The sequence below is a fragment of the Schistocerca gregaria genome, chromosome 2 (assembly GCF_023897955.1).
Source record: "Schistocerca gregaria isolate iqSchGreg1 chromosome 2, iqSchGreg1.2, whole genome shotgun sequence".
Classification (NCBI taxonomy): Eukaryota; Metazoa; Arthropoda; class Insecta; order Orthoptera; family Acrididae; genus Schistocerca; species Schistocerca gregaria.
Window position 1 is genome coordinate 960,838,479 of NC_064921.1, and position 203,759 is coordinate 961,042,237.

The 203,759-nt window shown below is 41.5% G+C and overlaps 1 protein-coding gene and 1 pseudogene across 1 annotated transcript; both read right to left on the reverse strand.

Moving 5' to 3' along the window:
• Positions 1-212: 212 nt before the first annotated feature.
• On the reverse strand, positions 213-112,988 carry LOC126335438 (organic cation transporter protein-like). Its single transcript, XM_049998720.1, has 11 exons — positions 112,908-112,988; positions 60,986-61,139; positions 47,126-47,266; positions 32,686-32,944; positions 32,435-32,603; positions 15,805-15,936; positions 15,427-15,596; positions 12,522-12,653; positions 2,803-2,993; positions 588-718; positions 213-511 (listed from the first exon to the last, which is right to left on the reverse strand). The coding sequence occupies exons 2-11, from the start codon at positions 61,136-61,138 to the stop codon at positions 415-417; spliced, it is 1,575 nt and encodes a 524-aa protein (XP_049854677.1). The 5' UTR covers position 61,139; positions 112,908-112,988; the 3' UTR covers positions 213-414.
• Positions 49,438-49,555, reverse strand: LOC126337237 (5S ribosomal RNA; annotated as a pseudogene).
• Positions 112,989-203,759: the final 90,771 nt, after the last annotated feature.

A 203,759-nucleotide genomic window follows, 5' to 3' on the forward strand; every position in this document is an offset into this window, starting at 1 on the left:
TGTGCATATAAAAACTTTAATCTAAAACAATAGCACGTATGGCATGCATGTTCTCGCTTTAAAAGTCAGCACGCATCATTTGTTGAGCAAAACGCTACAAACGTAATAGGAGGCTGCAAAATTGTAGTTTCTGTAGGCATTCATAGATTTTCCTTTTTTTTTCCTTTTTGTATTGCTGTTCCGTAAACTCTTAACGAGATAAAGATCATAAATATATCACAGTCGCATGTTTCCTACTTACTAACTCGATACATTTATCTTATCACTAACAACCTCATTGTAGACAGGTTGTTAAACTATAATCATTTTTCTTTCCACAACACTTAAGCAGTACTTCGGCCGTAAGCTGCTTCCGTGAACTGCTTTTTCTCGATAATACAGCTCACTGCAAAACTTTTCCAATAGCGCGAGGCTTTAAGTAGACATTCGTCTCCTATATGTACCATAACTTCCTTCTTCCACCTTTTCGCCTCTGTTATCTCTCTTCTTTCCATTTTCAGCTGCTTGTGACCTGTAACAAGGATTGTAATACTGTCCTTACTGCGATTTTTCCAATACAATGAGTACTGTGATCAGAATTTACGTACTTATCTTCCACACTTTCCGTCCCAGCACCATCAATGTCGCCAGAATATGCAGTTAATATCAGGGCAAAGAGTCCTCCCAGAACAGTGAAGGCTCCAAAAACTGTTAAAGGCACTGCTTTCCCAAAAACGGCCTGAAAAAGTTAATATCAAAACACTAGAACTATACACAAGCAAACATCGTTCAGAATGGTATGTTAATGTTTGGCTGTAGCCTTATTCCGTGATGTGAAGGATTTTTTTAAATTTTAATTTATACTGATGAAAACTGAATGTCGTTCTCAAAATATTTATGTATATGAAAACGGCAACAGGGAGCAGATTCGTGACAATATGTCATAAAACACATTCCTCAACCTGCACAAGGCTAATTTTACAGTCCTGTCTCATATAACCATTAATAGGGGTGGCTATTATATCACACTTTCAGTGAACCTTATTATTGATCCATTAGAAACAGAGATGGCGGATGAGAGCGGGTGAAGAGATTACGCAGATGTGAAGGTGTTCAGTCTGGGCCAATAGCGTGGTCACTGAGTTATTTGTTTGTTGCTTATTTAGGCCGACCAGATTAGCACCTTAAGGATCTATCTTATATCTGACCAGGCACAACACATACCAATTATATCACTAAAACGTTCACTATAAAATAGTAAAAGACACTAACAATAACAATAGTAAAGAGTCTTATGAATGATATAGATTATTTTAGAAGATTTGAAGCCATGTTGAGGATTATCGGAAGCGGAAGGGATAAAGAAAAGAGAAGAAGATTGGCAGTGATAATGGCAGTTAGGAAAGAACAGAAATAAAATAATTCTGCAAACATGAGAGGGAAAGTTATGGGTAAGGATGGGGGAGGGGGGGGGGAGGGGGGGGAGGGAATTGAAGAGTGTGAGCTGCTAATATATGCGATATATGACTGTTTTCATAGAAAATGTGCCATTAGCTATCTTCTGAAGCTCACAATTTCTTAGATGCTTTTGGAAGATTGTTCCAAAGTCGGGTTCCTGATACAGAAAATGATTTAGAGAAGATGGTAGTATTACGTTATGGTTACAAGCAGCCAACCGACAATTTACTACCCACCGAAATGAAGTCTAAGTCGTTTTACCAAACTGTTCTGCTACTTTAGTCCGAACACGCTTAGTTACTAAACCCTTCACCACTGGATTTAATTAAATTATTGGCCTGCTATCAACTAGCGCTTACATCCAAAAAGTGACCCTAACTAAAAGGAATAAAATGAAAATAAATAAAGCAAAACTAATTTATGCTGCCTATCGAAAGGGCTCCAGCAACCAGTTCCTAATAGATCAATCAATAGCCTTTGGCTAAGCTAATCCTTTTACTCGAACGCATTAAACTTGGTATTACTTATCCGCTAGAAGCTATTAAAACACCGAATTTTACGAGGGAGACTGGTGTAAACAGACGACATATTTAGTAGTATAAGAAGTTTAACAAAGATTTTCAATTACGAAAGCTCTACGTTCATAAAAAAGTCATAAGGGCAACGGAAAGAGACAAAACTGCAGAAATTATGTGTGCTACCAACAGCTTATATCAAGTGACAACACTACTTAAATGGTGATACAAGGGAAAACTTTGGCTTTCCCTGGGAGCGAAAGATTTTATTCCGAGCGCCTTGCTTCCAAACGCTATATTATAGGAAATAGAATACTGCAGAAGCTTGGAAATGGATTCTGCAAATTAACAAAAGTTTGCTCTCAATTACTAAAATTGTCTCCTCAGCATTACAAGTACACATATTTTATGACTTCTGCTTTTTCTTCCGTAAGTACATAGAAGCCCGTATCCTAAAGAGAAACAGCCCTTGAGAATTAAAAGAGTAATATATATGCCACTCTCTGTAGAATATTTTGCTGAAGTTTTGTTTAAAACATAAATTTTCAAACTTGCTTACTCTTATTGGAGGGCCATGAATAATATTATATCGAAACAAAAGAAACTTACCAGGAAACGTTTATATGAGAACATTTTGTATTGTTCAACCCTACATTATAATTACATTTACTTCAGTAAAATAGATCGTCCATCATTTTCTAAACCTTAGCTGCTTATTCGAGAGATCAATGTCACAGGCGAGTAAACATCTGTGACACCTGCTTAACAGAAACGTGTTTGCTTTTCGGTCGGCAGCAGTTAACTCACAAAACACTAGATTTGTTATTGTTCTTAGTATGAGTAAGGTTACCAGATTTCCAATGAAGGGAGCAAACAGAAGAACACACCGGCCGAGCGTTACGCAAGAGAACATCCCAAGCACTCTGTGGCTTTCAGCAAAAACACTTCCAGTTGCAAAAGTCACAACTGTGAGGCAGGTTGCTATAGCCACACGCCCAAACATTGCAACCATTAACAGCACGTAGTAGAGATCTCCCATGTCTGCAACAAAATTTCAAATGTTTTCAAATTCATAAATTAACATAACTGCGTAGACAAAGCAGCCGGGCTTTATCTCACAAAATGGGAAATAATCTGTATTAATAATCGTAAGGAGTGACTGCTTGTAAAATAAGGTAAAGTATGTATCACTGATAAGAGTGATGTCAATGCTAATGTATTTACATCTGTGTGTATACACACATGGTTTATAAAAACAAGTGTCAGAAACTTCACGGATTTATTTTTGACATGACAATATTTCAAAAAGTTCATGTGAACATGGGTTCGATAATCCTTCGTTAAGGAGGTATGAAAGAAATTCCCTACAGTACCTACTGTTTGTGTAATTTACCTCAAATGTGCATTTTTACTCCGTTCCTTGATTATAGTTGGTCATGGCATGTGTTTTGTTTTGTATGACTGTCGTTCTATTTTAGAGTTAACACCAATCACAACGATGTAATCAGTGTGTGAAATGACGGATACGCAATACATGTAGAGCCTAGAAGGTAGAAACACAAACGCAGCACCTCAATTTAGTGCTGAACGTTACGTACCTTATTCATTAACGAAGCTGGCTTCACACGTGTTGGGATCTTCAGTTGTTATGACAGTCATGTCTGGGATCTTCAGACCCCTCATTTAGTGCGATAAGAAAGCAATCAAAGAGATTGAGTCTCAGCGTGTTGGGTGAATCACTCATGATCATCTCCATTGGCTTCTTGTTCATTCCGCAAAATCTTACTGGACAAAAGTATCCGCAATTTCTCAGACATAAGTTGTTTCATTTACTTGATGTTGCGCGTCTAGACATCACCCAACGAATGTGGTTTATGTACGATGGCGTTCCACCTCATTTGCAGGGATAGTTCGCCAGTATCTCGATAGCCAGTTTCCGGTCAGGTGGATTGGACGAAAAGGTTCCATTGTACGTTCTGCCCTATCGGTCAATTTGATTCCAATGGATTTTTTCCTCTGGAGATATTCAGAACACTTGTTGTATTCAACTCTCGTATCCCCTTTCCATGTTCTGAGGAAGCACATCGTAAAGAGATCTGAGCAAATACGGAGCACACCAGGATATTTCCAAAAAGCAAGGCAAAATATGCTTCAAGGGATGCGTCGAAGCAGGAGGTGATCACTTCGAGCAGTCCCAGGAAATGTAAACGTGTTTGGTAAATGTATCATTTTTGTGCCGTGAATAATAAACCGTTTCATACCTCCCTAGCGAAGAATTTTCGGATCCTTGTTCACATAAACTTTTTGTAAGGTTTTGATGTCAAGGGTAAAGCCTTAAGGTTCTGACCCACGTTTTTATGTACCCCGTATAACTACATCTACAATGCACAAGATGAGTCACATATGACGTGAACGGTTTTCGTGAACGGTTCCAGATACTGAAAGGAGGTTTTCGGCAAATGATAGTACACTAAGGGGCGAGTGCTTTGGTATGTGATGGACAGCCTTAATTAAGCAAGTATCTTTAATAGAAAAATATACTTTTTAACAGCATCTGAAAGCGCTTGAAAAGTCGAGTCCAGTGATACGATGCTTGTTATTGTTGAGGTGGAAACTGTTGTCAAAAGAATCCGAGAAATATTCTAAAATTGAAAGACAAGTCGGTCGGAATCGGCTATTGTGTTCTAGATATGCCCATGTCAGACTACCCAGGCTCCGTCGTTATTTCAAACATTTCGACTGTTTACTTGTCTGCACTGCAGAGCTAGCAGAAACTGCTTCGTCTGCCGGCAGGCAATTTCTGCTTCAACATTCTTGTATGCAAACATGTGCTCCAATAAGGAGGAGTTAGACATTATACGGCGAATGGCAGTACGAGATGTGTCGTCAAGGAATATGTGATCAGCCAGTGGAGGATCATTCGCATCTTTCACCAACATAAATTCCACTTTTATTATCTATAACAACACCAGGCATCCTGAGGACGTGCTTACGATAGTCGCATAGGATTTTGTTGGTTTCCCTGCGTCGCTTAGAAAAGACACAACTTTTTCCAACGTTTGCTCTTTTTCGACGAACCATGGTAATTGTAACTTACTTGATATGCACTACTGCTCAACTGAATGTCCATTCTGGCTTCGTCAGGTACTAAAAAGACAGTGATGCGTATACGTATAGTGTGGCATCACAGTCAGTTCCATTGTTGGACCATACTTCATCTCAGGAATGTTAAATGGAAATATAGACGCACATTTTCTTTCGAACATTCCATATGTTGTTCTAGAAAAGGTACCACTGGATAAGCGGCACCATGTGTTTCCAACACAACGGCTGCCCAGCTGTCTTCCAGTGTTACAACGTAAATACTGAATGAACATGCAATCACATATCATTCAATGCACTTTCATCTGTTCATCTATCTCTCGAACGGCGGTTGCGGATGTGCCTTGTAGTCGATGCAAACAATTTTGAGCACATACTTAAGCGTAAATCTACGTTCCGCTTAGAAAAGCACTTATTTCGTGGGTGGCAGTGAAGGTAGCAAATCACGCCGTTGCATGGGCAAATTCAAGAGTCCCGCCAGATACAGTGTCGCCAAACATGTCCTTCATTTGGTTTTCTAAACCAAACAAGAGAATGATACAAAAAATTGGACACTTCAGCATTCTTCTGTAGCACCACATTTGGAAAGCTTCTATTCTCATCTTGTCTAAACTGTTTGCCGTCCACGTCTCATTCCATACGTGGCTACACCCCATACAAATACTTTCAGAAAGAACTTCGTGACACTTAAATTTATACTCCATGTTAACAAATTCCTCTTCTTTAGAAACGCTTTCTTTGTCATTGCCAGTCTACATTTTATATTCTCCCTACTTCGACCATCGTCAGTTATTTTGCTTCCCAAACAGCAAAACTGATTTACTACTTTATGTCTCATTTCATTGTCTAATTCCTTCAGCATCACCTAATTTAATTCAATTGCATTCCATTATCATAGATTTGATTTTGTTGATGTTCATATTATATGCTCCTTTCAAGATACTGTCCATTCTATTCAACTGCTCTTCCAAGTGCTTCGCCGTCTCGACAGAATCACAATACGATTGACAAGCCACAAAGTTTTTTATTTCTTCGCCCTGGACTTTAACCCTTGCTCCAAATTTTTCTGCTTGCTCAATATACAGATTGAATAACATCAACCCTGTCTCACTCCCTTCTCAGCCGCTGGCTCTCTTTCATGCCCCTCAACTCTTATCATTGACATCTGCTTTCTGTACAAATTGTAAATAGCCTTTCGCTCCTTGTATTTTACCCCTTCCACCTTTAGAGTGTGAAAGAGACTATTCCAGTCAACATTGTCAAAAGCTCCCTCTATATCTACAAACGTAGTTTTGCCTTTCCTTAACCTATCTTCTATGACAAGTCGTAGGGTAAGTATTGCCTCCCGTGTTCCTACATTTCTCCAGAATCGAAACTGATGTTCCCCAAGGTCCGCTTCTACCAGTTTTTCCATTCTACTGTAAACGATTCGTGGTAGTATTTTGAAACCGCGACTTATTGAACTGATAGTTCGGTAATTTTCCCACCTTTCAGCACCTGCTTCCTTTGGAATTCGGATTACTACATTCTTATTGAAGTCTGAGGGTATTTTGCCTGTCTCATACATCTTGCTCACCAGATGGAAGAGTTTTGTCAGGGCTGGCTCTCCCAAAGGCTATCAGTAGCTCTAACGAAATATTATCTACTCCCAGGGATTTGTTTCTGTTTAAGTCACTCAGTGCTTTGTCAAATTCTTCAGGCAGTATTATATCTCCCTTCTCATTTTCCGCTACGTCCTCTTCCATTTCCATAATATTGCCCTGAAGTAAATCTCCCTTGTATAAACCCCTTTATATATTCCTTCCACCTTTCCGATTACCCTTTTTTGCTTAGGACTGGTTTTTCCATCTGATATCTTGATATTCGTACAGGTGGTTCTCTTTTCCCCAAAGGTCTCTTTAATTTTCCTGTAGGCGGTATCTATCTTACCCTTAGTGATATATGCTTCTGTATCCTTACATTTATCCTCGAGCGATTGCTGCTTAGCCATTTTGTACTTCCTGTCCATCTCATTTTTTAGACTTTTGTATTATTTTCGTGTGCTTCATTTTTTCATTTTTATATTTAATAGATTAAATAAAATTTCTCTTGTGTTTCCCAAGGATTTCTACTAGCCCTCGTCTTTTTTACCTACTTGATCCTCTACTGCCTTCACCATTTCATCTGTCAAAGCTACCCATCCTTCTCCTACTGTATTTCTTTCCCCTGTTCTTATAAATCGTTCCTTACTTCTTACTCTGAAATCCTTTACAACTTCTGTTTCTTTCTCTTTATCCAGGTCCCATCTCCTTAAACTCCTGCCTTTTTGCAGTTTCTTCAGTTTTAATCTGCAGTCTTTAACCAGTAAGTTGAGGTCAGAAGCCACATCTGCCCCTGGAAATGTCTTACAATTTAAAATCAGGTTCCTAAATCTCTGTTTAACCCTTATAGAATCAATCTGAAACCTTGGGGTGTTTCTAGGTCTCTTCCACGCGTACAACCTTGTCTCATGATTCTTAAAGCAAGTGTAACCTATGATTAAATTTTGTACTGTGTGAAATTCTACCAGGTGCCAATCGTTCCTTTCTCCCAGACCATATTCATTTACTACTTTTCTTTCTTTTCCTTTTCCTACTATCGAATTCCAATTAACTTTTTGGCTCGCTTAGCTATCTGAATAATTTCTTTTATCTCATCATGCATTTCCTCAATCTCCTCCTCATCTGTGGACCTAGTTGGCATATCAACTTGTACCACTGTGGTGGGTGTGGGCTTTGTGTCATCTTGGCTACAATAGTGCCTAGAGTAGCTGCAATAGATTATCTGCTTTTTTATTTTTTACTCATTATTAAACATACTCCTACATTATCGCTATTTGAATTTGTATTTATAACCCTGTATTCACTCGGCCAGAAGTCCTGTTCCTCCTGACACCGTACTTCACACAATTAAAAACTTTCTTCCGGTGTGAGATTATTATCATTGCTGTTGAAGTGCGCACAATCTATCGTAACTTCAAAAATTTCAGCGTGTTCATTCTTTCAGTGCAGCCTTGTGACAGAACGAATTGGTTCAGCTGCACACTTCTGGGTTCCCTTGATTCATTTCATGCACCCTGCACTGACAACTGAAATAATTTAGTATATCTAGTTATTCTTTTCAGGCCAAGTGGCTGTGTGGAGAATAAATCAAGTGTCTTCCAGGTATGGGTCTTCTTTGCAGCTCAGGTGCTTGTGTGTGTGAAATGCAGGTGTGTTCCTGTTACAGTTCTACTATTCAGCTCAGAATGGCATGCTTCACTTACGAGTTAGTTATAGAGCATCCAAAATTATCCCATAAAGGCAAGACCCAGGCCACAGGACCTTCTTACCCTAATCCTGCTGCACCACCAGCTGATGGCTGCTGCAAGCAACCCAGCACGACGAAAGTCGACTGGAGCCTCCTCGCCTGTGCACTTTGTGAGTGGACACTGATGACCAGGACAGGGGCAGGGGCAGGGAGGACGTGAAGCTCTCTGCACAGGCTTCGCACATGCTGCCTGGTCCAATACTCACACATTGCTCCAGAGATCACGCAAAAATTGTTTATAAATATATAGCAGATCACAGAATTCGAAATTGTTTATGGTGGAGCAAAAGAGCTCAGAAATTTGACCGATTTCCATTACTCAATTTTGAAGTACAAAATTTTTAAGTAGCACAATTGGCGTATCTCCAACATAGTTATAAATATATAAACGCCAATTCAATCAGTTTAACTTTGGACAAGCAATCTTTCAGGCTTCGATTTTAAGCTGGAAAGATGGGTTATCTTGCACATAGTAGTAGATATAAGACGCCAATTCAAATTGCTACCAATTATGATTTTCATATCAAAAATTTCCCTCTATTGACCCTATTTTCAGCATCTTGAATTTTAGTATCACATATGCACAAGATCTGTTATCTTGGTTTATTCCCACAACACTACATGAATGACAAGATGGGGGGAGGGGAGGAAAGGGAGGAGGTTGACTTGAGGGGGAGGAGTGATCTTGAAGACAGTACTTTAGTGGAGAGGGAAATCTGGCAACATTTCATAGGGGAGGAAGATGGGGACATGGAAAGGGACGAGGTGACCTTGAGTGTGTCTTTGAAGGGGTGACCTTGATGACAGACTTTTAAGGGGAGAGGAGAAATGTGGCAACTCTACATGTGGAAGAGGTAGGTGTCACATTGAGGGTGAGTGGGAAAATCTGGCAACAGTTCAGTCCATTCTGCACTACTAACCAAGCCCTAAGCTGAAACCTGTAGTGTGGGCTCTACAGATACTTAATTTTGTCATAAATAACCCTCACAAATTGCTCTTTACAACAATTTTAGAATTGAAAGACTATAACAGAGCATTTAAGGTATATTATTTTGTGGTGTAAAATTTTGCTTTACACTCACATGAGTAATAAATTGTTGCAATTAATAAATGAAAGAATTGAAATCATTATGGTAGTTAACATCTTTATGAATAACCATATTTTTTTAAAAAAATAACAGGAATCGTCACCTTAGTGTGCGCTAATAACGAGTAGATGGGCAAATATCTATTAGGTACATTATGTATGTATATTGTGGACAGTTGGGAATGTGGGTCTCACGGGAAGCGTGCAAAGGACAAGTCTGTATCCTCGGTGGCTCAGCTGGGCCAGCACGGTAACTCAGCGTTTTGGGTCAAAGGGTTAGCTGCCCTCTGTAATAAAAAAAAACTGAGTTTATGGATCAAAGACGAAATGAAACGGATATCTTGCGAAGTGGATACAACGAACTAAAACGAAAAAAAGGGGATTAATTTAAAATAAAGAAAAAGATGGATAGAGCGTCTGCCATGTAAGCAGGAGATCCCAGGTTCGAGTACGGGTCGCGGCACACATTTTCAGCTGTCCCCATCGAGGTATATCAACAACACCTGTCGGCAGCTGAGGGTTTCAATTAATTATCATTTATTCTAGAGAAGCTGCATGGTCATCAATGGTATCTGTTCTTTCGAGAACAGTTACTATATTCATATATATATATATATATATATATATATATATATATATATATATATATATATATATATTCTTTCTCCACTTGAAATCTTTGTTCATATATTTTTAATTACTTTTATGTAATAATTTCGATTTAATTTCTTTTGTTTTATAATCCTACGTTTACATCTACATTATTGTATTCATCATAACCCGTCTGTCATTTAAATTTTCATTTGTGTTATTTTGTCTATAGTGGAATAGGTATTTAGGTTATGTTTTAAATGTTTTACGATGATTACCGTCCAAAAACTGCACACCTCATAACAATAATACATTTTTCATATCGTTGCACAAATATAAATACACTCCTGGAAATGGAAAAAAGAACACATTGACACCGGTGTGTCAGACCCACCATACTTGCTCCGGACACTGCGAGAGGGCTGTACAAGCAATGATCACACGTACGGCACAGCGGACACACCAGGAACCGCGGTGTTGGCCGTCGAATGGCGCTAGCTGCGCAGCATTTGTGCACCGTCGCCGTCAGTGTCAGCCAGTTTGCCGTGGCATACGGAGCTCCATCGCAGTCTTTAACACTGGTAGCATGCCGCGACAGCGTGGACGTGACCCGTATGTGCAGTTGACGGACTTTGAGCGAGGGCGTATAGTGGGCATGCGGGAGGCCGGGTGGACGTACCGCCGAATTGCTCAACACGTGGGGCGTGAGGTCTCCAAAGTACATCGATGTTGTCGCCAGTGGTCGGCGGAAGGTGCACGTGCCCGTCGACCTGGGACCGGACCGCAGCGACGCACGGATGCACGCCAAGACCGTAGGATCCTACGCAGTGCCGTAGGGGACCGCACCGCCACTTCCCAGCAAATTAGGGACACTGGTGCTCCTGGGCTATCGGCGAGGACCATTCGCAACCGTCTCCATGAAGCTGGGCTACGGTCCCGCACACCGTTAGGCCGTCTTCCGCTCACGCCCCAACATCGTGCAGCCCACCTCCAGTGGTGTCGCGACAGGCGTGAATTGAGGGACGAATGGAGACGTGTCGTCTTCAGCGATGAGAGTCGCTTCTACCTTGGTGCCAATGATGGTCGTATGCGTGTTTGGCGCCGTGCAGGTGAGCGCCACAATCAGGACTGCATACGACCGAGGCACACAGGGCCAACACCCGGCATCATGGTGTGGGGAGCGATCTCCTACACTGGCCGTACACCTCTGGTGATCGTCGAGGGGACACTGAATAGTGCACGGTACATCCAAACCGTCATCGAACCCATCGTTCTACCATTCCTAGACCGGCTAGGGAACTTGCTGTTCCAACAGGACAATGCACGTCCGCATGTATCCCGTGCCACCCAACGTGCTCTAGAAGGTGTAAGTCAACTACCCTGGCCAGCAAGATCTCCGGATCTGTCCCCCATTGAGCATGTTTTGGACTGGATGAAGCGTCGTCTCACGCGGTCTGCACGTCCAGCACGAACGCTGGTCCAACTGAGGCGCCAGGTGGAAATGGCATGGCAAGCCGTTCCACAGGACTACATACAGCATCTCTACGATCGTCTCCATGGGAGAATAGCAGCCTGCATTGCTGCGAAAGGTGGATATACACTGTACTAGTGCCGACATTGTGCATGCTCTGTTGCCTATGTCTATGTGCCTGTGGTTCTGTCAGTGTGACCATGTGATGTATCTGACCCCAGGAATGTGTCAATAAAGTTTCCCCTTCCTGGGACAATGGATTCACGGTGTTCTTATTTCAATTTCCAGGAGTGTAGATTATTTCGTCTTTAGCTTTGAACTGATAGATCAGAATGTTCAAATAATTGAATATTATTGTAGATAAATATAATTAAATTCATATTCACGAAAATTCGGATTGTAAAAAGAATAATATAAAGAAAAAATGAAACAAATGGAGAAGTTCAGTGATTAAAATGATGTGAGAAAGAAACATAAGTAATTACGATAAATATTTAAAAATTAAAAAAAAGATAAGTCCGGCTGAGAATATTCGATCCACAATCTCCTGCATGCCATTCTGTTCTGCTACCCATTCCACCACACTACCAGACCGTATAAAGTGCCTTTTTTTTAACGCTATTGAGTGTCACACAAAATTCCGAATATTTTTTCGTCAATCACTTGCGCGTGTGTGTGTGTGTCTGTGTGTGTGTGAGAGAGAGAGACAGAGAGAGAGAGAGAGAGAGAGAGAGACAGAGAGAGAGAGAGAGAGAGAGAGAGAGAGATTAGATATGTCTGGTCTACTAAAATAATCGCTGCCCATTATAACCTGTAGGTTATCGTGACTCGTCGGCTGTCCGAGCGGATAATCCCCGACAACAAAAATAAAAAATAGAAATAAACATTTAACGTGTACAGCACACCACATATTGCGATAATAATTAGCACATTCGTTGTGCATAACAAAAAATCTGATTTAAAAGACTGATTGGTGAAAGAAAATACTGACCATCTGGCAAAATCCAAGATAATATATACACCGATCCTCCTGTAATATTAATTATTCCCATTGGGAGCCACGGATTGGATGCCCACAGAAGCAGCGAGAGTCCAAGAAGTGTGCCTGCTATTTCTGCTACTCCTGAAACAAAAGCCGGTCATTTTATAAATAAAAATACAACAGTATTTCTTGTGTTGTTCCTTGCCATTACTGGGATTCGGGTCCATTTAGTTTCGATGACTGAGTACTTCAGAAGTCCTGTCTTTAGCAAGGGTGGTGGGAGAGAGAGGGGGGGGGGAAGGGGGGGCGAAGGGGTGGTCTACATTCCATAATGACAAATACTACATCTGTATACAGGGCGTTTATAAATGAATATCGGGGTTTTTACGCTTTATATTATTTATTACATTAAACTTACAGTTACAAATGATATGCCAAATGAAAGAGAAACTCAAACAGTTGTGTTTCGCACCAGTGCGCATGCGCAGCGCGCAACCTTTTCGCCTTCCTTTTTAATTTATTTTTTTATTTTTTATGGGTCTTTCTTTTTTGGTGAACCTACTGTAACTGGCACTTATTACATTGATACACTAGAGCAATGGCTCTTCCCTCAGTTGGAAGAAGCTGAGCCAGACAACTTCATTTTCCAGCAAGATAGTGCGGCACCTCACTGGCATAGCGAAGTACGATTGGTTGAACTTCACTGTACCCAAGCGCTGGATAGGCCGCAAGGAGCCCAATGACAGGGATTGCTTTGCATGGCCTCCACGTTCACCCGACCCAACGCCATGCGATTTTTTCTTTTGGGGCTTCATCAGGGATCGTGTGAACGTGCCTCCGCTACCACCAGACCTCCCTGAATTAAGAAACCGGATTGAAGCAGCTGTTGCTACAATCACTGAAGAAACACTAAGCAACGTCTGGAAAACACTCGGCTATAGACTTGATGTGTGCCGTGTGACAAATGGTGTTCACACCGAACATTTATAAGGTTCATGGTAAAACTGTTTGAGTTGCTCTTTCATTCGACATATCATTTGTAACTGTAAGTTTAATAAAATAAATACTATAGAGCTTTAAAACGCTAAGACTTGTTTACATTCACATTATCAGCTGCATATATTATAAATGCTGATTGTTTTCGATAATACAAGTGTAGCTATCAGATCTACAAATGAAAATAATGTAACAACAGGTAGCTATTAAAATGGACAAACAAAAAAGAAAACATTTAAAGAACTTTGAAGTTATTATTTTACCTGGATATTAAAAAATGAAGATGATTCAAAATATTTTAATAACAGCCATATGTCACACATTAAAAGGATAATCCCCCACGCTGCCCTGAGATTCTGCATGCAGTTTCTAATGATACATAACATATTACTAAAGCCACATATGTCAGAGATGAAGGAGAGAGGGATAAGAGGTAGGAAAGGGGGGGGGGATAGTAAGAGGAAGTGGACACGGAGGAATGGCCAGGGTCAAACGGACAGACATCGCACCGAAATAATATGCCACCAATCTGTAGGCGATATAGCTGGGTACAGGGTACATTACCTTAGCAAACTACTTAAGATCAATCGAATCTCTGTCGTTTAGCTGGGCTTGCGTTGCTGCCGCAAAATTATACTTTCCCCTGTCACACACTTCGCACTTCTTGCGCGATTAGAAAGCCTTGAAATACTTCTCAGACAATCATAGTGTGATGGTCAGTTTACTAACCCTGTATTTCACGTGCTCAGTTGTTACGATCCGGCAAGGCAGCACGAACTGTAAGTCAAATCCTGTCATCCTGTTGCTCTCTCCATCTAATACACTGTACCGGGTTCATTATGTAAGAGGTTTACTGTTCACTACCCTACTGGAGCAAATGTAATTTCGATGTATGGCTCACGCGCTGCCTGCGATATAAAACATCTCTGCTGCAGTAGAATCGCAGGTCAGAGCAGTGTCGGCAGTAGCAATAATAATCGCTCGATCCTACAGGGCGATCGAAATAGTTCGTTGTTATGAAGCAGTTGCAATAGGTCGCTGTTATGGAGAAGTCGTAGTAGCTCAGCGCTACAGTATAGTTGCTAGCCATGTAAGAGCAGTAGCAGTCGCCCCTGGTGCAGCGCAGTTCATTGCCATCTAGTGTAAGGTAAACTTTATTATTCTTCATCGCCATGCGCCTACTTAAATTTGTTGTCTGAGATGTTAATATGAATTTGTTTCAATCTTTTTGTGATTTGATTTTATCGATTATAAATTGTTTTTGAAACCCTGCAACTGTAGAAACAATAGGTTTGTTTATTAATAAATAAATCTTCTGCTACTAGTAAAATAAAGAAAAATCGTAACTGGTAGCAGAAGATTTATTTATTAATAAACAAATCTATTACTTTTTGTGATTTGTCAGCACTAATTAAGTCAGACTTGTAATGTTCAATTTTTAATGTGATGGTTTGCAGAAATGTTTTTCAGAACATAATTTTTTACCGGTCATTTACTTGAATTTAAATATTTTACAAATTTGTTTAATAATCAGGGAACCAGCTATGTAGCTGTGTCAAAAAGCAAAGTCAGTTTTTTTTTTAGAATAAATCAAATCTCAGACAAATGTTGTTCAGCAGTAGTAGATAGGCCAGCATTGCACTTAGTGCCATTTAGGAGCAGATATATAGACAGCGTTATCCGGCGACACCATTATGAGGTAAGAATTTTTCAGTTTATTCAGGTTGATTTCACAGGGCCATGACGTAGCGCTGCTTACGTCCAAAATTTATCAGTTTCCATTCTCAGTCAATTTTGTACGAGAAATTTTTGTATACGAGAAGGTTACAACACTTAAGTACTATGGTGGCAAAGGGCTCTTGAGTAACCGAAGGTGGAAATGTCAGTACTGTGTAAATCTAATGGGCTTGTTACTAACCTGCACCGATGGTGTTTATCAGCAGTGAGGACCCCCAGTTCTTGGCGTTGAGCAAACCACCGTAATAGCTCACTAAGGTAAAAATCCAGATGGAGTGGACCGCTGTGTACCTCGACCAACGTCGGAAGCTCTTGCGTAAAGGGGGCAGCGACATTTTATCGTCTTTCGCACTTAAAGGAAAGAGGAAAAATACACTTAGTATTAATTCTCCAACTCTGAAATTACTGATAATGTTTCTGTTAACCTACAGTCATGTTAAACACTTCTGCAAACAACTACTGTAACCTGTTTGAAAACAACGCATTCTTTTCTTTAAATGAATAATTAAAATCACAGAAGCTATCTCTAAGGTATAGTCTGAGTACTATTTTAACCTACATCGGTTCGGACAGCGCTATTACTGCCACCTTCATTTGATTTTCGCTGGGCGCTGAAGCATCCTGTCCTTCTTCAATAGCTCTTTGTTTTTTCTTCTTTCTAGGTTCCCATCCTGGGCAGTTTGGCACGAACCTGCGTAGCATAAGTGTGTAAGAGGATGTGCACAAGGAACAGGTGTCTTGAAAATAAGAAAGGGAATGTCTCAAACACAAATAATAGACTCAGTATATAAATGTGTGTTTCACTATATTACAATTATGGTCGATCAAGCTACGTAACTAAATATAAGGCATGTCTGATAATCTGTAGCAAGTACATTTCTTTAAGCAAGAGCTACTAATTTACATTTTCAGTCATTTGTTGATTTTAAATGCTGGTGCAGGCTTTTGTAATGTATGGGAGGTTCATGCAGTGGGTCCATTTCATTTTTTTAGCAAAATCTGTAACTACTGTATTTGAATGCATGTTGGTTTATGCAAAAAACTGTCGTTGTTGTTGTTGTTGTTGTGGTCTTCAGTCCTGAGACTGGTTTGATGCAGCTCTCCATGCTACTCTATCTTGTGCAAGCTTCTTGATCTCCCAGTACCTACTGCAACCTACATCCTTCTGAATCTGCTTAGTGTATTCATCTCTTAGTCTCCCTCTACGATTTTTACCCTCCACGCTGCCCTCCAATACTAAATTGGTGATCCCTTGATGCCTCACAACATGTCCTACCAACCGATCCCTTCTTCTGATCAAGTTGTGCCACAAACTCCTCTTCTCCCCAATCCTATTCAATACTTCCTCATTAGTTATGTGATCTACCCATCTAATCTTCAGCATTCTTCTGTAGCACCACATTTCGAAAGCTTCTATTCTCTTCTTGTCCAAACTGTTTATCGTCCATGTTTCACTTCCATACATGGCTACACTCCATACAAATACTTTCAGAAATGTTTTTGTGACACTTAAATCTATACTCGATGTTAACAAAGTTCTCTTGTTCAGAAACGCTTTCCTTGCCATTGCCAGTCTACATTTTATATCCTCTCTACTTCGAACATCATCAGTTATTTTGCTCCCCAAATTGCAAAACTCCTTTACTACTTTAAGTGTCTCATTTCCTAATCTAATTCCCTCAGCATCACCCGACTTAATTCGACTACATTCCATCATCCTCGTTTTGCTTTTGTTGGTGTTCATCTTATATCCTCCTTTCAAGGCACTGTCCATTCCGTTCAACAGCTCTTCCCAGTCCTTTGCTGTCTCTGACAGAATTACAATGTCATCGCCGAACCTCAAAGTTTTTATTTCTTCTCCATAGATTTTAATACCTACTTCGTCATCGACGAACCTCACGACAGGTAAATGCATGCGTACAGGGGCTGCCAACATTGCGCACCTTCAAGTCGAGCACACTGCCGTACTGACATTGTGTTTGCACATTAACACATAGTGTCTGCTAAGGTCGTTGTAATAACAGGGATCTGTGGTGGTATTATGCTGATTTTCTTTATGAGGGCCGGACAGTCACTTTACATGTAAGAAAGCTTACAACATTTAAGTGCATCCACTGTGAACCAACGCCACTTAGAGAACCTGGCATTTCGGCTGCCTCAGTAGTAGACCGGAAGATAGATTTTCTAACGACTAAGTGCGTCACGTGAGTGACATGGTTAAACAATGCCGTTTAATCGTGTTTTAAATTGTTTACTAAATCTTTCTTTTCTTTTGTACCTCATAGTACCCTCGGAGGAGTATTATTTCTGTATCAGTTTTATGTTTAAAAAAAATCATTCACGCAGGAGGACTGTACAGACATGCGCGTAGTTTGACTGCCACACAAATTCCCATTTGTAGAACATAGAAATGGTAATACATGACAGTAGTACAGCAGGGTACTCTTTGGCATGGTTTGAGCCTGCACTGTTGGCTGAAGGCCGTGCAGTGACAGAACAAATGCATGACGTCCATGTTTCGGTTATCTAAATGATATGAGCAACATGCCGTGTCAGCAGTAATGTGACAAATTCCACCTGGTCGACAAAAATTCTGCCTCATCAGTAAAATGTGTCTCTTCCACACACAAATACACATTTAGATCTCATAATCACAGCTCAGTATTTTACTGGGCATTAAAATTGAACAGCCAACCAAAACCCAGTATTTATCAGCCACTGAAATGAAACAGTCAGTCTCACTGCAGTATTCCAACGGACATTAAAATTAAACATCCAGCTCGTATGTAGCTACCATGTTTAAAAGCATCAAATAATATGAATTTTGTCTCAATAAGCACTTTTGTTCAAAGATGTCCAAATAGTCTAAATTTTGTGCCATTTAAAAAGTATCTAAAAAATCAGAATTTTATATCATTTACTGCCATGTTCGAAAGTATCCAAGCGACCTCAATTTCGCGTAAATTAGCGTCATGTACAAAAGCAACTGAATCATTTGAATCTTACATAGATTAGCATGATGTTCAAACGTATTTGAATGACATCGATTTTGCACAGATTATCACCATGTTCAAAAGTCCCTGAATGATCTGAATTTGGCGTAAATTAGCATCACAATTTTACTGTACTCGTAATATGGTGATGTATAGAGCAGTTTGTTACAGCTGGAACATGACGATGTATAATGGACTTTTCTTTAACAGGAGTACTTTGTTACAAGTGCCTATTGGGTAAATTTGTAACAATTTTGGCGCTGTACTGAGCAATTTGTTACAATCTGATTATAACATGTCGACTTATGGAGCAACTTGTTACAGCTTTGCTGTGACATGTAGATATACAGAGGCAAAGTGTCATATCGTCTTCTCTATATAACAACATAAGTTAGCTCTATCAGCAAGAGATGCCATACTTTTGTAACACAAAAGAAAGTTAATAACGTATCATCAGAGTGTCTTTAATGTTTGACTGACTTTCAATAGATTGTATGTAGCCAAAGTAGGATGAGCTTCTGACAAAATGATAGCACAGAAATGTGACCTGGATTTAGTTAAACTTTTTCATCGTCATCTGTCATCATCTCCTCATATGTGTTTGTGATTAAAAAAACGACCATCAGAACTGCTCAGACTATGACGTATGATTAGGACTGTAAAGGGAGGCACTTTTGTACAAGGTGCAAAATTCAGACCATTTAGACACTTTTGAACATGATTCCAACTTAAGCAAATTGCAGATCGTTCAAATAGTTTTGAACAAGTAAAAAATTCAGTTCCTTCAAATTCTTTTGTACATGACACTAATTTTCGCAAAATTCTTATCATTTCGATACTTTTGAACATGGCGCTAATTTACACAAAATTCATATTATTGGGATACTTTTGAACATGTTTCTAATTTACATAAAATGCAGATCACTTTGATACTTTTGAAGCTGCTCCAAAATTCAGTTTATGGAACACTTTTCACCGTAATGCAAAATTCAGATATTTGGACACTAGTGAGCATGGGCGTTACATGGTTGTTGGCTGTTTCGATTTAATTGTTGGTAAACTACTATACTGTGCTTGTCTGTTTCCTTTTAATGGCCGGTAAAACACACATATCAAGACAATTTATGCATCACCTCGGTTCCGAGAGTTCCGAAACCTGTACAGAAAATTGGAATACAGATCAACATAAACATCATTTCCCATCATTTCCGCCCTTTATATTGCTCATGAAAACTACACAATGCATGTTGTACCACCAGACAGCGAGACCTTCAGAGGTGGTGGTCCAGACTGTTGTACACATCGGTACATGTAATACCCAGTAGCATGTCCTCTTGCGTTGATGACTGCCGTATTCGTCGTGGCGTACTATCCACAAGTTCATCAAGGCACTATTGGTCCAGATTGCCCCACTCCTCAACGGCGATTCGGCGTAGATCGCTCAGACTGGTTGGTGGTCACGTCGTGCATAAACAGCCCTTTTCAATCTGTCCCATGCATGTTCGATAGGGTTCATGTCTGGAGAACATGCTTGCCATTCTAGTCGAGCGATGTCTTTATCCTGAAGGAAGTCATTCCCAAGACGTGCACAATGGATGCGCGAATTGTTGTCCATGAAGACGAATGCATCGCCAATATGCTGCCGATATGGTTGCATTATCGGTCGGAGGATGGCATTCACGTATCGTACAGCCGTTACGGCGCCTACTATGACCACCAGCGGCGTACGTCGGCCCCACATCGCGCCACCCCAAAATAGCAGGGAATCTCCATCTTGCTGCACTCGCTGGACAGTGTGTCTAAGGCGTTTAGCCTGACCGGGATTGTCTCGTTGAATGCATATGCGACTCGTCGGTGAAGAGAACATGATGCCAATGTTGAGCAGTCCATTCGGCATGTTGTTGGGCCCACCTGTACCGCGCTGCATTGTGTCGTGGTTGCAGAGATGGACCTCGCCATGGACGTCGGGTTTGAAGTTGCGTAGCATGCAGCCTATTGCGCACGACGTCCTGAGGCTGCACGAAAAGCATTATTCAGCATGGTGGCATTGCTGTCAGGATTCCTTCGAGCCATAATCCATAGGTAGTGGTCAGCCACTGCAGTAGTAGTCCTTGGGTGGCCTGAGCGAGCATGTCATCGACAGTTACTGTTTCTCTGCATCTCCTTCATGTCCGAACAACATAGCTTTGGTTCACTCCGAGACGCCTGGACACCTACGTTGTTGATAGCCCTTCCTGGCACAAAGTAACAACGCGGACGCTATCGAACTGCGGTACTGACCCTCTAGGCATGGTTGAACTACAGGCAACACAAGCCGTGTACCTCCTTTCTGATGGAATGACTGGAACTGATCGGCTGTCGGACCCCTCCGTCTAATAGGCGCTGCTCATGCATGATTGTTTACATCTTTGGCCGGGTTTAGTGACATCTCTGAACTGTCAAAGGGACTGTGTCTGTGATACAATATCCACAATCAACGTCTATCTCCAGGAGTTCTGGCAACCGAGAGGAAGAGGAGAGAGAGTATTTTCTTCCTGTATTCATGAGTTGTTTATTTGATCTTACCTGAACAGGTAACAATGTAAGTTTGAAACTCTGTTGGTAATTAGTCTATTATTTTATGTTACGCAACGATAATTTATTTCAGCTCTTTGCGTTCAGTATGTCTCCATCGAAACCAAATGATAATACTAAATGGAAAATTGCTGATGAAGATCTAAATTCTGAAGAAAAATGTTGAAATATTTTTAGTGTGAAATTGCAGTGTACAAAAATTCGAGGTTAAGTTTTGTTCCGCGACTTACACGCCGTTTCTTTGGTCCACGCTAGCCTTTGAGTTTGACATTCTAAGTCTACGACAAACGAGCAGGTGTATCTTACCATTGTAAAGGAGTTTAAGAAATTCAAGTTTCATTTACTTGCAAGATAATGCAATGATGATAACGGATCACGAGGCACCATCATTTGACATGTGTGTAAATTGCTGCACGACCACTTCAAGAGACAGACGCTAATCAGCAGTTTAGTTTTGATATCCGTACTCGTCACGAGAAAGCAACATCGGTCAGATGCATTACGTGACTGCCTGCAGAGCTGCAACTATGGCAGTATGAAATATCAGCACAAGTTTCACAAAAGGAGAGGACTGACAGATATATGTCCAGTAGATACTACATGACATCAAGATGGAGCTAGTCGATGATCACATCTTGCCAGTGATACATGGAGAAATACGACATGTTAATGAGGAAAAGACGTGTGTGCGTTATTTAATACAGGAGGATGTCTTGTAATGTCACACCAACGTAAATTTGGACGAGTGGAAAGTGGGCCACCCACGTCACATTACGTAAGAAATTGTTAGACACATTCATGTTAACTATGTTTTCTTCCGAGGAAAGGACTGTGTTGAAAAACTAGAAGAAGAATTTTAAAAATTTATACGGGCTTATTTTGACAACACTATCAAACCTGGCACTATCGTGGCCAACAATGATCCACAGTTTCTATCGAAAATTTGGAAAGACCTTATTGGAAATAACCAATCACAGCATATTGCGATCTCAGTTTATCAGCCTGCAACGAACTCAGGACAAGGAGAATTATTGGTCGTTTATTTTGTGTGCCTCCCCCCATGAACCATGGACCTTGCCGTTGGTGGGGAGGCTTGCGTGCCTCAGCGATACAGATGGCCGTACCGTAGGTGCAACCACAACGGAGGGGTATCTGTTGAGAGGCCAGACAAACGTGTGGTTCCTGAGGAGGGGCAGCAGCCTTTTCAGTAGTTGCAGGGGCAACAGTCTGGATGATTGACTGATCTGGCCTTGCAACATTAACCAAAACGGCCTTGCTGTGCTGGTACTGCGAACGGCTGAAAGCAAGGGGAAACTACAGCCGTAATTTTTCCCGAGGACATGCAGCTTTACTGTATGATTAAATGATGATGGCATCCTCTTGGGTAAAATATTCCGGAGGTAAAATAGTCCCCCATTCGGATCTCCGGGCGGGGACTACTCAGGAGGATGTCGTTATCAGGAGAAAGAAAACTGGCGTTCTACGGATCGGAGCGTGGAATGTCAGATCCCTTAATCGGGCAGGTAGGTTAGAAAATTTAAAAAGGGAAATGGATAGGTTAAAGTTAGATATAGTGGGAATTAGTGAAGTTCGGTGGCAGGAGGAACAAGACTTCTGGTCAGGTGACTACAGGGTTATAAACACAAAATCAAATAGGGGTAATGCAGGAGTAGGTTTAATAATGAATAGGAAAATAGGAATGCGGGTAAGCTATTACAAACAGCATAGTGAACGCATTATTGTGGCCAAGATAGATACGAAGCCCACACCTACTACAGTAGTACAAGTTTATATGCCAACTAGCTCTGCAGATGATGAAGAAATTGAAGAAATGTACGATGAAATAAAAGAAATTATTCAGATAGTGAAGGGAGACAAAAATTTAATAGTAATGGGTGACTGGAATTCGAGTGTAGGAAAAGGGAGAGAAGGAAACATAGTAGGTGAATATGGATTGGGGCTAAGAAATGAAAGAGGAAGCCGCCTAGTAGAATTTTGCACAGAGCACAACTTAATCATAGCTAACACTTGGTTTAAGAATCATGAAAGAAGGTTGTATACGTGGAAGAACCCTGGAGATACTAAAAGGTATCAGATAGATTATATAATGGTAAGACAGAGATTTAGGAACCAGGTTTTAAGTTGTAAGACATTTCCAGGGGCAGATGTGGACTCTGACCACAATCTATTGGTTATGACATGTAGATTAAAACTGAAGAAACTGCAAAAATGTGGGAAATTAAGGAGATGGGACCTGGATAAACTGAAAGAACCAGAGGTTGCACAGAGTTTCAGAGAGAGCATAAGGGAACAATTGACCGGAATAGGGGAAAGAAATACAGTAGAAGAAGAATGGGTAGCTCTGAGGGATGTAGTAGTGAAGGCAGCAGAGGATAAAGTAGGTACAAAGACGAGGGCTGCTAGAAATCCTTGGGTAAGAGAAGAAACATTGAATTTAATTGATGAAAGGAGAAAATATAAAAATGCAGTAAATGAAGCAGGCAAAAAGGAATACAAACGTCTCAAAAATGAGATCGACAGGAAGTGCAAAATGGCTAAGCAGGGATGGCTAGAGGACAAATGTAAGGATGTAGAAGCTTATCTCACTAGGGGTAAGATAGATACTGCCTACAGGAAAAACAAAGAGACCTTTAGAGAAAAGAGAACCACGTGTATGAATATCAAGAGCTCAGATGGCAGCCCAGTTCTAAGCAAAGAAGGGAAGGCAGAAAGGTGGAAGGAGTATATAGAAGGTTTATACAAGGGCGATGTACTTGAGGACAATATTATGGAAATAGAAGAGGATGTAGATGAAGACGAAATGGGAGATACGATACTGCGTGAAGAGTTTGACAGAGCACTGAAAGACCTGAGTCGAAACAAGGCCCCCGGAGTAGACAACATTCCATTAGAACTACTGACGGCCTTGGGAGAGCCAGTCATGACAAAACTCTACCAGCTGGTGAGCAAGATGTATGAGACAGGCGTAATACCCTCAGACTTCAAGAAGAATATAATAATTCCAATCCCAAAGAAAGGTGCTGACAGATGTGAAAATTACCGAACTATCAGTTTAATAAGCCACGGCTGCAAAATACTAACGCGAATTCTTTACAGACGAATGGAAAAACTGGTAGATGCAGACCTAGGGGAGGATCAGTTTGGATTCCGTCGAAATGTTGGAACACGTGAGGCAATACTGACCTTACGACTTATCTTAGAAGAAAGATTAAGAAAAGGCAAACCTACGTTTCTAGCATTTGTAGACTTAGAGAAAGCTTTTGACAATGTTGACTGGAATACTCTTTTTCAAATTCTAAAGGTGGCAGGGGTAAAATACAGGGAGCGAAAGGCTATTTATAATTTGTACAGAAACCAGATGGCAGTAATAAGAGTTGAGGGGCAAGAAAGGGAAGCAGTGGTTGGGAAAGGAGTGAGACAGGGTTGTAGCCTCTCCCCGATGTTATTCAATCTGTATATTGAGCAAGCAGTAAAGGAAACAAAAGAAAAATTTGGAGTAGGTATTAAAATTCATGGACACGAAGTAAAAACTTTGAGGTTCGCCGATGACATTGTAATTCTGTCAGAGACGGCAAAGGACTTGGAAGAGCAGTTGAACGGAATGGACAGTGTCTTGAAAGGAGGATATAAGATGAACATTAACAAAAGCAAAACGAGGATAATGGAATGTAGTCAATTTAAATCGGGTGATGCTGAGGGAATTAGATTAGGAAATGAGACACTTAAAGTAGTAAAGGAGTTTTGCTATTTAGGAAGTAAAATAACTGATGATGGTCGAAGTAGAGAGGATATAAAATGTAGACTGGCAATGGCAAGGAAAGCGTTTCTGAAGAAGAGAAATTTGTTAACATCGAATATAGATTTATGTATCAGGAAGTCGTTTCTGAAAGTATTTGTTTGGAGTGTAGCCATGTATGGAAGTGAAACATGGACGATAACTAGTTTGGACAAGAAGAGAATAGAAGCTTTCGAAATGTGGTGCTACAGAAGAATACTGAAGATAAGGTGGATAGATCACGTAACTAATGAGGAGGTATTGAATAGGATTGGGGAGAAGAGAAGTTTGTGGCACAACTTGACTAGAAGAAGGGATCGGTTGGTAGGACATGTTTTGAGGCATCAAGGGATCACAAATTTAGCGTTGGAGGGCAGCGTGGAGGGTAAAAATCGTAGAGGGAGACCGAGAGATGAGTACACTAAGCAGATTCAGAAGGATGTAGGTTGCAGTAGGTACTGGGAGATGAAGCAGCTTGCACAGGATAGAGTAGCATGAAGAGCTGCATCAAACCAGTCTCAGGACTGAAGACAACAACAACATATTTTGTGTGTTGGTGACAAGGAACATAAGATGACGTCCAAGAAGACTCTCAAGTTTGAGAATTATTTGAATAGAATATAGCACGGTAGCGTTAATGTGTCACAGTTCATCATTTTACCTTCACAAAAGCCCGAAAGCATACTTGAAGAGTTATTGCCGTTGCAACCTCGCATGGAGAAATTAAGAGAGCAGCAGACCCAAGCGGAGATTGATGATGTAACCAAAAGAGCAGAAGCTGGGAGACGTGCCCATGACAAAATAATTAAAACAACAATTTATGGGCCCGGCCGTCGGACGGTACTTACATTTTATTTCAAGTCATAAAAAAATCAGTCACACGATAAAGAAGTTCCGAGATTATTATGTTGACGATCAATTCTAGAGAGTTTCTCCGGCGATTGCAGTCATCAGAGAGGAACTGCAGACAGGAAAGGACTAAGACATCCTGCTAGTATTATAAAAGATCAGTACAGCTCTCGTGAAAGTGTAACGGAGTGACTCAGGGATCTTAAATAGGTATTTTTGGAAGAAAAGGGATGGATTTCTCGCGATACTCTGTTGAGTAAATGTATGCAACAGGGATTCCAGGAAGACAGTGCAGCAATTCTATTGCCTCCGTTGCATATAAAATCATCCTGAGAGTAATACAGGAGAGGTCAGGATGAGTACAATAATTTATTTTCTCTTGCAAATGGTGTAGGACAGAAAGCTGCCAATACGGGTACCAAGTACCCTCTATTATACTCAGTACAGTGGTTTGAGGCGTGATATGAAAAAGTGGATGCCCGTGGGAGGAATAGGGTACCAGTCCTCATATGGTCATCCTGATTCAGGTTACTTGTCACTTAACCAAAATCGCAGCTGGCCAATGCGTTTCCTGTTCCTCATTCCTTTGCAACTAAATTAGTGCTCTTTCCCTAATGCCGTTGATGCTGACTGGACGCTAATCCACTACATTCTCAACAACGAGTCCTTTACTAAGTACCGTAACTTGCTGGATTTCACAAGACGAAGTGCGTTTTACAATGCTGGTTGCTAGAAGGTCAGTTGAAATTCAGCTCTTGCGTTCGATCCCAAGGGATAATCAGAGAAGTGTTTTAGGATTTGGTGTTTTTTTGTACTGCTAGAATCGAATGTCATCGTGGCTTATTATATTATTAGCATTTCCACTGCTTTCTCCCAACTCTGCGCCAGTCACTACAATCGTGTGTACACGCTACCCGAAACATCGTCAAAGTCTTTGTTCTCTTCGTTCATTCATTGCCCCGTACATTCATTGTACTCGCTTGTAATCTCTCCTTGATTTCCCCCATCATTACCAGTAAGGATAGCCCCCAAAGCCTATTCCCTCTCCGCTCAATGTTTTGGTGTTTCATCGAACGTTCGGTAATAATCGTATGTATTGTAGTGAGTCAAATGCCTTTCGTAAGCCAAGAAATGTTGCATGAACCTGACTGCAATGATCCATGGCTTTCAGGCTGTCATGTGAGAAGATTGTGAGCCTGGTTCCGCATGATCGATGTTTTCGGGATCCACTTTGGTTAGCGTCAAGGAGGTCATTCTGTTCGAGATACCTTATTACATGACAGGTCAGATGTGTTCTAATATTCTACAACAAATGGATGTCAAGGATACTGGACGGTAGTTTTGTGGTTCATTTTGCTACCCTTCTAGTGGATGGGTGCGACCTGTACTTTCTTCCAACCTCTAGCCACGGTTTCTGTTGGAGGGTTCTATGATATACTAAGGTCAAAGGAGGGGCTATGTCAGTCGAAAATTATGTCTAGAATCTAATAGGGACTGGAGCCTTGTTCAATTTCAGTGATTTCTATTGCGAGAGAAGAGTTGGAGACCAAGAACGAAGTGATCAGATTAAAGCGGTGTAAGACGGGGATGCAGTCTTTGCCCGTATTTTTCGATCTATGCGTCGAAGAAACAATGACGGAAACAAACGAAAAGAGCGGGATTAAAGTTCAAGATGAAAGGACGTCGATGATAAGATTCGCTGATAACATTGTTATCCTCAGTGAAAGTAAAGAATAATTGCACGATGGGATGAACTGTCTATTGTGTACAGAATATAGATTGAGAGTAAATCGAGGGAAAACGAAAGTAATGAAAAGAAGCGACAAAGTTAACTCCAAAATTGTGATCACGGAGTAGATGAAGTTAAGGAATTCTGCTGTCTAGGCATCAAATGACCCATGACCGAATGAGCAAGAAGGACGTAAAAAGCAGGCTAGTACTGACAAAACGGGAATTCCTGGCCAATAGAAATGTACTAGTAGCAAACACAGGACTTAATATGAGCAAGCAATTTCTGAGACTGTATATTTGGAGCACAGCATTGTATAGTAGTGAAATATGGACTGTGGGCAAACTGGAACAGAAGAGAATCGAAGCATTTGAGATATAGTGCTACAGAAGGACATTAAAAATTAGGCGCTTACTGGAACCGAGCTGCTGCTACGGTCGCAGGTCTGAATCCTGCCTCAGGCATGGATGTGTGTGATGTACTTCGGTTAGTCAGGTTTAAGTAGTTCTAAGCCTAGGGGACTGACGACCTGAGATGTTAAGTCCCATAGTACTTAGAGCCACTTGAATTTTCTGATAAGGTAAGGACCGAGATTCTCCAGAGAATAGGGGAGGAAAGAAATATAGGGCAAACACTGGCAGAAAGAAGGGACAGGGTGTTAGAATATCTGTTAAGACATCACGAAATAACTTCCCAGGTTCTAGAGTGAGTTGTAGAGGGTAAAAACTGTAGAGGAAGACAGGGACTGGAATATACCCATCAAATAATTGAGGACGTATGTGCAACTGCTACTCTGAGATGGAAAGGTTGGCACAGGAGAGGAATTAGTGGCCTGTCGCATCAAAAAACCTGTTTCTCAACACCACTGACAATAACGACTGAACTGTGCACCACAATTAAAGGATGGCTTTTTAACCCAGAAATCTCTCCCATTGCGATGCAGAAGTTTGAAATTTGGTTCAAGGGTGCCATGAGTGGACGACAGATACATTTCAGACCCATCACCACTACCGACACGAAAAAGCCATATGAGGTGGCATAAACAGCGTCAATGAAAACACCCCTTCCGTTGGGGAGTTGATTCCCAAACATTTTGTGGTGGAAACGACAATTGTCAGTGCGATGAGCAACTGGCCTATGTTCTTGACAGTCTTTGATGCTGCTGACACCCCTCAGACGATTCAACTCTTCTCTATGGACATCGTTGGCCTGTAACCACATTGAAAGTGACCACAGCCGTTTGGAGTGTAGCCCAGCCGCAATTTTTCCACTGGTAGACTGAGTGTGTCGGTACCGAGCGGCTGTGTGTCCCAAATGTTTTCTTCGGCCACCCGTAAGAAAACCGCGTGATTTCAGCGCTGGATATCGCGGTTCTAACCTCCTACGCAGAGGCGCCAAAAGAAGGCGTGAAATATGGGTAAGTGGGAGCATGACGACCTTCCAATCTTGCGATACGAGGGGCGTTTGAAAAGTCAAAGAGATGGCACCACCGGCGCGTATCGAGGTCGTGTTTAGTTAGTAGCATCTTTGGAAAGAACGTACACCAAGTTTCAGCCATATTGGTATATTTCTTTGTGTTTGACATTCGTGTGAATCAAGGAAGTCGAGTGATCGTCAAAAAATGAACGCAAAATAATTTCGTATGGTGATTAAACATTACTTTATGAAAGGCAAAACGCCTCAAGAGACTAAAGAGAAGCTTGATAAACATTACGGTGACTCTGCACCTTCGATTAGAACATTTTATAAGTGGTTTCAAAATTTTCGAAGTGGGCATATGGGCACAAGAGAAGCTGAACGTTCTGTAGAGGTTACGACTCCAGAAATCATTGATAAAATCCATGATATGGTGATGGATGACAGAATAGTTAAGGTACGTGAGATTGCTAGTGCCGTGGGAATCTCGAATGAACGGGTACATAATATTTTTCATAAACATTTCGACATGAGAAAGCTATCCGCAAGATGGGTTCCGCGATCGCTCACACTTGAGCAAAAACGGAATCATGTGAAGTGTTGCAAGGATGGTTTGCAGCTGTTCAGGGAGAATCCGTAGGACTTTAAGCGTCGTTTCGTCACTGTGGATGAAACATGGATACATTACTGTACTCCTGAGACCAAACAACAATCCAAACAATGGGTTACCAAGGTCGAAACTGCACCAAAAAAGGACGAAGACCATTCCTTCGGCCAGAAAGGTTATGGCGATTGACTTTTGGGATTCGAAAAAGGATAATCCTCATCGACTATCTGGAAAAGGGTAAAACTATTACAGGTGCATATTATTCACCGTTATTGGACCGTTTGAAAACCGAGATCCAAGAAAAACGCAAAAAAGTCATTTTCCATCACGACAATGAACCAGCACACACCTCAGCAGTTGTGGTCGCAAAATTAATGGAAATAGGACTCCAACTCGTTTCAAATCCCCCCTATTCTCCAGAATTGGCTCCTTTGGACTACTATTTGTTCCCCAGTTTGAAGAAATGGCTGGCGGGGCAGATTTTATTCAAACTAGGACGTGATTGCAGCAACTAATAGCTATTTTGTAGACTTGGACAATTCCTATTATTCGGCAGGGACCAACAAATTAGAACAGCGTTTGACGAAGTGTATAAGTCTAAAAGGAGACCATGTAGAAAAGTAAAAAAGGTTTACCCCAAACACGTAAGTAGTTTTTATTTTTGCACGGACTTTTCAAATGCCCCTCGTATGTCCACAGTTTCGTTGGGCAGAATTGTGGTAAAATTTGGTGCCAATATGACATCATTACCCTACCTCTCACTTCATATGAACTTCTGAACTCTGGCCTTTTTTTCATACGTGACTACACCCTCCTACTTGAACCGTCGCCGACGGTGAGGTCGCAGGACGCCTCGTTCTTACACACGTCACGCTCTTGCACCACTTCAGATGAAGATTGTAGGCAGCTTGGACCCAAATTTCAAAATTTTGCGTCACAGCGGGAGACAACTACAGTGTTTCGAAAAAGTGGGCCTCCATCTGTGTTGCACAGTGTACATCTCTCATTTTTGCAATGGTGCAGGAATGGAGCTGATGAAGTACTCCTGGATTAACCTCTGTAAAGGAACATTTGAAAACATTTCTTCTACTCTGTTTCAGCTCCTGTGTTTTCCGTGAGTGTACAGACACTAACTTTGGTAGCACTGATTGCCTTCGCTCTTCACCAGAATGTTTTTGGTTTTGTAAAGTCTATCCAACAAGATTCTGTTGCGGTGGTCGTTCTGTGATTCAAGCACTGCCCTTTTGATAGTCAGAGGCTTCATCTCTAGCGTCTCTCCATTCTCCTATGATTTGTTTTACACCAATTGTGGTGTCGTCGCTGTTTCCTCACGAGCTTCTTTATCGAGATTCTGTTCCATGGACAGTCCATCCCATCAAGAGCAGAGATAATTCCCCAATAGCTATTACTCACCTCCTGTAACTTGTGGTTACAACTTCAGATACCTGCATTGTCATCCATTTATGGAAATAGTTGGGGACCATGTTGGAAGACTGAAGTTATGCTTCGTCCAATTCTAATGAGAGACCGAGCGAGGTGGGGCAGTGGTTAAACACTGGACTCGCATTGGGGAGGACGACGGTTAAATCCCGCGTCCGGCCATCCTGATTTAGGTTTTCCGTGATTTCCCTAAATCGCTCCAGGCAAATGCCGGGATGGTTCCTTTCAAACGGCACGGCCGACTTCCTTCCCCGTCCTTCCCTAATCCGATGAGACCGATGTCCTCGCTCTCTGGTCTCCTTCCCCAAAACAACCCCCAATTCTAATGAGAAACTCTAAATTTTAAGTAAAACGTGAGAACTATTCATTAAAAATGTGTGACGTAGCACCGAAAGTGGATATAAAATTATATTATTACTAAGGAAGTATAAACGTAGGCTTCCGCGGCCGTTGTCACAGTCAATAATCTACTGTGTCCAACACTACGGTGGCATTTCCCTGTCTGCCTGGATTACGACTATCTGAGAGTTGTCCTTTAGCTCCTTAATGGTAAGTCGTTCCTCCTTACCTATGTTTTGCTTCGGAAGCTTTGCGCGAGTCAAGACTCGTACTGTTACTTACCGGATCTTCTCTGCCTCTGGTTGTGGTAGATGACAAACTGAAGCCTCCAATGATTCGCTAATGTCTGCTGACGCGCCCTAATCGATAGTAGGCAGTTAGTAAACAGCACTACGTCGCTGTCGCCGCTCAACTTCCTATACGCCGATTTCCACCAATGGTAAGCAATAAAGGAAACTCCAATGGAAAACGCCTATTTCCGCCCATGACAAGGCGCTGTGCTAAGACCAATAAAAGAACAACTAATACCCTTCCACCTCACCCTCATATCCAATGACAGCACTCCTCAATAGTAAATAAGTAATTAAACTAGCGCCCATTCAACAGTTAGCAACACAATCTGAGGAAGGCGTCTTGGCAATAGTCGCCGAAACGTCGGAATTTTATAGTTGACAATGCTTTCACAGACCCAGAACAATTTTATTGACTAAGGAAGTAAATTACGACAGAATTAAAACGGTACTTTGGGGTTTGCTTACTTTCCGCAAGAGAGCAAGTTGAAATATAGTCCAGTTCTTAGTTATTTGTGTTGTCAGACAGACAGAAAGAGGACCTGAATGTTATCATTATTCTTTTCGGTTTGATGCTTTGAGCAACACTACTTGGCAAGTTTTTACTTTTAATTCGTTTACTTCTTATGGCGCTTCATCTGGTCAGAATAGCAATAATTAGCATAACAAAGTGAGACAAAGCAAAGATGATGTTCTTTACAGGAAATGCTCAATATCTCCGCCATCTTTCCTCAACAATAGCTGTAGTCGAGGAATAATGTTGCGAATAGCACTGTAAAGCATGTCCGGAGTTATGGTGAGGCATTGGCGTCGGATGTTGTCTTTCAGCATCCCTAGAGATGTCGGTCGATCACGATACACTTGCGACTTCAGGTAACCCCAAAGCCAATAATCGCACGGACTGAGGTCTGGGGACCTGGGCGACCAAGCATGACGAAAGTGGCGGCTGAGCACACGATCATCACCAAACGACGCGCGCAAGAGATCTTTCACGCGTCTAGCGATACTTTTTTTGGTTCTAATAAAACCCCATGTCATTCCAAGCATGTGTGTCAATTTTTAGCTCTCTATCTACATTATTGCATGGTTTATTAAGTTTTCAAATTTATACTGACTTTTTGATCACCCAGTATACTTACAAGAACTGTTACCTTACCTGGCGCACAAGAGAATGACCATACTGGGTAACGATATAGCTAACTGGAAGTGACGCCAGTCGTTGAACAGGTGTGCTATGCACGGAAGCGTAATTACTCCAACAGACCAGAGATGTTCGTAGCAACATGAAGCCACAATCTTCCCTTTACCTTTCATCATCGCTGTACCTGCAATAAACATGAATATTCTACAAATCCGTCTTTTGAAGACGAACTGTCACCTCATATTGTAGAAAGATATTTTACTCACATATGATGTAACCAGAGGTGAACATACAGGTGCATGCGGCTGCCGTCAAGAAGCGCAATAAACAGTGCAGAACAAAATATGGTGTAAAAGCAACAGCCACGCCGCCGAGTATCTGCATAGTCGCGCCACCGAAGAGAACCAGATCTGGCGGCACTGTCCACAGTAAAGATGTGCACGCCACTCCTCCGAACAAAACTCCCATCAAGTACAGCAACTGAGACACTGAGACCAGGATTTTCCGTTGACAAACGAGTTGCCACTAGAAATAAGAACAATTAGTAGCAGCGATTAAGTATTTACACTACTGGCCATTAAAATTGCTACACCAAGAAGAATTGCAGATGAAAACGGGTATTCACTGGACAAATGTATTATACTAGAACTGACATTTGATTACATTTTCACGCAGTATGGGTGCATAGATCCTGAGAAATCAGTACCCAGGACAACCACCTCTGGCCGTAATAATGGCCTTGATACGCCTGGGCATTGAGTCAGAGCTTGGATGGCGTGTACAGGTACAGCTGCCCGTGCAGCTTCAACACGATACCACAGTTCATCAAGAGTAGTGCCTGGCGTATTGTGACGAGCCAGTTGCTCGGCCAACATTGACCAGACGTTTTCAATTGGTCAGAAATCTGGAGAATGTGTTGGTCACGGCAGCAGTCGAACATTTTCTGTATCCAGAAAGGCCCGTACAGGACTTGCGACATGCGGTCGTGCGTTCACCGCGATGGCGCCAGATACGGATGCGACCATCACGATGTTTTTCCATTCGTGCACCCAGGTTCGTCGTTGAGTACACCATCGCAGGCGCTCCTGTCTGTGATGCAGCGTCAAGGGTAACCGCAGCCATGGTCTCCGAGCTGATAGTCCATGTTGCTCTTCAAACGTCGTCGAACTGTTCGTGCAGATGGTTGTTGCCTTGCAAACGCCCCCATCTGTTGACTCAGGGATCGAGACGTGGATGCACGATCCGTTACAGCCATGCGGATAAGATGCTTGTCATGTCGACTGCTAGTCATACGAGGCTCTTGGAATCCAGCACGACGTTCCGTATTACCCTCCTGACGCAGAGATTCCATATTCTGCTAACAGTCCTTGGATCTCGACCAATGCGAGCAGCAATGTCGCGATACGATAAACCGCAATCGCGATAGACTATAATCCGACCTTTATGAAAGTCGGAAACGTGATGGTACGCATTTCTCCTCCTTACACGAGGCATCACAACAACGTTTCACCGGGCAACGCCGGTCAACTGCTGTTTTTGTATGAGAAATCGGTTGGAAACTTTCCTCGTGTCAGCATGTTCTAGGTGTCGCCACCGGCGCCAACCCTGTGTGAGTGCTCTGAAAAGCTAATCCTTTGCATAGCATAGCATCTTCTTCCTGTCAGTTAAATTTCGCGTCTGTAGCACGTCATCTACGTGTGTAGCAATTTTAATGGCCAGTAGTGTAATATTGCGAATGTAGTGATGTAGATACAAATTAAAAAATAAGCACACCAGACAAAATATTAGTTACTCGTGGAAGACATCACGCAAATGCATGAAACATTGCCACTAGCTTCGATAATGCACACAATACAGAGAGGAGGAGGATCAACAAGTTTCGGCAAGTATACTAAGCTCACTGGATAATAAATTGGTCGCCGCTAGATAAGTCATTACAGGCATTATTTAATACCGTGTAATTCCGCCCCTGGATAACCGCCTGAATTCAGTTAGAAAGTGAGTCTAGAAGGTTGTAGAGGCACTCGCATCCAGGTTAATCCCACTCGCTGAGGATTTGATTGTGCAGTTCCACCATACTGTCGGAATGCTGATGTCGGCGTTTTACCTGCTGTTCTAATATGTCCCACAGATTTCTTGTGGTGCTCAAGTCAGGTGATTTTCAGGCCAATCAAGGCGAAACAGGATGGAGGATCACTCAGGAAACCAGTCACATATTCTCCCAGTCCGATGAACTTTGCTGTTGGCGTCTTGAAAAATAAGGGCATCAATAGCATAATGTAGATGTTGATGTTGATGTAGATGTTGTTCTGATCTTTCAGAATGTTTAAATAAACTAGCTGGTTCGTGTTAGTGGTCGCCTCAGTGAGTGGGCCCCATTCATGATAAGAAAAACACTCGCAAAACATCATAGACCTGCCCTTGCACACCTTCACGATGAAATGCTTCATTTGGCCTTCGGTGCACTCGACGATGTGCGTCATTTGAATGTAGGCAAAAACGTGATTTGTCCGACCGCGTTCCGCTAGTCATCTACTGTCAACGTTCAACGATTTCTACTCCACTGAACACACGCAGCTTTATGTGGTCTCTTGCGAGAGGACCGATTCCAAATGTTCGTAGCAAGCAGTTCCCGACGCAGTGCTCTCTTGCTAGCAGACCTGTGGACCTTCATTCACTTCCTGCTGCAGTTCCTGTAGGATTTGGAAGTGATTTTGATTCACAAGCCGTGAAACGCGTCTCCATTCCCTCTCGGTCAGGATCGTATCCCAGAGACAGTTCTGAGTGTTTTATAGGCACGTGTGTTACTGAAATGTTTGCAGACACGTTGAACAGTCCACCGTGAATCACCAACAAATCCAGCAACTTCACAAATCGTATGACTATGCGCACAGCCCAACACGGTTATCGCTTCCTGCCACTCTGTTCAAAAATGGTTCAAATGGCTCTGAGCACTATGGGAATTAACATCTGAGGTCATCAGTCCCCTAGAACTTAGAACTACTTAAACCTAACTAACCTAAGAACAACACACACATCCATGCCCGAGGCAGGATTCGAACCTACGGCCGAAGCGGTCGCGCAGTTCCGGACTGAAGCGCGTAGAACCGCTCGGCCACACAGGCCGGCCTTGCCACTCTGACACGCCCTTACGTTTCCCCATGTTTATATACAGTATCCACTGGAAACATTAATGTCTCACTGCTCGCCACTTCCTTCCGTATGCTTATGTAGGGGCAGTGTGTGTGCAGTTGAGCGTGTGGCTCGACCACTGCGCTATCTATAAAAGCTTAACAGCTCTTCCTTCCAGTGAGCTTATATCGCGCTAATGCTAGTCTTTGATTATTTTATACTGCAGAACACGCACGTTGGTGGTTATGTTTCACCCGTTGGACCAAATAGTCGCAGACATTTTCTATGGAGTTGTGATCGGATTTGGCGGGCCCATCGAGGCATGATATGGCACCTGATATTCTGTCAAACCAGGAAAGTATGTTTGCTCCCAATCCCTATCAGTTGGAGTCTTCTTTCAACCACTGTTTTTGGACCATGTTTCATGGCTGCAAATGATACACCATTCCTTATGGTCTCTTTGGACAATCCACGTTGGTTTGTCAGCAATCTGGCAGTTTCATTCACAGTGTGGTCATGGACACATCCAATCACGACTGCTCTTTTCTGCCATTCTGTAAAGCATCTTATATCGATCCATGTTACTGCTCTGATTCCATACAACCGACTGCTACATACACACCATTTCACAACCATGTCCAACTACAGCACTCCAAACCAACCAGTGCTTTCTTTTAAGGACGGTACAATATTTTGTCTGGTAAGCTTAACAATAGCAGTACGGTACTCATCTGTCATGCTCATCTGTCATAGGAGATGTCTAACAGTTTCTTAGAATTATATAACATATAACTGTTTTCCTTTAATATTTGATGTGTTGTCAACATAAAAACTGTTAATGAAAGCGTAAATGTTAGAGTTAAGAGCATCAGAGCAATAAATTAGAGATACTTGGATTGTTCTCCAACAAGTAATTCAGAAGAGAAAAGAAGAGAATACTAGTTGGACATATGCATGCCAATAATGCTTCTGGAAGAATGATAAATATTTCAGGAAATTGTAGGTTACGAAATTTCATATCATTGACTTGTATAAACACAATATTCAGTGGATACATCATTATTTTTTTCGTAAGTTGTTTGCGTCAATGAATTTTTTTCGTAAGTTATTTGCGTGTGCGGTCGTTTTCGTGAGGTTTGATTCGCGCATCAGCATGAATTAAACCTCACGAAAACGACCGCACACGCAAATAACTTACGAAAAAAATTAATTGACGCCAACAACTTACAAAAAAAATCATTAGTACAGTAAAAGGCAAAAAATTTACAACAGATAAAATTAAAGTTTCAAAAATTTCCTCCACCATCTTTAGCACACATTCCACCTTTGTTTACAAAATATCATGTAGTTCTTCTGAGAAAATCTGGACACATTTCATGACAATTTGAAGTATTATATCCTGCCATATAGCCTACAGCCTACCCATTACAACTGCTCGCACTACACCCACATCTTGTGCGTATTCTAGCTGCTTGGCTGTAGGCTCTTCTCCACCACAAGTGCCAGCTTCTACAACCGTTACATGCATAACATCGATACCAGCATTGCGATCGCAAACCTGTTCTTCTTCTGTAGTCACGTGCTGCCGCATGCGTATCTGTCCACCTGCCTATATAGGCCATGGCCCATCTATCAGCAGAGAGGTCCCACTCTGCATTTTACAATGGCTGCATCCTACAGCCCATCAATCAAAGCCCCATCTCCCCCTTTGAAGCCCATTGAAATCATTATGTCCTGAGCAGCTAGCTTATTGGCTTCACTGCACCACCTCATCGCTCACCTCGTTGGCTCATCACCGTCATCACATCTCAGGCTACTGCCACGGATCGAGTGCCGCATCCTACCAAACAACGAAGCTTGCCAATGGCGACACTGCTCAATGGCTTCACTGATTCTCCCACCCGCCTTGCCAGTATCGCAGCTTCATTGCCAGGTGTGCACACGCTGCAGCTTCATCACCAGGCACTAGCAGCTCCCATGCTGCAGCTTCAGTGCTGTATGCCAGCTTGCACATGTTGCAGCTTAATCACTGGGCACCAGTTGAGCCTGCACTGCAGCTTGAGCACTGGGAGCCAGCCACACCAAGCACCACAGCACTACACCAGGTTCCGGAAAGGCACATGCTGAAGCCACTAGGTCTGGCCAGTCAGCACCCAGTGTACTAGATGTAGCGGAGCACTCTCAGTTCAGGTACCTGATAATAATTATACCTTGTCTTGGTCATGCAATCAACTACTATAGATGCCTACCTGGGAACAGCTGTTCATCTCAGATGTCCTTACAATAGCATCAGGACAAAAAATGAACCAATACTGTTCACCTTGGTTGACAGAAGAAATACTGAATGTAATTGATGAAAGGAGATAATATAAAAATGCAGTAAATGAAGCAGACAAAAAGGAATACAAATGTCTCAAAAATGAGATCGACAGGAAGCGCAAAATGGCTAAGCAGGCATGGCTAGAGGACAAATGTAAGGATGTAGAGGCTTATCGCACTAGGGGTAAGATAGATACTGCCTACAGGAAAATTAAAGACACCTTTGGAGAAAAGAGAACCACTTGTATGAATATCAAAAGCTCAGATAGAAACCCAGTTCGAAGCAAAGAAGGGTGGAAGGAGTATATAGAGGGACTATACAAGGGCGATGTACTTGAGGGCAATGTTATAGAAAGGGAAGAGGAAGTAGATGAAGTTGAGATGGGAGATACGATACTGCGTGAAGAGTTTGATAGAGCATTGAAAGACCTGAGTCAAAACAAGGCCCTGGGAGTAGACAACATTCCTTTAGAACTACTGACGGCCTTGGGAGAACAAGTCCTGACAAAACTCTACCATCTGGTGAGCAAAATGTATGAGACAGGCAAAATACCCACAGACTTCAAGAAGAATATAATAATTCCAATCCCAAAGAAACATGTGAAAATTACCGAACTATCAGTTTAATAAGTCACGGCTGCAAAATACTAACCCCGAATTATTTACAGACGAATGGAAAAACTGGTAGGAGCCCACCTCGGGGAAGATCAGTTTGGATTCCATAAGAAATATGGGAACACGTGAGGTAATACTGACCCTACGACTTATCTTAGAAGCTAGATTAAGGAAAGGCAAACCCACATTTCTAGCATTTGTAGGCTTGGAGAAAGCTTTTGACAATGTTGACTGGAATACTCTCTTTCAAATTCTGAAGGTGGCAGGGGTAAAATACAGGGAGCGAAAGGCTATTTACAACTTGTACAGAAACCACACGGCAGTTATAAGAGTCGAAGGACATGAAAGGGAAGCAGTGGTTAGGAAGGGAGTGAAACAGGGTTGTAGCCTATCCCTGATGTTATCCAAACTGTATATTGAGCAAGCAGTAAAGGAAACAAAAAAAATTCGGAGTAGTTATTAAAATCCATGGGGAAGAAATAAAAACTTTTAGGTTCGCCTATGACATTGTAATTCTGTCAGAGACAGCAAAGGACTTGGAAGAGCAGTTGAAAGGAATGGGCAGTGTCTTGAAGGGAGGGTATAAGATGAACATCAACAAAAGCAAAACGAAGATAATGGAATGTAGTCGAATTAAATCGGGTGATGCTTATGGAATTAGATTAGGAAATGAGACAGTTAAAGTAGTAAAGGAGTTTTGCTATTTGGGGAGAAAAATAACTGAGGATGGTCGAAGTAGAGAGGATATAAAATGTAGACTGGCAGTGGCAAGGAAAGCGTTTCTGAAGAAGAGAAATTTGTTAACATCGAGTATAGATTTAAGTAAGGAAGTCGTTTCTGATAGTATTTGTATGGAGTGTAGCCATGTATGGAAGTGAAACATGGACGATAAACAGTTTATCCAAGAAGAGAATAGAAGCTTTCGAAATGTGGTGCTACAGAATAATGCTGAAGATTAAATGGGTAGATCACATAACTAATGAGGAGGTATTGAATAGGATTGGGGAGAAGAAAAGTTTGTGGCACAACTTTACTAGAAGAAGGGCACGTTCTGAGGCATCAAGGGATCACCAATTTAGTGTTAGAGGGCAGCGTGGAGGGTACAAATCGCAGAGGGAAACCAAGAGATGAATACACTTAGCAGGTTCAGAAGGATGTAGGCTGCAGTACGTACTGGGAGATGAAGAAGCTTGCACAGGATAGAGTAGCATGGAGAGCTGCATCATACCAGTCTCAGGACTGAAGACCACAACAAGAACAACAACAACTGTTCACCAGAGACCTTCTTCCAATATGCAAAGGCACTTAGAATTCTTGTATCTGTCAAGCACATAGTGCTTTCATTACCCCTATCACTACATACTCCTTTAGAAAGCCAGGTTTCGAACATTGACCTTGTTTAGTGAATTTAATTAACACTACATATTGTGGTACACAGGCCTCAGATATTGAGTTATGGAGAGATGTGTTAATGTAGAAAATACATGTCTTCTGAATTATAAGAAAATGACACACTGTTGTATGGCACAGACACTCATTGCAACAAAATTATTCTCTTGCTCTTATACAAAATTCACTGGGAATTAGATTTTCTTGAATGAATTCATATAAGACACAAATGAAATGAAATGTGTGTATGGCATCGTTGGCCAGGAGGCCCCGTTTGGGGAAGTTCAGCCACCAACAGCATGTCTTATTTCAGTCAACGCCACATTGGGTGACTTGAGCGGCAGTGATGAAGATGAAATGACGATGAGGGCAACACAACACCCAGTCCACGAGGGATACAAACTCCAACCCGGCCAGGAATCGAACCCGGGCCTACTGCATGGGAGGCAGGCAAGTTACCACCCAGCTAAGCAGGTGAGTAAATATTATCATGTAAAATTCATATCTGTAACACAGTAAGTAATAGTCACTTATGCAAAGCATCGAGTATTTTTCAATATGGGGCCATAATAGAATCACAGCAGTAACTGAATATAATAAGCCTATTTGGATGCTTTTAAAGCCAAAGTGGACTCTTTATAGGCAGATTTTTATGTCTGGAGTGCAAGACAGCTGCCATACATTACGTGTGATTCATCAGACAACTTATCTCATTGCATCCAGACTGAATCTTTCACATTACAGCAGAGTGTTAGCATTTTTTAAACTTTCTGCAAGATTAAAACAGTGAGTGAACCGGGACTCAGTCCCAGAAGTTTGTCTCCTGTGGGCAATGCTCTCATTGTAGTCACCCCATCAGACTGACCATTGTTAAAGCAATGAATGTCTCTTAGCAATCAAGCCTAGGCTATGTGAAGCAGTTCAAATAAAAACTGCCAAGATCTCTGGAATTCTAGCTCCTAGAATATGTCACCATCAACAATAATAATGATATTGTGTCAAGAATTCCCAAATATCATTAAAGATTCCAGACTTACACAACTATCAGAGTAAGCAAAGAGGCTTTTGAATAATAACAGAAAATGTTCAGTTTTTACACTGTGTACCTATCAGTTTGTACACAAGAAGGCCCAGGGGAAAATGGAACATATTTTGTGGATTGCCTCAATAGAAACAAATTATCTTTCAGTTTCCTCATAAGATTGTCAGGAGAAAAGGCTGCTCTGGATTTGATCTCTCTGCCATTTTAACACACTTTTGTCTTGGAATTAGATAATTTATCTTCATTAAAAATGGTTTGATTGTTGTAGCTTGATAGCTGATTATAGCAGTGCCACCTACTGGCCCTGATGAACCATTCAGTAGTCATAATGACAGCAGGTGCTCATGTAAAAACAACAGTGGATCATATCTGTTCAGTTATTTGTCATAATGAAAGTAATCCACTGTCCTGCACAATCACACAAATTTATAAAAAAATGACTGGTTCCAGCCAACATCAGTCAACCTCAGATAAAAGAAAGCAAGCTATTGACAATGGGATTCATGGTTTCTGCAGTGGTGGTATTGAAACGTGGCATCTGTTTTATGTTCTGAGGGTAGCCACTCAAAACTAGTCATTTAGTTTGAGATTAGTGTAATTGTATTGGATAATAAATTATTTAAAAAAAATCAATAACTGTTCATTTCCAACCAACTGAAATATTGTTCCTTCCAGTTATCATAGTGACATTCCCACAGTTTCCATAGAGAAGAAAACTGGGGAAAAGAAGAATAAGTAAAGTTCAACAACCCATCAGTGATGAGGTCATTAGAGGCAGGTTACAAGCTCGGATATACTAAGAACAGTGAAGAGTATAGGTTGTGTCATTTTCAGAGAAGCCTCAATGGCAATTGCCTTAACCTCTTAAGAAAAACGCAATTCAGGATGACTGGAGATGAGTTGACCAGCCTCCCCCCCCCCCCCCCCTTCCACACACACACCCTTGTCCTGTTGCAGGCAGATAGTGAACTATTGTCTTGTAAACGTTCTTGGTTTTTGAAATCTGTTCAGTTGCCAGTAGCGCTGTTTCATTGATCTTTGATATTATGACTGTTTACAGGTGGCCTTACAAAAGTCATTACCACTTATGCATCAACATATTTTTGCTTAGTGATTGCCCATAACATTGCATTGAATTACAATATATGTACCTTATAAGGTACCTCCTCAGTTTAATATAGTTGTTAACTGGCAGATGGCAAAATGATCTGATTGTTTTCTGTTAGTCTATTGTGGGCCTAAAACAAGTATTCTACATTACATTCAGTTGCAACTAAGGGTGTGATGGAAGTAACCACCTATTTTCTACATCAGAATCTAAACACTAACATCAGTAAATTTCAGCTATTAACATTTAAAGCAACTGGTTCTCATGAGACTGAAATAACAATGTTTGTGGTATTACATCAGCAGAAACAGATAACAATAAATTTCTCTGTGTCCACCTGGACAAAAATCTCCTTTGGGTAAACTACATTACTTCTGTGTGTGAGAAAATCAGCAGTAGCCTGTATCTTGTGAGTCAGTTGGCAAAAATAGTGGCAATCGAAACACTAAAAATTATTTACTATGGAGCAGTTTATCCATTTTTTAATTATGGTATTGAACTGTAGGGTAGACCTACAGCTGAACAGAATACTAGTGTTACAGAAAAGAGCCATTAGGTTAATGCATGGACTAAAGCCCAAAGAGTCCTGTCATGAAACTTTTCTTCAACATAAATAACTAACAGTGTATTCCTTGTATTTGGATAAACTTATTATATGTTTCTGAATAGTAAATATAAGTACAGTGATACACATAATTATGATACTAGAAATAAGGTGAACTACTTCAGGCAGAGGACAAAATTAAAAATGACTGACAATAGTCCTTATGTTAACGGGCAACCTTCAACAAGCTGCCACAAGCTCTGAAAACTTGTGAACCAAAGCTGTGCCAAAGGAAGATAAAAGCCCTCTTAGTAAATAAGTGTTTATATACACTCAGTGAATTCTAATCTTTTTGGAATTTCTTGTAGCACATAATATAATTAGAATACTAAGACAGATGTATGTACCATTGCTGTAAGTGCTTTCTATAGTAATGTACTCAACCTATGTATGACATTTTGCAAAAGACATCAGCTTGATGATCTATACACAAAAAATGTAAATAAATAAATAAAATAAATAAAAACAAATAAAATTCTAACAGTGTACGCTGCCTTCTAACAAGCCTGAACTACAAATGTAAAGATGGCATTTTGTGTTTTATATGTGCAGAGCAGTCACTAAACCATCTCTACAATGAGGAATTAACATAACTATCACACTGTAGAGAGTCATAAAATTTTTGCATATCCGGAAGTCCCATGGAAGATGTATCTAGAGAGATGAGAGAGTTCTTTTCTGTCTCACATGCTAAGGCATTTGTATAGCCATAGCTCACTGTATTTGAGGAATGGCCCAGCTAACACATAGGTTTATTTACCTTGAAGACCTTTTATTGTCAGTGGACATCTATTAGACACACCATATGTTCATGTTCTGTACCATGGCTGCTGAAACTGCACTCTCAATCTAACATCATATCATAGGAAGCTCTATACTGGTGGTCCTGTTTAGACACAGTTATTCCACAACAGCAGTGATGGTCATTCATTACCTTTGAACAGTATCTGAAAACTGTATTTGTATAGTGACACCATTAACAGACTGTTAACATCAAAGTTCATGACTCAGTGACACAATAATTACATTTAGGGAGATACCATTGTTGTTGTTGTTGTCTTCAGTCCTGAGACTGGTTTGATGCAGCTCTCCATGCTACTCTTTCCTGTGCAAGCTGCTTAATCTCCCAGTACCTACTGCAACCTACATCCTTCTGAATCTGCTTAGTGTACTCATCTCTCGGTCTCCCTCTACGATTTTTACCCTCCACGCTGCCCTCCAACGCTAAATTTGTGATCCCTTGATGCCTCAAAACATGTCCTACCAACCTATCCCTTCTTCTAGTCAAGTTGTGCCACAAACTTCTCTTCTCCCCAATCCTATTCAATACCTCCTCATTAGTTACGTGATCTATCCACCTTATCTTTGGTATTCTTCTGTAGCACCACATTTCGCAAGCTTCTATTCTCTTCTTGTCCAAACTAGTTATCGTCCATGTTTCACTTCCATACATGGCTACACTCCAAACAAATACTTTCAGAAACGACTTCCTGATACATAAATCTATATTCGATGTTAACAAATTTCTCTTCTTCAGAAATGCTTTCCTTGCCATTGCCAGTCTACATTTTATATCCTCTCTACTTTGACCATCATCAGTTATTTTACTTCCTAAATAGCAAAACTCCTTTACTACTTTAAGTGTCTCATTTCCTAATCTAATTCCCTCACCATCACCCGATTTAATTTGACTACCTTCCATTATCCTCGTTTTGCTTTTGTTGATGTTCATCTTCTATCCTCCTTTCAAGACACTGTCCATTCCGTTCAACTGCTCTTCCAACTCCTTTGCCGTCTCTGACAGAATTACAATGTCATCGGCGAACCTCAAAGTTTTTACTTCGTCTCCATGAATTTTAATACCTACTCCAAATTTTTCTTTTGTTTCCTTTACTGCTTGCTCAATATACAGATTGAATAACATCGGGGAGAGGCTACAACCCTGTCTCACTCCTTTCCCAACCACTGCTTCCCTTTCATGCCCCTCGACTTTTATGACTGCCATCTGGTTTCTGTACAAATTGTAAATAGCCTTTCGCTCCCTGTATTTTACCCCTGCCACCTTTAGAATTTTAAAAGAGTATTCCAGTCAACATTGTCAAAAGCTTTCTCTAAGTCTACAAATGCTAGAAACGTAGGTTTGCCTTTTCTTAATCTTTCTTCTAAGATAAGTCGTAAGGTCAGTATTGCCTCACGTGTTCCAACATTTCGACGGAATCCAAACTGATACTCCCCGAGGTCTGCATCTACCAGTTTTTCCATTCGTCTGTAAAGAATTCGCGTTAGTATTTTGCAGCTGTGACTTATTAAACTGATAGTTCGGTAATTTTCACATCTATCAGCACCTGCTTTCTTTGGGATTGGAATTATTATATTCTTCTTGAAGTCTGAGGGTATTTCGCCTGTCTCATACATCTTGCTCACCAGCTGGTAGAGTTTTGTCATGACTGGCTCGCCCAAGGCCGTCAGTAGTTCTAATGGAATGTTGTCACTCCGGGGGCCTTGTTTCGACTCAGGTCTTTCAGTGCTCTGTCAAACTCTTCACACAGTATCGTATCTCCCATTTCGTCTTCATCTACATCCTCTTCCATTTCCATAATATTGTCCTCAAGTACATCTTTCTGCCTTCCCTTAGAACTGGGTTGCCATCTGAGCTCTTGATATTCATACACGTGGTTCTCCTCTCTCCAAAGGTCTCTTTAATTTTCCTGTAGGCAGTATCTATCTTACCCCTAGTGAGATAAGCTTCTACATCCTTACATTTGTCCTCTAGCCATCCCTGTTTAGCCATTTTGCACTTCGTGTCGATCTCATTTTTGAGACGTCTGTATTCCTTTTTGCCTGCTTCTTTTACTGCATTTTTATATTTTCTCTTTTCATCAATTAAATCAATATTTCTTCAATTACCCAAGGATTTCTACTAGCCCTCGTCTTTTTACCTACCTGATCTTCTGCTGCCTTCACTACTTCATCCCTCAAAGCTACCCATTCTTCTTCTACTGTATTTCTTTCCCCATTCCTGTCAATTGCTCCCTTATGCTCTCCCTGAAACTCTGTACAACCTCTGGTTCTTTCAGTTTATCCAGGTCCCATCTCCTTAATTTCCCACATTTTTGCAGTTTCTTCAGCTTTAATCTACATGTCATAACCAATAGATTGTGGTCCGAGTCCACATCTGCCCCTGGAAATGTCTTACAACTTAAAACCTGGTTCCTAAATCTCTGTCTTACCATTATATAATCTATTTGATACCTTTTAGTATCTCCAGGGTTCTTCCACGTATACAACCTTCTTTCATGATTCTTAAACCAAGTGTTAGCTATGATTAAGTTGTGCTCTGTGCAAAATTCTACTAGGCGGCTTCCTCTTTCATTTCTTAGCCCCAATCCATATTCACCTACTATGTTTCCTTCTCTTCCTTTTCCTACACTCGAATTCCAGTCACCCATTACTATTAAATTTTCGTCTCCCTTCACTATCTGAACAATTTCTTTTATTTCATCGTACATTTCTTCAATTTCTTCATCATCTGCAGAGCTAGGTGGCATATAAACTTGTACTACTGTAGTAGGTGTGGGCTTCGTATCTATCTTCACCACAATAATGCATTCACTATGCTGTTTGTAGTAGCTTACCCACATTCCTATTTTCCTATTCATTATTAAACCTACTCCTGCATTACCCCTATTTGATTTTGTGTTTATAACCCTGTAATCACCTGACCAGAAGTCTTGTTCCTCCTGCCACCGAACTTCACTAATTCCCACTATATCTAACTTTAACCTACCCATTTCCCTTTTTAAATTTTCTAACCTACCTGCCCGATTAAGGGATCTGACATTCCACGCTCCGATCCGTAGAACGCCAGTTTTCTTCCTCCTGATAACGACATCCTCCTGAGTAGTCCCCGCCCGGAGATCCGAATGGGGGACTATTTTACCTCCAGAATATTTTACCCAAAGCATGCCATCATCATTTAATCATACAGTAAAGCTGCATGTCCTCGGGAAAAATTACGGCTGTAGTTTCCCCTTGCTTTCAGCCGTTCGCAGTACCAGCACAGCAAGGCCGTTTTGGTTAATGTTGCAAGGCCAGATCAGTCAATCATCCAGACTGTAGCCCCTGCAACTACTGAAAAGGCTGCTGCCCCTCTTCAGGAACCACATGTTTGTCTGGCCTCTCAACAGATACCCCTCCGTTGTGGTTGCACCTACGGTACGGCCATCTGTATCGCTGAGGCACGCAAGCCTCCCCACCAACGGCAAGGTCCATGGTTCATGGGGGGGGGGGAGATACCATATGTTTCTGAAATTGTTAAATTTAAGTTCATGATAGTATCATGACAAATCAATGCATTTACTAATTGTGTACACTGGCAGACAACTGAAAACTCACACTCATATATTATACACATAAAAATAGAGTTATCTTACAGTTAAGTCAGGAGCCATGAAAAATTTCTACTGGGCACTAATGAGAAGGCTTGTTATACAATACCTGATCAACGATGCTGTAGTAAGTGTCAGTAAATCTGAAGTCTTCACAAAATGTTGTTTCTTCACCTTCAGAAGAATTACTGTTGCTAAGCAGAGTTACGTTCTTTCTGACATATGTGTGACATGGATCATTCCTTCTGTACTGTAATAAATGCAATGTGCAGTAAAACATGTATACAACTACAAGTGAAGGACAAAATCACAATAACAAATAAATATGTTCAAATTTCAAAAAAAAACATGTGATATAATTGATCATCAGGTATTAAGGTGCATAACAGAAAGAGACATGATCAGAGAGGTACCTTCTGCTCCTACAAATGCAAATGTTTATTAGCAACACAAACAACAAAACACTCATTGACATTTCTGCGTAGACTTGCATATATCTTCTATGATCTATAAGATGCTGGGTGCAAAAAATAGTAAGTTTTTCCAAACTAACATTTTTTCAGTATATCCAATAAATTATTTGTATCTCAGCCTTGTACAGCATTCCAAGTTGACACTATTACAGTATCTTGCCAATCAAGCGTGTTTGGGATGTTTTGTGTGAAGGACTCTAATGAGTCCCTGTGCAGTGCAATGCTATATTTCTAGGGTGCTTGTTGTTGTTGTTGTTGCCTACCAAGCACTATAAGGTGACCTGCAGAGTGTAGATGTAGCTCTTGATGGTGGTGGTGTTACTGTCGATGTTGGTGGTTGGTGGTGGTGGCAGCGGTGGTTATGGTGAGAGAGGGGAGAGGGTGTAGCTGGGAACAGGCACATAATATTCTTTTCTCAAATGGTTTCAGTCACTTTTAGTGTAAGTTAAATAACAAAAATGAGTTTCATTCATTCATTCATCTTGTTCCATAGTTCCCATAAAAAGGAAACTCTGTCTCATCGACATCAGTTGCAGTTTGCCAAGATGTGTTACTGTATTCCTCTACTTGAAAAACTTGAATGTTTCACCTTTTATACATCTTTATGCTGGAAGAGCCGGTAAACTTCTAATATGAAACTACTGTAATTTTATGTTTATGATGATGAGCTTTGTATTAAACCCAATGCGTACACTTCTCTTCATTGTGTTAAACCTTATTTGTATGATGATGACTGTTCAAGTGCCAGAATAACAATAAATAAAGGAACAAAGAAAGAAAGAACAACATTGCATTACTGGAATGTTACAGCTGATAGTTGTTCAGTCAAATTACAAGTAGAACATTTAAAACACTGCCATTGGCAGGAATGGACAAGTAGTAGTGGGACAAGGAGAGAAAAAGGTACATGACAAAAAAGAAAAACAAGGAATGTAGATAGAGGAAAGGAAAGCAGCATTACTTAGCTTTAGTTGGAGAACTTTGTTCATTCATCACATTCTGAAAATATAGTCATGAAGGAGATTCGTTGCAGATGTGGAATAACCAAAAATAATTATAATTAATTATTATAATTGACATCCATCTCTGCAGCTGATTGGTAAGTGTGGCTGACTCCCAAGCAGCTGATTCCCAGCAACAACAGGGAGCACAGTCTACTGACCACATGCCCCTCCATATTGCATTCAATGACATCACTAGCAGTGGCTGACATGGCAGTCAGTCAAGCCTGATTGGCTCATCTGGGGTGAGAATGTGGAACTTTACCTGCCTACCTTATAATAACTGAAGTTAGATGAAACATTCCTTCTTTTCTGTCATCTCAGAGCTTCCATAGCATCTCATGAAGTCAAACTAGCGAACACAGTGAGTGTCCACACTCTCTCATCAATCAGCAGTGCACAAGAGAAATCATGCAACATATTGCTCTATAGTCTTCCTCCAAAACGTTTATTGGCACACCATTAATAATTAACTGTCGCCAAACTTTTATAAACTAACTTTTTTCGCTCAGACTACATTTAATATTGTAGATCTAGTTGAAAAGATGCTCCTTTGGAAGATCAATAAAGTTTCTTCCTTGCTATATATTTAAAGGGACAATTTATTCAGTACTTCAGCTTAATACTTACATAACTATATACTCTTCAGAGCCAAAATACCTGGTACAGCTGCCTAATATCATGTAGGGCCCACATGAGCAAGCAGAGGTGCTGCAACACAACATGGCATGTACCTAGATAATGTCTGGAGTAGTAGCACTCCAATATTCAGGCCATAAGTGACCATCCGACCGCCATGTCATCCTCAATGGAGGATGCGGATAGCAGGGGCGTGGGGTCAGCACACTGCTCTCCCGGTTGTAAGATGGTATTATTGACCGAAGCTGCTACTATTTGGTTGAGTAACTCCTCAATTGGCATCATGAGGCCAAGTGCACCCCGAAAACTGCCAACAGCGCATGGCAGCCGGGATGGTCACCCGTCCAAGTGCTGACCATGCCCGACAGCGCTTAACTTCGGTGATCTCACGGGAACCAGTGTATCCACTGCGGCAAGGCCATTGACAATGTCTGAAGTAGTGCTGGAGGGAATTGACACCATGAATCCTGCAGGGCTGTCCATAAACCTCTGACAGTATGACGGGGTGGAGATCTCTTCTGAACAGCATGTTGCAAGGCATCCCAAATTTACTCAAAATGTTCATGTCTGGGGAGTTTGGCGGCCAGTGAAAGTGTTTAAACTCGGGAGGGTGTTTCTGGAGCCACTCCATAGTAACTCTGGATGTGTGTGGTGGTACACTGTCCTCCTGGAATTGTCCTAGTCTGTCGGAATGCACAATGGACATGAATGGATGCAGGTGATCAGTCAGGATGCTTACATACTAGTCACCTATAAGAGTCATATCTAGATAAATCAGGAGTCCCATATCACTCCAACTGCACATAGCCCACACCATTACAGGGCTTCCACCTGCACTTGATACAATTTGAAACGAGACTCGTTTCCAGTCATCAACAGCCCAATGTCAGTGTTGACAGGCCCAGGTGAGGCATAAAGCTTTGTGTCATGCAGTCATCAAGGGTACATGAGTGTGCCTTTGGCTCTGAAAGCCCATATTAATGATGTTTCATTGAATGGTTCGCACACTGACATTTGTTGATGTCCAGCATTTAAATCTGCAGCAATTTGTGAAGGGTTGCACTTCTGTCATGCTGAACCATTCTCTTCAGCCATCACTGGTACCATTCTTGCAGGATCTTTCTCCAGCCACAGCAGTGTCAGAGACTTTGTTTTACTGGATTCCTGATATTCATGGTACACTTGTGGAATGTTTGGATGGGAAAATCCCCACTTCATCACTGTCTCGGAGATGCTGTGTCCCATCACTCATGCACTGACTATAACACCACATTCAGAGTCACTTAAATCTGGATAACCTGCCATTGTAGCAGCAGTAACTGATCTAACAAATGTGCCAGACACTTATTGTCTTACATAGGCGTTGCCAACCGAAGTGTCGTATTCTGCCTGTTTACATGTGTTTCCTCTTTTAATAATTCACTTTAGGACTTCATTACACTGAGTTTCCACCTACAGCCAATCCCTTGTCCATGGTTAACCTTTATTCAATTTTATGTGAAGTGGGAAATCAAAGTTTCTGCAGATAAATGATAAGTAATTGATTAGATTTTTTATCTACAGTGTCCAATGTGTAAATCTCTTACCAGCATTCTCCCCATACTTTCTCTCTAAACAATGTCAAGGTCTTAACTTAAATTCCTATATTAAATGCACATTTTATTCTAATGTCCCATCACGATGAGATTCAGTCATTTATTCATTCACTCACTGTCTCCCAGAGGGTCCATTAACAAAGGGCAGATGAAACATATAAGCTTAACCTGTATGCTACATTAGCAATAAACTAGCGTTATACTGCTATATATTATTTGTGCTTATTGCAGTTAAGTTTAACCTAGTGCACTGCAAGAAAGACTGCTAATTTCTATAAGGCTGTCACTGCCTCAGTTAGATGAAATAGCTGCTGTTTATCTTTTATTGGCAGCTTCATACTTACTTGATTACATTGTGGACTTATTTTCAAAGAAAATGATACTGTACTTTCATCTGTAAGGTCAAAAGCCAGTTTACAACACACTATTACTGTTTGATAACGTTAAGTTGATGCCTGGCCCAGTGGATGTCAGAAATAACAGGAGGTAAGCATTGCCCTGCACTTGCCCTGCACTTGGACTGCTGAGAGGAGGGGAGCAGTGGGGGAAGGGAGCACTGACTCCTTTCGAAGTTCTGGCACAATTATCTATATTTTGTGCTAATAAAAAGCAGGGGTGGTACACACATGGAAATATTGACAGCATGTGAAGGAAAATAAATATTTTCCAGTCATTGCTGGTTTTCTCAGGTACTGGTAGCACCAGTAAAAAGTGTCAATTTATTGTGGCCAAACAGTACATATAAGGTAGCTCTTCACTAAACACTTCATCTTGCTATGTAGCTAACAGAAATGTTCAGTCCTTGAACCTAAATAATCAACTAATCTGTAGAATTTTTTGTTATGGTATATAGGCAATTATTGAAAACCATTACAATGAATTACATAACTGTACTCTGAACCCTGCAAAAACAACCAAGGTCAACAAACTGACATTAAATCATTTTTGTGCAAATTACAGTTCTGCTGAAACTGATTTTTATTGTATGCTACAAAAACCGTTAAGAAGCAAATGCTCTGGAAAGCAAATGTAAGAAATTAAAAGATCCTTAAAGTGACCTATGCAAGACATGAAGTTATTTACTTTACTCAGACGTCTTACTTTATGTACACTGTACAAAAGATGGTGTCATAATGCAAAGTGGGGTGAAAACATCCACAGTAAGTCCTAAATAAGTCCTTGTCTCTATGTCAACATAATGAGAGGTGTTTCTAACAGCAAAACTTACTGAACTGAGTTTCTTGATTTGTTTATTTATGTACTGACTCCATTTTAATTTATTATCCAGTTAGACCTAGAAGAATGTTACACTTAGTATTTCATTTAGTGAATGACCATTAATGTGTGCTTCTGGAGATAGCACGTATTTTTTCCTTGTTTGAAGCTACAAAATATTAATCTTTATGAACTACTCTGAATCAGTTGTAGGCCTGTTCAGTTTGCGATGAAGCAAGGTGGGATCTCCTTACTTCCTTTCTTGTTTTACCATCTACATCCATAAATTAATTTTATTTTAATTTTTTCCTGGCTACCATTAACATATATGAGTAAAATCTGCATTTTCATAAAAGAGAAAGGTTGGCCCCAGTCTTAAGAAATATAGCACCAGATGCTTGTGCTTAGTTTTGTGCATGTAATTAATTTCCTAATTTATTTTGACTTTTCTTAGTTAATATCTTTTTTTATAGGGTGAAATCAGTAATTGTTTTGTCGCTTAAATTCTGTTGTTGACTTATAAACCATTAATAATTAGTGGTTGTACGATGATTCTCAATAGTTCACTAAGCCTCTGCGATGATGAATTCTAGGATCTTTGCACTTCAGTCTGTGGTATGCTGTTTTGATGTACACATGTGCTCTTGCATATAGAGTTTATTCAGGCAATAAAGTTCAAGTTGTTTCTTATAGTTGGGTTACTTCTCTTATCTCTGACGAGGATAGGGGATAAATAACCACACTGGTGACCCCAGATTTTTTGTCATTCACAGCTAACTGTTTTCATGTGTTAGCAGTGTTCAGTGGTGGCAAATGTAGAAAATAAATCAATTACTGTAGAATACATTGGACTCCACACTCCCTGCCTACACACTTGCTGTCGATAGTGAGGCACAGTCGCAATCAATAATGTGAGTACCAGTTTCATGCTCTCATATCCATTCTTTCAATAATGGCCCATATGTGCATACCCTAACAGTGACTGAACCACCATGGCAGGAACATTATATAATGGCACCATGGCACACTGCAACCTACACTGGCTGTCAAGTTATGTCTGCCAACAATGATGGAGGTCTACATCATTTGAAGCAAGAATTCACCTCAAAATCTCTCACTTCTAGGCCTACGCTTCCATGAAATTCATTGGTTTGTCACTTACAACAGGCATGGACACTTATTATATACAAATGCAAAAGTGTTCTGTTCTACTGCCCAATAGTTTCTCACAAACTATCCATCTACATTTTTGACAGCCATGGTTGTCTCATCCGTGACAGTTGGTTTCACTTCCATGCCTACCATGCTATGTAGTGCATGTGGTCAATGCCATGCCTGCCCCCCACCCCTCCCTCCTCCATGGGGCCCTAGGTGACACACCACACCACCCTCCTTCCTCACCCAACATTCACACACTGAACCAACCACCTTCTATGCAGCATGTCCCAGTGGGCAATGTCCCCTAGTTTCCACAGCTTTAGAAGACATTGTTCACCCTAGCATATAACATTCCTGACATAACAGCATCCTAAAGGATAATAGTAAATTCATATGCTTGTTCAGCCACCTTTATGACCATACAGGCCTCAATAGCAACCTGACAACCAAAGTGTGCTACGATGTAATCAGTTATCATCAAACACTGTCGCACCTCCCTTCCCCCAGAAGCATTTCATCATATCACAATCCTGTCTATGTGTTCTGTTGGTGAAGTGGCAAGAAACTGTTGACCTCCCTGTGTGTGTCACCCAAACTTTGCAAATGGCCTGCTCTAAGCACAATGGCTCGCAACGATGCTGCAGGGCACCATTACATGCAACAGTCGCTGAACACAATGGACTCTCCTAGCAGAAGATTTTATGTCTCAGATCACACCGACAACCTTCATTTCCTCATAGAGACTGGGGCAGGTTCCAGTGTCATTTTCCCCTCTTATGCTCCCATGCATATTCTCCCAGTGAAACTCAACCTTTGTGCTCTCAACAGTTCTCACATTAATGTCTAGATCACAGTTGAATGTTGGCTCCAACTTATGACTTGATTTTCAGTTTCACTGGACTTTTCATGTAGTTGATGTGGACAGCCCAGTCCTCAGGACTGCCTTTCTTAAGAATTTTGGCCTCTCTCTGGATCACATTCGGCATCATCGCCACAGCTTTCAACAGGCATACATACTCCAGACCCCTTCCACACTTTGACCCTATGTCCTTTGGTAAGAAGTGATCATAAGTCGCTCTTCCTGACTGCTTCTTTTTGACCACTAATGTCACCAACTCCCTAGTTGAGCTTACTACCCAGTGCTCCAAAATCTATTCCCTATGGGCACACAACTCGGAACTTCGACAGCTGATCGACAGTGCATCAGACAAACTGACACATGCCCACCACACTATCAGCCACCTCATCAGTTCATGGTCGACTTATATCATGGACACACCCACCCCAGTAGCCTTACCCTGTTGTGACCTCCACATCCTTAAGCTAAGATCAGTGGTATTGCCCTAAAAGTGTACCCTCTGATCATGATGCCTCATCATGAGATGACCTGCGTGTATCCACTGCATCGGTACAAGCAGTACACCTAGGTGCAATTATCAACCGTACGTGCCATACAATAACAATGATGGAGGGCCCTCCCTTGCCCTACAATGCACACTGTCTCATCCTTAAGAAACTGCACCATGTGAAAACAATTGTTAATTAACTATTAAATGTGGGCATTGTACATCCTTCATACAGTAACTGGTCTTCTCCCATACATCCTGTCTGTAAGAAGAATGGTTCATGCTGATTGTGTAGTGACTATCAGAAACTCAATGCCAGTACATTATGGCAACTATCCCCTCCCCCCCACATTTTCAGGACTTCGCCCAGCTACTTAATGGAGTGCCAGTGTTCAGTGTTACTGACTGTCACAAGGCATACCATCAGAGCCCTATGCACAAAAATGACAGCCCTAAAACAGCAATAATTACAGCATTTGGCTCAAACTTGGCTAAGGTTCATTGACTCCGTTTCGTTTAACCTAACTTTTTGCTACGCCTACTTCAGTGATATTCTAATTTACTCTCCCTCCGCTGAGGAGCATGAAAAACACCTAGCTCACGTTCTGTCTACTCGCACCAACAACTCTATGGAAATCAACATCAACGATGATAAGTCACAATGGAGCCACACAAGTATTACCTTCCTTGGTCACACAGTCATCACTGAGGGTATATGTCCGACATCTGATCACGTTGCACAAGTCTGTAAACTCCCATCACCTGCAACCTGTAGTGGTTTGCGCCATTTTCTGGTAAAGTCTCTTTGAAGACATTTGGCACATGTCGCCTCTCTCCAGGGTTCTGTGACAGATGCTTTGGCCAACAAAAACTCTTCTGGGATACACATGGTCCTGTTGCACTGACCTTGGTGTCCCGGCCCCTTCCCAGCTCCTCCATCCGATACTGTGTGACATCTCGATTGGTAACCTCCACTCCCCTATTCTGGCTTCTCTAGGATGGACAGTATTCTAGGCTGTCCTCGATCTCTCGTGCACCCAGACATTAAGACTACAACATGTCTCAACACAGAGCATTTTGTCTGGTAAGTTTGGCCTTGTACTCAACCTCTGCTGGGAAAGTTTGACATACCGAAGTGATGTTATTGTCATCTGACTTCGACATCGTGGGCCCCCTACCCATTCTGAGGGATTCAGACATATCCTTTGGGCCGTTGACCGGGAAACCATATAGGTCGAGCTGTACTTCTTTCAGACGTCATGGCCCATTTTGTCGCACTACTTTGGCTTCTATGTGGATTCTGGATGCCCCATGTCAATCATTACTGAACAGGAAAGACAGTTTGTGTCCCTACTCTTTGCCAAATTATGCTCTCTGTCCATTGTCGACAGGTTCCATACCACTGCATATCACTCTCAGAGCAATGTCCTGGTCGAACTTTGGCACTGTACTCTTAAAGCGGCTCTCGTATTATGCAGCAGTTCCTGGTCAGAGGCTCTACCTTGGGTCTTCCTCAGCATTCACTCGACTAATAAAGACAACCTGAACTCATCCCTTGCCACTATCATGGTGAGCTCTTAGTTCTACCTACCGAGTTTGTCGAGGACACTAAGTTCCAATTGCACCTTAGAACGAGCTTCCTGCTCTAGTCAAGCATGTCTGCTTGCAAATCATGAACATACATACACCAGTGCTGCCATGAGTGGTCACACATAGCAATCTGGCACACTGTGAGTATCTGATGCTACACAATGACATCATTTGTATCTCTCCAACCACCATATTTTGGTCTACATTGTGTCCTTAGCCAAGCAGACAACACTATGGACATTCTTCTCAATGGAAAATGTCAGATGATCACCTTAAACAAAGTCAAACCTGATTGGATACTGGATGAGAAACTTTCTACGAGCACAGATGCAGAAACAGTACCAACTAATGACACCCTCTCTGCAGGAAATGAAAACTCCTGCCAGTTCTCTATTCCCCCAATTTAATCCCTGACACTAGTGCCTCTTGTGACACTCCCCCTCCAGAAGAAATGGTTAGAAGATGAACTGTTCTATGCTTTCATCATCTCACTTCCCTCCCAACGCTGTAGTCTTTGCTGTTGACATTTCTGACCTCTGCATTGGGGATCTATGTCTTCCACTTCACAGCAATGTGTATTTATGTTCTTCACTTCTCCTTGTTCTCCTGACGACTTTTCCACCAGTTACATCACCCTTCTTCACTCATTCTGAGTGAAGCCAATGAGGGCAATATCATGGCTGCCATAGATGGACGTGGTGGTCTCACCATTATTGTCATGCTACTTACGCATCCACATTACCAGGCACCCGCATTGGAGCTCTTTCTTTCCCAGGCCGACACATGCAGCCACCTGACTATGTGGCCTCCAACATCTGCACTTTCAACCTTCCCCAGACACTTGGAAATGATCCAGTCATGTCTCCCTTGGGTATCTGCCACAACACAGTTGGTCATGCAGTATTGCTGACTGTTTCTCTGGACACCACCCAACCATCCAACCAGGAGTGCTCCACCTAATGGTACATTGTTTCAGCAATGCTTTGGGGGAGGGGGGGGGGGGGGGGGGTGCTCTGTGTGACAACTATCAATGGTCCACCAAGCCTCTACTATGATAAATGATAACATCTATGGACTTCAGTTGGGTAAACTGTTGTGATGTATGCTTGTGCTTCTGTGGATACAGTTTATCTTATCAACAACATTCACATTGTTTCTTATAGTCAGGTTATTTATTCCACCTCCAACATGAATAAGGTACAGATATCCATGAGTGTGCAAAGGTTGCTGCCATTGTGAGGAAATAATAAGTGAATTTGGTGCCCAATGCTTTCAGTGCATCATCATTTCTTCCACAACTACTTTCTAGGGACTCAGTTTCATTTAATCACTATTATTTTTTGTTTTGGAAATTGGAAATTTGTGGTACGTTCCTATGGGACCAAACTGTTGAGGTTATTGTACCCTAGACTTACACACTACTTAACCTAACTTAAACTAACTTATGCTAAGGACAACACACACACACACACACACATATATGCTTGAGGGAGGACTCGAACCTCTGATGGAGGAAGCGGCACGAACCGAGGCAAAGTGCCTTTGACCATGCGGCATTATTTGATCCTAGCTAAATAAAATTCTAAATTATTTTCCTTATTTTCAGAGCATTTTATTTTTGAGCATAATTGGTGTGCTCTGCTTTTTCTTAATAAGTGGCTGCATGATTATCAGCCATTTAGTATTCCTTTTCTACCTTAATAACTGAAAGGTAGTTGAGTTTAAAACCAAACTGTCAGAGGCTGTTGAGTTATGATCCTCATTTCTTTCTGGAACTATATACACTACTCGCCATTAAAATTGCTACACCACGAAGATGACGTGCTACAGACGCAAAATTTAACCAACAGGAAGAAGATGCTGTGATATGCAAATGATTACCTTTTCAGAGCATTCACACAAGGTTGGCACCGGAAAGTTTCCAACCAATTTCTCACACACAAACAGCAGGTGACTGGCATTTCCTGCTGAAACATTGTTATGATGCCTCGTGTAAGGAGGAGAAATGCGTACCATCACGTTTCCGACTTTGATAAAGGTCGGACTGTAGCCCATCGTGATTGCGATTTATCGTATCGCGACATTTGTGCTCGCGTTGGTCGAGATCCAATATGGAATCGGTGGGTTCAGGAAGGTAATACGGAATGCCATGCTGGATCTCAACAGCCTCATGTATTTAGCAGTCGAGATGACAGGCATCTTATCTTAGCAGTCGAGATGACAGGCATCTTATCTGCATGGCTGTAAAGGATCATGCAGCCACATCTCGATCCCTGAGTCAACAGATAGGGACGTTTGCAAGACAACAACCATCTGCACGAACAGTTCGATGGCGTTAGCAGCAGCATGGACTATCAGCTCAGAGACCATGGCTGTGGTTATCCTTGACGCTGCATTACAGACAGGAGCACTTGCGATGGTATACTGAACGGTGAACTTAGGTGCACAAATGGCAAAACGTCATTTTTTTGGATGAATCCAGGTGCTGTTTACAGCATCATGATGGTCACATCCATGTTTGGCGACATCGCGGTGAACGCACATTGGAATCATGTATTCGTCATCGCCATACCGGTGTATCACCTGGCGTGATGGTATGGGGTGCCTTTGGTTACACATCTCAGTCACCTCATGTTCGCAATGACGGCACATTGAACAGTGGACATTACGTTTCAGATGTATTACGATCTGTGGCTCTACCCCTCATTCGATCTCTGCGAACCCTACATTTCAGCAGGATAATGCACGACCGGGTTTTTGCAGGTCCTGTACGGGCCTTTCTGGATACAGGAAATGTTCGACTACTGCCCTGGCCAGCACACTCTCCAGATCCCTCACCAATTGAAAACGTCTGGTCAGTGGTGGCAGAGCAATTGGCTTGTCACAATACGCCAGTCACTACTCTTGATGAACTGTGGTATCGTGTTGAAGCTGCATGGGCAGCTGTACCTGTACACTTCATACAAGCTCTGCTTGACTCGATGCCCAGGCGTATCAAGGCCATTATTACAGCCAGAGGTGGTTGTTCTGGGAACTGATTTTTCAGGATCTATGCACCCAAATTGTGTGAAAATATATTTGTCCAACGAATACCCGTTTATCATCTGCATTTCTTTTTGGTGTAGCAGTTTTAATGGCCAGTAGTGTACAAACATTCAAAAGTATCAGGTAATTTTAATATTCATTACTTAAATGTAGGAGTGAAAATGGGATCAAGTTAAGCACAAAAATCAAAGCAGTTTGTTGAGAAAGCCTGTGCTGTCTTGGTGTTGATGGATGCTTCTTATTCCTCTCTCATATATTTTCTCTCTCTCTCTCTCTCTCTCTCTCTCTGCTCAGCCATGGAAATATTTATTGGGAGGTTCCACTCACAAAACATTAACGCAGGCTCCACACTACAGAAAAGGGCTATTAGAATAACAACTATGAGTAGTAACTGAGATCCCAGAAAAGATCTGTTTAAAGAGCTGGGGATTCTAACTGAACCATATGAGTACATCTACCAACCAGTTATGCACAAGAAGGATTATTTTGATAATGTTGCATAAGGAATGGTAAGAATTGAAATTTATAAAATATAAGCATCTGTCAATCTGTAGTAAACTGTCAGGGTTTAATGATTCTTACTATAAAATCCTCTGCTAGGACCTGTAACTTCTTTCCCTTCTCTTGCGCTTAACATGTCATTTATTATGGTGGGATGCTGACTAAGCTTTTTCAGACACATCATGTAGAAAACATGAAAAATTCTATAGAACAGTAAAAGTATAATCACTATTTCGATGCCAGCCAAACGTGTGTGTGTGTATGTGTGTGTGTGTGTGTGTGTGTGTGTGTGTGTGTGTGTGCGTGTGTGTGTGTGTGTGTGTGTGTGTGTGTGTGTGTGTGTGTGTTTTGTTTGTTTATATGCAATGTGCAATGGAATGCAGTGCAGTGCTATGTGTGTTTAGTGACCAGTGATGCATTACAAGTGAACAGTGCACAAGTGTTTTTTATAACATTGCTGTTTGCATGAATTATTTAATTTTTTTTTTAAATCCTTTTTCAGCTAAGATGACAAGTCTGTTATCATTTTGTAAATGAACTACTGGTGTATATACAGCTAACAAACTCTTTATATCACACACACGCACAAATATAGGCTCGTGAATTTATAGATATTTAAATTCAATGTGATGTTCTTTGCAGTTTCAAGATTTTGTTCAGAAACATGACGAGCTTCTGATAACCACATGAAAGATACTAACCTAAGGGTTAACACAATGAACCACACAGAAGTATAACAAATTTAAAAAGTATTGGACTTTGATTCATTTGACATAAATACTAAGAATATTTGAAATCAGTTTTTGAGCTGATATTTAATGGCAGAGAAATGAGTTAATGATTCAGCCATATGTAAAACCAACTGTAGTTTCTAGATGTTTTCTTTGCAAGTGGCGCTCTCATAAACTAATTCTGATGCTTTGAATTTCATTGGGGCTGGAGGTAGGATGATCCAAAGGAATGGTTACATGTTGATATCACTAATCACAAATAATGTAATGCCTCCTTTATGATGTAGCATCAAATTAATGTTAATAGCTACATTATTTACACTGATCATGAAATAGAATAAAGAAAATCTAAATTAAAATTGCTGCTCTTAAGGTAACTGAAGGACCATTCTGCCATTTGAAACAGTATCCAAAATTATTTCATTAGGTAACATTTGTACATTGAAGAGCAGAGAAAATTCTATCCATGAAAAAATAAATCAACAGACAAATAAAATTAGTTACATCTCCATGTAAGAATAAAATTTACAAGTGGTTGGTTAACTTGAATAACCACAAAATTGTTATAGTTAGTTCTATTATTAGTATTATTACATGGTGGCCAAGAAATTTTTTCTTGCAAATGGAGTGTAATGGAGAAATTGGGCTAAACTTTTTAATTGTGCTAAAACTCACCCCATTTGAAAGTACGTGGTCTGAGCAATGGTAAGTTCCAGGAAGCTTGTCTGGTCCAATAAAAAGGATGCTGGCCATTTGCCAGGCAGATGGAATTTTCACAAGAGATACCAGCAGAAAAAGGTGCCATGGTTGCCTTTTCTTCCATTCCATTCTATTTAAAGAACAGAATATGAACAGGAATCAGAATTTTGTTGTTCTCCTTGCAGTGCAAATAATGTAATTTTCATACTGTAACACATAAATCCAAACTTTGTCATCAAATTTAACACAGTTACTTCAATTACAAAAAAAATTAAAAAGTCCTTGAGACATGAGTTCTGCGTATTGTCCTTGCCTGTTGATGGAATTATTCATTTCATTTCTACAATTTCTTCAGTTGATAAGAACTTGAATATAAAACCATGCAAGCAACCCATAATATTTTGCACCTACACCCACTTATAGACAACCACAGACACAGTTTCCAATCATTGAGGAAGTAGGCTACTTTGCTACGAAACATATATAATTATCCTCTTCAGCTAAGCAGCAAAAACAGGTTCGCACTCCTGTTTGTGTTGCAATTATACTGGTCAGTTTCAATCTTCAGTTCGAACCCTTCAACTACCTCCCTTGATTTGACTCAAATTATAGGGAGATAATGTAGAACGAAAAGCACAAAATTTCTACCCACCACTCCTCAAACATTATCAGCTTGACGAATCTGTCTCTGCCTACTGCTGTTTGTTAATGTTCATCACAACAGTCTGGTGTAAGCAATTTTTGATAATGTACACACAAAATATTGGATTATTTCTTCTTTATTTCTATTTGTGCTGTACTCATCAGAGAAGTTCACAAGACATATGGGTCATTTGGATCATGAACCACACACCCTTTCCCGCACCCATTTCTCTCTTAAATGAATAGTTTACTAAACACATGGTTATTTTCAAATGTATAGCAATTTCCAAATTTTTCAGTCAACTTTCAGCGAATAATACACAGTTACAAGAAAAATTTAAGATCTCGACTGTGGCACAGAATTCTAGGTAATTACAAGCTATATTTGACATAGGACACTTCTTAGCTGCTTGTCTGTGGATTGTCCTATGCTGGTGGGCTGGCGGCCTGATTTTCTGTAGAACATTTTAGAATAAGATAAAGATCACCAATCACAGCTTGATTGTACCTACTGTCAGCAAGTAGTCTGACACTGTTCATGAGTCTTCTGCTCTTTCACAAATGCTACTGGAAACAACCAAAACTAACAGCATTCAGTGCTTTTACACGCTCAAGGTTTGCAATCCACAGTCACAGTGTTACATTGTGAGAGTTTGTTGCTATTATAGTTCTTCAATCAATTTCATGACACAAGTGCTGGGTCAAATTTATGAACAAACATTTTTTCAGGTGATGTATTTCTCTGAACTACAATATCTTGGATGTTACATCAAATAGATTTTTGAAGCTTTGGGTACATAACTTATTTTTATATGGAAAGCACTCATATATGGTGCATTGTACCGATGCCTGTTAGTATTATTATACCTCTTTTCATTCTTCTGAGGCATATTAAAACTCAGGGCAACAGCAACTTGTATTTGTGTGGGCAGGCAACCCACTCGAAGATGCCGCTAAGATTACTTGGAAAATCACCCCAAACAGTGAGATCTCCCATCCCGCCAATACACAACTGAACTGTGAATCGTCATCTGGTCAATCAGCTGCTTTCATAGTTCTTTTATAGAACACACGAGTTACCTGAATACATCGGAGCACTCGCCGAAATTAATTTGTCCAAACCAATCTTCACTGTGTGCTGACCTGCCCTCTATACAGCTTATGGCGATAAAAGCTGAGGATGACACGGCGGTTGGTCAACTACCGTGTGATCTCCTTTTCTCCCTCTAGTCTTCACATCACAAGTTTTCTCACCAAGGGCTTCCCCAGCAAGGGGAGAGGGAGAGAAGCTATTCCCCTCTCCCTGAAGATAAAGAAAAATTTGAGTTTCTGTGCTTATGTTATTAGGGTTGTTGGAAATTTGGTGATGTATCAGTAAATTAGCCTACTATACCGGTTTTTATTCGCTGCTTTCATATGGCATGGTATTTTGAGATAATTCATCATTAAGAGAAAAAGTATTCACAGCACAAAGGCGTGTAATCAGAGTAATAGCTCTGGAGCCCAACCAAGATCACCTTGCAGACATATATTTAAGGAACTAGAGATATTCACAGTACTTTCGCTATACATATATTCACTTATGAAATTTGTTATCAATAGCCCATCCGAGTTCAAAAATAATAGCAAAGTGGGTAGTTACAACACTAGAAGAAAGGATGATCTTCAATACTCTGAGATAAATATGACTTTGGCATGGAAGAAGGTGAATTACGCTGTCACAAAATTCTTTGATCATTTACCAAATAGCATTAAAAGCCTGGCAAATAGCCAACCAGCATTTTAAAACAAACTAAAAGAATTTCTGGATGACAACTCTCTCTCTTCTGTAGATGAATTATTAGATATGAAGGAGTAATTGTGAGAAAAAAAGATTGTATCGTGCAAAGGAAACTTGTGTTAAACTGACACGTTCCACGTCATTATGAAATGTCGTATACGGTATATGATCTATGGAAAAAGTATTAATATAGTGTAATGTGAAACGAAATCGCATCCGCCTCTTAGAAACTGACAGACATATGTGGACGGCATCAGTTTGAGAAAGCAGAGCACTAATAATCGACATTCGCTAGCAGGAAGCGTAGCAAGATTCATTGTTGTGAAATGTTAAAAAAAACTACGGGATTTCGCTCACCGTGGATCTAACATGAGCCCATACCCCCCCCCCCCCCCCAAAAAAAAAAAATCATTCGCCCACTAGCTCAAATCTAGGATACGCTCTTGTTCCTCGCTATGAATACGTTGTTTTCTAGTTTTTATTTTGTTTTGTTTTTTTAACTGTGCCGCTCGTTCCTAATTCGAAGGTAGCTGGAGAAAAGATTTTTCGTTTACCGTACCTGATTTCCCTCGTAATCGCGGTTTTCCTATTCAGTCTTACAAGACTAGAATCAATGTTTCGAAATTTGTTACTCCAAGGGCATCTGTCGGTAGTATTTCAGCTAAATATTATCGATCTCTCCAGTTTAAAACTAAGACAGGCTTACAACAATTTCTCGTATGTAAGTCGCAAAAAACTTATTTGACTGTTTACAGTCCTTGGATTTGAAAAGCTAAATGACACAGGTTGGTCAGATCTAATGTCCAGTTAATGTAAGGGCTATTGTGGATGGAGTACAAACTCGTTGCACAGGATGGGGCGGGAGTATGGCTGCTGCTGTTTTGAAGGAACTGGTGTATATTATCATTCACCTGATGTTGTTCATCGAAAACATGAAGTGACCGACCGAGCATATGAACATCGCAACCCCTCCAATACGAGTCTGGTGTTTAAAAAACTGAAGACATTGCTCGAAAACCTGACATAAACACACGCAGCTGTTGTTACTGTTGACTGGCGTTCTGCAATCATTCTTGTTCGACGATAAGATGTGCCTTATCACCGTTCTATCAATAAACAATGGCGTATCACTTTCCTTTGTTAAAATTTGTTCAGTAACTCCGTCGTCGTAACATTATTCGGCATTCTTTCTTTCTCTTTTGTCATGAATTTATGAACGGGTTGAACGAAACGGACGAAACACAAGCTTACAATACTGTTGTTCTTTGTGTTACAGCAATGTGTGTACGATTTAAAAAGGGGAACCAACGTCAGCTTTGAAGTGTCTGAGATGAGTAAAGTGAGGTACTGTCCGCCTGCGTAGCGTAGCGGTAGCGTTACCGCCTACCACGCAGGGGGGCCTGGGTTCGATTCCCGGGATCGGACTGGGTGTTGTGTGTCCATCATCATCCGTTTCATAATCATTGACTCGCAAGTCGCCGAAGTGGCGTCAACTAAACAGGACTTGCAATACTGCGGCCGGACTCCCCCAAATGGGGCCTCCCAGCCAACAACGCCATACGCTCATTTTAGTGAAGTACTCTCTGGCATTTCTTCATCTTCGATCCTGTGAAACAACTGCCTTCTACTGCAAGTTCTTTGCTTTCCATGTTGTGGGAGGATTCAGTATGGACCAAAGTAACAAATAAACTGGTGTGGATGGACTCTGAAACACATACCCTTAAGAGCTATGAGCACTCGTTCAACAGAAGAGCAGCTGAGATGAACAACCACACATAGCTTTTAAGCTATGCGTTTACTGGAAATTTTTTCTTGTTGCGGCCCATACAACCACGTCTCAAAGTATGAAAAGCAAAGAGCTTTCAGCATATGAGATTTGTTTCGCAATATCGAAGATAAGGAATTGCTCATAGCTCCCAAGGTATGTATTGTAGAGCCCGTGTTTTCTAAACTCTTTAGCTTCCTGTCCCATCGATGAACATTGATTATTCTTCCTTGGACACCCTTTAAATGTAGTGTAACCCAGGACTCCATCTACAAACTTTCAGAGGTAAACAAGGGCTATAAAGTGCATCCCTTAAGAGATACGAACATTTGTCCATCGCCAAAACAAGAAAAAGAATGCCTAAGACTCTTTTTTTGATGCAAATTCTTTATCAGTGACGTATGGCTTCAACATACACCATGCTTCAAGTTTGACGTACAGCTCTAAGTATTATACCGTGTGTTCGGAAATTCCCATACAGACTTCTAGAGCTGTAGAGCGGAGTGAGTGCATAATACAGTATTTTGAATACGAACGAATGTCCGGAAACGTCATGCAACGACGCTACAGAGCTTCATAGTTAGAGACGCCTTCGCCTGTAAATATATCTATATACAGGGTGATTCTGTGATGATGCTACAAAATTTCTAGGGTGATGGAAGATAGATGTATCAGTTAGGGGTACCATTACCAGAAACGAAAACTCGAAAATTATAAGTGAAACAGTTCTGATAGCTCTGGCAGTGTAATAAATGTACCGGTACTGTTGTTGCTAAGGTTGTGTGGTAGGTAACTTGCCGAGGTAGTAACAGGGGCGGTGGCAAAAAGAGTATCATATTACTCTGGATAAAACGACCAGAAATCAGCGAATATACAGGGTGTTACAAAAAGGTACGGCCAAACTTTCAGGAAACTTTCCTCACACATAAAGAAAGAAAATGTGTTATGTGGACATGTGTCCGGAAACGCTTACTTTCCATGTTATTACTTCTCTTCAAACCACATTAATCATGGAATGGAAACACACAGCAAAACAGAACGTACCAGCGTGACTTCAAACACTTCGTTACAAGAAATGTTCAAAATGTCCTCCGTTAGCGAGGATACATGCATTCACCCTCCGTCTCATGGAATCCCTTATGCGCTGATGCAGCCCTGGAGAATGGCGTATTGTATCACAGCTGTCCACAATACGAGCACGAAGAGTCTCTACCTTTGGTACCGGGGTTGCGTAGACAAGAGCTTTCAAATGCCCCCATAAATGAAAGTCAAGATGGTTGATGACAGGAGAGCGTGGAGGCCATGGAATTGGTCCGCCTCTACCAATCCATCGGTCACCGAATTTGTTGTTGAGAAGCGTACGAACACTTCGACTGAAATGTGCAGGAGCTCCATCGTGCATGAACCACATGTTGTGTCGTACTTGTAACGCACATGTTCTAGCAGCACAGGTAGAGTATCACGTATGAAATCATGATAACGTGTTCCACTGAGCGTAGGTGGAAGAACATGGGGCCCAATCAAGACATCACCAACAATGCCTGCCCAAACGTTCACAGAAAATCTGTGTTGATGACGTGATTGCACAATTGCGTGCGGATTCTCGTCAGCCCACGCATGTTGATTGTGAAAACTTACAATTTGATCACGTTGGAATGAAGCCTCATCCGTAAAGAGAACATTTGCACTGAAATGAGGATTGACACATTGTTGGATGAACCATTCGCAGAAGTGTACCCGTGGAGGCCAATCAGCTGTTGATAGTACCTGCACACGTTGTACATGGTACGGAAACAACTGGTTCTCCCGTAGCACTCTCCATACAGTGACGTGTCAACGTTACCTTGTACAGCAGCAACTTCTCTGACGCTGACATTACCGTTATCGTCAATTGCACGAAGAATTGCCTCGTCCATTGCAGGTGTCCTCGTCGTTCTAGGTCTTCCCCAGTCGCGAGTCCTAGGCTGGAGTGTTCTGTGCTCCCAAAGACGCCGATCAATTGCTTCTAACGTCTTCCTGTCGGGACACCTTCGTTTTGGAAATCTGTCTCGATACAAACGTACCGCGCCACTGCTATTGCCCTGTGCTAATCCATTTATCAAATGGGCATCTGCCAACTCCGCAGTTGTAAACATTGCACTGACTGCAAAACCACGTTCGTGATGAACAGTAACCTGTTGATGCTACGTACTGATGTGCTTAATGCTAGTACTGTAGAGCAATGAGACGCATGTCAACAGAAGCACCGAAGTCAACATTACCTTCCTTCAATTGGGCCAACTGGCGGTGAATCGAGGAAGTACAGTACATACTGACGAAACTAAAATGAGCTCTAAAATGGAAATTAAGCGTTTCCGGACACATGTCCACATAACATCTTTTCTTTATTTGTGTATGAGGAATGTTTCCTGAAAGTTTGGCCGTACCTTTTTGAAACACCCTGTATTACTGCAACAGAGTCAATAATTTTTTTTAAATTATGTAGCAATATAGGTTGCAATGTATTCTAAATACATTTAACAAAAGAATAATAGCGGCAAATAGCTTACTACCAAAACCAATAAATATCATTTTACTTAAAATAGGCGTCTTATTATTTATTAATACACATTTTTTACCCTGAACTCCAAAACAGTTACGAAAAACTACTTTAAGCAACACCAACTTTTACCAATTTGTCGGTAGAGGAGCCCAACTCTCCTTGTGTTAAGCCATATTCCATTTCCCCAATCCACCCCCCCCCCCCAATTAGCCCTCCCCCCTTTGACTGACTTCTAAAATCGCCCCTGGGTGGTAATATGGACCAAAATAAGAAAAAATGTCTCGTAAACATAGGCCCGAAGATGCTTACCTTAAGAGCTATGAGCACTTGTTCAATAGAGGAGATGAGTTTCACAGTAGCGAAGATGAACATGTGCTTATAGATTGTCAGGTATGCATTTTAGAGCCCATGTTTAATGGTTATTTCCTTGTTTTAGACCTACTACCCTACAGTCTCAGCAACAACAGTATTAGTACGTGTATTCCACAGAGTGGTTTTCGCTTCGACTCGTTCGTTTCCCGTAAGGGACCCTTACCTCGAACTAATATGTTTATCCTTCTCCAGCATCCTAGAAAGTTTGCAACATCATAACGGAATCACCCTGTATGTATTTACATTTACTGGCACCAGCGCCTATAACTTTGATTCTCTGTATCGTCATTGGATGACGTTTCCGGAAATGGGTTCCTATTCAAAACAGTAGGTACTCATTGCCCTGTATAAGTTCTAGAGTTTTGTAACGGGAACTTACGAACACCTGTAGATTTTAATAAACCTTAATCCAAGTAACTGTGTAATGCTTTTTCAGGGTTAATAACTGCCCGATGAATACAACAAAATACAGTTTTCATGTCATCCCGTGTTCCTGGATACCCTACTGAAGTATTACAAGAGTTCCTGCTTAGTGACATGAAACACATCAATCTATTTTACACCAGGAGACTGAGAATGTATTTTTGGCATACCTCAGGATTTCACACTATTATCATCCATAGATGTATTCGATGAGACCTTCTGATGCACTGTTTGTGTCAAACTTATATTACATCTTATCTCTGCACAGTCGATTACACAAGTTAGAAATAACACTTTAATTCATACCTAACGTAAGACTAGGTTATCTTTTATTTGCAGGGGAGGAGGGAGGGAAATTAGTAAATGTACGGGTAAGCCACGGAATGAAACATTATACGCGTCTTGAGTGAATAATGCATTTCTTCAGTATCTCGGATCATGTGTGCTTTACCGAGAAAGATTTCCTACAAACGATTTCATAATAAGGCTAAGCGCAAATTGAGACGCGTATAGCACGTGTGATGTGACACGACACTGTCGCATATTAAGACGCGTACACTTAACTTTGCAAACGCTGGTTGGCGACGCTCTGGGCTGACAGCAACGAAGCTCGCGCACACTATGATATTTCTCAAGCGATTTTACAGAAACTATTCAGTAAAAACATTTCATTTTTAGCTTGCTTGTAGCGTTATATGTCAGCTTCGTGGCGAAGTACCCATAATCTCGCTAATGGTTATACTTATTGTGGTATACACATGTTAGTAAGACGCTACGCAAAATTCGAAAAGTTTGCAATGAAAAATAGGGGTCACTATGATTTTGCGTTTGGTGCGTATTACGCCATATGTTGCTGTGTATGAAATTTAGCCAATATGTTGAATTTTTCTCTAGTCTTGGGAGGAAGTTTCTGCCTCCGATCTCGAGAAGATGGATCCTATGTAGCGCGCTCACTCCCGACCTCACGCCCGCGAGAATTCACATCTTTTATAACTCCTAAACCCTCGAGACATCAAAGCGAGAGTTTGGCGTATGATATTACACAAGGAGGAGACTATTTTGCCAATTCGTAAACACACGGAACTTTCTTATCTATGGAGATATACCAGTAGTTAAACTTCCCTTTTTTAATTTTTTTCACTCCAATCACTGTAATTTTTTAAGACTTATCGACGACCAGTGAAACAAGAGTTTCCTAGTATGAAAATAACAATGAAATTTCTTCTCTTACGTTACTGCAAATCGACAGTATGAGGTTTTTCGTAAGCTATTGAGGTCTGTGATTGCCAATTACTTGTTTAATGAGGCACTCTGTTTCAGAATTCTGTCGCAATAGCTGCTGTGAGATGAGTTTGTGCAAAGTACACTGTGTTTTGGCAAAGGAAGTACAATTAAAGCTGTCAACAAGAGAAATGTGGCCGTTACTCGTAAATGGTGATGCTTCTTCGAGTGAGAAAGCGTTAGCAATTCACACAAAAATAAATTGCCAATTCTGTTGGAATTTTGGTTGAATTCCCGTAATCAGTCGTAGTTTTAACACTGAACGACTGGAATGGAAACTTAGCAAAGAATTTTATTCCTTCTCTAGATCTGAGCAGTATTAAAATAACGACGAACGTTCCTTCAGGTGGAATGATAGGCACACGCCACATGCTGGTTACTCATCTACAGCTTGCCAAACTGACAATGTGTGATTCCCGAATAAAATAGTTATTATTGAGAAAAATAAACAATTGAACTGTCGCGCAACACAATGGCCAGTGTATTGTCAGCAGCTGAAAATAATGCGCGCGGCAGGAATATGGAAGCTAGCCATGTGTGCCTTGTGAGCGGGAATTCGAAAAATATTGTCATGAAAGTAGATCTGCCTTTGTCAGAAATACATTTCAACAAATTAAATATATCTCATCACCACACTCTTTCAGGATACTCCTACTTTCGTAATAATACCGACCATTTTTTTCATTTGTCTAGTTTATTAATGCCGATAATGTGTATCTTTACGACTGTTTCTAGCTTGCAGCGGAAATGTGATGTCCACATGTACATAGTATAATGTCTCTTCCCAAGTGACGATAGTGAAACTTATGTATTTCATTCCTTGGACGATTTTTCCCAGATGCACAAAGGGGACAAATCTGTGCAAATTATGCCTTTTCGACTTTTTGCAACAGGTCGTAGAGATACGTCAGCATAACAGGCAACAAGCTGATAACCTTGTTTTACTTCCCTGCCTTGCTTCTAAATCACGTGATTTTATGATATTCCTTACCTCCTTATTCACTACTTTCACGACGAATCGTCTATCCCTTCTTACGACCTGTAAAAATTATGGAAGCGGAAGATATAATCCCAGTGGTTGATGGCACACCAGTTATTGAACCGTGCATTGTTCTTGACAAAAGAATAAACAAAAGAACTGTACAGATTTATGTAACTGACAACAATTATGTACTAACGAAGAGAGATGGCGCGGTTAAACGGCGAAAAATGAAATATTACTCAGTGATAATAAAATTCAGTATACAGTAAGGCCGTATTTTTGGGATGGGCAATACTTTCACTGCCAATATGCGCCATGCCGAAGTGAACATTCGGCAGGATTGCCTTCATGCTCCCCCCCCCCCCCCCCCCCTCACCCCTCCAGCAGCACTCGCGTGGCCCGAGAAACTGTACCGCAACCACAACGCCGAGCGACCTGGCGCAGGCGCGTGTTGCGTCCCAGTCGCGTCGTGTCCCAATTTGCGCGGTCCCATTTGAACCTGTGAAGTTACAAAAACGCTCTGCGCTGCGTCGCGCTACATGCGTCTCAATTTGCGCCTAGCCTAGGGGCAACCAAAAACTCACGGCTGTGAAACCTGAGGAAGGTCAATTAGGCATAAATTAATGTGTAAGGAGCTATTTGCATATAAATTTATAAGTTAGGAAGTCTATGTGACGGCTGTTAGAATTCGAATAATCTACATCTACATTTACACTCTGCAAACCACCGTGAAGTGGATGGCGGAGGGTACGTCCGATTGTGTCAGTTATTAGGACTTTTTCTCGTTCCATTCACGTTTGGAGCGTTGGAAGAACGGTCGCCTAAAAATTTCTGTGCATGCTCTAATTAGTCTTAATCTTGTCTCCGCGATCCCTGGGGGAGCTTTGCGTGTGGTGTTGTAAAAAGGTGCTAGATCAACACTTGTTGGTTCAAACAACGTTCTAAGTAGGTTTTCAGAGAATACTTTGCGTCTGTCTTCAAGAGTCTGCAGTTCAGTTCTTTAAGAATTTTCGTGACTCTGTCCCACGGGACAAACAAAAATGTGACCGTGCGTGCTTCCGTTCTTGTATCATTTCAATACCCCCTATTAGTCGTATTTTGTACGGGTCCCACACACTTGAGCAATATTCTAGGATGAGTTGCACGAGTGTTTTGTATGCAATCTCCTTTGTAAACTGATTGAGTTTCCCTAGCATTCTACCAATGAACCGCGGTCTAGTTGTTTTACCTGTGAGTTAGCCTATGTGACCAAATGGTTCAAATGGCTCTGAGCACTATGGGACTTAACATCTGAGGTCATCAGTCCCCTAGAACTTAGAACTACTTAAACCTAACTAACCTAAGGACATCACACACATCCTTGACCGAGGCAGGATTCGAACCTGCGACGGTAGTGGCCGCGCGGTTCCAGACTGTAGCGCCTAGAACCGGTCGGCCACCCCGGCCGGCCTATGTGATCGTTCCACGTCTTATCCTTACAGGTTGTTACACCCAGGTTTTTGTAGCAATCGATCGATTCCTGATGTGACTCACTGGTATTACTTTTTAGTTTCCTGACGTGCACAGTTTTATATTTCTGGACATTTAAAGTAAATTGCCAATCTTTGCACCATTTTGAAATCGTATCAAAATCTGACTGAGTAGTGGTGTAGCCCCTTTCAGGCAGTACTTCATTATAGATAAAACAGATAACTGCATCATCTGCGTAAAGTCTGTGGCTACTATTAATATTATCTGCAAGGTCATTGATACACAGCATCAGCAGCAAGGGTTCCAATACACTTCCTTGAGGCACACCCGAAGTTACTTCTAGATGTGTCGAAAACTCTTCGCCCAAGACAACTTTTTGCTTCTTGCCTACTAAAAACTTATCCTCCCAGTCACCAATTTTGCTTGATACCATTTACGATCATCCTTTTGATAATAAGCATATGTGTGGTTCCAAAACAGAGAAATACTGCATCTACTTGACTGCCATGGCCCACTGTTTTCAGTAAGACTTGTGAGAAAAGTGAGAGTTGGGTTTCATATTATCGATGTTTTCAAAATCTATGTTGTCTGGCATGAAGAAAGTCAATCTGTTCGAGATACCTCATTTCGTTTGAGCTCAGAATAAGTTATAAGGTTCTAAAACAATAGATGTCAAGAATATTGGGTGATAATTTTGTGGATCACTTCGGCGATCCTTCGAGTATATGAGTGTGACCTTTGGATTCTTCCAACTACTTGACAATCTTTTTTGTTCGCGGGATCTTCGCAGATTATAGTTAACAGAGGAACTAACTCAGCCGCAAATTCAGTATAGAATATGACAGGACTCCGTCGGACCCTGGAACTTCCTTCAATTTTTAACGATTTTCAGGTGTTTCTCAACGCCACTGACTCTAATATCCATTTCGCTCATTTTTTCAGTGGTACGAGAACTATACTGGGGCAACACTCCTGGGTTTTCCTTTGTAAAGGAACATTTGAAAATGAATTTAAACATTTTTGCTTTTGCTTTGCTACCTACAGTTTTACTTCCTCTCTCGCCTATGAGTGTCTGGATGCTAACTTTTGTCCCGCTAACAGCCTATACATATGACCAGGATTCCTTTGGGTTTTATGAAAGTTCTTTCGACGTATTCTGCTACGATGACCACTGATGGCAGACACGTTGTTCTCTTGGCAGATAAACGCGTTTCAATTAGCACTTCACTGTCTATAGGCCTATTCTTTGTTTTACAACTACTACGTTGTAGTCTGCGTTTCTCTAGAAATTTCGTTACTGGGGCTGTATACCACAAAGCGTCGTTATATACGTCATGAACTGTTCTACTGGGTACACATCTGTTCAGTACATGGTCAAATATTCGTTTAAACTTGGACCATGCTCCTGTCCTGAGCAAAAAGTTTCAAGTTCCTCTTTGAGATATGATACTAACTCTTCTTTTCTTTACTTAGTTACAGACCATATAAATATTTCTGCTTGTTTTAGCTGCCCTTTGTGTCTTGTAATCATTGTTGCTACAACTGCCTCATGGTCTCTGATACCTGTTTCAGTGTGAACATTCTCAAAGAAGTCAGGTGTATTTGTTGCCATTATATGCAATATATTTCCAACTTGACGGGAGTCCCGAACTATCTGTTCTAGGTAGTTTTCAGAAAAGACGTTTAATAATGTTTCGCAGGATGCCTTGACATGTCCGTCGCTAGCAAAATTGTAGTCATCACAGTTGATTATTGCGTGATTGAATTCTCCTCCTAAGATTACAGTATGGTTGGGAACTTATGTTCTAGCACACTGTGGTTCTCTCTTAAGTTACCCGTCACATCAGCAGGTAAGTCCGGTGGCCGATAGAGTTTATGCCCACCGCTGATCCTGAACCTAGCCTAAACACTCTAGCAATCAGCTTCAGTTTCTATCTCGGTGGATCTGAATTTCTCTTCTTCCTCAAATACACTATCCTTCTGATAAATGTTTAAATTTTCCTCAAAAATCCCACTCTAGTCAACTTTGGGTTTTAACCAGTTTTCTGTACCTAGCATTATGTGAACTTCACTGGTTTTTAGGGGCGCTTCAAACTCTGGTACTTTGTTACGAATGTTTCGGCAGTTGACCACTGGGATTTTAATACTCTCACCTTCGTTGCGCGTTTCTTTGGATCTTACGCTGATAATTCCGAGTTTCTTATAGTCATCATTATCCTGACAGGATGGGGAGTTGCCTAATCTAAAAAAAGGCTCGTGTGCACCCCACACATAATCAGCTACTGGGTAGCAGTCCATGATGTGTAGTGCACACTTGATCCTTTTAGGAGGCCCATAAATTTCTCTACTCTATGGCAAAACATTGAAGAAGTCACAGCCGAGCTTGTCACAGAGACTTTGAAGATTCTGAAGTTCCTGGTTTAGGTCTTCCCCTCGATCCAGAAACTGGAAGCCACGATCTGTTGTAGGAACAATGCTGCAGTTTGAGAGCTTCGTCGAAACCTCTTGAGCAGTGTTTGTATTCCGAACCTTCTCCGCCACTCGCTGAAATGGTCAAAGTATGTCATAGGAGCCCAGACAAGTATCGTTTGTCCCTACTCGCGCCATATTCTGCAGTTGGTTGCACCTAGTTCCCTCAATGACTGCCGGAATAACCTTTTGCTGAATGAGGCCCACAGGCATACACACTGACTGCACATAATGGCCCTTCCCGCCTGTTGCTGCCATTTCCCTAAGGGTTACCATTATTCACCGTACGTTTGATTTGCCGATGAATAACAGATTTAAAAAATGGTTCAAATGGCTCTGAGCACTATGGGACTCAACTGCTGTGGTCATAAATCCCCTAGAACTTAGAACTACTTAAACCTAACTAACCTAAGGACATCACACACATCCATGCCCGAGGCAGGATTCGAACCTGCGACCGTAGCAGTCACGAATAACAGATCTCTACCAATATGTATTTGTGTTCTCGTGACACGGGACATAGCACGTTGCTCAAGAGGTAAAGTGAGTTCACATGCTCACTTTCGGTTTCAGTGGAATACAGCACCTCGAACCTGTTAATTTATGGGATGGACGAAACATCCTGATTTCTACATGGTTCCTGTCTTCCTTGCACAGGACGTCTATATCTACCACTGACGCGCCACTCACAGTCAAGTGGACGAGTAGTGACAGATTCTGCATTTCATGCAGAAGAGACGGTATCCGCATGAGATGATAGTACTTGAGATGCTTTTGTTATCTCTGTCACATGACTCTCAGTAGCCCTCTCAACAAATTCATTCGCTGCAGTTTCCAATCGTTTGACCTCCTGTGCCCCAGAACAGCGTACACAGTGGTGCTGCATTGTGCCAGAATGTTTTACAAAACAGTAAACAAGAAACAATAACGATCTGCTGATACTTTATGAGGCTGATAAGCGACAAATATTACCATTAGCCTTTTAGAACTGAAGCTATTAACAGCGAAAACGATATATCAACTACGAAAACTGAAAAACTTGGTACGAAATTTACTGTCGCTCTGAAATGTCACTAGGTTATTGCCACTAACAAACAGACAGCGTTATTTATGGTAACTACAGAAAATATACACTCCTCTTAAAAGGAAAAACCAAAGTGACACGATATGTAAGTTATTTACAGTAACCATAAATCACAAACGCCGATTCATTATGAAACAGATTATGCACAACAGTAGTACCTTACGAAAATTCGTGGAAATATACGTTTGAAAGGATCCGAAAATTCACAAAAATATACCTTTCTCACCTAAATATACAATGAAAGTAGAGAACGATTGGTTTTGAACGAGGTCACTGTAGCCAAAAGTTTCTAAAGCGTACAAGTGTAGTTTACAATTCACTCTATAGTATGAGTTTTTCGCGGCACTCGCAAATGTTCGACAACACACTATGTATCACGATACAAGCGAGTACTGACGCAGTAAATGAAAGATGATGTAAAACTGACAGGAAAAGTTTAATGGAATGTAGAATCCACAATTTCGAATCTGACCTATGTGACACATGCGGTCTCACACAAAGGTAAATTCGTAAGTCCGCTTACATGTGTAAAAATACGTGCGCATTGCACAGATTTTTTGCTTACCTGATAGTGTTAGCATTTCTTAATTTCTTGTCGACGTTGCTAAAGAGTGGGGCACTTCATAGGATAGGATGACAGAACACGGATGTCCAAAGGTATGATAAGTATTAATCATCTGCAACTTAAAAACACCTGGCAGAAATGTAGTGGAATACTGGCAACAGTTTTCCTCAGTGTTAAGAGAAACATTGCTGCTCGTGATTCCACCGCAATTGACGCAGAAGAACAGAAAGTGTTCGGGGACAAACTTCCAGAAATTAATGTATCCATTATTGATGAAGGAAATTTGGAAGACTATTCGCCACATATAAAGCAGATATCGCCAGTGCCAGATGTAACATATACGATCTATGTACAGAGGGAAAATTTCTTGCGTTGCCTACGCAAGGAGTTTCTGCTACAGGGGAAACTACTAGTCGACTGTGGTGCCAAATAAAAGAGAAAGTACAAAGACCCGTTGTAGCCTTGATCTTAAAGACCAATATCTATAATATTTGTCCTAAATAAGGTATTCCAAAAAAATACTGAGTACTAGTTGGTAGAGCACTTGCCCGCAAAAGGCAACAGTCCCCAGTTCTAGTCTCGGTCCGGCATTCAGTTTTAACCTGTCAGGAAGTTTCATAGCAGCACACACTCCGCTGCAGAGCGAAAATATTATTCTGGATGTCACAAGATCATTTTATACTCGAAGGCTTGATTTTCCAACGGTCTTTGACTTGTGACTGTGAACTCCACGATCTATTTAAATGTACAGAAGCTGTCGCAACTTCTGCCATCTGTCTAGTCTCCAACACAACAACTTACAAATAGTGCAGTTGAAGGCATAAGTTCATGTCTTGTAGAAAATAAATTGATGCTGGATCACAGTAAGACTCAGTTTTTACAGTTTTTGGCACACAATCCAACTAAAACTGACATTTTTATCACAGAACTGACATATAATTAGTGCGTGTGAACAACTGAAATGCTGCGTGTGAACAACTGAAATGCCTAGGTGTTCAGATAGATGGTAAGCTGCCGTGGAAAGCTGAAGCTCAAAAACTGAATGCTGCTATTTTTACCACTAGAACAATATGTGCAATAAGTGACAGTCCAACGCGAAAATTAGTCTATTTTGTCATTTTCATTCGCTTACGATATACAGCGTCGTATTCTGGGGTAACCCTTCCCAGTCACAAAGAGTATTTTTGGTTCACAGTCGGAAAAAGCCAGTCCGAGCAATATCTGTTGTAAGTTCGCTAACCTCTTGTTGACCCCTGTTCAGGAGCCAGGGAAATCTGACATTGGCCTCTCAATACATATTTCCTTTAATGTCGTTTATTGCTTACAATAAAAGCTTATTCCCAAGAATTATCAGCTTTCACTCTGTTAACACTAAGCAGAAACACAAGTTGCATTTCGATAGCACCTCTTTGACTAGTGCCGAAAGATTTGCAGTTTCCTGCTGCATCTGTTTTCAGTAAGCTACCACAAGAATTTTAAAAACAATCTTAGCAATAATCTTTGCACACCTAAAGTCGAAACTGAAAATTTTCCTCGTGGCTCACTTCCACTGTTCTGCTCGGGAGCTCCTGGGAAGAAAATCAGCTAAGTCGTGAGTTATACTGTAGATTTTTCTGCTGTATACTGAGCAGCTTGTCGTCTGCGTAGGATTCGTATAAATTTTATTTTATTTACTACTAACTTTTCTGATGTTAATTTCATGCACTGATTCAACACATGAACACGAATGATCTGCTCAATTTGGCCCTACGAATCTAGACGGGTAAAACAAAGAGAAAGGGGAAATCTACTGTCACTTATTGTTGGTGCATTTGCTTACTTACGGACCAATCTGCTGGGACTTAGCCTTCGAGACTGCAGTGCAGATAATGCACGGTGTGAGAGAACCAAAACGAGAGCTTGCATGTGCAGAAGGTATTTTCTGCATCTACACCTACATCTACATCTACATGGATACTCTGCAAATCACATTTAAGTGCCTGGTAGAGGGTTCATCAAACCACCAACACAATTCTCTATTATTCCAATCTCGTATAGCGCGCGGAAAGAATGAACACCTATATCTTTCCGTACGAGCTCTGATTTCCCTTATTTTTTCTTTGTGATTGATCTTCCCTACGTAAGTCGGTGTCAACAAAATATTTTCGCATTCGGAGGCGCAAGTTGGCGATTGGGATTTAGTGAGAAGATTCCGTCGGAACGAAAAACGCCGTTCTTTTAATGATACCCATCCCAACCCTGCGCCGGCCGCGGTGGCCGAGCGGTTCTAGGCGCTTCAGTCCGGAATCGCGCGACTGCTAAGGTTGCAGTTTCGAATCCTGCCTCGGGCATGGATGTGTGTGATGACCTTAGGTTAGTTAGGTTTAAGTAGTGCTAGGTTCTAGGGGAAATGATGACTTCAGATGTTAAGTCCCATAATGCTCAGAGCCATTGGAACCATTTTTGAACCAAATCCTGGTTCATTTCTGTGACACTCTCTTCCATATTTCGCGATAATACAAGACGTGCTGCCTTTCTTTGAACTGTTTTGATGTACTCCGTCAGTCCTATCTGGTAATGATCCCACACCGCGCAGCAGTATTCTAAAAGAGGACGGACAAGCGTAGTGCAGGCAGTCTCCTTAGTAGGTCTGTTACATTTTCTAAGTGGCCTGTCAGTTAAACGCAGTCTTTGGTTAGCCTTCCCCACAACATTTTTTAAGTGTTCCTTCCATTTTAAGTTGTTCGTAATTGTAATACCTAGGTGTTTAGTTGAATTTACGGCTTTTAGATTTGACTGATTTATCGTGTAATCGAAGTTTAACGAGTTCCTTTTAGCACTCATGTGGATGACCTCACACTTTTCGTTATTTAGGGTCAACTGCCACTTTTCGCACCATTCCGATATTTCTTCTAAATCGTTTTGCAGTTTGTTATGATCTTCTGATGACTTTATTAGTTGATAAACGACAGCGTCATCTGCGAACAACCAAAGACAGCTGCTCAGATTGTCACCCAAATCGTTTATATAGCTAAGGAACAGCCTATAACACTACCTTGAGGAACGTCTGAAATCACTTCTGTTTTACTCGATGACTTGCCGTCAGTTACAAAGAACTGTGGTCTCTCTGACAGGAAATCACAAATCCAGTCACACAACTCAGACGATATTTCATAAGCACGCAATTTCACTACGAGCCGCTTGTGTGGTGCAGTGTCAAAAGCCTTCCGGAAATCCAGAAATACGGAATCGATCTGAAATCCCTTGTCAATAGCACTCAACACTTCATGTGAATAAAGAGCTAGTTGTGGTACACAAGAACGATGTATTCTAATGTTGACTGTGTGTCAATAGACCGTTTTCTTCGAGGTAATTCATTATGTTTGAACACAAGATATGTTCTAAAATCCTGCTGCATATCCACGTTAACGATTTAATTATTATTACTAAGCGTTATCTGGCAGAAATATATCCATAGAAAAATTTTGCTCTTAATGTCCAAAATGGATGGTGCAACACTAAGTGGGACGTGGAGTCACAGTAAAATCCACTTAGACGTTGCTCACAAGCAATAAGGGCTCCATTCTAAAAATAATCACCACAATTATAGGAAGTGAAGAGAAGTCTCGTCTTTTGGCTAGACACGAGAACTTCGCTTCTGATGTGGAGTAGCTACTGCTCTTAGGGACTAAGTTAATAGCCAAAGCCAGTACCTGTCAAGAAGCAGACGAGCGCCAGCGGTACCGTCGGCCAACTGCGGAGGACGCATCCGCCGCTGCCGCAATCGGATGCCCCTGCCACAGCGTACCCTGTTCCGCGCATGCGCAGCTCTCTTTTTTACTGTTCCTACAGTGTTCTTTCGAAGCTACAATTCAAGTCGTTTATCTGCAAAAAGTCAGAGCTCTTTTGAAAGCTGCTAGCCAACTCTTTGGAAGGACTGGTCCCGTTATACAGCAAGTATACACGTTGACTGTATCCTATTGCAGTGCTGGGCAGTAGTTCGTGAGCTGCTGACTCTATAATTGGGAATCATAAAATTTATTCCTAAATCTGTCATCAAGTTTCCGCATTGCAGTTCATCTTCAGGTGCATTCATCTACTGTATGCAGACAGTGGTCACCCCAAATATACAGAGTGGTCCATTGATTGTGACCGGGCAAAATATCTCACGAAATAAGCGTCAAACGAAAAAACTACGAAGAACGAAACTCATCTAGATTGAAGGGGGAAACCAGATGGCGCTATGATTGGCACGCTAGATGGCGCTGCCATAGGTCAAACGGATATCAACTGCGTTTCTTTTAAATAGGAACCCCCATTTGTTATTGCATATTCGCGTAGTACGTAAGGAAATATGAACGTTGGACCACTTTTTCCGCTTTTGTGATAGATGGCGCTGTAATAGCCACAAACATGTGGCTCACAATTTTAGACGAACAGCTGGTAACAGGTAGGTTATAATACAGAACGAAGGAACGTTTAAACATTTTATTTCGGTTGTTCCAATGTGATACATGTATCTTTGTGAACTTATCATTTCTGAGAAAGCAAGCTGTTACAGCGTGATTACCTGTAGATACCACATTAATGAAATAAGTATCAAAATGATGTCCGTCAACCTCAATGCATTTGGCAATACGTGTAACGACATTCCTCTCAACAGCGAGTAGTTCGCTTTCCGTAATGTTCGCACATGCATTGACAATGTGCTGACGCATGTTGTCAGGCATTGACAGTGGATCACGATAGCAAATATCCTTCAACTTTCCCCACAGAAAGAAATTCTGGGACGTCAGATCCGGTGAACGTGCGGGCCATGGTATGGTGCTTCGACGACCAATCCACCTGGTATGAAATATACTATTCAATACCGCTTCAATCGCACGCGAGCTATGTGCTGGACATCCATCATGTTAGAAGTACATCGCCATTCTGTCATGCAGTGAAACATCTTGTAGTAACATCGGTAGAACATTACGTAGGAAATAAGCATACATTGCACCATTTAGACTGTCATCGATAAAATGGGGGCCAATTACCCTTCCTCGCATAATGCCGCACCATACATTAACCCGCCAAAGTCGCTGATGTTCCACTTGTCGCAGCCTTCGTGGATTTTCCGTTGCCCAATAGCGCTTATTATGCCGGTATACTTTAGCGCTGTTGGTGAATGACCCTTCGTCGCTAAATAGAACGCGTGCAAAAAATCTGTCATCGTCCCGTAATTTCTCTTGTGCCCAGTGGCAGAACTGTACACGACGTTCAAAGTCGTCGCCATGCAATTCCGTGTGCAATCGATGTTGATGTAGCAGTCTCGACACCAACGTTTTTGAGATTCTCGATTTTCGCACAATTTGTCTGCTCCTGATGTGCGGATTAGCCGCAACAGCAGCTGAAACACCTACTTGGGCATCATCATTTGTTGCAGGTCGTGGTTGACGTTTCACATGTGGCTGGACACTTCCTGTTTCCTTAAATAACGTAACTATCCGGCGAACGGTTCGGACACTTGGATTATACCGAGCAGCATAGATAGTACAAGCGCGTTGGGCATTTTGATTACAATAGCCATACATCAACACGATATCGACTTTTTCATCAATTGGTAAACGGTCCATTTTAACACGGGTAATGTATCACGATGCAAATACCGTCCGCCGTGGCGGAATGTTACGCGATACCACGTACTTACGCGTATGTGACTATTATAGCGCCATCTATCACAAAGCGAAAAAAGTGGTCCAACTGAAACATTCGTATTTCTTTACGTACTACGCGAATATGTAATAAAAAATGGGGGTTCCTATTTAAGAAAACGCAGTTGATATCCATTTGACCAATGGTAGCGCCATCTAGCGGGCCAACCATAGCGTCATCTGGTTCCCCCCTTCAAGCTAGACGAGTTTCGTTCTTTGTAGTTTTTTCATTTGATGCTTACTATCAATGGATCGCCCTGTATATAGAACGAGAAAATGTGCACAGGTGCGGTTTTCGCTAACCTATAATTCACAATGTGGCAATTTTTCTGAAGTACGTAAGTAATTCTTACTTTTTATAGCTGCCGAATCATGTTTTTCCTTGGCAACTAAAAGAGCCCTCGAAAAGAGCTTCAACGACTTAAAATATGTGGAAATTGATCAAATAATAACAAGGTAATGCCGCTGTGAAGCACTGTCTCATCGTAGGCAGAAGAGGTCCCAAGTCCCACAAACCTCTGCCCCGTCGTATGTGCCATACGTAAGCAGAAGCTCGGATACAATTCGTTGGTTTATTATTACTATGAGCATATTAAGTGTTCAAAATCGCGACATTGAGCATCGATATTTGATGTAAAGCGATTCTGGACAAAAATACTGCAATACTATACCTTGAATCTCATCTGGACTTTTTGCTAGTGTCCGGAAGCAACGACGAGGAACGGCGAGCAGGAGCCCAGGCTATATTAATTCCTGTTGCGAAATATTTTAATCCGGCTCCGCTAATGGCATAATATGTACGTGCACCGTTCGGATTTTACGTGCAAAAACTGTAGCCCTGAAGTAACTCCGGACTGGAGCCAGACTGATGGTCAAAATTTAGTACACCTGTGTATCGGTCGTTGATTTAAGTTAAGTTTTAACCGTTTGAAAAAAATTTGCTTCTGTTGAATTTTAGGTGCAAGAAACATGTTTTCTGGGGGGCTTTATAAGCGTTAGACGTCTATACTTTAAACTTGTACGAATCGCTTCAAACTTTGCTGAAGGTAGACAAATGGATAAAGGGAAAAATAATTTTTTCGTCCAATGGTCTTTGTCCGTTATCGAGATACAACAGCTGAAAGTCGACCTAGATGCAGCACGTAAAATTCGTTCTTACTTAAACTGAATGCGCAAACACGGTTTAAAGTGAACTAAATACATAAAAAATGCGTTCTTACGATAACATTGAAAACTTGCTTTCGGAAATCTAGCTTCATTCGGATTTTATGTGCAAACCAGAAATTTTTGTGAGTTTCTTTACGCGCGCCTCTCCTATGTTTCAGACTTGAGCGAATCGGTTCACATTTTACAAGAAGGTACGCAAATACTTGCAATTAATGGTCGTCCTATTGTTTTGCGAAAGCTTTATCCGTTGCCACAATACACCTCATTTAGGCATCTTCAGGTTGATCTTAATTTGGTATTTCTTAGAACGATCCTTTAGACAGTGTAGCCAGAGGGCATTGTCGAATACATCAGGCCAACATCGCCTTCGTTAAACTCAGTAAGAACTTCCTAGATCTAAAGGATCATTCTAAGAAATACCAAATTAAGATCAACATGAAGATGCCTAAATAAGGTGAAACGCGTAGTTGAAAAACAACAAAACTAAAAAATTGCAACGAAGACTGTTTTTAAGCAATGCTGTTAAGCACTGGTTTGTTGTATGCCAGATATGGACTGGAAGAATTTCTTGTACAGACATTCAAACGTGTCGCTTTTTGGCATACTGGATCCATCCATAAATCGATAAAAATGTAAATGTCGTCTCACTAGGACCTCCCGTCGGGTAGACCGTTCGCGGGTTGCAAGTTTTTCGATTTTACACCACTTCGGCGACTTGCGCGTCGATAGGGATGAAGTGATGATGATTAGGACAAGACAACAGCCAGTCCCTGAGCGGAGAAAACCTCTGACCCAGCCGGGAATCGAAGCCAGCCCCATACGATTCTGTCGCGCTGACCACTCAGCTACCAGGGGCGGACCATAACTGGATGCTGAATTCGTATTTCAAGGGCTTCCTTCGAAGGCCTGACGACAACAGTTGTCAAGGAAGTGAAGATACTGACGTGCTTACACTCTTAATAGCCAGAGACGGATTTTTGTAAAAGGCTGTGTCTTGTTGACGTTGTGAACTGCAGGCGTTAAATCAGTGTGTTACAACGTAGTGTGTGTGTGTGTGTGTGTGTGTGTGTGAGAGAGAGAGAGAGAGAGAGAGAGAGAGAGAGAGAGAGGAGAAAGAGAGAGAGAGAGAGAGAGAGAGAGAGAGAGAGAGAGAGAGAGAGAGGGAGTGAGGGAGAGAGAGAGAGGGTGACAAGCGTGTCTCACGCTGTGTAATTAACGAGAGGAAGTGTTGAGCCGCAAAGCGCCAAACAAAGAGGTGATTAGTTACTGGCATCTTCACTCCGCTGTTAAAGCAGCCATAGCACGGCAGAGAGGTCGCTAGCGGCAAGTTCGTACTAACCTACGAAAAGCACGCTGAGCACACGTATTTCGCGAAGAAACAAGCAATGGTATCAGAGGATACAAGTACACTTCAAGCAGTTTGATATGTAGTCTACTAAAACAGAAATTTTAAGCATACGGAATTCAGCTTGATTCAGTCAAAACTTAAACTGTGTTACACAACATGCGTAGTCCACAGCTCGTGGTCTAGTGGCGAACGTTGCTGCCTCTGGATCACGGGGTCCCGGGTTCGATTTCTGGCCGGGTTGGGTATTTTCTACTCTCGGGGACTGGGTGTTTGTGTTGTCCTCACCATTTCATCATCATCATCATCATCATTCGTGACAGTGGCTAGATTGGATTCGGTAAAAAAAATTGGACTGTGCAAAAATTGGGCGCTGATGACCGCGCAGTTGAGCGCCCCACAAGCCAAACATCATTAGAAAATAAGTACTGCCTGTAACAGTTAGGCTATTTTTAACGTAAAGACCTGTAAATAAATTTCGACAGGTTTTGAAGTACACTATGTGGCCGAAAGAATCCAGACACTCAGCTGAAAATGACTTACAAGATCGTGATGCCCTCTATCGGTTGATGGAATTCAATATGGAGTTGGCCCACCCTTAGTCTTGATGACAGTTTCCACTCTCGCAGGCATACGTTCAATCAGGTGCTGGAAGATTTCTTGGGGAATGGCAGCCCATTCTTCACTGAGTGCTGCACTGAGAAGAGGTATCGATGTCGGTCGGTAAGGATGTTACTGTGTGTAACCACTCCCCCACAGGCAGTGCTTTATCAACAGGTGTTCGATCGTGTTGAAAGATTCAATCGCCATCCCCGAATTGCTCTTCACCAGTGGGAAGCAAGAAGGTGCTTAAAACATCACTGTAGGCCTGTGCTGTGATAGTGCAACGCAAAACAACAAGGAGTGCAAACCCTTCGATGAAAAACACGACCACACCATAACACCACCGCTCAGAATTTTGCTGTTGGCACTACACACGCTGGCAGATGACGTTCACCGCGCGTTCACCACAACCACACCCTGCCATCGGATCGCCACATTGTGTACCATGATCCGTCACTCCACACAACGCTTTTCCAATGTTCAATCATCCAATGTTTACGCTCATTACACCAAGTGAGGCGTCGTTTGGCATTTATCGGTGTGATGTGTGGCTTAGGAACAGACGCTCGACCTCTCGCCTAACTGTCATAGTACTTGCAGTGGATCCTGATGCAGTTTGGAATTTTTGTGTGATAGGTAGATAGATGTGTGCCTATTACATATTACGACCCTCTTCATCTGGCGGCGGTCTCTGTCGGACAACAGAGGAGGTCGACCTGTACGCTTTTGTGCTGTACGTGTCCCTTCACGTTTCCACTTCACTATTACATCGGAAACAGTGGACCTAGGGATCATGGAGTGCCGCATTCTGCTCTTTCACGATTTCTAATGACTACTGAGGTCGCTGATATGGAGTACCTGGCAGTAGGTGGCAGTACAATGAACCTAATATGGAAAACGCATGTTTTTTTTTGGGGGGGGGGGGGGTGTCCGGATACATTTGATCACATAGTGTACATGTAATACAGGTAACGATGAAGAATAAGATCAGACGAGATAAAAAAACAGTTCTACAAAAAATATGATTCCATCAACACTACATTATAGTAGTTTAATTTGGATTCTAATCAGAGGAGTTAAGCTGAATGCAAAATGTAGAAATTAAAATTCTAAGAAGAACAAAAACTTTGTGCTTAAGCGACTGACTATTCTAAGACGCGGTGCACTGTAAGAAAGAATTGAAAGTTGGTTCAATGTAAAGCAAAAAGACAAAATAATGAGTTTTAGTTTTTCAGCACACACTAGGTGAAAGAAGAAACATGAAAGGAGCTAAAAAGAAAGATATATGATTCCTGTAAATACAACAGGCGCAAATCTTGATCCGCAAAGTGAGCAAGAACAAGGAGGTTACTTTCTTACTTAATTACTTTTTTTTTTGTTTGTCTATGGTATCTCACATCTCTTAATTGTGTAATTGTGTGTCGAAAGAAACAAATAGCAGAATCCTCTTTTCTCTCATTCATTGGTCTTTCTTTACAGTTCTTTTCAAATTTCTTCCTTTATTCATTGGATTCTTTGTTCATTTATTCCTACACGGAATGTGATAGCCAATAGCTGTCTCCTCAACTGTTGTAGGATGTGTTAGCTGCATTGAGCATCACTCACCTAAGTACGACATAAGTATGCTATAAAGTGAGTTCTCCAAGGTTACATTACGACTGCTGTGGGGCAAGTATTATGTACTCGCATAAGCTACTAACTTGCTTGATCAGTAACGCCTGTTAAGTGGTGTGGAAGTACAGGACGAGTAGAAAGTGCTGGCAGCTAATGACCCAGCTCATCGCTCCTTAGGATGTAGCCTCCAAGGTCATGGCCTAAGTCCGAAAAAGCTTTTCCGAGCTGTCAGATATTCACGGTCAGATAAGACACAGCCAGTAGCAAATAATGGCGCACAGCAAAAAATCGTGACGTAAGAGTCTGGCAGCGAAATGATCTCTCCTTGCAGACTATCTTACCTAAACGATTAAGAGTACTCCGCAAACATCGCCGAGACGACGGAAATGCGTATAAATCTGCTTGTATAGGTACCGCATGAGGAGGGACAAGTTGCACAAAGAATCTAACCTCAGTACCTACAATACACAGCCAATCCTGGACATGGACCTTACGTATTGTACGCGAGAATGAATTTGGAGTGGTCTATTTCTTGAAATGAATTCAGTAAACATGTATGTAATTCCTTTTGACTATTCAGGTTGATAAAATCAATCAAGCGAGGTCTCATTCAAAGATCCCTTCCACATTCCTGCACGTGGAACTGCCTCACCTTGTCATTACTGACAAACAAAACTGAGAAATTCGTAGCAGGAAAAGAGGTCAAGAAATGCGTAGCAGGAAAAGAGGCCATGTTGTGATATCTTGATCGAAATAATATCCCAGTAAGCTTCAGCAGAGGCATTCATTTAATAACAGAATTAAAAGATGACTGTCTAGTATAATATAGTGTAGATAGTAAATAGAAGTGTCATTTGACTCGTCAAATCCTAATCGTAATATAAGAGGTAGAAAAACACTTCAAGCATGTATTTCATTTACTAAATTCTTAATTATCTTATTTTATAAATTTAATCAGGAAACTTCCGCCTTCGGTTATTTGCAAAGCAGTTGGCAGTGTTAGCAGAATTCTGCTGAACCTAGAGTGTAAAAATGTTCGGACTTAGTCGTCTTAGCTTTGAACCCAGTTTGTAAATTTATCTCATTAGCGTCTAACGCACAGAAATACTGTAATTAATTTTCACACATTGTGATGTATTTTTGTTACACCAAGTACAAAAAGTAAAAAGCATAGAATAAAAAATAAGAAAGAAGAAATGCAATTATAAATAACCATATGTCGAAGACAAAAAAGCTCAGAAGCTTACATAAAGCATTGCGACAATTTTTTAAAATAATGGTGGGGGACAGAGCCTTAATGAGAGCAAGCAGAAGAGAAGGTTTATTACAGTTTTTTTACACCTCAAAAGTTTGACTTCCTAGATTGTGAGGATAGAAGCTATTGTTCATAAAGGTTGGAAATTAGTATGGTCGTCCAGTATTTTCTCAGAATATAGTTAGAGAATTTGCTAACCTTATCAAACAGCATTTATCTAATATGTACTACATAGCGTCTAGCACTTTCTGTGGCCTTATGCCAGCGTGATGTAAGACGATGTATTGCCTGTTGGTAAAAGCTCTTGTCCTGTCCTTTCGTCACCTGTAACGATCTGTGAAAGAGAGGTCTCTCCACTAGCCTCAGTCTGCACCATCACTTCATATCAAGTAGCTTTCTTTAAATCTTGTGGTCTGTTGTGAATATTAGTGGAACACATTCTGAGTACACCTTCGAATATGAATCGTGTGGTCTGGTAGGGGCACTGAGAATACCTTTGAGTGTCCAAGAGTCTCAATTGGTGCACACCCACTTCTAGCGGTCACCAATAGGTGTGTACCCTATTGTCGAGTTGTGATGCACCTGTCTGCAAGTACAATGGCATTCGCCTCATTCACCATGTCGGTAGTAGTGGCCGTGAGAGGTCGTCCCGAACGAGGCGATCACTGAACTCATTGTTTGCACATCCAGACGCTTTAACCCTCTTCACCCATTGCCCAGCAGTACTCCTATCAACTGCATCATTACCACACACTACACATAAATACACCACGAAGATGACGCGCTAAAGACGTGAAATTTAACCGACAGGAAGAAGATGCTGTGATATGCAAATAATTATCTCTTCAGAGCATTCACACAAGGTTGGCGCCGGTGGCGACACCTACAACGTGCTGACATGAGGAAAGTTTCCAGCTGATTTCCCATACACAAACAGCACTTGACCGGAGTTGCCTGGTGAAACATTGCTCTGATTCCTCGTGTAAGGAGGAGAAATGCGTACCATCACGTTTCCGACTTTAGGCCAGATTGTAGAATATCGCGATTGCGGTTTATCCTATCGCGACATTGCTGCTCGCGTTGGTCGAGATCCAATGACTGTTAGCAGAATATGGAATCGGTGGGTGCAAGAGGGTAATACGGAACGCCGTGCTGGATCCCAATGGCATCGTATCACTAGCAGTCGAAATGACAGGCATCTTATGCGCATGGCTGTAAGGGATCGTGCATCCACGTCTCTATCCCTGAATCAACAGATGGGGACGTTTGCAAGGCAACAACGATCTGCACGAACAGTTCAACGACGTTAGCAGCAGCATGGACTATCAACTCGGAGACCATGGCTGCGGTTGCCCTTGACAATGCATCACAGACGGGAGCGCCTGGGATGGTGTACTCAGCAACGAACCTAGTTGCACGAATGGCAAAACGTCATTTTTTCGGTTGAATCCAGGTTCTGTTTACAGCATCAGTGTTTGGTGACATTGCGGTGAACGCACATTGGAAGCGTGTATTCTTCATCGCCATACTGGCATATCACCCGGCGTGGTGGTATGGGGTGCCATTGGTTACATGTCTCGATCACCTCTTGTTCGCATTGACGGCACTTTGAACAGTGGACGTTACATTTCAGATGTGTTACGACCCGTGGCTCTACCCTTCATTCGATCCCTGCGAAACCCTACCTTTCAGCAGGATAATGCACGACCGCAAGTTGTAGGTCCTGTACGGGCCTTTCTGTATACAGAAAATGTTCGACTGCTGCTCTGGCCAGCACATTCTCCAGATCTCTCACCGATTGAAAACGTCTGGTCAATGGTGGCCAAGCAACTGGTTCGTCACAATACGCCAGTCACTCTTTATGAACTGTGGTATCGTGTTGAAGCTGCATGGCCAGCTGTACCTGTACACGCCATCCAAGCTCTGTTTGACTCAATGCCCAGGCGTATCAAGGCCGTTATTACGGCCAGAGGTGGTTGTTCTGGGTACTGATTTCTCAGGATCTATGCACCCGAATTGCGTGAAAATGTAATCACATGTCAGCTCTAGTATAATATATTTGTTCAATGAATACCCGTTTATCATCTGCATTTCCTCTTGATGTAGCAATTTTAATGGCCAGTAGTGTAATTATGGATTTCATGAAGGTTACTTTTTCTGCAACAGAGAATTCAATTACAGCAAGTTGCTTGTAACGAGACACTTTCTTAGACACAATTTTAGTGGTGCTCTGCCTTAAAACTTTGCAGATGTGCAGGTGAACATCAAATTTAAATCTGAAAGGACAATTCTGCATATACATTAAAGACTGGACGAGCCTCGTGACTGCATAAAGTTCGTTTAAACATCACGTACTCCGTTGCTCACAAACAGCTGTACAGAGCGACTTTGGCAGCTGTGTTACTTATTGTTTTTCAATGTAATATATTTGTTACAATGCGAAACAGCAAGCGGACATCTAATGCCACCGTAAAACCACCATATGCTTTCCTAAGTGTTGTGTCGCCATTTCCTATTGTTAGATCATTTTGGTAATACCACTATTTTTCAAACCGTGATCAGTGATGTCACTCCCATCTCCAGTCGTCAGTATTCCTCACCATTCACATTCCATTTTATTTTTATCATGTAACTGCACAAACGTACAACATGTCTGAAATGTAAATCATCACTTAGTGAAACAGAAACATCCTCTGCCCCCACTCCCGTCCACCTTCTCCAATCTCTCCGTCACCCTCTCTCTCTCTCACTCACTCTCTCTCTCTCTCTCTCTCTCTCTCTCCACAACGAACAACATTGGCTCAGTGACAAAAGAAAAAAAATGTAATCCACTAGTTCCGCCCTAGGTTTTCTGGATGGATTCATTGGCTGTCGGGTCAATATTGGAATTAATAATCCTCTCCTAAATATGCCTGGAAACCCCTTTGTCGTATTGCCAACTCGATGCGAAAAGGCCAGAGAGTTTACAAAGGCAACCCTTCACGTCTTGTGTATCCTTGCCTTCCTCTGACCTTTGAATTGGTGTCCCCAGCCAGCTAAAGAAAGAGGTACATTTTAATGTGGACACCAAAGTACGATGGATCTCGGTGTTTTTAAAATCAATGCACCACAAAGTTAATAACAGACGGGACTGATCCATCATGGTACACAAAACACGTCAGAACACTGTTGCAGAAGCAACGAAAAAAGCATGCAAAATTCAGAAGAACGCAAAATCGCCAAGACTGGCCATGTTTCACTGAAGCTCGAAATTTAGTGCGGACGTCAATGTGAGATGCTTTTAATAGTTTCCACAATGAAACATTGTCTCAAAATATGGCAGAAAACCCAAAGAGATTCTGGTCGTATGTAAAGTACACCAGTGGCAAAAAACAGTCAATACCGTCACTGCGCGACAGCGATGGAAATGTTACCGATGATGGTGTCGGTAAAGCGGAGTTACTAAATACAGTTTTCCGTAATTCCTTCACGAAAGAAGACGAAGTAAACGTTCCAGAATTCGAAACCAGAACAGCTGTTAGCATGAGTGACATAAAAGTAGGTATCTTAGGTGTTGCGAAATAACCCAAATCACTTAAGAAAGGCAAGTCTTCCGGTTCAGATGGCATACCAATCAGGTTCCTTTCAGAGTATGCAGACACAACAGGCCTTTCTTAGCAACCATATACAACCGCCACTTGACGAAAGATCTGTTCCTAAAGACTGGAAAGTAGCATAGGTCACACCAATATTCAAGAAAGGAAATAGGAGTAACCCATTGAATTACAGACCCATATCACTGACCTCAATTTGCAGTAGGATTTTGGAGCATATACTGTACTTGAACATTATGAATCACCTTGAAGAAATTGACTTATTGATACATAACCAACACGGATTCAGAAAATATCGTTCTTGTGCAACACAGCTAGCTCTTTATTGCCATTAAATAATGAGTGCTGTCCACAAGGGATGTCAGATCGATTCCATATTCCTAGATTTCCAGAAGGCTTTTGATACCGTTCCTCACAAAGGACTGTTAATCGAATTGCGTGCATATGGAGTATCCCTCAGTTGTGTGACTGGATTCTTGATTTCATCTCAGAGAGGTCACAGTTCGTAGTGATAGATGGTAAATCATCGAGTAGAACAGACGTGATATGTGGCGTTCCGCAAGGTAGTGTCACAGGCCCTCTGTTGTACCTGATATACATAAATGATCTAGGTGACAATATGAGCAGCCCCCTTAGGTTGTTTGAAGATGGCACTGTAATTTATCGTCTAGTAAAATAATCAGACGATCAATTCCAATTACAAAATGATATAGAGAAATTCTGTATGGCGCGAAAAGTGGCAATTGGCACTAAACAAAGAGAAGTGCAAGGTCATACACATAGGTACTAAAAGATATCCGATAAATTTTGGGTATACGATAAATCGCACAAATCTAAGGGCTGTCAATTCGACTAAATACCTAGGAATTACAATTACGAGCAACTTAAATTGGAAAGAGCACTTAGATTATATTGTGGGGAAGGCGAATCAAAGACTGCACTTTGTTGACAGAACACTTAGAAGATGCAACAAACCCACTAAAGAGACAGCCTACAGTACTCTTATCCGTCCTTGCTGGAATATTGCTGCACGGTGTGGGATCCTTACCAGGTAGGATTGACGGAGGACGTCAAAAAAGTGCAAAGAAGGGCAGCTAGTTTCGTGTTATCGCGCAATAGGGGTGAGAGTGTCACTGATATGCTACGCGAGTTGTGGTGGCAGTCACTGAAACAAAGGTGGTTTTCTTTGCGGCAAGATCTATTTACGAACTTTCGATCACCAACTTTCTCTTCAGAATGCGAAAATATTTTGTTGAACCCACCTACGTAGGGAGAAATGATCATCATCATAAAATAAGATAAATCAGAGCTCGAGCGAAAAGATTTAGGTGTTGCTTTTTCCCACGCCCCATTCGAGAGCGGAATGGTAGAGAAGTAATATGAAAATGGTTCGATGAACCCTCCGCCAAGCACTTAGGTGTGAATTGCAGAGTAACCATGTAGATGTAGATGTAGATGAAGACGAATGGGGCTCCATAAGCAGGGAATTTCATGGCGGGCTGAAATTGCAAAGCCACTCATCAGTGATGTGTTGAAGAAGTCATTAAACCTGGACAGTGGCGCAGTGGATGGAAGTCATTTGGCCGGATGAGTCTTGTTTCACTCTGTTTACAACTACTGGCAGAGTTATCGTCGCAAAAGTGGAACGTGGCGGTGGTCTGGTGACGATGTAGGCAGCCGCATAGTGGTATTGCACGGGCCCTATGATTGTTCTGGAAAGTGGCATTAGTGCCAAGGACTATGTGACCATTTTGGCTGATCAGGTCCATCCCGTTGTGCAATGACTGTTCCCCAGAAGTGTTGTTGTGGTTTTGTGACCTCGAGGATAAATTGTCGCCGGCCGGAGTGGTCGTGCGGTTCTAGTCGCTACAGACTGGAACCGCGCTGTTGATTCGGTCGCAGGTTCGAATCCTGCCTCGGGCATGGATGTGTGTTATGTCCTTAGGTTAGTTACGTTTAAGTAGTTCTAAGTTCTAGGCGACTGATGACCTTAGAAATTAAGTCGCATAGAGCTCAGAGCCATTTGAACCATTTGATCAATTGCCGCATCTACCGTGACCCCCACAGTCACCGGATCTGGATATTACTGAGCGTTTGTGGTCTACTTTGGAGTGAAGGATGCGTCATCGCTTTCCATCTCCATCATTTTCACCTGAACCTCCCACTATTTTTCAGGAAAAATGGTACAAAATTCCCTTGAAAACCTTACAGCACCTGCATTTACCCATTCAGAGATTCTGAGACGACTGGAAGCTGTTTTAAATAATAAGGTTTTTAACATGGGTATCAATCAGCGACTCTTGTATAATACAAAATTTTGAAAAACAAAGCCCTCAGTCGCGAATACAATTAATTTGTGACCTAGCTTTCGGTGTCACCAGGGACACCTTCTTCGGACAAAATTAAAACTAAGTGTTACAGCATAACGTACCAAAAAATACGAAAGCTGCGGTCATACATGACAGCTTCAGATAGTCAGAATTAAAATAAAATGCAACAGAGGTGTAAGCCACTAGGGACTGCCATGTATCCCCTGCTACAGTCAACACAAAACTGAAACAACATGTGACTTGTGCGCCACGGCAACTTCAAGAGAATACCGCCATCTGGTGGTTAATTGGTAAAACAAGCTATTTTGTAAACATCTCTAGTAACTGCAGAGAGGGAAATAAACAAACACCTGAACGATGTACATGAAGTAATTACATTAACGGGATATTACATGATATAAAATACAGCTAGTGATTGACTGGCTGTAGAACAAAAATTCCAGAAAAAAATGGTTTAAATGGCTCTGAGCACTATGGGACTTAACATCTGTGGTGATCAGTCCCCTAGACTTAGAACTACTTAAACCTAACTGCCCGAGGCAGCATTCGAACCTGCGACCGTAGCAGCAGCGCGGTTCTGAACTGAAGCGCCTAGAACCGCACGGCCACAACGGCCGGCAAAATTCCAGAATAAATACATAAAGAAGACGCAATAATCCATTAAATGACATTACTGCTTACTATAATACATACGTTATCAAAATCAAAAAAGTTTTTTTTAAATTTACGTATATGAGCCGTAAAAAGTAGAAAGAAGTATCTCTGAATCTGCAAGAAGAAGTTGGTACATCGTCAGGCAGCGGCTTTATGCCACTGAAATAACTTCTTCCGCGCAACTGCACCTGCTCGTTGAGAAAATGTCCGTCATTCGAAAGTAAATACTTGAAAATTTCCAGCTCCTCCAGAATATCAAGTTTACGCCCTTTTTTTGTCAATATGCAAAATTTACAACTTCTCAGCCACTTTAGGAGAGTGCCCTGTGATTAACAGGTGATCTTCAAAAGAAGAATTAGGGGCACACGACCCGTTTTTCCTCAGAAAATGTTCTTTACAGCGAATTGAAAAGGTACGTCCTGTTTGACCAATATAATAGGCATCGCAAGTGTCACATGAAACCTTGTGGACAGAAGAATTCTGCAGAGGGCTAGTAGTTGACTTTAAATTATGGATGACCTTTTGTCTCATTTATTTGTAGAAGAGACAATATTACATTTGTTTTAAATGTCAATGGTAATGCGTTGTGTTTTTGGTGTTTTGCATATTTTTTTATCCACTTCCTGCACACTTTGCGTTTCCACTGAAATACTAACGATTTGCGCACCTTACCATGTAGCACACTTCACGCCAGACTGAAATCTATTACAGTCCGTTCTCAGCGATGGTAACGTAACTGGCGCAAAACCCTTGCTTTCTTGCGAAAGAAGTACAGTTGCCGAGCCAGTTAATTTCCACTGTTTTGGAAATGGCAACGGTGACAGCATCCAGTATGTAGGCTGTCGGCCCGCTACGTTATCTGATGCACTGCACTCATTTCCTCCGTAGCTTTCTGTCGGGCGTAGGACAAAGGGAGCCGCACCATGGAAGTGAGGACGCAGACATGCGTCATTGACCCGGCATCAGTCTGGGTCGCAGACTAGTTGATCCCATCCTCGCGCAGTGTTGGCATTGTGACGAGGCATTCCGCCAGAGTTTATCCACCAGCATCTGTTGCTGTTACTCAACTGTTAGCACGGCTAGTGCAGATGTGAACGTCATGGTGGCCGAAAAAACTCGTAATTCGGTGAAGCGAAAGTGGTCTGTTTGATGTTTACTTTCATACGCTTTGCTACGTTGACAAGCATACAACTGAAGGCAAAATTGCGTCCTTCATGGCGCCCTAAAGCGAACGACATGTCTTCGCACATGTACAACGACTTAGAGGCTATATATACGGTGGGGGACTTATAATTACTCTGAAAACGAATGTCGAGATATTTGGCAATTGTAGAATCTGTCATGCTAATTTCTTAATGTGAAGATTAAATAAGTAGAACTAGATCGTACGTAAGATAAAATTTTCGTCAATTTGAAGTTTGGTTTGGAAACACCAAAGTGAAGTGCACAACGTACCCGTTGATAAGATTGTAGAACTAGAGCAGGAATTGTACAGTCTCGTCAAGAATTATGAGGGAACCCGGGGTGTTCGAAAAACTTCGTCGCTCATTTCAGAGACGAACTAAGTATTGCATGCAAGAGCAGGGCAGCAGGAGCGAAAGCACGATACAGTAAATTGTGACAAGTAACGTGCTGAAATAGAAGTAGTTAAAGCAGGTCATTGTTGAAATCTGACCAAAATCAAAAGAGGACTTACTTGCAAAGTTTACGTTCCAAATATATTTGTACTAACTAGGACAATATTTCTTACTACAGTCAGCGACACCTAGTGATCACATATTCGCAGTGTGAGGACCGGTCGTGAGTCGTGCTTGGGTAGTTCAGTTGGTAGAGCACTTGCCCCCGAAAGGGAAAGGTCCCGAGTTCGAGTCTCGGTCCGGCACACAGTTTTAATCAGCCAGGAAGTTTCATTCATAGCACTGTTCAACATTTCTAAAGGGAACAGTTCGGTCACACGCCGTGCAGTCCCGATCTCGCATCTTCTAGCCCTTGGTTATTGAACTTGAAACGTCATTGTCATTTTGGAGGAAGACGTTAAGACGTGTTGACAGCGATAACGGCGCTAAAAACGTTGTTCAGCAGTGGCTGCCTTCACTGGTGCCGTCTTTCTATGAAGAGGGCACAGAAAAGTTGTTTTCCCGTCGTGACAGATATCTGAACAATATTGTCAACTATGTAGGACAATAGTTTGTGATCCTCTCTTTCTCGTAAAAATAAATTTTTGGTTTGAAAAAAATGTTTTAGAGGGTTTATTTTTTCAAAACGGCACTTACTTTCCGGATATGCCTCGTATTTTTATACTGTAGTGACACCGTCAGTGGGAGCCTTTTATGCTCACATTCCATTTCATGTTTTATACAGTTTCATATTTATATGGATCACAGCGTGGGAGGCCAGCTGCCGTTAGCATTGTTATAATTGTTTAACGAGGCAGTCTTTGATAGGTCGATAGAAAATACATATTATGTTATTAATGTTCCTGTTCCTTCTCCATCCTGGTGACATATTTTAAAGTGTTCAACACCCTATATTGTAGGTCACCGACAAACAGCTCTTCAACCAAGGAAGCAAGTTACAGACATTTCTATTCACTGGGCAACTTACATTCCTCTTAACCGCTATCTGTGCACATACTTTAAGAATCCAGAACAACAAATTGCGAAATTTGAAGTTTAAACTTAAACTCAAGAATATCGCTAAGCCTCGTTATGTGTTCTGTTATACAGGGTGAGGAAATTGAAACATGGCAATCAAAATGTATCCAGAATGAACAAATATAAGGTGGTGCAGTTTTCGCTAATATATAGCGGACGAGGTCGCATATTTTCTGACGTATGTGAGTAATTTTTAACGTTTGTAGGTGCAGAATTATGGCACTGGTATTTTTTATGGAGCTATGCACTTTATCTGTGGCACTGGAAACAGCCTTCACAGAAGGCTTCGACAACATAACACTTGCGGAACTTGTCCAATAGTAAAAAGATAACAACGCTATAAACCACTGGCTCGCTGTCAGAAGAACAGGTTCCACAAATGCTTGTCCTACTATACGAAATGTAAGCAAACACAGCTCTGGTATGAACTGGTTCGTGTGGTCTACCTCTACGTTTGAAGCCCATCAGTCTGTGCTCTGAAGTTGTGGTGATCAGATATCTTGCCCTTGAAGCTATTCAGCCTTTCTTAGATTGTAGCACTTATGAAAAAAATGAATACGGGTTCCGTTTAGGTTGAGTGTCGCTAAGCCGCTGGAGCAGCGGTACGATGGTGCGCTGAAACGTATCCGAACATTGTGATACAAATTCAAGAAACTGGAAGTGTGAAGAATAAAACACATCAACGAAAAAGGACAACAACTGTGAGAGTATGCGAGAACATTTTAGCAGCAGTAGCACACTGTCCCGACGTCCTTACAAAGTATGCTGAATGTGCGAGTGGGATCGGACAATGGAGTGTCACCTAGTACCACATTCCAGCAGATTTGATCCTTTCCAAATTTCGCTCCATAAACAGCTTCATAGCACAAAGTATCAAAACTGGATACAGTTCTCCGAATGGTGTGACTACTGCAAAAGCAACTGCTTACAAACCATGGATAAAACAGTCTTGGCAATATGCATTTCTCGTCAGTTGAAAAAGAACGCGGGCCGACTGAAGGCGATGAATCAGCACCTTTGTCTGTCAGCCTGTGGTGCGGGCTTTTTGGAAATCGTGTGACCTGTGTCTGTTTTATTAATGAGCCTCTAAATAGTCACAAGTATCTACAGCTTCTGACAGATATGATGCTGCAGATGTTGAAAGATATCCCTCTGGAGATGAGGCAGTCCTTGTGGTAACAACATAATGGATGTCTCGCCCATTTCCCGCAGACAATTGTAGCCATTCCTAGCAGAACGTTAGGAGATACTAAGATCGATCGTTTGGGAACACAAAACCGCGTGCGCGATCCTCAAACTAGAGACCTCGGGACTTTTATCTCTAGGTAAAATTAAAACAAGTAGACATTCGAAGGCTTGAATTGCCCTATAACGCAGGCCTGTACTGCTATGTGTTCAGATGAAGGTCAAGGTACAGTATTGTCTGGCCGGGACGTATCAGTGCTCCAAATCAGCTTCCTGAATTATTTCATGCAACACTCATAAAAGTAAACAATCGATCCATGTGCTGGGGTAAATAATACGACAATATGTTTGCTCGTTCTGGACATATTTTGGGTCCTCTAAATTACCAGTCTCGCTCTTGCGACAGTTCGCCGAGGACAACTATTAGTATGGTGATTTTATTCCACTTACTAGTGCTGGCAGAAGACGACCTCGGGGAGGATCGGTTTGGACTCCGCAGAAATGCTGGAACGCGTGAGGCAATACGGCTGCCACGACTCATCTTAGAAGATAGATTAAGGAAAGGCAAACCTACGTTTCTAGCATTTGTAGACTTAGAGAAGGTTTTTGACTATGTTGACTGGAATACTTTCTCTCAAATTCTGAACGTGGCAGGGGTCAAATACGGGAAGCGAAAGGCTATTTACAATTTGTACAGAAACCAGGTGGCAGTTATAAGGGTCGAGGGGCATGAAAGGGAAGCAGTGGTTGGGAAGGGAGTGAGACAGGGTTGCAGCCTATCCCCGATGTTATTCAATCTGTATATTGAGCAAGCACTAGAGGAAATTTGGAGTAGGAATTAAAATACATGGAGAAGAAATAAAAACTTTTAGGTTTGCCAATGACGTAATTCTGTCAGAGACAGCAAAGGACCTGGAAGAGCAGTTGAACGGAATGGCCAGTGTCTTGAAAGGAGGAAAGCGACGAACATCAACAAAAGCAAAACGAGGATAATGGAATGTAGTCGAATTAAATCGGGTGATGCTGAGGGAATTAAATTAGGAAATGAGACACTTAATTTAGTAGATGAGTTTTGCTATTTGGGGAACAAAATAACTGATGATGTTCGAAGTAGACTGGCAACGGCAAGGAAAGCGTTTCTGAAGAAGAGAAGTTTGCTAACATCGAGCATAGATTTAAGTGTCGCAAAGCCTTTTCTGAAAGTATTTGTATGGAGTGTAGCCATGTACGGAAGTGAAACATGGATAACTTGTTTAGACAAGAAGAGAATAGAAGATTTCGAAATGTGCTACTGCAGAAGAATGCTGAAGATTAGATGGACAGATCACGTAACTAATTTGGAGGTACTGAATAGAATTTTGGAGCAGAGGAATTTGTGGCACAACTTGACTAGAAGAAGGGATTGGTTGGTGGGACACATTCTGAAGCATCAAGGGATCATCAGTTTCGTGTTGGAAGGAAGCGCGGACGGTAAAAATCGTAGAGGGAGACCAAGAGATAAATACAGTAATCAGATTCAGAAGGATGTAGGTTGCAGTAGTTACTCGGAGATGAAGAAGCATGCGCGGGATAGAGTAGCATGGAGGACTGCAGCTAGCCAGTCTCTGGACTGAAGGGATGTTATGATAGGAGAATGTATAAAATACACGGGTGTAACGGTTAAACATGCAAATATTTTTATATGTGGTATCTTAATATGTACAAACTTCAGCGTGTTGGTTGTTTTTTTTTTTTCCTCTGCATCGAATAGTCTTCCCACAACCACATCACAAACTTTAGCACCTGATGTTTTCCGCACGGCCATAACTGCACCACTACGTGGACAACGCCTTTCAGTATAGACTAATCATTTGCGTCCACACATCCGCACTGCAACACCTGACCTACTGCGCATAGGAAAATAAGCATAAATGGCTTGCTCTTATCATATGTACTTGGAGGTACTACCCAACGTAAAAATATAATCCCTGTAGTAGCCATAATATTAATTTTTAAATGACGTAAATATTTATGTAACGTTGTTTAGTACACCGCACACAGTCACCAGTGGAAATATCTACACTTGTACCGTTACAACTTGTATATTGCCCAGTGGCGTGACAAAGACATAAGTAGAGGCATGTGTCACAAATTGACTTGTGTGAAAATATATTCTAGAAGTACAATAGTGCAGCACATTGTATCTAATACTGTTTTGTTAACAGTACACGCAACTTCGTTACTATAGATATCCTTTCGTTCTTATTTGTAGTTGGGAGTTTTGAAATGAAAGTGAATCGGTAATTGCTGGTTTTGAAGTTTAGTAGACTGAACAGTTTTATTTTAGCGTTAAAAGTGTTTACGTAAGTGGAAGTTCGTGAAGATTCGTTATTTTTATTTTATTTCATAGAATTTCTAAGGGACGTGAAACTTTTAAATTTTACTTTCAGAGAAGAAGATGAGCTATCTTTACCGCAGTGAGATGCAGAGCATTTCAGCCAGAGTCATTATTTGAATTAACCACTGCGCATTCACAGCGGATTAATTTACGCCCCTATTTCGCGTGATCTCACCTGGGCCGGAATCAATACTCTTAGCGCATCCGGAGTAGGTAGTGGTGTTAGACGGACACAAATTGTGCACAAGCAAGATCTATTCATTCACACCAGATCTGGTGCCCAAGCTGGAACAACATTAATCTGTAATACGTTAATTAGAGTTTCTGTCAATACTAATTTGTTTGCGACGCCTAATTATGAATCTTTAATTGCACTTGTGACCATTTTGTTTCACAAATTCGTGAACATTCATGAACTTACATCATTCCCAAAATGTTATATTTATTTAATTACATTGGTGTCACAGAAAGTTTAATTTAAAAAATCAGTGCATTCCCGACAAGTTAAATTTGTGAGCCGGTCAGAGACTAGAAAACTAGGCACTTACTTTTCACTGGCAGTGCTCTTCCAGTCGGGGCAAGTGTCCATCTTTCACCAGTTTGAATTAAATATTTTACTCGTCACAAGTTTCTCCCCTGTCTCCCAAATCCACCGTGTGAAGTGAAGGTCTATAGTCAGTTCCCAAGACTTCTAGATATGCCTTTCTCAGTGAAATGCTTTGACTGACACTCTTGCTTACAGTTCCAACTTGCCTACAACTACTGAACTCTGCTTTTAATACTCTCAAAGAAAAGAAGAAAACATATTTCAGTTCAGATATCAATGCTGTTTATGATGTATATTTTCCCCAAGGGGTGATTACCGCAGCTAAAACTGTTCAACACATACTGATCAGTATTGTTCACAATCTGTAACCAGTACTGAAGGGCGTAGCAGGCGAGGGCATGGAAGGGAAGCAATTGAACCCAGAGTCATTTGTCGTGAAATCTTTAAAACTGTTTCGTCACCCACTGTGAGACTAACATATCCCGTCACCTACACCCCCCCCCCCCCTTCACGCCTCTCCGCCGCTGGCCCACAGATACTGGGTATGTTACATTCCTGCCAATAACTCGTTGGAGGATCGACAGCAAATGTCACAGGGAACGACATAAAGTGGTGGTTTCCTGTATTTCAATATGACAAAGCAGCAATGGCCTTTCGTTACATCACCCACGTGTTCGAGATTGAACAGGGTCTCTGTAGTTCATCTGTGGCCACAAACTTTCGTTACGGTCAAAAATTGCCTCCAGAAATCTGCTTGGGCAAATTTATTCGTTTGCTAAAATTCCACCTTGCCAGTTCAGCGACGCCAGACAGGTAGCAGCTAATTTAAATAATTCAGTTGTTTTTTTATTGAAATGGACGTGCATTTTTTAAATTTTAACGTAAAATATTTAGTGTAAAGACAGCAGGAATATGGTTATTGCTCCAAAGTGCAGTTGCGCTAGCAAAACATTCGTCTGACGGACTCTTCGGTATGATTCGTCGGTCTACGCCACTTGTCAGGTTGTGTTAAAGTAAGAGAGAGAAAATATTCAGAGAAGAACTTGCAATTCGCCTAGGGTTTGTTCATTCCGTTCAAGAGCTTCACAGAAATGTTCAGCGAACTCCAGTAGGAGACAGTGGAAACACGTCGAGGCCCTTATAAAAGCTTGCTGATAAAATTCCGAGGACATCCACTCCAAAACTCGTTAACAAGCGTGTTGCTTCCTCCAGCACACATCTCAGGTAATGATCATGGTTGTAAAATTATAGAAGTTCCCTCTTACACGACCGCTCTTCCCGCGCACTGTGTGTGTTAGGAATACTTCAGATGTGTGTGGATTTGTTTACCCATAACATCAACTCTTAAATGTAGCCAGAAATTTTGCATATATTATTGTTACATGCATAATAAAACTTATATTACAGTACCTCTTATATTTAGTATGGAATCTAAAATTTAAAAACAGTAATTACAAGAGACTCCCCCCCTTGAACCATGGACCTTGCCGTTGGTGGGGAGGCTTGCGTGCCTCAGCGATACAGATAGCCGTACCGTAGGTTCAACCACAACGGAGGTGTATCTGTTGAGAGGCCAGACAAACGTGTGGTTCCTGAAGAGGGGCAGCAGCCTTTTCAGTAGTTCAGGGGCAACAGTCTGGATGATTGACTGATCTGGCCTTGTAACAATAACCAAAAGGGCCTTGCTGTGCTGGTACTGCGAACGGCTGAAGCAAGGGGAAACTACGGCCGTAATTTTTCCCGAGGGCATGTGGCTTTACTGTATGGTTAAATGATGATGGCATCCTCTTGGGTAAAATATTTCGGAGGTAAAATAGTCCCCCATTCGGATCTCCGGGCGGGGACTACTCAAGAGGATGTCGTTATCAGGAGAAAGAAAGCTGGCGATCTACGGATCGGAGCGTGGAATGTCAGATCCCTTAATCGGGCAGGTAGGTTAGAAAATTTAAAAAGGGAAATGGATAGGTTAAAGTTAGATATAATGGGAATTAGTGAAGTTCGGTGGCAGGAGGAACAAGACTTCTGGTCAGGTGACTACAGAGTTATAAACACAAAATCAAATAGGGGTAATGCAGGAGTAGGTTTAATAATGAATAGGAAAATAGGAATGCGGGTAAGCTACTACAAACAGCATGGTGAACGCATTATTGTGGCCAAGATAGATACGAAGCCCACACCTACTACAGTAGTACAAGTTTATATGCCAACTAGCTCTGCAGACGACGAAGAAATTGATGAAATGTATGATTAAATAAAAGAAATTATTCAAATAGTGAAGGGAGACGAAAATTTAATAGTTATGGGTGACTGGAATTAGGTAGTAGGAAAAGGGAGAGAAGGAAACATAGTAGGTGAATATCGACTGGGGCAAAGAACTGAAAGAGGAAGCCGCCTGGTAGAATTTTGCACAGAGCACAACTTAATCATAACTAACACTTGGTTTAAGAATCATGAAAGAAGGTTGTATACGTGGAAGAATCCTGGAGATACTAAAAGGTATCAGATAGATTACATAATGGTAAGACAGAGATTTAGGAACCAGGTTTTAAGTTGTAAGACATTTCCAGGGGCAGATGTGGACTCTGACCACAATCTATTGGTTATGACCTGTAGATTAAAACTGAAGAAACTGCAAAAATGTGGGAAATTAAGGAGATGGGACCTGGATAAACTGAAAGAACCAGAGGTTGTACAGAGTTTCAGAGAGAGCATAAGGGAACAATTGACAGGAATAGGGGAAAGAAATACAGTAGAAGAAGAATGGGTAGCTCTGAGGGATGTAGTAGTGAAGGCAGCAGAGGATAAAGTAGGTAAAAAGACGAGGGCTGCTAGAAATCCTTGGATAACAGAAGAAATATTGAATTTAATTGATGAAAGGAGAAAATATAAAAATGCAGTAAATGAAGCAGGCAAAAAGGAATACAAACGTCTCAAAAATGAGATCGACAGGAAGTGCAAAATGGCTAAACAGGGATGGCTAGAGGACAAATGTAAGGATGTAGAAGCTTATCTCACTAGGGGTAAGATAGATACTGCCTACAGGAAAATTAAAGAGACCTTTGGTGAAAAGAGAACCACTTGTATGAACATCAAGAGCTCAGATGGAAACCCAGTCCTAAGCAAAGAAGGGGAAGCAGAAAGGTTGAAGGAGTACATAGACGGTCTATACAAGGGCGATGTACTTGAGGACAATATTATGAAAATGGGAGAGGATGTAGATGAAGATGAAATGGGAGACACGATACTGCGTGAAGAGTTTGACAGAGCACTGAAAGACCTGAGTCGAAACAAGGCCCCCGGAGTAGACAACATTCCATTGGAGCTACTGACAGCCTCGGGAGAACCAGTCCTGACAAAACTCTACCATCTGGTGAGCAAGATGTATGAGACAGGCGAAATACCCTCAGACTTCAAGAAGAATATAATAATTCCAATCCCAAAGAAAGCAGGTGTTGACAGATGTGAAAATTACCGAACTATCAGTTTAATAAGTCACAGCTGCAAAATACTAACGTGAATTCTTTACAGGCGAATGGAAAAACTAGTAGAATCCGACCTCGGGGAAGATCAGTTTGGATTCCGTAGAAATGTTGGAACACGTGAAGCAATACTGACCCTACGACTTATCTTAGAAGCTAGATTAGGGAAGGGCAAACATACGTTTCTAGCATTTGTAGACTTAGAGAAAGCTTTTGACAATGTTGACTGGAATATTCTCTTTCAAATTCTGAAGGTGGCAGGGGTAAAATACAGGGAGCGAATGGCTATTTACAATTTGTACAGAAACCAGATGGCAGTTATAAGAGCCGAGGGACATGAAAGGGAAGCAGCGGTTGGAAAGGGAGTGAGACAGGGTTGTAGCCTCTCCCCGATGTTATTCAATCTGTATATTGAGCAAGCAGTGAAGGAAACAAAAGAAAAATTCGGAGAAGGTATTAAAATCCATGGAAAAGAAATAAAAACTTTGAGGTTCGCCGATGACATTGTAATTCTGTCAGAGACAGCAAAGGACTTGGAAGAGCAGTTGAACGGAATGGATAGTGTCTTGAAAGGAGGATATAAGATGAACATCAACAAAAGCAAAACTAGGGTAATGGAATGTAGTCGAATTAAGTCGGGTGATGTTAAGGGTATTAGATCAGGAAATGAGACACTTAAAGTAGTAAAGGAGTTTTGCTATTTGGGGAGCAAAATAACTGATGATGGTCGAAGTAGAGAGCATATAAAATGTAGACTGGCAATGGCAAGGAAGGCGTTTCTGAAGAAGAGAAATTTGTTAACATTGAGTATAGATTTAAATGTCAGGAAAACATTTCTGAAAGTATTTGTATGGAGTGTAGCCATGTATGGAAGTGAAACATGGACGATAAATAGTTTGGACAAGAAGAGAATAAAAGCTTTCGAAATGTGGTGCTACAGAAGAATGCTGAAGATTAGATGGGTAAATCACATAACTAATGAGGAAGTGTTGAATAGGATTGGGGAGAAGAGAAGTTTGTGGCACAACTTGACCAGAAGAAGGGATCGGTTGGTAGGACATGTTCTGAGGCATCAAGGAATCACCAATTTAGTATTGGAGGGCAGCGTGGAGGGTAAAAATCGTAGAGGGAGACCAAGAGATGACTACACTACGCAGATTCAGAAGGGTGTAGGTTGCAGTGGGTACTGGGAGATGAAGAGGCATGCAGGATAGAGTAGCATGGAGAGCTGTATCAAACCAGTCTCAGGACTGAAGACTACAACAACAACAACAATTACAAGAGGAGTAAAAACAGTGACAGCTACAGCAAAAATAACAGAATTTTATATTTCGGGCCGGCCGGAGTGGCCGTGCGGTTCTGGGCGCTACAGTCTCGACCCGAGCGACCGCTACGGTCGCAGGTTCGAATCCTGCCTCGGGCATGGGTGTGTGTGTGTGATTTCCTTAGGTTAATTAGGTTTAATTAGTTCTAAGTTCTAGGCGACTGATGACCTTAGAAGTTAAGTCGCATAGTGCTCAGAGCCATTTTTTTTTTTATATTTCGGTGGGGGAGCTGCATAACTGATATACTCTAAAGGATAGATTTGAACCGTGGGCCCTGGCAGTAACGGAAGTGAGAAAGGACGAATAGCAGGCGAGAAACAGCAAAACTCAAGTAAAGAACAAAGTAGGAAAAGAATGCTTAGAGAAATCACTTAAACGGGAGAAAGGAAGTGTAACTGAAAGTAAGAGGTGACTGCTCTACTGCTAAACAAGGATAAATGGTCATTGCGTTAATTTTTAGGACAGAAATTACTAAAATGATGAAAGGAATGTTTCAGTATTTTCTTAACTGCAAAATGATGCTGACGCTTTTGAAGAGGGTATGGTAGCTCGTTCCAGACGCTGGTATCTATGACTATAACCAGAATACTAGATAAGTTAGATCTCTGTGGCTATTATAATGACATGATTCGTACCTGATGTTTGAGGCGAGCTAATGATGCTCGCGCACCTTGAGAAACCTCCGAAGCTTGTCTAAGCTGGCCACAACCATCCTAACTGAACGTATGAGACAATGACTTTGTCATAGAGGTTGATGTTGCAGACGTAAAGCACACAAACAACTGTAGTATATAGTTTTCGGTATTCGCGCCGTGTTGATTTACCTAGCAATAGTAGGAGTCGGCAAGAACGAATGACTACACAAGTTTCTGGTTCACATCCTGCGGAAATACATTCCAAAATTTCTAGAGGAATGTTTTCTGCGTGGAATACAAAGGAAGTAATGTGGTTTTCTTTTTAGGTCATCGGCCTTTCGACTGGTTTGACGCTGTCCACTACCCTTTATCGTCTTTTCTTCTTATGGTAAGTACTACAGTCACTTTCTCCATTATCTGTTTTGCATATTGTGCTCTTTGTTAGCACCTGTAAGCGCCAAGTTCTCATCCGACAGTTGCCAGAGATCGCGGAGTCGCTCCGACACGTGTTAAGGAGCTTGTAGCTGTCGTAAGAACTGAGCCGTTGCGCGATCACCAGTAAAAAGCTCGGAAATTCCACTCAGATAAACAAGTTTCCGTCTGAAAATTAGCCAAGAAGGGGAACGCCTCAGACATGGCCAACCCATTCGGCTTATATTTGGCAGATAGTTGCATACAACCTAAAATGAAAGAATCTACGATATTTTGGCTCAACCCTCCCCTCTCCCTCTTCACCACTCCCTTTTCTGACAAAACTACCATTAAAGCTGATGGCGTGCAATCGACTCATAATTGACGAGATGGATAAATAACTAAAAAGAAAGCATTGTTCATCACGTATGTGGTCCTCAAACGTATATATTCCTAGAAATGGAGGAAAGAAAATCTTTTTGGCTGCCACTTAACGTACGTGCAACGAAAGTGCCGTTGGTGTAGCGACCAAGGCAAAGGGGAACAGAGAACTTCTGTTCGATTCCCCTATGCATTCCTTTTTTCGTTTGTATTTTTTCCGTTCCTAAATTGGTAAGTATGTTGTTGTTATTGTGGTCTTCAGTCCTGAAACTGGTTTGATGCAGCTCTCCATGGTACTCTATCCTGTGCAAGCTTCTTCATTTCCCAGTACCTACTGCAACCTACATCCTTCTGAATCTGCTTAGTGTATTCATCTCTTGGTCTCCCTCTACGGTTTTTACCCTCCACGCTGCCCTCCAATACTAAATTGGTGATCCCTTGATGCTTCAGAACATGTCCTACCAACCGATCCCTTCTTCTGGTCAAGTTGTGCCACAAACTTCTCTTCTCCCCAATCCGATTCAATACTTCCTCATTAGTTATGTGATCTACCCATCTAATCTTCAGCATTCTTCTGTAGCACCACATTTCGAAAGATTCTATTCTCTTCTTGTCCAAACTATTTATCGTCCATGATTCTTTTCCATACATGGCTACACTCCATACAAATACTTTCAGAAATGACTTCCTGACACTTAAATCTATACTCGATGTTAACAAACTTCTCTTCTTCAGAAACGCTTTCCTTGCCATTGCCAGTCTACATTTTATATCCTCTCTACTCCGACCATCATCAGTTATTTTGCTCCCCAAATAGCAAAAGTCCTTTACTACTTTAAGTGTCTCACTTCCTAATCTAATTCCCTCAGCATCACCCGACTTAATTCGACTACATTCCATTATCCTCGTTTTGCTTTTGTTGATGTTCATCTTATATCCTCCTTTCAAGACACTATCCATTCCGTTCAACTGCTCTTCCAAGTCCTTTGCTGTCTCTGACAGAATTACGATGTCATCGGCGAACCTCAAAGTATTTTTTTCTTCTCCATGGACTTTAATACCTACTCCGAATTTTTCTTTTGTTTCCTTCACTGCTTGCTCAATATACAGATTGAATAACATCGGGGATAGACCACAGCCCTGCCTCACTCCTTTCCCAACCACTGATTCCCTTTCATGCCCCTCGACTCTTATAACTGCCATCTGGTTTCTGTACAAATTGTAAATAGCCTTTCGCTCCCTGTATTGGTAAGTATAAGAGCGTTAATAAGGTAAGAATTTCAAAACAGAATAATTGAAGGTAGACAAATAAGCTTCTCAGACGACTTGGATTATTAAAGAATTAGAAACTTTGAGCCTCATTGTATGGAAACAATTCCGAGTAATGGTGCTGCGAGGGCGAGCGTTCGAACGTTTTTGCGCAAGATAGATAAACAATCCTTGTCGCAGTTGGTTGTATACACAAAATAACGCATTCGTACATAGCGCAGTATTCCATCGCAGCGTCGGAAAAATTGTTGCCCAAGTTCTGTTATACTTTTGAGGAACTAATGATTAACTTGGTCCTCGTGGTATACATGGGGTCAACCGTTTAACTGACTCGTTCAAAATTGTTTGCCTCACTTGCTCCATATCCGGTAAATTGACACATTAAATTTACAATACATATCTTGAGAACATTTTGGAACCATACGTTGCTGATAAGAATTTTTGTCTGATATTCGATTCCTGGGTTGGACAAACTTATACTGTCATGAATCATTGCTTGTTCACGGATGTCGGGGATCAGCCGACTTGCACGGTAGAAATAATACCGGCAAACTGCTCACCTGTGTGCCATCCAATTTAAAAACTTCCTTTTGAGGCTTCAAAATTTCAGTCTGCTCCTGGAAGACTAGCGGTAATAGCCCAACGGCGTGGGAGGGATAACTATTCCTAGCATAATTCACGATCTACTTTCAGCAGCGACTTTTCTAGCAATGTTATCGTATGCGTGCTAAGCATCAAAATTAATTCCCTGAAAAGAATCGTTTTTAAATGCAAACCAAGCCTGTTTTCCCCCGAATCTTCGAAAGAAATGATGTAATTGCGCGTAGAAAGCGTTAATTAGAAGTTCTTGGTGCAGCGTGTACATTTCTTTTCAAATGTTTATATGACAAGTACCACCAATCTGATTGTTCAAAAGAAATTGAGGTCATACAACAGAGTGTGCGAAAGAGCCATTGTACAGTGACCAGAATTTTTCACTAATCCAAGTCGATTGTCAAATTTTGCTGCCTACCTTGTTATTAATCCATACTTATGTACGTATCTCCTATTGTCGGCCGGTGTGGCGGAGCGATTCTAGGCTCTTCAGTCTGGAACCACGAAACCGCTACGATCGCAGGTTCGAATCCTACCTCGGGCGTGGATGTGTGTGATGCCCTTAGGTTAGTTAGATTTAAGTAGTTGTAAGTTCTATGGGACTGATGACCTCAGCTGTTACGTCCCATAGTGCTCAGAGCCATTTGAACCTCCTATTACTACCAATTTCAGAACAGAAAAAATACGAACGAAGAAAGAAATGCATGCGGGAATCGAAGATTCTCCAGCCAGTGACGTTTTCGTTGCATAATATTTACGTCATTGGTAGGTACATAAGAAGCAGTCAAAAAAGTTTTTTTGCTCGATTTATAGGAACGTAAACGTTTGCGGACCACATATATGATGATGAAACATTCTCAGTTCTCAATTATATATCGAGCTCGACAGTTTTCGATCAACTGCGCATCATGAACTTGAGGGCTGTTGTTGTTGTGGTCTTCAGTCCTGAGACTGGTTTGATGCAGCTCTCCATGCCACTCTATCCTGTGCAAGCTTCTTCATCTCCCAGTACCTACTGCAACCTACATCCTTCTGAATCTGCTTAGTGTAGCCATCTCTTGGTCTCCCTCTACGATTTTTACCCTCCACGCTGCCCTCCAATACTAAATTGGTGATCCCTTGATGCCTCAGAACATGTCCTACCAACCGATCCCTTCTTCTGGTCAAGTTGTGCCACAAACTTCTCTTCTCCCCAATCCTATTCAACACTTCCTCATTAGTTATGTGATCTACCCATCTAATCTTCAGCATTCTTCTGTAGCACCACATTTCGAAAGCTTCTATTCTCTTCTTGTCCAAACTATTTATCGTCCATGTTTCACTTCAATACACGGCTACACTCCATACAAATACTTTCAGAAATGACTTCCTGACACTTAAATCTATACTCGAAGTTAACAAATTTCTCTTCTTCAGAAATGCTTTCCTAGTCACCACAAAAACGAGGGAGAGGGGGGGGGAGGGGCTCAGTCAAAATATCTTTCAATCTTTCATTTTAGATCATATACAAGGGAACCGCCAAATATGAGCACTAAATCGGTTGGCCTTGTGAGGCCTTCCCTTGTAAGTGCGTCTTCGTTACCTGTGAAGATGTGTCCCGCAGCGGGGGTGAAACGCTAGGCATAGAAATACGCCTGGTCCAAAGCCTAATATCTATAAAAACGATGTCACCCGGGTTGTAAATACGGCCGTGGATGGCTGCGTTTCCGATTGATTGTCTATAGAGTCTCAGAAATTAGCACGGTGATAAAGAGGCAGGAGTGGTATTCGGGCAGAGCTTGATTCTGATCACCGTCCAGCTACCCAGATTTATATTTCTCATTCTTTCCCTCAATCATTTCAGGGGAACGTCGAAGTTACCAAGCGGAGTGATTCGCTGTCGGTAGAACCGGATGACTCATCTCCGTCTGGCCATGTAGATGCTGGTTTTCCGTGCATTCGGTGTATCATTCAGTCCAATACCGAGATGGTTCCTTCAACTTCCTAGGCCAGCTTTGAAGTGGTCAATGGGGTGAAAAGTTGTAAATTTCTTCCTCTAAAAAATTATTGAACTGAACCCATCTGACACAACAAGGTAGTTGCTCAAATAACCATACTTATAACCCACAACATAAGTAACTTTATCTTACGTGTTCAACTTGCTCACATAACTTCACGAGTAGACACTCAGGCTAGTCAGGCTCGGAGAAAAGTTATTTTTATGCGGTTTCTCAGATCTATCTAGAAATATATTGACTTTCTGTCAAAAAAGGTTCAAATGGCTCTGAGCACTATGGGACTTAACATCTAAGGTCATCAGTCCCCTAGAACGTAGAACTACTTAAACCTAACTAACCTAAGGACATAACACACATCCATGCCCGAGGCAGGATTCGAACCTGCGACAGTAGAGGTCATACGGTTCCAGACTGAAGCGCCTAGAACCGCTCGGCCACATTGGCCGGCGACTTTCTGTCCTCCGACTTGGGTCTCAGCCTCATGCTGCAAACACAGGCATGCAAAGTACAAGAACACTTCAACCAAAGTTATTAAATGAACTCATTTTCCTTTTATTTTGAGCGAAAGTTTATAGCCTCCCACAAAGAGATGATTTCGGTGTCTATGATCATTTTCAGGCCATCAAGACCGAGAAGAACGAATTTTCTATGTGTACTGATCATTGTAACATGATTATAGACGCTAAAAACAGTTTAGTGTGGGAATCTTGAAGGATTTTGTCTAATAATTACAACCAAGTAAAAGAAAAATAAGGTCACCTGACAATTTTGTACGGGCCGTGGACCGCATTTCGTAGAGATTTCGACGGGAGGCCCTCGTCACACGACATTTCATTTCATTAAAAATCACAGAGCAAAAGTTAGACGTTTCGCTACCCATCTTTCGTTACCATGACTAGACGATCACAGGAAAGGCTTCCTGTGTGGCATCACACGTTGACTCCTAAAACCACAATTATTAGAAGTAAAATTAGAACGAGAGAGATATTACGTATCCACTCGCACGAAGTTAGTGAAAGTGGGCGATATGTCAAACGGTGAAGCGAAGAATGAGAGCGAGTAGACTGTATAAGGTTACACTGATCCACTAATTGCTGTTCGCACGTGTAAAAACCACACAATCTACGAAGGAGAAATAATCGTTTCTAAGGAAGAACCGACATAGACGGTTTAAAATAACTGGAAAATTATGTGAAATGCGAACCGCAGCAGGATCGAGTGTCATACCATATAGTCGCTAGAACTTCTCAACTCAGTCACCGTGCCAACATCAGACACATTTTCGTGATTCACTCAAGTGAAACTCGCGCGGTTCGTTACAACAATATTGTTTGCGAAGTGTTGGCCTAGCCTCGTTGCGACAAAGGTCCGGAGCAAGTGGCGTTCGCCGCCTAATGAGGCGTAATGGCCGGGCGCTTTGACACGGAACTTACCTGTGAGCTGTCCTCGCTCCAGAGACGACTCGCTGCAGGTGATTGGCCGGCCTAACGACTTGCCTCCAGGCGCGCCGCAGACGTTCTGAGAGCTCCGATTAGCCCGCCAGCCGGACTACCGCACCAAACGCCCGGCTGCAGCCGCGACGTCACAGCGCCGACCCGGCGCCCTCCAAAATTTGTTCTTCTCGGCTGATGCAGCGGATGCCCACTGCGCGCAGTCCGCCGTGTGCTTGTCGCCATCTCCAACGTGCCGGGGAGTGCTATACAGGGTGTTACAAAAAGGTACGGTCAAACTTTCAGGAAACATTCCTCACACACAAATAAAGAAAATATGTTATGTGGACACGTGTCCGGAAACGCTTAATTTCCATGTTAGAGCTCACTTTAGTTTCGTCAGTATGTACTGTACTTCCTCGATTCACCGCCAGTTGGCCCAATTGAAGGAAGGTAATGTTGACTTCGGTGCTTGTGTTGTCATGCGACTCATTGCTCTACAGTACTAGCATCAAGCACATCACTACGTAGCATCAACAGGTTAGTGTTCGTCACGAACGTGGTTTTGCAGTCAGTGCAATGTTTACAAATGCGGAGTTGGCAGATGCCCATTTAATGTATGGATTAGCACGGGGCAATAGCCGTGGCGCGGTACGTTTGTATCGAGACAGATTTCCAGCACGAAGGTGTCCCGACAGGAAGACGTTCGAAGCAATTGATCGGCGTCTTAGGGAGCACGGAACATTCCAGCCTATGACTCGCGACTGGGGGAGACCTAGAACGACGAGGACACCTGCAATGGACGAAGCAATTCTTCGTGCAGTTGGCGATAACCCTAATGTCAGCGTCAGAGAAGTTGCTGTTGTACAAGGTAACGTTGACCACGTCACTGTATGGAGAGTGCTACGGGAGAACTACTTGTTTCCGTACCATATACAGCGTGTGCAGGCACTATCAGCAGCTGATTGGCCTCCACGGGTACACTTCTGCGAATGGTTCATCCGACAATGTGTCAATCCTCATTTCAGTGTAAATGTTCTCTTTACGGATGAGGCTTCAGTCCAACGTGATCAAATTGTAAGTTTTCACAATCAACATGTGTGGGCTGACGAGAATCAGCACGCAATTGTGCAATCACGTCATCAACACAGATTTTCTGTGAACGTTTGGGCAGGCATTGTTGGTGATGTCTTGATTGGGCCCCATGTTCTTCCACCTACGCTCAATGGAGCATGTTATCATGATTTCATACGGGATACTCTACCTGTGCTGCTAGAACAAGTGCCTTTTCAAGTACGACACAACGTGTGGTTCATGCACGATGGAGCTACTGCAAATTTCAGTCGAACTGTTCGTACGCTTCTCAACAACAGATTCGGTGACCGATGGATTGGTAGAGGCGGACCAATTCCATGGCCTTCACGCTCTCCTGACCTCAACCCTCTTGACTTTCATTTATAGGCGTATTTGGAAGCCCATGTCTACGCAAACCCGGTACCAAATGTAGAGACTCTTCGTGCTTGTATTGTGGACGGCTGTGATACAATACGCCATTCTCCAGGGCTGCATCAGCGCATCAGGGATTCCATGCGACGTAGGGTGGATGCGTGTATCCTCGCTACCGGAGGACATTTTGAACATTTCCTGTAACAAAGTGTTTGAAGTCACGCTGGTACGTTCTGTTGCTGTGTGTTTCCATTCCATCATTAATGTGATTTGAAGAGAAGTTCTAACGTGGAAAGTAAGCGTTTCCAACATATTTTCTTTCTTTGTGTGTGAGGAATTTTTCCTGAGAGTTTGGCTGTACCTTTTTGTAACACTCTATATAAACCGTCACTGTGCACAAAACACAGGCTGATTCGTCTACCACGTACAGGTGACAAAAATACCACGAAAAACGCGTGCTTGAACCTGAATGCAGATGTTAGTCCAGCCTGCAGGTTGCACTGGTGTATTTGTCCACGAAATCTACTCTGTAGGAATCAGCATAGGTTTCGAAAACGACGATCGTGTGAAACCCAGCTCTCGCTATTCGTCCACGAGACTCAGAGGACCATAGGCACGGGTTCCCAGGTAGATGCCGTGTTTCTTGACTTCCGCAAGGCGTTTGATACAGTTCCCCAGAGTCGTTTAATGAACAAAGTAAGAGCATATGGACTATCAAACCAATTATGTGATTCCATTGAAGAGTTCCTAGATAACAGAATGCAGCGTGTGATTCTCAATGGAGAGAAGTCTTCCGAAGGAAGAGTGATTTCAGGTGTGCCGCAGGGGAGTGTCGTAGGACCGTTGCTATCCACAACATACAGAAATGACTTTTTGGATAACATCGGAAGTTCACTGAGGCTTTTTGCGGGTGATGCTGTAGTATATCGAGAGGTTGTAACAATGGAAAATTGTACTGAAATGCAGGAGGATCTTAAACAAATTGACGCATGGTGCAGGGAATGGCAAATGACAATGTATACAAGTGTAATGTGCTACGAATACATAGAAAGAAAGACCCTTTATCATTTAGCTACTATATAGCAGGTCAGCAACTAGAAGCAGTCAATTCCATAAATTATCTGGGAATAGGCGCATTAGGAGTGATTTGAAATGGAATGACCATATAAAGTTGATCGTCGGTAAAGCAGATTCCAGACTGAGATTCATTGGAAGAATCCTAAGGAAATGCAATTTGAAAACAAAGGAAGTAGGCTTCAGTACACTTGCTCGCCCCCTGCTTGAATATTGCTCACCAGTGTGGGATCCGTACCAGATAGGGTTGATAGAGGAGATCCAACGGAGGACAGCGCGCTTCGTTACAGGATCATTTAGTAATCGCGAAAGCGTTACGGAGATGATTACGGAGATGACAGATAAACTTTTGTTGAAGTTTCGAGAACATACCTTCACCGAGGAGTCAAACAGTATATTGCTCCCTCCTACGTATATCTCGCGAAGAGACCATGAGGACAAAATCAGAGAGATTAGAGCCCACACAGAGGCATACCGACAATCTTTCTTTCCACGAACAATAGGAGACTGGAATAGAAGGGAGAACCGATAGAGTTACTCAAAGTACCCTCCGCCACACACGGTCAGGTGGCTTGCGGAGTATGGATGTAGATGTAGATGTAGAATGTCACCTGGCGCAGTACCCTTAATACATTGTAGTTATAAGACGTGATCAGAACAGTGTTCTGCGCAGTCACGACTGCATTACGTGAAGTGGATTCGCACGTGGGCAAATTGTTGCTGCTCGTTTGGTGGGTGATACCGCAACTTAGGGAGCCGAAGTGCTTCGTATTTCAAAAGGCACCATTTCGAAGATCGAAAACAATATCCGATAAGTCACAACGCGGACGAAAATGTGCGCTGAGTGATCATGACAGACGGCCTCTGTCGGCCGCCATGGTCGAGCGGTTCTAGGCGCTTCAGTCGGGAACCGCGCTGCTGCTACGGTCGCAGGTTCGAATCCTGCCTCGGGCACGGATGTGTGTGATGCCTTAGGTTAGTTAGGTTTAAGTAGTTTAAAGTCCAGGGGCTGATGACCTCAGATGTTAAGTTCTATAGTGCTCAGAGCCATCTGAACCATTTTAGACGGCCACTGACGAGGATGGTGATGAAAAATAAGAGGGCGACAGGTGTGAAAGTCACTGCAGGACTGACTGTCGTACTCGTGGGGGAACACTCAAACAACACGAAGGGAGCTTCATAAGCTGGGAATTGCACGGCGAGGTGAATTCCAAACCCACTCATCGGTGATGCAAATGCCAGTAACAGGGAAACGGTTCTGAAGCCATAAAACCTGAATGAGTCTTGTTTCACACTGTTTCCGACATCTGGACGAGTTAACGTCCCATGAGTGAAAGTTGGAGAAGGTTCGGAATGATTGGGCAGCCATACCGTGGTGCACCGTGGGCCCTATGGTTAGTCTGCAAGGTGGGATTACAGGCAAACAGTCTGTAAGAAGGGCAACCACACCTAAAACATTACACGTGACTGATGAAACTGGTACTTTCATACCTCAATGTTGCAGATCGGGCGATCTAATCCAGCTGACGATGGTCGTTAAGTGTGGCTGTGCGAATTTCATCAGTGAGCATTTCTCACGCTTATTGCTGAATTACAGTTTCATTCTTACTCTACGGCTGCTGATCTCTACAACTGAGGTACATCTCAATAATTACTGTAATTAGTTTGACAGAAGACTCTGGGTTCTTGACCGAACGAATTCTTTCGTTATATTAACTTCCACATTCACGTTTTCTCAGCTTACTGATTTTATTTAGGACGCCCGCCATCGGTGTTTAACAGCCTTTTAGTTTGATGACAACCGTTGAGCGATCGCTCACTTTCGTTTATAGCTGCACCTTGGAACATGGCGATTTTCATCAGACTTGATGCGATTACTTGTAAGTAATGAATACGAAGATTGACGATCAACAGTACCATACAATACTGCATTCTTAACAAAAGTTTTGTAAAGTTTATTTAACCCAACGGCGTTTGACAATACCTATACTGAACAACATTTGTGGTGAACGTTTTTAGGGGTTTTTAAAACAATTCCTTTATGATTTCTATTGTGCTAAGATTATAATTCTTTTATACAGAAATGCACCTGTGGATGCGTCTTTAAGGTGCGAAACTGGTCATCAGTCTTTGAAAGGACTACAATAAATAGCTAATACGGTCAAATGGACTCTCATTCATTTTAAATTATTTAATGCTAAACCATTTGTTACTGCTTCGTATAGCATCAAACTCTTTCATTAAAGAACACTGCCTGCTCCCAAGGCTGCTGTGCGAGTCGAAGGAGAACTAAGTAGATGGTTTAGAATGAGCAAAGGAGTCGAAGTGTGTCCTCTCTACACGGCTATTCAATATGATTCTGGCAGCAGCCATATGAAAGCTTCAAACGTCTTCTTACAAAGGCACCAAATCAGCTCATACACTGTGTGATAAAAAGTATCCGGACACGTCCAAAAACACACTTTTTCATATTAGGTGCACTGTGCTGCCAGCTACTGCCAGGTACTCCATATCAGCGACCTAAGTAGTCCTTGGATATAGTGAGAGAACAGAATGGGGCGCCCCGCGGAACTCAAGGACTTCTAACGTGGTCAGGTGACGCGTCTGTGCGTGAGGTTTCCACACTCCTAAACAAACCTAGGTCCACCGTTTCCGATGTGATAGTGAAGTGGAAACATGAAGGGACACGTACAATACAAAAGCGTACAGGCCGACCTCGTCTGTTTACTGACAGAGACCGCCGACAGTTGAAGAGGGTCGTAATGTGTAATAGGGAGGCATCTATCCAGACTACCACACAGGAATTCCAAACTGCATCAGGATCCACTGCAAGTACTATGACAGTCAGGCGGGAGGTGAAACAACTAGGATTTTACTTCTCTTGAATCTGCGATGAAGAGCTCTTTGTTACGCAGCGCTTTTCTAACACGGCTATTAAACTGTGGTGGATCTTTCCCATCCCTTAAAACCTTACTCGGAACATACTTGTCTGGGGCCTATTGAACGATGCCTTTGAATTTTTCCCATTTGTTCATGATGCGGGTTCCTGTAGTCATGTCCTAGTTCATGAACCACGGGCAACGTATGAGTGACCAAGTAAGTGGTCCCGACAGTCGGGATACCAGTTACTTTGGAATAAGGCTGGGCATCTCGGACATATTCTGAGCCGTGGTCACCTTTGTGCACATACGGCAAAGACTACCAAATCCACCGGTTAGTCCCTCAGCCGTTAGGGGTAAAACCCATGGGACTCGGGGCAAGTAAGGCTAGCAACCTATGACTTAATTTCTTCATTGTAATTGCCTTTCAGTTGCGTTTTATTAGGCGGATGTCTAGTTTCGAACCGCCAAGTTCATTTTCTAGCCAGGCCTATTAAAATTAAAATACAGAACATTTATTAGAAAACCTAAAATAAAAAATTAGAAACAAAAAATCTTAAAATTTCAGCAGTCAGTCACTGAACTGTCAAATATCTGCACTAACAGTGCTTGGTTAGGCGGCACTCAATTCACATACAGGTACTATACACGTAATATATAGAAACGTGGAATGGCAGACCAGTTTCACAATTCAGATGTATTCGTTCATAAAGTGCATTTGAACTAGACTAAGGACTATCGCTGAAGATCAGTTCAATAGGAAATCACCTGACGTTGCACGTGTCTCGTTTAGTATCCGTGCTCGCGCATACAGCCAACGGTGCGTCGATTCTCAAATCCATACTGTTCTCTAGCTGTAACTCGCTGCTGGCCGCTCAGAAAGAAAATGAATATTATGGGGTGCCAGCGGCTAATGGAGGGGGATGCGCAGAACGGCTGAAAATTGGACCGCCTTCCTACATGACGGGGACGACGAGAATCTCGCTTCTGCATGCTGTTCTGTTGCCGTACTTCGTGACAACTGAATTGTTCGTTCAACTGTCTTTTTTTGTTTTTATATATATATTTTTTTTTCTTGTAGCTGTATAGCTGTGAATGGGTGTCAGAAAAATAATATAGCGTAATTAATAAAAAAATAAGGTGACGGCAATAAACGTGAAGTGCTTCACAAGCTGGCGAGGGGGATTATTTACCGCTTTTATAACTTCTTCAAACGTGAATCTGAAAGTAGGTCTCCTACTGTTGACATTTGAAGGCGCGAGAACGGGCTGCAGAGTCATGTGGTGCCGGCAAGAATACTCTAAAGAGAATTGTCAACGAAATTGTCAGAGCTGCAGAACCGGTAAAAAAAAGTTCGTTTTATGCCGCCTGAAAAGCAGCGAAATCACAAGAAATCTGTAACATATAAGGATGGTTTTAATAACGATGTTTCAAAGTGCTCCATGGGAATGGTGAATGCCTAACATGACAAAAACTTGTTACGATTATGCAGAAGAAAATTGGCTTCGAAGGTAAGCGCTTCATCAATGTAAAGAATTTCCAAAGACATTGGTTCCAGATATGTTTAGAAGAGAGTTTTAAGTTCAAAGAAGTGACCTAGGCGCAGCACGAACTACACCCCATATAAAGATTCAAGATACAAGAGAAGGAGGTAGGTCAACTTTGATGAAACATGGGTCATCAGAATCATTCCAGGAAGACCTGCTGGAAAATGAGTGATTGTAACAGCGGTTTTAAGGTTCTCATAGGAATAGGTTCTCGGATGATTATTCTGCATGCTGCCTCTTCTGGTTTTGTTCCTGGGAGTAAACTTGTATTGAGGTGTAAGAGGAACAACATGGCTACCATTCGGAAAGGAACGCTGTCAGTTTTGCAACATGGTTCACAATTCTTGTCATACCTTGCTTCGATTTCGGTCTTTACCAGTTATACTTTAACTGTTACAGAGAAAACGCCAACTACAAACACCAGGAAAGCGGATATTTTTCCCTGAGTTAAAAATAAAAATATTTCGCACAGTATACTGTGACAGACTCCTGCCGATCTCTTGCAGCTTGTTAATTTATACATGACAGGCGACAGAACGTAAAAGCTTCACTTCGCATCAGTTTCAGTACAGCCCCGTGGAATTAATTTGGGTAAGTAAAGGTTTTGTGGAAGAAAAACCAGCGCATTCAAGGTAAAAGATACTGAATCGCTAGGGCGTGGGCAGAGCCCGTGTGGCATGCTGAGAAGCTTCAAAAAGAAAAATAAGCCTTGAACCTATCATCGTAAATTTACAATCAGATGACGACGGTATTACGATGTAGACTTTGGAACAAATTAAAGTAATGATATTTCTCAGTTTTAAAGACTCGTGATTTAATAAATGTTTGTCAACATGTTAGTTGCATATATAGTAATGGGAACTTCCCAGTCTTTGCTGCTTAGGACTTCGTATCCTATGAATTTAGCAGACAACAAGGTTCAACATACTGCCCCAGGAGATGTTAAAGCTTCTCCCAGCATGTTGTATGCTCTAATAAGACACGAGAATGCGGCCAGATAAACACGTCCGAAGTCCGGTATTTCCGCCTGTAAACTCCTGTCATTTTCAAGGCACTAACTGGCAAATACATTAAAATGACAGTAACTGTTACTTGAGATATCCGCGGTTTTCGATGTTGTCGGTCAGCAGACCCTGGAGTTATTCGCAGATGATGGTTAACTGGTAGCTTGTGCATTGAATTATAAATATGATCTCTCACTGTAATGTCGAACGAGTTAGTTTACACTCATGATTCGTTGACAGTGAAAGATATGACAACTTACTGACCATTTTTAGGATAGTCTTTTTTTACATTAGTCTTTCCTACAAGTAATTCTTTTTTATGCACAGTGATGACATTTGAATACAGTCTAATATATCCACACTCATACCTTATGAACATTATTAAAAATCCTATTGAAAAAAAGCAGTTTTGAAGCAAATATAATGATTTCGGTTTGTACTTGAAGTTAATTTTGTTGTATATTAATTTTTTATTTATAATACAATTAAAATCGCAATAAATGACAATTATTGGAAGAAGTAGGAATCATCTTATCGTTAAACAACTCTCATTTTGGGAAAAATTGTACTTCACGTCTTCACAAAGCTGTGTCAGCTGTTCTAACTTCCCGACGTCACGCAGACTAAATCTGTGGAGCAGTGGACGCAACGTAGTCAAGATGTGAATTCCTATTCCTCTCATGAGGATTGATCGAAATTGTTTTAAAATTTATCATTACCCTCAAAGATTTTAACGTATAAAACGATGTACGGTAGACCAATGAATTTGATTGTCGTCCGCAGGAACGCGGTGGTAACGTGGACTTTGTTAACCCGCTCTCTGCCCCCGCGCATGCGCAGTTCTCATCCCTCCACGCTTCCTTAATGCTCCGCCCCTAAGCGCGGAAGCGCCATCCTACAAGTAACAGGTTACAACTACAGTTCGTTAAAATGGACATAATGTCGCCTTATGAACAGGATGCTACCACCTGTTAAGCAGCCGGCGTTAAGATACAGCAGATAATTATTACATCAAACAGCTGTTACTTTATCATGAGTGACTTGTATTTAAGGGGTGCACGTCATTTTGATTTTGGAAGTTATCAATGTTCTCGTCAGAGATAGAGCAAGTTATGTTACTGTTAAACAATCTTTGGTCTTGTTGTGGCACAGTCTTTGCCTCTGCGCAGTCTAATACATCCTTATATGAAGTGTGGCAGGTGATGGTCGTATTCAGTAGTGCTGCGTTGGCTTGTGATTGGATGTCTTAGATAAACGAAGATTTATTGTGAAGGACAACAAGGATGAATATGATATATATACTCTAAGGAGAAAAGAATATCAATTTTGCATAATATTATTATTTTTGAAAAGAAGAAGTCTGAAGTCAGACTGGAACACTGTGCAGCCAGTTTTTCAGAATGATTATTGTCAGCTAGTTAACTCGCTCAGAGCTGAAATAAAGACCATCTCACTTCCCTGAGACATGCAAGATATCAACTGATTAAACTGTTTCGTTTTTATAGAAATTCTATGTTAACATTTACAGGCTGTTGTCTGGAAGGAAGAGTAATAGGTATTTTGATAAAGAAGTATTTCAGGATCTGTTGTGAGGTAGTGAAGTTGTGTTTCCTGAAGTGAAAAATTTGCGCTTATAGCTATAAGGTGTTGTTATTTGGAAATAATTAGAAGAAAACAGAGCAGGGAATCGTAATTTGAAGTGTATATTAAGACAAAGACAGAAAATATGATAAATGTTGTAATATGATAACGAGATTTGTGTTGGTTAGGTACACAAAATGATGAGAGTATGAGATTTACGGTGCATACTGTAATAAAATGAGGCAATGATTATGACGATTAATGTAGAGGAAAAGTAAGTGGGTAATTATTAGAGCATAGGGACCCTGTTTCTTGTTAAAATCAATTTTTATGCCATGTAGATGCATTTCGTGCTTATAAGCACAATGGTGAGCTGTTGAAAAGAGGTGGCCAGATGACAACAGTGACTTGAGACAGCACAGATATTTCTTCGTTGTGGAGTTTATGATCATCTGATGCAAATTAATCAGCCTTTTATTAACATACAGCGTCAATTTTTTTCATCGCCCCAACAATTTTACGGTAATCCGAGCAGTGTGCGTTTGTGTCCCCATTTGTGCACGAAAAATGTTTTGCAAAGATTTAGCTCAGCACTGATTGTTACTCTTTACTGTGACACACACTTTTAGCATACGGTACCTTACTGAACTTTTTGTAACTTGCCCTTGTGATAATGTCTATTTTCTTGTTTATATTGGCGGATGACATTTTTTTCTTATTTGTATGTAGCTACATGCAAGTAAGATTTAACGTCTACTGAATTCTGTAGAACTAATCTCCCTTTTCTTTGTCCAAGAGATAAACTTTACGTATGGATGAAACGGCGTCATAACAATATTGTCCATCAGTCTAAGTGTTTGCGAAGTTTTCGAAGGGAATATGAAATTCATGATTCGTGAGGTGTGACATGGATAGACAATAAACTTAAAAAAAGAGAAAGGACATACTGGAAGTATGTTGGATACTAATGATATATTTTTTTACTTTTCATCTGTATTCTTTTTGCCATGGCCTAGGATAAGATTCTTTGATATGTATTTTTCTACTAATATGTGTGACACTGCAGACTCTGTTTGTTTTTACATATGGTGTAACATAATAACATGCATTGCTTTAGCTCAAGGAATTTTCAGGTTGAATTTGCCTCTTTCACTTATGTTATTTATTGAGTTTCTTTGTAATGTATATGCTCTCTCTAAATGGTTACTATAGTATGTGGCGCCATTATTATAACAATTATGTTAAGTGCAAGATCATAGAGTTCTCTCATAAGTCATGAAAGATGTGTAAAAAGTCAGGAAAGATGTGCAAGGAGGAAGAAAAGAAAAAAGATAAGAAAGGAAATTGCACAACATATACATGAGGAAAGAAATGGTTGCCGGGATGAATTTCTTCATTTCTTGAGTGTGATCACTATCATTATTTGTCTCTTTCTGACTTACTCCCTACATTTTTGTGTATTTTACTGTATTTATGCATACGTATTTATTTGAATAGATTTAGAATTTTCTGTAAGTCATTTTGTACACATAAAATAATTATTTCTTATCATGACTATTACTGTACACTCTTTCACGATTTACTTGTCTGATGCTTCTGTTATTCATTATTGTATAACAATGATACCATTTTTCTTAATTTTTATAGACATAGAAATTTGTTGTTAGCATTGCACTACATGTGCAGTCCATTCGTACAACTATGTGAAGTCTTACTACTCTTGTCCTGATACAGGTAACTGTAGATTGTAAATGTAACAAACTTTAACTGACTTACCATTAGCACAAATGAGCGGAATAAATATGTCTACTGATTATATACTGAAATAGTACCTGTTAAATGGCGTGCTTCACCAAAACAAACTGCGACTGACTTTGATATCCGGCCGCGATGACCTTTCGGTTCTAGGCGCTACAGTCTGGAACCGCGCGACCGCTACGGTCGCAGGTTCGAATCCTGCCTCGGACATGGATGTGTGTGATGTCCTTAGGTTAGTTATGTTTACGTAGTTCTCAGTTCTAGGGGACTGACGACCTCAGAAGTTAAGTCCCATAGTGCTCAGAGCCATTTGAACCATTTGACATTCATAATGTAATCTTCGATACTAGAAGATGGCTTTGGAGTCATCAATCGATCTACAGGCTGCTTTAAGCTGGTGCTAGTATGTATTGTACCGCTTTTGCATTGTGGATCGTCAGCTGAGAATTGCGCATAGTCTAAGTCTGAATCCACACAATTTCCCATAACAGTGACATAACTGCAATGAGCTAGAGAAAGTTTGGTCGTTTTTGTCAAGGACACTCTTCTATCTACTTTGATCATGCAAATTACTACTGCCATATGTGACTGTGCTTCAGAAATGTCGGCCTTGTGTGATAGAGACACTCCAACCTATTTCCTGTCTGCTACAAAAACAGTGTAGATCATCAATGGTACTTACTAGAATACAAAATGTGACATACAAACTTTCAAATTAGCCCTGTGCAGAATGCTCTCATAGACAACTTGAAACATGGCAACATAGCTGTGGGGAATTCTATTGATTACTTCATTCACATGTTCTTAACTTTTGTAAATATTTTTTTATAGTTTTTTAACTCATATTCTTGTAAAGATATTTTCCCTTTGTTTCTATAACATGTTTTGTGTGCTCCTGTCTTTAACGTCCAGAGGTGTGTCTTCATCCCATTACTATCTGAAGTGACCATCGTACAAAATTCTACCTACGGAAGGTGGAGTATATGTAAGGAGGGCATGTCATTTTGATTTTGTAACTTAGGGATGTAGGCGTCAGGAAGAGCGCAAGTTATGTTAGTGTTAAATAATCTTTGGTCTTGCTGTGGCACAGCCTTTGCCTCTGCACAGTCTGATACAATCTTAGTTGAAGTGTGGTAGGTGATGGATGTATTCAGTAGTGCTGTGTTAACCTGTGATTTTATCTGTTATATCAACAAGGATTTATTGTAAATGACAAGAAGGATGAATATGATGTATATACTGGAAGGTGAAAATAATATAAATTTTGAATAATTCTTGAAGAGAAGAAGTTTGAGATCAGACTGCAGCACTGCACAGTCAGTTGGTTGGAAAGCTTATTATCATCTAGTTAACTTGCTCAGAACCGAAAGAAAGACCATGTCACTTCCCTGAGTCATGCATTATGATATCAACTGATTAAGCTGTCTGGTTTTTATAGAAATTCTCTGTTAACATTGTAACCTTTTTAAATCATTTTTCACTTTGTGAAGCATATTGTTGTTCAGACCAAAGTTATGTCTGATCACATGAAGTTTTACTCAGTCTTTTGAATACGTACTTCATTCTAAAATCATTCTCTTGGAATATCACTTCAAAGAAGTAATTACTCTCGTCATTCCACAGTCTAAGGAAGATTTATCGTTACACATGACCACATTGTACCATGTGGTATGCAGCAGTCTGAATGTTGTGTAGTAATTTTATTTGGAAATGTAAATCTAGCTTAGCTGCCGCCTTCTTCCTGTTTGCTGTTGTGCTTTCGAGAAACCAGCAATAATGTTGTTAAGAAGTGAAGTATATGGAAATTTTGATTAGGGCCAAATAATTGTTTAACTTCAGCTGCGTATTTAATGTAAGGACAAATTGTATACAGACCAGGTTACAGTTAATTTCAAATTAGATTCTTTTTAGTTCAAATGTTAGCATTCACGTTTAAGCTGGATAACAATTTGTGGGTACGTAGCTTTGGTGATAGGTAGATTTTTATAGAGGGAAGGTCAATTTGAGCTAAGTTATAAACATTGAAGTCTATATTGTTTCAATAAAGTTTGGTCATTTTAACGTACTAACTGTTAGTTATGAGTAAATTTCACTGTAAATTATGCAATTGGAACTGTATTAAGGTAGATTACATAACTTTTATATATATATATATATATATATATATATATATATATATATATATATATATTTGGACAATGAAGGAAATCATTGCCATTTGTTACTTGTCACATAAGATTTGTAATGTGCTATACGAAGATGCGCACGAACAGTTTGGATTTGAGATGCGACGTGCTATTGGCACTCGCACGGATATTAAACGAGACACTAGCGGCATCATATTTTCCCATATGTAGCGGTCTTCTGTGTTAATGCATAGTCTAATTCAACTGCACAGTATGAATACATCTACTTTGCGAAGTTGGTCTGCCATTCAGTGTGAGTGTGTGTTATGTGTATATTGACCGTCTCCTAATCAAGCACTATTAATACTGGTATGTCACAATTCAGTGAGAAACTACTGAAATTTTAATAACGTTTTCTTCGTTTTCTAATTGCTATTTTTCTCTGTTCTTGTAAAAGTTTTGTACTTTATCTTTATAGGACTGACTTGAAAATGAACTTGGTAGTTCAAAATTAATCGCTAGCATAAGAAAACCCAACTGTGACGAAATTACAATTGAGAAATTATCTTATCCAAGTTGATAGTCCTGTTTCTGACTTCCATGTTGGAAATACGTAAATCAATGACAATTCGTGTTGCCCTTCTTTGTATACGTTGATCTTCTTCTTTTTGTCCTCTTTGATATGGGCTCGATACCCTCAGACAGTGTTCTAAGTTAGTCGCACGACTGCTTTGCAAGAAATCGTCTTTGTGGACAGATTGCATTCTCCAAGTATCTTACGAATGAACTGAAGTCTACCACCTGCTTTGTCTAGGACTGAGTCTCGGCGATCATTCCACTTTGTATCGCTATAAAGGTTACGCCCAATTATTTGTAAGAGTTGACTGATTCCTTTTGTGATTCATTATGTGGTGATATTTAATCGTTTTTTTTTTGTATTCCAGACCTGCTGATAGCGTCGCTGAACTCAGGTAAGTCACTATGGATGCCTGTCAGTGCATTATAAAAAGAAAGGAGGATTAGAACTTAATGGCTTGACGACAGCGCCATCACTAGAGACGAAGCACCAGCTCGGATTTCGAAAGTACGGGAAGGAAATTGCCGTGTTCTTTTCAAAGGACCCAACCAGCCACTTGCCTGGAGCGATTTAGTGGAATCACGGAATTTGGAACATGTACGGGCGTTGATGACGAGACATTTGGAAATCTGTTTTCACATGAACAATGGCCATGTGGAACAGATTGAATCCCCGGGAACTCTGTTGTAACGTATTCATGTAATCAGTCGTAACACCCGACACCATAGCCGGGGGCGTTAGAGCGTCTCTTCCGGGAGGTCAAGATGCCCCGACCCCGGACCGAATCCGCCCGGCGGTGTAACCTCGATTGTCGGTGTGCCAGACATCCTAAATGTCATTTTTAGGTAGTTTCCACACCCCACTAGGAGAATACCAGGCTGGTACTCAACTTCGATCTCAACCACACGTTTCGCAAAGATTTAGATAACTTTCGCTTACTTTCGCACGACTGGCGCTGTACACACATTATGTCCCGGAGACTAACATGGTAGCGACAGCAAGGGCATCTCCCGCCCCTTTTAAACTAACTATGCAAAATCTGTTAATAGCCATGCTGACACAGCACCGACGCGGGAGAAAGGCACAGGAGAAAGAAGTGTACTCACTCGTAGTACGGCGTAAGTGGGAAATCATTGATTGGTGGACTATTTGCGTCTCTCATTGTTCTATACGCCCTTACAGTACTCAGATACCTTGTATACTCCGCAAGCCGCTGTATGGTGCGTGGTAGACAGTACATCGCACCACCCCCCCCCCCCCTTCTCCCATCAGATTTAGTGATAAGATAGCGCAGTGGATAACCCGTCAAAAAGTGAACACAGATCAGGCATGAAATCAGGAAGGTGTACTGAACTGTGAAAACAAAAACAAAACAAAAAAACAGTGAACGGTCCAAGCTTAACAAGTGCAATTTCGAGAGTAATTGAACAGTAGCGGCGTCGTGGTTAAAGAAAAATAATTAAAATTTTTTTAAAAAAGGTGGTCACGGTGTTAGACTGTGAAGCGGACGAGCCGTGTTCGATACCCCGTTGTGCCATTTATTTTTATGTTTATTCACAACATTACGAACTGTGCATCCGCTCGTTGAAATGTTTTTCTCTTTCTGTAGTCTTGACAGCTGTGATACTATACATTGGTTGTAGAATATGAGTCGTGTGGTAAGAGTACGTTACCGTTGAAAGTAAATGTGACGAATAGTGAGAGCAGGCGAGATACCACATAGACGTCTCACAGAAATGAAAACAACAAAAATGTTACAACAAAGGAATTCAAGAGTCAAGACTTCCAAAACGGAACGCAACTTCAAAAACGTTAAAAATATACGTTTTGACAGAGCACAGAGAAAGTGTGCGATTGTGAAACTGTCGCGTTCATTTGTTGCAGCTTATGTGACAAATTATTGTGTTTTCATCATTTCATTGGGAATGATCACATTCATACGAACATCTAAATTGGGCAAGGAGGCATATCTCACTCATTCACCAGGCGTACAAATTAGGTGCGTCGATAAGAGATTCCTTTTATATGACATACGTACTGTCACTAATGCCGTGTTCACACACCAGACATGTTTTCCGTTGGAAGATTCGGCTGACTTCTCGCCTTGTCATCAAACGTTTGCGGTTCCAATTCGAAAGACACTTCCTTATGGCTGCTAATGCAGTAATTGTGCAGAATCAAATGTCATAATAGGTCCCTACCTTACTCCTCGCTGTTACACCACGAGACAGACACAAATTTGAAAATGCAACAACAACAATAATTGCCACAAGGGAAGTTTGAACACGGCTCACCCGCTTGGTTGTCCAGCACCATGACACTTAATCACGACGCTGATGCTTTTACAGCCTGCTCAACATTGCAGTTCTTGTCCTTGGACAGTTTACTGTTTCTATTTTTTTTTTCGCAGTTTAGTACCCTTTCTTCCTGTTTTCATGCTTGATCTGTGTTCACTTTTTGACGAGCTGTCCACTTGGCCCTCTATCACTAAATCTGATGGGCTTGCTGTTATGAGTTTCCCTTGCTAGTAGAACTATCAGCCAAATTTGTTCTGTTCCATTCGCGTATTGAGCGAGAGAAACATGATTGCCTAGAAGTCTCTGTATGTGCCTAATCCTTCTTTTCTTAGTTCTCATAAACCCGTACGGGAGGGATACTACGGTGGCAGCAGAAATGGTGTCCAGTCTCCCTCGGATACTGTTCCTTTAAATTTACCCAACAGGTTTTCACTGTCTTCCTTTTAAGGATTCCCATTTCTTTACCCGTAGCATCTCTGTTACACATTCGAATGAGTCGTACCAATCCGTTGCGATCGCACTGAGCTTCTCAGAATTCGCCATATTTTTTGCTCAATTCCTACTTGATAAAGTTTCCAAACATTCCATATAGCTCAAGTAGGAGAATGTTTACGATGCACTTGACAAAGGAGCCGGCCGGGGTGGCCGAGCGGTTCTAGACGCTGCAGTCTGGAACCGCTCGACCGCTACGGTCGCAGGTTCGAATCCTGCCTCGAGCATGGATGTGTGTAATGTCCTTAGGTTAATTAGGTTTAAGTAGTTCTAAGTTCTCGGGGACTGATGGCATTAGAAGTTAAGTGCCTTAGTGCTCAGAGTCATTTGAACCATTTTGAAGTTGACAAAGGCAACTCCCTATTTCTTCGCTCTTGCACAGTATTCTTACATCGAAGAACGTACAGTGCTCCTGCATCTGACTGTCGTCCTCCTAAATAATAGAAGAGAACAAATATCCTTATTCTGCTATCCCAAAGAACTAAACGTAAATCGGACACAACAAAAGAAAAAGTCCTTAGCTGAGGTTCAGTATATCCGGAAGAAACTGGTTAACGGAAGCAAAGCTAGAGGCGTCAAATATGATCATAAATTTTTTTTAAAGCTTCGCGCAGAGACACTGACTGGCCTTAGAACCAAGGCCACCACCTGATCAGTGTCAGGGTCACCAGTAGCACTCGAAGACATTGACCGACTAACCTGATCACATATCCAGGTGGCAACATAAACAGGCGTAATATGTGACAGGCTTTCTACGCTGTATAGTCACTTTGACACAGAATGGTTTTCTCTGAGAAATATGAGGGTCCGAATGACATTGCTTCATAGAATAACAATGATTTCTACTCTGATATCTGCCGACATACAAATGTAACCTAAAGTATTCAAAGTGACTTCGGACTGCATGCTTTGTAGTTACTTTATGTGAATACTTAGTACTCGTGTAATACTTTTATTATGCCAGAATTATACCTATGTACATTACGTGTCGAACACAAAAATCAAGTTGACAGAAAATAACTAATTAAAAAATCCACAGAAAATAACTAATTACAAAATCCTCAGATATGTCCGTGAAGAAGACACATGCGAATAGACACCACTGCAGACGGAATTCCGTAGATTTCCGCAACATCAGTCACTTGCTCGACTTCCTTAGTGCCAACAAATTTACATAATTGCATGCCAAAGAGCATAAATGTAACTACAAATCAGGAAGGTACGCAACACCAGTTCTCTTTGAAAATCCGAAGGTAACAGGGATAAAATATAGGGAGCGAAAAGTTATTTACAACTTGTACAGAAACCATACAGTTATTACAAAAGTCAGAGGACATGGAAGGGAAACAATGGTTGAGAAGAGAGTGAGACAGGGTTGTTGCCTGTTATTCATTTAGCAAACAGTAAAGAAATCCAAAGAAAAATTTGGAGACGAATGAAAATTGAAGGAGAAGGAATAGTAACTTAAAAATTTGCCGGTAGCACTGTAATTCTCTAAGATACGGTAGCTAGGCGGACTGAATAGTGTCTTGAAAAGTGATTATAAAATAAACATCAGTATAATTAAAACAAGGGTAACGGCATGTGTTCGAATTAAATCACGTAATACTAACATAATTATTTTGCGAAATGAACGCTAAAAATAGCAGATAAGTTTTCGTATTTGGCCAGCAGAATAACTGAGTATGGCCGAAATAGAGAGGATATGAAATGCAGAGTGGGAACGGCATCAAAATCATTTCTGATAAACAGGAACTTGTTAACATCTAGTCTATATAAATAAAAAAATGCTAACGAATGCGTGAAAGATCATCGCTTTAGAACTGCTCTATTGATTTGGCTACTTTTGTGTTGCGTTCGTCATTGTCAGGACATGGTTTGTGTGAAAGAAAATTTTTCTAACCGCTGGTAAAATCGGAAATTCGCATGGTAATTTCGTATGAAAGAGTCTATGAAGGAAATGTGAGTCTGTTTCACTGTTCTGCTGTCACACGTTTTCATATAACAATGTGACTTTCAGTTTTACAGTTCTGCTGTCGCAAGTTTTCAGAACAAGAACAAATTCCGCATTCGATATTGATATTTTACAAAAATAATATAGTCCGACTATGATACAGTTGAAAGCCATATTTCAGTGTGTTATCGGTGCTGCTGTGCTGTGGAAATGTACAGTTTTGTTTTGCTTTTAGTAGTCAGTTTTGACAGAAAAAAGTTGTATTTATGATTAATTTTGTAATCCTACCTGTTAGTAGACTAAAACTTCGCGAAATACAGTCTTTCACGCTACTATCCTCACAGATAGAGCAGCTGGAAATGTTTCCAACCGATTTACCCATTCATTTTGACTTACATTCCCAGTCAAGATTCCATTTGCAGACAAAATAAATAAGGTCAGAGACAGGAGGGGGGAGGTGGACATCAAAAAGGGGAAGGAGGATATGGACAAAGAGATGAGAGAGGTGGAGATCGATAGAGTGAGGAATAAGAGGTTTACAGGGAGGGGGAGGAAGGTGATGGGCAGAAGGAGGGGGGAGGAGAGGGATGAGAGAGGGGGAGAAAGAGATTAGAGCGTTCATCCAATTTCCACATATATTTATCAATTAGAAGCATTGCCAGGTCCGCTAGTAGAAAATTAAATGGTTGGATGTGTTTTCTGAAAGTATTAATCTGGCGTATAGCCCTGTGAGAAAGTGAAATGTGGAGAATGATGCTGTGGTGTATCGAGAGGTTGCAACAATGGAAAATTGTACTGAAATGCAGGAGGATCTGCAGCGAATTGACGCATGGTGCACGGAATGGCAATTGAATCTCAATGTAGACAAGCGTAATGTGATGCGAATACATAGAAAGATAGGTCCATTATCATTTAGCTACAAAATAGCAGGTCAGCAACTGGAAGCAGTTAATTCCATAAATTATCTGGGAGTACGCATTAGGAGTGATTTAAAATGGAATGATCATATAAAGTTGATCGTCGGTAAAGCAGATGCCAGGCTGAGATTCATTGGAAGAATCCTAAGGAAATGCAATCCGAAAACAAAAGTAGGTTACAGTACGCTTGTTCGCCCACTGCTTGAATACTGCTCAGCAGTGTGGGATCCGCACCAGATAGGGTTGATAGAAGAGATAGAGAAGATCCAACGGAGAGCAGCGCGCTTCGTTACAGGATCATTTAGTAATCGCGAAAGCGTTACGGAGATTACAGATGAACTCCAGTGGAAGACTCTGCAGGAGAGACGCTCAATAGCTCGGTACGGGCTTTTGTTAAAGTTTCGAGAACATACCTTCACCGAAGAGTCAAGCAGTATATTGCTCTGTCCTACGTATATCTCGCGAAGAGACCATGAGTATAAAATCAGAGAGATTAGAGCCCACACAGAAACATACCGACAATCCTTCTTTCCACATACAATACGAGACTGGAATAGAAGGGAGAACTGATAGAGGTACTCAGGGTACCCTCCGCCACACACCGTCAGGTGGCTTGCGGAGTATGGATGTAGAAGTAGATGTAGATGTAGATGTAGAATAAGTAGTTCAGACAAGAGGAGAATAGAAGTTTCTGAAATGTAGTGTTACAGAAGGATGCTGAAGATTTGATGAGTAGATCGAGTAACTAATGAGGAGGTAATGAATAGAATTAGCCGAGAAACAAATTTATGACACAATTTTACTAAAAGAAGGGATCGGTTGATAGGACACATCTAGAAGCATCACGGTATCGTTGATTCGCTAATGGACTAAGTATGGGGTGTAACAGTTTGAGCCGTGCTGAGGCTCGCGTTGTTGCAGTTTGTAGGTTTCCGCCATCTGTTGGAGACCAGACCGTATTTTTTAGTTGGCACGGTTGCGGCTGTCTGCCTTCTGCTCGTCTTGACTGGCGCCACTCGTTTCGCAAACGTTGCCTATCCGCTAGGCGGCGGTTATCGATATGTAGTAACTGTGGCCCTCTATTTGGGGAGACGTTGTTGTTCTTCCAGGTCGTGTGGCAGTTCGGTTGCCGACACAAGAGGAGCCAGGTCCGCACGGTGACTGAACACTCCGGGTCCGCTGAGAACTGCCGGATGGAAGGGCTGTCGTCACGAGGGTGCACGACATCATCGTAAACCGGATCCTGCAAGCTTTAAGTTGAGTGCATTTGGATTCAAGTAACCTCCACCACTGTGAGATCTTGCGATTCTCTAGTGACTTGGATTATTGTTGCTTCTCGTAGTGTTGCCGAGGCGAAGAGCAGCGAGTGGAGTGCTTGGGGAAGGCGGATCTGATTAGCTTTCCTGGATTTCTATTTACTATTTATTGCGTTCAATTTGTTACTATTTGTCAAGTTCAACCAGCGGTATTTTTCCAGCCTCGTGGCCGCTAACGCCCCAGTTGCCTGCCCTGGGGGTTAGTGTATGTAACGGCAGTGTACGTTTCTTCGCCTTGCCGCTGCTGTCCAGTGAGGCGTGTAGTTTTGACAGCTTTCTTGATTGTAGATTGGTTGGCGTTTCTTCTACTCTGGTGGTAGTGATTCCTTTCTCGTTCCGGGCGCTCTAAGCACAGTATTCTGGGGGCATAGTGCAGACCGCCGGTTCCGGCTTTTGCTTGTTGTTCCATTCTTGCATTTGGTTTATTGGACATAAGGTATCTTCAGCAAGATTATCATTAGTCTTTCGTTAGACTGCCACTAGTCTGAGTTACCATCCTGTGAAGTGAATGCAACTCTTGGCTGCCTATCTCATCGCTCGCGAAAGTTTTTGTTGCTGGACTTTCTCAGAGGTCGATTCCTGGAGCACCGTCTGTGACAGGTCTTTGTGTTTTATTCTTGTATTATTTATTACGATACCTTGTAATGCCTACATTAAAGATTATGTATGTCTAGTTAATAGTTCTGATCGCCTTCTGGAATAAATCTAGCAGTGTAAGGGTTGTGTACAAGGTTACCATCATATTATTTCACCCATTTGGTGGTCAGTTGCTTGTTTCTTTTAAGTAACCTTTGCTTGTGTTTGAGGTTTTGCAGCAGGTTTCTAAATTTTTTATATAATTGCCGTTCCTGGCGCGTAAGGCCTTCAGATGTGATTGTGGTCATTTGCTTTAAAAATATTTGTATTTTAGCAGTAAGCCTTAAAACCTTATTTACTGCCATTGCTGACATCTGACACCTTCTGATGTGTTTGTGGCCACTTTCTTTTAATATTTCAATACCTGTAAGCTGTAATTGGAGCGAGTTCTTAAACACTCTTAATTTATTGCCATTCTTGGCGTGTAAGGCCTTCAGCCGCGATCACTGTGACTTTTGTTTTACGCATTATCTGTATCTGTATTTTATGGTGATTTGCTAAATTGCAACGCACTGAAAACACTATTATTTACACAGTGGTTTATTCCTTCATTAATAACATGTAGTATTTTTATTTAGTGTTGAGTCTGGAATTACTGTTTCAAAAATAAATGTGTGCAACTGTAAGAGGCAGCCAATAGTAACTGATTAAGGCGCCGTCCACAATTGTAACCGAATCCTGCCTTCCCTTGACCTTCAGGTCTCACACTTGTAGCTGGAAACCAAGAGATGAATACGATAACCATGACTCCCTCAGAAAGAAGTGAATATCAGAGTCCAAGTGAGGTACACACCTGGCACTTGTCAGCTGTGGACCGTTGCACTCAACCAGGTACAGGCAATGTGACATCTTAATGAAGAGGAGGTTGCAAGGGCGGTCTGTTTGATCTAAAAAGGATGGACTTTGCGTCTTGTTGGTGCAGGTGTCAATGCCTCTGTAAGTGTCATCTGTAGGTTGTGGACACGCTACAGGGAAGCAGGTCAGTGCGCAAGACGAATTAGACAAGGTCGCCGACGTGTTACAACCCAACATGACGACCGATATCTGGTCATCACTGCCTTGCAGCTTCCTACGAATACCGTCAGAGCATTGCAAGACGATCCTAGAAGGGCCACTGGAGCAGCTGTGTCCGATCTTATTGTAAAGAGCAGGTTACGAGAAGGGGTATTACGACCCATATGTGCTTTACGAATACCTGTCTTGACACGATAACTTCTTGTAGCTCACCTTCACTTCCGCTTTCCCATGTAAACTGGTGAAACGTGTTACTCACAGATGAGCCCAGATATCCTCTGACGCAAGATTATGGCCGTGCTTTTGTGTGGAGCCGAGTGGCGAACGGTACCAGGCATATGTTGTCCTGAAAACGGACATATTTCCCCGGTTCTGTGATGGCGTAGGGAGGATTCATTGTTGACAGTCATATGGATCTTATTGTCGTCCATGATCGCCTTCTCAACAGGCAGTACGTCGAACACATGGTGTTGGACCATGTGGTGGCTGCTGCATACGTGGTGGCCCTGAATTGCTTATAATGCCGGTTCCTATGTGGTGGCCGTTAGCACGGATGTCTTGCGAGGCCGGGACATCGACGTAATGGAATGGCAGTGAGACCCGATCTAAACCCAATCGTGCATATGTGCAACTTGCTTGACAGATGTGTACGTGATCTTCCTCTTCCACCACAGACTCTGCAAGAACTCTCGTGGGCTATCACTGGGAATGGATACCACAAGTCCGTAGACTTATACGGAGCATAGTTTCAGGCAGTGACAAGCATTCACGGAGAGCATACACGTTACTGAAGCTCTCAGAGTACATTAAAAGCACTGGGATGACGGGATGTATGATTTCTTCCATTTTGTCTTCGATACCTGTCGGACGTTTCTGTTCTTTTTACGTAAACGATTGAGGATGTCATGACGTTTTGTTATGCATTTAATTTTTTAAAGATAAAAGGATAATTTGGTAACACATTCAGTCCTCAATTGTTGCTCAATGGAGTACGGCAGACGCCCAAAGTCATGATCCACTAATTTTTTTGATCAGTGTACAGTCTCAGAAATTTCTTCCTCAAATCAACAGCTATGTTTGATTAATTTGCCTGTTCATTCCTTTCAACATATGCGGAGTAATTCATCTTCACCTTACTAAAGATAGCCATTCCATCAGCGAATCTTATCACCCTGACTTTTAACCCTACTCTTGAATCCTTGTTTTATTTCCGTCATTACTTCTTCGTTGTATAGATTGAACAATATGGGTGAAATAATGTACCTATGTTCGACTCCCTCTTTAATTCGAGCACTTCGGCCTTCATCTTCCAGTTCCATGGTTCGCTCTTGGTTCTTGTACACATTGTATACTACCAGGCTTTCCCTAAAGCGTACTCCTATTTTTCTCGGCATTACGAACATTTGCACCATTTTACATTGCCGGATGCTTTTTCCAGGTCGACAAATCCTATGAACATATCTTGATTTTTCTTCAGTCTTGCATCCTTTGTTAACTGCAACTTCAGGTCCTCCTCTCTGGTGCCTCTGCTTTTCCCAAAGCCAAACGGACCGTCATCTAACCGACCCCCAATTTTCTTTCCCATTCTTCAGTACATAATTCTGGTTATCAACTTGGAGGCATGAGCTGCTACTCCGACTGTGCGATATTCTCCTGCTTACCAGCTCGTGCTAGGAAATGGAAATTTGTGGTAAGGACTATGGGACCAAACTGCTGAGGTCATCGGTCCCTAGGCTTACGGATTACTTAATCTAACTGAAACTAACTTTTGCTAAGTGTAGAATCGATAGCTACGATGCCACGGCGTAGGTAAAAGTTCTTACGTTGGCACTACGACACAGACACCGACAACAGCGCCCTGTAGCCGGCGCTGTGCAGCTCTACGAGGGCCGCTCCAGATTCAGCCCATTTGATCCCGAGGAGACGACCTAGCAACATTGTTTCTATTTCATAGTGGGCGAGCCACTACAGATTTTGCCTGTGTAACTTGTTAGCTTTGATACATCCGGCTTCGCACCTACGTACATCTCAGCCAAAGTTAGGTAACAGTTTATGTATTCAAGGTAATATTGTTGTGATATAGTAAAACCACTTTAACCTATACGCAGTACCGAGATTTTTACCTCACCTGCTCCTACCCGCTTCCTACATTCTGCCTACCTTTCAGTTTACAGGAGCAGACCCACGCTCCGCCTTCCAGGCGGGATACAAAACAAAGAACAACACACACACCCATGCCCGAAGGAGGACTCGAACCTCCGACGGGGGGAGCCGCGCAAACCCTGACAAGACACCCGAGACTGCACGGCTACCCCGCGAGGCGCTCGTGCTAGCTTCGGAATTGTGTAGCTAATATCTTTCCGTAGGACTGATGGTATGTTGGCAATCTCATATACTCTACACGCCATCTTGAATAGTCGTTTGGTTGAAAGTTTTCCCAATGGTTTTAAAAATTTCTGTGAAATATCATCTATCTTTTCTGCCATATTTGATCATATGTAAGTAGGCTGTTTACGTTTTCTTATTGGTAACGCCACGTAGCGCTCTGTGTGAAAAATCACTGGCTGTGCCGTGTGCAGTCTGTGGCTGGTTTGCATTGTTGACAGTGTTATTGTGTGTGTACATTCTTGCTTGTTAGTTGCACGATTACGTAACAACTGTAAGGCTCACATACTTAGAACATTTACCAGCACTGCTAATGAGATTTCAATGCAACATTTTGGGTTACTTGAAAAGACATTCCTTATTTCAAGTAGTTTTTGTGACATTAAAGATGACTTAGTATTTGGTTTATTTGACAGCTACACGATTTTATCACGACGCTACTAATGAGTGACAATTTACAATGTTGCTTTTGCAGTTTATCTGTTTTATATCTGCACAGTTTTTCTGAATTTTTCTGGAAAGTAAAACATGTTTTAGTAGTAACTTTGTGGTATAGCTACAATGAGACAGCCTTTTCTGTAGCACAACAATACATACAGTACAGTACTTACTTCATCACGGCAATAAGCGTAATAACTAAGATATCTATACGCAAAGCATTTCAATTTCTTTTATCATGCGGTAAGTACATTGACTTCTGCAGAACGTAGCTTTCGGAGGACAATAACTACGACACTTCCACAGAGATTGTCTTACAGCAAGACGCACATTTAGCGCTACAGGACACGCATTAAACTATTTATTTTTCAACATATTTGAATTACAAAGAAAGTTTTCCGTGATACATTTCATTCCATTGCTGTAATCTGTAACACCTGAGGATATAATTACATTAATCCTCAGGGGGGTGCACGCTTACTTTGTGTATCATGTGTATGGCAAGCACAAGGAGCCCTAGCTAATATGGTATTTGCTTATACAAATTTACACATCGGTACCATATTTCTCTAACACATAAATTACACAGCTATCTGATCATTTAACTGAGAGAAACAAACATTTATTATACTACATCAGTGACAGATGTTTACGTAATTACACAGTTGGATAGCTTCACACTTACGAAATTGTATTTTGTCTGTACTTTGTGAACAGTTCATACTTTTTCAGAACCATTGTGATACTATGAGAGCTTTGAATGATTTATTTGGTATGTGATCATGATTTTTGAAGTACGTTTGAGGCAGATGACACTTTTGACATGAGTTATGAAATGTGTGTATATGCGTGAATGTATCACTATGGTGTCGAAAATTTTTTGGACACTATTATATTTATAGGATTTTATTTTCTACACATTTGTAACGCAAACTCTCAACCTGTGAAAATATTTTTATATGAGACTGCCACTGTAGCGGAAACTGGTGTCGTAAATATTTCGGTAAGACAATTAAGTGACCACCTGCACGTAATGCGTCGTGGGCACCCAGCTGCGCGACAACCACCTGACAAAAGAGAGCCATTAGTGTGTGCCTTTCAGAGGCACAGGTAAAAAAAAAGGCCATTATCCTCGCTATTGACATTCCTTTGTAGAAAGCACCGCAAATACGACACGCTCATTACTGAGTAAGATACTTACATCTGACACCTGATTATAACAAACGTCTTTCTACGAGAGTTGAGAGAATTTGTACTAACTTATGAAATGTCACATGACTATTGAATGATATTTTTATGCTTTGCCTTTCATAGTTGCTTGTTTCATTTTATATATGTTTTCCAGCTGTGTTACAGCATTGGTTTTATAAAATAAAATTAAATGCATTTGCTAATGTGAAAACTTTCTGTCAACAGATATGTTAAATAATAATTTTATGATCCACATTCTTCAAAAAAAAGGAGCACTTGGAAAGGAAAGAACAATAAGAAGGGACTAGTAACAGTAACTGCATATATAATTTTCTTTTCCAGTACTTGGTAATTTTTTTTAGAATTAGTTTTTGTAGTGTGCCACTTTAATTTCATAGACATTAAGATGTGAATATACATTTGTCTTATCTGCATTGTTGTCTTTAGTGTACTATTTTTTCTGCTTGTGGGTTTGTCATGTTTAGGTATAAGTTATTACATTTATTGCTGCTTGCTTTGGTTACTTGCACTTTTTTGTCATTGTTGTTTGTGTTAATTGTTTTGTGCTGCTGCATTGTGTCGTCCCTTAGTTTAGCATCTGAGCTCAGTAGATTTAACTTAGCTTAAGAAGGGGTAGACTATATAAGAAACTAACTATGATGAATTGGAAGAAAAGCATTGGGAAGCTATAAGAAAATGGTTTGGCCAAACAAAAAGTAGTGTACAGTGGAGGAAAACTATTTTTGAAAGAGGATGAGAACAGAATACAGAATGCATGCTTGGATAGGATTTTTTTTGGATGGAGCAAATGTTGAAATAAGAGAGGCGATCTATGGAATGAAGTTTTGGGTTGGACTGCAGTACCAAATGTTACACTGAAAACAAACCCTGTCCTTCCCTTTTGTGTTATCCCACTATGTGTTTGCGTACCCTTGTGTATTTATTTTCTTCCTGTCTCTGTGTACTGTTTCATAGATTTTTTTCTCTTCTAATACTAAGCTACATTCACTATGATGAGGTATACTGTTATCCTCAAATATAATTTGCATTAATAACATGTTATTTACTTCGGAAAGATGTTTACACATTATTTATTCTGTTTTGTTCTAATGCTCATGTGCGAAGTTGATGTTTCAAAAGTTATTCTGATCTTTTATGTATGTACTTATGTCGTAATTTTTGTAACACTGATGTATTTGCTATTTCGATTCTTTTGTAAAGCTTGTACTACTGCAAATGTTATCTGTATTGTTATGTTCTTTAAAGATGTATTTTGTACCCTTGTTATTGTATTTTCATGTTATAAAATTGTAATTGACACCAGTTCATCAAATTAAGTAACTTGTAAATTACATTCCACTGCACACGTTTCTGTTGGTCATAGTATATGGATAATATGTGAGAGGTAGGGACTGTTAGTGTTTGCACGTGTGTTAATAATTCAGCAAGGGACTGGATAACAGCATTGCTGGTTCTAAGGACATTTCAAAAAAAATTTGTGAGTGCACAAGTGGTGATTATGGACTTGCTATATGATTCGCAAGACTCTTCAATGGTGATTGTGCGCCTGCGCAGTCAAACAGATGGCTGCTGGCCATCTCTACAAGGACTACAGTGGGTCTACACCTTTGATGACCCACCAATACCATTATTTCTACAAGGTCTACAGTGGGTCTGCATCTCTGGTGGCCCACCAATACCGCAATCTCTACCAGGACTACAAGGGGTCTACTCTGTGATGACCTACCTACCAATATTCTTCAAAACTTCGACTGACTCTGCTGTGGGTTTGCTCTGTTGTGGCCCATTACCTGTTGCATGTCAAGAGTCAGCACTGTCTTTCCGTTGGAAGGACAACACTAGTTCTTTAAGACTGCATGGAAATCCACTACTTCCATGTGCATTTTCTTTTACTACTCAGACTTTGAGAAAAACACTGCAATTTTACTTTGATGAACGATCAGGACCGTCTTTATGGAGTGTGAGAAAATTTTAGCTTTTGACCAACATTGTATCGATAAGTATGTGCATTTCTTTTCTTTGTTATTGTACTTAAGAAAAAAATTTTCAAATCTGTATTGGCCACTGCCCAAAACAATTTGCAAATTTTTTTGTGGGGAGCATGGGGGCTATGTAAGTAGGTTGTTTACGTTTTCTTATTGGTAACGCCACGTAGCGCTCTGTGTGAAAAATCACTGGCTGTGCCGTGTGCAGTCTGTGGCTGGTTTGCATTGTTGTCAGCCATTGTAGTGTTGGGCAGCGGCAGCTGGATGCTAACAGCGCGTAGCGTTGTGCAGTTTGAGGTGAGCAGCCAGCAGTGGTGGACGTGGGGAGAGAGATGGCGGAGTTTTGAAATTTGTAAGAATTGGTGTCATGAACTGATATATATATTATGACTATAAAGGTAAATACATTGTTTGTTCTCTATTAAAATCTTTCATTCGCTAGCTATGCCTATCAGTAGCAAGGGCCTTATGTAGTTTGAATCTTTTATTTAGCTGGCAGTAGTGGCGCTCGCTGTATTGCAGTAGTTTGAGTAAAGAAGATTTTTGTGAGGTAAGTGAATTGTGAAACGTGTAGGTTAATGTTAGTCAGGGCCATTCCTTTGTACGGATTACTGAAAGTCAGATTGCGTTGCGCTAAAAAAAAATATTGTGTGTCAGTTTAAGCACAGTCTTGTATAATTATTCAATGGGGACGTTTCACATAAGCCTTCCGAAGCTTTCTTAAATTCTGAGTCTAATACTGGATTCTCCTATTTCTTCCATATCGATTCCAATTTCTTCTTCTATCACGACATTAGACAGTTCTTCCTCCTCATAGAGACCTTCAACATACTATTTCCACCTGTCAGCTCTCCCCTCTGCGTTTGACAGTGGAATTCCCACTGCACTCTTCATGTTGTCGCCCTTACTATTTAACTTCACCGTAGACTGTTTCGTCTTATCTAGAAACCGAGTCAGTCCTTCCGACGATCATTTCTTTTTCTGTTTCATCATATTTTCCTATAGCCATTTCGCCTTGCCTTCCCTGAATTTTCTATTCACTTAATTCCTAAGTGATTTATGTTGCTGTATTTCTGTCTTCCTCTGAACATTTTTCTATTTCCTTCTTTCATCTACCAGTTGACGTATTTCTTTTGTTACACTAGGTTTCTTCGCAGTTACCTTTCTAGTTCCTATGTTTATCTTTCCAACATCTGTGACTTCCCTTTGTACAGGCGTCCACTCCTCTTCAACTGAAATGCATACTACGTTATTCCTTATAGCAGTGTCCACATCGTTTTCTAACTTAAAACATGTCTCATCATTCCTCAGTGCTTCAGTATCCAACTTCCTTCTGCACTTATTCTTCCGTTCAATTCTCTTGAACTTCAGTCTACTTTCCATCATTATTAAACTGCTATCTTAGTCTGTATCTGCTCCTGGGTACGCTTTACATCCTAATATCTTATTTCGGAATCTCTGTCTGACCATGGTGTAATCCAAGTGGAATATTTCCGTGTCTCTAGGCCTTTTCACTTATACGTCCTCTTCTAATGGTTCTTGAATAGAATAATTTATGTTACTAGCAGAAAGTTATCGCAGAACTTAGTTGGTCTTCCTCCTCTCTCATTCCTACTACCAAGCACGTATTGTCCTGTTATTCTTTGCTAGCCGGTGTGGCCGAGCGGTTCTAGGCGCTTCAGTGTGGAACCGCGCGACTGCTACGGTCGCAGGTTCGAATCCTGCCTCGGGCATGGATGTGTGTGATGTCCTTAGGTTAGTTAGGTTTAAGTAGTTCTAAGTTCTAGAGGTCTGGTGACCTCAGATGGTAAGTCCCATAGCGCTCAGAGTCATTTGAACCATTTGAACCTTATATTCTTTCCTCTACTCCTTCCCCTATAAGCTCATTCCAATCCCCCATGATTATTAGATTTTCATGTCCGCCCCAATAATGCCGGCAAGGTAGCTCAGCGTGTTTGGTCAGAGGGTTAGCTGCCTTATATAATAAAATAAAATAAAAAAAACTGTCTTCGCCTCCGCCCTCTTTGACGAGACCTATAGTAGAATGCGGCTCACTGCTTATCCCAAATGTCTTTGGTCGCCATTACTGATGATTTTTTTTTCAACATTTAATCAGTGGTTAGGTTCCAATCTGGAACCTATGACAACTTACATAATTAGTCTATCACGCTACTCGCAGAGCACGAGTGAAATAAATGCGTTATCTAACTGTAAGCCGTAATGCATAAAATAAATAATACTGGTTTGTATGCAGAATTTTTCTATTTATAAATTAATATAACACAGAAAAAATTACCTGTGCGTTCACTTTTTCGGGTTCATGAACATTTATTTTTATCTGTTATTACTTTTATTTTTAATTTCATATACTGACACGTTCCATTACCTCGGAGAATTGCTCCTCAATTTGGTCCTACGGAACTTGACGTGTAAATAAAAATAAAATAAACTATGAATCTCTTTGGAGCTTCAGAAAAGTTAAAGGCAGACGTTGCAGAACGAGTTTCAAGCATCGTCATTTGGCTGTGACGTTAAACTCGCCATTAAGGTTCAGTTCTGGAGACGTGAAGTTCGCGGTTAAATCTCATTGAAACACATCAGCCCCGTGGAGTGACCGCGCGGTTAGAGGCTCCATGCCACGGATTGGGTGGTTCCTCCCGCCGGAGGTTCGAGTCCTCCCTCGGGCATGGGTGTGTGTGTGTTGTTCTTAGCATAAGTTACAGTAAGTAGTGTGTAAGTCTAGGGCCCGATGACCCAAGCAGTTTGGTCCCTTAGGAACTTACACACATTTGAACATTTGAAACACGTCAGATTACCGCGCGTTCTGCAAGTCTTGTTATACTGGAAGAGACTCATAAATTAAAACTCGATCTATCGGGTAGAAATGTCAGAAGGGTACTTAAGGAAATGAGACGCAATACATAGTGTAGCAGGGTGCAGATATCGAAGGAGTACATGGTTTAAAACACGGTTATCTGAGAGAAGGCTTCATTTACACACGAGAGCAAGTCTAATGTATCGTTAGAAGGAAGTACAGTACCTAGCCAGCAATAGAAGTTACTGCCAATTAGTGCTGTGCCATACGCCATTTAGATGAAAAAAGAAACTCTGCAAAACTCGGTCTGTTTAAGCGTTTGTGAGATGGACTAGGCACGCATTTCATTAAGCTTTGCATTACGAAGTCTCATTCATGCAAGCGCAACTTCGCTACTTGAGTGAACTACACAAAACCAAAACAATAAAAATCAAAATATAACTATACGGTCGCTATGACATTACACATCAAATCTATCACAAAAAAGTCATGTACAGTGCCATACATTGTAAATTTTTAGTTGTGTTCCTTCTAGCAGACAATGAAATTGCGTAGTACTAATTATAATAATTCATGATGCAGACTCTGAAACACAAATCGAAATATTCTGGAAAATGACCTTTTTTCTGGTAGACTGAAAATACTCTATTTTCCTTCTTTTTTAATTAATTTGCTCTCAATTAGAAGCACATCGAGGAGAACCCTCTCGGTAGCAATAGTACACAAAAAATAGCACTTACTCGCATTAGAAACCAGTAAAAGTGCTCGCAAACTGCCAGACGCACCCAAAACAGTAGTCCACACTCCTTTCACCACGACAACAAACTTTACAGCGCAGCGCTAACAAAAACAGAGCGGCTAACCTACAATACCCATATACATTACTGTTAGGGACTGAATGAAACTCTCTTTTTACGGTACACAAGTGCGATGTACCTTAGTTGATCGCAATGCAGTTCAGAAGTCGGCTTTCTTTAAGAATTAACATCAGAATTGAGTCGATCTGCAGTTTGCAGTTCAGGCGTGTACTACTTGAAAAGAAAATGGAAAAACAATAAAGGACGGTAAATTACGTGAATTTATCACTTAAACTTTATCTTTACATTAACAATAATAATTCCGCACCAGATTACGACTTCTAACCTTCATAAGTAACAAAATAATCAATTATGCAAAAAAACTGATTTCTTTTCCCGTTTCAATTAATATTTCACAATACAGTTCAACGTTAAAAAAAATGAAATGAAATGATCGTATGGCCCCATTCGGGGGAGTTTGGTCGCCGTATTTGCAAGTCCTCTTTAGTTGACGCCACTTCGGCGACTTGCGATTCAATGATGATGAAGGACACACAACACCCACTCCACTGCGTGGTAGGCGGTAACGCCACCGCTACGCTACGGAGGCGGACGTTAAAAAGAAAAAGATGATTGATACATATTACTCCGAATATCAATGAAAGAGATAGATCGTATATTTTATTCTCTCTCTTATATATCCTTTTGAATAGATAAAATTAATAAATGTAAAAAATACTGATATATCTCTGGTTAAACTGAACACTGAAATTAGTACAAGCGCGGTAACAGACGTAATCATTCCCGGACGCCATCTATGTCTAACGATCACGAACGTACGCCACTGAATTCAGATTACAGCCGTTGTTTCTGCGTCCCGGGTGTGGGTCGCGTTTGTTTCACTCGCGGGTGAATTGGAACTGAGGTGAAAATGCGACAACGAATCTCGCAATCGACTCAGCCGGTACCGACACCGGCTCCTCCCGGGTAGAGTGAACCCTCGGAAGTCGTAACATATTCGCAGAAAACAGCTAAATAGTTATGAGAAAGACAACATAAATGTGTACTTGCCTAACACAGTGTCGGAAATCGCAGTGGATTTGGAAATAAACAAATATTTATGACAAGCAAGAATATAAATGTCATCGCTGTTCGTCTCACTCACGGAAATTTAAGCTATATTCTTAGATTTCTGCCTCACCACACTCTGAAATCGCGCCACATTCTGAAAACACGGCCAAATCGATAGGGAAATCGTCACTACCTAACATCGTGGCTCTCCAGTGGATGGATGGGAGAAAACAAGGTCTGTAGGTGGGAAGGTCAATGTCCGAGACAGTTCCGTCACCCATACTGAAGTGTGTGGGGGCGCCAGTATCCAAGAGGTAAAGGTCAAGTTGTGCCAGTAAATTTTTGAGGTCTTTACCATGGCCAGTGATCATGGTTCCACCCACGATTAGAAATGGTGGAGGAAGCTGAGAAACCAATGCAAACATTACGTTGTGAGACGCTTCATCATCTGGATGGAGGTAATCATTGCAGATGGTAATAGCATGAAATGCCCTTAACTGAACAGCCACAGCCTCCAAAGGTGTGTTAAAAGGCACAAGTTCGCTACATATAATGTCCAGAACATACGTGCAAACATGGCTCAACACTCCGTCATACATAGCACGTTCTTATAATATCCCCAGTATCCATTGAAACACGTTGACTTCAACCAATGATGTTCTCGACGAGGTGTTTGCATACCTAGATGCACACCACAGCCCGATGTATGTCAATTGGTGCCTGCATACCTAGATACACACCACAGTATGATGTACGACAATAGGTGTTTGCATACCAAGATGCACACCACCAACCTTAATGGACCACTGGAGATGGAACTTAATCCTGATGTGGCTGCGGCAACTCAGGCTATTCGACGACGTACTTAGTGTTTGGGTACACTAAAACTATGGAGCAAGGCGACGATGGAACCACATGGCGAAACCTGGTGTTGTGCCATGTGAGGGAAAGGAACAGACTTTTGAGTGCATTCACAGACAGTTGCCAGTGCTTTGACCATGCTATCCAATTCCTTTTGTACCTTCCTTAATTGTGGTACTAAGAGATGCCAATTTGAATTAAATGTTTCATAATGTAAACTTTCAATAGCTTCATATGATCTGTATATTGATTTTCACATTTACTCTTATTCTTGTTGTTAAGTTTAAGGGAACCAAATTTTACTTGATGTACAATTCCTACTAAAACCCTTTCTATTTACATATTCTCTTTATTAGAGATAGACAAATCATTTCGTATGACAGCATTTGTGTATACACTTTGTTCAAACTATTTTCTATAATCAAATTTTATACTTATGTTGAGTCCATATGACTCAACAACGTAGTAAAATTTTAAGAAAGCCGAGTAGCGGCATATGTAATTATGTAATAGGCGTATTTAAACTGTTTTAGCATGTAATTATCTGAACTGTTTCTTATTTAAATTGTTTTGTTAATTAAATTGCATTGTGTATTATTGAGAAAGAGCGGGAAACAGCGCGCAGTAATACATCTGTAATGGTAGCAGGGATTGTCTGCACCAAAAACCATTGTTGGCGGCGAGACCGCACTTTTGTAGCATTGAGCGTTGGAAGCGAGCAGTTGCGAGTAAGATGTGAGACGAGGCAGTCGTAGCTAGCGAGACATGAGAGGAGGTCGCTGTAAGCGAGGTATGAATTAACGCTTTGAAAGAAGCGGTGTGCTCGCCAGCCACTCGCTATATGTAGCGCAATGCTAGTTTTTAAGAATTTTTGTAAAGAACTATGCCCCTTGTAATTGTTTGTCAAGATCGTTCTCAGAATATGGTTATGTAATTTTGATGGAAAATTAGGTATGTAGCGCAACGCTACTTTTTAAGAATTTTTGTAAAGAACTATACCCCTTGTAATTGTTTGTCAAGATCGTTCTCAGAATATAGTTAACTTCTACCAGATTAAATGCATTAAGAATTTTCTATCCCAAAATCATTCACGTAAATGCTTTACGGAATTTATTGTTATCTTAAAAGAAAAGTCTAAACTGAGCTTCAGCTTTTATCAAATCTAAATTAACTTCAACTTAAAGAATTCCAGTCACAAAGTATTATGAAACTCCACCAGCAGCTTATAATTATGTTAAAGAGAAGTAAGTATATTCATTCCACAGTTTGCTGTAGCAGTCAGATGGCGATCCAGTATAAATAATTAAAGGTAAGAATCAGTCTTAATAATTTCAGGTAACGACTGAGGGCCACGGCGACAACACAATTTATGTTTCGTCGTAATAATCACCAGGTAGTCTTGACAGAGCAGCAGTTAAAAGATTTTAAGAGACGCAGCGTTCAGTCAGCAAGCAAACGTTCATCCGATATTAGACAGGAAGGTTTCACCATGAAGGGCCAAGGTCTGCACTGCTGGAAACCAAGTCTCCTAAATGGAAGTGCAGAAGGCAGAGGAAGTGCTTAAAAGATGTAGGAGCTCAGCTAGTTGGTGGAAAAAACCGCTACGTTCCATTACAGAATAATATTGTCGATGTACAGTGCGGCCATGAAGGGATCAAGGAGACAGGATATGCCCTAGGGTCACATTCTGCCATTGGCTGAGCGGTTATGGCCTCAATGTACATATGTTCTGGGTTCTATTGTGTGGTGCGAACTGGGGCCTCAGGGGCTCCTGGAATCTCTGCTACGTCCACAGGAATAGAACAGGCGGGATCTGGTAGCGTGGGTGCCACCGAAATGTCCTTCTTCTTGGAGGACTTTTTCTTGTCATTACTCTCCTTAGAGGATTTCGATGACTGCGAGGGCTTCTCTGAATCAGTTTCAGGCAAAGATGATGATCGCAAAGCCCTGCGGCCAGAGACTTTAAAGAAGTAAAGCTTTATGTTTTGTCAAGAAATTTCCTTATTCGTATGTACAATGTGGATGGCGTGACTGTACTACAGGTAGCCGCACCGTAGGAGAGACCAGCCTAACCTGGAACGTCGTTAAATCCACACATAATCGACATGTTTACCTTACCTGTAATACAGCTGTTCATACGCTGCGCTCCGACATATGAACTTTGATGATGAATTAGTATAACACAACAACACAAGAAAATGAGAAACAAACCGATCTGGTAAAATTTTAGTTTATTTTTGAGGCCTAGTGTCCCTCAATTTGTTAGACGCACGAAAGTTATTACAATAACGCAAAGTTAAAAATGAGTTTATCAGAATTCACGGGGATCCTGCGACCGCAACTATTTCCTATCAACACTGCACAACCGCCACGAACGAAACAGTTACTCGGGAATGAATTTACAATTGTAAGCTTGTAAGGTGGCTATAATTTCGCACCTTACAAGCACTCATCCACATACTTTGCCGTGAACTACAACCACAATTAATATCATTTGGTAGGCTGTACGTGATATATAAGAATATTTAAAGGAGACTGGCATTGTCACATACACCTTGTAAATAATTGTTAACGCTTATTGCATGAAATGTGACGTGGTGTCTTTATTATCAAAACGGCGTAATGAATGATTGCCTGGACTAGTAGAGGCTGGAACGCCAGTGGAGATGAAATGGCAGGCAGAACTCAAGCTCTGGGTGGAAGGCCCGCACAGGTGTTGGTCCTGCTTAAAAACAGGAAGTAGCTGGACGGACGTCGTGGCACCTGAGCTCTGGAGCACAATAGGGTGATGGCCTGCCCTTTTTGTAGTAGGACCGGAAGGATAATACTTCCTAACTCTGCAAACCTTGGACGTAGGTGAGAAGAACGAAGAAGCGGCACCTCAGAAACCACGCAGGCTGGGTTATTTCCAAGGATTTTTACCCAGAAGCGTACCATTGTACGAGTATAGGTTTTTCCTCGAAAACTTTCCGCACTGGACTACAAAAGATGAAAATATGGTTGGTCGGCGTTCGGAAGAATCTGTAGAGAGGGAGAATATTCCGTGGTTTCGAGAATATGATTCGTTTTCGGAATTATGAGGGTGGGGAGCCGAGCTATGCTGGGAGTCCAGCGGTGGAGAGACGAGGTCTTCCGTTGTGAGCGCCTGTGTGTGACGGTTGCTCGGTATCAGCTTTTTTTGGTACAGACGGACTTGCTGTCTTTGCTCTTCGGAGAGTTTATAGTTAGAACTGTTAGGCACTGTACTGTTGCGAACCTATACGATTCTGGACTTGACCTCCGGGTTGGAAGTCGTCGTTGACTATGCAGCGTTCAGTAATTGAGAGCACTTCCTCTGCATATACTTACTCTTGAGACGTTATCTGAACTCCGTCCTTGTGGCTGGGAGTTCGCGTTTCTCGTCTGTAGAACACAGGGAGGAGAAGACAGTATTGGAGTATCTTAGTCAGAGGACCGCCGTCTGCCGTCCTAGCGTTTGAAAGAGTTTATATGTGGCTGGAGTTCTTCCATCGTCGCAGACGAGTACGAGAACCATCACTTCAACGCACCGCACGCAGTACATACGGTGATATAGCAAATTGCTTCGGCTTATTAGGGCTATAAAAGCTAAGCAGCTGTGATCACGTTAGTTTATTTCCATTGAGGTTCCACACCACTGTAGATCATTTTTGAAAGTAGTGTCTTCTAGTGTTTGCTACGTCGATGATGTCAGTCATTTCGCGTTATTGATATTAGACCGCGCAGTCATCATAAGGGGCAGAGTTGAGCAATTGATTAGTAATTTTACTTAGGAAATGTCAACTTTGTAATATAAAGGTATTTTTAATCTACAATAAATATATAAGCAGGAACAAGGTTTATCATGTAGTAGGATTAGTGCCTTCATCATTCATTTATGTTTACATTGTAATTTATAGAATTAAGAGATCCTCAGATCTGCCTCAGAGAGTAGTCAGACAGGCCAAATCTTCAATTTAGCGTTTATTATATTCCGTTGCGCACATTGATTGTACACTCGCCTGGAGTAGCACCTTGGAAGCTGCCACAGCACTGCTATACTGTGTGGCATACGATGCGTGCTTTGTATCATGTGGGAATTAAAACCTCCATGCCAGGACAGTTTTGAACTCTCTAAGACACAAAATGATGACCCAATGTCACGACCAAGAGGTCGTCGGCGATGATATAGTCACAATACTGCGGCAGTAAACAGCTAAACAGTCACATTGTCCCACTTACCGACATGTGTGAGAATGATGACATATCGCACAGCATATTCAAAGCTGCCACAACACTGCTACAGTATACTGTGCGGTAAATGATGTATGCTTTGTGCCATGTGGGACATGAACCCACAATGCCAGGATGGTTTTGAATCTGGTGGCAATAAGCAACACGATATTCAAGAGAACTTTTAACATTGAAGCGCGTCAGCAATCATGAATAATTTAATGATTATAAGGAATCCGCCACGATTGCAAATTGAAACCGGATGTTGACCTAGGTTTCGGCGCGGATAACCACGCCTTTTTCGGAACACACCAAAACTACAAACTGACTAAAGAGGCATGGTCCGTCATTAATACAGAACGCCCAAAAGGGCAAAGGACTCGCATAAAATGTAAAACAAACGGTACATGTGTACGATGTTAATAGCTGCACTTAGCTCAACCGTCAGAAGCGTGCTTCCACACTCCAGCCAACGTTCGGTGGGCCGCGGGCTCTCAGGAAAACTCACTGCTTCTGTGTTAATGTTGAACCATGCCTCTTTGTAAGCTGAAAGCAAAGGTAAACTACGGCCGTAATTTTTCCCGAGGGCATGCAGCTTTACTGTATGATTAAATGATGATGGCGTCCTCTTGGGTAAAATATTCCGGAGGTAAAATAGTCCCCCATTCGGATCTCCGGGCGGGGACTACTCAAGAGGATGTTATCAGGAGAAAGAAAGCTGGCGATCTACGGATCGATGCGTGGAATGTCAGATCCCTTAATCGGGCAGGTAGGTTAGAAAATTTAAAAAGGGAAATGGATAGGTTAAAGTTAGATATAGTGGGAATTAGTGAAGTTCGGTGTCAGGAGGAACAAGACTTCTGGTCAGGTGACTACAGGGTTATAACCACAAAATCAAATAGGGGTAATGCAGGAGTCGGTTTAATAATGAATAGGATAACAGGAATGCGGGTAAGCTACTACAAACAGCATAGTGAACGCATTATTGTGGCCAAGATAGATACAAAGCCCACACATACTACAGTAGTACAAGCTTATATGCCAAGAAGCTCTGCAGATAACGAAGAAATTGAAGAAATGTATGATGAAATAAAAGAAATTATAAAGATAGTGAAGGGAGATGAAACTTTAATAGTCATGGGTAAGGGAGAGAAGGAATCATATTGGGTGAATATGGATTGGGGCTAAGAAATGAAAGAGGATGCCGCCTGGTAGAATTCTGAACAGAGCACAACTTAATCATAGCTAACACTTGGTTTAAGAATCATGAATGAAGGTTGTATACATGGAAGAACCCTGGAGATACTATAAGGTATCAGATAGATTATATAATGGTAAGACAGAGATTTAGGAGCAAGGTTTTAAATTGTAAGACATTTCCAGGGGCAGATGTGGACTCTGACTACAATCTATTGGTTATGACCTGTAATTAAAACTGAAGAAACTGCAAAAATGTGGGAAATTGAGGAGGTGGGACCTGGATAAACTGAAAGAACCAGAGGTTGTACAGAACTTCAGGGAGAGCATAAGGGAACAATTGACAGATATGGGAGAAAGAAACACAGTAGAAGAAGAATGGGTAGCTCTGACGGATGAAGTAGTGAAGGCAGCAGAGGATCAAGTAGGTAGAAATCCTTGCGTAACTAAAGAAATATTGAATTTAATTGATGAAAGAAGAAAATATAAAAATGCAGTAAATGAAGCAGGCAAAAAGGAATACAAACGTCTCAAAAATGAGATCGACAGGAAGTGCAAAATGGATACGCAGGGATGGCTAGATGACAAATGTAAGGATGTAGAAGCTTATCTCACCAGGGGTAAGATAGATACTGCCTACATGAAAATTAAAGAGGCCTTTGGAGATAAGAGAACCACTTGTATGAACATCAAGAGCTCAGATGGAAACCCAGTTCTAAGCAAAGAAGGGAAAGCAGAAAGGTGGAAGGAGTATATAGAGGGTCTATACAAGGGCGATGCACTTGAGGACATTATTATGGAAATGGAAGAGGATGTAGATGAAGATGAAATGGGAGATATGATATTGCGTGAAGAGTTTGACAGAGCACTGAAAGACCTGAGTCGAAACAAGGCCCCCGGAGTAGACAACATTCCATTGGAACTACTGACGGCCTTAGCAGAGCCAGTCCTGACAAAACTCTACCATCTGGTGAGCAAGATGTATGAAACAGGCGAAATACCCTCAGACTACAAGAAGAATATAATAAAATCCCAAAGAAAGCAGGTGTTGACAGATGTGAAAATTACCGAACTATCAGTTTAATAAGTCACAGCTGCAAAATACTAACTCGAATTCTTTACAGACGAATTGAAAAACTAGTAGAAGCCGACCGCGGGGAAGGTCAGTTTGGATTCCGTAGAAATGTTGGAACACGTGAGGCAATACTGACCCTATGACTTATCTTAGAAGCTGGATTAAAGAAGGACAAACCTACTTTTCTAGCATTTGTAGACGGAGAGAAAGCTTTTGACAATGTTGACTGGAATACTCTCTTTCAAATTCTGAAGGTGGCAGGGGTAAAATACAGGGAGCGAAAGGCTATTTACAATTTGTACAGAAACCAGATGGCAGTCATAAGAGTCGAGGGGCATGAAAGGGAAGCAGTGGTTGGGAAGGGAGTGAGACAGGGCTGTAGCCACTCCTCGATGCTATTCAATCTGTTTATTGAGCAACCAGTAAAGGAAAAAAAGAAAAGATCGGAATAGGTATTAAAATTTATAGAGAAGAAATAAAAACTTTAAGGAAATAAAAACTTTAAGGTTCGCCCATGACATTGTAATTCTGTCAGAGACAGCAAAGGACCTGGAAGAGCAGTTGAAGGGAATGTACAGTGTCTTGAAAGGAGGATATATGATGAACATCAACAAAAGCAAAACGAGGATAATGGAATGTAGTCAAATTAAATCGGGTGATGCTGAGGGAATTATATTAGGAAATGAGACACTTAAAGTAGTAAAGGACTTTTGCTATTTAGGAAGTAAAATAACTGATGATGGTCGAAGTAGCGAGGATATAAAATGTAGACTGGCAATGGCAAGGAAAGCGTTTCTGAAGAAGAGAAATTTGTTAACATCGAATATAGATTTATGTATCAGGAAGTCGTTTCTGAAAGTATTTGTATGGAGTGTAGCCATGAATGGAAGTGAAACATGGACGATAACTAGTTTGGACGAGAAGAGAATAGAAGCTTTCGAAATGTGGTGCTACAGAAGAATGCTGAAGATTAGATGGGTAGATCACATAACTAATGAGGAGGTATTGAATTGGATTGGGGAGAAGAGAAGTTTGTGGCACAACTGGACTAGAAGAATGGATCGGTTGGTAGGACATGTTCTGAGGCATCAAGGGATCACAAATTTAGCATTGGAGGGCAGTGTGGAGGGTAAAAATCGTAGAGGGAGACCAAGAGATGAATACACTAAGCAGATTCAGAAGGATGTAGGTTGCAGTAGGTACTGGGAGATGAAGAAGCTTGTACAGGACAGAGTAGCATAGAGAGCTGCATCAAACCAGTCTCAGGATTGAAGACAACAACAACAACAATGTTCTTTGGACTTTCATGAACATTTTGGTATAGAATACATTAAAAACAGAAAATTGTGGGACCTCCAAATAATATTTTGAATGTTAACATGTGATTGTCAAATTTCGCGGCTACGCATATACTGCCACAGTTGAGCAGTCATATCTTGGGAACTACACGGTTTAGAAGGCTGTGAATTGCTTTGTTTTGTGTATAGTGCTATGTCTCAGAAGTTGGCATTACGAATCAACCTAAAAACCAAGCTGAGTAACACAAAACTGTCTGATGGCAAGACAATAAAATGTGCTGGAAGACTAAAGGACAAAGTAATTGATGAATTACAGGAATATTATGAAGGCTGTAACCTCCCAATAAAAACGTTACTCACCTCACATTAAAAATGTGACTCATATATAACCTTTCAATAATTAACTGACTGTGAATGTAAGCTAGAAAATCTAGACGTCAGCAATGCTGCGTAATGGCGCTGAAAAGTCATTCTGAATAAACTGAAGATTCTTACCTCCATGCAGTCGCCGGATAACACGTATATATCTGCTCCTATTAGCAATTTTTCTGGCACAGCCCAGTACAGTGCTGGCCACTAGATTTTGTTATGTCCGTATGAAAAACAAGTGACTTTATTTACGATAATTGGGACGACTATGGATAGGAGAAATTAGCAAAAACTTTAAATTCAGATGAATGACTGTCAAAAGTTATCTTTATAAGAAAGATTATTATTGAAAAATTATTGACCGGACTTGGTAATTCCATAGAACACAAGTGCTCTCTGTGAGCTAAACCACTAGACAACTGCTCTCTAAGAGCGACCTGACCCAAACGCCCGACTGCGAGCTACTACTACTACTACTACTACTACTGCTGTCGACACTGCTCTCTAGTCTGCGATTCTATTGTAGCTTACATACCACAGGCTATGGGCCAGGGCAATTCTAGTGCACAAAAGATGCAGAACTGTAAGTCTGTGTAAGAATTTGCAATAAAAAAAGTTTTAAACCTCAATATCTCTGAACTACATTTTTTGCGATAAATGACCCATTTTCTTAAAAAGTACTGATGGTAGAGATACAGCATACCAAGTGTGATATGCAGCACATACACTCCTGGAAATTGAAATAAGAACACCGTGAATTCATTGTCCCAGGAAGCGGAAACTTTATTGACACATTCCTGGGGTCAGATACATCACATGATCACACTGACAGAACCACAGGCACATAGACACAGGCAACAGAGCATGCACAATGTCGGCACCAGTACAGTGTATATCCACCTTTCGCAGCAATGCAGGCTGCTATTCTCCCATGGAGACGATAGTAGAGATGCTGGATGTAGTCCTGTGGAACGGCTTGCCATGCCATTTCCACCTGGCGCCTCAGTTGGACCAGCGTTCGTGCTGGACGTGCAGACCGCGTGAGACGACGCTTCATCCAGTCCCAAACATGCTCAATGGGGGACAGATCCGGAGATCTTGCTGGCCAGGGTAGTTGACTTACACTTTCTAGAGCACGTTGTGGGCATCGGATACATGCGGGCGTGCATTGTCCTGTTGGAACAGCAAGTTCCCTTGCCGGTCTAGGAATGGTAGAACGATGGGTTCATGACGGTTTGGATGTCCCGTGCACTATTCAGTGTCCCCTCGACGATCACCAGAGGTGTACGGCCAGTGTAGGAGATTGCTCCCCACACCATGATGCCGGGTGTTGGCCCTGTGTGCCTCGGTCGTATGCAGTCCTGATTGTGGCGCTCACCTGCACGGCGCCAAACACGCATACGACCATCATTGGCACCAAGGCAGAAGCGACTCTCATCGCTGAAGACTGAAGTCTCCATTCGTCCCTCCATTCACGCCTATCGCGACACCACTGGAGGCGGGCTGCACGATGTTGGGGCGTGAGCGGAAGACGGCCTAACGGTGCGCGGGACCGTAGCTCAGCTTCATGGAGACGGTTGCGAATGGTCCTCGCCGATACCCCAGGAGCAACAGTGTCCCTAATTTGCTGGGAAGTGGCGGTGCAGTCCCCTACGGCACTGCGTAGGATCCCACGGCCTTGGCGTGCATCCGTGCGTCGCTGCGGTCCGGTCCCAGGTCGACGGGCACGTGCACCTTCCGCGGACCACTGGCGACAACATCGATGTACTGTGGAGACCTCACGTCCCACGTGTTGAGAAATTCGGCGGTACGTCCACCCGGCCTCCCGCATGCCCACTATATGCCCTCGCTCAAAGTCCGTCAACTGCACATACGGTTCACGTCCACGCTGTCGCGGCATGCTACCAGTGTTAAAGACTGCGATGGAGCTCCGTATGCCACAGCAAACTGGCTGACACTGACGGCGGCGGTGCACAAATGCTGCGCAGCTAGCGCCATTCGACGGCCAACACCGCGGTTCCTGGTGTGTCCGCTGTGCCGTGCGTGTAATCATTGCTTGTACAGCCCTCTCGCAGTGTCCGGAGCAAGTATGGTGGGTCTGACACACCGGTGTCAATGTGTTCTTTTTTCCATTTCCAGGAGTGTAATTAAAATATCCTTAGTTGTATTGTTTTTAAGTTCATTTATTTAAAAAATTCTGTTTAAAATTGAGTGTTTGAAAGAAAAAGATAACTGCCCAACAATACAATTTTACTAATAATTCTTGTTCAGTGTATCTAGAAAGGGGCATCCAATAATTATGGAAAATTATAAGTTGGTGTCTCACAAAGTTTCCAAGTTAGTTGGTCACAAAATTCGATAATTTAACATTGGCGGCATAGGACATACAATGTCCCCTTAATTATTCAAAATTTTGTATGCATATTTTATTACAGTATACTTAATTCATAGTGTTGACAACTTATGAAAATAGAAAGTTTCACATTGTCAAATTTTCAAATCTGATGTTATACTTCCTTACATATCTTATTCTAAAAAGAGAATTTTTGATTGGTATAATTTCGCTCACATTCTTTTCTCATCAACATTATTGCTGTGAGTCAATTTACAGAGTACTTGAAGTTTGAGGTTGTGTTACCTCCTTGCACTTCCCTTTGTCTCTTCGTCAAATGGTTGCAGAAGCAAAACATCCTTCAGCTTTAAATCTTGATCCAGCATCTGGTTATATTTCCTCACACTGGGTAACCACAGTGTCCCTTTCGTATTTTAGAGAATTTTCTTCTTGTATAAGGTGTTTTACAATGTGAAGTCATACTTCGTACATTTAACAAGTAAATTTGTAATCTGTAATGAACAAATTTTTCATGAAATTTTAATTGTTCAGCCAAGTTCCTGATTGGAAAGAATGTTATTCATTGTTTACCGAACTTTACGCTGATTTATTAAGTGGTGAGGGAATAGAAACTAATGTTGTCTACCTAAAAGCAGTTGCTTTACTTACGATATTTGTCCTGTAATGGTTTGAGTTATACTTTCAAATTAGGCTATTCAATATTTCTGCTTCTTCTCACTGAAATAGTGCATACAGACAAATTAGATACACCATCATTTGGTATCTAAAATAACAACACTGATTTCTAGAGTCTCTGGACAATTCACCTGTAGACACTCTATCCTCGCAGCATGCAATTTTACGGCTGTTGGTTAAAGTCCACATTTCTTTCCCCCTAGGGTACTCTCAACTCTTTTGTGTGTACGTTATTGGCTACCACTGGGCCCCAGCCTCTGCAGCATTACTTCCTTTCCGTGTTGCAAACTCATATTGCCACTGTTCCTTGCCTCCTCTGCCTCTCCATAGGATGGTTTTCTTGGTGCCGACCAAGCTCGGGCCTGGTTTATGACTTGGCCTCATGTTTCCACTTCCGGCGCATTCTACAACTTTTCATTAAATAAACACATGGTTTCCATCTTTGGGTTTAACCTACCACCAATTTTCAAAATTCTCCAGCAGGGAAAGTCGCCCAGTGCGGTGTATGCTCTTTCCATTTCATAAGGTAACATGCCCAAAACCCAGCAAGGTGTCATCCCGCTGTGTGGGTAGGGGCATGGCGGTAGCCACCTGATTGGTTGGTTTGAGGGGAGGGCACCAAATAGCGAGGTCCTTGGTCCCATCGGTTTATGGAAGCATGGGGAAGTAAATCGTCCGTGACTTTTCAAAGGAACCATCCCGGCATTTGCCTGAAGCGATTTAGCGAAATCACGGAAAACCTAAATCAGGATGGCCGGACGCGGATTCGAACCGTCGTCCTACCAAATGCGAGTTCAGTGTGCGGTGGTCACCGCACGGATTGTACTGTTGGTGCCTGAACTGGAAACTCACCTTGTATGCCAAGGGGTATGTGCCCATCGTGACTGGGACACAGGGACCCTGAGCAATCCATTACTGGCGAGGTAACCGTTGCCACTCCATGATGGTTATCTTGGTGCCGACCCTGCTTGGACCTGGTTTATGACTTGTCCTTGTGTTTCCACTCCCGGCGTATAGGAAACGCCCACAGGGGCAGTCTCCCTGGCACCATGGCGGATGAGCTGCAAATGAAGTGGATTGGGTTATCTCCTGCTGGTGACCATATTGCTCCAGCAGCCTCTATGGAAGCCACGTTCTCACTTAATGCAGAGACATGTGACCCTAAAATGACCCTTTCCTGGGTATGCACATGTCTTCACATTGCAAAGCTATCCCGATCCATAGCGATTGTGGACGAGCGCTAAATGCGAACACTGCTTATGCCTCTCCCCCCAGCTATGTTAACTGTGGAAAGCACCGTTCTATCGGCTCACAGATAGAAATGTAGCATGCATTAAGTCAGTGAAAGACATATAAAATATTTTTCCGCTTTTTGTTCCACAATAATTTTATTAGCCTCGTTACGTGGCCAACTCGAGAAGTAGTAGTATGAATTGAAACAAGAACCAAATTCCAGTAAAAATTGACTTTAAAATGCTTACCTTAAGAGCTATGAGCTCCTTTCCATCTTCACTTCTGTGTAACACATCTCACCTACTGCAAGCTCTGCGGGTTCAGGGTTTTGAGAGGTGGTATTGTGGGCCAAAACAAGAAAAAAATCTCCAGAACACATACCTTAAGCGCTATGAGCAAAAGAAGTGAATCGTTTCACAGTAGCGAAGATGAAAGAATGCTCACAGCCCTTAAGGTACGCATTTTAAAGCCCATCTTTACCGAAAACTTTTTACCTGTTTTGGTTCATACTACCAACACTCAAAATATGGAAAGCACAGTTTGCAGTAGAAGAGATGTCTTTCACAGTAGTGAAAATGAACATGCACTAATTGCTCTTAAGGTATGCATTTTGGACTCCATCTTTAACGGACATTTTTATCTTGCACTGGTCATTATCCATTTTATTAAACAAAACCCAATACGTTTACTTCCAACTAAAACATATATATTTGTGAGAGCCAGCATAATGCTGTGCGGCAAGCTTTGAAGAATCATATATGCCGCTGATATGCATGGATGGTACGAGGATTTTGTCAACTATGTGCATTTTATTACTTGTGTGGATTTTATTACTTATGTGCATTTTACCAATCAGGTTTTTGTCAAGGTATGTATATGTGTGGAGTGTCATTTATGCTTTGACTTCATGTAAGATAACTTGGCAATTTTACTGTGTAAGAAGTTCCTTTAGATCATATGATGGCAACATAAGACTGTGAAACCGGCTGTCTACACTGCGACCCTGGCGTACAAAGTGTCTTCTTTATTTCCACCTATAGGTCACAAGTACGAAATGTTTATTTACAGCAAAGTACTTTTTGCATTAACTCAAATTATGGTATACGCTAATATCATGTAAGCTTCAGCGCATGGAATTAAAAATCAGAATCTCTAACAAAGTGCCAGGTCTGTTCACATGCAAATCATGATGATATGTTCATTGGACCAAGTTGATATATGGAGAGAAGGTCTAAAAACATAGAAAAATAAAAATCGCTACAAAATGTCGAAATAAAAATTGAATAGAATGTCGTTTTTATCTAAATCAAACAATAATTGTTGTATTCGGTTGGGGATTACAAATTTAAAATAATTTTTTGAACGTCATCAATACATTTTATCGATGTTTTAATTAAAATATGAAATAGAACATCGTCTTTTAGATGAAACTAGGTACCTGAATCAAGGTGTTTTGACCTAGTGCTTTGACTGAAAAACCTTTTTTAAGGAAATTGTCAGTTAGTTGAGCAATGCACACGTAACACACTTGACTGAAGTTGCTGATGGCACTTATGTTTCACAATACGTAGTATGTCAATACGTAGTATATCTTGACTTTCAATAAATGTTAGTAAAGTTGGTCATGATTCATAAAAAGGAAATTAAAAGCGAAACCTTGAATCACATGATGACAGCTGATAGAGTAAATATAAGTAAAGCGGCTGATATTAGAAGAGACAGATACTTTTAGGAGTTTTTATGTCGTAGCCGAAACTTCCTGTTATATTATTTCAGAACGAACTTTTATTACGTGTCAGTTTAGGCTATGAGGATCAAAGAATCTGTCGTCTGAAACACTCGATGAAACAAGATTTAATGCTTGCTGTCGACAGCAGGTAGACAAAAAAGCAAAGAAACCACGAGAATTATAATCCAACTCCATGGTCTGAATGTTTTAACTGACGGTTAAAACCTTGCGTCCACTTGTTTTCTTTGTCAATGGTAGTGACCAGATGCCGTTTATCAGTAACGTTTTTACTTTCTCTTAAGTCAATAGCCGTACCTATCTACGTCGATTGAAGCGTATCGTCCAGATACGGTGACAAAGAACTGCGTATTATTTGAAATTGGTGTTGTAAACAAAAGTTTAAGCCACAGCACGTTGCTCGTTGTGTCGTAACTTGCAACTCTTCTTTTGATTCTCTATTCTCGCGATAACAGACCCTCAGCGACAACGAGCAGAAGGTTCGACAAATCAGACTCTTTAGATGACAGTTCCCGTCCTGCAACGACGCAAAATTTCAGTGAAGTCAGCATGCGTGTTATGTATTTCCTACGATATATATGTTTTAAAGATGTTGTCCGGAATTCTTGGACAAATCAGCATATGAAAAGAGCCAATGGTGCTTACAGCCAATTAAAATATTTTAAATACACACACCCACACACCCACACATACACACACTGATATCTTCCTGGACAAGATGTTTAAAACATTTTAATTGGCTGTAAGCACCATTGACTCTTTTAGAGTCTTGCAATATTTTTCATGTGCTGATTTTAGATATTATGAAGGAACATAAAATACTGATATATTCCCATTCGTACTTGTTACATCAGCGGAGATGATACAAGTGACTGAAGGTCTTGTTGGACCGAGAAAAGTCTGGCTTGAGAGGGACACAAGACTCCAATTAGGAAACACTGGAAAACCCTTCCAAGCAGCTAAGGAACGTTACAAAGCAACAGCATAAATGTCAGTCATGGTGATTATGAATATTGTACCTTTCGTTCTCTCTCTCTCTCTTTTCAGTTTCTTGGCAGAGCGGTGAAAAGAATCAACCATCTGGCTGGAATTACTGGACAAAGAGCCTGAATCTTCCTCGTTCAGTTCAATATTTTTATTAGGATGCGATCTCGTCTGTAAGCTGCTGTGGTATCAGATTACATGTTGCTTTATTTTAGAAACTGAACCGAATGGAAAGGAACAAATATGTTTCCTAAAGCGTGGTCCTGGAGCCGAGGGAAATTTTAGTAATTTTTCGGGCAGTTTTTAACAGTGGCGCCATCATTGTATGGTGTACCATTTTGGTGGCAATATCAAGTGGCTAGCAATGGTTATGAAGTAATTACTGCTTAATATGAATTAAGTTGACCCGCGTTCAAAAAAAATTTTTTTTGCCAACTACCTGGTTTTAGAAGTGCAGTATTGCGCTCAAACAGTAATCAAGAACTTCAGATTATAATTTTCCGTCTTTTTTTCCATTGATTTCTCTAGGTGACGTCCACTCCGAGATATTTTTTTAAAGGTTCACTAGGACGAATGGAGAACTAGATCCGTTTCCATCTGACAGTCTCCTATTCAGTGCTCTTAATTATGTTCAAGCTGAACGATACGACAATCGACTCACCTAATTGCCTGTCCAACACTCGCTGCGTCTGTGTCTGGCAGCTGCATTTTGACAGTTATTGCTATAATGTGCAGTTCAAGCATAAAATTTCCTCTTGCCAGTTCAGATAATGATTCTGACCATGTTTCTCGATTGGTAAATAAATTTCAATGAAGTCAACATTCGTGTTACGCGTTTCCTACGCAACTAAAGCGTGCTACGCCGTTAACAGTAGAAGGAATTTGAGCTTAAGAGTGATATTATCAGGTCGTCAGTGTAGAACAGAAGCTAGTGTTGGACTTAGCTCTACGAACGACATGCTGTGTCAGTGATGACAGTCACTATAATCCTCTCATCATAAGAATAAACATGATGTAAACAAACACAAACGCGATCATTGGTCTGAAGCTGTAGCACACGTACACTGGTGTTGTTACGCTCTTGAAAGTAGGTCCTACTTATGTATTGATATCTTATTACTTAGTTAATTTAAATGAAACTTTAAGATATTCAAATGCATTAACAGTCATCAACGGTTTTCTTAATCACACTTTAACTGTGTAGTTTTTATTTCAAAAACCATGTACAATCGCAGCTTCTGCAGCGTTGCGCTCTGATTGTCGCGTTGTTAACGCGCAGTATGAAAATGGCTAAGGCTGCTTTCTGTTTCTTAATGAAACACGCGTGTGGAACACGGTTAAAAACGTCTGTTAAATAGGCTGTTCTTAATGTTTTTCATAAATTTACGGAGATAACCGGCTTTGAAGTTTTCCCATCGTTCTATATAATGCAGTTGATGAAAGGATCCAAGTTAAACGCGTAGCACAATCGGTAGTATAATGGAAATTGGTTTAAATATGGTTATTCGTGCGTATTTTCAAATCTCCGCACAATCTTTTTTTTTTCCTCGTTCAATTTGAAATACCTACGTCTCGTAATTGTAAAACTCATCATCATTTTTTCTGAATAATGCACGTCTTCTTGTTTCTAATTACATATTGGACGCGAAATTCCTGTTTCCATTTCAAATACAAATTCTTAATTCTCGATATTTTATGAAATACTGTTCGTAAAAGTTGTTTAAATTTAAGAAACATAACAAGTTAATTTTTAAGGCAAAAATGAAAAACCAAATCCTCTTTATTTGGACTATGTCCGTTGTTTTATACCACAGAGGTAGATAAGTATCGTAGAAACATGAAAAACAATCATTTTCACAGCATCGAACACGTCATACAATTGCTATGTTTTTATACTTGCTACTGTACCATTACAATATGAACCCAACAGATCTGGAGCCAAGCTGCGGAATTTGGCCCGATAAGTAACAAGACTGTTAAGCTGCCAGACTTACAGGAACTAACGCACGCAGAATTTCGACACGTCACTGCCAAACCCTGGCGGGATATAGAACGGCTTGTAATAAAAGAAGAAGAGAAGATGCTGCACCTCGTTGGCTTCGTGCATTCTGTCGTTGATAGGCTCGTTATCAACATAGCAGGTCACACTTACAGAACTGAAATGAATTTCTCGGATTCGGATAAGGAAGGAGCTAAGAGATTACCAGGCGAGCGACTGTAAGTAATACCTTCAGTGGCTTCAATATTTAAATATACGGTGAAATCCTTCAATACTCTTACTTTACGCACAGCTTGTACAGAATAATTACCCTGTGGTTAAGTCGGGAATTTTCATCATTCTTGTTTTTAATTACAATAGTACTTTAGCTAAAAACGTGTTGCTGTTTTCGTCTAGTCGTCTAGGGAGATTTGCAGTGTATTATTCCATTCTGTTTAAACATTAAATGATATTGTGAGCTGCATTGCTCCTTTACTCGTCTCTTTTTTTACGTGTGAACTGCAGCTGGCCACGTCACTGCAGGCTAGCTGAACCTCAGCTGACCCTCCAGTGTTCTCCAAGTTAAATGCGCCGGTAAAGCTTTTGTCCCGTATTATCGCTAAGTCGGTGTGCGCGTAACGCACAGCACAGAACTTATCCTTATTATGGTACTTAACAGTACTCGAGACAGCTTGGCTGCAGTCCCACATGAAACGGAAATCCAATGAGGTTCAAGCAAACGCGGAAGAATACGCAGTGCAAAGTTTACATCAGGTTTATTCTTATGACGGACGGATTATAGCATTATAGCATATCCAAAGAAGGAAAATCAGGGTAAAACATTCGTATACTCGCAAATTTTATGCAGTGTTTGGGAGGGAGCGTAATGAATAACAGGCTAAAAATTCTGATGGCTGGGGTGTGATCGTGTGGATGGTAGGGTGGGGGCGTTAGACGGTCCCTTTTTAATGTTTTCCTCAAATAGCTCGAAAAACCGCTGCTTCTAGCGAAAATGTTTCCCAATACAAAATTAAACCACATTACATTTCCTACAGTTTCCACTGTGCAGGGATTGGAAGAGTCGCAGATCTTTAAAAATAGAGTTTTAATGGTGTAAAATTAACGTATATTGTTAGTTAACATGGGTTAAGAACAGATTTTAAATGTTTGTACCACATCTAAAAGCAGCAGAAACTTATTAAGGGATAAATTGTGTTCTGGAGGTAGAACGGTGGAGATTAGAAGTACGATGGAAGGTAGGTCGTCAGAATGTGATCATGCACTTCCCTCCTACATACTTCTGCAGAACGAAGAACGAGAAGGCAATTCCCAATTCTCTCTATCGCACTATGTCACAAAAAGCAACTTAGGATGTTTCGCATAGTTATATTAACCGTTTCGCAGCTCACCTTACAAATCACTGGCAACGCCATGTGCAGACGTGCCCAGGGGTTTTTGTGTTCCACAAAGTGCTTTAACACCACGTAGAATACGTATATGAATCATTAAACATTATAAAAGTGGATGTAGGTATGTGTGCATGTTCCACATCTCCTCCTAAACCACTAGACTCTCCTTAATGACAGGCAACAATCGCTAAGGGGATAAGAAGCACCAACCTATCAACGTTCAGGAGATGTAAGTCGTAACCAATGGGAAGCATGAAAATCTGCCAAATCATGCACAACGTTTAAATTTATTTCTTCTTTGCTACTAACTCCATTCGCATCATATTTCGCAGTCAGTATCCACATATGCAAAATTGTTCTGATCTTTACTGCAAGACGTTCCGACAGTCGAGTCAACTTAACGAAATCCCTGACATAATCCCTGACATCTGGCAGCGTTCTTGACAGCTTTCAATTACTGTAAGCGAAAACAGTAGCAGTCTATAGAGCTCTCAAGAGGCGTTGTCATAGAGACGTTTCCCGCACAGCGTAGCCGCGCGGTCTAGGGCGCCTTGTCAAAAGGTGTCTCTGAGCCCTGTGGGACTTAACATCTGAGGTCATCAGTCAATTAGAACTTAGAACTACTTAAACCTAACTAACCTAAGGATATCACACACATCCATGTCCGAGGCAGGATTCGAACACTGCGACCGAAGCAGCAGCGCGGTTCCGGACTGAAGCGCCTAGAACCGCTCGGCCACTGCGTCTTGTCACGGTTCGTGCGGCTCCACGCGCCGGAGGTTCGAGTCCTCCCTCGGGTGTGTGTGTGTGTGTGTGTGTGTGTATGTGTGTGTATGTGTGTGTGTGTGTGTGTGTGTGTGTGTGTGTGTGTGTGTTGTCCTTAGCGTAAGTTACAGTTATATTAGGTAGTGCTTAAGCTTATGGACGAATGACCTCAGCAGTTTGGTCCCATAAGACCTTACCACAAATTTCCAAATTTCCCTAGAGACGTTTACAATATTTCGTTGTAGACACGTGAAGCAGCTATGTCCAGCGTGCAGAAATTGTCCGGATACCCCTTACCCTGACATATCTCCCGTTTCATTTCAAGAGACTGCAGTTCCCAGTGAGACTTGCATGTGTTGTTACGATTACCAAGTCATAGGAGCAGTCTATTAAACACCACGGAGTGGATTTGACGCCTCCATGTTTTGGAACTGCACTAGAGCATATCTGTGATTGTCGACACACACCGGAGAGGGTCCGAATGTACAACTATGTAATGAAATATTCGATCTTTCGCCGACGTATTTGGTATCTGTTGACATTCACCGGTGAAAGTCGACATTCTCTAATTTCGGTCATTCACGGTAACATCTACACGGTAGTATATCGGTCGACTACCAGGCGTCCTCTCGCAGCGACACTGCTACCCCAACCAGGGTGGTGAACAACAGGCCTGCTGATCTTTGCTGATGCAGTTCTGCAACATACCGTAGAGGCCTTCCACCCTGGTCTATATACAAAGAAGGAATGTTGGTAATGCCAGTGTCAGATACCAAAATTTTTGGAGTGGCAGGGAAACTGTTCAGAGCTATCAAGGAAGAAGTGCTGCTTTCTTTGTAATTTAGTAACATTGTGAAGCAAACCTATTCTTAAGTATCCATTATCTACTGTTGATATGGTGGTTCGTGTTGATTGATTCCTGTAAACGTAATTTTGATGCCTTTCAGCTCAGCCACAGAAAGCTGAAATGCACCTGGTAATCACTTATGTAAAACAAAAAGACCAGTGTTTGGGTTCCTCAGAAGTTTATTACGCTGACGAATTGGACAGAGCAAGAGACAAGAATAAATAACGTCCATAGACTTAGTGTAGAGAGAGTAGTAGGTCCAGTGAAGATGCTCAACCCTTTGGCAGAAGAACAAACACGAATTAGCGTCGAGATAGTTGAAAGAACTCATATGATGGATATGTTGTCTGAATACAGAAAGCAACACTGAAATAAATGCTGCTGAGAAACAGTGCAGTATTCCCCAGGAGTGGTTAATAAACTTTGAATATAGTTTGATAATAAAGCTACATCAAAAGTTCATGGCAAATTTGTATCTGGTACTATTTTCTCACAGAAATGCTGTGCAGAAAGAAAGAAGTAGAATATGATATTGCAGTACCTGCGTTGTTCAGAACTATGAAGCAGAGTTACCGCCATCATAATTTCAACGACTGCACGCCATCAGAACAATGCCTCTGCCCTTGGACATGCACGCACTTGCGAAGGAACATTACTCTTTACTTCAGAACACACAGGCACCGCAATATCTTATTTATCCACCGACTCTGGGAGAGCGTCTTTCAAATAAAATGTCTCCCCTGTAGGAAATACAGATAACGGATGTACGAGAGCAAGTTGTAGACACATGTGTGAAGTTTGGGTCTGGCTGTGAAGCATGTTCGGATAGCATAATAGTAAGATGACTGCTCGCGATAAGCGGGAACTCTGGGTCTAAGTCACGGTCCAGCATAAATTTTCATTGACGTCATTCGATTATACATCTGTTTATTGTCAATATTCGCAATTCCGAATAGATTTCAAATAAATACAGTGTTAGATTGGGGAATTGTAGAGTGTGTGGGAAGTGGGTACATCATCCCTTTGTTTATAGTTCCAAAAAAGAATGGCAGTGTATTTTTAGTGTTAGGAGCCTGCAAGCTAAACGAGATTATGGGAAGAGAAAATCACAGAAAGTTTTGATTGAAGGACTGCTGCAAAGGTTTCAGGGGGAGCACTTGTCGCCATTGAAAGTCTCTTGTGGTCATTGGAACCCATGGTTAGCCTCCGAGTCTTGGAAGCTACCGGAAGCTTTCTTGCGTGGTACGTTGTGTTACCAACTCTGCATAGCACTTTTCGGGTTGAGCATATCCGCTTGTGCATTTTCACATCAGGTACTGAGTCCAGAGATAATTGACCAATTGACGGTATTCATTGATGATGTGCTGCTGCCTGTGCCTACTTGAGTGGACCACTTACGGGCTTTCAGATAACCACGCAGCCCCCGACTCAATGTTGAAATATTAAAAGTTTTGGCTGGTTTCGTTGTCTAGGGGCTGGGATACGTAGTTGCCGCATTACAGGCCAGATACTGCTGAGCCTACAGTATACGATAAGAATACACACATGAATCGAATGGTCGAAGGTTCCTATCACTCGGCAATTGTGAATTAATCTAGAAACTTATAAATGAAAGATTGCAATTAAATAAAATCTGCAGGTACTATCTTAACGACTTTAAATGATGAGTACGATAGTAGAATTACTTTTGAGAATGCGGTATATTTCTGCAAAACACTTATTGGTGACGATGCTCCGGCAATTAAATAAAATATAATTTGAATAACAGGGAATCAATAGATTCCTACAGCACGTAATTAGTTATGAACAACAACACAGCTCGCGTTATGTTCACTTGTAAAGGCACACTACGTCTTCACTGCAGAAGCCACGGACATCTCACATTCACACAAGTCGGCACTCGGAAGTATGTCTGTATCTCGCTATCATGCGCAAACTGCTCCACTCCAAGTCTTCCCCGCGATTCCGCGTCCGTCGCGACCAGCACTTTCCGTATCCAGACTCCCCAGTCTCCTCTCCGGAAACGGAGCTCCCATTCAGTCTCTCCATTCATGAGAGCTGTGGTTGGCTAGAGCGCTCGCGCCATCTCTTCAAACCCAGGCACCAACACACATATTTAAGCACATACTAAATACTGGATTTACATTTAACTACTTGCAATTAAATAAGTATTCCTGTGGCTGGACCATAAACACGCTCTAACACACATTATTATTATTATTATTATTATTATTTTTATTATTAGTCGTAAAGCTCCCATGTGGAAGACGCTAAGTAAAGCTGGTTCACTTTCCGTTCTTCTTGGTCTTCTGGTTCTTTTTATTTGCCCACCAGTTTTTCATTGTTTGCGAAAATTTAGTTCTTCTTTCTTCGCTCCATTTTGTTCCGGTTCTCGGTGCTTTTGTCTCTGGTTTAACCTCCCACTTTTCAACTTTTATTCTAAAATTGTTCCTTGCAGCTATTTCTTCTTTAGTAATTTTTGCTAATTCCAAATCTTTTTTAACTTTTTGGATCCATTCTCCTCCATTAACAAGAGAATCTACGTATTTTACAATTCTTTTTGTTAATCTGTGTTCAGGAAGTCTCATTATGTGGCCATAGAATTTAAGGCGTCTTTTCCTCATGTCTATCTCTATGTTAGAATATTCTTCAATTTTTGATGTTTTCTGTAATCTATATCCATTCTCGGTCCATCTTGGTCCCAAAATTTTTCTAATTATTTTTCTTTCTTCTTTCTTTAGATTTTCTAGATCAGTTTTCCTGTTTAGTGCCAAGGTTTCGCTAGCATATAACATTGATGGTTTAATGACTGTATTGTAATGCCTAATTTTTGCATTTAAAGATAAACATTTTTTATTATAGAGGTTTTGCACTAATCCTAAACCTTTACGAGCTTTTTGTATTCTTTCTTGTTGTGCAAATTTTTCCGAGATAATTTCTCCAAGATATTTGAAGTATGGTACTCTGTTGATTTCTCCGTATTTTGTTTGTAATTTGGAAATTTCTAAATTTGTTGTTGTAAACACTGTCTTTTCAAATGATATCTGTAGGCCGACTTTTTCTGCACATTCTTTTAGAATTTCTACCTGTTTTATAGCCATCTCACTAGAATCTGCCATTATTGCGAGATCGTCTGCAAAGGCTAAGTAGGGGATTCTTAGGTTATGTTTCTTGGTTCCTAATGAAATTGGTTTCCAGCACTTTTCTTCTTCAAGTTTCTTCTCCCATTCTTCCATGACTCTATCCAGAACTACATTGAACAACAAAGGCGACAACCCATCACCCTGTCTAACCCCAGTTTTTATTTCAAATGGTCTTGAAAGTTTTCCCATAAATTTCACTTTGGATTTTGTATTTGTTAACGTCTGTTGAATGATTTTCTGTATTTTCCGATCCAATCCTTTTTCCTCAAGAATCCTAAATAGTATGGGTCTGTGGATTGAGTCATATGCCTTCTTGAAGTCGACAAAGACATACACTGTAGGCTTGCCTCGCACCTTCCTTATCCTTGTGATTAATTTTAGGTTTAAAATTTGCTCTGGGCATGATCTGTTTGGCCTGAACCCAGCTTGGAAATCTGAGATTTTGGGTTCTAGCATTTCTTGTGCTCTTTCAAGAATTCGCGGGAGTTACTAGTCTCCTAGTCCCCAGGTGGCGGATAGGGGGATGCTCACTAGATATGGTGGGTACCGGGGAAATAAAATACCCGGGGTGGACCAAAACTAGTACCAAAGGGCACGACTGTTCCACATGTTAGTGGCGGTGACCAACAGCGTCTGTTCCACATGTTAGTGGCGGCTGACTCATGTTTCAAGGCTCCACAACCTTGATCCTATCAACTGGCACATGCCAGACCAACTATGAATTGCAAGTAAAATCATGGTTCGTGTATGTAAGAACACACATTATTAATACATAAACAATTAAATAAACATATATCAAGAGAAAAGAAGTAAAAGGAAGGCCACGAGCCTGATGTCTCTGTGCTTTCTAAAAACACAGTTAATAATTGACCAGTTTCTTCATGAATAACATATATCGGATATTAACAAAGGCATGGATGAATCAATAAATTTATAAGCATGCTGCTACTGTTTTTTCGTGTAACTGTTGAACCCTTATGGCCCGACGCTATCGATAGTAATCAGCCACTTTGACCTCCAATAACTCATGCACTGTGTAAGTTACATGCCTGTAATTCATACCAATTTAGGTTTACACTAACAGCTTTCTACAGACACGGCGATCGACAAAATCGAATGAAGCGTTTATGTTTTGGAAATTCGTTGGTGGGTGTTACTTGTATAATTTACCGTCAGATACTTTAAACTAATGACGATATTAAAAATCTGACTACACCACTAGAATCGTCGTGCAAATAATAGTAATGTACATGTTTCTTTTTGAGGTACCATGATTCATCTGGCTACTATTAATTTCTATACGAACTGTGAAATGTCTGCCATTAAGGTGTCCGCCAACTTTGGCACTGCCGCCGTGTCTCCTCCATCAACAGCGCCACCGTGGAATTCCCAGCCACGCGGCTGGACCGGCCGTTGTGCGGCATCACGCGGTTGCTAAGCTAGTGTCTGGCACCACGTGGTCGCCCGCCGACCTGCCCGTGCGGTCACTGCTTCACCAGAACTAGAGGTGGGCCAAACGGTTATTCTGGAGTAACCGTCATCACAGTTCCAGTTATTCTTTGATAACCGTTATTGTTAACGGTTACTAATAACTGCGAAGTTATTTTTAGCTAGCGAATACCGAATACTCCGAGGGGATACAGTTAAATTACGACCGTTGGAATCCATCAGTTTAGTTATCAGTATAACTGCGAGTAGTGTGAAATGGCAGGAATTCGTATGAATCGTGTCATAACCTTACCTTACTAACTCCGGGTACATTTTAGTTGATGTTAGAACGATTATTAGTGGTTCATATTACATGTTTCTAGGTTATCGGACACTATTAGAAATATCTTCGCAGCTGCCACAGAACGTACGCGAACTTCGCCACAGCACTGTTTAAGTAAAATGTTAACAACGTGCGTTTTTAAGTATGAAGTAATATGTAAACTGAGTACTGCAGGTTAAATTCGAAGCTTAATTTCTTGTGCTGCTCACATAATAGAATAAAGTGTACAGCCTTGTAATACAGCAAAAAAACTACGTAATGTGACAGATTCGTTTACTCCTGTACTGTAAAAGATAGTCCTATTGGGAAAGTGTAAGTACGCTAATCCAAGTTTTATGTGAGATTTGGAAACTGCTCGATTTCTCCAGCTACAGCATGTTTATAACATATGAAGACATGCAGATCGAAAAGGTTGACAGTGTTACATTTCTGGGACTACAACTCGATAATAAATTCAGTTGGGAAGGGCATGCCACATTTTTTCACTCTATTAGTTCATAAGGGTGCATATTCTGTGGTAACTCATCAAACGTAGTAAAAGTTTTTCGCATGGAAAAGCGTGTAATAAAAATCGTTTGTGGTATAAATTCAAGAACATCATGTAGGAACCTGTTCAAGGAACTTTGTATTCTAACCACTGCTTCCTAGTATATTTATTCCTTAATGAAATTTGTTACAAGTATTTCCAACCAATAGCTCAATACATAACAACAAAATACATAAAGACCTAAAATCACTTACCTTGGTCCAAAAGGGGTCCAATATTCAGGAACATGCATTTTCAATAAACTGCCAGCAAGTCAGCAACCATTAAAAACTTGGTTTCAGATAAAGCACAGATTACAGTGTGTTTGAAAGACTTTATGATACAGAAGTGTCTGATTCCACCCATTATCAATATGCCGGAAATGGCTATTTTAAGTGTGTCTATGACGTCACTACATACACATGGCAACAAACACAAAGATACATATAAATAATACAATAACATCTCCCACCAAAAATACAATCAAACCAACGGGACAACTGCGGGAAGTTGGGGGTTTTAGGGTGAGGACAAGCTAGTAAAAAAAACATACCATGATCCCAAAACACAAAATGAAGAACAAAAAGAAAAAAAAATACAGCATTCTGCTACACCAACAAAAATCTGCAGGAATCGGACACTTCCCTTGAACACTATAGGTCAACCATAGGTGACCATACCAAAACATATTTCCCTTGACCTACATAGGTAAACCTCAGATGACAATACCAAAACAACAACACGTACTACTATAAAAATGGGAATCGGTCATTTCTGGTCACCTATATAGGTCTGCCACAGCTACTGATGCCAAAAAACCAACACCTACAACTGCGAAAAATAAAATCACAATCCCAAAAGTCCACAAATCAATCATCCCTACATAAAATAAATCACATTCAATACTCTATAAATACACAAAACATCACAGCTAGGAAAAAAAATAATAATTACCACCAGCAAATTCCGGCACTGCAAATTAGATCGGCACCCCCCCCCCCCCCCCCCACACACACACACACGCACAAACCAGTTCATAAACACCGTGCCGTAATGACATTCACACACCTTTTTATGTCGAAGCAGAAGGGTGGAATCGGACGCTGCCATTGACCCGTCCTTATACTCTGTAGATGAATATTGTAACAGAGACTGATATACCAGCTTGGGTAAAAATTCTGCTATATTTCAGTTTTGACAGCACTTGGTTGCAACAGTCAAGATCGGGTATTCTGTGCATGATAAATTTATTAAAAGTGCGTAACTGTGTTTTATTCTGACAGTGTATCAATTCTGTAAATATTAGCAGTTACTGTAATATATTCACATATTTTGACAATCTCCTGACAAATGACGAGGATAATAATTGTTATATTCAACTGTATTATGTTATACTTTCTGACGTGTTATTTGTCAATCGCGATGGCCAGCGGCTATTTCCGAAGAAGTACGTAAATATTTGTTCGCTCCAGTAATTATCGTCTCTGAAGTATCACCGGGGTCTAAAACTGGAGTCACTATGTCAGGAACACAGACACACAGTTATTCCGTTACCAACTTCCAGGTTGTCCGTAATGGTAGCCCGATAACTGCCAGAGAGCGAGAACTATAAGCCAATAACGATAACTGCCAGAGGAAAATACCGATCTCTGACAGTTATTTCCATAGTCGCTCGAATTCCTTATGGTACCTCTACCCGTCCAAGCTAAATTGACATATGAGGCGGTGACTTAAGGGAACGACTGTACTTGTTAATGCCTGTACTGCACCTCCTATCAGCCACCGCTCGGACATTAACTTTATTTAATTGTTTATGCTAAAAGTAACGAAGATGCACGATATAGTACACAGTTCTTATCAACAGATGGCGCGCAGTCTCACAATTATTCCCATGGCCTATAGAACGCCTTCCAAATGGTCTACCCTCTCCTTAGTTCCTAGACAGATCTCCGATGAGTTCACGGGAAAGCGTAGTACGATCTTCGGTCAACAGATGGCGCGAGGCACTGTTGACATTAGACAGTTATTGAAATAACTGCCAATATAAGAGGAACGGTTATCACAGTAACCGTTACGTCTCAGTAACCGGTTATTTCTATCAATTACGTTATTTTTTGCCACCTCTAACCAGAACATAGAATATTTTTAGGGCGCGACGACTCGCCCGTTACCTCACACACGGTAGGGAAGACGCTCAGGCGAACATGTATTTTTCTCATGTATCCGTATTATAATAATTTCTCTGTGCAAGTTTCGAGGGCAAACAAGTATAACAAAATGATCTAAAGAGACGACAATATACGCTCTTTTGTCAATTTTTTAGTCGTATTCACTTTTTCTGTTGTCTTGGTTGCGTGTAGACGGACATCTTGCGAGTGCTTTCAAATGTAAGCATATTTGTGGTAATTAAGCGGATAATATATTGATTTAATATTATTGTTCACTTTTAATTTGTAATAATAGGTGATCCAGATTTCATGTCCGCCTTCCTTGAATTAACCTGCATTCGTGTAATTTACAATGCACAATCGCAGCGGCCGATGCAGCCAACGACGCCATTACGTGGCGATATTAACTTATAAAAATTAGCGGAAGCGGAAAACTCGCTCGCTATTAAAATAATACACTTTTTTTTCTCCACAGCCTCCCGACGTTGCAGAAAATAGGTAGCTTTAAGATTCTTATTTTCAGTACAACAGCGGAGAGCCAGAGCCAGGAATCCGACTACAGTGCAATGGTTAACGGAGGTAAGAAAAGATTATTTCGCGCGTGTGTGGGCCGCAATTGTAGTGAATAACTAAAGATTCTTTTGCTTTAAAGTGAACTGACTAGCCTAGGAAATTAATATGAAAAGTTTATTCCATTGTTCAACTTATATGCTCATCTTTTACGATTCAGCTAGTCCAACGTTCATTAACGTAACACATAATTTCCACTGAAGATTAATATTGTTAAAAAAGAGAACTTCACAAAAGAATTTCATTGTAAATCAAAATTGAATGAAATGTCAATTTGATTAAGGCCCACCACGTAACTCGGCAACAATCACCATTACCAATCAATTTCTGTAGTAAATAATAAATTAAATTACGATGGACGCGAGAGAACAAAGACTCCAAGAATAAGTATGCTTCTTTAAGCCATCACAAGAATACACATTTTCATAAAGTTTACTCACCTAGACAAGCTCGCAAAATGTTTCTGAATAACTTTCCTCTGTACAACTATTTTTCTCGATACTCTGCCCGACTATAAAACAAAACCATATGTTCCATTACAAAATTTATATTGCAAACTTCAGCCATACACAATGATCTAACAATAAGACGCTATGCAGTTACGAAAATATTTTAAAAAACTGAATTACCTTAAAAACTGCCGTTTTTATGTTGTTATAATGATATAATCTCGTTTTCTTTCCTCAAAACATATTAGCACCAAATCCTTTTTAAATAATGCTGCCTCCACTACACGGCAGATGAGCTTCCATCCTTTTCAAACCATGTACGTAGCCATACACTCCAACATACTCTACTACTATTCTCTTTAAAAGAAGTAACTTCTCTGACCAACCTGTGTGATCTCAAAAACAGACCTTCAAAGAGTATGGTTATATCGAGGTTGAGCACATTTATCAAATTCGTAACTTCATTCACAATTATGGCCAAGACTTCTTTAAAATAGCAAAGAGAACAGTCTCCTTTCAAGCTTCGCGGTAGAATCAGTTCACCAGACCTAGTGGTTGGCAGACCAAGATATAACTGCTGCCTTCCACTTGCTCCCGTGATGTCAACGTGCTGACTCAACCTCGTAGTACAGACACTTTTCAGACTATACAACATTAGATTTCTTCCCACGATGCATTTTGCTGTAGAGTTTAATGTGGAAATCTTTCTACGTTCACTCATCGTTACAGATCACATGAGATCAATATCCAATTTTATTTTAGTAATCTAGTGTAAGTTGCTCAGCTTATTGATCTTCTACTGATCAAATAATATTTCGAGCATTCATGCTGATACAAAGTGATTTTAAGACTCATGGTGCTGTGAATAAATTGGATTTGTATATGAAATACGATATTTCATAATCAGTTATTGAGTATTTTATTGAGTGTCAACATAGATTCTCATGAGCTTATTTTCATTTCTCTCTGGTATGTGTTCAAGTTAAATTTCCATGTGTTCCATTCCTCCACATTCGTTCACTTAAGATCTATGTTCTCGAATGTACTGTATTCACTTTAACCATATATAAAGCCGAGAGTGAATAAGATACCTTCAGTACTTGGATCAGTTACCACCCCCAGACATCTACACTCCAATCACCGCACAAGACATCACACTTGTCCTCCGCTCCAAACGCAACACCGCCCCTGATCTTGATGGCGTCACCTACCGTCACCTCAAGGAATCCCCTCCATCCTTCCTGTCTGTCCTTGCTACCGTGTACAATGTCCTCCTCTCCACTGGATTTTACCCCGATCTGTGGAAGACTTCCCGTGTTCTGCTGTTCCCTAAACCTAACAAACCCCCCCCCCCCCCCCGATACTTCTTCCTATCGTCCAATATGCCTCACCTCCATGTTCAGTAAGGTCTTCGAGGCCATCCTCTCTCGCCGTATTCACCGCCACCTTAACCAGCACCGCCTCCTTCCTCTTGCCCAATGTGGCTTCCGGCCTTCCTTCTCTGCCGACGACCAGCTCCTTAATCTTACCAATCTTCTTTCCCTCCAACTTAACTCCCGTCGCTCCGCTATCTTTGTTTCCATTGATCTACAGAACGCCTATGACCGTGGCTGGCACCCCGGGCTCCTCTTCAAACTTCAGACCTATGCTCTCCCCATCAACCTCGTACATCTCGTTGCTTTCTTCCTCTCCCATTGTCCCTCCTATGTGACTATCCACACTCGACCGCCACCTCACGTGGACTCCCCATCTTCTTACCATCCAAAACAAAGCTCACAACTGCCTCCGCCTCCTGAAACTCCTGACCGGCCGGACGTGGGGTCTGCATCCTTCCACCATCCTTCATACCTACAAATTCTTGATCCGCCCCATCCTCTGTTATGCCAGTGTCGCTTGGATTTCCACCCCTCCCCGGTTCTATAAAGCCTTCCAAATCCTCGAACGCCATGCACTCCACCTCGCCTTCCGCATCCGCCTTCCATCCCCCATGCGTATCCTCTACGACCTCATCCCCTTCCCCCACCTTCTCCTTTTCCTTGAACACATCCGCTCTCTATATATTGTCCGCCGTCTTGATCCCCCTCACCCCCTGCTTTCTCCCATCCTCTCCACCCCCAGCCAGTTGCCATGCCTTTACCGTTGTGTCCCACCCTCTCTCCATCTCCACACCCTCCATCTCCTTTCCCAACACAACTTCCACCGTCTACCCCTCCTGGATGATGAGCTTCGCCCTGACATCAACCCTTCCTACCAACTCTAACCCCTTCTTCCTGCCTTCTCCTCTGGGCTCCCTTTCCTTCCCCTCCCTCCTCCTGAGCGGCTTCCCCCTCTTACTCTCCCTCCATCTCTTGTGCCTCCTTCCAGTGTCTCTGTGCTCCCTCCTACCCTGCCTTCCCTCTTCCTTCCCACCCCATGTGTCTCCTGCCTCTTCGTGATCCCACTGATATCCCTCCTCTTTTCATCCCACCACTTCCCCAGCTGCCCCATGCTCTCCAATCCTTTTCCATACTCTCTGACCTTTTCCCTTGGCAGGTCCGACCTACGGTTTTATAGTTCGTTGTGTGTGCTCCAAGTGGGTTTTAAGTGTGTTGTTACGGAGTGTTTTTACTACTGTGGCCGACTTTTAACCTGTGCCTGCGCATTCAGCGTCTTCTCTGTGTTTTAAGAATCGTCAACTGTGTTTTTTAACTTACTGGTGACTTTTTTTTATCTGTCCCCCATGAACGTCTCCATGTCACTGTATATTTTACCTACATTTTCTCCCCTTACTCTGTTCTATGTTCCCCTTTTTTATCTCCTTATGTGTGTATCATTTTATTCTTGTTTTAGTTGTAGTGTCACTCGGCTGAAGAGCGGCGGAATGTGCCGCTGACAGCTCTCCCCTGCCCATATGGGGCAGGGGAATGAAATCACAATAAAGAAAAAAAAACATACCTTAAACAAAGAGTAGAGCTGCATACTAACCCTGCTACAGACCTGCATGAGGTTCTGGGGAATTAAAATCAACCCAAACGAGACACAGTGCATACTGTTCAGACACATAAACATTCCCCGTAAGTCAAACTGGACGGAAAACACATATAACTCCAACTCCTGGTGCACAGTTAACCCTGACCCACAATACAAAATACCTTCGAATACGTCTGAATAAGTAAGTTGAAACCGCCACATCATTTAAAACCTAGACAAAGTAAGAAAAAGACAAATTATTAAGTCTCATACAAGGATGCTCCCACGGCTGCAGCAACAACACCGCACTTGCAAAACATACGTAACATCTGTTAAAGAAGGAAGGAAGGAAGGAAGTTTTGGTTTAACGTCCCGTCGATATCGAGGTCATTAGAGACGGAGCACAAGCTTAGATTGTGTCAAGGGTGGAGAAGTAAACCGGCCGTGCCCTTTCAAAGGAAACATCCCGCCATTTGCCTGGAGCGGTTTAGGGAAATCACTGAAAAACTAAATCTGGATGGCCGGACGCGGGTTTGAACCGTAGTCCTCCCCAATGCTAGTCCAGTGTGATAACCACTGCGCCACCTCGCTTTGTATATAAGACATGTTATGGAACACAGAACTGCTCCATTACCAGGCATAACAAAACACGAAGTAGAGTGTGTCTTCACCTCCTCTAACACATCCAAAGACGTTTACACAGTAGCTGATGTTACTCCACTACAGCCCAGACTCACACAACTTCGTGCCCGATGCCACGGCCTCCACATACTAAAAAACAGGTCCGACATGCAAAACATTCTGTTATATGAATGCCTGATGTGTCTTCTCTCGAACGTGTCCGAAAGAAGAGACACCACGCATTCATATAATTGATTCGCGTCGATGGCCAACGAACCCATCTTCTTCAGTGCTGATGCACAAATACATCCGACCTCCTGCAGGAATCTCTGAGTAGCGAGCATGGAAGACAAGGACAGGGAATGAGTATAGGTGGCGTTTGATGCGAATGTGGGTCAGCCGAGAGGCGTGCCGGGATCGTTCGCGCAGTTGCGATAAACACTGTGTCCGGGTGGCGCAGTGATTATTCAAACTGCTCAGTAAACAGGAGATCCCGGGTTCTAATCCTATTCCACCACACATTTTCATTCGTCTATGCCGATTCCGCGTAATGTCCCGATGCAGCTGACATCAATAATTCCTTCCCTTTCCTTCCTTCCTCCTCCCTCCACTTACGATTTACAAAACATTCTAAGCACAACACCGAGACACACAACGAAACCCAAACATAAATACACCTACCCCAAACAGTAACCGCACGCAACACCATCACTACACACGAAGATGTTGCAGACGAAATCACTACTTTAACACAAAACACTGACACCTAAGGAAATGAATATTCAAGGAAGATAACTGACAGTTTCTCACCACCTGCAAACATTTGTAAGAGTAGCAAACCGTATATTGTACCAACTGAAAGTTCTCCTTTTCTGTATTTTGTATTTATCTTGTAGCATTTTATTTTGTACTGTGTACTACCTTGTATTATGTATTATTTTGAATCCTGTAGTATTTTGTTTTCTGTATTATTCTGTGTTCTTTTTAGTAGAACAATAACCTTCCAGGAACCGTAAAGTTCTCCAAACCTTAATCTCTGATCAGCTCTACTTCCTTTTTGCTCACATAAAGAGAATTGACCCTATGTATGTATCCTTAGGGATACTGGCCAGCCGCGGTGACCGAGCGGTTCTAGGCGCTTCAGTCCGGAACCGTACGACTGCTACGGTCGAGGTTCGAATCCTGCCTCGGGCATGGATGTATGTGATGTCCTTAGATTGGTTAGGTTTAAGTAGTTCTAAGTTCTAGGGGACTGATGACTTCAGATGTTAAGTCCCATAGTGCTCAGAGCCATTTTTGAAAATAAACTACTTCTTAAAATTGGTCCTAAGGCCGCAAAGACCCTGCGTGCTCTCATTTAGCCCGTCTTTTCCCATCAGAAGGAGGAAATGAAAGGTACTTAAAAACAATTAAAAAGGATCTACGAATAAGACGCAATTCTTGCACACGTATAGTGAGTACCTGCATGTCGCCCATTGTTAAGATCACAGTTTCAGTTTTGGCTTGATTAACCCTCGTTAAACCCCTCTTTAATTGTTCTGTTGCATATTGCGAATGTTCTTGCCACTATGAAACTTAAAACAAAGCTTGATTGTGTTTATTTACATACGTATCAGATTTTATATAAAGAGGTAATGTTTCAGGGCATGAAAACTCATATTAACTCAGAGGTTACAGCAAATAGTAGTGGAAGGCTTTCCAAGTGATGATGGTCATGAAGCCGAGATGGGTTATCTGTTCAAATAAGTCAAAACGTGATCAAGAAATTGAATTCAATTGTTTAACGGTAGAGAATGACGACACTACTCCTCCGAAGTTAGACGATATTGAAATGAATGCTCCACAGCCTAGCTGCTCTTTGGTGGCGTAGAAAACGGAGCTTTGCATCATGTACGATAAGGAAACCTTCAGTATTCTCGAGATAACTGAACAATACACCCGAAGCTATAACGCCTAAGTAAAATTTTGTTCTTGCTTTTGCCGGCCGGAGTGGCCGAGCGATTCTTCGCGCTACACCCTGGAACCGCGCGACCGCTACGGTCGCAGGTTCGAATCCTGCCTTGGGCATGGATGTGTGTGATGTCTTTAGGTTAGTTAGGTTTCAGTAGTTCTAAGTTCTAGGGGACTGATGACCTCAGAAGTTAAGTCCCATAGTGCTCAGAGACTTTTTTTTCTTGCTTTTAATTATTATTATTATTACCTTCGTGTCGCTGTAAAGATTTCACTTAAACTTCTTAGAAAAATTTTAGATATCAGTTATAAGATCATGTCTACACGCCGTTCGTTTAACAAGACAAACCAAATGAGAACAAAACACACATCAAAGCATAGCACTCGGTTGTAAAGATAGAGAAGACAGTGAGAACGGAAAACACCTCTTTCGAAACGGATACATCGTTGCGTGCTTCAGCAATCTCTCAGAGCCTACAAGAAAAGGCCACAAAATGGACTACAATGTAAATGCGTTCCTTTTGCTTGGAATTTACTATTGATGTGTGCAATTGGATAGGTTCTATTTTAATTAAGTTATGTTAGTTTACTGAATGACCCAGTGGATATCGTTATAACATTATGAGGCTTTACATGTCACAGGTAGGTAATGTTCCTCGTTCTGATGTAGACGGGCCACTCGCGTCCGATCGACCGCCGTGTCATCCTTTCCAAGTAGCGTCACTGGATGCTGTATGGAGGAGCGTGTGCCCAGCACGCCGCTGTCCCGGTCGTTATCGGGTTCCTTGCCCTTGGAGCCGCCACTAATTGCTTGAATTGCCCCTCAACCGGCCTGTCGAAGCCGACTGCACCCAATACCAGTCTCCCGACAAGGCAAAATTCCTGGCTGTACTATGAATCGAACCCGGGTCTTCCGCGTGGCAGTCAGCCGCGGTGAGCGCTCAGCTAGTGTAGGGGCGAGGCAAGCCATAGGAAGTGTGAACTGCTGGAACGTTAATAACTGGTGTTAGCGTCATAATGTTGAATGCAAGCATTCAAACGTGCTTGCGTTGTGTTGTACAGCTTCCGGAGATCAGTCGGTGAGATGGAGTTCCATGCCTGTTGCACTTGGTCTGTCAATATGAGGCGGTTAATGCTGATTGTGGATGACTCTGGAGTTGTGGTCCGATTACGTCCCATACGAACTCGACTGGAGAGAGATCTGGTGGTCGAGCAGACCCAGGCAACATGTCTACAGTCTGTAGAGCATGTTGCATTACAATAGCGGTATGTGGACGTGCGTTATTCTGTTGAAAAACATCCTTTGGTTGCTGTTCATGAATGGCAGCACAGCAGGTCGAATGACCATACTGACGCACATATTTGTAGTCAGGGTGCGTAGAATAACCGTGAAAAACGCTCACACTCTCATACGAAATCGCAAACCAGACCATAACTCCAGGTGTAGGTCCAGCGTGTCTAGTACAAAGACAAAGACAAAGAAACAAACAAAAAGCGAGAAGTCGTAGACTCCCATTTGCTCTCCTACACACTAATTTTATTCTTCTTTCCCTACGAATTATACAAATACCATCAGTAATCCTTGGATTTACTACGTGATTTATGAGGTGTACCAAAAAACACCGAACTGCAGTTTTTGTAGAGAACACCTATCTATATCGTGGTGATCGTTTCTCCTTATGTAGGTCGGAGTCAACAAAATATTTTTGCCTTCGGAGGAGAAAGTTGGTGATTGAAATTTCGTGAGTAGATTCCGTCGCAGCGAAAAACGCCATTCTTTTAATGATGTCCAGCCCAATTCTTGTATCATTTCATGGCACTCACTCCCATATTTCGCAATAATACAAAACGTGCTGCCCTTCTGAACGTTTTCGCTGTACTGCATCAGTTCCATCCGGTAAGGATCCCATACCGCGCAGCAGTATTCTAAAAGAGGACGGACAAGTGTAGTGAAGGCAGTCTCCTCAGCAGATCTGTTACTTTTCTAAGTGTCCTGCCAATAGAACGCAGTCTCTGGTTAGCCATCCCCACAACACTTCCTGTGTATTCCTTTCAATTTAAGTTGTTCGTAATTGTAATTCCTAGGTATTTAGTTGAATTTACGGCCTTTAGATTATACTGGTCTCTCGTGTAACCGCAGTTTAACGGATTCCTTTTAGCACTCATGTGGATGACCTCACACTTTTCCTTATTTAGGGTCAACTGCCAATTTTCACACCATTCAGATATTTTTTCTAAATCGTTTTTCAATTTGTTTCCATCTTATGATGACTTTATTAGTCGATAAACGACAACGTCATCTGCAAACAACCTAAGACGGCTGCCCACATTGTCTCCCAAATCGTTTATATAGATATGGAACAGCAAATGGCCTATAACACTACCTTGGGGAATGCCAGAAATCACTTCTGTTTTACTTTGTGACTTTACGTCAGTTATTACGAACTGTGACCTATCTGAGAGGAAATCACAAATCCAGTCACACAACTGAGACGATATTCCCTAAACTCGCAATTTCACTACAAGCCGCTTGTGTGGTACAGTGTCAAAAGCCTTCCGGAAATCCAAATATACGGAATCGATCTGAAATCCCTTGTCAATAGCACTCAACACTTCATGCAAATAAAGAGCTAATAGTGTTTCACAAGAAAGATGTTTTCTAATCCTATATTGACTGTGACCTCCCCCCATGAACCATGGACCTTGCCGTTGGTGGGGAGGCTTGCGTGCCTCAGCGATACAGATGGCCGTACCGTAGGTGCAACCACAACGGAGGGGTATCTGTTGAGAGGCCAGACAAACGTGTGGTTCCTGAAGAGGGGCAGCAGCCTTTTCAGTAGTTGCAGGGGCAACAGTCTGGATGATTGACTGATCTGGCCTTGCAACATTAACCAAAACGGCCTTGCTGTGCTGGTACTGCGAACGGCTGAAAGCAAGGGGAAACTACAGCCGTAATTTTTCCCGAGGACATGCAGCTTTACTGTATGATTAAATGATGATGGCATCCTCTTGGGTAAAATATTCCGGAGGTAAAATAGTCCCCCATTCGGATCTCCGGGCGGGGACTACTCAGGAGGATGCCGTTATCAGGAGAAAGAAAACTGGCGTTCTACGGATCGGAGCGTGGAATGTCAGATCCCTTAATCGGGCAGGTAGGTTAGAAAATTTAAAAAGGGAAATGGATAGGTTAAAGTTAGATATAGTGGGAATTAGTGAAGTTCGGTGGCAGGAGGAACAAGACTTCTGGTCAGGTGACTACAGGGTTATAAACACAAAATCAAATAGGGGTAATGCAGGAGTAGGTTTAATAATGAATAGGAAAATAGGAATGCGGGTAAGCTACTACAAACAGCATAGTGAACGCATTCTTGTGGCCAAGATAGATACGAAGCCCACACCTACTACAGTAGTACAAGTTTATATGCCAACTAGCTCTGCAGATGATGAAGAAATTGAAGAAATGTACGATGAAATAAAAGAAATTATTCAGATAGTGAAGGGAGACGAAAATTTAATAGTAATGGGTGACTGGAATTCGAGTGTAGGAAAAGGGAGAGAAGGAAACATAGTAGGTGAATATGGATTGGGGCTAAGAAATGAAAGAGGAAGCCGCCTAGTAGAATTTTGCACAGAGCACAACTTAATCATAGCTAACACTTGGTTTAAGAATCATGAAAGAAGGTTGTATACGTGGAAGAACCCTGGAGATACTAAAAGGTATCAGATAGATTATATAATGGTAAGACAGAGATTTAGGAACCAGGTTTTAAGTTGTAAGACATTTCCAGGGGCAGATGTGAACTCTGACCACAATCTATTGGTTATGACCTGTAGATTAAAACTGAAGAAACTGCAAAAATGTGGGAAATTAAGGAGATGGGACCTGGATAAACTGAAAGAACTAGAGGTTGTACAGAGTTTCAGAGAGAGCATAAGGGAACAATTGACAGGAATAGGGGAAAGAAATACAGTAGAAGAAGAATGGGTAGCTCTGAGGGATGTAGTAGTGAAGGCAGCAGAGGACAAAGTAGGTACAAAGACGAGGGCTGCTAGAAATCCTTGGGTAACAGAAGAAATATTGAATTTAATTGATGAAAGGAGAAAATATAAAAATGCAGTAAATGAAGCAGGCAAAAAGGAATACAAACGTCTCAAAAATGAGATCGACAGGAAGTGCAAAATGGCTAAACAGGGATGGCTAGAGGACAAATGTAAGGATGTAGAAGCTTATCTCACTAGGGGTAAGATAGATACTGCCTACAGGAAAATTAGAGAGACCTTTGGAGAGAAGAGAACACCGTGTATGAATATCAAGAGCTCAGATGGCAGCCCAGTTCTAAGCAAAGAAGGGAAGGCAGAAAGGTGGAAGGAGTATATAGAAGGTTTATACAAGGGCGATGTACTTGAGGACAATATTATGGAAATAGAAGAGGATGTAGATGAAGACGAAATGGGAGATACGATACTGCGTGAAGAGTTTGACAGAGCACTGAAAGACCTGAGTCGAAACAAGGCCCCCGGAGTAGACAACATTCCATTAGAACTACTGACGGCCTTGGGAGAGTCAGGCATGACAAAACTCTACCAGCTGGTGAGCAAGATGTATGAGACAGGCGAAATACCCTCAGACTTCAAGAAGAATATAATAATTCCAATCCCAAAGAAAGCAGGTGCTGACAGATGTGAAAATTACCGAACTATCAGTTTAATAAGCCACGGCTGCAAAATACTAACGCTAATTCTTTACAGACGAATGGAAAAACTGGTAGATGCAGACCTCGGGGAGGATCAGTTTGGATTCCGTCGAAATGCTGGAACACGTGAGGCAATACTGACCTTACGACTTATCTTAGAAGAAAGATTAAGAAAAGGCAAACCTACGTTTCTGGCATTTGTAGACTTAGAGAAAGCTTTTGACAATGTTGACTGGAATACTCTTTTTCAAATTCTAAAGGTGGCAGGGGTAAAATACAGGGAGCGAAAGGCTATTTATAATTTGTACAGAAACCAGATGGCAGTAATAAGAGTCGAGGGGCATGAAAGGGAAGCAGTGGTTGGGAAAGGAGTGAGACAGGGTTGTAGCCTCTCCCCGATGTTATTCAATCTGTATATTGAGCAAGCAGTAAAGGAAACAAAAGAAAAATTTGGAGTAGGTATTAAAATTCATGGAGACGAAGTAAAAACTTTGAGGTTCGCCGATGACATTGTAATTCTGTCAGAGACGGCAAAGGACTTGGAAGAGCAGTTGAACGGAATGGACAGTGTCTTGAAAGGAGGATATAAGATGAACATTAACAAAAGCAAAACGAGGATAATGGAATGTAGTCAAATTAAATCGGGTGATGCTGAGGGAATTAGATTAGGAAATGAGACACTTAAAGTAGTAAAGGAGTTTTGCTATTTAGGAAGTAAAATAACTGATGATGGTCGAAGTAGAGAGGATATAAAATGTAGACTGGCAATGGCAAGGAAAGCGTTTCTTAAGAAGAGAAATTTGTTAACATCGAATATAGATTTATGTATCAGGAAGTCGTTTCTGAAAGTATTTGTTTGGAGTGTAGCCATGTATGGAAGTGAAACATGGACGATAACTAGTTTGGACAAGAAGAGAATAGAAGCTTTCGAAATGTGGTGCTACAGAAGAATACTGAAGATAAGGTGGATAGATCACGTAACTAATGAGGAGGTATTGAATAGGATTGGGGAGAAGAGAAGTTTGTGGCACAACTTGACTAGAAGAAGGGATCGGTTGGTAGGACATGTTTTGAGGCATCAAGGGATCACAAATTTAGCATTGGAGGGCAGCGTGGAGGGTAAAAATCGTAGAGGGAGACCGAGAGATGAGTACACTAAGCAGATTCAGAAGGATGTAGGTTGCAGTAGGTACTGGGAGATGAAGCAGCTTGCACAGGATAGAGTAGCATGGAGAGCTGCATCAAACCAGTCTCAGGACTGAAGACAACAACAACAACAACATTGACTGTGTGTCAATGGACCATATTCTTCGGGGTAATTCATAATGTTCGAACACAATATATGTTCCAGAATCATGCTGCATATCGACGTTAACGATATGGGCGCATAATTAAGTAAATTACTACCTTTCTTGAGTACTGGTGTGACCTGTGCAACTTTCCAGTCTTTGGGTACGGATCTTTCCTCGAGCGAACAGTTGTATATGATTGTTAAAAACGGAGCTAAAGCATCAGCATACTCTGAAAGGAACCTAACTGGTATAAAGCCTGGACCAGAAGATTTGCTTTTATTAAGTGATTTAAGTTGCTTCGCTACTCCGAGGATATTTACTTCTACCTTACTCGTGATGGAAGCTGTTCTTGGTTCGAATTCTGGAATATTTAGTTCGTCTTCTTTTGTGAAGGAATTACGAAAGGCTGTGTTTAGTAACTCCACTTTGGCAGCACTGTCTTCGATAGCATCTCCATTGCTATCGCGCAGAAAAGGCATTGATTGTTTCTTGCCGCTAACATACTTCACATACGACCAGAACCTCTTTGGATTTTCTGCCAGGTTTCGAGACAAAGTTTCGTTGTGGAAGCTGTTGTAAAAATCTCGCATTGAAGTCCGCGCTAAATTTCGAGCTTCTGTAAAAGACCGCCAATCTTGGGGATTCTGCGTCTATTTAAATTTGGCATATTTGTGTCGTTGTTTCTGCAACAGTGTTCTGACCCGTTTTATGTACCAAGGAGGATCAGCTCCATCGTTCGTTAATTTATTTGGTGTAAATCTCTCAATTGCTGCCGATTCTATTTCTTTGAATTCAAGCCACATCTGTGTGTGTGTGTGTGTGTGTGTGTGTGTGTGTGTGTGTGTCTATTTGCGTAATGTTTCACTTACATTTCTTTTTCTTCATCTTCACTCTCAAACACAATATGTATATATAGTTGCCACTGTCACTGTTTCACTGTTTACCAGCTGTAAAAATAAACATGGCGGGCAGTGGAACAGTTGAAGTTGTAAAAACAAGATGGCTGACAGAAGAATAGTTGAAGGTGTTCCTGGCGGTTGTTCCGAATCTTTCAGAGGCGTCTGTGATTTTCTGTGTGTGTGTGTGTGTGTGTGTGTGTGTGTGTGTGTGTGTGTGTGTGTGTGTGTGTGTGAATAGGGGGAGAAGGAGAGAGAGAGAGAGAGAGAGAGAGAGAGAGAGAGAGAGAGAGAGAGAGCGAGAGAGAGTGAGTGAGTGTGACAGTAGGTTTTAGGGTTTATTATTATTATTATTATTATTTTATTTTACTTTTTTTACTTTGTGTGTGTGTATCTGTGTTTGTGTGTGTTTGTGTGTGTGTGTGTGTGTGTGTGTGTGTGTGTGTGTGTGTGGAGGGGGGTTGGGGGGGGGGGGAGAGTGAGAGCTTTATAGGTTGGTCTTGTCTAATAATCCTTTGAGGGCAGGGAACAGAGTATCACTGCAGAGAGCTGTGTATTCATTTATCACTTGTTTGTCTTCCACTATGGCTTTTTGTATCTGATAATTTTCTTCAATTATCAGTTTTTGTGGGGGGCTGTTGCTGCATTTGAGAATTTTCAAATCTGTGTTGATGTTTGTTGGGTTATGTTTCTTGTGCATGAGGTGTTCAGCAAATGTGGAATGACAGCTGTTACTTTTTAATTCTCTTCTGTTTTCTGTGTATCAGATATTCAAGTTTCTGCTTGTCTGCCCTATATAAACTTTTTTTTGCTAAAGACGGGCCCTATCCAAAAACATCCATATTGTTACTGCAAACACGGAAAGAAAGAGCTTCAACCTCAAGATCATTAGGTGGCACATGATTCTTAATAGGGTGTATGATCACGATGGACGGCAATGCATTCTCTGCAACGAGCTCCTATCATGCTAACCGCGAGGTTGGTAAGGAGTTCGTGCGGTCTGGAATTCCAGTCCTCCAGCAGCACCGTTTTCAATTGCTCCACGGAAGTTAGTGTAAGTGGACAGACATGCTACAATACGTCTCCCCAACGCATCCCACACGTGTTCGATGGGGAGTTAAGTCGGGTGAACGGGCAGGATAGTCCATTCGTCGAATATCCGCGTTCCAAGAGCTCGTCCACCTGCGTGGTCACTCACTGTCGTCCACAAAAAGGTAGTCACAGCCTAATGCACCCCTGAAGAGATGCACATGGGGAAGGAGTACAGCGTCAGAACCTTGACCAGTGAGTGCACCGTGTTCAAAGGTTTGGAGGCCAGTACTAATGTGTAACATTATACCTCCCCACACCGAAACACTTGAATCACCTAAACGATCATGTTCGACAATTTCCTGGGTGGATTACGTGTTCCTAACTCTCCCTATATGGGGGTATGGCAAGAATCACTTACTTAGAATGAATCTGCTATCGTCCTAGAAGAGCAAGCGATCCAACTACTCGCTAGTCCAGTGCCTACGCTCTCGGCACCATAGTAAACGGTACCACCGATATGCTGTTGTTAACAGAATGCAACATACTGGTAGTCGGGCAAAGGGACCACCCCCATGCACTCGCCGTGCCATTGTGATGGGTGAGATTGCATGTCTTGCAGCCCCGTTAAATGTTGTTGTAAGCCGGCCGAGATGTTCTAGGCGCTACAGTCTGTAACCGCGCGACCGCTCCGGTCGCAGGTTCGAACCCTGCCTTGGGCATGAATTTGTGTGATGTCCTTAGGTTAGTTAGGTTTAAGTAGTTCTAGGGGACTGATGACCTCAGAAGTTAAGTTCCATAGTGCTCAGAGCCATTTAAACCACGAGAAACTGCTGTGAGCAAGAACAAACTCCCGGGCTGCACTCGTCACAATTCGTCCTTCTTTCTGTTTCCCGATTATTCTTCGCCACCTGAAGTCACCCTGATGTTGTCTCCGGGTCATATTGTAATCAAGAACACTACTACAGTACACAGTTACTGCTTACTGATTGAAATACACAGTCTTCTCCCGATCCTTCAACTGCCCCATTCGGCGCTCTGGATACGCCACATGCACTCCAACTTTCTGTGCACGCCTGGGAGACCTTTGTCAACATTCCCCCGTACTTACATTCATTTCCTGCGAGTTGTTAATATGTTGTCTATCTCGTCCTTAAAATTTGCAGAGCAGTGTGGTACATAGGCCTATGTTTAACGTCTCCACAGTTGTAAGTTATGTAGTAGTGTTTGCCCTGTGACTGTTATTTTGCTTTTAGCTCTTCACTGTATCTGGCGTCACACCAACAATTTTTATGTTCAACGTTAAGGAAAAAATTCGAATGGTTCTGAGCACTATGGGACTTAACTGCTGAGGTCATCAGTCCCCTAGATCTTAGAACTACCTAAACCTAACTAACCTAAGGACATCACACTGGAGGAGACTGTAGCGCCTAGAACCGCTCGGCCACTCCCGCCGGTCGTTAAGGAAACTATAGTTGTAGGATAAATATGGTTTATATTACAGCATTATTGGGTGGAATAAAATCGGAAAGTGAGAAAAAAAACATCTTCAGCACGAGTACTCTAACGCTAAGTTATAACCACTGTCCTATCTGGGAAGAACAACTACACAGTATTGACTGTAGCTGCCGGATGGTTATAAGTAAAGTGCAGCTACTCACAGTGGTCGGTTGTATGGCAGCGAAACTTTGTAGATATTATAAAGTGTTAATGCAGACGCGATTTAGGCTGGGGAAAAAATTCGAATTTTGGTCACCAGGTGCAATTATGGCGCTATGAATGCAAGAAATACGTGTAGAAATGTTTCCTTATGTACTGGATTATGAGTGGAAGGTGAGCAGTATTATAATGCGGATCGGTAACCGTTAAGTTAGAAGGAGCCAAATGTTGTGTTCTCGATGCTAATGATAAGTTGGTGGAAGGTGGCCAAAAAGGATCTCTCGCCGTAGGAATATCGACAGGTAAGCAAAAGACTAGATGACACGAGCGCACTTTAAATAAATATATTTTATACAAGAACTGAAGAACCTGAAACGTCCTCTTAGAAAAATTACACATAATTGTGCTTAAACTGACACACAATATTTCTTTAGCACAACGCAATCTGACTTTCAGTAATCCCTACAAGAGACTGGCCCTGACTAACATTAACCTATATGTTTCACAAATCACATACCTCACAAAAATCTTCGTTACTCGAACTACTGCAGTACAGCGAGCGCCACTACTGCCAGCAAACTAAAAGATTCAAACTACGGAAGCCACTAACTACTGATAGGCATAGTTAGCAAATGAAAGATTTTAATAGAGGACAAACAATGTATTTACCTTAGTAGTCATAATATATATAGCAGTTCATGACATCCATTCTTACAAATTTCAAAACTCCGCCGTCTCTCTCCCAACATAAACCACTGCTCGCGGCTCACCTACAACTGCGCAACGCTACGCACTGCTAACAGCCAATTGCCCAACGCTATAATGGTAGACAACAAAGCAAACCAGCCACCGACTGCACACGGCACAGCCAGTGATTTTCATACAGAGCGCTACGTGGCGTCGGCGTTACCAATAAAAAAAACCTAAACAGCCTACTTACATAGCCCCCATGCTCCCCACAAAAAAATTTACAAATTGTTTTGGGCACTGGCCAATAATGATTTGATAAAATTTTTCATAATTACAATAACAAAGATATCAAATGCACACACTTATTGATACAATGTTGGTCAAAAGCAAAAATTTTCTCACAGTCCATGAAGACAGTCCTGATCGTTCATGACAGTAAAATTGCAGTGTTTTTCTCAAAGAGAAATTGCACTTGGAAGTAGTGGATTTCTAAGCAGTCTTGAAGAAGTAGTGTTGTCCTTCCAACGGAAAGACAGTGCTGACTCTTGACATGCAGACAGGTAATGAGCCACAACAGAGGAAACCCACAGCAGAGTCAGCCGAAGTTTTGAAGAATATTGGTAGGTAGGTCGCCACAAAGTGGACCCACTGTAGTCCTGGTAGAGAGTATTGTAGTGCTGGGTCATCACAGGAGGATATTTGAGGATAACAGTATTCCTCATCATAGTGAATGTAGCTTAGCATTAGAAGAGAAAAAATTCTATGTAACAGTACACAGAGACAGGAAGAAAACAAATACACAAGCGTACACAAACACATAGTGGGATAACACAAAAGGAAAGCACAGGGTTTGTTTTCAGTGTAACATTTGGTACTGCAGTCCAACCCAAAACTTCATTCCATAGATCGTCCCTCTTATTTCAACATTTGCTCCAGCCAAAAAAATAAATAAATAAATAAATAAATAAAAATAAAAAAAATCCTATCCAAGCATGCTTTCTGTATTCTGTTCCCATCCTCTTTCAAAAATAGTTTTTCTCAACTGTACACTACTTTTTTGGCCAAACTGTTTTCTTATAGCTTCTCAATGCTTTTCTTCCAATTCATGATAGTTTCTTATATAGTCTACCCCCTCTTAAGCTAACTTAAACCTACTGAGCTCAGATGTTAAACTAAGGGACGACGCAATGCAGAGGTACAAAACTATTAACATAAACAGCAGTGACAAATAAATGGCAATGGGCAAAGCAAGCTACTGTACATCTAAATTACCAAGCAATGCAACATTACAACTGATATGAACCAATGTGCAGCAACAAGAAAAATAAATCAGTAGTAAAACTAGCTTAACAGAGTAATACAAAGCGAAATTTAGTAGCACTATGCCTGGCAAACAGCAGCAGCAAATACAATAACTTACATCTAAACATGACAAATCTCAAGCAGAAAGATATTACACTAAAGACAACAATGCAGATAAGGGAAATGTATATTCACATCTTAATGTCTATATAATTAAAGCGGTGCACCACAAAAACTTATTGTAAAAAAATATTACCATGTACTTGAAAAGAAAATTCTGTATGCAATTCCTGTGAAGGGAAATGTCTTTTTGAGCTTCTTCGTTTTTTTAAGTACATCATAAAGTTATTATTTACTGGAACTGTATGCATAAAATATTTATATTAGTACATCCATTAAATTTTATAGTAACCAATGATGCAGTGCAGCTAGAAACTAGGTATTAAACAAAATAGGCAAAGCAAGGAGTGAAACGTCATTCACTAGCCATATGGCGTTTCATAATGCAGTAAACAATCTTTCAACTAGCAAGACAATAGACGTGAAATGTTTCTCGTCGTTTCATTAGGCATCTTAATAAATATCATCAATTAAGGGCTCCACACTATAATAATATGTTTTCAAGTTTGAGCGTGTCGTATTTGCGATGCTTTCTACAAAGGAACGTCAATAGCGAGGATAATGGCCTCTTTTTTTTCACCTGTGCCTCTGACAGGCACACACTAATGGCTTTTTCTCCAGGCAGGTGGCACAGCTGGGCGCCCACGACTCATTACGTGCAGGTCACTCAACTTCCTTACCGAAATATTTACGACAGCAGTTTTCACTACAGTGGCAGTCTCATATAAAAATTCCACAGATCGAGAATTTGCGTTTCAAATCTGTAGAAACAAAATCCTATTGATATACTCCTGGAAATGGAAAAAAGAACACATTGACACCGGTGTGTCAGACCCATCATACTTGCTCAGGACACTGCGAGAGGGCTGTACAAGCAATGATCACACGCACGGCACAGCGGACACACCAGGAACCGCGGTGTTGGCCGTCGAATGGCGCTAGCTGCGCAGCATTTGTGCACCGCCACCGTCAGTGTCAGCCAGTTTGCCGTGGCATACGGAGCTCCATCGCAGTCTTTAACACTGGTAGCATGCCACGACAGCGTGGATGTGAACCATATGTGCAGTTGACAGACTTTGAGCGAGGGCGTATAGTGGGCATGCGGGAGGCCGGGTGGACGTACCGCCGAATTGCTCAACACGTGGGACGTGAGGTCTCCACAGTACATCGATGTTGTCGCCAGTGGTCAGCGGAAGGTGCACGTGCCCGTCGACCTGGGACCGGACCGCAGCGACGCACGGATGCACGCCAAGACCGTAGGATCCTACGCAGTGCCGTAGGGGACCGCACCGCCACTTCCCAGCAAATTAGGGACACTGTTGCTCCTGGGGTATCGGAGAGGACCATTCGCAACCGTCTCCATGAAGCTGGGCTACGGTCCCGCACACCGTTAGGCCGTCTTCCGCTCACGCCCCAACATCGTGCAGCCCGCCTCCAGTGGTGTCGCGACAGGCGTGAATGGAGGGACGAATGGAGACGTGTCGTCTTCAGCGATGAGAGTCGCTTCTGCCTTGGTGCCAATGATGGTCGTATGCGTGTTTGGCGCCGTGCAGGTGAGCGCCACAATCAGGACTGCATACGACCGAGGCACACAGGGCCAACACCCGGCATCATGGTGTGGGGAGCGATCTTCTACACTGGCCGTACACCTCTGGTGATCGTCGAGGGGACACTGAATAATGCACGGTACATCCAAACCGTCATCGAACCCATCGTTCTACCATTCCTAGACCGGCAAGGGAACTTGCTGTTCCAACAGGACAATGCACGTCCGCATGTATCCCGTACCACCCAACGTGCTCTAGAAGGTGTAAGTCAACTACCCTGGCCAGCAAGATCTCCGGATCTGTCCCCCATTGAGCATGTTTGGGACTGGATGAAGCGTCGTCTTACGCGGTCTGCACGTCCAGCACGAACAGAGGTCCAACTGAGGCGCCAGGTGGAAATGGCATGGCAAGCTGTTCCACAGGACTACATCCAGCATCTCTACGATCGTCTCCATGGGAGAATAGCAGCCTGCATTGCTGCGGAAGGTGGATATACCATGTACTAGTGCCGACATTGTGCATGCTCTGTTGCCTGTGTCTATGTGCCTGTGGTTCTGTCAGTGTAATCATGTGATGTATCTGACCCCAGGAATGTGTCAATAAAGTTTCCCCTTCCTGGGACAATGAATTCACGGTGTTCTTATTTCAATTTCCAGGAGTGTATAACAGTGTCCAAAAAATTTTGTCGGCATTGTAATACATTCACGCATTTACATACATTTCATAACTCTTAAAGTACGATTCTTGGTTTCCAACAACCTTTTCCACAAACCAGAGTCCCTAACCACTACTCATTATTCCTTACCTTATTCGTCGACTCTTCTTCAATATTTCATCATAACAGATACGTAGCATAACCAAATAACTCATATAGCATCAGCTTAAACATACCTCAGCAGCATAATTCACATAGTCATCGTAATAATATCATAACACCTCAGTCAACTCTCAAAATCGTCGTAGCTTCCTCCAATAATTTCAAAACCTAAAACAAAATTCTCTGCTCATGTCAAAAGTGACATCTGCCTCAAACGTACTATAAAATCATGATCCCATACCAAATACATCATTCAAACCTCTCATAGTATCACAATGGTCCCGAAAAAATATGAACATTTCACAAAGTACAGACAAAATAGAATTTCATAAGTGTGAAGTTATCCATCTGTGTAATTGCTTAAACATGTGTCACTGACGTAGTAAAATAGTTTGTTTCTCTGTTAAATAATCAGACAGTTGTGTAATTTGTGTGTTAGAGAAACATGGTACCGTTGTGTAAAGTTGTATAAGCAAGTACCATATTAGCTAGGGCTCCTTGTGCTTGCCACACACATGGTACACAAAGTAAGCGTGTACCCCCTGAGGATTAATGTAATTATACCCTCAGGTGTTACATATTACAGCAATGGAATGAAATGTACCACAGAAAACCTTTGTATCATTGTACTTCAAATATCTTTAAAAATAAATGTTTTAAGTACAAAATTAATCACTCGAATAGTGTACTGTAGCGCTAAACTGTGCGTCTTGTTGTAAGATAATCTCTGTGGAGTGTCGTAGTTATCGTCCTCCGAAAGCTAAGTTCTGCAGAAGTCAATGTACTTACCTCATGATAAACAAAAGTAAAATGCTTTGCGTATAGATATCGTAGTCATTATGTACCTTACCGTGATCAAGAAAGTACTATAATGTAACGTATTGTTGTGCTACGATAAAGGCTGTTTCATTGTAGCTATACCACAAAAGTTACTACTAAAACATGTTTTACTTTCCAGAAGAATTCAGAAAAACTGTGCAGATATATAACAGATACACCGCAAAAGCAAAATGTAAATTGTGTCACACATTAGTAGCGTCGTGATATAATCGTGTAGCTATCAAAGAAACCAAATGGTAAGTCATCTTTAATCTCACAGAAAGTACTTCAAATAAAGAATGTTGCATTAAAATCTCATTAACAGTATATGTTCTAAGTATGTAAGCCTTATAGTCGTTACGTAATCGTGCAACTAACAAGCAAGAATGTACAAATAACAACAATGTGTCGTCTGTTCACTATAACAATGCATTCGTAATTTTTGTTTAAAAATGTTCCCTAGGTTCTAGACTGGATAGTTAACCTAAAAACATTGTTGCATGTTAACAGTTCTTCAGTGTGACAAAGCATACTAGAAATGTGAAGTGAAATGTTTTATGACAAAGACGAAGTTAAAAAGCAGATTATATTTCAATAAACGGTTTTATATGTGAAATGTGGTGCAATCTTTTACTCTTCACAGTACTCAGAGTCTCAACTTGAACGCAATTATCATGCGGTAAACGTCGGTAAAGAATACTGGAAGTTTGCTCAAGGTTAGCTTATGTTATTTTTCGCTGAGCCAGCCGGTGCACGCGGCTGCCTGCGGTGCGAGTCATTGTCTGTCTCTTTGTTGGCGCGCGTCGTTATTGGGATTAGGAGACCTAACTTCTACAAATTCACCTTGTCGAGAGGGCCCTGTCCTGTAGGTATCCCGCCAGTTCTGATGCAATTCAGGTCTGTCATTTTGTCGGTAGTTTACATAGTTTCTTGTTTGTCGGTCATGTGGTGGAGAATTTCTCCCTGAATCGTAACTGCGCGCTGGACCGTTGCGTCTTAAGTTATTCTGTCTCGCTTGATAATAATTATTTTGGTTTCCATATTGTCTGTTTCTCTGATTGTCTCTGTGATAGTCATTACTACGGAAATGCGATCTTTCTCTGTAACTATTATTACTCCGCCAGTGGTTGTCATATGGGTGGTGTCTGTTTTGGTCACGATTTGCGTTGTAAGAATAGACTTGTCGTGTCCAGTTATTGTTTCTGTCGTCACGGAATTGTGACGGATGTGAACTGCAGTGATTGTTTTCCTGTTTTCGCATTCCGCGACTGTCTGTGTCAATTTCTAATTCTTGTAAGAGTCCCTGAAAAGCTTCAATGTCGTCTGTGCAACACCCTGCCAAAATAATATTCCTTAAATGTTCAAGCAATTTCATTATGCAAATGCGGATGAGTTCTGAAGGGCTATATGGGTTTGAAAGATATTGATTCTTATGTAACATGTCTTCAAAATATTTGACGAGACTGGAAAATTCAGATTGTTCAAAGTGTTTCATCATCATGATGCTATGTTTTACTCGGTCTTGTGTAGCTTGAGACCAATATGCTGAGAGGAAGGCATGATAAAATTCTCCTTCACCGTGACAATCGTGAATGACCGATCGCATTCTTACAGCTGGTTCATTCTCCAAGTAGCCACAAATAAATTTTAATCTGTGCTCTAATGACCAGTTGGGAGGAAAACAATGAGAGAATTGATGCTTGTGGATGAATGTCGTTGCCAGAATTCTTAAATGTTTTGAATTTACGTGCAGTAATGAACAGCTTATACTCAAAATCATCGTGTCGGCGAGTAGCATATCGGTCATTGTTACGTCGTGTTGGCGGTTCCATCTCAAAATTCGGTGCACCTTGCCAATTTCTTTCATGATTTCCGAAATGCACTGTGTTATTATTTTGTGACTTTTCCGTATTTCTAAGTTCCTCTTCTCGTGTTGGAGCGCGAGTGTCCTCTGAAATATGTAATTTTTGTATTACCTGCGTCAACTGATCTTGTACTTCACGGATTTCTCTTTTGTATTGCGTATTAATTTGATTCTGATTTTGTTTGAATTTCTTAATTTGTTGATACTCTTCTGTGTCAGTGATGGCTACAGGTCTTGCGTCATTCAGATCATCATCTACCTTTGCAAATAAATTAGTGAACTGATCCGAAAGTTCGGCTACTTTCTCCGATAGTGAACGCATTTCCTCAGTGTGTTTTTCTGAACCAAGTTTCAGAGTGCCCATTTGTGTTGAAATCGAATCTATTGTGTCCTTTAAGTTTTCCTGAGTTCTTGCAAGCTGCGTAACCGAATCGGTGGATGCAACTGAGTCAATGTTAGCTTGCAAGGTGTCGTGATTTTCACGAACAACAGTTTGCAATTCTTTTATGGCTGCTTCGTGATTCTGTAATGCATTTTCATGCCGCAAAAAAATAGGTTGAAAATGCTCACAAATTTGTGTTTTTACGTCATTACAGACTTTTTGACATTTTGATTCGATTTTATGTAACTCAGTAGTTAAATCTTCACGTGTTTGTTCAAGCGTATGTTCCACTGAGTCTAACTTTTGAAGCTTTTGTTCCATTGTGTCTAACGTTTGAAGCTTTTGCTGTGTTTGTCTCTGATTTTGTTAAATTGTGTCTAACTTTTGAAGATTTTGTTCCATTGTGTCTAACTTTTGAAGCTTTTGTTGTGTTTGTCACTGATTTTGTTCCAACTGAATCGATTATTGACTGGAGACGGCTACGTCCGGCTACTTGGAGACCATTTGCAGCCATTCATATACTTCATGTTTGCAAACAATGATGTCATGTCACGGGGCCACAGTTGTTTGCTATTGTTTTGAAGAATATTCTGGACAATTCAAGTGACTGATCTGGCCACCCAGATCGCTCGACATGAACCCTGTCGAACGTTTATGGGACTTATTCGAGAGGTCAGTTTGTGCACAACATTCTGCACCGGTAACACTTGCGCAATTATGGACAGCTATAAAGGCAGCATGGCTCAGTATTTCTGCAGGGGACTTCCAACGACTTGTTGAGTCCATGCCACGTCGAGGTGGTTGCTGCACTACGCTGGGCAAAGGAAATCCGACACGGTGACTTTTGACACCTCGGTGTAAGGCTGTTGTTATCCACTTCACCCATTCCTCATGCACTTCAGCCAACACATCTACAGGAAAGCGAGCACAAATATCAACAGTCCGCACCCTGAGGTGTACATGGCTTCTAGACTTTGTTGTATACAGAGTTTCTTTCCCAAGTCCTCACTGTTGACAGGCAAAGATGTGCTGTTATCTCAGGTCATGACATTTCCAACTTTCTCTCAGCACGATGGTGTCTCACCTCATTATGGGCTTCCCGTCTGGTCACACCTGGATATCCAGTTTCCCCAGAGACGATCTGTCGAGGTCCAGTGGAGTGGCCGCAAATTTCGCGTGGTTAACTACTTTAGATTCCTATCTCTGCGAACATTTGAGGACAGTTGTTTATGCGTTGAAGATCAAAAACCTTGCGCACATCAGAGAGCGAATTGTTCATACGTGTGCTCACATACTGGTACAAAAGTTGGCTAAAGTCGATGATAAATAGATGAAGAAGGTAACAATAACCTTACAAATAGAAATAGGAACACATTATACACAGAGGGCGTGTACGTGCTGTTTACCGCCATATTTCGGATCTGAGAAAGGTTGAATCTTTGGCATGAGGGACGTGGCAGCATCAGCGAAATCACACAAACATTTAGCTGGAGTTCAAATACTGCACAGAAACGATAACGAAATGGACTCAAGGCTGTAGTGTGGCCAAAGCAGTAGGCATGGGCCTCTCCAAAAGGATTACCCGACTAAATACTTCTCCAGGTCCTGAATCACGGTGTGAGGACCTGTTGGATTTAACGACAGGACTGATTCAGCTATTGCTGAAGGGAAGCTGAATTATCGCCACTATGTGGTAAGAATGGTCAATCACATTGTTATACTCTTCATGAGCGGGACAGCAAATAGCATATTCCAGCAGGACGATGCATGACTCAAAATACGGTTCACAGAACAAACGCTTTGAGAAATGTACAGATCCTCGATGGTCTGCCCGTTCCCTTGATTTGTCACTCCTATGCCAAGTCTAGGACGTAAGGGGAAAGTGTATTCTTTCATACTAGTGTCCAGCCAGAAGTCTGCTATTGTTGCAGACATGACACGCAATTCGTCAAGATAACATTCCGAGGCTATTTGCTTTCACGGCCAAACGATTACAAATGAATATTAGTGGCTGCTGGTGGTCACATCTCATACTGACATTCACAATGGGCACCACATACGAATGGAATGGAAGTTTAACTCTAGTTACATGATGAACATCTAAACCAGGTTTGAAAAATATCGAACTGGTTCCTAATGGTGTAACACTGTCAGTTTTCGTCAGTGTAGTACTGTCATGCTATTTGAGCGATCTGTCCACTCTCTGCTGCTAGTATTTGTCCCTCGCGGCTCCAGGTGCGATTCCTTGCGCCGTAGGAGTGTGGCGTGTATGTTGGTGGGCAAAGCGGGGGCTGCGGTAGATGGTGGTGATGGGGGGGGGGGGGGGGGGTGAGGGGCAGTATATCTTCCGTGGCGCAATATCTCCTGTCCGCTTGCACCATTCCTCCTTGATAGGGCTTAGTATTGGTTTCCAGGCCTTACTGAGTTGGTATTCGGTGTCCCTGTTGACGAGGTTGTCTGTTAAGCAGTTCTGGTAGTTATTTGTGGAGGCCAGTACTACTGATCGTCATAATTCGCTATGTGTCCACCGTTTACGCAATGTTCTGCCAGGGTAGATTAGCTAGGTTGGCCTAGGCGGGTGTTGCAGTGCAATGCAAAGAACACCAACGCTACAATAAATTGTCAGGCCACGAAGAGTTTCGAGTGAAACATGACGGGATGATTAGAGAATTCAGTATTCCGAGATCCACTGTGCCAAGAGTGTGCCAAGAATACCACATTTCAGGCGTCACTTCTCGCCGCTTACAACGCAGTGGCCGACGATCTTCACTTGACGATCGACAGAAGTGGCGTTTGTGTAGAGTTGCCGAAGCTAACAGACAAGCAACAAGTCATGAAATAACAGCAGAAATCAATGTGGGACGGACGACGAACGTATCCGTTAGGACACTGTGACAAAATGTGGCGTTAATGGGCTATGGTAACAGATGACAGACTCGAGTGCCATTGTTAACAAAATAAATAAATAAATAAATAAAAAATTAAAAATGGGTCAAATGGCTCTGAACACTATGGGACTTAACATCTCAGGTCATCAGTCCCCTAGAACTTAGAACTACTTAAACCTAACTAACCTAAGGACATCACACACATCCATGCCCGAGGCAGAATTCGAATCTGCGACCGTAGCGGTTGCGCGGTTCCAGACTGTAGCGCCTAGAACTGCTCGGCCACTAGCTGCCGGCCATTGCTAACAGCGTGACATCACTTGTAGCACCAGTCCTCATGAGCATATCGATTGAACCCTATACGACTGGAAAACCTTGACCAGACCAGATGTGTCGTCCCGATTTCAGTTGGTAAGAGCTGATGGTGGGGTTCGAGTGTGGCTTAGACCTCACGAAGCGTTGGGCGGGGTAGCCGCTCGGTCTTAGGTGTCTTGTCACGTTTCAAGCGACTACCGCCGTCGAAGGTTCGAGTCCTCCCTCGGGCATGGGTGTGTGTGTGTCGTTCTTAGCGTAAGTTAGTTTCAGTTAGATTCCGTATTTCTAGATTTCCGGAAAGCTTTTGGCACCGTTCCTCACAAGCGACTTCTAATCAAGCTGCGGGCTTATGGGGTATCGTCTCAGTTGTGCGACTGGATTCGTGATTTCCTGTCAGGAAGGTCGCAGGTAAGGTAATAGACGGGAAATCATCGAGTAAAATTAAAGTGATATGTAGCGGGACTTTGAATTTCGCCGCGCTACACTCGTTCCCTCAGATAAAAATTATACCGTCGCAGCGGTGTGAGCGCTCAACGGCAGAGAGTAACTCTTTTTTGTTTTCTATCCGTTTTCTTTATTGTCTCTCTCGAGAGCCGAAGCTTAATGCAGACGTAAAAAACTTTAGCTGGTCTTAATCTGATTTTAATGTGTAGACATATTGTGGAAGTTGTTATGAAATTCGGAGGATGAAAGTAGCAAAGCAACTAAAATAAATTGCATTTAATATCAAGACGGTTTTGTATACACTAGAAATTCCTGGACAATGAAACTTAATGCAAGATTTCGGAGCAGACTTTTCACGCAGAAGTGAAGTAGGAGATTTATTGAAGACCTGGACGCCGCACGAAAGAAGATATGTTAACCTGGTAAAGGATGAACTATTATCTACGCCTTTTCCCCCTGTCAGTTACATATTGTTATTCTCTGTTTCTTTTCAATAATTTTTGTAGTGGAAATTTATTTAACTGTTGCTCAAAAACGCCACAAGGACCACCCCAACAATAGCTTTTCCGAATCACGAAGTCCGATAGCTTTTCTATAATACGAAGTCCGATTTGCTTTTCATTCTTTCCCTTTTTTCACGGTCATTAACGATTTTTTTTAAAAAAATCCTTTGCACTCAAGATTTCTTCCCACATTTTCAACCTTTTTTCTTTTTCTTTGCTTCTCTTCTATTTTTCTGTTTTATTAACCACTACAATTGGCGACCGTGAGTCCCTTGGGCATGGGTGTGTGTGTCGTTCTTAGCGTAAGTTAGTTTCAGTTAGATTCCATATTTCTAGATTTCCGGAACGCTTTTCACACCGTTCCTCACAAGCGTCTTCTAATCAAGCTGCGGGCCTATGGGGTATCGTCTCAGTTGTGCGATTGGAATCGTGATTTTCTGTCAGGAAGGTCGCAGTTCGTAGTAATAGACGGCAAATCAACGAGTAAAATTGAAGTGATATCAGGTGTTCCCCAGGGAAGCGTCCTGGGGCCTCTGCTGTTCCTGATCTATATAAATGACCTGGGTGACAATCTGAGCAGTTCTCTTAGGTTGCTCGCAGATGATGCTGTAATTTACCGTCTAGTAAGGTCATCCGAAGACCAGTATCAGTTGTGAAGCGATTTAGGAAAGATTGCTGTATAGTGTGGCAGGTGGCAGTTGATGATAAATAACAAAAATTGTGAGGTGATCCACATGAGTTCCAAAAGAAATCCGTTGCAATTGGATTACTCGATAAATAGTACAATTCTCAAGGCTGTCAATTCAACTAATGTACCTGGGTGTCAAAATTACGAACAACTTCAGTTGGAAAGACCACATAGATAATATTGTGGGGAAGGCGAGCCAAAGGTTGCGTTTCATTGGCAGGACACTTAGAAGATGCAACAAGTCCACTAAAGACACAGCTTACACTACACTCGTTCGTCCTCTGTTAGAATATTGCTGCGCGGTGTGGGATCCTTACCAGGTGGGATTGACGGAGGACATCGAAAGGGTGCAAAAAAAGGGCAGCTCGTTTTGTATTATCACGTAATAGGGGAGAGAGTGCGGCAGATATGATACGA

Excerpts from the sequence above, each read along its gene's own strand:
- LOC126335438 (XM_049998720.1), bottom strand. The coding sequence starts at position 61,138 with ATGGAATGGAAGAAAAGGCAACCATGGCACCTTTTTCTGCTGGTATCT. Across the intron at positions 32,945-47,125 it reads ACTACAGCATCGTTGATCAG|TGGCAACTCGTTTGTCAACG; the intron begins GTATTGTATAAC and ends TCTTATTTCTAG. Across the intron at positions 12,654-15,426 it reads GATAAACACCATCGGTGCAG|GAGTAGCAGAAATAGCAGGC; the intron begins GTTAGTAACAAG and ends CTTTTGTTTCAG.